This window comes from Balaenoptera ricei, chromosome 8, assembly GCF_028023285.1.
Source record: "Balaenoptera ricei isolate mBalRic1 chromosome 8, mBalRic1.hap2, whole genome shotgun sequence".
Taxonomy (NCBI): domain Eukaryota; kingdom Metazoa; phylum Chordata; class Mammalia; order Artiodactyla; family Balaenopteridae; genus Balaenoptera; species Balaenoptera ricei.
In genome coordinates, this window is record NC_082646.1 from 96,782,716 (window position 1) to 97,071,073 (window position 288,358).

The following is a 288,358-nucleotide window of genomic DNA, read 5'->3' on the forward strand; positions in this document are numbered from 1 at the left end:
TTAAGAAACTACAGAATTGACTGACTGTGAGTTAATAATAGCAACAGTTTGCTGAATATTTAGTATGTGCCAGGCACTGTGATACTTTACATGGTTTATGTCATTCAATTGTCACAAAAATCATAAAGGTGAATGCTATTATTATCACCATTTTATAATTGAGGAAACTTGGGCTTAGAGTATTAAACGATTTGCCCAAGGGCATCAACCAAATGGACGGGAGTGGATGGGAGGCAAGATTTGCTACTCGGCAGCTTGATTCCAGAATCGGCACCCTTCTCCACAAGGTAACAGGGCAGGGATCTCTATTTCCTTGATGATTATGCAATCGTTCCTTTTTCTTATCTATACATTTATTTATTTATTTTTGGCTGTGTTGGGTCTTCATTGTTGCATGTGGGCTTTCTCTAGTTGCGGCGAGTGGGGAGCTTCTCTTGTTGCAGGGCACAGGCTTTAGGCACGCGGGCTTCGGTAGTTGTGGCACGTGGGCTCAGTAGTTGTGGGTCGCAGGCTCTAGAGTGCAGGCTCAGTAGTTGTGGTGCATGGGCTTAGTTGCTCCGTGGCACGTGGGATCTTCCCGGACCAGGGATCAAACCCAGGCCACCTGCGTTGGTAAGCAGATTCTTAACCACTGCGCCACCAGGGAAGTCCCTTATGCAATCATTCTGATTTTTGAAGACCATTACTTAGAGTTCTAGGAATTCTGGTAGAAATCCCAGGAAATCTGAGACTTCTGGGCAATAATATGTAGATGGGTCGGTCAGAAGCCACCGCTGTATGGGGACAGCTGAGCCTTTCTGGTGATATAATAAGACTATCAGGCTAGGAGTCTTCCATTTTACCACCCTCACCGCCCCTTACGCAGTGTGACGTCATCCTGCTCCGACTCCACGGAGCCTCAGGGTCCCAGGGCAGGAGGAGAGGGTGGCCCCCACCCACCCGAAGCTTAGGAGTAGGCACCCTTCGCTCCCAGTGAAAGGAGCACTTCCACAACCATTTCTTTCTGGCCCTTCTAGAACCTTTCGATGAGAAGCTAAAAACACACGCCGATGACTTTCTAATTTTCCTAGGGCCAGGTCTGAGAAAGGAGGGCTTTCCACCTCAGGGAGCCATCGGGAATGAAGTCACACGGTGGAATGTTCTCGGGAATGAGGACACCTGGAACTTGGAAGAGAAAAAGGCAGGTCATTTCCATTATTTACTGCAACAAAACAAACTGTCCCCCAAACTTAGTGGCCTAAAACAGGGCCAGGAAACCTCAGAGCGTGGACCAATTCAGCTCGCCACCTGTTTTTGAAAATAAAGTTTGTTTGGAAGACAGCCACATCTATTCGTTTCTATGTCATCTCTGACCGCTTTCACACGATAATGGCAGAATTGAGTCATTGTGACAGAAATTGTATGACCCCAAAAACCTAAAATATTTACTATCTGGCCTTTTCCAGAAAAAGCTGGATGACCCCTGGCCTGACAACAATTTTTCATATCTCACAATAATGCAGTTTGTGCTGGTTTCTCCCATCTCCCTCGGGCAACCACATTCAGCTGAAGGGTGAGCTGGAGGAGGAGCTCAGCTGAGACGGCTGGGAACACTGAGCCTCTGTCTCCCGGGGGTCTCCATCCTCAAGGAGACTAGACCACGTTTCCCCACGTGGTGGTGGCACAAGCCCCAGCACACAAGTGCTTATCAAGCCTCTGCCTGCATCATGCTTGTTGATGTTCCACTGGGCAAAGCAAGTCAACTGAGGAAGCCCAGGGTTAAAGTGGAAGGGTATGAATACTGCGATCATGAACCCTGGAAGGGGTGGGTCATCAGGAGCCACCAAGGCAACCATGTATCACATTGGCTTTCAATATTTTTTGGTTGAATAAGTAAGTGCAATAGGTCTGGCTGAAGAATAGTGTTTATTCATTCACTCATTCAGCAAAGATTTAATGAGCGCCTACCCTACACCAGGCCTGATCTGAATGATTGCATTTGTCCAACGATTTATCTGAAAGTGAGTCGGTGATATATTTTTCACAAAAGCTAAATTTGTATTGATTCTCTTGCAGTGAAGACATATTGCGCTTTGATGTTTTACCTAGTATGTAAACATTTTAATGTATTCTAAGAATATTCAGTTCAATGCAGATGACATGCCTCCCAAAAAGCAACCCAAAGTAATTGTATCTTTATTGTGTCCAGTTTATGAAATGAAAACACACGTGAAAGAAGTGGGAGCTCCTCCATTTGCGACCACGATGCTGTTTTGCCGAAAGTTTTACTTTCGTTATAGGTTCGAAGGATTCCTTAACAAAAAGACACCCCTCATCACACAAGTAGACAATTTCAACTTGACTTTAATAGAAAATCATTAAAAAGAAAGAAATAGAAATGAAAAGGGAAAGAAAAGTAAAAGCATGTACACCCTCGGATTGGGCCGACACCTACAGCCAGACTTAAACAGCGCTGGGAAGTCCCGAAAACAGCAATCTGGAGTCCCAGTTGGGAAAGGTCCTGGGCAGTGCGTACACTCCGCGGGTGAGACTTCAAATTGCAGTTTAGGGGGAGTCCCGCTTATAATACCAGGCTGCAAACTGATATCATCCGTTTGCGAGCAAATACGCAGCTCTGGGTTTCTTCAACAATGCTGTTTATCTCATTTTGTGTATCATAAGAATTTCTAGACCCCCGGGAACTGGCTAGGTCCCTGAGGCTCAAGAAATTCCACAATCCACTCCCTTCTTCATCTTAAGTGCTGCCAGACTTGCTGGCGGCAGCTCACCAGCAGGCACTTAGTCCAGGCAAGGTCACGAATCGGTTAGAGGACTAATATTGCCTCTGAAGCCTAAACAAGACTACTTCCATTTCAATCCTCCTAACAGATGTGTAGTGTGGGTGGTGTTGATTTCAGTCTTGCTTCAGACCTCAAGCTCTTCATAGGCATTTACTTGTCCTTATAGTAGTGCCACCTCCAGAGGGAAGGGTCCTGGACTCGAGGGCCAGAGTTCTAGATTCTCATCCTGGCTCTACCAGTACCTCACTTTGTGTCAATGTAATGAGGTCAAGATCAATTTTTCACCATTCACACGTTCTGCTAGCATCCTGTTTCCTTCTCTTTTGGGGCACAAGGAAAGTTTGTACTTCTCTGCCACCTGTAGTTAAGTGTAGCCGTATGACTTGCTCTGGCCAATGAACTTTGAGCAGAAGAGACCAGGCGGAAGTATGAAACTGCCAGTGCTCAACACTACTCCTCACCCTTCACTTTTGACAGCACACGTAGATAAAAAGTGCAACCTGAGCCATCACATGCAGGATGGCTGCCCTAAAAAGTCACCCAAACCTACAAAAAACTTGGTATGGGCAAGAAATCAACCTTTCTTGTTTTAAGCCACTGAGATTATGGAGATGTTTGTTACTGCAGCATAACAAAACCCAGCCTAACAAAACCAGATTTCTTAGAAACAGCACCGCATCTGTTTGGGTGAAGTACTCTGACATGCTCTCAGTGCAAAGGAGCCTTTCTGACGCGCTCGAGCAACAAGAGATAAGCTAAACATCTATGTGTCAGATGGGGAAAGAAACTCCAGAGAGAGAGACAGAAAAGAAAGGGAAGGGGAAACCCACAGGATGCTGGAAATCTGCATGCTAATGTGACTCCTCCTCCTCGTGACCTCTACAAGTCTTCAGTAAAGTGGACTTCAAACGTTTATGAATGCTTAGTAAGAACGGAATTGTTTTGGTCATTTATGAATATGCTTTTGTTTCTTGTTCACTTGTTTGCTGTGGGTTTTGTGGCTTTTTTAAAATTTTGTTTGTTTCGGTGGAAGCTGGGAAGAGGCCGAATTTCAAGACACGGGTTGACACTGGGCGGAGTAGAGACAGCTCGGGCCACCGCATGCAAGGACCGGGGGCAGAGAGGGCCATAAAGGAGAACTGCAAGCCCCTGGGGATTTGTAGATCTCGCCAGCCCCAGCCTCAGCCCCACTGCAACAATAGCCGACACTTCCAAAGTAACTACCAGGTAGCACTTTACATGATGAGTGCGTTAAATCCTCATAATATTACCTTTAAATTCTGTACTCTTGTTATTTTCATCTTACAGATGAGGAAACTGAGGCATTGAGGAGTTAAGTTGGCCATGCAAACAGCTCCCCCTTGTGGCCCCCTCTTCCAATGACCGGCTCCCTCTCATCCTTCATGTCTTAACGCAAATATTTTGTCCTCACAGAGACTCTCCCCAGGCACTGTTATCCACCTCTGTCCTGCTAGGTCACAGCACCTATCACCATCCATGGCAAGTTGTTAATACTTTTAATTTTTGTATTGTTTTCCTCGGTTTATTTGATCATAAGCTCCAGGACCACAGGAGCAGCGCTTGCTGTGTTTACTGTTTTATCCAAGCCCCGCCCCCACCAAGTGCCTAGTGCAGCCAGGAATGAACCAACATGTTGAGGAGCATGAACTGAGAGGTAACAGTGGTTGGATCCGTCAGGCGGGAAATCAGAACGCTTTCAGCCGCCAGCCACAAACTACCTGATTAAATGACATTAAAAAAAAATAGGATGATTATTTTTTTCTTTTCACATAGCAAAAAATCCAGTGTTTTATATACACTAGGATTTGTATTTTTACCTATAAATAAGAAAAAAAAATTTTTTTTCAGCAAACATACCAAAATGTTAACAGAGTTTGTCTCTCAGGGCAGGCTAGTAGGAGAATTTTATTTCCTTCTTTGTGCTTTTCTTTGCTGTTTCCATTTTCTTCAGTGAACATCTATTACATTTGTAATAAAAAATAAACATAAAAACCGTTGGTACTTTTTTTTAACACCTCTTTGCCTTTGAGGTTGTGAATGAATTCTGGGGTCATTCTCTTCCACTGCTTCTCTTTGTCTGGACAAAATTAAGCCAATACCAACTGCATCACTTTGCACACAGTAGTCATTTCTACCTGTTTTGATTAATGAATGGGGAACATGGAGGGAATAAAGAAGCACAGAATCTGCTCATTGTCTGTGAAGGGAAAGCTAAGGGAGGGAAGACTTTTCTTCACTGCCTTCAGTTGGTTGCTGCAATGGAAGATGGTGGGAAAGATATATAAAGCTGTAGAGTCCAAGAGCTCAGGTTTTGAAGTCAGATGGATCTGGGTTCAAATCCCACTTCTGTTACCAATCAAGCTGAGCAACTCTGGGAAATTTACGTAACCTCCTGACCTCTCTGATGTGGCACAGAATTAAACCTTTTCTTCACAAGCCAGAAGGGAGAGAGGGAGATCCCACAAGGAAAAGCAGAGAGAAAGTGCTCAATATGTTAGCTACCACTTTTGTGGCTCTCATTACCATTATCATCAGCCGTGACTGCTACATCATCTCAGCTGCTCTCTCTCTCCCTCCCTCCCTCCTGGGCTCTCCACCCACGGAAACCCTAAAGGGTTGGCAATCAATCCAAGCTGGGAAGGTGGGACCAGCTCCAGCCTCCACTGCACCTTTATCGCTGTTATTCACAAACTCTTAAACGTCCTGATGATTAAGAGTGGACTGTATTTATGAAACATTTTTGCACTGTATAGAGTGCATACAAAGCTTTTTGCAGGAGGTGCCATACTTCAGATGAAACAGACTTTCTTTAGTTTAGGGGGGCATTCTCAATTATTTCTTTCAGTTTTACAAACTCCCTGGTTAGTTAAGAAATCTAGAGCAAATTTCCAGAGCTTAAGCACTTTGCACAATAAAGTGGCTCTACAAAAGTAAGGCTTTTTCAAACGCATGAAATAAGTGATGCCAGCTGTTAATAACTTAAACCTGGACCCAAATTCCTTCAAATAAAACAAGTTGATCCCCCTCAATGTACTTTTTTTTAACTTATATCCTTTAAATTTTCACAATACATTAATGTAGAAATTGCTCTTTTCTGCAGATAGAAAAGGAGACTGGAGGATTAAAATTCTGAGTGATTGGGCTTCCCTGGTGGCGCAGTGGTTGAGGGTCCGCCTGCCAATGCAGGGGACACGGGTTCGAGCCCTGGTCTGGGAGGATCCCACATGCCGCGGAGCAACTAGGCCCGTGTGCCACAACTACTGAGCCTGCGCGTCTGGAGCCTGTGCTCCGCAACAGGAGAGGCCGCGATAGCAAGAGGCCCGCGCGCCGCGATGGGGAGTGGCCCCCGCTTGCCGCAACTGGAGAAAGCCCTCGCACAGAAACGAAGACCCAACACAGCCATAAATAAAATAAATTTAAAAAAAAAAAAAAAAAAAAAAAAAAAAAAAAAAAAAAAATTCTGAGTGATTGGCAAAGAAGCTTTAATAATAATTGCTGCTATTAACCTTTCTTGGTCTTGCTTAACCTGAACCTCAGCTGTTTCATCTTTAAAATGGGGATGCCCAGGGGCATGTCACAGAGAAGCACTCGAATCTTGGTAGCAATTATTATTATTATTATTATTATTATTATTATTATTATTATTACTATTAGCAAGTCACTATGTGATAGGATCTGGGCAATGTGCTCTCATTTTAACCTCACAACAGTCCTTTGATGTGACGCTATTGTTATTCCCATTTTAAGATGGGAACACTGAGGTTTGGGGCAGTTTAGTAACTTGCTCAAAGTCACAGGGGTAAAAATTTGGTTGGTCCCCTCTGTCAGGTTTCCAATCCAGTGCTATTAACCACCAGCAGTGTCTCTCCCAACTGCTCTTCTGGAGCTGGGTCCATATTGGTCAACATCTGGGGCTACTGCATTCCACTGGGCAGCAGACAGTAGGAGGAAGTGAGCTTTTCCTCACTGGGTTGCCCACCTGGAGCTTGTTTCCAGGTAAACAATCCAACTTTCCTTATGGCTGTTTTCCCACTTAATGCTTAGGAACCCAGTCTGGGTTCTTGGGCTTTGTGACACAGTAAGTTCTCAACCAGTGTTTGCAGGATGAAATGGTTAAGCCCCATGATGGTTAATTTTGATGTGTCAACTTCACTGGGCCAGGAGGTGCCCAGATATTTGGTCAAACTTTATTCTGGGCATTTCCACAAGGGTGTTTTTTGAATTAGATTTACATTTTAATCAGTAGAATAAGGCAGATTGCCCTCTAAAATGTGGGTGGGCCTCATCCAATCAGTTGAAGGTCTGAATAGAACAGAAAACCCAATCCTCCCACGAGTAAGAAAAAAATCTCCAGCAGACTGCCTTCAAACTGAAACTGTCCCATCAGCTCTCCTGGGTCTCCACCTCCCAGCCCACACTTCAAATTTGGACTTGCCAGCCTCCTTAACTGCATGAGCCAATTCCTTATAACGTCTCTCTCCAAAGGTATTTATTTTCTGTTGGTACTGTTTCTCTGGAGAACCCTGGCTAATACAAGCCCATTGCAGTCTGAGGGAAAGGGGGTCAGTTTTGGTTGTCATCTTCTCAGCATTAGGACACAAAGAAGAGGAACAACTATCCTTTGATATACAGGAAGAAAAAGCACTCTTACAGACCATCACCTTGAGAATCTCTTACCCATTGAGTAAGCAGCACAGCCAGAACCAGGGCTGTCAGGGTCCCAAGCATCTGTTCTTAACCCCTTGTAGTAGATTGAATGGTGATCCCCAAAATGATACTTTCACTTCCTAATCCCCAGAAACTGTGAATGTGACCTTATTTGGGAAAAACATCTCTTTCGTAGATGTAATTAAGTTAATGACTTCTGATGAGATCATCCTGGATTATCTGGGTGGGCCCTAAATCCCAGGATACTGTGTCCTCATAGGAGACATACAGGGGAGATTTGATAGACAGCAGAAAGCCTTGTAAAGAGAGAGGCAGAGGGACTTCCCTGGTGGCGCAGTGGTTAACAATCCGCCGGCCAATGCAGGGGACATGGGTTCGATCCCTGGTACGGGAAGATCCCACCCGCCACGGAGCAACTAAGCCTGTGCGCCACAACTACTGAGCCTGTGCTCTAGAGCCCGCAAGCCACAACTACTGAGCTCACGTGCCACAACTACTGAAGCCTGCGCACCTAGAGCCTGTGCTCTGCAACAAGAGAAGCCACTGCAATGAGAAGCCTGCGCACTGCAATGAAGAGTAGCCCCTGCTCGCCGCAACTAGAGAAAGCCCGTGCGCAGCAACGAAGACCCAATGCAGCCACAAATAAATAAATAAATAAATAAATTTATTTTTAAAAAAAAAAGAGAGGCAGAGATTAGAGTGAGGCAACCACAAGCCTCCAGAAACTGGAAGAGACAAGGAACAAAATCTCCCCTAGAGACTCTGGAGGGATCATGGTCCTGATTTTAGACTTCTGACCTCCAGAACTATGAAAGCAAAAATTTCTGTTGTGTTAAGCCACCAAGTTTGTGGTAATTTGTTATGACAGCCCCAGGAAACTAGTACACTCCTGTTTCCAATATTTGGATACAATCAGAGGGAGAAAACTGACCTCCAGAGAGCAACTTGCAGTGACCAAGGATCATTCATTCTTGAAACATAAATGATTAAGATCTTCAAATGGTACAAGGGAAGGGAGCCAATACTAACTGAGCACTTACTGTGGGCCAGGCGCTGTCCTAGGCACTTGCCTCTATTATTTCGTTTAATTCTCATAACAACCTTATAAAGCAGGTACCATTAATAAGTATGTGAAGCTCCCCTGTCAAGACACAAATTGGATTAGGAGGTTGAATGTGCGTGATAAAGAACTGCAAGACTCCAGATGACTTAGCCCATCTAAGAAATCAACACATTAACCAAGAGGTAATTAGGTGTAGGAGTTGGTGGTATATCTATCAGAGCCAGACTACCAGGATAGACACCCCAAAACTTCTACTCATCAGCTGTGTGACCCTGGGCAGGTACTTAACATGTCTGTGCCTTCGTTTCTCCATCACTTAATACTGGTATCTGCCTTACATAAGGTTGTTGTGAGTTAAAGCATGTAAGGCATATAGGACCAATCCTGGCAGACAGCAGCCACTCCATAAGGGTTAGCTATTACTGTAACACACATGCTATCAAGCACTTGATAAACACTCAATGGCTATTGACTATTATTATCATCATTAGTTCAATTAAGACCCAGCTGGACCTTAATCTTTCTCTGTTTCTTCTAGAGAGTCATGATCTTTTTTCTGCTAGACTTAAAAAGGCCTCCTTGGAAGAGAGAAATTAGATTAAAATAAAAGCTCTCAGAATGTAGTCTCTCAGACTGATCCAAAGTACAAGGCATATAAAGTAATGGCTGGAGAGGGGGTGGTTCTTTAAGCCTTTCAACATATATTTAGTAGAGAATTAAACTTAATTTCAAAATTACAAAACAAATAGATTCAAAGATAGTCACAGCACCTGAAATATGACAATTTACTAGGACAAAAGCCACTGATTGTTAGGTAGGTGGAGGGAGGAGAGGCAAGGAGAAAAGAGAGAATGGTCTTCCTAAAAGTAAAATAATAAAAATAAAAACAAAGTGAAAAATTCCTACTACCAAGAAATCCTCAGGATCTTTGGCCACACTACAATAAACTGGGGTCAGAAAAGTTTGATTATTTGTTTATTCCTTAGTTCTTTTATTTATTTAACACTTATTGCACATTAATGAGTAGTTCCAAGTTTCATTATCTAGGGTGATGTTTTCAAAGAACTGCAGTACAGGCGAGAAGGAATTGAGGGTTAAAGAAGAACAATAAAAGGGAAGAGATGTTCACTGCAGATTTCCAGGGAAAGTGCTAAACCAGACGACTGCCCAGATCTCTTCCTATCCCTGTAAAGTTAATTCCAGACCATGTCATCAGTCACATACTACAGTGTCAGTATATGCGACCTGTCTATTGGCTAGTTATGCTGTATATTGATGTTATCAATCTACTTTTGTAAATCAAATATATTTTACTTGTGCATTTGGGGTTTTTTTGTTTTGTATACATATATACTTTTTAACCTCTTCTTTATTTTTATTTATTTATTATTTTGCCACACTGCGCAGCTTGTGGGATCTTAGCTCCCCAACCAGGGATCAAACCCAGGCCCTCCACAATGAAAGCATGCAGTCCTAACCATTGGACCACCAGGGAATTCCCTGCATTTTGCTTATTGTTTCTCTCACTCTAGCTGCATGCCTGCTTGGTTGCATTCTAAAACAATGCCTGGCTCATAGGAGGTGCTCAACAAACACTTGCTGAATGATGAGTGGAAACACAACTTCTCTTCAAGCACTCAGATTGATAGAATGGAATCCGGACGGCCTTTAAGCATCCCCACTGACAGAGGATGCTATAACAGCACCCTTCTCACCTCTCCCTTCTTTGAGAAGAGTCCCTCTTCCTCCACCTGTACACATGGGCCCCTGGCAGCTATGTTTGCTTCCTGTGATCTCGCTTTCTTGGTCTTAACTGACTGGACCAAATCAGACATGTGACCTAAGCTGAGCCAGACCAATTCTGTCTTCTGGGACTTAATTTTGCCTTTGTAAGAATGGAGGGACTTTGACAAAATGACCTATGAACCCATTCACAGGTCCAATGGCAGGGAGAGAGAATATACATAAAACTAGAAAAATCATAGAAAAGCTAGACAATACAGAAAAGCACAAAGAAGGAAATAAAAATCACCCATTTAACAGAGTTTGTAATAATGAAAAATGGGAAACAACCTACATGTCCAAAAAATTGTTTTAAAAACCAATAAATAAACTATGGTACATCAATACTAGGCAGTGCAGGGACTTCCCTGGTGGTCCAGTGGTTAAGATTCTGTGCTTCCCAGGGAGATCGGCTTGGTGCTTTGCAATGACCTAGAGGGGTGGGATAGGGAGGATGGGAAGGAGGCTCAAGAGGGAGGGGATATGGGGACATGGGTATGCATATGGCTAATTCGCTTTGTTGTGCAGCAGAAACTAACACAGTATTGTGAAGCAATTATACTCCAATAAAGATCTATTAAAAAAAAAAAAGACTCTGTGCTTCCAATACAGGTTCAATCCTTGGTCAGGGAACTAAGATCCCACATGCCGCGTGGCGTGGCCAAAAAAAAGAAAAAAAGAAAAAGAAATCAGGCCTTGACAAAACTAGAGTCAATGTTTATCTCCTTTAACACTACAAGATTCCGCTGGATTCTGCCTTCAATCCTGCGTGGATTGGCAAGCCACAGTCAGCTGGAGCAAGGTAAAAACAAAACAGAGAATGAAGCAATGAGGAGAGAAGCAGAGTTTCTGCTGAAAGATCAGCTGTTATGCAATTGGTTCAAGATGGCGGAGTAGAAGGATGTGCTCTCACTCCCTCCTGTGAGAGCACTGGAATCACAACTAACTGCTGAACAATCATCGACAGGAAGACACTGGAACTCACCAAAAAAGATACCCCACATCCAAAGACAAAGGAGAAGCCACAATGAGATGGTAAGAGGGGCGCAATCACAATAAAATCAAATCCTATAACTGCTGGGTGGGTGACTCACAAACTGGAGAACACTTATACCACAGAAGTCCACCCACTGGAGTGAAGGTTCTGAACCCCACGTCAGGCTTCCCAACCTTGGGGTCCGGCAACGGAAGAAGGAATTCCTAGAGAAGCAGACTTTGAAGGCTAGCGGAATTTGATTGCGGGACTTCAACAGGACTGGGGGAAACAGAGACTCCACTCTTGGAGGGCACACACAAAGTAGTGTGCTCCTCGGGACCCAGGGGAAAGAACACTGACCCCATAGGAGACTGAACCAGACCTACCTGCTAGTGTTGGAGGGTCTCCTGCAGAGGCGGGGGGTGGCTATGGCTCACCATGGGGACAAGGACACTGGCAGCAGAAGTTCTGGGAAGTACTCCTTGGAGTGAGCCTTCCCAGGTCTGCCATTAGCCCCACCAAAGAGCCCGGGTAGGCTCCAGTGTTGGGTCGCCTCAGGCCAAACAACCAACAGGGAGGGAACCCAGCCCCACCCATGAGCAGACAAGCAGATTAAAGTTTTACTGAGCTCTGCCCACCAGAGCAAAAGCCAGCTCTACCCACCACCAGTCCCTCCCATCAGGAAACTTGCTCAAGCCTCTTAGATAACTCATCCACCTGAAGATAGACAGCAGAAGCAAGAAGAACTAAAATCCTGCAGCCTGTGGAACAAAAACCACATTCACAGAAAGATAGACAAGATGAAAAGGCAGAGGGCTATGAACCAGATGAAGGAACAAGATAAAACCCCAGAAAAACAACTAAATGAAGTGGAGATAGGCAACCTTCCAGAAAAAGAATTCAGAATAATGATAGTGAAGATGATCCAGGACCTCGGAAAAAGAATAGAGGCAAAGATCGAGAAAATGCAAGAAATGATTAACAAAGTTCTAGAAGAATTGAAGAACAAACAAACAGAGATGAACAATACAATAACTGAAATGAAAACTACACTAGAAGGAATCAACAGCAGAATAACTGAGGCAGAACGCATAAGTGACCTGGAACACAGAATGGTGAAATTCACTGCTGTGGAACAGAATAAAGAAAAAAGAATGAAAAGAAATGAAGACAGCCTAAGAGACCTCTGCGACAACATTAAACGCAACAACATTCACATTATAGGGGTCCCAGAAGGAGAAAAGAGAATGGACCTGAGAAAATATTTGAAGAGATTATAGTCAAAAACTTGCCTAACATGGGAAAGGAAATAGCCACCTAAGTCCGGGAAGCACAGAGGGTCTCATACAGGATAAACCCAAGGAGAAACACACTGAGACACATAGTACTCAAATTGGCAAAAATTAAACACAAAGAAAAATTATTGAAAGCAGCAAGGGAAAAATGACAAATAACATACAAGGGAGCTCCATAAGGTTAACAGCTGATTTCTCAGCAGAAACTCTACAAGCCAGAAGGGAGTGGCATGATATACTTAAAGTGATGAAAGGGAAGAACCTACAACCAAGATTACTCTACCCGGCAAGGATCTCATTTAGATTTGATGGAGAAATCAAAAGCTTTACAGACAAGCAAAAGCAAAGAGAATTCAGCACCACCAAACCAGCTCTACAACAAATGCTAAAGGAACTTCTCTAAGAGGGAAAAACAAGAGAAGAAAAGGATTTACAATATCAAACCCAAAACAATTAAGAAAATGGTAATAGGAACATACATATCAACAATTACCTTAAATGTGAATGGATTAAATGCTCCAACCAAAAGACACAGGTTCACTGAATGGATACAAAAACAAGACCCATATATATGCTGTCTACAAGAGACCCACTTCAGACCTAGGGACACATACAGACTGAAAGTGAGGGTATGGAAAAAGATAGTCCATGCAAATGGAAATCAAAAGAAAGCTGGAGTAGCTATACTCATATCAGATAAAATAGACTTTAAAATAAAGAATGTTACAAGAGACAAGGAAGGGCACTACCTAATGATCAAGGGATCAATCCAAGAAGAAGATATAACAATTATAAATATATATGCACCCAACATAGGAGCACCTCAATACATAAGGCAACTGCTAACAGCTGTAAAAGAGGAAATCGACAGTACACACTAATAGTGGGGGACTTTAACACCTCACTTACACCAATGGACAGATCATCCAAACAGAAAATTAATAAGGAAACACAAGCTTTAAATGACACAGTAGACCAGATAGATTTAATTGATATTTATAGGACATTCCATCCAAAAACAGCAGATTACACTTTCTTCTCAAGTGCACATGGGACATTCTCTAGGATAGATCACATCTTGGGTCACAAATCAAGCCTCAGTAAACTTAAGAAAATTGAAATCATATCAAGCATCTTTTCTGACCACACGCTATGAGATTAGAAATGAATACAGGGGAAAAAACGTAAAAAACACAAACACATGGAGGCTAAACAATACATTACTAAATAACCAAGAGAGCACTGAAGAAATCAAAGAGGAAATCAAAAAATACCTAGAGACAAATAACAATGAAAACACGACAATCCAAAATCTATGGGATGCAGCAAAAGCAGTTCTAAGAGGGAGGTTCATAGCAATACAAGCCTACCTCAAGAAACAAGAAACATCTCAAATAAACAATCTAACCTTACACCTAAAGGAACTAGAGAAAGAGGAACAAACAAAACCAAAAGTTAGCAGAAGGAAAGAAATCATAAAGAGCAGAGCAGAAATAAATGCAATAGAAACAAAGAAAACAATAGCAAAGATCAGTAAAACTAAAAGCTGGTCCTTTGAGAAGATAAACAAAATTGATAAACCATTAGCCAGACTCAGCAAGAAAAAGAGGGAGAGGACTCAAATCAATAAAATTAGAAATGAAAAAGGAGAAGTTACAACAGACACCACAGAAATACAAAGCATCCTAAGAGACTACTAAAGCAACTCTATGTCAATAAAATGGAAAACCTGGAAGAAATGGACAAATTCTTAGAAAGGTATAACCTTCCAAGACTGAACCAGGAAGAAATAGAAAATATGAACAGACCAATCACAAGTAATGAAATTGAAACTGTGATTAAAAATTTTCCAACAAACAAAAGTCCAGGACCAGATGGCTTCATAGGTGAATTCTATCAAACGTTTAGAGAAGAATTAACACCCATCCTTCTCAAACTCTTCCAAAAAATTGCAGAGGAAGGAACACTCCCAAACTTATTCTATGAGGCCACCATCACCCTGATACCAAAACCAGACAAAGATACTACAAAAAAAGAAAATTTCCAACCAATATCACTGATGAATATAGATGCAAAAATCCTCAACAAAATACTAGCAAACAGAAGCCAACAACACATTAAAAGATCATACACTATGATGATGTGGGATTTATCCCAAGGATGCAAGGATTCTTCAATATATGCAAATCAATCAATGTGATACACCATATTAACAAATTGAAGAACAAAAACCATATGATCATCTCAATACATGCAGAAAAAGCTTTTGACAAATTTCAACACCCATTTATGATAAAAGCTCTCCAGAAAGTGGGCATAGAGGGAACCTACCTCAACATAATAAAGGCTATATATAACAAACCCACAGCAAACATCATTCTTAATGGTGAAAAAGTGAAAGCATTTCCTCTAAGATCAGGAACAAGACAAGGATGTCCACTCTCACAACTATTATTCAACATAGTTAGGAGTCCTAGCCATGGCAGTCAGAGAAGAAAAGGGAATAAAAGGAATACAAATTGGAAAAGAAGTAAAACTGTCACTGTTTGCAGATGACATGATACTATACATAGAGAATCCTAAAGATGCTACCAGAAAACTACTAGAGCTAATCAATGAATTTGGTAAAGTTGCAGGATACAAAATGAATGCACAGAAATCTCTTGCATTCCTATACAGTAATGATGAAAAACCTGAAAGAGAAATTAAGGAAACACTCCCATTTACCATTGCAACAAAGAGAATAAAATACCTAGGAATAAACCTACTTAGAGAGACCAAAGACCTGTATGCAGAAAACTATAAGACACTGATGAAAGAAATTAAAGATGATACCAACAGATGGAGAGATATACCATGTTCTTGGATTGGAAGAATCAATATTCTGAAAATGACTATACTATCCAAAGCAATCTACAGATACAATGCAATCCCTATCAATGGCATTACCAATGGCATTTTTTATGGAACTAGAACAAAAAATCTTAAATTTTTTATGGAGACACAAAAGACCCCGAATAGCCAAAGCAATCTTGAGGGGAAAAAACGGAGCTGGAGGAATCAGACTCCCTAACTTCAGACTATACTACAAAGCTACAGTAATCAAGACAATATGGTACTGGCACAAAAACAGAGCTATAGATCAATGGAACAGGATAGAAAGCCCAGAGCTAAACCCACGCACCTATGGTCAACTAATCTATGACAAAGGAGGCAAGGATATACAATGGAGAAAAGACAGTCTCTTCAATAAGTAGTGCTGGGAAAACTGGACAGCTACATGTAAAAGAATGAAATGAGAGCACTCCCTAACACCAAACAGAAAAATAAACTCAAAATGGATTAGAGACCTAAATGTAAGACCGGACACTATAAAACTCTTAGAGGAAAACATAAGAAGAATACTCTTTGACATAAATCACAGCAAGATCTTTTTTGATACACCTCCTAGAGTAATGGAAATAAAAACAAAAATAAACAAATGGGACGTACTGAAACTTAAAAGCTTTTGCAAAGCAAAGGAAACGGCAAGCAAGATGAAAAGACAACCCTCAGAATGGGAGAAAATATTTGCAAACGAATCAATGGACAAAGGATTAATCTCCAAAATATATAAACAGCTCATGCAGCTCAATATTAAAAAAACAAACAACCCAATGAAAAAATGGACAGAAGACCTAAATAGATATCTCTCCAAAGAAGACATAGAGATGGCCAAGAAGCACATGAAAAGCTGCTCAACATCACTAATTATTAGAGAAATGCAAATCAAAACTACAATGAGGTATCACCTCACACTAGTTAGAATGGGCATCATCAGAAAATCTACAAACAACAAATGCTGGAGAGGGTGTGGAGAAAAGGGAACCCTCTCGCACTGTTGGTGGGAATGTAAATTGATACAGCCACTATGGAGAACAGTGTGGAGGTTCCTTAAGAAACTAAAAATAGAATTACCCTATGACCCAGCAATCCCACTACTGGGCATATACCCAGAGAAAACCGTAATTCAAAAAGACACATGCACCCGAATGTTCATTGCAGCACTATTTACAATAGCCAGGTCATGGAAGCAACCTAAATGCCCATCGACAGATGACTGGATAAAGAAGATGTGGTACATATGTACAATGGAATATTACTCAGTCATAAAAAGGATCGTAATTTGGTCATTTGTAGAGACATGGATGAATCTAGAGACTGTCGTACAGAGTGAAGTAAGTCAGAAAGAGAAAAACAGATATCGTATACTAATGCATATATGTGGAACCTAGAAAGATGGTATAGATGAACTGGTTTGCAGAGCAGAAATTGAGACACAGATGTAGAGACAGTCTTATGGACACCAACGGGGGGAAGCAGTGGGGGGGTGGTTATGTGATGAATTGGGTGATTGGGATTGACATGTATACACCAATATGTATAAAATGGATAACTAATAAGAACCTGCTGTATAAAAGCATATATAAGATAAAATTCAGAAAAAAAAAAAAGATTCCTCTGTGTACAATACTAGGCAGTGCTGTCATGGAAAGATCTATAAAACATATTGTTAAGTAACCAAAGCAAGGCACAGAACAAAATGTGCTGTGTCACTACATATACATATTTTAAACTACGTATTGCATGTAAAGGTCTATAAGTATAAACTATACCAATAGCCATAGTTACCTCTGGGGAAGAGAGGTGTGAAGAGGAACTTTTGGGGTTTATGTGAAATAATTTTGTAGTATTTGAGTATATTAATATGATACCATATTATGTCAACTTGTTTAATTAAAGGAAAAAAAATCAAAATTATGAAAAGATACTAAGAGTAGAGTCGACTGAGATCAGAGACAAAGAAACCATTTAGGAAGCTGTGGGCATTGCTCAAATGTGAGGGGATGGGGCCTGAGCTGGGGCAGAGGGGACAATGAGAGAGATAAATGTGATAAATTTAGGGGCTTTCATAGTAAAGAGCATGGGCTTTGGAATTCAGCTGCTAAGACTCAAAGCCTAACTCAGCTATTACCAGCTAAGGGATATTGGGCAAGTTAGTCCTCATCTCTGCGTCTCTGCTCATTTGTCAACGGAGATGATAATATTATTTCCTAGCTCACAGAGCTTTCACGAATCAATTTGCATAAAGTGCTTAGAACTTTGCCATTGCTCAATACACGTTGGTTATCATTCTTATGACTCCTCTTATTATTACCATCATCATCATTATCATCAGCGTTGTCCTCAATATTATCATCATTAGGACCAAATCTAGTCCCTGAGCTTGGATGACCAGTTGGAAATAGAGAAAAATATATAATTTGAATTGAAGCATTTTCCAGGACTAAGAATCAGAGAAGAATAAGGAAACCAAGAAGAGTTCACAAGCCTGATTACCGTGGTCAACTAATGGACGGCAACAGAAAGGGAAGGATGTAGTGCTGAGTGAAACTGCCTGGCAAGTTGGTTAAGGATTAGGTTTGAAGGACCTTGTATGATTAAGTCTGTTTTAAAACAGAAAAACACTGGTTGAGGGGGCTTCCCTGGTGGTGCAGTGGTTGAGAATCTGCCTGCCAATGCATGGGACACGGGTTCGAGCCCTGGTCTGGGAGGATCCCACATGCCGCGGAGCGGCTGGGCCCGTGAGCCACAATTGCTGAGCCTGCACATCTGGAGCCTGTGCTCGGCAACAGAGAGGCCGCAGCAGTGAGAGGCCCGTGCACTGCGATGAAGAGTGGCCCCCGCTTGCCACAACTAGAGAAAGCCCTCGCACAGAAACGAAGACCCAACACAGCCATAAATAAATAAATAAATAAATAAATAAAATTAAAAAAAAAAAAAAGAAAAACACTGGTTGAGTCTTTTATCTCTTTGAAGTTTATGTTTAAAAAATCAGATATATTAAATTTTAGAGACACATATATATCATATGTATATAATAGCTTATTCTCTTTTTTAAAATTTTATTTATTTAATTTATTTATTTTTGGCTGCATTGGTCTTCCTTGCTGCACGCGGGCTTTCTCTAGTTGTGGCGGTGCACATGCTTCTCATTGTGGTGGCTCGTCTTGTTGCCAAGCACAGGCCCTAGAGTGCACGGGCTTCAGTAGTTGCGGCGCACGGGCTTAGTAGTTGTGGCTCGCGGGCTCTAGAGCACAGGCTCAGTAGTTGTGGAGCATGGGCTTAGTTGCTCCGCGGCCTGTGGGATCTTCCTGGACCAGGGCTCGAAACCGTGTCCCCTGCATTGGCAGGCGGATTCTTAACCACTGTGCCACCAGGGAAGTCCCTATAATAGCTTATTCTTTTGCAGTGAATTATTAAGCCAAAGCAACAATCCCCTTGAAAAAACACAGCCTCACTTCCTGCCCCAGATCACTTCCCCATTTTTACACATACACCCAACACTTCATTGAATACCTAACTTAGGGGATGTGATCCAAATACACCTTTGTTATTTGTCTTTGTCTTTGTTATTTGTCTTTCACTATCTCTTTAAAATTTATTGAGGTAGAGGAATCTCATTCGGATTCTAGAGAGAAATTTTGGCAGATCCGTAACTTTTCTGCTTGCTCTCAGTTAAAAAATAGTCCTCAATTCAGAAATTAAAATGTCTATTCTCACATGTGAACCCAAATTCTAAACTTGAGTTACAATCATACCTTCTCTGCTCCAGCTGGGACCTGCTTCCCATCCTGCCTTTCTGCTCTTTATTCCCCACCACATCTGGTAGGCAGTTTCTAAGCCCTCCTGGGCATATGCTTTGAGACGGGGATGTGAGAAGAGAGGATACGTTAGTACATGTGCAGTACTACATGCTTTCTCAGGTTGGTAGAGACTAGGCCTTTTCCATAGGCCACTCTGTGGGATCTTCAGAGGTCACCCCCAACTGTGACCCCCATGAAGTGCTCATGTGCTGCCCTCAATCACCACGCAGTTTCTGTTGCCACTGATTCTTTTCGTGGGGGATTTCTCATGCTCAGACAGATGCCCCCTGAAGCAGGACTCAGAATGGATCCAGAATCTCTCCCTCTCTCTCTCTTTTACATGGCCCATCTCTGGTACAAGGGAATCCCTCTGACCCCCTTGTTTCCAGGAAAAGTCTGGGATGGCAGGTAGATCCCAACATGGCCACCTCCACTCAGCTGCCACAGATAACTCAAGCTTTTTCAGGCATACGTCAGGCACCAGCCCTTCGTGTCTTCCAGCTACAGGGATTACATTTCAGGCTCCTCAGTATGGTCCCAGGCTTGAGGGAAGGAGGTCGCAATTGTCCCAAGCTGCTCACAAGCACAAGATCTCTCTCCAAAAACACCCTCACCAATTCCTCTCCTTCTACTCCCTAATTTTTTTAATACCCTTAATCTAAACGAGGAGTACAAGACCCAAGGAACTGGTTTGTAAGGATTGCCTGCATATATTCTGCACTAGTGAATCTTGCTTTGAAATTTACCATCTATTACAGCTGATGTTTCAATCTTGACATTTCAGTATTAACACACATGCACATAACTTTGTTTTGTATGCTTTTGGGTTTTTTTTTAATAATAAAAATGTAATCTTTTTATACCTGTTTTGCAACTTCCATTTTTTTCATCTAAACTTGTATCTTGCAGACTCTTATCAGTAAGTATATATGGTTTCAGTTATTTATTACCCTCTTGGTTATTAGACACAATCAGGTGTCCCAAACTCTACTCTGGCAGCAAGCAAAGATAAACAAACTTTTCCAGTGGGGCAAATTTCACTCCTAGACCTGTTTAGCCTGGTGGACAGAAGTTTTTTTGTTTTTGGGGTTCTTCTGTTTTGTTTGGACGTTGAGTTTTGTTTGTTTGTTTGTTTGTTTTAATGACAACTGAGTGATTTTTGCTCAAAAAAAAAACAAAACCCAAAATAAAAGATAATAAAAGCAACACTGAACCAATTGCCACCGATTTGTGTTACCTTCCTTGAGCTTACGACTTCCCATACAGCTTGCACTCTCACTCCTCATTCTGTTTTTCTCCCCATAAAATCACTTTTCTGGCCAACGTGAGGTCTTTTAAAGGCAGAAACGCATTAGCTTTGTATTTTCCTCCAACCCGCACCAAGAGCTCCTAGCCAGGCACAGTACTTCCAAAAAAAAAAGCATGAGCTAATTCAATCGTCCTTGCCGCTTTTTGCACCTCCCACCGCTAGAGGGCAATAAACACCAGGTGGCGCATTGGCAGTCAATGAAGGCCGCTCCCGACGCGCACGTCTTTACGTGGACGTTGGGGGAGGAGCTGTCCCGTGCGCGGTGACTGGCGGCTGCACTGGCGGCAGCTGGAGCCGTAACAGTGCGGGTTGCAGGCTTGGAGAACTTCAGAGGCGGCGGTGGCGCCGGCGACGACGACAGCAGGAGCGGGCCCTGGGCTTGTCGTTCACCATGCCGACCGTAGAGGAGCTTTACCGCAACTATGGCATCTTAGCTGATGCCACGGAGCAAGTGGGCCAAGTGAGTTCCCTAGCGGCCTGCGGGGCCCGGCGCTCTGCGGCCTTTCGAAAGCGCTCCCCGGGCCGGCGCGGGCTACTGCTTCGCCCTCCCGCGGGCTCCCAGCCGCCCCGGCTGTTTCGTCGGGGTGGGCCCCTCGCCGGGAGTGCAGACTCGGGCTTCACCAGGGAGAGCGCGGTCCCCGGGTTCCAGGCTCCTCTGCCTCCCTTGATTAGCCTTTTCTCACCGTGGCGTTTCCTAACAGCCTCTTCAGCACCCCCCGCCTCCCCGCCCCGTTCAGTCTCTTTCCGAGCCTTGTCCTCCAAATTCCACTGAAGTTTTTCTCCTTTTCGGTGGCGCTCAGTCCCTTGGAAGATTAGATTGAGAGTCCTCGAGAGATCAAAAATGTCTTTCTTGAGGTAAAAATCTGCAATTAATTTAGGAAGAGAGTTTGAGAGACAGAAGTTTGTGAAATACAGAAAGGCCCTTTCGTCCAGACTTTAACGAGGGCTTATGATTTCATTATTCAGTACATTTTTTGAGCGCCTGTCATGGACCAGGCTCTGCGCCGGGCACTGGAGGTGCGAGACAGAAAAACACATGCTCTCCCAGAAAGCACCTTTAGTGAGGGAGACTAGTGATAAATAAGAAAGAGAGATGCTTTTCCCCCTCCCCCCAATGAAGAGTGTTGTGAAGAAAATATAACAGGGCCGTGGGGAGGTTGGGGAAGAGTGCAGCTTTAAATAGAGTTGTCTGGCAGGTGTTCAGCAGTGTTGAATTGGCTGTACAAGCCATTGCTTCTTTGTGAGTTTTCAAGTACTGGAGTCCTTTGAAGTTGAGGAGTTGACAAGTGGTTGTGTGTTTTCTTGGGAAAAGAACCAGGCTCTCCCCGCGGTAATCTTGATCATTGTTGCTGGAAATCCCATGCTGTATCTTTTCAGTGCCTAGAACGTCAAGGGATTCTTCTGCTTACCCATCTCTTGGAGTAGTGAGTGGGAGATCCTAGAGTCTGATAACATTAGCAAAGCTGTGGCCTTACTTCTCCCATCCCCTCTTCCAGACATTCAGGTAGAACCTTTCTGAGCCGAACAAAAAAAAAATTTTGATGTTGGGACCTTATTTTAGCTTAATCTAGAATTGTGAATATACCATTTTCAGGTATCAGTTGGTGTTCCTTCCCTGCACGTTTCCATTTTAGTAGGAAATTTTGACATCATCAATGAGAAATATATACTGATAGTCTGTTGTAGATGTACATAGGGTGTGTGTGTTAAGTTGGCTGTGAAGGAGACATTTTCTGCCGATTAAGGCAAGGTGGGAAAAACTTATGGTCACTCAGTTTGAGTTTGTTGTCTTTGTTCCTAGAGAGAACTAGTAGTGAAGATAGTCTCATTCATTATGACTGAGTTGGGGGAGATTGTAGTCAATTGTTCTCCCTAAAATTGACTTTGTTGCACATCAGCAGAGGGGATGGAATAAAAGGTACAACAGTGATTCTCAAGTCAGTTTTTATATGGTGCTCTCCCAAAGAGGTGATTCAGGAATCTTCTAGGGAACCTTTGAAACTGTATACAGAGTGCTGTCCCATAACCCCACCCTCATTTTTTGCTGGAGTAGGATAAAGGTTGACAGCCACCTACTTACAGTATGTTAGAGCAAATAGAAGCCAAACTAGAGTTTTTATATTCTATGAATAATGGAGAGTTGCTCGCATTTCCCTCTTATGTTGTCTTTAATTATAAATACCAGTTTAGATTGAGAGTTCTGCCTCAAGAGGTCAGTAGTGTTTTTCAAGGCAAAAATCTGCTTTTAATTTAGGAAGAGTGCTTAGGAGACAGAATTTTGTGAAAAACATGAGGGACCCTTTCATGCAGACTTTCATGAGGACCCACAATTTCATTTATTCAGTATATTTTTTTGAGTGCCTACCATGTACCAGACTCTGTGCTGGGCAGTAAAATTTTAGCACGGTTCCCTTAGGTGATGGGAGATCAGTACCTTCATAACACTGTAATGACAACTGTCAAGCAACTAAATAAGGAAAAAAGATCTTTGGGTGATGAAATGTTGTGATTTGCTCAGCCTCAAATAGTGAATTCTGGGAAAACTGAAGCTGGACTAAACCGTAATGCCAACTAATTCTGCTCTATTGTGTAATACTTCTTTCCTTTTAGAGAAAATTCCTAAAACTGCTCACCCAAAAAGGTGTATTGAGCTTCAAGATACTGCATGTGAATTTAATTAACAAAAGCAAGAGCCAACTTAACGGAAGGGACACCATTCACGTTTTTTTAAGGAGAGAAAAAAATATTTACATTCTTAGTGTAGCACAGCCAGATTTTCATGTCACCTTGTAAGATTTACAGTCAAGACTTTAAATTTCCTGGCAGGTACCTATCTGGACACTTTGAAACCATATTTGAGTTTCTTAGTGTAGAACTTCCTTCTAACTTTATTTTGATTTTCACCCTTTTTAAAAGAGGTGAGTACCGCAGTTGCTGCTCACGGAGCCACCACTGAGGGGAGTGCCCTCTCTGCTACTGTCGGTACTCCTTTTAGAGTGTGCTCTCTAAATATATCAGGAAAACACAAGTCCTCCGAGGTTTTATCAGCTGCCTTGCCTCAAACAGACCAGATCTTTCTCTTTTGGAACCTCCTTGGCACTGTGCATTCATTTATAGAACTTCAAGTTTGTATTTTATTTCATGTGAGGACTTTTCTTATTCCCTTACTAAATTGTGAAATCTTACTAAATTGTGAAGTCTTACTCCCTTACTAAATTTCTTATTCCCTTGCTTAATTGTAAAGGTTAAGGCTTAAATTCTTTTATTTTTTTTTTTCTTTCTCTCCTTGTATTATACCCTGCCCTTCAGTAGATATTTGAAGAAATATATTCAAAGAAGAAACAGACATGTACATAAATACACAAAACCCTTGTTTTCAAGGATTATCTCTTTTGAATGAAGAAAGGAACTTTATACATACACATGCACACACACATATATTTAAACCACAAGCATGTATTTTCTAATAAGCAAATAGCAGGTCATAAATTCTAAGTGAAGCATTGTTTAATACCTCAAAACCTTCCAGTCCCTCTGTCACCTTTCCTCTTGTAGCTCCTGTGTTCCACCTACTTATTCAGTCTCCCTTTCCCCCACTCTGCCTCTGCTACTCCTTAGTCAAGTCTCCTTCCTTTGCTGTGTGTTCTTATACCTCCCTAACCCCCTTTTCCACTGTGCTCTACGCAGGGCTCCCAACAGGCCATAATAGAGCAAGCCGTGGCCCACCATTAACTTAAATTTTGTCTCAAATTTTTATGAATGTACGTAATTTTAAAATGTAAATATTTAATTTTATCTTATGTAGTCAAAAATATTAAGGAATTTTGACAATTAGGCTGATCTAAGATTCTATCAATATAATGCCTAAACGTGGATTTCTCCTGTGTCTTTTTTTTTTTTAACATCTTTATTGGAGTATAATTGCTTTACAGTGGTGTATTAGTTTCTGTTTTATAACAAAGTGAATCAGTTATACATATACATATATCCCCATATCTCTTCCCTCTTGCGTCTCCCTCCCTCCCACCCTCCCTATCCCACCCCTCTAGGTGGTCACCAAGCTGATCTCCCTGTGCTATGCGGCTACTCCCCACTAGCTATTTTACATTTGGTAGTGTATATATGTCCCTGCCACTCTCTCACTTTGTCCCAGCTTACCCTTCCCCCTCCCCATATCCTCAAGTCCATTCTCTAGTAGGTCTGCGTCTTTATTCCCATCTTGCCCCTAGGTTCTTCATGACCTTTTTTTTTTTTTCTCAGATTCCATATATATGTGTTAGCATACGGTATTTGTTTTTCTCTTTCTAACTTCACTCTGTATGACACACCCTGGGTCCATCCACCTCACTACAAATAACTCAATTTTGTTTCTTTTTATGGCTGAGTAATATTCCATTGTATATATGTGCCACATCTTCTTTATCCATTCATCTGTTGATGGACACTTAGGTTGCTTCCATGTCCTGGCTATTGTAAATAGAGCTGCAGTGAACATTGCGGTACATGACTCTTTTTTTGAATTACGGTTTTCTCAGGGTATATGCCCAGTAGTGGGACTGCTGGGTCGTATGGTAGTTCTATTGTTAGTTTTTTAAGGAACCTCCATACTGTTCTCCATAGTGGCTGTATCAATTTACATTCCCACCAACAGTGCAAGAGGGTTCTCTTTTCTCCACACCCTCTCCAGCATTATTGTTTGTAGATTTTTTGATGATGGCCATTCTGACTGGTGTGAGGTGATACCTCATTGCAGTTTTGATTTGCATTTCTCTCATGATTAGTGATGTTGAGCATTCTTTCATGTGTGTGTTGGCAATCTGTATATCTTCTTTGGAGAAATATCTGTTTAGGTCTTCCTCCCATTTTTGGATTGGGTTGTGTGTTTTTTTGATGTTGAGCTGCATGAGCTGCTTGTAAATTTTGGAGATGATCCTTTCTCAGTTGCTTCATTTGCAAATATTTTCTCCCATGCTGAGGGTTGTCTTTTCGTCTTGTTTATGGTTTCCTTTGCTGTGCAAAAGCTTTTAACTTTCATTAGGTCCCATTTGTTTTTATTTCCATTTCTGTAGGAGATGGGTCAAAGAGGATCTTGCTGTGATTTATGTCATAGAGTGTTCTGCATATGTTTTCCTCTAAGAGTTTGATAGTGTCTGGCCTTACATTTAGGTCTTTAATCCATTTTGAGTTTATTTTTGTGTATGGTGTTAGGGAGTGTTCTAATTTCATTGTTTTACATGTAGCTGTCCAGTTTTCCCAGCACCACTTATAGAAGAGGCTGTTTTTTCTCCACTGGATATTCTTGTCTCCTTTTCAAAGATAAGGGGACCATATGTGTGTGGGTTTATCTCTGGGCTTTCTATCCTGTTCCATTATTCTGTATTTCTGTTTTTGTGCCAGTACCATACTGTCTTGATTACTGTAGCTTTGTAGTATAGTCTGAAGTCCAGGAGCCTGATTCCTCCAGCTCCATTTTTCTTTCTCAAGATTGCTTTGGCTATTCGGGGTCTTTGTGTTTCCTTACAAATTGTGAGATTTTTTGTTCTAGTTCTGTGAAAAATGCCATTGGTAGTTTGATAGGGATTGCATTGAATCTGTAGATTGCTTTGGGTAGTATAGTCATTTTCACAATGTTGATTCTTCCAATCCAAGAACATGGTATATCTCGCCATCTATTTGTATCATCTTTAATTTCTTTCATCAGTGTCTTATAGTTTTCTGCATACAGGTCTTTTGTCTCCTTACGTAGGTTTACTCCTAGGGATTTATTCTTTTTGTTGCAATGGTAAATGGGAGTGTTTCCTTAATTTCACTTTCAGATTTTTCATCATTAGTGTATAGGAATGCAAGAGATTTCTGTGCATTAATTTTGTATCCTGCTACTTTACCAAATTCATTGATTAGCTCTAGTAGTTTTCTGGTAGCATCTTTAGTATTCTCTATGTATAGTATCATGTCATCTGCAAACAGTGACAGTTTTACTTCTTCTTTTCCGATTTGGATTCCTTTTATTTCTTTTTCTTCTCTGATTGCTGTGGCTAAAAGTTCCAAAACTATGTTGAATAATAGTGGTGAGAGTGGGTGACCTTGTCTTGTTCCTGATCTTAGTGGAAATGGTTTCAGTTTTTCACCATTGAGGATGATGTTAGTGTGGGTTTGTCATATATGGCCTTTATTATGTTGAGGTAAGTTCCCTCTATGCCTACTTTCTGGAGGGTTTTTATCATAAATGGGTGTTGAATTTTGTTGAAAGCTTTCTCTGCATCTATTGAGATGATCATATGGTTTTTCTCCTTCAATTTGTTAATATGGTGTATCACATTGATTGATTTGCGTATATTGAAGAATCCTTGCATTCCTGGGATAAACCCCACTTGATCATGGTGTATGATCCTTTTAATGTGCTGTTGGATTCTGTTTGCCAGTATTGATGATTTTTGCATCTATGTTCATCCGTGATATTGGCCTGTAGTTTTCTTTCTTTGTGACATCTTTGTCTGGTTTTGGTATCAGGGTGATGGTGGCCTCGTAGAATGAGTTTGAGAGTGTTCCTGCCTCTGCTATATTTTGGAAGAGTTTGAGAAGGATAGGTGTTAGCTCTTCTCTAAATGTTTGATAGAATTTGCCTGTGAAGCCATCTGGTCCTGGGCTTTTGTTTGTTGGAAGATTTTTAATCACAGTTTCAATTTCAGTGCTTGTGATTGGTCTGTTCATATTTTCTGTTTCTTCCTGGTTCAGTCTTGGAAGGTTGTGCATTTCTAAGAATTTGTCCATTTCTTCCAGGTTGTCCATTTTATTGGCATATAGTTGCTTGTAGTAATATCTCATGATCCTTTGTATTTCTGCCGTGTCAGTTGTTACTTCTCTTTTTTCATTTCTAATTCTATTGATTTGAGTCTTCTCCCTGTTTTTCTTTTTTTTTTTTTTTTTTAAAGAAATTCACGTTCTTTTATTTATTTATTTATGACTGTGTTGAGTCTTCGTTTCTGTGCGAGGGCTTTCTCTAGTTGCGGCAAGTGGGGACCACTCTTCATCGCGGTGCGCGGGCCTCTCACCATCGCGGCCTCTCTTGTTGCGGAGCACAGGCTCCAGACGCGCAGGCTCAGTAATTGTGGCTCACGGGCCCAGTTGCTCCGTGGCATGTGGGATCTTCCCAGACCAGGGCTCGAACCCGTGTCCCCTGCATTGGCAGGCAGATTCTCAACCACTGCGCCACCAGGGAAGCCCTCCCTGTTTTTCTTGATGCGTCTGGCTAACGGTTTGTCAATTTTGTTTATCTTCTCAAAGAACCAGCTTTTAGTTTTATTGATCTTTGCTGTTGTTTCCTTTATTTCTTTTCCATTTATTTCTGATCTGATCTTTATGATTTCTTTTCTTCTGCTAAGTTTGGGACTTTTTTGTTCTTCTTTCTTTAATTGCTTTAGGTGTAAGGTTAGGTTGTTTATTTGAGATGTTTGTTGTTTCTTAAGGTAGGATTGTATTGCTATAAACTTCCCTCTTAGAATTGCTTTTGCTGCATCCCATAGGTTTTGGGTCATCGTGTTTTCAGTGTCATTTGTTTCTAGGTATTTTTTTATCTCCTCTTTGATTTCTTCAGTGATCTCTTGGTTATTAAGTAGTTTATTGTTTAGCCTCCATGTGTTTGTATTTTTTACAGATTTTTTTCCTGTAATTGACATCTAGTCTCATAGCGTTGTGGTCAGAAAAGATACTTGATACGACTTCAGTTTTCTTAAATTTACCATGGCTTGATTTGTGACCCAAGATATGATCTATCCTGGAGAATGTTCCATGAACACTTGAGAAGAAAGTGTATTCTGTTGCTTTTGGATGGAATGTCCTTTAAATATCAATTAAGTCCATCTTGTTTAATGTATCATTTAAAGCTTGTGTTTCTTTCTTTATTTTCATTTTGAATCTATCCATTGGTGAAAGTGGGGTGTTAAAGTCCCCTACACTGATTGTGTTACTGTCGATTTCCCCTTTTATGGCTGTTAGTATTTGCCTTATGTATTGAGGTGCTCCTATGTTGGGTGCATAAATATTTACAACTGTTACATATTCTTCTTGGATTGATCCCTTGATCATTATGTAGTGTCCTTCTTTCTCTCTTGTAATAGTCTTTGTTTTAAAGTCTATTTTGTCTGATATGAGAATTGCTACTCCAGCTTTCTTTTGATTTCCGTTTGCATGGAATATCTTTTTCCATCCCCTCACTTTCAGTCTGTATGTGTCCCTAGGTCTGAAGTGGGTCTCTTGTAGACAGCATATAGACAGGTCTTGTTTTTGTATCCATTCAGGCAGTCTGTGTCTTTTGGTTGGTGTATTTAATCCATTTACATTTAAGGTAATTATCAATATGTATGTTCCTATTACCATATTCTTAATTGTTTTGGGTTTGTTATTGTAAGTCTTTTCCTTCTGTTGTGTTTCCTGCCTAGAGAAATTCCTTTAGCATTTGTTGTAGAGCTGGTTTGGTGGTGCTGAATTCTCTTAGCTTTTGCTTGTCTGTAAAAGTTTTAATTTCTCCATCAAATCTGAATGAGATCCTTGCTGGGTAGAGTGACCTTGGTTGTAGGTTTTTCCCCTTCATCAGTTTAAATATGTCCTGCCACTCCCTAATGGCTTGGAGAGTTTCTGCTGAAAGATCAGCTCTTAACTTTATGGGGATTCCCTTGTATGTTATTTGTTGTTTTTCCCTTGCTGCTTTTAATATTTTTTCTTTGTATTTAATTTTTGATAGTTTGATTAATATGTGTCTTGGCGTGTTTCTCCTTGGATTTATCCTGTATGGGACTCTCTGTGCTTCCTGTACTTGATTAACTATTTCCTTTCCCATATTAGGGAAGTTTTCAACTATAATGTTTTCAAATATTTTCTCTGTCCCTTTGTTTTTCTCTTCTTCTGGGACCCTTATAATTTGAATGTTGGTGTGTTTAATGGTCTCCCAGAGGTCTCTGAGACTGTCCTCAATTCTTTTCATTTTTTTTCTTTATTCTGCTCTGCAGTAGTTATTTCCACTATTTTATCTTCCAGGTCACTTATCCGTTCTTCTGCCTCAGTTATTCTGATATTGATCCCTTCTAGAGAATTTTTAATTTCATTTATTGTGTTGTACATCACTGTTTGTTTGCTCTTTAGTTCTTCTAGGTCCTTGTTAAACGTTTCTTGTATTTTCTCCATTCTATTTCCAAGATTTTGGATCATCTTTACTATCATTATTCTGAATTCTTTTTCAGGTAGACTGCCTATTTCCTCTTCATTTGTTTGTTCTGGTGGGTTTTTACCTTGCTCCGTCATCTGCTGTGTGTTTCTCTGTCTTCTCATTTTGCTTAACTTACTGTGTTTGGGGTCTCCTTTGCACAGACTGCAGGTTCGTAGTTCCTGTTGTTTTTGGTATCTGCCCCCAGTGGTTAAGTTTGGTTCACTGGGTTGTGTATGCTTCCTGGTGGAGGGGACTCGTGCCTGTGTTCTGGTGGATGAGGCTGGATCTTGTCTTTCTGGTGGGCAGGTGCATGTCTGCTGGTGTGTTTTGGGTTTTCTGTGGCCTTATTATGATTTTAGGCAGCCTCTCTGCTAATGGATGGGCTTGTGTTCCTGTCTTGCTAGTTGTTTGGCATAGGCTGTCCAGCACTGGAGCTTGCTGGTTGTTGCGTGGAGCTGGGTCTTGGCATTGAGATGGAGATCTCTGGGAGATTTTCGCCATTTGATATTACATGGAGCTGGGAGGTCTCTTGTGGACCAATGTCCTGAACTTGGCTGTCCCATCTCAGAGGCACAGCCCTGCCGCCTGGCTGGAGCACCAAGAGCCTTACATCCTCACGGCTCAGAATAAAAGGGAGGGAAAAAAAAGAAGAAGATAAGATAAAATAAAATAAAGTTATTAAAATCAAAAGTAATCATTAAAAAAATTTTTTTTAAGTAATAAAGGAAGAAGAGAGCAACCAAACGAAAAAACAAATTCACAAATGATAACAAGCACTAAAAACTATACTAAAAAAAACCCACAAAAAACGGACAGACAGAACCCTAGGACAAATGGTAAAAGCAAAGCTATACAGACAAAATCACACACAGAAGCATACACATACACACTCACAAAAAAAGAAAGAGGGAAAAAAATATATATATTGTTGCTCCCAAAGTCCACTTCCTCAATTTGGGATGATTCGTTGTCTATTCAGGTATTCCACAGATGCAGGGTACATCAAGTTGACTGTGGAGATTTAGTCCGCGCTGCTCCTGAGGCTGCTGGGAGAAACTTCCCTTTCTCTTCTTTGTTCGCACAGCTCCTGGGGTTCAGCTTTGGATTTGGCCCTGCCTCTGCATGTAGGTCGCCTGAGGGCGTCTCTTTCTGCCCAGACAGGAACAGCTGATTCAGGGGCTCTGGCTCACTCAGGCCGGTGGGAGGGAGGGGTACGGAGTTCAGGGCAGCCTGCGGTGGCAGAGGCCAGCGTGACGTTGCACCAGCCTGAGGTTTGCCGTGTGTTCTCCCGGGGAAGTTGTCCCTGGATCACGGGCCCCTGGCAGTGGTGGGCTGCACAGGCTCTGGGGAGGGGAGGTGTGGAGAGTGACCTGTGCTTGCACACAGGCTTCTTGGTGGCGGCAGCAGCAGCCTTAGTGTCTCATGCCCATCTCTGGGGTCTGCGCTGATAGCTGCGGCTCGCGCCTGTCTCTGGAGCTCCTTTAAGCAGCACTCTTAATCCCCTCTCTTTGCGCACCAGGAAACAAAGAGGCAAGAAAAAGTCTCTAGCCTCTTCGGCAGCTCCAGACTTTTTCCTGGACTCCCTCCCGATTAGCTGTGGCGCACTAGCCCCTTCAGGCTGTGTTCACGCTGCCAACCCCAGTCCTCTCCCTGGGATCTGACCTCTGAAGCCCGAGCCTCAGCTCCCAGTCCCGCCCATCCCGGCGGGTGAGCAGACAAGCCTCTCGGGCTGGTGAGTGCTGGTCGGCACCGATCCTCCGTGTGGGAATCTCTCTGCTTTGCCCGCCGCACCCTGTTGCTGCGCTCTCCCCTGTGGCTCCAAAGCTTACCCCCTCCGCCACCCGCAGTCTCCACCCGCGAAGGGGCTTCCTAGTGTGTGGAAACCTTTCCTCCTTCACAGCTCCCTCCCACTGGTGCAGGTCCCGTCCCTATTCTTTTGTCTCTGTTGTTTCTTTTTTCTTTTGCCCTACCCAGGTACATGGGGAGTTTCTTGCCTTTTGGGAGGTCTGAGGTCTTCTGCCAGTGTTCAGTGGGTGTTCTGTAGGAGCAGTTCCACATGTAGATGTATTTCTGATGTATTTCTGGGGAGGAAGGTGATCTCCGCATCTTACTCTTCCGCCATCTTGAAGCTCCTCCTTCCTTCTATGTTCTCTTACGCAGGAGTATATTGGCTCCTAAGTGTGGAAGAGTATAAGCTTTACTGACTTATATTTCATGAAATAGCATTCTTTTGGTACTTTTTTTGGTATGCTTAAGCTAAAATCACAGACCAACCAAGTTCATAATCACTCAAAAATAATGTAGAAGTGTTAACAGTTTAACACTTGTATTAAATTCAAACTATGTTTATTAATTGAGCCTGAGGAAGGAAGTAGTATAGCTTAGCTTATCCATTTTCTTTTTATGTCATACTAGAGAAATTTGTTGAAACTACACCCTTTCTTCTCTAAAATAATGCTTTATTTCATAAAGGCTGCATCCTGGACCCAAACGTGGCTTACCCGGCACGTCAGTGACCACTTATGCATATCGGTTGTGATTTGACAATCATAATTGCAAGGTTTTACTTTTAGAATGTGTCTGCCAAATGTGGATCAAATTGTAACTGACTTTTTTACTTGAAAATATCTTAGAGATTTCTTTAGAGTTTCCTCCTTTAATTAGAAATTAAAATCACACAAATACACAGCTTTAGAAATCCATTAAAAGCATTTACAATTAAAGCTTCTTATTAGGATCATTAATTTATCCCGCTAAAATATAAATACAACTGTTGGAAAAACAAAGATACACAGTGCTGTGTAGTATTTGAAACATTTTCTTATGGTTACATTCCTACCTGTTACTAAATCACTATGATCACTGCAAATATCACTTATATCTTGTTTCCTACTTTGAAAAGCAGAGGTAGTAATTACTTTAGGGAGATTTCTGTTAAAAAGTCCTGTCCCTGTACTACAGTTAAAAGACAAATAATTCAAAAAGCTGGCAAGGAAGAATATAATTTTATTTTGCATTTCATAAAGGATAATTAGTTGAAGTCTATTAGTAATGTCTGTGAAATTATTTGATAGAACTGATGCCTATTAATGGTAAAAACTTTGATTTCTATTATGACTATGTTAAAATGTCTTAACTTTCCAAAGGTCTTGCTGTTTAGTATACTACATTTCAATTTATATGGCTGTGTGGTGACTGTATTTAGGACTCAAATTTTACCTTTGACAATCTTCGATCTGGCAAGCTTTTCTTTCTCTCCTCCTTTGTTAATTAAGATCTCAGGACACTAATTTGAAAGATTCCAATTAAAGAAGCTTGGTATTAGGCACAGATCTTGACTTAAAAGCCCATCAGAACTATGTTCAGGTCCTGGGTCTGCTACTTAACTAACTATATGTGGTTCTGTACAAATTATTTCACTTCTCTAAGCCTTGGTTTTCTCATCTGAAAAACAAGGATAGTAACACCTAACTCAGGATTATTGTGAGGCACGTACAGAAGGCATTCCACAGTTCCATGCAGGCTTTCAGTAAGTGTTGCTAATAATCCCTTTTTATTCTATTCCACATTTTTTTCCCCTTGGTAGGGGGATGGGTTGTTTTAAGCAGGGATCCTTCATTTAATTTTAGACAGTGAATTTTAGACAATTCAAAGGGGTTTATAAGTAAAGTCTGAAGTTTGAGTTAAAGGAAATTGGATTGTGATACTCTGCAAAAACTAAGGATGTCAGACTGCTCAATACTTCAATTTTATGAAGTCTACTAGAAGCTATGAAGCAAGCCACAGGAGTGTACATTGGTAGAGAAGTCAGCTATGATTTTTTCGAACCTTTGCACTAAAAAGTGTATAATACACTTTTTTTAATATAAACTTATTTATTTTTGGCTGCACTGGGTCTTCGTTGCTGCATGTGGGCTTTCTCTAGTTGCGGCAAGTGGGGGCTGCTCTTCGTTGTGGTGCGTGGGCTTCTCATTGCTGTGGCTTCTCTTGTTGCAGAGCATGGGCTCTAGGCGTGCGGGCTTCAGTAGTTGTGGCTTGTGGGCTCAGTAGTTGTGGCTTGTGGGCTCTAGAGCACAGGCTCAGTAGTTGTGGTGCACGAGCTTAGTTGCTCTGCGGCATGTGGGATCTTCTCGGCCCAGGGCTCGAATCCATGTCTCCTGCATTGGCAGGTGGATTCTTAACCAGTGCACCATCAGGGAAGCCCAAAAGTGTATAATACACTTTTGAAGTAGTAACTCCTGAAGACTGATTTTGTGTCTGCATTTCATGAGGAAGCTAACCTTATTCACAGAAATTTCTGTTATTTAGGGGGTGGTATTAATGTTTAAGATAGTAGAAGGAGTTGTCATTAATCAGTTTGATGGAATTTGTTTATTAGAACTAATTTTTAGAATTTGTGTTTTTAGATAGGTTGTCAATCTATGAACTTTTAAAGTAATCTAGTAATTATGCAGATTATATTAAAATGTGTACCTTTAGAAGATCTAATTGTGATCATAGCCCTTTGATACATGGAGCACTTTATTTCTGATTATTTTTTAATGTCCTTGGGACTTCCCTGGTGGTCCAGCGGTCAAGACTTTGAGCTTCCACTGCAGGGGGCATGGGTTTGATCCCTGGTTGGGGAACTAAGATCTTGCATGCCTTGTAGGGCGGCCAAAAATAATGATAATAATAATAATGTCCTTAATTGAGATCCCACTGAACCTAAATAACTTTTCATCTTGCTGTATTTTTTTTTCACTTAACACAGTATATTGTCCATGAGAAGAATTATCACAAAACTAAATTTGTGGTAATTCTCTAATCCATTGGCTGTTCTTTAGTTATCCGCTCTTGATGGCATAAAGTAAACTCACTTATCTAAAGCATTTAGAGAATTGCTTTATACAGAGTAAATACATATTTGGTATTTGTATTATGTTTAAGGTTTTCCAGGAATTAAAAGTATTCTGTAGCTGTGATATTTATTACTTTGTTTGCCAGCTGATCCATTTAATAAAAGGACTGGTTTGGAGGCAAGTGTGTAGGGGGGATTGGGAACTTGTTGATTCTTCACATTATGAGTATCTGAGGTACAGCGCTTCTGATTTTTTTTTTTAAAGGAAACAAATGAGCTTTGAATGTATTATTTTAATGAAAAGTTAAATATGTGATATTAGCATCTGTCTTCATCGAAATTGGCTGGCCATATAGAATGAATTACCATTTTTATATCCTAAAATATGAGGCAAAATAAAGCTTCCTAACCTTCCTCATATTGCTTAATTTCAGGAATGTATTCTCTCTACCTTCTGCAAGGTGCTAATTGGAAACAGATAAATATATTTAAGTAAATGTAACACAATTCTTTGAGAATTCTATTATATTCATTACAAATTTTTAAAGCATGATACAATCACAAGGCTAGGGTCAGTAATCACTAGAATAAAGAAGTGTTGGTACATAACAAACTTGCTTTTTCCACTTAATATTAGAGTCATTCTTCTCTCTTTCCCAACTCACAAATAATAACATGGGGGACAGGGAGCAGATAGTAGGAAGGTAGCTGTCAAATTTAAGCAGTAAAACTCCAAAAATAAGCCCATTTCATAGCCTATGTAAAATTTAGCTAATTTAAAGCAGACTCAAAGAAGTTTGTTTAGCTTCCCATCCTTCAAAATTGTGTTTCTTTTCTACTTCATTCTTTCTTTCAGCATAAAGATGCTTATCAAGTGATATTGGATGGTGTCAAAGGTGGTACCAAGGAAAAAAGATTAGCAGCTCAGTTTATTCCAAAATTCTTTAAGCATTTTCCAGAATTGGCTGATTCTGCTATCAATGCACAGTTAGACCTCTGTGAGGATGAAGACGTATCAGTAAGTTTATGTTTGACACTTTTCAACAAGTTTTCAGGTGTTGCTTTTGCCATTTTCAGACATTTTCTGTGTGTAGCTAATATAACTGAAGTACCAATCATATCAGTGCACAATAAAATACTGCAGTGTGGCCTGGTGTGACAACATACCAAGGCTTAAATCTACATGTAAGAAAATATATTAGTTCTTTCAACTGTGAAGAATCTGTAAAATCACATAATACTTTGTTTTGCTTATTTGTTATCCACTGTTGAAAATGGTTGTGGCTCACATCTTTTCCTTAGATTATTACGCATTGTGCATATGAAATCAGACTAGTGTTAGTTTGTAGTCAATTTATGCTTGATTGGATATTTAAAATAATAATAGTATTGCAGCATAAAATATAGCTTCAACACCCCTAAATATTTTGCATAGCAGAAAAATAATTGACCTGTGAAAAAATTGTATGTGATTACTAGAATAAAAAGAAATAGTTTTTCCTTGGAACAGAATTAACCATTAGCATTTCTGGCTGCTGATACAGGTTCCTAAGAATTTTCAACTATTAGCCCCTGGCTTTTCAAATGAAATCATGATTTCATGCGTAATTTGTTAGATTTAACTCCTTTGCACTTTTATGTTAAACTAGATAAGCCACGATCACATATTTGGAATGAAGTTCACAGAATGTATTCACAAATGTATTAAGTAGTCAATACTGAAAATTCTAAAGTAAATAGTTATTAGATATGATATTGACACTGTAGCCATTCTTGAGGGATACTGTATTATGTACCCACAGGTAGTAAAAACCCAACAGTTGTGTATAATCAGCATATAAACTGTTGTTTATAATCTCAAATCTGCCTACTCCAGATAATTGTATTTAATGTCCCTTTCCACCACATTTTGTTTTAGTATTCTGTGAAGCTTGAATATTAAATTGGAGTAAATTATTTCTAAAACTGCTAAAAATCTCATATTTTTGTGACTCATATGCCCTTATATGGTTTGTCTGTGGTTTTTGTTTTCTTTAAAGGTTGAGGTTGTTTTTATTTATGATAGTATTTGGTTAATTTTTTGTTTGAAATTATGTTCAGATTCGACGGCAGGCAATTAAAGAGCTGCCTCAATTTGCCACTGGAGAAAATCTTCCCCGAGTGGCAGATATACTAACCCAACTTTTGCAGACAGGTAAGGAATTTTATTAATACCCTTTTATCTAAATATAAATTCTCTCTGAAATAATGACTCTGTTTTTCTTAGCTTTTTTTTTTTTCTGAAGGTGCTACCTCTGATAGAAATTTAAATTCTCTTTTTTATTCAGTAGTTTGAAGCTTACTGACTTGTGATTATCTAGTTTCTAGTTTTGTTTTGAATTCTGTTCATAAAGATATAATGACTGGATTCTTCGGGGAATTTTTATTCACCACCATCCCCCCACCCCCCAATTTCCTGTAGTTTCTTAATTGTACCCTCTTAACATAAGAGCTTTCCAGGTACACTAGATCAGGTTCTCTACCCTTACAAGAAAGATGTATTTTCTTGGTGCTTGAGAGAAATGCTTAGTTATATGTCTCCTCTCAATGTAATCTGTGAGAAACTATGTTGAGTCTTAAGTTTGAAAATGAAGCAGATGATATTTTTCATTTATTTTATACATTGTACCACTTTTTTTCTATCCAGATGACTCTGCAGAATTTAACTTAGTGAACAATGCCCTATTAAGTATATTTAAGATGGATGCAAAAGGTAAGGCCACTTCTTGTTCTGAATTGTGTTCAGTGTCCTAAAAAATTGGGGAGTTTGGCAATACTCATTAAGGGTGAAGTCTGGGATTCACCCAGACATCTGTTTCATAAAAATTCTAAGTGTTCTCCAAAAAAAGCTTAGCTCAAGATGTTTGTGACTCGAAAAACCAGCAGAAATAATTGCAAAAACAGATCAAATTTTCCCTTAGAAATCTATTGGAAAAACTCCCTTTGCCACTTTAAAGAAATTCTTCCAAAATACCTGAGTTTATTTATTATTAATAGTGATAGAAAAGGAAAGTCATGCTCAAGCTGATTCTGAATCCGTGAACAAAGCATATGATCACTCTTATGGTTGGGGCTTTAGAAATTTCAGACAGTTTAACCAGTATCAGTGATATTCAGGAAGTTTGTTAATTCACTTGAAAAGAAATACTGTAATTCAAATTAACTTGAAAATTTTCATTCCTATATAGAATTGACTTGCTGCATGCAACTGTTTTGTTTTGCAGGGACTTTAGGTGGCTTGTTCAGCCAAATTCTTCAAGGAGAGGACATTGTTAGAGAACGAGCAATTAAATTCCTTTCTACAAAACTTAAGACTTTACCAGATGAAGTCTTAACAAAGGAAGTAGAGGAACTTATACTAACTGAATCCAAGAAGGTAAGCTTCGGTTATCCTTTAGTGAACTTCTCTAATGCACAAGAACATATTTGAAATTAGCAGTATTCATCAGTGCTATATGTGGCTTGTGTATAAGGTGATATATCCCATAAGAACCACTGTAGAACTTCAATATTTTCTTATGTTGTGCTTTGCACTTTGGTCACTTGTAATGATGAATCAATGTGTTAATTTAAAGGGTTTGATCACATTTAAATCCTTTGTGGTGTTATCCTTAAAATTTATGCATTCATCAGGAAGGAATCATTTCCTTTAGGAATTTTTACCTAATTCCTGCCCTTCCTCCCTGATTTTAGGATATTCTCCCATAGTATTCTGGATCATTTCAGAATGAAAATGAAGTCACCTTGAAATGACCTATTGTTTCATCCTATCCCATGACACTATAAGCTCTAGAGACCATGCTTATTTGTGCTCCCAGCGCTGGCATAGTTATAGTTGCTAAGATTTGAAAGGTGCGTCACAATTAACTTTTCATTCATACAGTACCAATGTTTGGGAATAATTTATTTTTATGTGTGCAGGAAAATTCAAAATTTTCTCTAACAGCACCACTCACTTGCTTATTGGTAAGATTTCTTTAGTGAGAGAGAAAGGAGCAGCATATTTCACCTATGCCCCAGCTAGTTATTTGGTGGGATACGTCATGATTGCTTGCTCCTTTGGTCAGTGAACAGAAAGGCTTAGACCTACTGATATGGAGCACTTAAAATTTGCATGGTCTCCTGTTTTGTATACAATTATCATATTAATGTGAATGAGGCTGCTTTTAAATATAGGGAACTGAGTCTGATTTAACAGTTTATTGCCACATTTTCTCCATCTTTTTTTTTTTTTTTTTGGCTATCACCCCCTGAAGAGCCTTTTTAGATATTTTTTCCCTTAGCCACTATCCCATGAAATTTTAATACCACAGATATACTGTATATCTGTTTATGTACTATATGTATATCTGTGCTTTATACGTAAAAAAAGAGTAAAATTTTCCAAGAACCAAATTTTGTTCCATTGGAAACAATGTAGCGCACCATTGAGAATGCATGGCTTATTCTGAAGCTAACTTGACTGAAGCTTGAGGTTGTCCTCTCTTCAGTATTTCAGGAACATTAGCAGCAAACTGACTTTGCAAAACAAATTTGCTGTGCTGTTTCAGTATTGATATTTCTTTGCCATTCAAATGATAAAGAAACTAAAACTGTTCTGAATTGTCTCTTTCCAGGTCCTAGAAGATGTGACTGGTGAGGAATTTGTCCTGTTTATGAAGATACTATCTGGGTTAAAAAGCTTACAGACAGTGAGTGGAAGGCAGCAACTGGTAGAGTTGGTGGCTGAACAGGCTGACCTGGAACAAACCTTCAATCCCTCGGATCCTGACTGTGTGGACAGGCTTTTACAGTGCACTCGGCAGGCAGTACCCCTCTTCTCTGTGAGCTCTTTGTTTTATACCTGGTATTTTGATTACTTTATTAGCTTAAAATTTTATAGATATACACTTGAGCGTTCTCCTCAAACCTTTGCATAAAAGTATTAACCCAATGGAGCTTTTATTTTATGGAGGCCTAGGTGAAGAGCCCAAAGCAGCAAGAAATTTCTTTATAGTCTTGCTTAGGGACTTTTTAAAAGTCTTGAGATTTTGCGTCATACTTTATAGTTTCACTGAGTTTTTAAAACACTTAGTTTAGTAATTTAACTTTTTTTATTCCTTAAATTTTTTAGATTGTTGTTGTAGGTACATTTGCTCTTTATCTCTGGCTTTGTGCTTCCTCTGGCCATGAATCTTCTGAGATGTGCATAGCAAAGTTTGAAAAACACAATTTAAAGGAGCTGTCCTGGTACTTCCCTGGTGGTGCAGTGGTTAAGACTCGGCACTCCCAACGCAGGGGGCCTGGGTTCAATCCCTGGTCAGGGAACTAGATCCCATGCGCATACTACAACCAAGGAGCCTGTGAGCTGCAACTAAGGAGCCTGCCTGCCACAACTAAGACCCGGCACAACCAAATAGATAAATAAATGTTTTTTAAATAAATAAATAAAGGAGCTGTCCTTCTAAAGGGGGAATGTACAGTCTAAAATTCAACACTAAAGTTTCCCCCCAAATTTGACCTGAGAATCAAATAAGAGTTGAAAGATGTATAAAAGTCCCAATGCTCCAGATTACTTTGCAACAAAGTATATATTGTCTATTGAGGTTACTCCTGGGGTGCTTTGGGGTATGCACTCTGTTGTATTTTAGCCACAGTACTTGATGCTTTGGTACTGAGCATTTGTCTATTGACATTCTACTGTTTGAGAGAATATAATATATGTATATATATAATTTTTGTTTTGTTTTTGACAATTCAGTGTTCTTTGGATTTTTTACAGAAAAATGTTCATTCCACAAGGTTTGTGACTTATTTCTGTGAGCAAGTTCTCCCTAACCTCAGTTCCTTGACTACCCCAGTGGAGGGTCTTGATATACAGTTGGAGGTAAGAGAAAATTTCTGCTTTTAGCACTGAAAAGTCATTCCCGTATTTCAACATAAATGTAAACCACTAACTTTGATCTGATTTCTAAGAGATTTAAGGCCTGGTGGTGGCTAGCTAGTAACCTGTCCCAGGATTAATTACATAGGAATGCTTTATGGATTCATTGAGAGTTTGCTACAGTAGGAAAGCACTGCCTATAGTTTTCATTATAGTCTAAGTCTCTGCCTTTGTAGCCTTAATACTTTTAAATATGTTGTTCAATTATGACAGTTCCTATCTCTATGACTGATAGAGCCAGATTTAACCAATTAACATAAAACGTCCTTTATCCGTTCTCCAATAGAATTGACTACTCTCTGTCCCCTTTATATCTCAACTGTAATGTACATATACATTTTTTTTACAGCATATAAAATACTCTATATTTTTCTCCCCAATTTAACCTTATTCCTCTCTGAATCCTCAGAATCTAATGTAGAATTCTGAAAAGCACCTAGTAATGATTGTGGAATTGAATTGAAATATGGAAATGTATGTGCCATTTCCTTCATGGGTCTTTAGGCTAGAGAAGAGTCTCACTGTGCACTTACACTGTGGTTTCCTTCACATGTCCTGGGTTTGGCTTATCAGACTGGAATTGAGTAAAGCAGAGATGAACCTAAAGAATAGTGGCAATTGCTGATACTTTGAGTTAGTATCCAGAGACTAAGTTTGATGGCAAAGGAGGCCCATCCTAAATGTTAGTAAATAATTCTTTGCTGTTAAGAGTTCTTGCTCATTGTCTCTTTCTTGTACGTTGTTAACCTGTAGCAGAAAGTGTCATGTATATTCTTTTCCTTACTAATTCTCACAGATATATTGAGAGTCATGAGATCTGGGTTTTAGAGTCTGCCCTGCCACTCACATACGTTGTGCCTTAGCCAAGTCACATAATCTCTCTGACCTTCAGTTTCCTCAACAGTAAAATAGGGCTGCATCCCTAAATTTTTTTTCCAGTTCAAATGTTATGATTCTGTAAAAGCCTAATTGAAAAATAAGCAGTATTAAATAGTTATGTGGAATAATTATTATTTTATAACCCTTGCTCATTCAAAAAGAATGCTAATAGTGAATTGTGTGTTTTAGGTATTGAAGCTGTTGGCTGAAATGAGTTCATTTTGTGGTGACATGGAAAAGCTAGAAACAAATTTAAGGAAATTGTTTGATAAGTTATTGGTAAGAACTTTTTTCTTTCCTTATGGCATAGTCAGTATAGAGCCCCAAAGTCTAATAGTGTAGTATTAATTTCTAGATTATGGAGAACCAGATTTTGAAATGATTTAGATAATAATTGTAGTGTTGTTAGCTGCTCAGACCACACGTTGTTTACTTTAAAAATAAAATCTGTTTTAATCTTTGGCACTTCTTCTGTTGTTGATGCTTTAGACAAAATATAATACAGGATTTATATAGTAAGTCTTTCTGCTATTCCTTTATCAAAATATTTTAAATGTTTGCACCAGATCACCATCAAGGTTACTGCTCAAGGCCAAATGGCTTTAGCAACCTGGAAATAAAGCCATTAATCATAATTGTGGAGGAAATAGGCCATCTTTTTTTGTTTTTAGTTGGAGTATAATTGCTTTACAATGTTTTGTTAGTTTCTACTATACAATGAAGTGAATAAGCTATATGTATACATAAAACCCCTCCCTCTTGGACCTCCCTGCCAACCTCCCTCCATCCCACCTGTCTAAGTCATCACAGAGCACTGAGCTGAGCTCCCTGTGCTATACAGCAGGTTCCCGCTAGCTGTCTCTTCTACACATGGTAGTGTATTTATGTCAAACCTAATCTCCCAATTCGTCCCACCCTCCCCTTACCCTCCATGTCCACATGTCCGTTCTCTACCTCTACGTCTCTATTCCTGCCGTACAGATAGGTTCATCTGTACCATTTTTCTGGATTCCACATACATGCATTAGTATATGATATTTGTTCTTCTCTTTCTGGCTAACTTCACTCTGTATGACAGACTCTAGGTCCATCCACCTCACTACAAGTAACTCAATTTCGTTTCTTTTTATGGCTGAGTAATATTCCATTGTATATATGTGCTACACCTTTATCCATTCATCTGTCGATGGACACTTAGGTTGCTTCCATGTCCTGGCTATTGTAGATAGTGCTGCAGTGAACATTGTGGTACATGACTCTTTTTGAATTACGATTTTCTCAGGGTATATGCCCAGTAGTGGGATTGCTGGGTCGTATGGTAGTTCTATTTTTAGTTTTTTAAGGAACCTCCATAATGTTCTCCATAGTGGCTGTATCAATTTACATTCCCACCAACAGTGCAAGAGGGTTCCCTTTTCTCCATACCCTCTCCAGCATTTATTGTTTGTAGATTTTTTTGATGATGGCCATTCTGACTGGTGTGAGGTGATACCTCATTGCAGTTCTGATTTGCATTTCTCTAATGATTAGTGATGTTGAGCATTCTTTCATGTGTTTGTTGGCAATCTGTATATCTTTGGAGAAATGTCTGTTTAGGTCTTCTGCCCATTTTTGGATTGGGTTGTTTGTTTTTTTGATACTGAGCTGCATGAACTGCTTGTATATTTTGGAGATTAATCCTTTGTCATTTGCTTTGTTTGCAAATATTTTCTCCCATTCTGAGAGGTGTCTTTTCGTCTTGCTTATGTTTTCCTTTGCTGTGCAAAAGCTTTTAAGTTTCATTAGGTCCCATTTGTTTATTTTTGTTTTTATTTCCATTACTCTAGGAGGTGGGTCAAAAAGGATCTTGCTGTGATTTATGTCATAGAGTGTTCTGCCTGTGTTTTCCTCTAAGTTTTATAGTATCTGGCCTTACATTTAGGTCTTTAATCCATTTTGAGTTTATTTTTGTGTATAGTGTTAGGAAGTGTTCTGATTTCATTCTTTTACATGTAGCTGTCCAGTTTTCCCAGCACCACTTATTGAAGAGGCTGTCTTTTCTCCATTGTATATTTTTGCCTCCTTTGTCAAAGATAAGGGGACCATATGTGTGTGGGTTTATCTCTGGGCTTTCTATCCTGTTCCATTGATCTATATTTCTGTTTTTGTGCCAGTACCATACTTTCTTGATTACTGTAGCTTTGTAGTATAGTCTGAAGTCCGGGAGCCTGATTCCTCCAGCTCCATTTTTCTTTCTCAAGATTGCTTTGGCTATTCAGGGTCTTTCGCGTTTCCATACAAATTGTAAAATTTTTTGTTCTAGTTCTGTGAACAGTGCCATTGGTAGTTTGATAGGGATTGCATTGAATCTGTAGATTGCTTTGGGTAGTATAGTCATTTTCACAATGTTGATTCTTCCAATCCAAGAACATGGTATATCTCTCCATCTGTTCGTATGATCTTTGATTTCTTTCATCAGTGTCGTATAGTTTTCTGCATACAGGTCTTTTGTCTCCTTAGGTAGATTTATTCCTAGATATTTTATTCTTTTTGTTGCAGTGGTAAATGGGAATGTTTCCTTAATTTCTCTTTCAGATTTTTTGTTGTTAGTGTTTGGAATGCAAGAGATTTTTGTGCATTAATTTTGTATCCTGCTACTTTACAAAATTCATTGATTAGATCTAGTAGTTTTCTGGTAGCATCTTTAGGATTCTCTATGTACAGTATCATGTCATCTGCAGACAGTCAAAGTTTTACTTTTTCTTTTCTGATTTGGATCCCTTTTATTTCTTTTCCTTCTCTGATTGCCTTAGCTAAAACTTCCAAAACTGCCCCTATCTCTTGTCTTTTTGATGATGGCCATTCTAACAGGTATGAGCCAATATCTCACTGTGGTTTTAATTTGCAATTCCCTAATGACTAGTGATGTTGAGCATCTTTTCATGTGCTTGTTGGCCTTCGTATCTTCTTTGAAGAAATGTCTGTTAAAGTTCTTTTGTCCGTTTTTTGATTGGATTATTTGGTTTTTTGCTGTTGGGCTGTATGTGTATTTATATATTTTGGATATTAACCCCTTGTCAGATACATAGTTTGCAAATACATTTTTCCATTTCACAGGTTATCTTTTCACTTTGCTATATAGAAGCTTTTTAGTTTGATGCGGTCCCATTTGTTTTTTTATTTTGTGGCTTGTGATTTAGGTGTCATACCCAAAAAATCATTACCATGACCCACATCAAGGAGCTTTATTCCTATGTTTTCTTCTAGGAATTTCATGGTTTCAGGTCTTACACTTAAGTCCTTAACCATTTCAAGTTAATTTTTGTGAGTGGTGTAAGATATGGGTGCAGTTTCATTGTTTTACGTGTGCATATCTAGTTTCCCAGCACCATCTACTGAAGAGACTGTCTTTTCTCCATTGAATATTCTTGGCTCCCTTGTCAAATATTAGTTGACCATCTATGCTTGGGTGTATTTCTGGGCTCTTGATTCTGTTCCATTGGTCTGTTTCTCTTTTTTTATGCCAGTACTGTACTGTTTTGATAAATCAGGAAGTGTGATGCCTGTTGCTTTGTTCTTTCTCCGGATTTCTTTGGCTATTTGGGGTCTTTTCTGGTTCCATATAACTTTTAGGAGTATTTTTTCTAGGAGTATCAACTTTTTTTTTGTTTTAAGTATAGTTGATTTACAATGTTGTATTAGTTTCTAGTGTACAACAGAGTGATCCAGTTATATATATTCTTTTTCATATTCTTTTCCATTATGGTTTATTATAAGATTTTTTTTTAAATTTTTTTGTCCTTTAAGTGACTATTTTCTTTTTATTTATTTATTTATTTATTTATTTATTTATGGCTGTGTTGGGTCTTCGTTTCTGTGCGAGGGCTTTCTCTAGTTGCAGCAAGCGGGGACCACTCTTCATTGCGGTGCGCGGGCCTCTCACTATCGCGGCCTCTCTTGTTGCGGAGCACAGGCTCCAGATGCGCAGGCTCAGTAATTGTGGCTCACGGGCCCAGTTGCTCCGTGGCATGTGGGATCTTCCCAGACCAGGGCTCGAACCCGTGTCCCCTGCATTAGCAGGCAGATTCTCAACCACTGCGCCACCAGGGAAGCCCATATTATAAGATATTGAATATAGTTCCCTGTGCTATATGGTAGGATCTTGTTGTTTATCTTAATTTTATATATAGTAGTTTGTATCTGCTAATCCCAAACTCCTTATTTATCCCTCCCCCTCCTTTCCCCTTTGGTAACCATAAGTTTATTTTCTATGTCTGTGAGTCTGTTTCTGTTTTGTAAATAAGTTCATTTGTATCATATTTTAGATTCCACATATAAGTGACATCGTAAGATATTTGTTTTTCTGTCTGACATACTTCATTTGGTATGATAATCTCTAGGTCCATCCATGTTGCAATGGCATCCATAATGCAAATGGCATTATTGCATCCATTTTTATGGCTGAGTCGTATTCCATTGTTTGTGTATGTGTGTGTGTGTCTACATATATATATATACCACATCTTTATCCATTCATCTGTTGATGGACATTAAGGTTGCTTCCATATCTTGGCTATTGTAAGTAGTGCTGCTATGAACATTGGGGTGCATGTATCTTTTTGAATTAGAGTTTTCTCTGGATATATGCCCAGGAGTAGGATTGTTGGATCATATGGTAACTCTATTTTTAGTTTTTTAAGGAACCTCCATACTGTCTTAAGAACATCAGCTTTTGATGTCAAACCCAGGTTGAATCCTGCCTCTTCAGCTTATTAACTCTGGGAAACTTACCTAAGCTCTCAGAACTTCAGTTCGTTCATCTGCCTAGTACCTAATAAATGTTAGTCACTTTCACTGTCAGTAGTAGTAGTAGCAGTAGTAGCAGCTATAGTATAGGTTAATATGGGATGTTGACAGGCTGGGTTATTGATCCAATATGTAAAAGGGATACCTTACTTAAATTTCTGATCTTGTTAGTTTTTAATGCTTCATGTCTTAAAAGCGTGCCGTATAATTACTTGAGTATATGCTTACAATAAGAGTGTCTAGAGCAAATTGCATACATCTCTCTATTTTCATGTCTTAGGAGTATATGCCTCTCCCTCCAGAAGAAGCAGAAAACGGGGAGAACGCTGGTAATGAAGAACCCAAGCTGCAGTTCAGTTATGTGGAATGTTTGTTGTATAGCTTTCACCAGTTGGGCCGAAAACTTCCAGATTTCTTAACAGCCAAGCTGAATGCAGAAAAGCTCAAAGATTTCAAAATCAGGTGATGTATGATTGAAGTGGCCAGTCTTTGACAAAGGTGAAAGCTATCTTGAAGCTCCCTAGGTTTTGTTTTCATTTTATAAGAGCTTTTTCCCCACCCTGCCTTACTGCAGTGCAAAAGAATGGAAGATCCACAAAACAGGAATATATATAAACATACAACTATTGTGGCATAGCAAATGCATGGAAGAAGATGACCTTTTTCAAAAATGGACTCTGGCTCTCCCTACTTGCTTCATGATCTTGGGCAGGTTCCCTAACCTCTCTAACACCCCAAATTGTCCTCAGCTGTTAAATTTATTGATAATAGTACCTGCCTTATAGAGTTGTGAGAATTAAATGAGACAATGGATGAAAAGCTTTAAGCACAGTGCCTGGCACATAGTGGGTATTCAGTAAACTGTATCTGCTATTACTGTCTTATAGTGTTATTAGTACCTTACAGTGCAGCTGGAGGAGCAGCACTGGAGAAATCAATATAAGTCGTTTTCCTGAAGATATTTTGTATTAAATCATTCCATGAACAAATTCACATCTTAAGTTTTGAGATGCTTGGCCACTGTATCATCTGTTATTGTCCTCTATGCTTTGGTAAGGCAGAGGTTTAATACTTGGTGAAACGTTTGACCAGAAGCAGGCATCTTAGGAAATTACTCTGAAAGTGAAAAAAAACAGCGATGCCATGTTGTTAAGCAGAGTTCCTAGAAGTTGGCGGGATGGAGTTACGTTACCACCTTTCTTCACATATTACCTGGGAACAAATTTGAAAAAGAGATTACTCAACATCCTTTGCAAAATCTGCAGTTTTGTTTTATTTTTAAACTGGACCCTAAGGTGCAAATGGGTCAAACACTGTCCCCCCTTAGCAGGTAAACATAGAGATTAAGTGACTTGTCTATGTCACTTGACCTTCATTTGGCTAGTGGAAGAGAAGAACCCAGGCCACCTGATTCTTGTCCATGGCTCCTGGTTGTTTCTAATTTAGGCACATGCCTTGCAGGTTAACATAACAAGCTTCCTTAGCACAGTGCCAGAAGTGTTTCCCTTGCCAGGTTGAGTGTGGATCTATTCCAATTTTTGACGAAGAAAAACTGCTTTTATTTTACTTATTTGTGTATCTCTTATGATCATACATTGATAATTAAAAGAAAGTCCCCCTCAAAATTTACTCTTTATTGGTAAAGGTCATTTAGCTGTAGTATTCTTTGAATTTAAAAACAAAGTTGAGGTATAAAAGCAAAGTTGAAGTGATGATTTGTTAATTAGCAAATACTTCTTCATTTAGGCTGCAGTACTTTGCACGGGGCCTGCAGGTTTATATCAGACAACTTCGCTTGGCTCTCCAGGGTAAAACAGGCGAGGCCTTAAAAACAGAAGAGGTAAGAATACTCAGTTACATCTTGTTGGGAAGTTTTTATAATAGCCACCATTTATTACAAATTCAGACTGAATTCATATACTGAAATGTAACATTGGACTTTATTTGAAGGATGATACAACTCTAAGTTGAAGATACAATGTTAGAAGACTACATATTTAGTTATATGCTAAGTTATATAGGAAACTTTATCATTGTTGAAATGTCTTGAATGTTTCCAATGTTTGTGAACAATGTTATCAAATGTTGATGCATACCAGTCTTTCACTAGGGTCTCATTAGCAGCACATTTTGTTTAAATATTTGATTAGCAATTGTGATATTTTTAATTTCACCTTTTAGAAGCCCAAATATTAGTTTACATTAGAAAAAAATATTAAACTGCCAATTCTGTACCAAACTATATGTGTTTATGTTGGGATTTTTGGTTTTCCCTGATCTCGTCTATTTTGATCAATCGTCATCTTGGTCCTAATGAAATATTTTAAGTTTTCATTATGTCTTCCTGTAACATAAACTGATATTTTTTTTAGAACAACTGCTGTGTGCCCATGACCTGTTCCTTACTCATTTTTCAAGTAAATTCTAGATATAACACTTAAATGTTCTAACCTGTCAAGGGAAGATAAAGATTATTTGCTTTCTTTGCCCTTTCTACACTTGTTTAGAGTCAAGAAATAGGATTGAGCATTATCTGTAAATATAAACCAAGGAATTCTCTAACTGTAGAAATGATTCTGAAAGAGAAGTGGAATTATTCATGTTCTATACGGGAATGAAATATACATCATGAAAGTTACTGGCATTTTAATTTAATTTTGTTTTCCTTTTGCAGAACAAGATTAAAGTTGTTGCATTGAAAATAACAAATAATATCAATGTTTTAATCAAGGTAAGTCTTCCTTTCTTATCAAGTCATCCCAGCCAGCTAGAAAGTTAGTGCAAGAGGTTTTCCATATGTCTTTATGTCTGCAGTGGTACTGGTTAAGGAGAGACGCCATTACATTCCAGATGTTTGGCCTTTTAAAGCTTTATGCCTTTCATAACACCGAGTGACGTTTTTGTAGCAATTATAGAATAATACATTGTTTTATTTATTTAAAAGTTATTGCAGAAGATACTGCAAACAAAGGGAAGCATGCAGAGTTCTTCTGACCCAGAGCATTGGAGCAGATACATTTAGACTCAGAAATTTCACTGACTTATAAATTCTTCTAGTCTTAATGCTATCGGGTCCTTTTGAATGACCAATAAAACCCTGCTTTGCTTACACTAAGAATGAACAGTCTTATGTGGCACATGAAATGTTGTCCTGTGGTCTTTTCTGTTAACTTGTCTATGTAATAAATTGAGAGTTTTCTATACTTACCATTAAGCCATAAATATCCTTCAGTTCTGTTTACCCTCCCCAAGTATCTGTTAGCCTCAACAAAAAACTAATAACCTGAGAGAACAAAAAAGGAATCACAACAAAGTAGCCATCATTTGATACTGTAAGTTAACAATACTGTTATAAGTTGATAGTATTGTAGCCAGATGGGAGAAAGAAATATTTGTAACACTTATAGCACAAAGCCTAACAGCAACAAAATCAGGGCTAGTGATATGCCTTAAAACTAATCTGGTAAAAATCCCATGGAATACTTACTTTTTATCAGAAGAGAAAGGGAAGCTTTTCAGAGAAAACAGTGAGACATTGATGGATGAGTATCATTGCCAACAGGAAAAGTGAAAAGGCATTAAAAACAGAAGAGGTAAGAATACTGACTCATCGCAAAGAAAATTTTTATCATAGCCACCATTTATTTCAAATCTCAAATATAAATAATTTCAAATAGTGGATTAATACATTAAAATGTGAGATTTGACTTTATTTGAACTGATGCTATAAGTCAAAGTTGAAGATATACTATGATGTTAAGAACGTTTTAAACTTAGCAAATACTATGACCCAACACATTGGAGATGAGACAGTTTCCTGTTCAGGAAACCAGAGTGATTTAAAGATGACTGCAGTAGGAAGTTGTGTGGGGAAGAGTGATGAATAGGGTCAGCAACCAATGTGTAGGGTACCTGACCAAAAAATTCTGAAATATTTTTTAAATATGACAATCAATTCTTTGTTTTAGGGAAATCACAAGAAAAACTGGTGTGCTTTGGTCCATCCATGGCATCTGCTTGCAATCTTTAGTTCCTACCTAACCAGATGCATCTAATTCCAAAATTTACCTTCACTTCTATTTCAGTGAATCCACAAACTATAACTCCAGTTTCCCATTGTCACCTGAGATTTAACATGTTTAAAATTGAAGACTTCCCCCTTCTTCTTCCTGTTGACACTTTCTTAATAAATAACATTATTATATGCTAAATCACTCCAACTAGAAACCTCAAGAATTTTTGTTTCAAAGGACTTTATATTGGCTAATTTCCTGCATTTATCTGGTACCCTGGACTTAAGTTTTATATAGTAGGAGGTGATTTTTATTCACATATTCATTTTAACTGTGAAAGAAACTTAGTTTACTTTTATCAGATTTTGCCTGTATATAAAAATTAGAGTAAAACTGGTAAGAAATGTTAGGTAAAATACCAAGAATAAATATATTTAGAAATTCATTCATAGTTTTGAGGGTATTATGAGGTTAGATTATTTCAGTTCTGGATTATGTTAACATTTAAATCCAGCAAATATTTTCATTACCATATATTAATAATTTAGTACTTAAATCTTGTGGGTTTTTTCCTTATTGGTAATATATAGATATTTGAGGGGAAGAAAAACATGATTAGCCAGACCTTTAGTTTTGTTCTAGTTTTGAACCACTTAAAAACCTGCAAAAGCAAATGCAGAGTGCACCATTGTATCTTCCTTAAAGCACGTCAGTGACTGCACCTGTGCAAAAGAAACTACTTGTGGATTTGATTAAAGTTGATAAATATTGGTATTTTTGTTGTATAACTTGAAATGACATTTGAAAAAAGTTAGCTGCAGTTTCTTAAGTGATGTGCACAAAATAACATTGAAGTAATAGATGTAATTTGTAAACAAATTGTCCTTGTTTACTTTTCTTTTGCAGTTTATTTTTTAGGTTATTATTTTAGTCATCAGCGCAAAAGCAAGAAGGATAAATTAGTTTCCCTTCCTAAAATTAATGTGTGTCTCCCTGTTTTCTACCCTTACCACCACTCCCCGCACCACCAAACACATTAGAAATCTCTAATTTTGTCTCTTCAGGATCTCTTCCACATTCCTCCTTCGTATAAGAGCACAGTAACACTATCCTGGAAACCTGTACAGAAGGTTGAAATTGGGTAAGAAACATATTTAAAGGGATTAAAGTGTTCTAATGTTTGATTTACAAATACGAAAAAATCTGAATTCAGATTTTACATTTCCTGTACAAAATGGTACATTATTAGTTAAATGATTCTTAATAAGATGTTAAACTATGACTATTAGAAGCATGACTTAAAATATGAAATCTAATCTAGTATTTATAAAATAAACTGGTAGAATACAACTCTGGAATTTCAAACCTTTGTCCATATTGCTGTAACTTAATAAGACTTTCCTGACAAGTTTTATAAAATGAGTCACTTGTGTATAACCTATGAAGCTACATATTTCAGATTGTTGTAAAGCCTTGTAAATGCCCCTCTGACAATGTCTGCATAACTGAAGCACAGTTAATTTGATGACATCAGAATGTTATTTCCTTTTTTCTGATGTGACTGTCATCTTTGGGATGTCTTTTGTAACAGATATAATAAATATATTGATAGCCTCTGCTGTAAAAGAATTTTTTTTAATTGCTGTTCTTCCTACCATTATAGGCAAAAGAGAGCCAATGAAGATACAACTTCAGGCTCACCACCCAAGAAGTCTTCAGCAGGACCAAAAAGGGATGCCAGGCAGATTTATAATCCTCCTAGTGGGAAATATAGCAGCAATTTGGGCAACTTTAATTATGGTGAGCGTTTCCGTTTGGGTACAAGCAATATGAGAGATTAGGCAGAAATTGTGTTGTACTTGATTTTAATTACTAATTAAATAGAGTATCATAGTTCTTTCAGGTGACTTTTCGAGTTAGTTTGGGGAACCTGAACTGTTGGGGAAACAACTTAACCCATTCCTTTCTGACTCATCCTTGTGGGCTCACTGAATTGAGCATGTAACACTGAGAACCTGAAAAATGTGCCTCTTGTATTCAGAGGAGCCAACAGGAAAAAAAAGGAAGGAAGATGGCATGAACCATCTATTCCTGGTTTTTCCTGTTTTAGCTTCAAGGCAAGACATTTTGTTCATTCTCCCTCAAGAATGTATATAGTTTCCATTCTTGGCAGATGTGGTATTAATGATCCTTCTTGGACCTTATCAGCCTACTGCTTGTCCTCCCATCTTCTGCACTACTTCAAAAGGAGAAGTTCTAGAGGTAGAGTCAGATGTTAAAGCATCATCTAGCAAAGAAGATGTGTCCTGTTGCAGTCTCCCCCACTGCCCAGAGTGCAGTCTTCCTTTCAACTTTAGACATTAGTGCAAGGAGAGCTTCCCACTAGTCCAGTCTCTCCCAGGGCTGTTGAATCAGAAGTGAAGTTTGTCTCACTGGCTAATAAAGAAAAATGGACAAAAATTTCACTGACTCAGATCCTTAATCTTGCTTAAGAAGACCAAGTTTAATATTCAAAACCAAACATACTTGTGATTGGTCTTGGTTACCAAGCAGAATTGATTCTGCAGTAATTATTCCCAAAAAAGTACATTCTGAAGAATATGCTCTCTATAATGTTTCCAGGGTGAGATGATTGTGACGTTAAGTAAATTCCTCCTACGATAGCTAAATTCCTCTAATATCTGAGCAAACAGATTATAGAAAGGCAATTTTAGATTGTGAAATGAACCCTTCTACTCCAGTCAGACTCTTTGAGGCAACTTTAGTGTACAAAAGATCACTGAACTCTTTTACTTATATAATAATAAGTAAATGTGCATCTCTTAGCTTCTTTTCCTACTTGAAATATAGGGATAGCACAGAGCTTAAAAACTTCAAAAAAATATTTGCAAAAGCATTTTGTAAATGGAAAGGATTCTGTTACTTCATTGCACCAAATATTGTCCTTTGTCATTTGTATGATTCAATGTGGTGTTTATCAAAACCATTCTTAAAATCAACTATTCTTTCAGATACTATCTTCATTTGATATAGATGAAAGTAATCAAGAGGTATGGCAATACATAGAGAATTAAATTGTATTTATTTTCACTTAGGCAAGTCAGTTACTCTGAATTTCCATAAGCATTCTGCCCTGTGAAATTCATTACCTGCCTGATAGGGAGAATCAGATGATGTGATGCATGTGGAAAAGAGGTGTGAAAAATGCAAAGCCTTAGGTTGTATGTGATTTTTTTTTAATTATCAATGTGAAAAAAATAAGCAGTTTTACTCAGGACAAAAATCCAGGGAATTCCCTGGCAGTCCAGTGGTTAGGATTCCACACTTTCACTGCTGGGGGGTTTGATCCCTGGTCAGGGAACTAAGATCCCACAAGCTGCACGGTGCGGCCAAGAAAAAAAAAATCCAGGAGTCACAACTTGAGTTGTTCCATAGTCATCAAAGTAACAGAATGGCAAAACAGACACAACTGTTGTCTTTTGTGTCTGGTATTACTGTACTTTAATATTCCTATAGGGGTGAACCTTGTAATTGGAGTGCTTGTCATAAATTAAACTAAACTCTGATTGTTCTTATTGGAAAGTAGGAACAAAATTTCTGCTAGTACTTTTATTTTGGGGAGTTGAATGTGTCAGATTGTAAGTATTCTCATAGTAACAATTCAGAGTTTCCCTGGATTTCTTTCACCCATTCGGTTGAAAACAGTTCTTGGTACTATAGATGAGAATTGGTGGACCAATCTACCTCAAATTTTTTCTACCTTTTTTATGTCCTTTCCTTAGGGAACTGACAGTGGGTCAGGAAGAAAGAGAAACTGTTGGATTTTTTTTCCTGGGATGTCAGAGTTGTCTCAAAATTGGAGGGAAAATATGTTTTGTGTTCTTGAGTCTTTAATACATAGATTTTATTACCCACATTTGGCAAAACCATCATAATTCCACTTTTCTATATCAGCCAAGCTCAATTTTATTTTTCCAAGGAAGACTGGTTGCATGGGGGGTTTTATTTTGTTTTGTTTTGTTTTGTTTTTAAAGAGTCATACACACTGCAGGTTTGGGAAATTTATTCCTTTTGTGTTATAGGGAACCAGGTAATACTAATATCGCTGTCTTATTACAGTGAACAAGTCTACTGCAAAGAAAATAGATTGTGCCAGTGTCATGGGCCTGAACTTGTTCACTACAGAGAAGGAGCCAGAATTTGTGATTGTTCTTTGAGTCCATGTAGGCATACTTAGACTTTTTTCCTTATCCAAGTTTATCACTTTACTAACCAATGTCTCTGTTATTTGCTTTATCAAATGGCGTTTGTTCCCGTAACTTAGTTCAGCTTCCTGGTGCATTTTCAGTCAAATTATTTGCAAACATACACCCATGTATAGTTTTCCTTCATGCAGAACAGAGTTCCCTGGTAACCCACAAGTACTAATTCTACGTTTTGTGACTTGTATCCTTCAACTTTTACCTTTTTAGAATATAAAAATAATTTTTAAAGTATAATTTTAACTGTAAGCGGTGTTAGTAAGCTTGAAACCATTGAAAAGATCATTAAAGTGCAGAATAGTCCCTCAGGATGAAGAAAAAAGAAAGTTTGGTGACTCCCTGTACTGTAGAAATGGCTGCCTCAGTTGCAGATCAAAAAGAAATAGCCAATACAGAAAAGATAATCACAGCAAATAATACCTTCATACTATGTATTTAATATACTTACTAGATATAGCTGAACAATTGAGGGTAACTGAGTTCTTCATATTAAAATTGATCGAAAAACAATTGAAAGGGTAGATTTTAGTAGTTTGTTAGCTTATAGCTAATAATGATAGCTATGGGGGTGTTGATTTGTTAAGTGTGTCAATGTAAACTGAGAAATGAAGGTTTTATAATGAGTATGATAGGGGGAAAATATCCAGACATCTGCATGGGTAAAGCCAAGTCTTAAACAGTCAAAAATGCAGGAGTTACAGCATCAAGAAGTTGCTGTATTAAGGTTGCTCTGCTCCCAGAATGCACCACTGTCATTGCATCTATCACTGGGAGTATCTTACCCACAGACGACCTCTGATTTTCTGAACTTGTTGGCTCACGATGGTTTCATTTAAACAGTTTGCATACCAATCAACTTAGAAAAATGTGTCATGACATGAGAGGTGACTTTGAATCAGATTCTGTTCTGTTACACAGGTAAATGTTGGCTAAGCTGGGGAAAGGTCTAGTTAGTTTTCTAACTCAAGAGTTTCTGGAGGGGAAAAAAAAAAGAAGAAATCAGAACATCACCCAAATACAGTAACTATATTTCTAGCCATAATGGCAAAAAATGGATTGCAGTACTGACTTGATAGGAATTTTTCAAGCCTCCAATATTATGGATCAAAAATGGCAACACCAGGTTCTTTTTATTGCTCCTAACAAGATTGCTGCAATGAGGAAGTCTGAAAAGTTCCAATGAGGAGATTCTATCTCCAGAATTAGAAGTTTGAGACTCTTACTTATACATGATGAAAAGTCCTGCCTTGCTGATAACTTCAATCAGTTTTCTTCACTGGAAAGACTCCTTTGAGGAATATTTCTCTGCAGCTGTAAAACAGACTGACCAATAAATCAAGGACTCATTCTACTATATGACACAACTAACTTGATTTTTTCAGCAAAAGATATCCTTAATTTACGTCAGTAACCCAAACACTGTAATATATACATATCACCTTTTCGGCAGCACTCTGAGCAGCTCATACATAGCTGAAAAAACAGTGAGAAAAGCCGTCGGAATTTGTATCAACATTATTTTGAAATGTGGTGAGCAAAACAAATTGCCTATTCGTTGCATTTGAAAGGTACATTTTTCATTCTAGCGTGATTTTTCAGAATTGATCATTGATAGTCTAGGATATTTTACATATAGGGCACTAACTTTTGAAGGCCAGTGGCTTTAATTCCATATTAAGTATAGAAATTTTTCTAGTTTCGTTACTTATCTTTGGTAGTGATAAACCCCAAAATAAAGAACTAACAATGTAGTTATAACATTGTCACCTTGAAATATCTTTATTAATGGGATGCATTTAATTGAGTACCTACTGTGAATGTAGGCACCTTGTGGTACGTGCTTTGGCATATATGATGCCCTGGTTTTATGTCAAGATTGAATTTGTAGATGGACTAGCGGAATACTGATGCTGTTTGTATAGAGCCTACTTACTGCTACGTTCAGAGCTGCGAGCTACATGACTTCTGTGTGTGCTGTCCCGTGAAGTCCTGAACAAGACCTAAACCCTTGTTCGCTTTTTCGTAGAGCAGAGAGGAGCCTTCAGGGGAAGTAGAGGTGGCCGAGGTTGGGGAGCACGAGGAAATCGTAGTCGGGGAAGACTCTACTGAATGAGAAGTCACAGTCTTCAGCATTGTCTTGAGCTTAATATACTTAAATTCTACTACTCATTGGATTGCCGGGGATGTCCCTTTAAAAAGACTGCTGCCTTCAGCTAAAAACTTAATGTCCTTTATACCTTTGTATGTATGATCTACTTTTGTAACAGACCATGGTTGTGTCCAAGGTAAAACCACAGCGATATTTTTGGATGCTTTGTCTGCAATCTTGACTTGTTTTTGCAATATCACCATTATTCAGAGTTCATATTGTGAATCTTTTAAACATCTTGATAATTTGTTACTGAGAGCTATTCAAATCTAAAATGTAATAAAATTCAGTCTAGTTCTGATAACTGGTAAAGATCCTCAGTTCTGAAAGGTTACTGACTTTCCTGTCCTCTCTGTCTTCCCCCCAGCCAACATATGGAGAAGAGTAATGGTCAGTCTTAACATTTTATTTTCATTGTTATTTAATAAAGCCGCTAGGCAATGGTGCAGCATTCCTGGCTTCTGTCAGAAAAGCAAAATACTTACCAGCTTTCTTAAAATGTAGAAATGACATTACATTTTTAGGAGGAAGTAAGTTGCTTTGCACTGCTTACTTAACTCTTCTCCATATGTTGTGATATAAATTTTTGAATATGGGATCTTACTATTTGCACAGAAATGTGTATGTATAATATACATACATACATGAGCATATATCTGTGTATGTGTGTGTGTGTATATATATATATATATATATGCATGCTGCGAAACTTGACTACACAACATAAATCATTTTTTAAAATTCCAGGAACGGGTAGTCTTTGACATGGTGATTATCCTTTTGAGGCTGAATCCATTATTAACTTGTTATCTAGGTTTTCCTTCCAGTAGTGAGGGCTTTTGAGTCAGTTGCACTTACATGATTATTGTTATTTGAAACTAAAAATAAAGGCTGCATTTTCAAAGATAAATTTGGAGATCCCTGTTGGAGAAATATAGCCAGAATATTGAATCTGATGTACATATAGGTTTCTACAGGATGAGACAGAATAATTTAGAATTTGGGGATTTGATAACCAGGGCAGCCCAGAAAAAGTGACTTGGTGACTTGGTAACATGGTATACCAGTAAGTAAGGGATGCTCTCTCAGTTTGCTTTTGCCACTTTCAAGATTTTAACTTCTCAGGTTATTAATCAAAATTATTGTATAAGTTAGTCAATAGAGTCTTTAGGTTAAAACAACAGATGGGGGGTTTGTGGAGTGTTTAATGTCATGGGCATTTTTAGTAGCATAGGCCCTTTGCTCTGCATTTGAATGTTTCATATATTTTTGTTCCACAGTTAATCTTCCCTCCCCAAGTTTGCTATTCAAATCCAATGCCTGAGTGACATTTTCTAGTAGTTTGACATTTTTTTTGAGGCATAGTTTGTGATTCCAATGCAGGTGTCTTCATTACTGTTACCTCTATATTGGGGGGATAGGCAGAACCCCTTTGTTAGAATTACTGCACATGTGTATGGGGAAAATATTTTTTGAAGACTAGAACGATACAAGTGAGCAAAAGAAGTTGGTCAGCTTGACTATGGAGTGGTGGCAATAATCTCTAAACATTCCAAAAGACAGTGAGCTGAACCTAAGCTCCCTTGGAATCTGAGCAGACACAGGAACATGGAATTGCCATTTGAAAACTGTGACCAGGTAGCCTGGACCTCAACGGCAGATCAGCCAGTGGCCTAAAGCCATTTCAAGTATAGATGCTGTTTTGGGACTACAGTTACATAAATTTGAACATTAAGTGTAATTTTTCCTCTTTTTCTTTTTAATATTTGTAAACTCAAAGCTGAGCAGAGTGACTTTACTTTCTAAAGTTTGATATTAAGTTGACTGTGTTCCTTCCTTTACCACCTCATTGTTCCCCTTCCCTTTCCTAAGGCAATAGTGCACAACTTAGGTTATTTCTGCTTCAAAACTTTGAACGAAAAACTTCATGCCACGAATTTTTTTTCTTTTGCAAGACACCTGTATATCCCCTTGTTCAAATGTAAATGTTCCCTTATGCTTTTGAAATAAATTTCCTTTTGTAATTTTGTTTTGTGTCTTGTTGTGTTATGATTATAACTTCAGATTCTTGGATATTCATTAAACATTTATTCATTGCTTCTCATGTGCCAAACAGTGTGTTAGACCATGAAAATATAAAGATGGACAAAATACTGCTGTGCTTTCAAGGGTTCAGTATTGCAAGTTATCTTTCATTTTCAACCTTTTGAATTTATTTTTAGAAGCTAATACCCTTCTGAAAAAAGGATTTGGTTCTTTCTGTCAAAGCAAAACATCAGATACTTGCCAAATCATTATGAAATAATTTCTTCCCTCAAGTTATTATGTAAAGCAACTTCTTATTTTGACTCCCAGCCTTTGTTTTCCTGAAGTAGCACCAAGGATGGATCAGAAAAAGTTACCTAAATTCTCTTGGTGATCACATCCAGTCCTATATCTCTAATAGCATCTACATGCTGAGGACTGCCAAATGTCTATGTACATCCTTTCTTGCCTGGAGTTTCATAATAGCCTCCTGATTCATCTCCCAGCTATTACAGTTGACTATAGCCTGTTCTAAACACAGCAGCAAAGAAACATCCACTCTTCTACTTGAAGCTGTTCAATGGCTCCTCGTTTTAGAATAAAAATCAAAAACACTGCCATGGCTTAAATTAAAAGTTTCTGACCTCAGCTGCTGCTCTGCCCCAGTCAGTCAGCTTCATGCAGCTAGGCAAAGGCACACTCCTACCTTAGAATCTGCACTGGCTGTTCCTTCTAGCCACATACCTGCCTGTCTAACTCTACCCCTTCGATTCCTCAAAGATCACCTTCTCAGGGAATCCTGTTTAATACCGCAATGCCCCTTTCTACCCTGCCAAGACTCCAGAACCCACTTACCCTACTCAATGTTCTCTGGAGCATTTGCCAACTTCTAACATACTATCCTAATTATACTGTATATTGGGTTAGCCAAAAAGTGCCTTCAGATTTTAAGTAAAAATAAAAGACATTTTTCATTTTCTCCAAGAACTTTATTGAACAATGTATTCACCCTTTTATTCCACTACCTTCTGCCATTTTTCAGGCAACTTCATAATTCCATCTTCCCAAAACTTTTTATCTTTTTGAACAAAGAATTGTTCCAGGTGCCTTATACAGTCTTCCAGGGAATTGAAATTTTTTCCATTAAGAGAATTTTGTAAAGACCGAAATAAATGGAAAGCCGAACGTGCAATGTCTGGTGAATACAGCGGACGAATCAGAACTTCCCAGCCAAGCTGTAACAGTTTTTGCCTGGTCATCAAAGAAACATGCAGTCTTACGTTATCCTGATGGAAGTTTATGCGTTTTCTGTTGACTAGCTCTGGATGCTTTTTGTCAAGTGCTGCTTTCAGTTGGTCTAATTGGGAGCAGTACTTGCTGGAATTAATCATTTGGTTTTCCATAAGAATCTCATAATAGAGGACTCCCAATCCCATCATATACACAACATCACCTTCTTTGGATGAAGACCGGCCTTTGGTGTGGTTGGTGGTGGTTCATTTCGCTTGCCCCACGATCTCTTCCGTTCCACATTACTGTACAGTATCGACTTTTCATCGCCCATCACAGTTTGTTTTAAAAACAGAACATTTTCATTACGTTTCAGTAGAGAATCGCATGCGGAAATACAGTCCAGAAGGTTTTTTTGCTTAACTTATGTGGAATACAGACATCAAAGTGATTCACATAACCAAGCTGGTGCAAATGATTTTCAACACTTGATTTGGATTTTTTGAGTATGTCAGCTATCTCCCGCATGGTTTAACGTTAATTGTTCTCAATGTCTCAAAATTTGATCGCTATCAACTTCAACTGGTCTACCCGACCGTGGAGCATCGTCCAGGGAGAAATCTCCAGCACAAAACGTCGCAAACCACTTTTGACACGTTCAATCAGTCACAGCTCCTTCTCCATACACTGCACAGATCTTTTTTTGCGTTTCGGTTGCATTTTTTCCTTTATTGACATAATAAAGCATGATATGCCAAAAATGTTGCTTTTTTTCTTCCATCTTCAATATTAAAATGGCTACACAAAAATTCACCAATTTTGATGTCTTTTTTTAAATGCTGACATGACAGCTGTCACATACAGTCTAACAAAATTGTTTCTAATGAAGTTAAAGACAACTAAGTGCTACTAGAGCCATCTTATGGAAAAAAATGGACGAACCTTTTGGCCAGCCCAATAATTTACCATATTTTTAGTGTCTCCCCCTGGTAGAATGTAACGTGGCTAAAATGCCACAAAGGTAAGGATTTTTGTATTTTGTTCACTGATAATCCCATACATCTAAAACAATGCTTAGTACATAGTAAGCTTTCAATAAGTAATAAGTAGAAGGCAGTGTTTTATGCTGAGGATATAGTGGTGAACAAGATAGGCAAACTCTCATGGAGTTTACATTCTATCATGCAGAGGCTAATAAAGTTGATTTCAGAGAGTAGTGTTATGAGGACACTGAAGCATTCTAAGGTGATAATTTGTAAGAGCTCACATAGAAAGAATGGTTAGAAAAAGTCTCCGAGGAATTCATTTGAGCTGAGTCCTGGATGATGATTTGGAGCCAGCCTAGTGAAGATCTCAAGGAAAGGCATTTGAAATGGAGGCAACAAAACGTGCAGAACACTTGGCTTTAAGAATACCAGGCTGTGCTAAAGAATGAGTTCTCAAAGTGCTTAGGTTCCTAATCTTGACCCCAGAACTCCTAAACTCACCTTCGGTGAACTACTTTCAATAACTCAAAGGGCACACGCTCTTTCTGATCCTGGGGCATGTTTCCTCTGTCTGGAAAATCTTTGTTCCCTGACTCTCCCCCTCCCATTCATCAGGCTAACATTCCTTCTTCAGGTCAGACTAGATTTCACACTCCCTGGGAAGCCTTTCCGCCCATGCTGGGTACAGGACCACGTACAGGGTGCTCCTTCAGCTCACTATCCTTCCTCCCCATTTTGGAACCCATAGGAGGAACTCAGATCAGTTCTGATGGGTAGAAAACAGCAAGTGGGATTTAATTCTAGCAAGTGTGATGGAAACTAAAACAAATGAAATCTAATTTATCAAAATCCTAAGAAACTGTAGATTTAGTCCTAGAAGCTGTACATTTAAAACTAATATAGCCACAAATAAGAAAATCAAGTAAAATTCTGGTCATCATTAAAGAGTTGATAGGGCTTCCCTGGTGGCGCAGTGGTTGAAAATCCGCCTGCCAATGCAGGGGACACGGGTTCGAGCCCTGGTCTGGGAAGATCCCACATGCCGCGGAGCAACTGGGCCCGTGAGCCACAACTACTGAGCCTGCGCATCTGGAGCCTGTGCTCCGCAACAAGAGAGGCCGCGATAGTGAGTGGCCCCCGCTTGCCACAACTAGAGAAAGCCCTCGGACAGAAACGAAGACCCAACACAGCCATAAATAAATAAATAATTAAATAAATAATTAAAAAAAAAAAAAAGTTGATAATAGAAACAAGATCTGAGACAAAGCCTAGACAGACTACTACATACAGTTCCAGTTTGTATTCTTCAAGAAATACGTAAGAATAGGAAACAAGAAGAGCAAATAAAAGATGAGGGAATGGTATTTCTAGAAGGAAAAACTAAAACTTGGTATGCTATGAAGTGATGCATAAGATCAAAAAGCACAAACGCACTAAAAGGTTTGAATAGAATGAACTTGGATTTAATCATAAAATCAGGATACTGAAAGTTGGGTGTATGTGAGGGAGTAAAAGCTGGGGGTGGGGCAGGTATGACCTGTAGCTACTTACAGACTGAACAGTCACAATACAATTACTCCATGGAAACTGTCGCCCCCAAATGTATTAACAGCTGCAAAGATTTGGATAATTTAATGGCTGGTAAGTCTGTATCAGGAAAAGTCTTTTGAGGCTGACCGTCATGTTTATCCTCAGAGCAGCCCTGGTGTCACTGTGAGTTAGAATCCTGGGCTGATTTGACACTTGGTCTCATCCAAAGTAGTCCTCATGCTTCAGACTGCCAGACAAACTACTGGCGAACTATTTCTAAATGAAATTACTACATTCATAATCTCTAATGAAATTACTACTTAGGTATCCTCTGCCTCTCCTTTGAAAACCCTCTTCACTTTGTGTATGGCTGCTGGAGAGATACACCTGGATAGCCCCTCCTGCCATAACCAGCCTCCCTCCCTATCAACCCTTTCAACCTCCACCAGTTCAAAATCACTGAAGGAATTAACTATATGTAGCAGGCTGCCAATAATTCCTTCTATTCCCAGTCAAACAGGCTGCTTCACTTATCAAGATGAGTCTATTTCCATTTCCCCTTAACTCTGGGCCAGCCTTGTTACTTTCTTTGATCAATAGAATGCAGAAGTGACACTTTTCTGGGCCTGGCCCTCAAGGAGCCTGACAGCTTCTACTTTCACTCTTTTGGAGCCCTGAGCCACCACGTAAGAAACCTCTGTAACTAACTACTGGGACTGAGAGAGAGAGGCCCAGCCACCCCTAGCCATTTCAGCTACTCCAGGTAAGCACTAGGCATGAGTGAAGCCATTTGGGAACATTCCAAACCCAGCCAAGGTCCAGCTGCATGAAGCCTTATGAGTGACCCCAGCTAACAGCAGGAGGAGGAGAACCACCAGCTGAGTCCAGCCAAAAAATATGAAATATAATAAATCATGGTTTATAGCTTAGAATTTAAGCCACAAAGATTTACGTTGGTTTACTATGAAGCAAAAGATAATCATTTAACAGAATTTAAACCAGGGTGTTAACTCTCTCAGGAATATTTATATCTTAAGTTTTCTCTAAGAAATAAACAGTATAGAGATCCTTCACAACATTCAGATAAAGTGGCCCAAGAGAGGAAATTAATAATCCAGAAAGATCATTTTATCATTGTCCAGTTCCCAGCTTCAAAAAAAATCTATAATTTATAATGATAGTGATAAATTAAAGGACCTATGTGCTAAAATACTTTATGCTGAAGAGCAAATTAAATGCAGTTATGGGTTTTCCTATCATTTGTTCAACTAAGAATTGAATCACAATTTAGAGATTATCAGCAATTTTGGTAACTACCATCTTATATTTCTACAAGTTTTATGTAAGTATAAAGAGAAAATATGTACTTAAAATGGAAAAAATATCAGGTCTTAAAACAACAGAATAAAAGAAGGGTAACAAGTGATCTATTTGGATGTAGAAAATTGGTAGCAACAATTTTATTTGGATTAGAATTTTTCATTGTTTTATTCATATAAAATGGGAAAGCTACCTTTTGGGGGTATAAAAAACTAAACAAACCACTTAAGTATGGAAGCTTTATGGAAGATAAAAATACATTAGTATAGGAAATGCTTCCTGCCCTCAGATGCTAACAGTCTAACTAGTTAAACAAAGAGCTACTCAAGAGTTTAGCTGTTCAAAATGTACAAAGTAATATCACAAAGCAACATGGTATTGATTGTCATATTAGTGTTACAGAATTCAGAGGAGGCAAATAGAAGTTTACAGATTTTTTTACAATCTGGGATTTAAGCTATACCTTAAATAATATATTTTAAAAGAGCAAGAGAGGGATTTTAGGCAAGGAACAAGATGAGAAAGAGCACTTCTAAGTGTTACTGTGTGATGCTTAAAACATAGTTCAGTAAGACTAGAGGTGTGGAACTTGGCAGGCAGGATCTATGGCAGGCAGGATTCTAAGATGACCCCCCAATGATCCTTGCCCTCATAAAATCTTCTCCTTTGAAAGTGGGGGAAATGTGTGAATATGGTATCATTCCTCTAGTTTTATGTTATATGGCAAAGGGAATTTTTGCAGATGTCACTAAGGTTACTAATCAGTTCACATGGGGCTACTCAAAAGAGAGGTTATCCAGGTAGACCTTATCTAATCACATGCGCGCTTTAAATCTGGGCCTAGAGATCAGAGATGGAAGAAGTCAGAGATATAAGTGATGGAGACATTTCCCTGCTTGCCTTGAAGAAACAACTGCCATGCTGAGAAAGCCACATGGCAAGGAATGGTGGGTGACCTAGGAGTTGAGAATGAGGACAGTCAGTAAGCAGCAAGAAAACTGGGACCTCGGTCCTATAACGGCAAAGAACTGAACTCTGTAAAAACTTGAAAGCATTTGGGAGAAGCTCCTAAGCCTCAGGTGAGATTGCAACCTCGGTATAAGCCATGTGAGACACGGAGCAGAGAACCCACACACACCATGCCAGACTCTTGACCCATGGAAACTGAGATAATAAGTGTACGTTAAGCTGCTAAACTTTGTGGTAATTTGTTACATAGCAACAGAAAACTAACACAGGATCCCAAAGGACAAGGGTTATCATTTAAGGAAAACGAAGGTGGGTGGTACGTTAAAGCTATAGAAGTTACTATTCCGCCCCTTTACAAGTTAACTTGTGCATGTCAAAGAAATTGCTGACAGCCAAAAGAGGTGATGTTGGAGCTTCTTTCAAACTCCTCACCATCCTTCATCCATGCTCAGGCTCTAAAGTTAGGTAGACCTGAATGCAAATCTGAGTTCTGCTGCTTATTAGCTGTATGATCTTGGCCAAATTACTTAACTAGCCTACGCCTGGTAAGTTAGTGAAGATTAACTGGAACTATGTGTGTACAGTGCCCAGTATGTATTAGACACTCAGCAAATGTTAGATGATGGTGACTGTCATTATTTAGTAGCTTTATACACTAGTAAGGTTTACTTCTATGCCTAAAAGTAAGATGCTGAGAACATACAAGAAACCCTTACAATTTGCCACCAATTTCACCTTTTCATACTTAGTGCTTATTCTGCCTGAAACAGCACCTTTGCTCTAAGACTTTCACTTGGTTGGTCTGTCTGTTCTACACATGAGCCCTTACACACCCCCAATATCCTATATTGTTACCTTGCCAGTATCCCACCAGACTGCACACTGCTCAGTGGTCAGATTTTCATACCCAGGGTCTAGCAGAGTACCAGGCAAAAAAAGCAGGTAAGCCATACATTTTTAATGAAAGTAATGCTCATCACTTCAGTACTCTTAAGAAAAGCTGCTCTAAGAAGACATAAAAAGCCAGTACTGTGGTCACGGCTTCCATAGCATGAAGTGATGTTTAAACAATTGGCAATTATTTGTTTTCTTGCAATACACCTGAGTAGGGAAGTGGTCAGGCATAATTCTCATCTTCCTTTTCCCAAAGAAAAAAACCCAAGGCATAATGAACCTAAACATAAAATGACACATATAGCTAGAAGGCAGCCTTGACACACCTAAAACGACATAGCTAACTAGAACCTAGAAGCCAGGCTAGTCTGCTTGGCCCGCGTGTTGATTCACTAGAAGGAAGTGCTTCTCAAACTTTAATGTACATACCAGTCACCTGGGGCTCTGGTTAAAAGGTATAATCTGATGGGAAGAGACAGAAGAGCCAAGAATGTGCTTTTTTAATAAGCTCCCAGGTGATGCCAATGCTGCTGGTCGCCAGATCTAGACCTATGATGTTCAGTAAGGTAGCCACTAGCCACACGTGGCTGTTAAGCCCCTGAAATCTGGCTAGTCCGAATTTAGATGAGCTATAAGCGTAAAATGCATACGGATTTCGAAAACTTGGTACAAAAATAAATCTCAGTAATTTCTAATAATAATTAGATGTTAATAATAATCTAATAATAATCTAATAGATTTCACACTGAACTAATAATATACTGCATATAATGGGTTAAATAAGATGTTATTTCATTTTTTTTTTTTAAATTGTGGTTCACGGCTCGCGTTACGTTTCTACTGGACGGCGCTGCCCTAGACTAACAACCCTCTCAATTCTGAAGCTCCCCCTATTGTGAGGTTTTAAGAATAAAAGAGAACCTATCCCTTCCCTTAAGTGTTTCGAAAGCACACTTTTTATTTTCCAACCATTTGACACAATCAGAAATAAAAATAATTTTTATTTAAACCAGAGTTATATGTATATACTCTGAGCCCTCTCATTTTGGCTTAGGCTCCAACTGGAACACTACTTTTCTCTCCCTCTGGTTCCCACGCTCCGAGATCGTATCGCGCACAGGAAAACAATAATAAGAAAGCGGTCTCCGACCTGAAGCCAAATTGGGCCAGCGGCAGAGGCCGCGCTTCCCCGCCGCCTAAACCGAGCCCGAGGCCGAGGAAGCCGGTAGTCAGCGGGCAGCGCCCCCTCGGCTCCTCCTCCTCCAGCGTCGACCTCCCCAAGATGGCGAACGGCGGGGGTCCACTTCCGCTTCCGGTGTGAGCGCCCGGGCTGGGGGGGGCAAGATGGCGGCGGCAGTAGGGGTCCGCGGCCGGTGCGAGCTGCCGCCGTGCTCCAGTCCAGGCTGGTTCCTCAGCCTTTCCGCCTTGCTAAGTGTGGCAGCTCGAGGGGCCTTCGCCACCACGCACTGGGTCGTCACGGAGGATGGGAAGATCCAGCAGCAGGTAGCGGCCAGGGTGTCCCTCTCCGCCCGCGCCCGCCCTCGCCCGGGGGGCGATTCCCCGGCCCGGTCCGGCCCCTGGCTCTTTGGCTCCGCGCGGCTCCGCCCCCAGCCTGCCTTCCCACGGTCCCGGTGTCGCGGTGTGGGCGACCTCAGCCCTCGGACCCGTCCCCTTCCCACTTGTGTCCTGGACCTGGCCTCGGCCGCCTGCAAGTTCTCAGGCTTCCACCCCTGGGGCCGGGCGACTCTCCCCGGGAGTTCGTGTCCTGGGGACATTATCTGGCTCTCTAGCTTTAAAACCCGGATTCATTATCCCTCCTCTGGTGCCTCTCTGGCCCATGCGTCACCAGTCCTCCCCGAGGAAGTAGAAAGCAGGTGGCAGCGCCCGGGTGTGCGCGAGTCCCAGGGAGGTGACAGCTTCGGCACCCCTAGGCAGTGTGTCATCTAATGCTACTTCCCCCAGTCTCCTGTCCCACATGCTGGCGTTCGTGTCAAGCTGTGGTGGCTTCAGCTGGTACCGTTACCCAGGTCAGCAGGGGCTCATTAGACACAACATGCACACCCTCTTTGCGAAGGAATGCTTGAGGATGCCTCTGGTGGCGTTGCCTGCATCTTTTCAGCAGTCGACCGCCCTAGTTTCCCAGTGTTCTTTGCATTGTTTCTTTACCTAGTTCCTGTGGCCCAGCCCCTCAGGGAGGATATGCGGTTTCCCGGATTCTTGTCAGGTTGAATTAATTCCTCAGAGGAGAGGCTGCTTTTCTTACATAACTTTCTGATGGCCTGTATTTTGTGAATGCTGCTGATGCCTAAAGAATGCATGAGTGTGTGTTCTGCTACAGAAATTGATAAACTTAATGACTTCCAACACTTGAGAACAATCCTATAAAGTCCAGCAAACATTTAGAAAGTGATCTGTGTGCCCCGTGCAATTTAATTTAGCCCACCGATCTGAAATGTATTAACCATTGTCCTGTGAAAGTACTGGGTTGTATGTAATGAATGGTGATAGGAACACAATGCTAGGCTTACCTTTGTGTAAAGTGAGGTTCACATTTAGATTCACCATGTGATGGCAAATTTTGTCTTAAATGTAATGAATGAGTAAAGCAATTTAAAAGTCAGCATTGGTTTTGGTGAGTGGTTTTCAGTGTATATCTGAGAAAAGACTGACTCTGTGGGGTGGCATTTCTCTATACCTAAGTTACATTAGAAAAAAATTTCCTTTTCATGGCCATACCAGCTGAGATTTAAAATATGCATGTGTGTTTCAGAAGCCCTAGACAACACTTACAAAATTCACCTGTAACAAAAGATTGGAAATCTTGTGTGAATCCTGGTTGCTTCTGTCCTTCTTCTCTCTCCTGATGATGGTTTTCCCTGAGGCCCTCATGAAGGGAGATGTGGCGTTAAGTCCTGCTGCATTTTGGGGAGCCCTTCTCCTATTGGCTCTTTTGCAGTATTGTTTTGGGCCACAGCCATTTATATTCCCTGACATTGACTTCTTCTCATTTTGATGTCCTGTTAACTCAGCTGAGAAAGTAGCCCACCTGAAAAGTGGTAGAAAGCTGGTAGAAATGTATTTATATGCTGAACATTGCAAAGGGAAAGTAGAATCTGATTTGGTTTTTGTTTTTTAACACATTCCTTCTTTTTGCACATTGGGTACATATGTTTTGGTGGGGGAAAGGTAGGGGTTACTAAAAACTTGCTTGAGAAAGGGAGAAATCTACAGAATCTTCTGGATCTCTTCCAAGTCACTCCTACAGTAGGTAGTTAGGCTTAGAGTTAGGAAAGCAAGATTTCTTTACTACATGCCTTTTTACTGATCCTCTTTGGTGAATTTTCCAGCACTTTGCTACATAACATTTACAGTGTTAAGTCCAGGCAACTACAAAATTTTATACCAGAAGAAATAAAGTTGGTGACTACAGTGTGACAACAAGAGGCTAGGGAAGGGAAGTTGGATTTAATCTGAGGGGAAAAGCCCATGTAAATAAAGTAAGAGAGTTGGACCTCACAGTCAGCTTCTGAGTTCCACTCTGATAGCTCTGCATACATTACCCATGCAGCCCTTCCTGGCAGTAATTTGACTGCAGGCAGAATCCAAACCTCAATTTACATTGTGCTTAATTATCACATTTGGATATACTGATTAAAGAATTGAAAGGTCTCTTTAGTACGTGGACTTGGGTGTACTGCACATCTATTCATACTTTCAGAGACATAACTAATTAAAATTTAGTATAGGAACTTCCCTGGCGGTCCAGTGGTTAGACCTTCACTGTCCAATACAGGGGGAGCAGGTTCGATCCCTGGTCAGGGAGCTAAGATCCCACATGCCTCACTGCCAAAAAACCAAAACATAAAACAGAAGCAGTATTGTAACAAATTCAATAAAGACTTTAAAAATGGTCCACATCAAAAAAAATAAAGTAAAATTTAGTATATGTACTGTGTCTTACCAGGCATACCAAATCCCTTGCTACTTGTTTTTAGTTATAACATCTGAGTGAGAACAGAAGTATAATTTCATTGTTTTGGCTGTGCCGCACGGCTTGCAGGATCTCAGTTCCCTGACCAGGGATTGAACCTGGGCCACGGCAGTGAAAGCCCGGAATCCTAACCACTAAGCCACCAGGGAGCTCCCTGATTTCATTAAAAAAAAAAATTTTTTTAATTTTATACGTTTATTTATTTATTTATTTTAGGCTGCATTGGGTCTTCGTTGCTGCGCGTGGGCTTTCTCTAGTTGTGTTGAGCGGGGGCTACTCTTCGTTGGGGTGTGCGGGCTTCTCATTGTGGTGGCTTCTCTTCTTGCAGAGCACGAGCTCTAGGTACGCGGGGTTGCTCCGTGGCATGTGGGATCTTCCCGGACCACGGCTCGAACCCGTGTTCCCTACAATGGCAGGCAGATTCTTAACCACTGCGCCACCAGGGAAATCCCCCTGATTTCATTTTTAAAGTTGCCTAATATTAGGGAAAGGGTTAAGGGCAAACTGAAATAGCAGGTCTTAGAAAATACCTTTTGAAACTCTTCACTCAATATTTATTTATTTATTTTAATTTAGTTTTTTAAACTTTTATTTTTATTTATTTATTTATTTTTGGCTGTGCTGGGTCTTCGTTGCTGCGTGCGGGCTTTCTCTAGTTGTGGTGAGCAGGGGCTGCTCTTTGTTGCGGTGCATGGGCTTCTCATTGTGATGGCTTCTCGTTGTGGAGCACGGGCTCTAGGCACTTGGGCTTCGGTAGTTGTGGCACGTGGGGTCAGTAGTTGTGGCTCGTGGGCTCTAGAGCGTAGGCTCAGTAGTTACGGCACACAGGCTAGTTGTTCCGTGGAATGTGGGATCTTCCCGGACCAGGGCTTGAACCCGTGTGCCCTGCATTGGCAGGCGGATTCTTAACCACTGCGCCACCAGGGACGTCCTTCACATGATATTTAAACCTATCCAAATTAAGTGTAATAGATCATTGTTTTCCAGAGTGAATGTGGGGAAGTACTTATGAATTAGAAATCTGAATTGCCCAAAATACAGACTTAGATAGGGACATTTTCCATCATTATAGTTAAAGTTTTAAGTACAGTAAGCAGTCCTTCCCAGAAGAAGAGAACATTCGTTTGGCTTTTCTATTTCAAGCCTTAGCAGATGATAAAGATAGGCACCCACAGATTACAGACTGCAGACTTGTGAACATGCATATATATTGGAAGCCGTAGATCTGTAGGGGGTTGAAATGGGCCTTTCAGTCAGAGCAAGGAAGCAGACATTCCTCCAGGCAGCCTCCTCACAGTCAAAGCTGAGGCTGCTTCTGGCAGTAGCAGATGTCCAGTACTTGGCATGGCGACTCAGGGAATTGTTCCTTTCCACAGTCCCCGCTCCATCTAGGAAGCATGCCATCCATGTTTTTAGGCTCTGTGTTTACTGAGCTGCCACTGAACTCCCAGGAGTGTTGTCCAGGGAATACTGGAGCTGGGATGTGAAGAGAATGCTCCAGTCACTAAGTTCATTTCCCACTGCAGTCAGAGGACATCTAAGAAAAGCGCCTCCTCTCTTTCTCCTCTCCAGCTCTGTGCCGTTCTCCCAGCTTTGGGCTTTGGCATACTTCTGAACCCCTAATGTCCCTGTACCTGAAAACTAGTAAGATCCTCTCACCTTATTTAAGCAAGAGTCCTTAACTTGGAGTCCATGGACTTGAGGTATGAGCTTTTATAATCTAGTTACTAGGAAGATCTACAGTAACTAGATCTTTTGTTTGACTTCAAGATAAATTTTTGTTTGTTTCATTTTGACATTGTTTTTGCTTAATTACTCTTGTGGCAACACCTGTTTTCTATTTTAATCACAAGTGCCTAGCAGTTCTCTTGCACTGAAGGTTAAATAAACTTTTGTGAATTAGCCTAAGAGCCTATCTGTCACATCATTTCTTTGGAAAAATTTATGCTTCATGTTACAGCTTACCAGCTAACAGATGAACTCTTGAAATGTTAGTTAGGTCTAAAACTTAAAGATTTAGAGTATCAACTCTCTCATAACATTATATTATTTATTTTCTTTGCTGCTGTTTCCTTCTCCTCCAATCTTAGAACCATGGCATTTTAGATTTGGAAAAAATTCTTAAAGAATATATGGTACGACTCATAGGAGAGAAGGTCACCCAAAGACACAACTAATGAATGGCATTTAGTGGTAACAATAAGTAAAAATGTATTTATCTGCAGTAATGTGTAAGCGAGCACTTTATACTAAGTTTGAAGTGCTTTTTTATCTGCATAACACCTACAAAGGAAGGAACAGAAAGAAAAATAAAACCAAATGAAGTAGATGTCTTCTCTTTTCCAGTTTGCTTTACCTTTGCAGAATGTTTTGTGATAACTTTAAATTGGGGGTGGGTGGATAGGGGAGGGTCCCAAATAGGTGTGAATTAATTTGGGGGGTCACTTAATCATTTTGCCTCCTGTCAAACAGATGTCTTCGGAGTACAGATCCTTTTAACTGCTCAGAACAAATGAGATTTCTGACAAAACTAATGCTCTGAAGCTTAGCAAACTTGGCAAAGAACTGTTTTGATAAGCAACTATTTCAGCAACTGTGACCTAGGGAAGAGCTATCATATTTAGTTGGACAAACTGGCTAAATCTTTATTTATTGATTTTTAACAGCTTATAAGTGAAGCAGTGGTTTAATTTTGGTCTCATGTTAAGTGATTTGGTTAATCTGGGAGAGAGCATCCGTATCGTACTGTGAAGCTGACAGCTTCATTTTGGTGCTTTTCAAAACTGAACCCATCTTTTGACATAGAGCATGTTTCTATGTTTATACACTTAAGGGATTTACTTGGACCTAGAGGTCATATTGGTTATTCAGTAGCTAGGCACCTGCAATTTATACTAGACGTTGACATCAAAAGTGATTCTCATTCAATCCATTTTTAAAGATATTTCCCACTATTATTTTTCTTCTTATAAATTACCCAGGTATTAAGTTTGTTTATACGGTAGAGTAGTAATAGGAGCTTGGAAATATACAGAGATAAATTATAACTTTAAATACTTTTCCCAATTATTTATTGAACAAATATCTATTGATGGCTTCCTTTTCACCAACCCACAGTGCTTTGAAGGGTATGTTCTTTTCCACTGGCTACTGTGACACAAAATTCTCATTTTTCTTTAGGGGTGAGCAGAGCACAGCCCCTTAACCTTCTGGGTTTTTTTGTTTTTTGTTTTGGCTCTTCCACCTCCGCTTATCTTCTAGATCAGTGGTTCTCAAACTTTACTTTGCACGAAAATAATCTGGGGTGCCTGCTTAAAATTCAGATTCCCAGGTCACTGAGAGTGATTCAGTAGGTTGGTGGTGGAGCCAAGGTTTCCACATTTTTATCGAACTCCTCAGGAGGGTATGATGCAGATGGGTCACAGATCATTCTGAGAAATTCAGTTTTAGATCTTGCTCTTCCTCCAGCCTTTGTTGCAGGCTTCTATTTTTACTCTCTTTGTATACCTGGGAAATGTCATCCTTCCCCAAAACTTAAGTTACCATATGTATGCTGGGAATATCTACATTTCTTTCTACAACTCAGTTTTTTTTCTCCAGAGTTATAAATTCAAGACTTCTGTGTTAACTTTTAACTCCATGTGAATGTCCTCTAGGTACTTCAAGCTTAGTATGACCAAATCTAAACTCAGTTTTACACCTACACCTATGTCATGCCCTGTTTTCCCAGACTGAATGAAAGACACCACTATGCATCATCTGCCTATTGGTCCACATCAGAAATCTGGTTGTCCTGTTTAATTTCTCCCTCTTCCTTACCAACAGCTTTCAGTTTTACTTTCTAATTATATCTTGCTTCTTTCCGTAGCCGCTACCATTACTCTTAATTCCAACCACCTAATTAATTGCCGTAGCTTCCTAACTGTACTCCCTGCTTCTAGTCTTGTCCTACTTCTAGTTCATTTTCTCCACAGTGCAGAGTAATCTTTTAAAACCTTCTTTGTTTTTTTGTTTAATTAAAAAATTTGAATTACAAAAGTGATGCGTGGCACTGTAAAAATAAATACCTAACACTAGGGTAGTATTTAAAGTAATAAAATGAAGTCCTCCTACCTCTACCCATTCTTACTCCCCAGGAAAAACTACCTTTAACAGATTGGTACATATCCCAGAATATGGTCCAAATTCATTAACATGTCTTGAGATCTGGCCCTTCCTTCTCTCTAGTCTGTCTCTGCTCATTCTTGAGTGCCCCACTCTCACCTCAATATACACACATAACATACTTAGTCATACTTAACTTTTGTCAGAGTCCCCAAATATGCTCTGTTCTCACTTACTTCTGGGCCTTTGTACATATTCTTCCCCCAAAACATCTTAATCTGGCTAACTCATACTCTTCACAACTTAAACATCACTTTCTCAGGGAAGCTTCTATGATGCACAGATTTGAATAAGCTGTTCTTTCAATGTGCCTTCAGAGCATCCTGCATTCCCTTATGAGAGCATTTGCCATACCATGTTGTGTCTGTTTACTTATGTAAATACCCTACTAGACTACGATATGCTCTCTGAAGGGAGCAGCTGTGTCCATCTTCTCTGCAACTCCAGCATCTCTCACACCGCTTAATCACATAGGCTACGGTAATACCTGTTGAATGGATGATATAAGGAAGTATGAGAAGTGATTCCTATTGATACCTTTTAGGAATTTACCATTGTCTGAATGAAGCCTTACGATACTCACCAATGTGGTTGTCATCAGGGACTAGCCTAAAGGAACCCTCAGACCTTCCAGGAGATCTTTAAATCTCCGAGTAACCCATCAGTGAGTCAGCCCTGAGGCCTTCAGAAACCATGCTGTACACAGGTGAGAGCCATAATTTCAGAGATTACTCTTGCCTCTCTGTTGTGATCAGGTTGTGCCTGCCAGGGAAGTCATCCTGTTGCTGCTGACAGTATATATCTGAAAGGTCAGCTCTTGCTCAGACATAAAATGTATGGAGAAGAGACAGGAAAATGATAAACAAGAAAAACAGAAAAAGAATCGGAAAGGGCTGAGGCAAGGTAGATGGCAACTGGCAGCTGCACCGTTGAGGAGGGATTAGGATCAGCTGTGGGGTTGCAGTTGTTGCAGTTTAGAAGCCGCTCTGGTGGAAGGGAACAGAAGGCACTCTGACAGTCAGGAATAAGAGGGCTTGCCAGCAGTTCAGGTCAAAAATTAGAACAGCTTTGCACTCCGAAATGTAGGGAGCTGGGTGTGAGCAGTGCCTGCATCTCAGCTGTGCTCCATCATGGCAAGAGCAAAAGGAATTCCTCTACGCTATGGCCCTTTTATAGCCAGACACCTCAGCAGAGTTGTCTGTGCTCACCGACTCTCCTTCCTCTTTTCATATAGGTCTATTTTAAACCCATTGCAATCAGTCCTGCATCCCCACAACTCTTGTCAAGATACCCCAGGCCTTCCACATTGCTGAATTCGGTGCTCAGTTCTCAGTCATCTTACTTAACCTCTTAGCAACCCAGCATTTGTCTTCATACTTTATTGAACTATTTTTTTACATGACTTCCTGAACATATACTCCTGGTTTTCCTTCTAAATCCCCTGCCTCTCATTCTCTTCTGCTGAATTCCTTTTTGATTTGTGAGTCTTAAATATTGGTGTGCCCCTTTTCTTCCCTCTGTACATGTGGCTCACCAGACAATCTTATGCAGTTTCATGGCATAAAATATCATATAAATCTGCAGTCTCTCCCTGAACTCTAGATTCATATATCCAACTGCCTACTCAACCTGTCCACCTAACTGCCTAATAGACACCACGAATACATCATGTGCTAAACTGACTCTTGATTTCCCACTCCACCACACCTGTTACCAAGTTTTTCAGGCCCCAAATCTTGGTATATTCCTTGACTCTTCCTTCTCTCACATCTCATACCCAATCTCTCAACAACCTGTCAACTTAACTTCCAAAATGTATTCTGAATCCCGCCATGTCTTTCTGCCTCTACTTTTACAACCCTGGTCCAGACTATCTTCATCTCTCTCCTGAACCTATGCAGTAGCCCCCTAACTGGTCTCTTTGCTTTCACGTTTGCTCCATAGGGTCTGTTCTCCCCAGATTAGCCAAAGCAGTCTTTTAAAAAACATAAGTTTTGGTCATGCCACTCCTTGAGGGGTCTTGGGGGAAGGGAAGCAAAGAGTATCAGAAAACCTTCAGTGGTTTCCCATCACACTTAAATAATAAAACCTAGTTTTCACCATGGCCTGTAAGGCCCTGCAAGATCTGGGACCTGGCGCCTGGCCACCTCTCTGCGCTGATACTACTTTCCTTCTTGTGTGCTGTGTTTCAGCCATACTGGCCGTCAGGTGGTTTTTAAAGCACCAAGTTCACTTGTTTTTGGTTCACCAAGACCTTTGCTTTTGCTCCTTCATCTGCCTGAAGCACTTTTTTGCAGACATCAACATGGCTCAGTCCTTCTCTTCTTTCAGGCCTCTGTTCTCATGTCACCCATTTTCTGACCAAGCTGTCTAAAACAGCATCTCTTTCCATCACTCTGTCTTCTCACTCTATTTTTCTTCATATTATTTATTACTGGCACTGTATTGTAAGGTATACTTTATTGCCTGTCTTTCTACAAGAACATAAACTCTATGAAGGCAACAACTTTGTTTTGTTCAGTGAAGTAACCCTAGTGCCTAAAACAGTGCCTGACACATGATGCCAACTCAGTAGATACTGCATAAGTGAGAGAGTATATGCATGTCTGTGTGTGCAAGCAGTAATTACTCCTGTATTAGCTCTTGCATCTCATATCAGCATACTGAAGGGCCACCGTTGTTTTTTTGTTTTTGTTTTTTAAAATTAATTTATTTTATTTATTTTTGGCTGCGTTGGGTCTTCGTTGCTGCATGGGGGCTTTCTCTAGTTGCACTGAGCAGGGCCTACTCTTCATTGTGGTGCGCAGGCTTCTCATTGCAGTGGCTTCTCTTGTTGCAGAGCATGGGCTCTAGGGTACATGGGCTTCAGTAGTTGTGGCACGTGAGCTCAGTAGTTGTGGCTTGCAGGCTCTAGAGCGCAGGCTCAGTAGTTGTGGCGCACGGGCTTAGTTGCTCCGCAGCATATGGGATCTTCCCGTACCAGGGCTCAAACCCATGTCTCTTGCATTGGCAGACGGATTCTTAACCACTGCGCCACCAGGGAAGCCCCCACCATTGTTTTAATAGTCTGCAGGAGGGAGGTGCATTTACTTTAAAGGGGGCAAGCTAATTCATTCATTCTCCCTGTTACCAATAAAAGGTCTAGACAGCCTAAGACTTTTCTAAGAACATGGTATCTCTAACCCAGAGTTGTAAAATGGTGCCTAAGATAATCTACTTTCCTATTGGCTATTTTGGATATTTTACCTCTATAGCATACCTTTTATGGTATGTTCAAAGAACTCATATTTGAGATTGTGACCTTATTTAAATTAATTGAATATTGTATAAATTTAGGTTGTCACTTTATATTTTGCTTTGAAGACATACTATTAGGAATTCACACTGTTGTGCTTTCCATATTTATTTAGTCAGTAGTAAAGTCAGTTAGTCATGAGTCTTTTTTTTTTTAATAAATTTATTTTATTTATTTTATTTTTGGCTGCATTGGGTCTTCATTGCTGCATGCAGGGGCTACTCTTCGTTGCGGTGTGTGTGCTTCTCACTGCGGTGGCTTCTCTTGTTGTGGAGCACGGGCTCTAGGAGCACGGACTTCAGCAGTTGTGGCTCCCGGGTTCTAGAACACAGGCTCAGTAGTTGTGGCAAACGGGCTTCGTTGCTCTGCGGCATGTGGGATCTTCCCGGACCAAGGCTCGAACCCGTGTCCCCTGCATTGGCAGGTGGATTCTTAACCACTGTGCCACCAGGGAAGTCCCATGAGTCTAACTTTTGAAAAGAACTCATTTATGTATTTTTAACTAACGTTTTCAGCCTTCATTTTCCCTCTGAGGAACTTAGTTATTTCAATTGAAATCAGGTGACTGGCAAGAGGTCCCGCCCCCAAAGGTCAGGCCTTTCCACCTTCAGTCTAATTGCTTGGTGGGGAGTTGAGATGGGTAATTAATCTTTAGTAGAACCCAAGAGAATAGTATCAACACATGACAAAAGTGGTCAAATGGAGTCAGGAACGTTTTTATTAGAGCAAGTATTTGCTGAGTGCTTTTTGTGTGCCTATTACTGCATTGGGCAAGCTTAGCTCACTCATTCAGTACATACTTGGATGCTTACTGTGTTAGGTACTTGAAATACAGCTGTGAAGGAGATATAGTCCCTGCCTTAGTAGAGTTTGTGTTTTATACAGTCATACATGGAAGTGACTCTAATTTAGGATATCAACAGGTAACTTTTATTGTAATAAAAACAATTGAATGTCTGTAATTCACTGAACACTTTATCCAGTGTTTTCATGTTCATTATCTCATTTGGTCATCATACAGACTCAGTAAGATGTGGGTATTGATCTATTAAATAAATTTGGGCAGAATGTAGTTAAACTCCTTGCCCAAGCCATGCAAGTAGGAAGCGGCAGAGTGTGAACTCAAGCTCAGATCTGATTCTGAACCCTGTTCTCTTCTCTGCAGTGCTAAACATTGCTACTAACATAAAGAAAAATATTTCTCTAGTTTTATTTGTAAAACAAATACTCATCAAAAATTAAAATTTTTCTTTTAAAAATGTTTTTTAATTTTAAAATTGAATTAAACTATAAAATATATGATAATTGTTGAAAAAAATTTTCAGACTATTTAGTGTGTTATAAAATGAAAAGTGAAAGTTTCATAACTACCCACAATCCTTCTTCCTGGAAACAACCAGAATTATTTGTGTATTCTTCCCAAAAGTTTCTATGCATTTGCAAATACGTAGTTCTTTATTTTTAAACGTACAACTGGAAACATTTTGTCTTACCGTTATCTTCTATCCACTTCATAAAACTTAGACATCTGTCCATATCGGAAATAAGAAAGCTACCCTCTTCTCCATTAAGATTGCATAGTATTGGGTTGTATGGGTGTTCTGTAGTTTATTTAACCAGTTCCCTAGAGGCAGACATTTAGATTGTTTCTCTGTTTTTGCTATCGCAAACATTGTTGCAGAGAGTAAACGTGCTAATATATTCATCTTTGCATGCTTCTATGCGTATATTGAGTGTATCTGTAAGATGAATTCTTTGAATTGGAATTTCCTGTTTCTAAAAATGCATATATTTAATTTTCTTAGATTTGCTAAATTGTTCTCCTAAAGGACTGCATCAGGAGTGTTTGACAATGCTCAGCATTGCTTGGGATGTGCAAAAAATTTTTCATAATCCAATTCTAGTGAAAGACCTCTATTCCATCCATTGCTCTTAGCTAAACGGTGTTGTGATCATCAGTAGAAATATGAACAGAAAGGAACCTTCAGTTAAGTTTTTTTATCTTCATAGGAAAAATTAAACCTTTGTCATTAATATTTATTTCACACTTGTTGGGACTGCAATAAAAGAGATTAGTCAAGCTGATTTCTTTTCCCCCACAGTTGATACTACCAGTGTTTTGATGACTAATCAAGTTGAACTTTATTCAGTTGTCTCTTGTAGAGCAGCAATTTCCAGTACGAAATAGCAGAGTAATTTCCTGGCTGTTGAGTTTGCCGTCATCTGAATAATGATAAAGGTACTAAGGTTTAATTCCTGGCACTGATTTTAGTGTTCCTTTTCCAACATTTGATTGACAAATCTGTCTTAGCTTGGGCTGCCGTAACAAAACTCCGTAAACTGGTGATTTAAAGAACCGATGTTTATTTTCTCACAGTTCTGGAGGCTGGAAATCCAAGATCAGAGTGCCAGCATGGTCGGGTTCTAGTGAGGGCTCTCTTTTTGGCTTGCAGACAACTGCATCTTGCTGTGTCCTCACATGGCAGAGAAAAAGAGAAAGCAAGCTCTCTGGTATCTTCTCTTACAGGAACACCAATCCCATCAGGAGGGCCCCAACCTCATGACCTCATCTAAATCTATTTACTTCCCAAAGGTCCAGTCTCCAGCTACCTTAATTCCCTTTTGCCATGTAACCTAACATATTCACACGTTTTGGGGATTAGGACATAGACATCTTTGTTGGGCCATTGTTCTGTGTTCAGTATTTGCTGCTGGAATGAGAATCACTTCTGAGTTACATATAAATCCACTGTAACTGTACAGCTACAGTTTTTCTGTGTATGTTTAAGAATATCATAAGTACACAGATGAGAAATATTCATGACTCTTGTGTCCTGATCCATTGTTTCATTTTCTTTCCTTGTAAAGTTGTAAATTGTTTACTTTATTCATTATGTTATTTGTATATTTCTTGGCAACATCATAAAATGTAGACTGATAACAGTTATAAAAACTTGTTCATTAGTTATTCATGTTGAAAATGGTTACTTATTTGCTAATCAGTTGGGGAAATGGTGATTATTTGACATGAATATTCTAATAAAATTGGCTGCAACACTGTACATGTTCAAATCTAGATTATAGCTATATAATATACTTCAGATACCTAGATTATTTTATGTGAGTTTAAGTATTTACAACTATGTCTTCCAAGAACTGAAAATGAGAAAGTAAAATCTAATTGAGGGTAAGTTTAGAAAATATATAAGGCCATTAAAAATTCATATGATGGTCAGGATTCAACATTTTTGTTTATTTAAAGTTTAATTTTAGTTTGGTAACTTGGTATTCTATAAAATTGAGACTGGTTTTTAATTTTTCACTAAAATACTATACAAGTGCTGTAAGAGTGAAAAAGTCATCTTTAATAAAAATATTTCCAAATCTTGACAGTTCATAACAATAGTGTTTTATTGATCTGATACAATTAAATTTTTCTAGTAAAAGGTCTGTTTATGTTGCATATTAAAATTTTGGCAATTATTACAGCCAGCAACCTCAGTTCCTCTTAAGAGCTGAGGCTGAACTGGTATTTTGTGAACTTACACTTCTCTAAACCTGAAAAAAGGTGCAAGTCCATGATAGTTGGACTTGAATCCTGAAGAGAGAATTGCATGCAAAGTCAAGGCAACAGACTTTTCTGCCCCTCTCATTCTGTCTCTCTAAAACTCATCTTGCTTGCCACTGTATTAGCCAGACAACGGTCACAAAGGTGAGGGCTCCTTAGACAATCATTTGAAAATGGCAGTGAACTAGATTTGAGATAAGGGTAAAAATTTGAGGTGAGAAAGGAACAAAAAAATACAATAGATGTTGCCTTTTTGAGTGTTTGCCTGGCCCCATATCTGTGAGAGGAATTTTTTTCTCTATGAGTATATAAGGAAAAGCTACAAGATTGTTTCTCAGATCTGAGCTTATACTTGTCATTACAGTTTGTTTATTTGTTTTTAAATACAATAAAGCATGTTGCATAGCACTCTAAAGTTTCATTTTAACAAGATGACCTGTTCATAGCACTTTAAAAAAAGAAATACTTTGTAAATTTAAGTGTACGTGTTTGCTGCAGAAAAAGTCGGAAAACACAAACCAGAAGAGAATAATCATCTGGAGTTCCACCAACTAGAAACCACCATTCATAAAATATGATGTATAAACTGTCAGATGGATTTAAAAAGAGATAGATTTTTTTATAAGTACACGAAAGAAGAAATATATATGACCAACAAAGAGATTAAAATATATTCACGCTTTTCTGCATCCCTAAGAGTGTATAGAAACTCAGTGATTGTTGTTAGGAATTTCAGTTGATTCAACTATTCTGGAGAAAAACTAGTAAAAAATATAAATTTAAAAGCGCAATCCCTTTAACTTAACAGTTCTTGTTCTGGGAAGGAAATAATTGTGACAGCTGTCGAAAAAATTAAGTGTAAGGATATTCGTCACAATAGTGTTAAAAAGAGAGCATGAATTTTAGTAGGAAACTAGGTAAATGACTTTAATATAATATTACCTACTAAATATGATCATATAAATCTGTATTTACTGGGAAAGAAGTCTGATAAAATTTAGGGAAGAATGGAGAGGGGAAGGATACAGTACAGTAGATATATTATCTGATTTTTATAAAAATATTTATCTACATAGCTATATATGTATATATTGATAAATGCAGAGAAGTTATCCTGACATGATATATGTATATGACAACAGGTATATCTGAAAGTGAGATTTCAAGTAATTTAACTTTCTTCTTTATATTGTCTATAATGTGTTTGTTTTTATATAGTAACATATATATTTAGCTTGTAAATCAGAAAAAAAGATTATTTTTAATTTGAACTTTCTTAGAATTAAGCAGTGAAAGGACAGAGAGGGCTAACTTTGCCTATGATACAATGAACAACTTAACTCTCAGAAATAAGTAGCCACTGCTAATTGAAGCCTTGGTTTAATTTGACAGATTGTTTAAAAGAAGCTTTTAACTGTAGCTTTGGAAATAGTCCCTTGCCTAAAGTGAGTACAAGTTTATATGGGCAAATTGAAAGAATGATAACTTCATTCATTTGAATATCAGATTACTTCAGTGTCATAGGTTAGGCTGGTTAAAAGTGATACTTTTATGATAGTGTTAAATCTTTTATAGAGGTGGGATTTGAAAAGTATAAGGAATTTTTAGAAGTCATTAGGTTGGGTGCCCTCAGTTTATAGATGAGGAAACAGAAGCCCTGACAGGGAAGGTGATTTGCTTAAGGTCACACAGCTGGTCATAGTCCTGTCAAGGACTTATTTTTTCCTGATTCCTGGTGGCTTAGCCTCTTTACCTCCTTTCCAGATAGTCATCAGTGAGCCATAATGCCTTAGGAGATAGAGAATCTAACAAATGTGATATCAGACACTTTCATCAAACAATCAACAATGTTTTATGTACCTAACGTGTACCTGAAAGCACATTAAGTACTGAGGGTAGAAAGAGGAATACAAAAAAAAAATTTTTTTTTGGAAAGACAGCCATACAGTAATTAAACAATGTAATAAATGATAATACAGAAATATGTATAAAATACTATGGGAGCTCAAGAGATGGATGGTTTCAGAAAAGAAATGTCATTTGAGCCAAGTCATTTGGCTTTCATCAAAAGCATAAGAAGAGAAATGCATTCCAAGTAGAGGAATTAGCATGTGCAAAGGCACAGTGGCTCATAAAAGAGCCACAAGGATAAGAAGATACCCTAGACAGGGATTTCCCTGGTGGTCCAGTGGTTAAAAATCCATCTTGCAACGCAGGGGACGCTGGTTCGATCCCTCGTTCAGGGAAGTAAGATCCCATATGCCACGAGGGAACTAAGATCCCATATGCCACGGGGCAACTAAGCCCGCGAGCTGCAACTACAGTCCATGCGCTCTGGAGCCCGCGCGCCACAACTAAGACCCGACACAGCCAAAAAATAAATTATTCAATTAATTAATTTAAAAAAAGAAGATACCCTAGACAGAGGGCCTCAAGAAAATTAGGCAGAGGTTTAGCAATAGCATTAAGACTTTCAGTTTTGAAAATTTTCATTGGAATGTTTGGACAGATTCTAAGTGCTACAGATACAGATTGATCCAGGGCTCAAACAGTATAACCAGGATAGGTTTTTCTCTGTCTTCATTTGTTTACTTCTTTAACCCCATTCTCAGGCCCACTGTGGGTACAAGATGGCTATTCCCCAATAGCTCAAACAAAAGTTCTAGATTAGGGACTCTTTAGTATAAGCTAACTACTTGGTTAATGTCCCTTCTCAGAAATAATCACCAAGATACAAGGGGAAGGAATCCACTGATCAGGCTTCCCATGTGGGGAAGGATGCTTCCAGCCAAGCAAAGCAGGTATTTTGCCACAAGAAGGAGATTGCAGGTACTGGATAAGAAAAACTGTAAATACTAAGTGGGGTCATTTAAGGTAGAGGTGAAATCTTGGTTGCTTTGAATATTTTTATTTATGTTTTCCGTCATATTGTCTCAATATTTAAATAATCTAAAACTCTGAATAAAAGATTTAAATATTCCATCCCATTTTTAACCTAAGGGAAATTCTTTTTTAATGATTATGGCATAATATAAGATTTCATTAATCAGTTTCAAACTGCTGGTGGGAATAGAGTGAGTTCCCTATTAACATTGCTTTCATGTACTCATTTGAATACCATTTTTTAAAAATAACAGGTAAAAATATTCATCATATGTGAAGAATAAGTTGCATATGAAGGGTAGAACTAATGTTACAATAGAAAAGTTCAGTTTCTTATCATGAAGGACCAGTGGAAAGTGATTGATTTTGTAGAACTCAAAAATGTTTATTTCGTTAGATTGATTATTTTAGATTTGGTGGGTTTTTTTTGGCCGCACCGCGTGGCTTGTGGGATGTTAGTTCCCCAACCAGGGATCGAACCCACGCCCTTGGCAATGAAAGCACAGAGTCTTAACCTCTGGACTGCCGGGGAATTCCCTAGATTGGTTTTTTAAATTTAATTTGTTCACCCTTTGTTTAACTTGGCAGTGAAGTCATTACCTTTATATAGTGACATTACCATGTGATTTTACTGAATTCACAGAGGTAGAACTCCAGATTAGAAGTGCAGGAATTACCAATATCTTGGTTAGAGATGGCAGCATATGAAAATGAACTTGATATGAGTAAGGTATTTACTGTTGTTATATACAATTGGGTACATGTGCTTATATAATATATTAAAAGGAAAATAAAATTGAATTGTCTTACATAATTTGTCATTTTCTTTATTAAAATAAATTGCTATGGTAACAGTGAAACTTTGTTTACCTGGAAGTCTTAAGAAAATGAATCATTTTGATTTTGAATAGTTGAATTCCATTACAGCCAATTTCCAAATACATGGTCAGTTTTTCCCTGCAGTTTAAATTTTGCTCTAAAATGTATTTCATACTTTCTTACCTTAAGTACAGCAAATTGAAAATAATTTCACTTTTTCTTTTTTATTCAGATCATTATAAGCACCATTTATTGTTCTGTGCAGCAATGGAAGTTTGTTTGTCCTTTGTGAAAAAGCCATAAAGTGCTTTGAGATCTTATGTATGCGTTATGTCATTTTTAACCTACCTCTCTGTAATTTCTATCACTCTTTGCCCTTGGGCTTATAGCAGCCACTTCTAAATGCTAAAGGTTTTGAAGGGATATTACAATCCCTTCTCACGTTGTATATAAAATAGGAGTACATACACTCCAGTTATGGACTCCTAGTGCGCCTGGTTCATAGAGACTTAATAAATTTAGCTGAATGGATGTTGTAGTATTTACAGAGTTGTCAAACATCTTAGCAGACATGTCAAACATCTTTCGTAATCTTCTAAGGAGGAGAGGTATTTGAAAGGAGAGAAATTCAAACTGATTGGCATTGGCCAAAGATAATTAGCATAAAGTCTTGAAATTTAAGAACTTGAAAGTACCTCAATAAAAATATGTGTCAGGCTATAAATCTTCTGTAACCAACCCTAATCTGGCAGAGATCCATGCCATTTGCTGCCAAGTCAAAAAGAGAAACACAGCTGTCAAACTGTCAGTGGACTCGCTTCCTTCTGCTCATAATTTTATCTTTATAACATCTCTAGCTACTGTATCTTTGTTGAACTAAATGCTTCAAGGAAATGAAAAGTACTTTCTCACAATTGAATATTGGCCAGACCCATGCTGGTTATGTAGTATCTTTTTAATCTAAAGATAAGATTATACTTTAAGTATTTCTCTAATGTAAATCTTCATTTGTCTCATTCTGTCATTCCTCTTACAGTTCTCCAAATGTCAGGTAATCAGACTGGTTGGGTATTTTGGAATGGGAATGTCATACTCGCACATTCCTTCTCCCTCCCCCAATTTTTTCCTAAAAACCTCATTTAAATATAGAGAGATGTATTAAATCACTACCTCTCGATGTCTGAGATACAATGAAAAGAGAAACAAAAGTTTCCACACCTCATTGAGAAACACCTAGCGTTTTGCTTGTAGGCCTTTGCCAGGTTTGATTGTTTGATAGAGGAGATTCACAGCTCAGGTGGTCAAGTATAGGCCTTGCTATTATATTTTTAGTGCCTTTTAAATTCAGACTCCAGTTTTAATGTTAATTCCAGTATAGTAGGAAGGCCAGGGGAAGCACTGAAGGGATTTTGTCATAAAAGAGAGACCACGGGAGATTATAATTATCCATAACTGCATAATGATGATTATGTAGTTCAGACAATTGCAATGAAAGTATGAGTGGAGGTTAGTCCAGACTAGCATCTCTTTTTCCTGTGGCATCTCTGAGGTGGTAGAATGAGGAAAGGCAGATGAGTTTTATATGCAGCCACCCAACATCGCCCAGTGTTATTGTGCATATTATTAAAGTAAATATTGAACTTATGTTGTTTTTATTCCCTCTTTTTAAATATTTATTTATTCTCTTGGCCATGCCGCACAGCTTGTGGGATCTTAGTTCCCCAACCAGGGATTGAACCCGCATCCTGGAAGTGAAAGCACCAAGTCCTAACCACTGGACCATCAGGGAATTCCCATTCCCTCTTTTAAAATTTTTTTTTTTTAAATAGGCTTGCATTCACCAAGGTCTAAGCAAGGCTATCGTCTGCACTTAAAAAGCTAGTTCTAAAATTAATTGAGCTGATGTCAAGTTCTTAGAGATTATAGAAAGATTCTTAGAGATGTTATGGAAAAACCCGAACGAACTTTTTGGCCAGCCCAGTAGTTTCTTCTCATAGTAGAACTTCCTGAAGAGCTAGTTTATAATTTGACAATCTAACACTTAAGGGATAGCAGGAACTTCATTTCATCTCTTAGACTCCAAGGCCACTGTCTTAGATTTTCTTGAAATTCAAAAAACCCCGTGTGTGTGTATGTGTTGTTTTTTCCTTATTATAAACATATTATGTGTGTATTATAGACAATTTAAAAATATACAAGTGTATAAAGTAAAAGATACGAATGTACCTCTCTTCTTAATTCCACTTCCCAAAAGAAATCACTGTAAACCAACTTAGTTTTGTGCATATACAGACATGTATACATCTATATCTATAAAAATGTAATTTCTTAAAAAAAGTATAGCATACTTATTATTCTTCATTACTTTTAGTTAATTATACATTGTGAACATCTTTCCATGATAGTAGATCTCATTTTTCTGTATCCCATTCCACGGGACAGTGGATTTCCCTGTTCCCTCATTGCTGGACTTAGGTTTGTTGGGTCTTTTGTTTGTTTGTTTTTTGCAGCTAAAGGTAATATAGTGAGCATCCTTGTATATATCTTTGCCCACTTGTTTAAAGAATGCCTATAGGATAGTTTCCTAGAATTTATATTCCTAGGTCAAAGGGTATGTACTTTTAAAATTTTGATATATGTTGTCAAAGAACCCTCCAAATAATAAGTTTATAAGCCTGCTACCAGCATATGAGGGTTCATTTTTCCTACATATTCAACAACATAGTTGCTTGTTTATGATTCAGAAACAAGAATTGTAAACTGTAAGTCTCAAGGTTATTTTATATTATCTCTGATTTACGGCTTCTGCAAATAGCCTGCAAAAATAGATGCTTTTCATATTTTTCCTTTTATTGCCGCCAGACCTGTTCAGATATGGAATGTGCTATCAAGACAAAGCAATCTATTTTTATTAGTATAGGTATAAAATATATTTTAAGGAATTTATCATTCATTTCCAAATACTTCTCTTCTTGAATATTTCTTACATGACTAGTCAAGTCAGAATATTCACTTTGAAAGCTTGCTCTTTCAAGTTGGAGTTCAAGGGACAGCTATTGAACCTCTCATTCTCTTTGCCGAAATTTACATGTGATCACTTTTGAAATACCCCTTGAGTTTACTGAGCACCTAACACTGATTATAATGGTGATTGAACAGTAATTTAAGGCATATCCAAACAAACGTTAATGAAATCTGAGCTTTATTTATCTACTGTTTGCTTGCTTGCAGGTGGATTCACCTATGAACTTGAAGCATCCCCATGACTTAGTCATATTAATGAGACAAGAAACAACAGTTAACTACCTCAAAGAATTGGAGGTGAGGCAACTGGATATGTGATATGCAGCTGATACTTGTTGCATTTCACAGGAGCTGTTGTGTTCAGAGAATAAGTAAAGCCTGTTATTTCTTAAATCTTCTGACTTTTACAGGAATATTCAACTTTTAGATGGTCCTTTTTTTTTTTTTTTTTTTTTAAATCAGAATGCCATTTGAGCAATAGTAAGAGAAACAGACTACCAGAGCCTGGGTTTTATGCCTCATTTTTGTTTTTGTTTTATTTTTTTATGATTACTTTTTATTTATTTTTTTAATACAGCAGGTTCCTATTAGTTATCTATTTTTTACATATTAATGTATACATGTCAATCCCAATCGCCCAATTCATCCCCCCACCAACAACCACCCCCCCGCTCCACTTTCCCCCCTTGGTGTCCATACGTTTGTTCTCTACATAGGTCTCTATTTCTTCCTTGTAAACCAGTTCATCTGTACCATTTTTCTAGATTCCACATGTATGTGTTAATATATGATATTTGTTTTTCTCTTTTATGCCTCGTTCTTGACTCACTATATCCTTGAACAAAGTTTCCATGGAAAGGAATTATCTCAGGATATTCTTGGAAGGAGAATTTGGGTAAAATATCAAAAGGAAGAATGGTTTGAATACTTCATAAAAATATAATTTTGTTAATTCCCAGCTAGTAAAAACTAGGGTCTTGGTATTTTGTGTTCTTATGGTTGAGGTGAAAAGCATTCATCACTTTGCATCTTGAAAACTTCTTTTTTCATTTTTATTTTATATTGGAGTATAGTTGATTAACAATGTTGTGTTAGTTTCAGGTGTACAGCAGAGTGATTCAGTTATACATATACATATAGCTGTTCTTTTTCAAATTCTTTTCCCACACCTTGAAAACTTGATATTTATTAGTGCTAATAAAATCTGACCTTTTTGTTTCTATCATTGATTTTCATAAACTGATTTTTCATAGTAGCAAAGAGTATTAACTATTTCAAAAAGTTTCTTTTTTCTCTCATAAAACCTGTTCTTAAAAGTTACAGTGTAAATTGAATCCAAATTTTAAGGAAACTTTAAGTTGCAGAAAAAGTAACCCAATTTGCAAAATGAGATTTAGAAAATTATTGGGAATAATAAGAGTCAGAGTCTTTGAGCGCTAGAAGGCATCATAAAGGTCATCCTCATTTTAGAATCAAGGAAACAATTAGACCTAAAGACAGTGAATTGCCTGATTTTCACAAAACAAGTTATGGCAGAACCAGAGGCAAATGCCTTATCTCTTGGCTTAAACCAAAGGTAAAACCAGGTAGCCATTCATTTTCTAGTTAATGTAAAAGTTCTGAATTTCACTTATATAAATTCAAACTAGTACATCTATCAAGAGCAGTAGTTATAATTGTATATTTTAAAAATTTCTGTAAATGAAGAAGGAGGAGCTTATAGCACATACTAACCAGCTGTGTATAGGTAGTAGCACTTTAGGAATATTTATAAAACTTGAATACCTCATCATTTTTTAAATAGTATCTCACCTTGTTCCTACCAGTTTTGTCGCTTATAAATTTGGAAATGTTGATTTTTATGAATACTAGGAAAAAGACAATAGATATATTTATTGAGCTTCATGCTTGGAAGCTTAAACACAGTGTTCAGAAAGATGCAGTGGTGCAGAAAGTAGTTTTTATTTTCAGATGCATAGACACCATTATATATGTTTATTGTTATCTCTCTAAGTGGCAGTATTATTTAATATAAAGAAAGGAGAATTAAATTAGAGTATGTGTAGGGGGAAAAATGCCATTTACCAAGTCATTGAAAATGCAAATGAAAAATATTGACTCCAATTTTTGGTTAAGGTAGTGTAATGAGTCTATACTTAGTACTTAGTTTTCACTCCTGCTTCATATACGTAGCAATGACAGATAAAAAACAAAACAGAAATCAAAATAAAATATAGTCAGGCCTAAACACAACAGAAATATCTCCATAGACCAGAAATGGAACAAAACACTAAGTTGAGAATGTAGCTGAAACTGTAAACCTGCTGGTCTCAAAGGCCAGGAACAGGCTCTGGTGTCTGGTGGTTCATTTCTATGGAATAAAGGGGATGACAATATTTCGTGCAAGATAAAGGAAGATAACCAAATTCACTACTGCTCGAAGACTAGGATGGAGCTTGAAAAGAGTCTGGTGGAAAAAAAAAAAAAAGCAGGAAGAAAAAACAAAACCTAATGACCAAAAAACAAACCAAACGATCCAGTGGTTCAGTAATTTCATCTTCAATTTACTGAACACCATTTCAGGGTAAAATATTACTTGGGAGTAGAAACTCTAAACTAAAATTATGTGATTTGGGGCTTGGGATCTGGATAGAACCTGGAAGCAACTACAAAACTGTTAGACACAGGAGTTGATAATGGAGTAGTTGGGAAGAGACAGACAGATAGGGAGAGGGGGTGAAGGATGATTCCAAGATTTTTGACCTGAGCAATTGACGTTGGATGGAGTTGGCGTTAGCTGAGATTTAGAAGACTGAAGGAGGTGTAGACTGGGGAGGAGTTTAGCTTCTGTATATTAAGTTTCAGATACCTTTTAGGCATCTAAGTGGAGACACTGAGTGAGGAGTTGGTTCTTCTAGTGTGGACTCCTGGGTAAAGGTCTGAGCTAGAGAGATAAATTTGTTATGCATTGACATAGACATAAAGCCATGAGACTAGATAATACAGTTTATCTACAAAGTAGTGACAACTGGATGACTTCTTAGGTACCAGAAGACAGTGGAGGAATACCATCAAAGTGTTAAATCTAGAATTTTGTATTCTTTATAATATTTTATATTCTCTTAAACCATCATTCAAGAGTGAGGACAAAGCAGTTTTCTGACATACACAGAGAGTTTACTAACCACAGACCCTCACTTAAAAAAAAAAAAATTAAAGATGTACTTCTGCAAGAAGAAAAGTAAATCCCGTGGAAGTGCATAGGATATGTAATGGTGAGTAAAAACATTGATGAAAAAGTTGCTAAATTTATTTATTTATTTTCTGTGTTTAAAAGGTAAAACTAAATAAAATTATCAGTCTGTAGGTGGGTTGGTGCATGCTCAATGATTATTTAAAGCATGTTAACTCTTTTGTTATGTTCAGGAGGCAAAAATTACTGAATAAATTAAAATCCTGTTGGAAAATGTATAGGTATACATATTAAAAATTTAAGAATATTGCCGCCTTTCAGAAGTCTTGCCAAAAGAAATATAAATCTAATCAAACCACAATATAATTTGCTTTTCACTATAATTGGTTTCTTTTGTCATTTTATATATTCTGTGTATTTAAAAGATTATTCTAAGAAAGGGTCTTTAGGCTTCATCAGACTGCCAAAGAAGTCCATGACATGAAAAAGTTAAGAACCCCTGGATCCTGCTGTCAGTATTCAGGAAATACAGAGGACAGAGGAACATGTTAAACCTGTGGGATGCAGTCAGTAAAATCTTGTAGAGTAATAAACTCTACAGGATAAGTGACCCAATTTCTTTTCAAATAAATTACAAGGATTAAAAAAAAGGAAATAGAGGGTTAACCGGAAGATTAAAGGAGACTTAAGAGACAAATTAACCAATTGCAGTGTGTGTGGACCTTACTGAATTTTGACTCAAACAAATTGTATTTTAAAATAAAGAGGGAAGAAACAGTTGAGAATGAACACAGACTGGATATTTAATATTAAGGAATTACTATTTTTTGTGTGTGATAATGGTGTTGTGGTATTATTTTTTTAAGAAGAGAATCTTTCAGAATCATACTGAAATATTTACTGATGAAAAACTTAACCAAAAAAAGAGTAAGGACAGTAACCAAAATAATAGAAATGCACTCTATAGTTTTCAAAACTACAAACAAAGAGAAGATACAGGAGGAGGGGAGGGAATGTAGAAAGTGTATCAAAAGTGTATCAGGCAGGAAATGAGAAAAAAGCAGCAAAGAAAAAGTAAGATAAACAGAAAACCCAAAATAATATGGTTGAAATAAATCCATAAGATCAGCAATCACAATAAATATAAACAGATTAAACAAACTGATTAAAACTGAGACAATCAGATTGGGTTTCTTATTTAGTTTAGCTGTATAGTACATATGAGAAATATACCTACAACAGCCTGGATATTGCCATTCTCAGTACCTGAGGGAAAAGAAAGAACATGGTGAAGCACACACTGGCTCTAAAAATGCTTCCCTCTAGAAGGCTCAGATGATGCTTCTCATGTTACATTGGCCAAAGGAAGTCATATCGGTCACATCTGAGTCCAGCAGAACGGTGATGTAGAATTCTTTTGTAAGGAGGGGCACAAATTTGTTAATAGTAATACAGTCTACCCCAATAATTATAACAAGATAACATTTCATACCCATGAGATTGACATAAATTAAAAAGTAGGACACAGAGGGCAGACAGCAGAACCAAGAAGAACTACAGTCCTGCAGCCTGTGTAACAAAAACCACATTCACAGAAAGATAGACAAGATGAAAAGGCAGAGGGCTATGTACCAGATAAAGGACAAGATAAAACCCCAGAAAAACAACTAAATGAAGTGGAGATAGGCAACCTTCCAGAAAAAGAATTCAGAATAATGATAATGAAGATGACCCAAGACCTCGAAAAAGAATGGAGGCAAAAATCGAGAAGATGAAAGAAACGTTTAACAAAGACGTAGAAGAATTAAAGAACACACAAACAGAGATGAAAAATACAATAACTGAAATGAAAACTACATGAGAAGGAACCAATAGTAGAATAACTCAGGCAGAAGAACGGATAAGTGACGTGGAAGACAAAATGGTGGAATTCACTGATGCGGAACAGAATAAAGAAAAAAGAATGAAAAGAAATGAAGACAGTCTAAGAGACCTCTGGGACAACATTTTTTTTTTTTATAGTGAATACAGAGAGATGTCAGAGGAGCTAGTTAGAGTAGCAAGTATTAAATTTATTTATTTATTTATTTATGGCTGTGTTGGGTCTTTGTTTCTGTGCGAGGGCTTTCTCTAGCTGTGGCAAGTGGGGGCCACTCTTCATCGCGGTGCGCGGGCCTCTCACCATCGTGGCCTCTCTTGTTGCAGAGCACAGGCTCCAGACGCGCAGGCTCAGTAATTGTGGCTCACGGGCCCAGTTGCTCCGTGGCTTGTGGGATCTTCCCAGACCAGGGCTCGAACCCCTATCCCCTGCATTGACAGGCAGACTCTCAACCACTGCGCCACCAGGGAAGCCCCTGGGACAACATTAAACGCAACAACATTCGCATTATAGGGGTCCCAGAAGGAGAAGAGAGAGAGAAAGGACCAGAGAAAATATTTGAAGAGATTACAGTTGAAAACTTCCCTAACATGGGAAAGGAAATAGCCACCCAAGTGCAGGAAGCACAGTGAGTCCCATACAGGATAAACCCAAGGAGAAACACACCGAGACACATAGTAATCAAATTGGGAAAAATTAAAGACAAAGAAAAATTATTGAAAGCAGCAAGGGAAAAATGACAAATAACATACAAGGGAACTCCCATAAGGTTAACAGCTGATTTCTCAGCAGAAAGCCTACAAGCCAGAAGGGAGTGCCACGATATACTTAAAGTGATGAAAGGGAAGAAACTACAACCAAGATTACTCTACCCAGCAAGGATCTCATTCAGATTCGATGGAGAAATCAAAAGCTTTACAGACAAGCAAAAACTAAGAGAATTCAGCACCACCAAACCAGATCTACAACAAATGCTAAAGGAACTTCTCTAAGTGGGAAACACAAGAGAAGAAAAGGACCTGCAAAAACAAACCCGAAACAATTAAGAAAATGGTCAAAGGAACTACATATCAATAATTACCTTAAACGTGACTGGATTAAATGCTCCAACCAAAAGACACAGGCTCGCTGAATGGATACAAAAACAAGACCCATATATATGCTGTCTACAAGAGACCCACATCAGACCTAGGGACACATACAGACTGAAAGTGAGAGGATAGAAAACGATATTCCATGCAAATGGAAATCAAAAGAAAGCTGGAGTAGCAATACTCATATCAGATAAAACAGACTTTAAAATAAAGAATGTTACAAGAGACAAGGAAGGACACTGCATAATGATCAATTGATCAATGCAAGAAGAAGATATAACAATTATAAATATATGTGCACCCAACATAGGAGCACCTCAATACATAAGGCAGCTGCTAACAGCTATAAAGGACGAAATCAACAGTAACACAATAACAGTGGGGGACTTTAACACCTCACTTACACCAATGGACAGATCATCCAAAATGAGAATAAATAAGGAAACAGAAGCTTTAAATGACACAATTGACCAGATAGATTTAATTGATATTTATAGGACATTCCATTCAAAAACAGCAGATTACACTTTCTTCTCAAGTATGCACGGAACATTCTCCAGGATAGATCACATCTTGGGTCACAAATCAAGCCTCAGTAAATTTAAGAAAATTGAAATCATATCAAGCATCTTTCCTGACCACAACGCTATGAGATTAGAAATGAATTACACGAAAAAAACGTAAAATACACAAACACATGGCGGCTAAGCAATACGTTACCAAATAACCAAGAGATCACTGAAGAAATCAAAGAGGAAATCAAAAAATACCTACAGACAAATGACAATGAAAACACGACGATCCAAAACCTATGGGATGCAGCAAAAGCAGTTCTAAGAGGGAAGTTTATAGCTATACAAGCCTACCTCAAGAAACAAGAAAAATCTCAAGTAAACAATCTAACCTTACACCTAAAGGAACTAGAGAAAGAAGAACAAACAAAACCCAAAGTTAGCAGAAGGAAAGAAATCATAAAGATCAGAGCAGAAATAAAGGAAATAGAAACAAAAAAAACAGTAGTAAAGATCAATAAAACTAAAAGCTGGTTCTTGTAGAAGATAAACAAAATTCATAAACCATTAGCCAGACTCATCAAGAAAAAGAGAGAGAAGACTCAAATCAATAAAATTAGAAATGAAAAAGGAGAAGGTACAACAGACACCACAGAAATACAAAGCATCCTAAGAGACTACTAAAGCAACTCTATGCCAATAAAATGGACAACCTGGAAGAAATGGACAAATTGCTAGAAAGGTATAACCTTCCAAGACTGAACCAGAAAGGAATAGAAAATATGAACAGACCAATCACAAGTAATGAAATTGAAACTGTGATTAAAAATCTTCCATCAAACAAAAATCCAGGACCAGATGGCTTCATAGGTGAATTCTATCAAACATTTAGAGAAGAGCTAACACCCATCCTTCTAAAAGTCTTCCAAAAAATTGCAGAGGAAGGAACACTCTCAAACTCATTCTCTGAGGCCACCATCACCCTGATACCAAAACCAGACAAAGATACTACAAAAAAAGAAAATTACAGACCAATATCACTGATGAATATAGATGCAAAAATCCTCAACAAAATACTAGCAAACAGAATCCAGCAGCACATTAAAAGGATCATACACCATGATCAAGTGGGATTTATCCCAGGGATGCAAGGATTCTTCAATATATGCAAATCGATCAATGTGATATACCATATTAACAAATTGAAGAATAAAAACCATATGATCATCTCAATAGATGCAGAAAAAGCTTTGACAAAATTCAGCACCCATTTATGATAAAAAACTCTCCAGAAGCTGGGCACAGAGGGAACCTACCTCAACATAATAAAGGCCATATATGACAAACCCACAGCAAACATCATTCTCAATGGTGAAAAACTGAAAGCATTTCCTCTAAGATCAGGAACAAGACAAGGATGTCCACTCTCACCACTGTTATTCAACATAGTCTTGGAAGTCCTAGCCACGGCAATCAGAGAAGAAAAAGAAGTAAAAGGAATACAAATTGGAAAAGAAGAAGTAAAACTGTCACAGTTTGCAGATGACGTGATACTATACATAGAGAATCCTAAAAGTGCCATCAGAGAACTACTAGAGCTAATCAATGAACTTGGTAAAGTTGCAGGATACATAATTAATGCACAGAAATCTCTTGCATTCCTATACACGAATGATGAAAAATCTGAAAGAGAAATTAAGGAAACACTCCCATTTACCATTGCAACAAAAAGAATAAAATACCTAGGAATAAACCTACCTAGGGAGACAAAAGACCTGTATGCAGAAAAGTATAAGACACTGATGAAAGAAATTAAAGATGATACAAATAGATGGAGAGATATACCATGTTCTTGGATTGGAAGAATCAATATTGTGAAAATGACTATACTACCCAAAGCAATCTACAGATACAATGCAATCCCTATCAAATTACCAATGGCATTTTTTACGGAACTAGAACAAACAATCTTACAATTTGTATGGAGACACAAAAGACCCCGAATAGCCAAAGCAGTCTTGAGGGAAAAAAACGGAGCTGGAGGAATTAGACTCCCTGACTTCAGACTATACTACAAAGCTACAGTAATCAAGACAATATGGTACTGGCACAAAAACAGAAGCATAGATCGATGGAACAGGATAGAAAGCCCAGAGATAAACCCACGCACCTGTGGTCAACTAATCTATGACAAAGGAGGCAAAGGCATACAATGAAGAAAAGACAGTCTCTTCAATAAGTGGTTTTGGGAAAACTGGACAGCTACATGTAAAAGAATGAAATTAGAACACTCCCTAACACCATACACAAAAATAAACTCAAAATGGATTTGAGACCTAAGTGTAAGACCGGACACTATAAAACTCTTAGAGGAAAACATAGGAAGAAAACTCCTTGACATAAATCACAGCAAGATCTTTTTTGATCCACCTCCTAGAGTACTGGAAATAAAAAGAAAAATAAACAAATGGGACCTAATAAAACTTCAAAGCCTTTGCACAGGAAAGGAAACCATAAACAAGACGAAAGACAACCCTCAGAATGGGAGAAAATATTTGCAAACGAATCAACGGACAAAGGATTAATCTCCAAGATATATAAACAGCTGATGCAGCTCAATATTAAAAAAACAAACAACCCAATCCAAAAATGCGCAGAAGATCTAGATAGACATTTCTCCAAAGAAGACATACAGATGGCCAAGAAGCACATGAAAAGCTGCTCAACATCACTAATCATTAGAGAAATGCAAGTCAAAACTACAAGGAGGTATCACCTCACACCAGTTAGAATGGGCATCATCAGAAAATCTACAAACAACAAATGCTGGAGAGGGTGTGGAGAAAAGAGAACCCTCTTGCACTGTTGGTGGGAATGTAAATTTATACAGCCACTATGGAGAACAGTATGGAGGTTCTTTAAAAAACTAAAAATAGAATTACCATATGATCCAGCAATCCCACTACTGGACATATACCCAGAGAAAACCATAATTCAAAAAGACATATGCGGGCTTCCCTGGTGGCGCAGTGGTTGAGAATCTGCCTGCCAATGCAGGGGACACGGGTTCGAGTCCTGGTCTGGGAAGATCCCACATACCGCAGAGCAACTAGGCCCGTGAGCCACAATTACTGAGCCTGTGCGTCTGGAGCCTGTGCTCCGCAACAAGAGAGTCCGCGATAATGAGAGCCCCGCACACCGTGATGAAGAGTGGCCCCCACTTGCCACAACTGGAGAAAGCCCTAGCACAGAAATGAAGACCCAACACAGCCATAAATAAATAAATAAATAAATATTTTTTAAAAAAGTAAAATATTAAAAAAAAAAAAAAAAGACACATGCACCCCAGTGTTCCTTGCAGCACTATTTACACTAGCCAGGTCATGGAAGCAACCTAAATGCCCATCGACAGATGAATGGATAAAGAAGTTGTGGTACATATATACAGTGGAATATTACTCAGCCATAAAAAGGAACGAAATTGAGTCATTTGTTGAGACGTGGATGGGTTTAAAGACTGTCATACAGAGTGAAGTAAGTCAGAAAGAGAAAAACAAATATCGTATATTAATGCATATATGTGAAACCTAGAAAAATGGTACAGATGAACTGGTTTTCAGGGCAGAAATAGAGACACAGACGTAGAGAACAAACATATGGACACCAAGGGGGAAAGTGGCGGTGGGGGTGGTGGTGTGATGAATTGGGCGATTCGGATTGACATGTATACACTGATGTGTATAAAATTGATGACTAATAACCTGCTGTATAAAAAAATTTTTTTAATTTAAAAAAGAAGTAGGACAAAACCAAATGTTGGTAAGTTTATGGGGAGATGGATATTATCCTAATCTGTTGGTAGAATTCTAGTTTTTATAACCAGTTTGAAGAGCAGATTGACGGTGACTAAATAAACTGAAAATGTATCCCATACAGCCCCCTACTGGAACTCTTTTTCCCCCTACTGGAACTATTTTTCCCCCTACTGGAACTCTTACACAATGACAGTTTTATAAGAATACCATAGCACATTTAATAGCAAGAAATATTTAAAAAGAAGCAACCTAATGGTTTACAGGAAAATAAATACATTTTTATACATCCATTAGAATGAAGAATTTAGAGCTATACTGACCAATGTACATAAATCTCAAAAATATAATATTAAGTTAAAAAAAAAGTTGTCGAATGATACATACAGTATGATAGTATTTATATAAAATTTTAAAATTTGCAAAGCAATGGTGTATGTTGATTTTGGAGATATAGCTATAGATATATATATAAAGTAATATTTTAAGAGAATAAGGGTAATATAGTAATATTTTATAAAAATATACATGAAAATGATGCATAAAACATTCAGGATAGTGGTAACTTTTGTTCTTTTAATTATTTATTTATTTATTTATTCTCTTGGCCGCGCCGTGCAGCTTGTGGGATCTTAGTTCCCCAACCAGAGATTGAACCCAGGCCTTGGCAGTGAAAGCGCCGAGTCCTAACCACTGGACCACGAGGGCATTCTCAGGATAGTGGTTAACTTTTGGAAGGGAGAGAGGGATCTCAAAGGCAGTTAAGAGGGGCTTCAACTATTTTTTTTTTCTTTTAGAAAAATCTGGAGTATGGCCAAATGTTAAGGTAGATAGGGTGGTGGAAACATGGCTGTTACGTAATTCCTCTGTATGTTTAGAAAAAAAATTTCAGTGGCAGGAATTCTCCTGGAACACTCGTCACTCCAGGTAGTACTATCAATGCACTAGATGTCTTGAAGGACTGAAATATGACATGTTTGGACAATTCAAGGTACTTCTAATTGCTGAGCTATTCTGTGCCAGTTAAGTTGATAGATGTAGCTTTATAGATAGTCAGAGATCATATCATAAGGCACTCATGTGCCAGTATTATAAATGTCATGTTCTGTTAACTTTCTGTATATGGACACCTGTTTTGAGAAGCTTATTTATGTCAACTAAGGTAACCCAGGGCATATTTTGAATTCTCTGACTTGTTCAACACATTAAATTCTCCTTTCTCTTACATGGTATCTAGGTTGAAATATTAGAAAAATCCATTTGTGTTCTTATTTTCTTCTCAACAGAAGCAATTAGTTGCTCAAAAAATTCATATAGAAGAGAATGAGGACAGAGATACAGGACTGGAACAGAGACATAATAAAGAGGATCCAGACTGCATCAAAGCCAAGGTACCCTTAGGGGACCTAGATCTGTATGATGGCACATACATAACTTTGGAGAGCAAAGATATCAGGTAAAGAAATTCTCTTTCCAAAAATAAAGTACGTCTTCCTGAACAGACCTTTCTTGAAACAATTAGAAGTTATTTCTCTAATGAGAAAAAGCTTCAATCACTGATGACTTTATTGAAATTTGAAAGTTCAAAATGGGTACTATGTATAAAATTCTTACAAATCAATTAAAAATATTTAATACCACAGTAGAAAATTGAACAATTTATGGTAAAAAAAAATGCAAATGGCGAATAAACATGTGGAAAAAATATTTCTCAGTAATGATCAAATAAGTGCATACTAAGACATATTTTTCATCTCTCAAATTGAAAAAAAATGTTTAAAAATCAATAACTGGTAAAAATGTAGAAAGACTATATAGAAGTGTAAACTGGTTTAACATTTCTAGAAAGAGTTGAGCAGTGTTATATTAGCTTTTGAAAAGTCCACAGTCTTTTTTTTTAATTAATTAATTAATTTGTTTGTTTGTTTTTGGCTGCGTTGGGTCTTTGTTGCTGCGCGTGGGCTTTCTCTAGTTGCGGCGAGCGGGGGCTACTCTTCCTGGCGGTGCGCGGGCTTCTTGTTTTGGAGCACAGGCTCTAGGCGTGCGGGCTTCAGTAGTTGTGGCTTGCGGGCTCTAGAGCACAGGCTCAGTAGTTGTGGTGCACAGGCTTAGTTGCTCTGCGGCATGTGGGATCTTCCCAGACCAGGGCTCGAACCCATGTCCCCTGCACTGGCAGGCAGATTCTTAACCACTGCACCACCGGGGAAGTCCAGAGTCCACAGTCTTCACGGTTTGTGACTTACCTATTTTCTCCCTAACCATTTTTTTTTTTAATTTATTTGGCTGCTCTGGGTCTTAGTTGTGGCACGTGGGATCTTTGTTGCAGCGTGCAGGATCTTTTAGTTGCGGCATGCATGTGGGATCTTGTTCCCTGACCAGGGGTCGAACCCCGGGCCCTCCCTAACTCTTGATATATCTCCTTTAAGTTGAACTCTCAAAATATTTTGCTCTAACAACAGCTCTATGAAAAAAGTATGCATGTTGACTAATATTGGTTGTAAAGTGAGATGCTTTGAGAATATGATTTAATTAGGGAAAAATTGGACATGTCTTTGCTTTTCATTCATTCATTACTTTTTGCCTCTTGATTTTAGCCCTGAAGATTATATAGACACAGAATCTCCTGTCCCTCCAGACCCTGAGCAGCCTGATTGTACTAAAATTCTAGAACTTCCATATAGTATACATGCTTTTCAGCACTTGCGAGTAAGTAGAGAAATTTGGGGGGTTTTGTTTGTTTTCATTTTTTTCTTTAATCTCTTGCTTATACATACTCTTTTTCTTCTCTCCTTCCAAACAGCTTTATAATTTAACAAACATCTCCGATTTCTTAAAATTCCTTCAAATTAAATGCCATAAGATACCAAATTACTTGTGATTTCTAATGTCTTATAATCTCCTTTTTCTGTTTTTTTCAATTTTTTCTTCTCTTCAGGGTGTACAAGAGAGAGTTAATCTTTCTGCACCTCTACTACCTAAAGAAGATCCAATCTTCACATATCTATCTAAACGGTTAGGAAGGAGTATAGATGACATAGGTCACCTCATTCATGAAGGCCTACAGAAGGTAAGTCGTAAATGACTTAAAGAGCCCGGATGAACAGAAGATATTTTTCTCTCAGAAAATACCTACCCAGCTTGTTTTTGTCTAGAGAGTGATTTAAAATCATGATTACAGTAATATAAACTGTATAGTTCAAAGTTAGAAGCATTGATAATCCAGTCCCCTTTACCAGGACAAGATGCTGAAAAGTTTTATTTAAACTAATTCACGAAAAAACAAATTATAAACTAATATAAGCAACAGGGCTTATAAGCTAGATTATATATTTTGAGTGTGAAAGAACATTAACATTAGTGTCTTTGATATATGTCTACACACAGGAAATATATAGATTATCTCTGTTCTCTGAACAGGAAAAAGAATCACCACTAACAATAAAATCTTCATGTAATTTTAAGGGAACATCTACTTTAAACTAATGAAATGGGGAATTATGTAACAGAACCCAAGAATTTAAAGGTATCATTCAGGATAACATGTGGGAATTTAGAAAATAGTTTTTGCTCTTCTCTGTGCCTACGGAGATTCGTAAAATGCAGGCTAGTTTCTAAGCACTATTATAGTGGTACTAAGTAAAATGTGTAATTGTAACATTTATATATAGTTTATCCAAATATATATTTATATGTTTATTCAAATGCATTATATATTATAGGATTATTTTTGTAGCTAAGTTACCTGCTTCATATTGTTTTTCTGAAGGTAATGTAAAATATTGCATCCCCAGAATTGATAAGTAATAAGGAAAAACTGGCCTGGGATTTAAGATACCGTTCAGAGAATTGTTAGTTGAAAGTAGATCATCGTGGTAAATGCTCTATAGAAAATTAAAATAGAGGGTAATTGGGTGGCTTCTTTAGGTTGAGCAGTTGGGGTTATCCTCTCTGGAACGATGAAATTTAAGCTGATACTTGAAGACAAGAAGGAACCAAAAGTCAAAGATCAAGGAAGAGCATTCTAGGCTGAAGAATGAGCAAAGGCCCTGAAGCCTTAATGAGCTTGGTAGTATATTAGCTGGCTCAGGCTGCCATCACAAAATACCACAGACTGTGTGGCTTAAACAACAGAAATCTATTTCTCACAGTTCTGGATGCTGGAAAGTCCAAGATCATGTTGCTGGCTGATTCGGTTCCTGGTGAGGACTCTCTTTCTGGCCTGTAGATGGCCACCTTCTGGCTGTGTCCTTACATGGCTTCTTCTCAGGGTGTACATGGGGAGGGAGGGAAGGAGGGAGGGAGGGAGAGAAAGAGAGATAAATCTTCCTCTTATAAGGGGACTGGCCCTATTGTATTTTTAACCTTTATCACCTCTTCAGAGGCCCTATCTTCAAATATAGTCACATTGAGGGTTAGGGCGTCCATATATGAATGGTTAGAGACACATTCAGTATATAACAAGTGTTATGTAATTAAATTCAGGTCAGTATGGCTGGAGCTTGGTGAGCAAAGGGGAGGATGATAGGGAATGAAGCCAAAGAAGTAGGCCAGGGCCAGACTATGTAGGGCTCTGAAAGCCAAAGTTAGGGCTTTGAATTTTATTCCAAGTGTGCTGAGAAGCTGGAGCAGAGGAGTAACATAATTTAATTAGTACTTTTAAAAGTACACTCTCAAACTTATATGGAGAAATGACTAAAGGAGGCCAAAATTGGAAGTAGACCATTAGAAGGCTAGTGCAGTAATTCAAGAGAGAAATGAAGATGGTTTGGACTAGAATGGTTAGTAGTGGAAATGAAGGAACTTAAACTATTTCAGGAAATGTTTAGAAGTTTAGAAGCTGATTAATTAGATATGGTGAATGAGAGAAAAAGAGAAATCAAGGGTAATTCCTTAATTTTTGGCTTGAGCAACTTGGAGGAGCAGGGTTGGGGTGAGAGAAGATAAGATAGAGTTCTATTTTGGTCAAGTTAAATCTGAAATACCTATATGAGTCTGGAATTCCAGTAGAGGTCAGAGCTGGGTATATAGATAGAGAATAATTGTTAAGTAGGGAGTATTTGTAGCCGTGGGATTACATAGGTCATCTGGAGAAGAGTGAAGTTTGAGAAGAAGTCCTGGGTCCTCCTACATTATCTATCAAGCAGAGGGGGAAGGGCCAGCAGAAAAGATCCAAAGGATGTCCAGAAGGATGTGATATCCTAAGAGCCAAGGGAAAAAATGTGTTCCAAAGAGAGAGAATAATTAATAGTGACATTTGAACATTTTTAGATTTGAGAGGACATTTTATGAGAAATCTTTTTTTAATTTTTAATTTAATTTTATTTATTTTTTATACAGCAGGTTCTTATTAGTTATCTATTTTATACATATTAGTGTATACATGTCAATCCCAATCTCCCAATTCATCACACCACCACTCCCACCGCCACTTTCCCCCCTTGGTGTCCATATGTTTGTTCTCTACGTCTGTGTCTCTATTTCTGCCCTGCAAACCGGTTCATCTGTACCATTTTTCTATGTTCCACATATATGCGTTAATATACGATATTTGTTTTTCTCTTTCTGACTTACTTCACTCTAAATGACAGTCTCTAGATCCATCCACGTCTCTACAAATGACCCAATTTCGTTCATTTTATGGCTGAGTAATATTCCATTGTATATATGTACCACATCTTCTTTATCCATTCGTCTGTCGATGGGCATTTAGGTTGCTTCCATGACCTGGCTATTGTAAATAGTGCTGCAGTGAACATCGGGGTGCATGTATCTTTTTGTTTTTTTGTTTTTTGTCTGTGAAATATATTAAAACTTTGCTGATGACAGTTGGAAATCAAAACATTAAAACTTTTAACATAATAAAATGGCTGTGTTTGTGAAGATTTTTTAAAAGTTTCCTAAACCAATAAGGGAGAAAAATTGAAAGGTAGTGAATATAATACAAATTAAACATCAATTGAAAATAGGAGTCAGTGTGTTAAAAAAAAATTAACAGGTTGGTCAGGTATAAAGGAGGTCATCTTAAATTTCTAATACTGTTACAGTATGTACAGCACAGCTGAGGTAGGGTGATGGACAGTATGACCTCTTGAAGCCCTTTACAATCTTTCTTTTTTTTTAATTTAATTTTATTTATTTTTTATATAGCAGGTCCTTATTAGTCATCAATTTTATACTCATCAGTGTATACATGTCAATCCCAATCGCCCAGTTCATCACACCACCACCCCCACCCCCAGCCGCTTTCCCCCCTGGGTGTCCATACGTTTGTTCTCTACATCTGTGTCTCAATTTCTGCCCTGAAACCAGTCCATCTGTACCATTTTTATAGGTTTCCACATATATCTGTTAATATACGATATTTGTTTTTCTCTTTCTGACTTACTTCACTCTGTATGACAGTCTCTAGATCCATCCACGTCTCTATGAATGACCCAATAACGTTCCTTTTTATGGCTGAGTAATATTCCATTGTATATATGTACCACATCTTCTTTATCCATTCGTCTGTCGATGGGCATTTAGGTTGCTTCCATGACCTGGCTATTGTAAATAGTGCTGCAAGGAACATTGGGGTGCATGTGTCTTTTTGAATTACGGTTTTCTCTGGGTATATGTCCAGTAGTGGGATTGCTGGAACATATGGTAATTCTATTTTTAGTTTTTTAAGGAACCTCCATACTGTTCTCCATAGTGGCTGTATAAATTTACATTCCCACCAACAGTGCAAGAGGGTTCCCTTTTCTCCACACCCTCTCCAGCATTTATTGTTTGTAGATTTTCTGATGATGCCCATTCTAACTGGTGTGAGGTGATACCACATTGTAGTTTTGATATGCATTTCTCTAATAATTAGTGATGTTGAGCAGCTTTTCATGTGCTTCTTGGCCATCTGTATGTCTTCTTTGGAGAAATGTCTATTTAGATCTTCTGCCCATTTTTTGATTGGGTTATTTGTCTTTTTAATATTGAGCTGCATGAGCTGTTTATATATTTTGGAGATTAATCCTTTGTCCATTGATTCGTTTGCAAATATTTTCTCCCATTCTGAGGGTTGTCTTTTCGTCTTGTTTGTAGTTTCCTTTGCAAAAGCTTTTAAGTTTCATTGGGTCCCATTTGTTTATTTTTGTTTTTATTTCCATTACTCTAGGAGGTGGATCAAAAAAGACCTTGCTGTGATTTATGTCAAAGAGTGTTCTTCCTATGTTTTCCTGTAAGAGTTTTATAGTGTCCGGTCTTACATTTAGGTCTCTAATCCATTTTGAGTTTATTTTTGTGTATGGTGTTAGGGAGTGTTCTAATTTCATTCCTTTACATGTAGCTGTCCAGTTTTCCCAGCATCACTTACTGAAGAGGCTGTCTTTTCTCCATTGTATATCCTTGCCTCCTTTGTCATAGATTAGTTGACCATAGGTGTGTGGGTTTATCACTGGGCTTTCTATCCTGTTCCATTGATCTGTATTTCTGTTTTTGTACCAATACCATATTATCTTGATTACTGTAGCTTTGTAGTATAGTCTGAAGTCAGGCAGTCTGATTCCTCCAGCTCGGTTTTTTTTCCCTCAAGACTGCTTTGGCTATTCGGGGTCTTTTTTGCCTCCATACAAATTTTAAGATTTTTTTTTCTAGTTCTGTAAAAAATACCACTGGTAATTTGATAGGGATTGCATTGAATCTGTAAGTTGCTTTGGGTGCTATAGTCATCTTCACAATATTGAGTCTTCCAATTCAAGAACATTGTATATTTCTCCATCTGTTTGTGTCATCGTTAATTTCTTTCATCAGTGTGTTATAGTTTTCTGAGTACAGGTTTTTACCTCCTTAGGTAGGTTTATTCCTGGGTATTTTATTCTTTTTCTTGCAGTGGTGATTGGAATTGTTTCCTTAATTCCTCTTTCTGATCTTTCGTTGTTAGTGTATAGGAATGCAAGAGATTTCTGTGCATTAATTATGTATCCTGCAACTTTACCAAATTCATTGATTAGCTCTAGTAGTTTTCTGGTGGCACCTTTAGGATTCTCTATGTATAGTATCATGTCATCTGCAAACAGTGACAGTTTTACTTCTTCTTTCCCAATTTGTATTCCTTTTATTTCTTTTTCTTCTCTGATTGCCATGGCTAAGACTTCCAAAACTATGTTGAATAATAGTGGCGAGAGTGGACATCCGTGTCTCGTTCCTGATCTTAGGGGAAATGCTTTCAGTTTTTCACCATTGAGAATGATGTTTGCTGTGGGTTTGTCGTATGTGGCCTTTATTATGTTGAGGTAGGTTCCCTCTGTGCCCACTTTTCTGGAGAGTTTTTATCATAAATCGGTGCTGAATTTTGTCATACGCATTTTCTGCATCTATTGAGATGATCATACGGTTTTTATTCTTCAGTTTGTTAATATGGTGTATCACATTGATTGATTTGCATATATTGAAGAATCCTTGCATCCCTGAGATAAATCCCACTTGATTATGGTGTATGATCCTTTTAATGTGTTGTTGAATTCTGTTTGCTAGTATTTTGTTGTGGATTTTTGCATCTATATTCATCAGTGATATTGGTCTGTAATTTTCTTTTTTTGTGGTATCTTTATCTGGTTTTGGTATCAGGATGATGGTGACCTCATAGAATGAGTTTGGGAGTGTTCCTTCCTCTGCAATTTTTTGGAAGAGTTTGAGAAGGATGGTGTTAGTTCTTTTCTAAATGTTTGATAGAATTCACCTGTGAAGCCGTCTGGTCCTGGACTTTTGTTTGTTGGAAGATTTTTAATCACAGTTTCAATTTCATTACTTGTGACTGGTCTGTTCATATTTTCTATTTCTTCCTGGTTCAGTCTTGGAAGGTTATACTTTTCTAAGAATTTGTCCATTTCTTCCAGGTTGTCCATTTTATTGGCATAGAGTTGCTTGTAGTAGTCTCTTAGGATGCTTTGTATTTCTGTGGTGTCTGTTGTAACTTCTCTTTTTTCATTTATAATTTTATTGATTTGAGTCCTCTCCCTCTTTTTCTTGTTGAGTCTGGCTAATGGCTTATCAATTTTGTTTACCTTCTCAAAGAACCAGCTTTTAGTTTTATTGATCTTTGCTATTGTGCTCTTAGTTTCTATTTCATTTATTTCTGCTCTGCTCTTTATGATTTCTTTCCTTCTACTAACTTTTGGTTTTGTTTGTTCTTCTTTCTGTAGTTCCTTTAGGTGTAAGGTTAGATTGTTTATTTGAGATGTTTCTTGTTTCTTGAGGTAGGCTTGTATTGCTATAAACTTCCCTCTTAGAACTGCTTTTGCTGCGTCCCATAGATTTTGGATCATCGTGTTTTCATTGTCATTTGTCTTTAGGTATTTTTTGATTTCCTCTTTGATTTCTTCAGTGATCTCTTGGTTATTTAGTAACGTATTGTTTAGCCTCCATGTGTTTGTGTTTTTTACGTTTTTTTCCCTGTAACTGATTTCTAATTTCATAACATTGTTGTCAGAAAAGATGCTTGATATGATTTCAATTTTCTTAAATTTACTGAGGCTTGATTTGTGACCCAAGATGTGATTTATCCTAGAGAATGTTCCATGTGCACTTGAGAAGAAAGTGTAATCTGCTGTTTTTGGATGGAATGTCCTATAAATATCAATTAAATCTATCTGGCCAATTGTGTCATTTAAAGCTTCTGTTTCCTTATTAATTTTTTGTCTGGATGATCTGTCCATTGGTGTAAGTGAGGTGTTAAAATCCCCCACTATTATTGTGTTACTGTTGATTTCTTCTTTTATAGCTGTTAGCAGTTGCCTTATGTATTGAGGTGCTCCCATGTTGGGTGCATATATATTTATAATTGTTATATCTTCTTCTTGGATTGATCCCTTGATCATTGTGTAGTATCCTTCCTTGTCCCTTGTGACATTCTTCTTTTTAAAGTCTATTTTGTCTGATATGAGTATTGCTACTGCAGCTTTCTTTTGCTTTCCATTTGCATGGAATATCTTTTTCCATCCCCTCACTTTCAGTCTGTAGGTGTCCCTAGGTCTGACGTGGGTCTCTTGTAGACAGTATATATATGGGTCTTGTTTTTGTATCCATTCAGCGAGCCTGTGTCTTTTGATTGGAGCATTTAATCCATTCACGTTTAAGGTAATTATCAATATGTATGTTCCCATTACCATTTTCTTAATTGTTATGGGTTTGTTTTTGGAGGTCCTTTTCTTCTCTTGTGTTTCCCACTTAGAGAAGTTCCTTTAGCGTTTGTTGTAGATCTGGTTTGGTGGTGCTGAATTCTCTTAGTTTTTGCTTGTCTGTAAAGCTTTTGATTTCTCCATCGAATCTGAATGAGATCCTTGCTGGGTAGAGTAATCTTGGTTGTAGCTTCTTCCCTTTCATCACTTTAAATAAGTCATGCCACTCCCTTCTGGCTTGTAGAGTTTCTCCTGAGAAATCAGCTGTTAACCTTACGGGAGTTCCTTTGTATGTTATTTGTCATTTTTCCCGTGTTGCTTTCAATAATTTTTCTTTGTCTTTAAATTTTGTCAGTTTGATTACTATATGTCCTGGCGTGTTTCTCCTTGGGTTTATCTTGCCTGGGGCTCTCTGTGCTTCCTGGACTTGGGGTGGCTATTTCCTTTCCCATGTTAGGGAAGTTTTCAACTATAATCTCTTCAAATATTTTCTCAGGTCCTTTCTCTCTTCTCCCTCTGAGACCCCTATAATGTGAATGTTGTTGCGTTTAATGTTGTCCCCAAGGTCTCTTAGGCTGTCTTCCTTTCTTTTCATTCTTTTTTCTTTATTCTGTTCCACAGCAGTGAATTCCACCATTCTGTCTTCCAAGTCATTTATCCGTTCTTCTGCCTCAGTTATTCTGCTATTGATTCCTTCTAGTGTATTTTTCATATCAGTTATTGTATTGTTCATTTCTGTTTGTTTGTTCTTTAATTCTTCTAGGTGTTTGTTCTTTAATTCTTCTAAGTGTTTGTTCTTTAATTCTTCTAGGTCTTCAGTAAACATTTCTCGCATCTTCTCGATCTTTGCCTCCATTCTTTTTTGAGGTCCTGGATCATCTTCACTATCATTATTCTGAATTCTTTTTCTGGAAGGTTGCCTATCTCCACTTCATTTAGTTGTTTTTCTATGGTTTTATCTTGTTCCTTCATCTGGTACAAAGTCCTCTGTCTTTTCAGTCTGTCTGTCCTTCTGTGAATGTGGTTTTCCTTCCACAGGCTACAGAATTGTAGTTCTTCTTGCTTCTGCTGTCTGCCCTCTCCTTAAATTAATCTAGGGACTTCCCTGGTGGTGCAGTGCTTAAGAATCCGCCTGCCAAGGCAGGGGACACAGGTTTAATCCCTGGTCCGGCGGCAAGAAATCTTACAGATTTTTATTTAAAGATTTATTTTTCTCTTTGAATATACTATGATGAGTAGAGTATTCTGCTTATCATGATGCTTTTAGTAGTCATGCAGAATTTTTATTTTTTATTTGTGTATTTTTTAAAATAAATTTATTTATTTATTTATTTTTGGCTGCGTTGGGTCTTTGTTGCTGCATATGGGCTTTCTGTAGTTGAGGCAAGTGGGAGCTACTCTTCAATGCGACGCGTGGGCTTCTTATTGCAGTGGCTTCTTTTTGTTGTGTAACACAGGCTCTAGGCACGCAGGCTTCAGTCGTTGTGGCTTGCAGGCTCTAGAGCGCATGCTCAGTAGTTGTGGTGCATGGGCTTAGTTGCTCTGCAGCATGTGGGATCTTCCCAGACCACGGCTTGAACCCGTGCCCCCTGCATTGGCAGGAGGATCATGTAGAATTTTTAATTAATCTTTTTGTCCCAATTCACAATATAAGATTTAAAAATAAGAGATTAAAAATCATTTGTTGATTTAAAGGAAACTTTCTCAAAAGGCTACTAAAAAGGAGACTGAAGCCTAAGTCATAAGTCAAGTGTGAAAGAATATAGTATTCCGTAACCAGCTACACTTAGTGCTGAAATCTTTCGTTGCAACACTCAAGAATCATATTTTTTCCTTGAAGATAGAATACTTAAGGATGATTAATAAAGAATTATACTAGTTTTACTCTTTTTTTCTTAATATTTATTTATTTGGTTTTGCCACGTCTTAGTTGCGGCAGGTGGGCTCCTTAGTTGCAGCCCCAGGGCTCCTTAGTTGTGGCTCCAGGGCTCCTTAATTGTGGCATACAAACTCTTAGTTGCGGCATGCATGTGGGATCTAGTTCCCTGACCAGGGGTCGAACCCAGGCCCCCTGCATTGGGAGCTCAGTGTCTTATCCACTGCACCACCAGGGAAGTCCCATACTAGTTTTAGTCTTAAAGATAACTTTTTAAAATAAAATAATCGGTCCTTCTAAAAAAAGAAAAGCTATATAAAAATCAAAAAAAAGGGAAATTAAAAATTATAATTTAAAAAGTCACAGATAATTGCTGTTTTATGATATATTTTTGGAGTTTTATTTTTACACATCTTTATAGTTAAAACTTTATTCTCATAGGATAAATTTTTATAGTGAAATTTGGGGATGAAAGGATAATCACATTTTTAAGGCTTTTCAAATGCATATTGTCAAATTGTCCCCCAGCGATGCTGTACTAACCTAATATTTCTACACTTAATATCTGAAGTTAGCATACACTGTAGCCAATAGTGAATACTGGCATTCTTTCTAATCTTTGCCAATTTTTAAAAGGAAAACTTGTATCTCTTTAATTCTTTTGTTGTTGTTGTTAACTTTTATATCTTTTCACCTGCTAAGTAGTCATTGTTTCATATTTTTGAATTGTCCAAGTTTTTGGCCCTTGTTCTTTTGGTTTTTTGTTTCTCTGTTTAGAATATTAATGAGGTAGCTACACATTAATGATATTAAGTGTTGGCTGTCATATGTTTTTCCCATTTTATCTTAAACTTTATGACTTTTTTTCCATGCTGAATTTGATATTTCTTTCTTGGGTTTAAACTTACGTACATTGAGTTTTTGACATGATTCGGTTTAATCTTATGACCTCTATGTGGTTGAAATTTAGTATATGTTGGGGGACAAAAAAATCCAAGCCACAAAAGGAGAAAACCTATCTGAACTTCTGTTTAATTTGACTAAATAATGCACTTATTACTACATACTAAAGACTTACTTTTTAGCAATGTAAAGGTCTGACTTAGTTTCTGAACACACATGAGAAAATGACAAAAGTTTACCTTTCACAAAAGCATAAGCCTTTCATTTGTTTACATACATACCTTCATTCAGATGTTAAATAAATAGGAAACTTTGCAATATGTTAATTTCAGGAATTTAATGTTAGAACAACTAGCATTTCTAAGTAGGTTAGATCCTGACTTCTAAAGTCCTGAAACAAGGCCCAAGTTGTGACCACTTGGTGGGATTTTTCGGCTTTATTTCCCCATTGTTAGATAGCCTGGGGTTGGACAGTCTCTCTGTTTAGATCACACCTTAATACACCTGATCAGCTAATGATCAGCATGCTCTCTTGACAGGGATAGTTTATTTGTACTTTGTCCTCTGCTTTGTCGCTACTGTAATAAGTCTTGGTTTTCTTCATCAGTTTCAGACCAGACAGAGTGTAAAGGTGCTCATTTTGAACATTCTGAATTGAAGAAACTATCTTGAGTTACATTTGGTTGTCATTTTATTTGTTTAATTTCTAGAACTCTTCCTCGTGGGTACTATATAACATGGCTTCATTTTACTGGAGAATAAAGAATGAGCCGTATCAAGTAGTGGAATGTGCCATGCGAGCACTTCACTTCTCATCCAGGTAGGATTCCTCCCCTTCTGGACCTCCTGATTTTCCATGTAACTCAGGACTGTTAAAATACATAAAAAACAAGAAGAAGAAGCATTGTGTTGTGCTTACATTCTCCTCCATCCCTGTTGCAATTAGTCCCATCACAAAAATGATAGATGTCAAAGAGTTCAAAGCGATAATGGCATAACATACTTCTGATTTCTGTTAAGGAAAAATATATAATGTAGATGCCCTCTGATTCACTTGAGACTTGAAACTAAGGAAATTGGTTGGAGGAACTATCATAAATTAAGTTATTCTCAAAGCAAATATAAGCCCTAAATATATTTTAAAAGCATAAAATCTCTGCCAGACCTTATTTTTGTGGCAAAACTTGTAGCTATCAGATTGAGTAAGCACCATCAATTACGTAAAATTAAACACTAGGATTTTCTTAAATTATTTTCTCCATCTGTAAGTAAACTCAAAGTTATTTTCCTAAGCTCAATAACTTTGAATGTAATTTGCCCTTGTCAGGTAGTTATAGGCAATTGTGGAGCACATGCTTCTTTCCTGACATCTAATTACATCTTCCCTTCTCTTTTAGGCACAATAAAGACATTGCCCTGGTCAACTTGGCGAATGTTCTGCACAGAGCACACTTCTCTGCTGATGCTGCTGTCGTGGTCCACGCAGCTCTGGACGACAGTGACTTCTTCACTAGCTATTACACTTTAGGAAATATATATGCGGTAAATACAACTTTTTTTTACAGGAACCAATCCAGTTGCTGTTTTCTTTCTTTCTTTCTTTTTTTCCAATAAAAAATACCCTTTTCCCTTCTTTTGGTCCAAACAAGGGGATAGAAATGAAGAAATTAAGGGAAAAAAACTTCATCGCAATAATGAATCATAAGTGTTTTAGCCTCTTCACAAGAAAGAAAATAATTAAATTGACACGAATATTATATTCCTTTTACATACTCTTCTTAAAATAGCAGTACTTCCAATTGAACCATCCTATATAGCATTGCTTCATGTTATGGAGATTTGACTACTGATCGAAATAATATTCACTGTATGAGATTTGGTGTGATCTCATAAATCATAAGGGGATTTGGACGGATACAACCAGGCTAACATTTTTCCCCCTGTGTTTGTGTATGTGTGTGTGTTTGTTTTTGTCTCTTCAGATGCTTGGGGAGTATAACCACTCAGTGCTCTGTTATGACCATGCTTTGCAGGCTAAACCTGGGTTTGAGCAAGCTATAAAGAGGAAGCATGCTGTCCTGTGTCAGCAAAAACTCGAGCAGAAATTGGAAGCTCAACATAGGTAACTAGGAGAAAAAATTACTGAAGCACCAACACTGTAGAACCTTAGGTTAGACTTGTGTAGGGTGATACCAGTGTTAATTTGTTCATTAGAATTAAGAAAAACACCTTTTCACTAATGCTAGTCCTGTCCTTTTTCTCCAATCAGGAGGTTTAGCACAAGTCAGTGGTTGTATAAAGGATTCCAGGAACTAGAGCATATTTACAGTAAATGCCGTCATCTAAGTCTTAACAATATTGACAATCTATTACTTGTATGAAGTCAGATGGAGGAGGGGGTGCTGCCAGATGCTCAGTAATTCTATTGATTACATTTTTATTTCCATAGAATACACTGTCAGTAAAATCACTTGCGCATGCTACATTTGAGCTTTCTCTCCTTTGACTTCTAAGGTTGGGCTTTTGTTATGTTGGTTAAGTGATGTTGAGAGAGATTATTTGGCCCACATTTTAATCAGATTTGTGTAAGTTGTACAGTAATGGAATTCTGTTGTACTTGGTCCTTGTAGTATACTTAAAAAATATCCTGTATTTAATTCTATAAATAATAGGGCCAGTAAAGGAACTTGACATAACTCAGAAGTGAATTGTTCAACTCTTATAGAATTAGCCTTAATGTTTTGAGTGTACTTTGATTATTATAGAATTAAGTGGAGATTTGGATTTCATTAAACTTTTGCCTATTTTCCAATCTGTTTAAAAGCCTAATGTAGTAAAAAGGAAAGAATAACAGCTTGTTTATGCCTGGCTTTGTTATACCTGATTAGAACTTGCCCTGGCTGAGTTTCTTCCAATATTATGCTCTTCTTATACAATCTGTGCAGCTATTAAATCTCCATATGTTAACAGTGTAATAGGCAATAAGATTTTCGTGACTAAATATAATCAAGCAGCTGATTTATTGATACCAAGTGGTAGGGAATATTCCTTTATAATCAGTTTCTGTGGATTTTTCCTCAAATCTGTAAACCAAGAAGCTAGAGTGCAAGAGCAAGGCATTGTGGCCTCTTCTCTTAACCTTGTCTTTAGGTAGAATCAAAGGAAAAGGTGAAAAGGAAGATTCTAGAGAGGCTTTGAATGTCCGTGGAACTGACACAGTCTTTGTGGAGGGAAATAGACTTGTTAAATGTATAAAGCTTTATAGTATTATTTATTGCTATGTATCTTATCTGGCACCTGAAGAGTCTAACACACCATTTAATGTCATTAATTGTTGTGTTTATGGGAAGAATTTCACATCCATCTTTTTTCCCCAAAATTTTAATAAAACAATAGTATTTATTTAGCCCCATTGTTCTTGAACTTGTGATACAATGATTGTATGTTAAAAGTCAAAATCTAGCAATTTTTGCTGAGAACCAGAAAATCTATGTATTTAAGTGGGTTTAAAAATCCATAATTTTAAAGCTCTGTAACTTTTTCCTGTTATTAAAAAATGTTAAGATCCCTCCAGCGAACACTGAATGAGTTGAAAGAATATCAAAAGCAACATGACCACTACCTGAGACAGCAGGAGATCCTAGAAAAACATAAGCTGATTCAGGAAGAGCAAATCTTAAGAAATATCATCCATGAGACACAGATGGCAAAAGAGGCACAATTAGGTAAGTACTGATTCCAAGTAATTGAAGACAGGTTAGGAAATTCACTTCTAGTGTGCTTTACTTTCATAACTTTCATGTACCATAAAGCAGTATAAAATTGTGCTTATGACTTCTCTCAGTCTTAAAATGAAATCATTACTACAGGTATACCAGCAGGCCTGAGGAGCTGGTTTGATCCTTCTAACTTTTTTTTAGTAAAAAGTAAAAACCAAATTTTTAAACTAAAAACCAAATTTTAAAGTAAAAACCAAATCTTTTGTATCCTAAGAGTCTTAACAGTTTGTTTGCCCTCTATGGCCTACATTGATGCTTCTCTGACTTTGGTATGCATATCAATCTCTTGGAGATCTTGTTAAAATGCAGATTCTGATTCAGTAGGTCTGGGCTGGGGCCTGAGATTCTGTTATTCTAACAAAATCCTATTTGATGCCTGTTGTTGCTAGTCTGAAAACACACTGTAACATGGCCCTACACCAATTTAACGCAAGCTAGACACACCCTAGAATCAAAACATCCACACTTTTCAGCCAACAGTGGCAATAAGGCTAAATGTTCTCCTTTTTTTTTGCCCCATTAAAAACAAATGTTTTATTTTACAAGTAAGATTTTAGACTAGACTTTGTCTCAAATAGGAAAATAATCAGTGGAATACTTTCAGGGGGTTCTGAAATCCTCCCCAAAATTATACATAGTATTGTGTATATGCACAATTTTTTTTCTGGTAAGACGGTATGTAGCTCTTATTAAAATCTCGTACAGTCTGTGACCCCAAAGTAGAACCACTGGTCTAAAGGAACTTGCGTTGACAGGATATTAGTGATTTGATTGTATCCAGAATGTTTCATTTCTGATTAAACCCTATGGGAGCAGATATGACAACTTGACACCAAAGAATAAATGAATAGAATCCCTTATATTACATCCTTCTCCCTTGGTAAATATATTGGTCTGTACAGCCTCTTGATCTTTGACTCTTAGCTGTGAACGTTTACGGTCCGTTTTACAATCCACCTGACAAGTTTTCTTTGCTATTTTTAGTGTAAAGAGTATGTTCAGTCCTTGGGATTATTTACTTGCTCAATCAGTACTGAAATGCAACCAGAGCGCTTATATATATATATATATACACACATATACATATATTTTCTCCAGAGAGATGGGCAAAGTCTTAAAACAATTTAATCAATAGATTTTACAGTCATGGAATGCAATTGCCAGAAGGAACCTCACTGATTATTTAGTGGAGCCCATTTGTTTTATAGGTGGAGAAACAGGCTTCTTTAGAATATTTAATTTAATTAACCATTAATGAGATTTCCCCTGGATAAGTTTCCCCTCTGTAAGTACTCTGCTAGGCTCTGAAGAGTACAGAGTTGATACTACACGACTTAGACTAAGAAAATCATGTTGGCATTGCTGATCTTTTTCATCAATTTAAATTTCCTTTCTTATTCCAGGAAATCATCAGATATGCCGTCTGGTCAACCAGCAGCATAGTTTACATTGCCAGTGGGACCAACCTGTGCGCTACCATCGTGGTGATATCTTTGAAAATGTGGACTATGTTCAGGTCTTTTTCTTAGTCTCTTCTAGTTCTTATAAACTTTTACATATCTAAGAGTAATATCACTTCCCCCCCTTAATTCCTTATATAATTGATCTCTAAAATGTGTGACCATCATATAAGGTTTTGAGTATCTGTTATGTTTATGAAGTCAGATTTTATAGAGAGTACTCAGTTACTCCATGAATGACATTTTTGTTTCCCAAAGTACTGGCTATATTTTCTTTTCATATGTGTTTAATTCTTTTCTTCTTTTCCAAGAGAGCTAGAATTGGTCTGTGACTCAAAGCCTTTACCTCCCCTTTTAACTTACTTTAGTAAGACCTATAATTTAAAATTTGGGAAAGAGTAGCCGTGCTCTTTCCTGAAGTCATCAGTCCAGTTATGTTGCTTCAACCAAAAACGTCATCAAAATGATCATCTACAAAAAACGTCTATTAAGTGCATTGCTGTGTGCATGTTTTCTCTTTCTTTCTGTCTCTGTATATGTCCACGCAGGTAGATACACATATACACACAGTCATACACATACATAAAATCCTAGCCTATCTAGTTGGGAAGAAATAATACATAAATATAATGATACCAGATAGCATGTAACTGATGCTGATATAGACAGTAAACACAACCAGAGTCCAATTTTCATCCAAAAGGATACTGGAAATAAAATAACATTTATCCTATCCTATAGAAAACCCATCATGTTCCTTAATCATAGATACAGAAATTTCTAGCAATAAGCAGTTAAAATAAGAGATCAGGACAGCTTCTATAGGAAGACAAACCATGGAAAATTAGAACTCTTTAATTTGGAAAAACCCAGACTACATTGGGAAAGAGTAAGAAATAAAAATTTAGAGGCCGTTTAGGAGGAGAAGTAGTAATAGAGACCAAAAGCTCCCTATGATTTTTGTGAGCCAGCTCCTAGCAATATCCCATGTTTGGTTTTCAAGAGTAGTAAAGGAAGAACAGACTTACACCCTCTGGGACTCTAGCTCCCTGTCTTAAATCCAAGCATTTTAAGGGGAAAAAGGGAATATTTAGAAATGAAATATACCGAAACCCAGTGTAACTTTTAGATATCATAGTGGTCTCAAGACAGACCATTTGGAAGACTGCCATGTGCCAGTGTAGATTCCAACATTATATATCCATAAGTTTCATCACCACTATATAGTGAAAGAATCTGTTCCTGTTCATAAAGGCATAGAGCTACAAATTCATCATATTCATTCCTTTTTCTCATCTCTTTCCTACTCCATCCTACCCTAGTCCCATTCTCTTATCTAACAAGGTTTCAGAAATACACAGGAACTGTGGTATCTCGTGAGAATATCAAATATTGTTGTACCTTGATTTGGAGGTAGGCTTTACATATTTTTTTTAACATCTTTATTGGAGTATAATTGCTTTACAATGTTGTGTTAGTTTCTGCTGTATAACAAAGTGAATCAGCTATATGTATAGATATATCCCCATATCCCCTCCCTCTTACATCTCCCTCCCACCCTCACTATCCCCCCCCTCTAGGTGGTCCCAAAGCACTGAGCTGATCTCCCTGTGCAATGCAGCTGCTTCCCACTAGCTATCTATTTTACATTTGGTAGTGTACATATGTCCATGCCACTCTCTCACTTCGTTCCAGCTTACCCTTCCCCCAACCCCGTGTCCTCAAGTCCATTCTCTATGTTTGCATCTTTATTCCTGTCCTGCCCCTAGGTTCATTAGAACCCTTTTTTTTTTTTTTTTAGATTCCATATATATGTGTTAGCATACGGTATTTGTTTTTCTCTTTCTGACTTACTTCACTCTGTATGACAGACTCTAAATCCATCTACCTCACTACAAATAACTCAATTTCATTTCTTTTTATGGCTCAGTAATATTCCATTGAATATATGAGCCACGTCTTCTTTATCGATTCATCTGTCGATAGACACTTAGGTTGCTTCCATGTCCTGGCTACTGTAAATAGTGCTGCAGTGAACATTGTGGTACATGACCCTTTTTGAATTATGGATTTCTCAGGGTATATGCCCAGTAGTGGGATTGCTGGGTCATATGGTAGTTCTATTTTTAGTTGTCTAAGGAACCTCCATACTGTTCTCCATAGTGGCTGTACCAATTTACATTCCCACCAACAGTGCAAGAGGGTTCCCTTTTCTCCACACCTTCTCCAGCATTTATTGTTTGTAGATTTTTGATGATGGCCATTCTGACTGGTGTGAGGTGATACCTCATTGTGGTTTTGACTTGCATTGCTCTAATGATTAGTGATGTTCAGCATCCTTTCACGTGTTTGTTGGCAATCTGTATGTCCTCTTTGGAGAAATGTCTATTTAGGTCTTCTGCCCATTTTTGGATTGGGTTGTTTGTTTTTTTGATATTGAGCTGCATGTGCTGCTTATATATTTTGGAGATTAATCCTTTGTCATTTGCTTTGTTTGCAAATATTTTCTCCCATTCTGAGGGTTGCCTTTTCATTTTGTTTATGGTTTCCTTTGCTGTGCAAAACCTTTTTAAGTTCCATTAGGTCCCATTTGTTTATTTTCATTTTTATTTCCATTACTCTAGGAGGTGGGTCAAAAAGGATCTTGCTGGGATTTATGTCACAGAGTGTTCCGCCTATGTTTTCCTCTAAGAGTTTTATAGTGTCTGGCCTTACATTTAGGTCTTTAATCCATTTTGAGTTTATTTTTGTGTATGGTGTTAGGAAATGTTCTAATTTCATTCTTTTACATGTAGCTGTCCGGTTTTTCCAGCACAATTTACTGAAGAGGCTGTCTTTTCTCCATTGTATATTCTTGCCTCCTTTATCAAAGATAAGGTGACAATATGTGTGCGGTTTATCTCTGGGCTTTCTATCCTGTTCCATGACCTATAGTTCTGTTTTTGGGCCAGCACCATACTGTCTTGATTACTGTAGCTTTGTAGTATAGTCTGTAGTCAGGGAGCCTGATTCCTCCAGCTCCATTTTTCTTTCTCAAGATTGCTTTGGCTATTCTGGGTCTTTTGTGTTTCCATACAAAGTGTAAAATTTTCTGTTCTAATTCTGTGAAAAATGCCATTGGTAGTTTGATAGGTATTGCATTGAATCTGTAGATTGCTTTGGGTAGTATAGTCATTTTCACAGTGTTGATTCTTCCAATCCAAGAACATGGTATATCTCTTCATCTGTTTGTATCGTCTTTAATTTCTTTCATCAGTCTTGTAGTTTTCTGCATACAGGTCTTTTGTCTCTTTAGGTAGATTTATTCCTAGGTATTTTATTCTTTTTGTTGCAACGGTAAATGGGAGTGTTTCCTTAATTTCTCTTTCACATTTTTCATCGTTAGTGTATAGGAATGCAGGAGGTTTCTGTGCATTAATTTTGTATCCTGCTACTTTACCAAATTCATTGATTAACTCTAGTAGTTTTCTGGTAGCATCTTTAGGATTCTCTATGTATAGTATCATGTCATCTGCAAACAGTGACAGTTTTACTTCTTTTCCAATTTGTATTCCTTTTATTTCTTTTTCTTCTCTGATTGCTGTGGCTAAAGCTTCCAAAACTATGTTGAATAATAGTGGTGAGGTGGGCAACCTTGTCTTGTTGCTGATCTTAGAGGAAATCGTTTTAGTTTTTCACCGTTGAAGGCTATACATATTTGAAATTGACTGTCCAATGGTTTTTAATGCCTAAATGATAGCTATATTAAGCTCTTAGGAACCCTTAAGCACACTAATTTTATAGAGTAGTAATCATTTTAGTCTAGGTAGGGGAGAGGAATAATGAATCAAACATCTAAATTAGCTAATCATTAAACCTAGAAGAGACTAAATCATAGAAAGGAAGTAGTGGGACAGGAAAACAACCCACACTAGTTTTCTCACACATCAGTATCATAGTTGATTGAAAGTTGCTAGCTATGCATTATCTGTGAGAGAATACTGTTGGGGCATAGTTCTGAAAATTAAAGATCTGATTGCCTTTTAACTGACCTACTTTGTGATTTCCTTCTAATTTTGAGTATTCATTAACATTTTGGGGTTGAGTTAAATCTTATTCACAACTCCTTTTCTGCTTTCAATTTGATTGAACTTTTCTTTTCATTTTCTAGTTTGGTGAGGATTCATCAACCTCCAGTATGATGTCTGTGAACTTTGATGTTCAAGCAAATCAGAGTGATATCAGTGATTTGGTCAAGTCTTCTCCCGTAGCCCATTCTGTTCTCTGGATCTGGGGCAGGGACTCCGATGCATATAGGGTAAGTTAGTAGAGGATGATGAAGGAGTTTTCTCTAACAGACAAGATTTCTTAAAGCAGTGGCCCTCAACCCCACTGATTAATATGGCCCCAGTCACTGTTCAGCTTAGTTCAGCAAGCATTTGTTAAGCTTATATTAAATGGAAGGCATTCTGCTAGGTGGTAAGACACAGGGTCTGTCTTAAGTTCTTGCCAGTCAAGTGGGACAGATGGACACCCTGATTTCAGTTCAAAGCTCTGAGCTCTGAGTATAATCACCAACCCTCACAAGTTTCTAAACTTGACCTAAGTGTGTGCTTGTATGTACTTCACTTATTTAATCAGCATTCTTTTATTGAGCTTCCAACTGTATACCAGGCTGATACTATGAATATAGTGCACAAGTTCCTTGCTCTGCTGGAGCTCACATTCTAGCAGAAGATACAGATAATAAACAAGTAAATAAATATGTATTTCTAACCTAGCTAAGAAATAATTGTATGTTAGCCAATGGGGATACCAACATATGAAGACAGAAACCATGTACTTTTTATTCAATATTAAATTTTCAGAATTTAATTGTGTTTTTATTCTAACAGAATTAATACAGCCACTTATTATTTAATTATGTCTAATATAAATTCCCAAGTTTGAAAGCTTCAGGCTATAAGTTTAGTAAACCTCTGGTATGTGTTATTTATATTTAGAAAGATGAAATTTACAAATAAAATAATAATTGTTAAACTTCGGCATTGGCAAAGAAAAGGTCTTAGTTAAGGGAAAAATAGTTTTCTGTGCCAGTTTTTTAAGTGTATGTATGCTTCCAGGTACAAGTCAAACTCCACCTCAAATTAACTTAAACGAAAGAAAATTCACCTCATACTATAGGAAATCCAAAGATAGAGCAAACTTTGGCTTTGGTTGATTCAGTGGCCCAGTGACCCATTTCTTTCCTTTTCTTTAATTTGCCATCCACTGTATTGGTTCCATCCTAAAGCCTGTCTTCCTCATGGTACTGAGGCGACAGCCAGCAGTAGCTGGAGCAACACGGTTTTTGATCCTATGTGGCATAAGAGACTAAGACTGGCTTTTCTTTCTTGGAAGCCCCAGGCAGACCTCTCCTTGTGTCTTACTGGCTCAACTGAGTTAGGCCTGCCCAACCCTGAACCAGTCTGTGGTAAAGCAGGTAGAATTACTGACTTAGACTAATAATCTGCAGTAGAAAGGATATTATAGAGTCTACCACAGTGTCTATATCTTAAAATACTAAATTGTTTCTCGGTTATCCTAGTATATTTATGTTCTTTTAAAAGTTCATTTAGCATATTGAAGTATTGAATCTGAAGAAATTTATGAGAAACTTTCTTTTTTATTAGGACAAACAGCATATTCTGTGGCCTAAAAAAGCAGATTGTGCAGAAAGCTATCCTAGAGTCCCTGTTGGCGGGGAATTGCCAACGTATTTTCTGCCTCCGGAAAACAAAGGACTCAGGCAAGTGCTGATGGATTTGGCAAAGCACTTGATTCTGCATGATTATCATCTGGCGGTTCTTTGAGAGCACCAGCCTTGGACTTGAAAGGTTAAGTCTTTATTTTGAAGTCACCCAAACTTTGAAAATATGAATTTTGTTCCTTTTTCTTGTGCCAGGATCCACGAACTCAACAGTGATGATTATTCTTCAGAAGAAGAGGCCCAAACCCCTGACTGTTCCATAACTGACATCAGAAAAAGCCAGACTCTGTCCTACTTAGTCAAAGAATTAGAGGTCCGCATGGATCTGAAAGCCAAAATGCCAGATGACCATGCACGAAAAGTAAGGCTCACTTAGGCTGGTGTTATTGCCGTCCATTCTGGTTGACTTCACAAGCCTCATAGGTGGAGCAAAAATTTGATAGAAGGCAGTTGTTGAGCTTTAAGTTTATAAAACTGAAAGATAGAGTTAAAGATTTGGTGAAATAATTAAGAAGTCAGTCATGCTATTGAAGGAATGCCAGTAAAGTGTTCCCCAGGGTTGCTATGTACATAGACCACCTAAGCAGTGTTCCTCTAAGAGGGCTGCAAAGATGAGTAACACAGAACTCTGTTTACCTAGTGGAGGCCATTCTGACCACTGCAGTTTAGCTTTACATTCTCCAAGCTTCCAGAAGTTTGTATAAATTGAAAGCTTGAAGATTCTCTTTCCTTGGCCTTATCAACCCTACTTTGCGCTCATACGAGGTCCTTAGGAATTTGTATGAATTTGATAACTACTTTGCAGACAGTATAAATATGTTCTGTTATGCTGTTTTCTTTAGTTCCTATTAGCTATGTATAACTAGGAATGTTTTATTACTGAATATAAATCCTATATTAGATACCATTCCATAGGTACAAATGAAAAAATTTACTTTTTACAGAGAAAACAGACCATCACCATGACCTTTTTTTAATTTAATTTTAAAACTGTGAGCAGTTACTACTTATATTCAGCATTTACTGAGGCAAAAAACATTATGTTCCAGGCACTGTTTGGAGTTCTAGGAATACAAAGATAAATAGACCATGATCCCTACCGTAGAGTTGCTCACGGTTATATAAATGCTGCAAGAATATAAAGTAGATTAATTGAGGATCTGGTGCTTTTCCAGCTAGGAAGGATAGCAGATTTTAATTGCATCAGGTGTTGCATGCTTTGCTTTCTGAATAATTTCTCATTTGGTTCTGGACACTTAGGTTGACTTTAACGGGGAAATGATAGATCACCTTAATATGTATGTGGTGTATATGTCTTTTAACTTTTTTTAATTAAAGGAAACTAAGGCATATGTGAGCAGAGTAACACCTGTTGTAATGTCAATGACTGCATGTTATGTACATAATTATAAATATCTATTCAAATTAGCTGTTCCTGAGGAGCTCAAGACTGTTGTCTATAGAAATTCTTTTCAAGTGTCTTCCCTGTTATTTTCAATTGATTCAGTCTTCCTTTTGATGTTTTCAGATTTTACTTTCCCGTATTAATAACTATACTATCCCAGAAGAAGAAATTGGGTCTTTCTTATTTCATGCTATTAACAAGGTGAGTTGCCTACTTCAGATATCTGAAATTTAAATGCTTAGTAATTGTAATTAAAAGTTAAAATGCATGTATTAAAAAATCCTTTTTAGAATGAGTACTGTATTCTTGTATTAACTGAAGTATTTGGGGTTTTTCAGCCAAATGCTCCTGTCTGGCTGATACTCAATGAAGCTGGACTCTACTGGAGAGCAGTAGGAAATAGCACCTTTGCTATTGCTTGTCTTCAGAGGGCTTTGAATTTGGCTCCCCTTCAATACCAGGATGTTCCTCTTGTGAACTTGGCCAACCTTTTGATTCACTATGGCCTTCATCTTGATGCCACTAAACTGCTGCTTCAAGCTTTGGCCATCAATAGCTCTGAGGTGAGGTTTTATGTTTCTTTGTCGCAATATATACTAAGTAGTGATCACTCAAATTCAGAGTATAATATGTATTTTTATAGAGAGGGCATAAAAAGAACTCATGTTTTATTTTTGAGTAGAATTTGCATATTGTAAGAGGGCTTTGTTTTATTTTTGATGTGTTCATCTCTTTATTTTAAATGAATGAAGTTTATAAATTATAGTTATTTTTTTTAGAAACTTACATTTACATAAGAATGACATGGCTGCTAAAAATATACTGCCACATTTTTATTTCTGAAACATCTGCTTCTCACTTTATCCAACTCATTACAGCATGTACATTGCATAATATTATACTGTTTTACAGCTTTAATTTATAGATACCTTTATACCAACCAAGCCAGAGCACAGTTTAAAGGTTGTTTTGATAAGGATAGATAGGTAGGTTGATATTCATGCCCTGAACCTCCCACATGCAGTCCATGGAGTTGTGTCACTGCTTTGTAGTTAAATATTTTATTTCATTGTTTCTAAAATACCACTTACTTTTTTTTTCATATTTTAACATCTCTGAAATAAGGATGCATGTTATAATTGATGACATCTTAGGTTTGATGAATGCAGTTATAATAAATATATAGTTAAATTGCTTTTATACTTAGTGTCTAAATGTTTCTGAGTTTTATACGCAAAGAAACTTTTAGAAGAAGTGTGCATGAATGGCTTAGGTTTATTTGAAGTGTCCTAAAACTGATTTTTTCAGTATTAGAAGAGAATGTTGCCTGTTAAGAGTTTCCTTTGAAATACACAAATTCACAACTGGATTTTAAGTAAAAGTTTATAATCACTGTTATACAACAGGCCAAGTTGCCAGAGAAGTACATCAAATATTAATCAAATGTTTACTATGTGCCAGATGTGGCTATAGTAGAACAGATGGTCTATATGAGATGTGATAAAGTGAACACCCACAGCTGTATTCCCTTGATACTTTTCATGGTTCACTTTTTTCTGCCACCAGCCGAGGCAATTAGGCAGTATTCTTCTGAAAAACAAAAACAAAAAACAAGCTCCTTTAGAGATTAGTTGCCTTTTCATATTTGAAAATTATACTAAAATTTCAGTTAAATACTGTGGCACTGCAACAGGAATAAAAATATAAATCAATGAATCAGGGTAGATACCCCAAATACACCTTAATCAGACCCTACCCCCAGCTGTTGACATTTGGAAATATTTCCTTATAAGCTTTCCTTCTATGTAAATATTTCATAGTGTTGTAACTTTACTGTACTGGTGATCTTTAAAGCCTATTATATAAAAAAATTTATTACTACCTAGTTTTAATAGCCATCAATTTAAATGGTTGTATAAAAGTTTGATGAATTGATATGTCAGAACTTACTCCTCTGTTGCTGGATGTTTAGGTTGCTAATATCAGTAATGATTTTCTGGATAAGACCTTTTCTGTTTTCCAGATAATTTTCTTAGGAAAGACTGCTAGTAGCAGTGGAATTACTAAGTAAATAAGAGAATGAATATTTTGATGGCTTTGCTACAAAATACCAAACAATCCACAAAAAGATTTGGGCCAATATATATTGCCATAATCAAGATCTATAAATATTCATTTTGCTTGTATTGTCACCAGAATCAGTTGAAGTAACTGCTAACTTTTATTGATTGTTTACTAGAGCCAGACATCATACTAAGCACTTTACATGTAAGAACTCATTTAATCCTCAAAACAACCCTATGAGATAAGATTTACCCATTTGATAGAAAAAGAAAGCCAAAGGGATTTACAGAAAGTCATAGAGCTTGGATTTGAACTCAGGGAGAGTGGCCTTTAGAGTTCACACTTTTATAGTCAAGTCACACTGCTTCTGTATTAACGTTTGTAAAACAGATTTACTTTTAAAAATTTCATTTCTCTGTTGTAACATAAATTTCTTTATCTTATTTTAAGGATATTGTATTTTTTTAAATGTTTATTTATTTAGTTATTTGGCTACGCCGGGCCGGGTCTTAGTTGCGGCACACAGGATCTTCGCAGCATGTGGGATCTTTTTTTTTTTTTAGTTGCAGCGTGCGGGATCTTTTTTTTTTTTAGTTGCAGCGTGTGGGATCTTTTTATTTTTTATTTTTTAGTTGGGGCATGCGGGATCTTTAGTTGCGGCATGCAGGCTCTTAGTTGCGGCATGTGGGATCTAGTACCCTGACCGGGGATTGAACCTGGGCTTCCTGCATTGGGAGCTCAGAGCCTTAACCACTGGACCACCAGGGAAGTCCCTGTTTTATTGTTTATTGTTTGTTTGTTTGTGTTTCTGGCTGCATTGGGTCTTCATTGCTGTGCGCGGGCTTTCTCTAGTTGCGGGGAGTGGGGGCTACTCTTCGTTGCTGTGCGCGGGCTTCTCATTGCAGTGGCTTCTCTTGTTGCGGAGCACAGGCTCTAGGCGCACGGGCTTCAGTAGTTGCAGCACGTGGGCTCACTAGTTGTGGCTCTCAGGCTCTGGAGCGCAGGCTCAGTAGTTGTGGCACACGGGCTTAGTTGCTCCATGGCATGTGGGATCTTCCCAGACCAGGGCTCGAACCCATGTCCCCTGCATTGGCAGGTGGATTCTTAACCACTGTGCCACCAGGGAAGTCCCCTATTTTATTGTATTTTTAAAGTAAAAGTTTATGTAGGCATTTTGCTCATTTTGTTAGAATTTGTTTTTTTTTTAATTTTACATGAACTCTTTATACAATAAAGTCTTTAACTCCATCTGTCATATGTTAAAAAAATTTTCTCTCTTTGCCTTTTTATCTTAGCTTTTAAAACTTACCTTAATTTTCCATCTTTTTCCTTTTGATTTCTATTGTTAGATTTAAGGTGTCCTCATAAGAAGTCTGAAAAAAAAATAGTTCTATTTTGTTTTCTCTGGTTTGTCTTTAAATAATTGACTCTCAGATATACAAAGGTCTTTTCCTATGTTGTCTTGTAGATGTTTTACAGTTTCAGGTTTCACATTGAGGCCTATGATCCATTTCAAGTTAAATTTTCTTTGCAATGTGAGGTAGGGATCAAAGTTCATTCGTCAAAGTTCATATCCAAACGGATATCTGGTTGTTCCAGGACCATATCTCAAGAACAGTACACTTTCCTTATTGAGTCACTTATCACCTTTGCTCTGAACTCCAGACTCCTTTATCCAACAGCTTTCATGACACCTCCACTTGAATGTCTAAAACACAGTCTAAAACTACAGGCCAAAACTAAGCTCCTTAACATTGTTCTAATTTGTTCTCAGTCTTCCCCATTTCAGGAAACAGTAAAGCCAGTATCTCAGGACAAAACCTTTGAGCCATCCTTCGTACCTTTCTCCTTCTCTCAGGGCAGATTCAATCTATTAACTAATCTTGCTGATTCTGTTTTTAAAATATACCCAGAATTTCACTATTTACCATCATCTCCACTGCTATCTTATCTACACCATCATTGTCTTTTATCTAGATTATTTCAGTAGCCTCCTAACTAGCTTCTTGGCTTTCTGCTTTTGTCACCCTACACTCTATTCACAATGCAACAGTCAATGAAATTCTTACTAAAAGTCTGATGTTGTCAGGGACTTCCCTGTTGGTCCAGTGGTTAAGACTCCACACTTCCACTGCAGGGGGCACGGATTCGATCCCACGTGCCGCGCAGCGCAGCCAAAAAAAAAAAAAAAAAGAAAGAAAGAAAGAAATTGCATTATGAATAAATACAGCACCAGTAGTGCTCAACATTTGCTAAACTTATATGTGAGTATTGCTTAAAGGGAGCCACTTCCCCTCTCCTTTCACCTAAATTCTCTCCATCCCATAGCCAGAATTGAAAAATTACCTTCTACATTGAAAAAACACAAGAAACAAAGTTAGTAATTTTTTAATTTAATGTCAGATGTTGTTATTTGTCTGTTCAAATCTCTGTGGTGACTCTCCATGTAACTCACAGTAAGAGACAAGAATTTATAATGATGTAGAAGGTCCTGCATGACCTTGTTACTTTTCTGACCTTGTCTCCATGAGCTCGTTCCCTTGGTCATTCTATTCTAGCCTCACTTGCCGCCTTGCAGTTCCTTGAACATGCTAGCTGTGCTCCCTCCTCAGGACCCTTGCATTTTCTATTCTCTCTGCTTGGAATGCTTCATCCCACTAAGATTCTTCATAGCTTGCTCCTCATCTCCTTAAAAGCTTTTACAAATAGTAACTTCTCAGTGAGTCTTTCCCTTACTACTCTATTTGTAATGGCACTCTCTTCCCTATGCTTAGTACTATTTATGTCTCTTCCCTGCTGTCCTTCATCACATTTTACTCACAATTGTGTGACACGAGATTATAAGATCCACTAAGGCAGGGATTTATCTTTCTTATTTTCTGCTGTATCCCCAGTGTCAAAACCAGTATTTGAAACATGGTAAACACTCAGCAATTATTTTCGGAATGAATTCATGAAAATTATTCTTTTTTTCCAAAATGCTAACCAATTCGTCTCAATACAAGATATTTGCACAACTATCATTCTAGTTATAGGGATAATCATGATACTTCATTTCCTTCATTCTAGTTGTAAGGATAATCATGATACTTCATTTTCTTATGGAAAATATAAAGACATTTCTGAAATCTATGTATGGAATTTAATTGTATATCTAAGTGTGAACCACTAAGTAATACTTTAAATGTAACCTGAGTGCTATCTAGATTAGGCCTCTTTAATCTGGAATATTTTGTACACCTTGGTTTGGTTATAGTGAGATATTTCTGATGACCTAACAGCCTGAATCAAAAGCAAGTAGCTGATAAATTATAGGGGATAATTGCTTTTCACGGGATATACTGTGCAATTTGAGAATAAAACATTCTTAGATCTTTTAAAATATTTTTAATGATAAAGTAAATAGATGGTTTGTAGAATAAATGGTTTGTGTGCAGCAAATACTAAGCATAGGTATATTCTGCTAAAATGACCTAAACTGAATACTTCGGGCTGCGTATAAAAACAAAGTCTCAACAAACAATTGGAAAATAGAATTTTGAGACTATTAACAATAGCATCAAAAAAATCAGATATCTAGAAGTAAATCTAAAGGAAGATGCACAAGATTTCTATCATGATTACAAAACATTGCTAAGAGAAAGAAAACCTAAATAAATGGTGATATACATCATGTTCATGGATTGAAAGATTCAATATTGTTAAGATGTAAGTTCTCTTCAAATTGATTTATAGATTCAATTCGATCCCAAACTCCCAGCAGTTGCATGTATATGTGTGTGTAAATTGATAAGGAGAGTCAAAAATGTACATAAAAATGGATCTAGAATAGCTCAAAAATTGGGGTGTGTGGGGAAGAAAAAAACAGAGTTGGAAGGTTTGTATTACCAGATTTCAAGACTTACTGTAATTAAATCAGTATGGTACTGGCACAAAGATACTCAAACATATCAATGGAACACAATAGAGAAATTAGAAATAGGCCCCTGCATATATGGTCACCTGATTTATGACAAAGGCACACTAGTACAGTGTGTGTGGGGAGCTTTTGGTTTTTCAATAAGTAGTAATGGAGTACTTGGATATCCCCTATGGAAAAAGAAATGAACCTTGACTCCTACTCCATATCATACACAAGATTAATTTGAGGTGGATCATGTACCAAAATGTGAAAGATAAAACAATAAAGCTTCTTGATGAAAACATAGGAGAAAGTCTTTGTTACCTTATAGCTGGCAAAGATTTCAAAAAGCACTAACTATAAAAGAAAAAAATATATAACTGAACTTCATTAAAATTAAGAATTTCTGTTTATCAGAAGATACCATTAAGAGAATAAAAAGGCAAACAACAGACTTGGAGAAGATATTTGCAATAAATATTTCCAGCAAAGGTCTCATGTCTAGTATATATATAAAGAACTCCTTCAAATCAATAAGAAAAAGGCAACCCAATTTTTTTTAAATGGGGAAAATAACAGCACTTCAGCAATAAGGGTACCCGAAGGACCAGTAAGCACATGAAAAAATATTCAACATTATTACTAATCAAGGAAATGCACATTAAAATCACAGTGAGATCCACTTAAGCATCTCACTAAAACAGCTAAATTTAAAAAACTGACAATAACAAGTCAGTGAATTCTCACAGTTGTTGGTAGGAGTGTAAGTCTGTATGTCCACTGGGAAATGATTTCGTTGTATCTCCTAAAACTAAATGTATGCCTACCTTAAGAACCACTACTAAGTGTATACCCAAGGAAAATGAGTACATATGTCTATCAAAAGACATTTACATAACTGTTCATAGTAAATATGAACCATAGTATAAATAAACCAAAGTTTATTTATAGTAGCCCAAAACTGCAAACAATCCAAAAACTCCCTATCAGTAGGAGAATGGATGAACAAATAGTGGTGTATTCACATGATGAAACATTACACATCAATTTTTTTTAAGAAGAATGAACAAACAGTACACAAAAAAATCTAGTTTCTTGAATATTAGATGTGTTGAGTGAAAGCAGGTACAAAAGGATACATATTATACACGTAAGAGAACATGCTGTTTGATTCCATTTATATGAAGTTCAAGAACAGGCAAGGCAGAGCTGAGCTATGGTGATAGTCACAACATCACATCAAGTGGTTACCTCTGGGGTTGGTGTTGCGTTGCCCAGGGGAACCTCTTGGGGCACCAGAAATGTTCTAAACGTTTTGTATCTTTAGATGAGTGGTGGTTACAGGGGTATATACATATATAAAAATTCATTGAGCTGTACGCTTAAGATTAGTGCATGTTACACACTTTATTGTATTTTTTATCTTGGTAAAAAATAAACTTATGTTAAACAGTTTAGAATTAGCTGATGTAAATAAAATGGACAGTTGGGGTAACTTTTATGAGGTAACCTAAAAAAAACCAAAAGACATATACTGTAAAGGTTTTGTAACTCTCAGAAAATATTAATTCATTAACATTTTCTGATTTTTTTTTTTTTTCTTTTTAGCCCCTGACCTTTTTGAGCCTGGGAAATGCTTACCTTGCTCTGAAGAATATCAGTGGGGCACTTGAGGCCTTTAGACAGGCTTTGAAATTAACTACCAAATGCCCAGAGTGTGAAAACAGCCTGAAGTTGATTCGCTGTATGCAGTTTTATCCTTTTCTGTACAACATCACCTCTTCTGTTTGCAGTGGTAAGCAGCTGTTAAATGCTGGCAAAATAATGAGTTCAATCAGGATTCCTGTTTTGATCAACAGAACACAGAAAATGATTTTCTTAATTTTTCCAAGGTTTTTACATAACCAGTGTAATTCTAGATACATAGGAAAGAAATTAATTAATAACTTGCCATGTACATGCCTTGGAGCATTAGGCTTAATTCTCTCCCAGAACCCTAGTTTGAGAAAGGCTGATTAAAGTATATTCGACTGGGATTGATAAGCTGCAAGATTTTTTTCTCTCCCCCAAATCTCTGATGTTTTACAACAACTCATATTTATGGTAAAAGATATTTTTTTCTGCCACAAATTCAAACTGTGTAATGAGATGTGAAGCAGTGTTTCTATCCTCATTCACCGAAGTACAGCGCCTTGTCTTTGAGTGGAGGTGGTGTGGACCTTCACCACACCTTTCAGGCAGTCGTCCGACGTGAAGCGGCTATCTACTTTGCATTCTTCCACTTCCTCCCACAGGCACCACGCTTGTGTACATATGTGTATACATACACACGTGTGCAGCAGTGTGTCCACCTGGGTCAGAGCTACTTGAGTTAATGTCTGTCTCAACTATTGTAAATTTCTAAGAGTTCCATGATATTTTTTTCTTCAATATTTTTTTATTGACGTATAGTTGATTTACAATGTTGTATTAATTTCTGCTGTACAGCAAAGTGATTCAGTTATACATATGTATACATTCTTTTTTTTGAATTTTATTTATTTTTTAATACAGCAGGTTCTTGTTAGTCATCAATTTTATACACATCAGTGTACACATGTCAATCCCAATCGCCCAATTCATCACACCACCACCCCCACCCCCACCCCCACTTTCCCCCCTTGGTGTCCATACGTTTGTTCTCTACATCTGTGTCTCAATTTCTGCCCTGCAAACCGGTTCATCTGTACCATTTTTCTAGGTGCCACATATATGAGTTAATATACGATATTTGTTTTTCTCTTTCTGACTTACTTCACTCTGTATGACAGTCTCTAGATCCATCCATGTCTCTACAAATGACCCAATTTCGTTCCTTTTTATGGCTGAGTAATATTCCATTGTATATACGTTCCACATCTTCTTTATCCATTCGTCTGTTGGTGGGCATATAGGTTGCTTCCATGTCCTGGCTATTGTAAATAGTGCTGCAGTGAACATTGGGGTGCATGTGTCTTTTTGAATTACGGTTTTCTCTGGGTATATGCCCAGTAGTGGGATTGCTGGGTCATATGGTAATTTTATTTTTAGCTTTTTAAGGAACATATTATATGAACACATTGAATATAAGGAATACATTCTTTTTTTATATTTTTTTATTTATGGTTTATCATAGGATATTGAATATAGTAGTTCCACGACATTTGATTATTTACTTATTTAACCTTCACTGGAAGAAAAAAAATGAGTTTAACTTGAATTATGAGTGGTGCAGTTTATATACATGTGAATCCTCAGTACCTTGCTTTTGTAGAGCACACAGTAGGTGCTGTGTTTAATGTTCAAATTAGATTATAATATACAACCAGGGGACTAGCTCACCTCCTTCACTTCAGGTATTTAGAAGAAGAAAAAAAGTGGCACACACTTCATTAAGTGACTTGTCTAAAAGACATCAGTAATTACTAGATTTGGCACCCAAACTGATTGACTATACCAGACTGCCTTAGGATTTTAATGGAAGGCAGGAAGTCATTTTAAATATCAGAGCCCTTTTTTTAGTGAAGAAACAAAAAATCTCTCAGACTCTAGCTCAGTTGTAGATCATTGTTGAGCACCATCTAAACTAGAATTCGTACGTGAATGCTGAAGGCCTAACAGTGTTTTTAGCAAGGCAGTATAGTGGGGTGGCTAGTTCTAGAGTCATACAGATTCATGTTTGAGCCCTGGCTCTGCCATTACTGTCTTTCTGTTCCCATTAAAGTAATTTGTGTCCTAATCTATAAAATGAAAGACAGTAAAATCTCATATACTTTTTGGGAGGATTAAATGAGATTATTGTCACAGAGTAGGTGTTATGTAAAAGTAAGCCATTAGAAATTCATAATGAATACAACATATGACTCTAAAGGTTAAGGATCTTTATCTTCTTACATAATACTAGAAAATATGTTGTGGTCTTTAACGTTTTGTACATTATATCTAAGGATAGCCTTATAAACAGGATTTCATTTTTTTCAATGAGCTGTTTATATTAATAGAATTTCTTATTTTCTTTACTGACTATCATCTCCCTCACCTCTCTTCTTTTCTGATATTGGGAAGAAGGGTTTTGTATGTATATAGCGATCCTTTTCTAAAAGCCTTTTCTTTAGTATTTGTTTTACATGCTTTTGCTTAGTATTTTAGTTTCTTGAAATTTATTGTTACTTTATGTCACTGATGTCAAGAGAGGAAATTCAGTTGTCTTAAGCTCTTTTTCCCCCAGAACATAATCTCAACTAGCCCAGGGAACTATTAACTTGAAACAGATCTTTCTCAAAATTGTAGTATCTGATAGTCCAGGTTATTCCAAGAATATTTTTTTAATTGCTGTTTTTTTTCTTTTCTGCTCACTTCTTTTTTTTTTTTTTTAATAATTTTAAAATTTTTGGCTGCATTGGGTCTTCATTGCTGTGCACAGGCTTTCTCTAGTTGCGGCGAGCAGGGGCTACCCTTCGTTGCAGAGCGTGGGCTTCTCATTACGGTGGCTTCTCTTGTTGCGGAGCACGGGCTCTAGGCACGTGGGCTTCAGTAGTTGTGGCTCGCATGCTTAGTTGCTCCATGGCATGTGGGATCTTCCCGGACCAGGGCTAGAACCCGTGTACCCTGCATTGGCAGGCAAACTCTTAACCACTGCGCCACCAGGGAAGTCCCCAAGAATATTATTGAATCTGATACAATAACAATAAAAGAAAATAATTTGACTTGGGAAGAGGGAATACCATTTTTGGTTCTTTCAGAGAGCTCATTTTTAAAATTTTTTTTTAAATTAAAAAACAGTAGCCCTTTTTACATTGTAATTAATTAGTTTAGAAAAGAATCCAACGTCTGCTAACTCCTAAATAAATAGTTACCCCTAGTGGAAATATATGCTATATAGCATTTTCTAGGTTTAAAAACTCATTGATTATACTGAACTAATTTCAATATTAAATTTTTCTTTAACAGTGTTTTTGCATTACTTGTTTCCACAATAATCCTACTTATTGACGGTTGTTTTGCTGAGTTCCAGCTTTGAAAAGCTGAAACTTGAAAGAAGCAGACACCTCTGTCGAAACCATGAACTTCTTACATTTTAAAACCTAACAGTTGCATCTACTCCAGTTATCTCTGAGCTTTACTAAACGGTTGATGAAAAAGGAGATAAAACCTCTGAGTAATGATTAGCATTTCTGTGCCTTCAGATGATTCTGTCTGCCCTTTACTTTTTCATTTTTGCAATATTGAAAGAAGCTTCATAAGTTATCTTGTTTGACATATCTGTCTAAAGTTTTTATTATGACTATACAAAGGTTTCAAGAAGCAAGGTTTGTGATTCTATTTCCAATAATCAAGGAATTCATTTTTTTTTTGGTAATACTCATAGTTACAGTTTATTACAGGGAAAAGATACTAGTTAAAATCAGCCAAGGCAGAGTCCTTGAGGGGTACAAATGCAGAACTTCCGGTTGTCCTCTTCCCATGGAGTCATGGACAACATTACCTCCTCCCAGCTATGATGTGTGACAATACACGTGGCATATTGCCAACCAAGGGAGCACACCCCCGCCTTTGGTGTCCAGAGGGTCTTTTTTTTTTTTTTTTTAATTTTTATTGGAGTATAGAGCTTTACAGTGTTGTGTTAGTTTCTGCTGTACAGCAAAGTGAATGAGCTATACGTATACATATGTCCCCTCTTTTTTGGATTTCCTTCCCATTTAGGTCACCACAGAGCACTGAGTAGAGTTCCCTATGCTATACAGTAGGTTCTCATTAGTTATCTATTTTATACACCGTATCAATAGTGTATATATGTCAGTCCCAATTTCCCAGTTCATCCCAGTGCCCCCTTTCCCCCTTGGTATCCATACATTTGTTCTCTAGGTCTGTGTCTCTATTTCTGCTTTGTAAATAAGATTGTCTATACCAATTTTTTCAGATTCCAACATATATGCATTAATATACGATATTTGTTTTTCTCTTTCTGACTTATTTCACTCTGTATGACAGTCTCTAGGTCCATCCACATCTCTATAAATGACCCAATTTTGTTCCTTTTTATGGCTGAGTGATATTTCAAGGAATTCATATTGTAATTGGGTTTTTTTGGACAAGATTTAAGCTGCCCTTATACACCCTTTTTCCAACCTAAAAAATTCTCTTATGAAAGCCTGTTTGAAAAGCTACCAATTTAAAAGCTTTTCAGATAAGCTTTTCAAGATCAAAAATAGTTAAATACTCTTGGAAAACATTTTAAAAACAACTTTTCTGACCACTATTGTTAATCTTCCCTAAATTATTTTCTTTAAAGATCCACATTAGACACTGTTTTTATAGCAACTGTAATATAGTGTAATGTCTTGGGTAGTCTGAACTAAATGGTAAAATTATCAGTAGTCTTTTAACATCAGTAAGTATTGCTTTTCATATATAATCTTGGAAATTTTTCACACAGATTTTTAGTTTATGTTTCTTGGAGTATATGCACAGGTAATGTATTTAGCTTTGAATACTGATTCATTCAGCTTAGAAGTACATAATCATCATGCTCACAAAATTTTCTTACTTGTAAAGACTTTATAGCTAAAAATGTGTCAATTAGTGCAGAATCATTTATCTGACAGTTTTCCCAAACTTTGATTAATCTAGATAATCCTCTTATTTACCGCCATTTATTAGTTGCATGTGTTCTTACAGAAACTGCTTATTATCATCATCATCTCTCTCTCTCCTTTGAATAGTACTTAATAAATTCTTTTCTTTTATAGGTATTTTTATATCAGCATTACAGTTTCAAGGATGCTGGGAAGGAAAACATAATAGATTGATTTTTTAATTGCCAACTCTCAAGTTGACTGTGAAAGAGAAGCTACTGCTTCCAGTTTTGATTAAACATTTTATTTTGGCAGTTTTTAAATACATACTTTTTGTCCATATTTATTGACTTGTTATTTTACAATTCAACTTAAATAGAACTGAATTGGCCACTTTAACAAACTCATTTTTCAGTAACAACATACTTGGCCTTTTTTAAAGTAAAATGGAACCTGTTAAATAAACTTACAATGCTTTTGAGTATAAGTAAGGTTTCTTGAGTGCTCAACACTAAAAAAGGACTTTTTTAAAATTGAAAATAACAAGGTGTCACAGAAAATGGAATTTCATGAAACAATAATGATTATCTTCTCTAATGATGAAAAATGGAAAATAATTTATAATAAGCAAAACGTGGATATTAAATCTGTAATATTCATGATAGTGGATTTTCTAAGCATTTATTACTTAAGAGTATTTTCTACATACTTTCATTCTTCAGTTTCACTGATTTGAAAATTAAAAAGTTACATCTAAAAAAGATGCTTTCTACTACTTAAGCAATATACATTGTTCTATTATTATGTCTCTGATATGCATAATTTTACTTTTAGTATTCTTCATTCAGTATTACTTTTCTTACATTAGAAAACATAAGATCAATGGAAGGTTATATTTGTTAGACTTCATTACATGTGTATAGGTATGCCGCTAACAGTGGCATTGTTATTAACTGAGTATAATTAAGCATCAGCCCCACAATCTCTGAACATTGATCTTTTCTTAATCCACTGAGACACCTACCCACTTAAAATTATTGGCCCAGATCTTTAGAAATTATGAATAAATGTTATACAGAACTCAGACTTTAATGTCTAGGTATGGTTATAATTTTATATACATTTCTCTATAACATGTATTTCAAAGCTTTCACCACCATAGAAAAAAATAGAATTTCCAAATCACGTCATGAGCTTTAATATCTGTTCCAATGTGCAGAAGAATTATCCTGTGTTGTCTTTATAATGTTTCTGTATTTATAGCATCTACTTACTATTTACCTAAATCTTACCTCCTTTTATAACTTGTTTCTCGCCTGTGGTTTTAGTCTGTGTTCTTCCACCCAAATTTCTGTAGATTTATAACTTGTAGCTTAAAGCAATTTTACATGGAGTTCAGATTTTGAAGGAAAAGAAATCCTGCATTTTGCTGCCCTCCTGTGGACTATCCAACACATTCTACGTGCAGTTAAGGACCTTTGCTTTATCACATTCTTGATGAGAATTAGTGAAGATATCTGCTTTAAAAAAAAGAAAGAAAATACAGTCTGAAAGACACAGTTTTTATAGCATTTTTAATATGCTACTAGTTAGCTTCCCTCCATTTATTTTTGTTGGAAGAATGAAAACTGGTTAACTTTTTACAGGCTCAAAATCCTGTAGGTGCAGGTGCATCCTGCAACAAAGCTAGATGTACCTCTCTATATGTAATATGTATAAATTTTTATACTTCTTTACTTAAAGGGCTTTAATTATTTGGCTAACAAACAATCCTTTGATAAGTATCTATGTGACGGTGAGAGAAGGGATAAGAAAAGTGCCTTTTTTATGAATCTAGAAGCAAAGGTTATGATTTACTCAAGTCACAGAGTCAGTCATTGGTAGCACAGAGACTGAAATCTGAGTCCTCTGTCTTCCAAGACCAGTGTGGCTCTCATGCGTAATTCTTTTATTCTCAAGCCATAAACTATTCCACTGCCAAGACTGAAAGAATTCATATTTGTAGATTCTTGAGTCATTGTATGAAAGTAGTATAATCACTGCACTTCTTATATCATCCCTCAAAAGAGATACATACATCCCTATATAAAACATGCCTCTGAACTATATTATGGGGGACAGTCATAATGAACCCTAAAAGCACACCTAAAATGGTCCCTTTCAGTTTAGCGTGTCACTTTGATCTCTTCTGAATTTTGCATCATTAGATTGCTGTAAAGCGTTGGATTTTACACAAAAGATCTGGTAGCCGTACTTGTAATATTCGCTCAGTAGGTAATATTTGTCTTTTGGGATTCCCAGCATTTAGGTTTCATGAGCAAAATGGTTACCTTTTGTTTTCATAAGAGGTTAAGACATTTAGCCAGGTTTTGTTAACCAGTGGTTTTACACTTCAGCCTCCGAAAGACATTGAGTATATATATAAATACTTCTTGGTTTTTAACATGAAATTTTGTTCAGCATGCAAAAAAAATTGTTTTCTTTTGAGGAATGAGCCTGTTGGCCCCTGCTTAAGATCTTTCTACAGTTGTCCTCCAGTCATTATAGATTGTTAACCTGGCCAAATAATATTTAAGAAAAATGAAATTTGATAGTGGATATAACCTTCTAAAGCAATAGAGTATTTGTTTTCTTTCAACCAAAGGGACCTGAGTATGGCTTATTTATTCATTCATTTATTCAACTAATATCTACTATTCTAGGAACTAGAAACCAAACAAACAGACAAAAAACTCCAAGTCTTACGGAGCTCCATTCTAGTAAAGAGAAACAGAGCAGATGATAAACATACTAAAGAAGTTATTTAGTATGTTAGAAAATAAGTGCTCTGGGGAAAAATAAATAGAGCAGGAGGGTTGGTGTGATATTTAAATTGGATTGTTAAGGGAGGCCCCATTGAGAAAGTGACACTTGAGCAAAGATTTGAAGGAGGTAAAGGGTTGGACCATGCAGACATACAGCATAAGAGCATTTCAGGCAGAGAAAATAGTTGTTGCAAAAGCTTATGCAAGGAGAGCTTTTCTGTGGTTTGGTGGTGTTGGAGGAAATGAAAGCAGAGACGAACAGGAGGAGGGTAGAACCGCATCTTCACTGCCTTGCAGACCATTCTAAGAAGAGAAAGAATGGTAGGTGCAGGTATTATTCTAAGAGAAAGATGTATGATTTGGAAGGTTTTGAGCATTAGAGGAAAAATGATCTGATGTACATTTTAAGAGGATTCTTCTGGGTGCTCTGTTGAAGATAGATTGTAGTCAGGTAAGGGCATGAGCAGGAAGACCAGTTAGGATGCTGTTGCAAAGATGTAGGTGAAGGATGATGTTGCCTTGGACCAGTGGGGTGAGAGGGGAGAAGGGGAGAAGTGATCATCCTATTTGGGGTATATTTTTGAAGGTGGAACCAATAAGACACTACCAGAGGAAGTATGGGAAATGAAAGAAACAGAGGTCAGGGTGACTCCTAAATATGGGACCTAAGGAACTAGGTGCTATTTAATGAGATTTTTAATAACCAGTGGTGCTATTTAATGAGATAAAGTCTGAGGAAGGAACAGATTTAGGGAGAAAAACAAGTTTGGTTTTAAACAAGTTTCAGTTGCCTTCTAAATGTTTAAGTGATGTTATTGGGTAGGCAGTTGGATATATATGAATGTCATTATGGTCAAGGAAGAGCCCCAGGCTAGAGATGAAAATTTGTGAACCTTGGACATATGAATGTCTTTTAAAATCACAAAATTGGATGAAGTTACCTCAGTGATAAGTATAAAAAGAAAAGAGCTCAACGATTAATTACTAGGGCATTCCAGCCAACATTTAGTGGTCGGGAAGAGGAAGAACATTACAGGAGCAGCCAGTAAGACAGTAGGGAAACCAGGCAAGTATTCTGTTCCAGAAGCCAAGCGAAGAAAGTGTTCCAAGGAGTGGTCAGTTATATCATTATTCTTATGCTACATGGATATATTCTAAGAGCTTGAGTTGGTTGAGGACAGAGAATAAAGCATCGATTTCTGAACATGGAGGTTGTTGGCAGTCTTCTAAAAGTTTGTATTAAATGGCTTGTGAAGTAGGTGAGGAAGTGGAGATGGCCAGCAGCTCTTTCAAGGAGTTTTGCTGTAGCGAGGAGCAGAAAAATGGGATGGTAGTTGGGGGGGGGATGTGGGATCGAAGATATTTGGTTTTGGTTTTATTGTTCTAAAAATAAGAGATATTGCAGTGTGTTCCTGTAGGAAATATCCAGTAAAGAGGAAGAAATTGAAGATGCAGAAAAAACTGTAGAAGCAAAACTCTTGAATAAACAGAAGGGGATGGGCTCCAAGGCACAAGTGTAGCCTAGAGGTTGTCCTTAGATAGGAGAAGGTACAATATATAGGTATAGATGTAGGTATGATGGTGAGACTTTTGATTACTTCTCAGTGAAGTAAGAGGCCAGTTGTCAGATGAGTGTGAAGAGGGGCGGAAGAGGTTAGAAATATAATGAGAGAGGAAGGGCTGAAAACAATGGACTCAGAATGTGAACTGACTAGAGAGGTTTCTAATTTTGGTAACTGGATAAATGCCAATGTCATTAATTTAGAGAAGGAATATGGAAAAGAAATGATCTATGCCTTGATGTGGGGCTGGAAACTAAGTTCAGTGATAGACATGTTCATACAGAGATGCCACTGGTTCCCTCAGATTGTTCAGGGTGAGAAGAAAAGTCCTAGAATGGAATCTTAGAAAATACTAGCATTTAAGGAGCAGAGCCAGTGAAAGAGTGAGTAAAGAGAGGTATTGGGAGAACCAAGAGGGAGCTGGGTCTTGCAGGTCAGAAGAACAGAGGGTTTGAGAAGGAAAAAGAAATCAACAGTAGCATGTCCTATATTGGTTCCTAAAGTAGGGTACAAATATCACCAGAGGCACGCAAGCTTTTAGGTGGTACTTAGAGTAACATTTTTTGATTTTAGTATTTGTGGCTTATTCTAGTGGGCATTAGAAGAAATAAATAACCAACACATCAAACCTGTAATTCATGAAAAGTGGTACTGATTTTCCCTTTTAACATAAATTAATGTAAGATTAAACAGTGACTCCATTTAAAGAAGAACATTGCATAAATTATGGTACTGGTACCTACGGAAAAATCACGACAGTAGTGGACGAATGAATAGTGTGGGAACCTCTGAGTTTAACAGTTTAGAAAATCATTTGGTGACCTCATTTTATCAAAAGTATTTTCTGTAAAATGGGGAAATATCTATACTAAAACAAGAATAAATTTTAGGAAAATAGAAATATTAAAGTGAGCTCTCTATGTATAGTTGAATTACTTTTAGAGTTACTGGCATAGATTCTAAACTATATAACTTTTGTTTCATCCTGTCACTGTGTAACTAAAATAACTTTAAAGCAAATAGTTAATGATACCAGGAATCATTCTTTAGATAATATATAATAGGACACAAATAAGGAAGACTTTTTAAAAATTCACTTGTTAGAAACATGAAAAAGTAATTCTGTGTTTGGAATAAAATAGTAGAAAAATTTGGCAGCTGAGTGAAGAAGTAAGGCATTTATAAGGAGGGTATTCTAAGGCCCAGCATGTAATACACACAGAGCAAGTGGTTTTATTCTCTGTCTCTGGGACTCTTGGAACTGAGTCACTGCAGCTTGGTTGTGATGCTCCAAGAGGACTGTGTCCAAGGGCAGCAACTAAGCAGTCACTCTAGACATTTGAGTAGCACTTCTTGAAGTCAGCTAGGAGGTTAGCACTGCAGCTTGCTACTCAGTTATGGAATGCTTTTGTTCATTACCTTAAAAATAAGTTGCAAATTTATAATCTGAGTTACAGAGCTTAACACTTCAGGTGTGCGAATGGTCTTGGCCAGTGTTAGGGTTACTATCTTGAGTCTCCAATAGGAAGTGAGTTATACTTTTGAGTTTGTAAATTAAGTTAAGATCATGGTTCTGCTTCCTTTATGCTCTGTATGTAGTGCGGGGACACCCACTGGAAGGCATCGTTAATCATATTTTGTGAACACTTACCTACAGATAGGGTTGGAAAGTTATACTGAGACATCTTTCTTTGTGTATAGGCTCCATTCTGCATCAGGAACTTACTGTGGTTTCCTGCATTCACATCACTGAGGTCACAGTGATTGTACACACCAGCAAGAAAAATGAAGGATGAGCAAGATGGGGTCTGTTTTATCTAGCCCCCACTAATTATTGAACAAGATATTTTTAATATGGTTTGTCACTGCAGTAGTACATGTCTCCTGATAGGAACTGAAGGGGGCAAACTTCTAGTTATAAATACTTTGTGTGTAGTAAGTTAGGCAAGTTCATTGGATGCTATCTTTTTACATCTTCAGTTTCCATTCATTGTTGCAGATGTTTTTGGAGATATTTCAGTTTGTGATGTTAAGCTTTGCTATCTCATATAGCAAGCATTTGCATGACTCCTCCCCATTCAAAAAGATTATTCTAATTGGCAGAACTAACTCACTGTCTCTCTCTCTCTCTCTCTCTCTCTCTCTCTCTCTCTCTCTCTCTCTCTCTCTCACACACACACACACACACACACACACACACACTCCATGCTACATTAGAGTGGGCTCTTTTATAAGTGACCTATACCTCAGAAAATTCTTTACATGCACTGCAAACCAACTAGTTGAAATGAATTCCCAGTTTTGGAGTTCTTGTTTGAAACAGTGAGCACCGGCAGTTCCCTGGCTGTCCAGTGGTTAGGACTCGGTGCTTTCACTGCCATGGGCCCAGCTTTAATCCCTGGTCAGGGAACTAAAATCCCACAAGCTGCAAGGTGCGGCCAAAAAGAACAACAAAATAATAGGGGCTTCCCTGGTGGTGCAGTGGTTAAGAATCTGCCTACCAATGCAGGGGACACGGGTTCGATCCCACATGCCCCAGAGCAACTAAGCCCATGCACCACAACTACTGAGCCTGTGCTCTAGAGCTCACGAGCCACAACTACTGAAGCCCACACCCCTAGAGCCTGTGCTCTGCAACAAGAGAAGCCACTGCGATGAGAAGCCCGCGCACTGCAATGAAAGAGTAGCCCCTGCTCGCCGCAACTAGAGAACGCCCGCACGCAGCAATGAAGACCCAACGCAGCCAAAAATAAATAAGTAAAATAAATAAATTTATTAAGAAAAAACAAAAAACAGTGAGCACCAAGTATTTCAACCCCTTTACAAGTTTAATCATTGAATAATTTTTTTTTAACTCAGTTCCATGGGCTGATGGAAATAAAGCAGTTGAGCCTGATAATCAGTAGAAAAGAGCATTCATGAGATTTAAAATACATATGACTGAGGATACCTGGCATATATATATGTGTCCGTGTATATGCTGGTTTGGGTTTTTTCCCCTCTTTTTTCTTTCAGTGTTAGTTATTACAAGTAGTCGAATTTATTTCATACTAAACTGTTGTGATCTTTGACGAAGAAAATCTCAGTAGTCTGTTACTTTTTCTTGAGCACCAAAGTTTATTTAGTTATGATCTTGAAAATACAGGAGAAATTTAAATCATATTTCATAGCTGTTGAAAAGAACACAGCTTTGGATTCTCTTGTCTTCTCATTTAGTTTATTTTTATTGATATAACAACAAATCTAAATTTGCCATTCAATACTTGCCAGTCTGAAAGCAGTTTAAACTGCTTTAGCTGTCATGCATTACTTAATAACCCAGTCAGATCACAAATATCCAAAATGATAATTATTTTAAAAAATAATAAAATAAAACAAGCATATCAAATTTCAGGAGAAGGAACTAGAGGTCAGTAGCAGCTGATAGGGTATGTGGTGTTGATCTAAACTTCTGAGTCCTGGTATACCTATAGTAATATAGCCAATTTCCCTTGATGATGTGAAATACAGCTAGAGGAAAACCTAACATGAACAAAACAAATAATTCACCACCTCCCTCACAGTACACTGCCTAAATACCATAAATGTTAAAAACTGGGAGAGAGCAAGGTCCTAGAAACCGTGTTATTTATTATGTGCTAAGTGGCCACTGAGGTGAATGCCTCCAGGCAACTTTCATTTGGTGATATAAAGCAAAAGGAAACAGTATGATACTATCATTTATTTTTCTATGCTTTTCACTTGATTTAGTGCACTGACCATATGTACTTAGATTTAGGTAGATACACTCAAAGTTCCTGTCTTACTCCCAAACCCCTAAAGTGAGTCTGATATCAGGCAGCTAGGGAACTTTCTTACTGAAAGCCACAAGGCCTTGCTCAAAATGTTCTGTGGTAGCGGGACTTCAGTGGCCTTTCTGTTAACCTTGGTTTAAATATTCATACTTATTACCCAAACCAGTGTAAAGGACAATTCCTAACCCTCTTTGTCCTCATATCAAAGTCCTATGAGATATTACTAGGCTCAAGTCCTTAACAATCATGGAATAACTAGGCTCTTGTGTTCTCATTTAAAGATACTGTTCTTATAATCCACTTAGTCTGAGGAGTAAAAAAGACCAAGTAGCCTTTGACATTTTATTAGCCTTGGCCTTGCATTATATCCTTGCTTTAGGAAAAAGCGCAAGCCTAATGGCAGTAAATGCTTCTGATGGTAGGTCCCTTTCCCATTATGCATATCTCTGGGCCTCCATTTATAGTTTGAGGAGGGGGAGCAGAGTTAAATCTATTGATTTTTCTACTAGACTTTTTTCCTTGACATCAGCAGGTGACCAATCACTTGCAGCAAGAGAAAGAAGAGGTAAATATAAACTGCAAAGGTTGTGAGTAGCTAGGAAATCTAAGCTCTCCCCTGTTCCTTCATCCCAACCCTCTGTTTATAGGCTTATTCTAGGTATTAAGAATTGCATGAAGCCAACTCACTGCAAGAATATGTGGTTGACGCAAATAGACATGCTTAATTTAAGCTCACTGACCACATAAGGACTTTAATATCATTCTGTCTTTTGCAAAGTCAGTGGAAGTTGTACCAGACCATGACGTATGATGATGCTATTGTGGAATACTTGTTTTCTTTACCACAGACACCCCGCTCTCCTGGCTCCTTGTGTTGGCTTATATTGTTTTCAGTAGCTCTTCCCCATAACCCTCCCTCCTGCCCTCCCCCCGCACGAAAATTCTAATCTTGCCCATCCTTCAAGGCCCACTTCTGCTATATGCCTTACTGATCCCTTAATTATTAAGTAATGCATAACCGGTCGTTCCACCTGCGCCTCTCCTTCAGCTCCTGTGACTTGCCATTACAGTTTCTTGTGTACAAGATGCTACTCTCCTACAGGACTTCTCTAGCTCATTTAGAGCAGGGACCAGTCCTGTTTTTCATCTTCATACCCTGGCCCACCATGCATTCCACACCGTCCTCCCAATGTTTAGCCCATAGAATGTGCTTAAATTGCAAATTAGCTAATGGCATTTCAGGTTTGAACTACTGAAAATACCTAGTAATAGAGGGTAATTAACTCATACCCACCCACTGTTTATCCAGAATGCTTTATCCCAGACCCCCACTCAACATACATATATAGATATAGATCTTCTTTTGAGGTCTGCAGCTCCCACACAATAGGAGGGGGAATAGAAAAGGAATTATCTCATTTGAAGGCACATGTTGTGTCCGCTAGAAGATGACACATCTAATAGATAGCCTGTATTTTCTCCTGTCTGCACTGTTTTTAATGAAAGTTACAAATGTCCTTGTTGACCCTCATTGAAAAACTGACATTTACGGGTAAATCAGTAAGTGTGAGAATCTATTGGATTTGTTTCCCCAACATTCTTGCTTGAAACAAATTTCCCTAGGCTGAAGTAAGACAGAGATTTAAATTTAATAATAACAATAAAATATTCAACAGCAGCTATGGCAGTTAATTTTCTTTCTTTTTCAATATAGTTTCTACACGGGAAAATCTTTCCTAGTAAACTTCCAGTAAATGTTTAAATTCCCTTGTTTAGACATCTAACCTGATCTTTCACATTTGTGGAGGAAGTTACAGCTGTGGAGAGCTTGAATTGCATCACTGGAGTCATGTCTTCCACAGTCTCCATGTCATGGTATCTGTGTCTCAACTGGTGCTGACTTTGCTCCCTGTGCTTTAGTCACTTAAGTGATGGCCACGTGGCAAGACAAAGAGGCCAGATTTATTGCTAGTTCTCTTTTTTCTTCTCTAAAAGAAGGCAGGGAGTATAGGTCTATAGAAATCAATGCACCTCTGAACTCTTGGGCAAATCAGATTCCCCCACCATGTGTGAAGAGAGTGTTACCCAGGATAGAATTTAACTCTAGAATATGTAGTAAAAGGGAATCCCTCTCTCTCTCTCTCTCTCTCTCTCTCTCACTCTCTCTTTTCTTTTGAGGTCACACACTTTTCTTTCTTAGTTTTTCCTTTTTAAGCTCACTTGTGACTCATTCACCTCACCACGAGGGAATACCTGTATAATCCTGAGGTTGCTGATTTCAAGTTTTTAGTATGGTGTTTTCTGTCATTGCCGTACTTTTAAGGTCAGCCAGTACATAACTATTACTTTTAAACCTCCTGCACAGAATTCCATTCAGCAGTAATTGCTGAATGGGAACAAGTCTGAGCCATTACTTCCGTCAAAATGATTTCTCTCATCTTTCTAAGTGGAGGACAGCACAGGACAGAGGAAGTGAGGCAGTTTCCCTTGTCTCAGGTGCAGCCATCAGCATCCTAGGTTCACCTAAATTCAAGGAGTTCTGTATGCTTATGTTCACAGTGGTTTCAGCAATAGTGTTTCCTACAGCTCCTCTTATTGTAGCACAGTAGCTTCTCTCTCCATTTCAGATAAAGAACCTAGACACAGAGAAGGGAATTGATTTGCCAAGGTTCATATGGTAAGGCTGCAGCTGAGGCAGGATTTGAATTCATACCATGGAATGCTCCTCTTAGAACAATGTCTGCAAGACTTTGTCACAACCTCTGGAGGTGGAAATCATAAAGGAATCTGTTCCCAGTGAGGTTTCTTACTGCTTCACGTATGCCTATTTCTCTGTGTAGTACCAAGCCCCACATGCCACCCACAGTTAAAGTTCCCTCATAATATTTTAAAGTAATCTTGCATAGTAATGGTGCACAACTGAAAGATACACTTTCGTTCACTTCACAATTTATATTACTATTTTTCCTAAAAGATACATATCCTACTAGAGAAATAAATATGAAATTAGTTACTTGGCTCTTACAAAGTTCTGAGGCCTCTCAATTTTGTGGCATTTCTTTCTTACAACTAACCCTAAAGGATTCCTAACCCAACCAGGAATCTCTTACCAACTTACGAGATTCAGAAGAGAAGAATTCTTAAAAAAGAAGAGAAGAGAAGAATTCTTTTTAACAAGTAAGTGGTTACCCAACTCCAGTTAGAAAATAAATATTCTTCTAGGACCTTTGTAAACAGAATTTATATGAGAAGATAGGAGATTTCTTTAACCTTAGTCATGGTAGGAGTTCCCGAGAACTTAGTTTACTCTGAAAATCTGTTTAGCCACAGAATAAATTGTGCCTTTCTCCCTTAGGAGACTTATGCTTTGACAAGGTATATTAAATATTTAGTTGTTTTCCAGAACACCCTTGTAGGGGAGGTTAATATTAATAACCCAACTTATGCAGTCAATACTCTAACCACAGAAAAGGATGTTGCTATGTCTAAGATCTCATAGCAGTTCCAGAATCAGAAATACCCTCTTTGGAGTTTCATGCTTAGTTGGTGTTGCCTTGTACTCTCTTACTTCTAAGAAAAACCAGACTGCCAGGATTTGAATTGCTAAATGCTTTGCAAGCAAGTATAGAGCATTAAGCAGAGAAAAGTGTTTCCATTTTCACCTGGAACCTTGTTATCTAAAGCATTTCATTTAAATCATGTAGTTCCAAAAACAACAACAACAACAAAAACATACCTCTCAAGGTTAGTCCAAGTCACAGAATCTCCTCATTTTTGCATTAGCAAAAAATAATAGCCTTATGCACGGAAGATGACTTTTTACTTTTTAGGTGTCTTTCCATTTTTCCTTCTCCAACATTTTCTTGTGTTTCTTTAATAAGAACATCATCTCTGCCTTTGCTGGGAAGACAAGCAATATTTTTCTACATAGGCAACTTTTTTTTAGTTCCCCTTTGAGCTAGAGTAGACCTATACTATAGTCCAAAGAATAGAAACTTATTTTTTCTGAAATTCTTCAGTTCTCCCTCAGGCAACTGGAAGGAGTAATTCAAAATTTAGGCAATATGACTTTCTATGATTACCCTAGATAATCATGGAAATCACACCAGAATGCTAAACCAGTCTGTTTTTAACTGTCAACCTAAGAAAATTCATATTAATAGTTCTAATTTTAAAGTATGTAGTTTTTACATGATCATTTTGACTGTGCCTATTTCTAAGAAATATCCTAACATAAACTTCTTATGCCTCCTTTAATTCCCCCAGATCTCCCTGATCCCCTTTCCTGCCCTCTCCCTCAGAGGTATTGGCCCCAATTTCCTGAGTTGGAGGGCAAGACATTCTTAGAATGCAGAAGGCTTGCTTCAAGAGGGTGTCTGGGTTAGAGGTCCTGCAAGAGGACTAATTTTAGCTTCACATCGTATCTTATAAATTACCTAGAGAGCATTTTTAAATATTGCAGACATTTTAAAAGATGAAACCAATTAAATTTTTATAGTAGAAAGAGGGTGGGAGAGAAAAATAAGATGGCAAAGGTTGGAGGAGGAAATCAACTGCAGGAAACACAGCTAGAATTTCACTGGGTTCCAGTGTTAAAGGTTTATCTTTTTGCTTTACTTGACCTGTGTCAAGATGAAAAATGCTTTAGAGGCAAATTCACCAAAGCTGAAGGCAGAGAGAATATTCACTAGGAAAACATGTTTAAAATTATCAGTATCACTGTCATCATTTTTTCCTCTCTGCTTTTAATAGTCATGCTTATTTATTTCCCAATTAAGAATTGCCTCTGAAAAGCATGCTGTTCTTCATAGTGAATTTTAGTCAGTTGGGTGTGTAGAGTTGTTGTTGTCATTGCTCTGTTTTATTTTAATGCTCTTATGCTTGGTTTCCCCGTACTTAATTGCACGTACTAGGTGGTGAAGACAGAAGTAGAGGCAAATCTGCAACCTCTGTCTGTCCTCTCAGGAGAATCTGGAGAAAGAAAGCAACTACCATTGCTCATGGCTTCTTTTCTTAGCCCTCCAGGGCCCACACACTCCACACTTTCCATCTCTATCAAATCGTATTTCTCATTGTCTCCCAAACACAAATGAGAATTCCTGTTCCTATTGCTTTGCTCAACACATTATTCCTCCCTGCCTAGAATGCCACCTTCCCTACTTTTTCTGCTAAAGAGGTAGCATTGACTAGGGGAAAGCCAAGAAGCTTTGTGGTAAAATAGAATTAATTCAAATCCCAGATCTACCACTTACTTACTGTTTGACCAACAGTTACTTACTTACTGTTAGTTAAGTTAGTTAGTTACTTACTGTTAAGTTACTGTTAAGTTAGTTAGTTACTTACAGTTAGTTACTTACTTACTGTTTGACCAACAGTTACAACAATAGGCAAGTTACTTAGTTTCACTGATAATCAGTTTCCTTATCTGTGAAATTAATAATATTTCACAAGGTGTTTTTGAGGAGTAAGTGGAAGAAAAAATACAGAAGTACTCAATAAATATTGATTCCCTTCCTTATAATTCCCCCTTTTGAAGTTCTGTGTTTTTAAATCCTATGTATTCTTCAAAATTCAAGTTCTAGCTACTCAAAGCTTATTCTCTGAAGCACTTACTTGGCACAGTAGACTACCTCATTATTGTTTGTTGTCTTGCATTTACTGTCTTGTAAGCTTCTTGAGAGCTAAAGCTTCTGATGTAGCCTTGTTGAAAACGGTAGCCTCAGATGTGTGGTAGTGTAGAACTGGAAAATGGGAAGTGAATCCCTAAGTATGCAGTCCCCTTTCTCTCACCTAGGAAGTTGGGAAAGGTTTTGAGTCCATTATGTTTTCTTGGCACAATAAGGAAAATGGCCTGAGAAATGCTTTCCAGAATTATGGAATCTGAAAGGGAGTCATCAGATCCAGAAAGAGACTTCTTGTATTTCCATTGCTGCAGAGACAGCCTGATTGGGTACATACATCTCTTTGGGGCAACATTCTCTTAAAAAATAAAAAAACTTTTAGAGAATGTTTGGACGTTCTGATAAAGGAGGAAAGTTACTTTTACACTCTTACCCAGAGAATTGTCCTATAATATGAATGTAGGCTTCCACTGAACATGCACCTTCAGTAGCAACGCACATGGAACATGAGGAGACCTGTTCAGCCAGCCAGATCCCCACTACAGCAGACACAACAGCCCCGGAGAATGTCCATCGGGTGGAGCTGGGTAGTGGCTCTTTATCCCTATTAACACACAATCCCTAATAAGGTCAAAGCTCTTCGACTCCTGGGCAAAATTGTAGCAAAAGGTCATGCTCACTATATATGTCAGAAGGTATCACAGAGTGCTATGATTACATTCAAGATGTGACATTTTATGCTTAGGTAAATCTTTATTACATGATCAGAACTTGTTTTTCAAAAGAAAAATAGGCACCTGTGTGATCTGACAGTCTTAAATGTGGATTCTCTGCCACCACTATCCCCCTCTAAGTCCTTGGTTTTTAATTTATAATCCTTTACCTTTTGGTATATCTTTCATTTTAAGCTATGATGCAAGAATGGTATATTTTTCGGCTATAATTCATCTATCTCCAGACTTATTGAGGTACTAATCTGTCACTTATCACCTTCAAAAGGCAAATAGAAGGAAAACCACTTTTTTATGATGTTTCTGACTTTCGGAGAAGTGTTTCACAATCATTCATTATGAATGGAAGGAGATCTTGGGACTTGATCTTTGTTGTTACAGTTTTTTCCCCCAAATACTTACAATAGCCTAACAGGTGAAACTTGAACTTCAGTGCAAAATCTTGAATCACAGTTACGGTCTGCCTTTGGGCACTCCACCTCACTGATTTGTGCATGTTCTGCTGGAGAAAAACCGACAGTCGCCTTTTTGCTCTTCTTGATAGTTGGGGACCTTGAGCTATGGGACTACACAAGAGAGGTTTCTAACGTGCTCTATCTGTGTCTCTTGTCATTGAGGTAATTGTCATGCGAAAACCCTGGACAACAGCCATGACAAACAGAAATATTTTGACAACTCACAGTCACTGGATGCCGCTGAAGAAGAGCCCTCTGAGACAGGAACAGAGGAAGACCCTGTGCTCTCTGTTGAGAATTCAGGGAGGGACTCAGATGTCCTTAGACTTGAAAGTAAGTTGATTTGACCTGAGCTGTGCTTCTGGAGTAAAATCAACTCTCACACTTGAAGCTTAGGCTTTTCTCTACTCTCAAGCGTTTGTTCTTTCTTTTAACAATCACTTACTATATTGTAGATCGTGAGGGTGACCCTCAAGATTGGGAGGCAGAAGGCAAGCTATAAAGTGGAAGTGCTCTGCACACTTCTTTCTGTTTTCTCCACCTCAACATCTTCATTTGCTAGAACAAATTTGATTTATGTAGTAGTCTTTCTTCTTAATGTCATTAGTCTATTGAGTAAGTCATTGAAAAAAAAAAAAGCAAGTTGTATTTATACTAACCCAATAAAATTTAAAGATTTGAAATAACGGGCATGCCTACCAGGCCCTTTCCTAAAATTCCATTTTATGACCACATTTTGAGCTATGCTGTGCTAAAAAGTTTTAAGATTATCAATTAATAATTGCCAAAATGAGTGACTTCTTTTAAGTACTCATCCTGCTTAACCTCTTTTCTGCCTTTGGAACTGTGCACAACTCCTCGCTTGAAACTTTCTCCTTCTTCTCCTCTTGGCTTCTGGGATATCACTTGTTCTTGGTTCTTTTCCTTTGTCCTCAGAATATCTTTTTTCAATTTCATTCACTTACTCTTTACTTTGCCCTTTATTTTTTTTACCCAGGATCTTAACCTTGGTCTTCTTTTCTTAGTCCTCCATGTGTTATCTCTTGGTGTTTCAGATACTTTGGAGTATACCAATGACTCTAAATCTGTATTTTCAGCTAAGACATTCTTTATGACTCCAGATCTTATTTCTACCTTTTTAGTGGTCTCTTTATCTGGATGTGCCACAGCCATTTCAAACTTAACGTACCTAAAATTGAACTTGTCCTCATTTTGCCCTACTTCCTGAACTGTTTCTAGTTCCTATATTCCTGCTCCCTGTTAATGGCACAACTCATCCAGTCATCACTATGTCCAGTCAATCCCTAAAACCTGTTAAATATATCATCTCTTCATCTGTTCTTTGTGGCACTGTCTGAATTTAGACTTTCTTCATTTCTGCCAGGGCTGTTGTAGTAGGTTCACGATTGGCTTCCCTATATCTAGTCCTTTACTTCAGTCTATGTATGGAGAGTGCGAGAGAGGCAGAGGGCATGTGTGTGTGTAGGGGAGAAAGAGAGAGATAATACATAGAAATTGGTATACAATTTAAAAAGCAGAAACAACCCCTGTTACCAATTTCTTGTGTGTCCAAAGAGTTGTTTCTGAAATCAGACCTGATCTGGTAAGTTGCCTACATTTAAAGTTTTCAGTAGCTATTACCTATTGGAAGAGTCCAAATGTCTTAATGTGGGATATGAGGCAGTTTAGCCCTTGATTCTGTCTCCAACTGAACTGTACCGTCTACTAGTACTCTGCATAGCAGGAAGTACAGACCTTTCACTATTTCCCTCACGTGCCATGCTGCTTTGAGCCTCCGTGTCTTTGCATAGGCTGGGAAGGACCCCTGCATATTCTGTGTTTTTTATAGACAACTCCCATGCATCTCCAAGATCCAGCTCAAATGTCATCTCCTCTGTGAAGCATTTACAAAGGTCTCCAAGCATTTAGTTGCTCCATTTGCTGTCTTGTTCCTACTTTTTGTCAAGGTATATTTTATACAGTATTAATTGCTTGTATGTCTTATGTTCCATCAGACTGTGAGCTTCTTATATATTGTGTCCTTTATAACTTTATATTCCTGTGTATAGTAAATATTTGTTAGAGTAATGAAATGTGTCTTTTGCCCTCCTGTGTAGATTGGATTAACATATTTAGCAATTACAAAATCTTGTGTTTCCTTCTAAGTGGTATTGTGTATAAAAAAACAATGTCTAAGAGAAGCAAGCTAGACCTCAAAGGGGGAAGTTGTGACCTTCACTTTTGCAGGTTTAGGGAATTAGTTTCATCAGTTCTACCAGAAATCATTGGGCTTTAAGGAAATTAATTTCCCATTTACCAACTCAAAAGAAATTGACTTTTAAACCAGATGGCCACTTTGTTCATTCCCATTGGGTCTACTCCTCTCTAGTGCCTGGCAGCCTCACGTCTCTTACTGACATCAGGTACCCATACAACCAAATGAACATCATGAGGGAGGCTGATACTGAGTGATGTTAAGGGGTTTTGGGGTTTTTTGGGTTTTTTTTTTTTTTTTTTTTGGCCATGCCACAGGGCATGCAGGATCTTAGTTCCTCGACCAGGGATCAAACCCACGCCCCCTGCAGTGGAAGCACGGAGTCTTAACCACTGGACCACCAGGGAAGTCCTGGGGTATTTTTTTCAGTTTACAGAAACTGTTCCTGTTCCAATACAACTCCTTAATGAGTGGAATACTCATGACAACCAAATTAGAGTCTTTTCCTACGACAATTCAAAATAAAACCCAACCAAAATCTTATTCTTTGTCTCTTCGTTTTCCAAATACATCATTGCTTGAGGCAGATAACCTAGTGTTTAAGTTTCTTTAGTTCCATGTTTCCCATGTAGTTCCATTCCATCCCCATACTGGGAACACTGAATGGTTGCCCTGGCTGGGGCTAGGTGTTTGCCAGGTCCCTTCAACATTATGCAAACTGTCTCTTAGGGTGCATTCCTTTTCACATTGCTAATTTAATTATAGTATGATGATGACTCTTACTAGTTTTACTCTTAGGTACTAACTTTTTTTTTTTACCGTTTCTAAATTCTGGGATACTGACAAGTCCACAGGGACCACAGTCATGGTATAAGTTAGCATGTTTATACCAGCAGGTTTCCTATAGTGTGGTTAGGAGTCAGAAAGACTCTATTTTTTAATATAAATAGTATGGTATAATAAAAGTCAAGCATAGACATTAAAGAATTTTTTAAAACTCTATTTTTGGAGGAAATTTTAAAGAAATACAAATAGTTAAGCCCGCTCCAGTAACCATAAATTATTATGATAATCACTACCTTTTTGTGGTACTTTATACCTTACAAAGTTATGAACTGTGTATTAACCTTCTGAAATAGATATTAACCCTATCTTGTAGCTGAGAAAATTGAGACTCAGGGTAGTTAGGTACCTTGCCTAACATCTTCAGTAGGTGACGTATAACTAAAGCTCATCCTCAGGCCTTCAGCTTCCGTACACTGTATATCATTTGCCTGTGGTTCTCAGAAATAGGGGTTTGACCTATGGGATGCAGCAAAACCAGTTCTAAGAGGGAAGTTTATAGCAATACAAGCCTAGCTCAAGAAACAAGAAAAATCTCAAACAATCTAACCTTACACCTAAAGGAACTAGGGAAAGAAGAACAAATAAAACCCAAAGTTAGCAGAAGGAAAGAAATCATAAAGATCAGAGCAGAAATAAATGAAATAGAAACAAAGAAAACAATAGCAAAGATCAGTAAAACTGAAAGCTTGTTCTTTGAGAAGATAAACAAAATTGATAAACCATTAGCCAGACTCATCAAGAAAAAGAGGGAGAGGACTCAAATTAATAAAATTAGAAATGAAAAAGGAGAATTTACAACAGACACCACAGAAATACAAACCATCCTAAGAGACTACTACTACAAGCAACTGTGCCAATAAAATGGACAACCTGGAAGAAGTGGACAAATTCTTAGAAAGATATAACCTTCCAAGACTGAACCAGGAAGAAATAGAAAATATGAACAGACCAGTCACAAGTAATGAAATTGAAACTGTGATTAAAAATCTTCCAACAAACAAAAGTCCAGGACCAGATGGCTTCACAGGTGAATTCTATCAAACATATAGAGAAGAGCTAACACCCATCCTTCTCAAACTCTTCCAAAAAATTGCAGAGGAAGGAACACTCCCAAACTCATTCTATGAGGCCATCATCACCCTGATACCAAAACCAAAGATACTACAAAAAAAGAAAATTACCAACCAATATCACTGATGAATATAGATGCAAAAATCCTCAACAAAATACTAGCACACAAAATCCAACAACACATTAAAAGGATCATACACCATGATCAGGTGGGATTTATCCCAGGGATGCAAGGATTCTTCAATATATGCAAATCAATCAATGTGATATACCATATTAACAAATTGAAGAATAAAAATCATATGATCATCTCAATAGACACAGAAAAAGCTTTAGACAAAATTCAACACCCATTTATGATAAAAACTCTCCAGAAAGTGGGCATAGAGGGAACCTACCTCAACATAATAAAGGCCATATACGACAAAGCCACAGCAAACATCATTCTCAGTGGTGAAAAACTGAAAGCATTTCCTCTAAGATCAGGAACAAGACAAGGATGTCCACTCTCGCCACTATTATTCAGCATAGTTTTGGAAGTCCTAGCCACGGCAATCAGAGAAGAAAAAGAAATAAAAGGAATACAAATTGTCACTGATTGCAGATGACATAATACTATACATAGAGAATCTGAAAGATGCCACCAGAAAACTACTAGAGCTAATCAATGAATTTGGTAAGGTTGCAGGATACAAAATTAATGCACAGAAATCTCTTGCATTCCTATACACTAATGATGAAAAATCTGAAAGATAAATTAAGGAAACAATCCCATTTACCATTGCAACAGAAAGTATAAAATACCTAGGAATAAACCTACTTAGGCAGACAAAAGACCTGTATGCAAAAAACTATAAGACACTGATGAAAGAAATTAAAGATGATACCAACAGATGGAGAGATATACCATGTTCTTGGATTGGAAGAATCAATATTGTGAAAATGACTATACTACCCAAAGCAAGCTACAGATTCAGTGCAATCCCTATCAAATTACCAATGGCATTTTTTACAGAACCAGAACAAAAAATCTTAAAATTTGTATGGGGACACAAAAGACCCCGAATAGCCAAAGCAGTCTTGAGGGAAAACACTGGAGCTGGAGGAATCAGACTCCCTGACTTCAGACTATATACTACAAAGCTACAGTAATCAAGACAATATGGTACTGGCACAAAAACAGAAATGTAGATCAATGGAACAGGATAGAAAGCCCAGAGATAAGCCCACGCACCTATGGTCAACTAATCTGTGACAAAGGAGGCAAGGATATACAGTGGAAAAAAGACAGTCTCAATAAGTGGTGCTGGGAAAACTGGACAGCTACATGTAAAAGAATGAAATTAGAACACTCCCTAACACAATACACAAAAATAAACTCAAAATGGGGGCTTCCCTGGTGGTGCAGTGGTTGAGAATCTGCCTGCCAATGCAGGGGACACAGGTTCGAGCCCTGGTCTGGGAAGATCCCACATGCTGCGGAGCAACTGGGCCCGTGAGCCACAACTACTGAGCCTGCGCGTCTGGAGCCTGTGCTTCACAACAAGAGAGGCCGCGATAGTGAGAGGCCCACACACCGTGATGAAGAGTGACCCCCACTTGCCGCAACTAGAGAAAGCCCTCGCACAGAAATGAAGACCCAACACAGCCGAAAATAAATAAATAAATAAATAAATTTAAAACAAAAAAAACTCAAAATGGATTAGAGACCTAAATGTAAGACTGGACACTATATAACTCTTAGAGGAAAACATAGGAAGAATACTCTTTGACATAAATCACAGCAAGATCTTTTTTGATCCACCTCCTAGAGTAATGGAAATAAAAACAAAAATAAACAAATGGGACCTAATGATACTTAAAAGCTTTTGCAAAGCAAAGGAAACTACAAACAAGACGAAAAGACAGCCCTCAGAATGGGAGAAAGTATTTGCAAATGAAGCAACAGACAAAGGATTAATCTCCAAAATATATAAACAGCTCATGCAGCTCAATATTAAAAAAACAAACAACCCAATCCAAAAATGGGCAGAAGACCTAAATAGACATTTCTCCAAAGAAGACATACAGATTGCCAACAAACACGTGAAAGGATGCTCAACATCACTAATTATTAGAGAAATGCAAATCAAAACTACAATGAGGTATCACCTCACACCAGTTAGAATGGGCATCAGAAAATCTACAAACAACAAATGCTGGAGAGGGTGTGGAGAAAAGGGAACCTGCTTGCACTGTTGGTGGGAATGTAAATTGATACAGCCGCTATGGGGAACAGTATGGAGATTCCTTAAAAAACTAAAAATAGAATTACCATATGACCCAGCAGTCCTACTACTGGGCATATACCCAGAGAAAACCATAATTCAAAAAGACACATGCATCCCATTGTTCACTGCAGCACTATTCTCAATAGCCAGGTCATGGAAGCAACCTAAATGCCCATCGATAGACGAATGGATAAAGAAGATGTGGAACATATATACAATGGAATATTACTCAGCCATAAAAAGGAACAAAATTTGGTCATTTGTAGAGACATGGATGGATCTAGAGACTGTCATACAGAGTGAAGTAAGTCAGAAAGAGAAAAACAAATATCGTATCTAATGCATATATGTGGAACCTAGAAAAATGGTACAGATGAACCAGTTTGCAGGGCAGAAATAGAGACTCAGATGTAGAGAACAAATGTATGGACACTAAGGGGGGAAAGTAGCAGGGGGGTGGGGGTGGTGGTGTGATGAATTGGGAGATTGGGATTGACATAAATATACTAATATGTGTAAAATGGATAACTAATAAGAACCTGCTGTATAAAAAAATAAATAAAATTTAAAAAAAAGAAATAGGGTTTTGATAGATTAGAACTTTATTTTTTAATTTGTAAGGTCATTTTTAAAGAAAACTAGCATCTGCTATTACCATTATTTTATAAAACAACATTTTAATGTCAAAAAAGTACAAAGGCAATCTTAGAATAAAGGTCAGTCTTTCTCAAAAATGGACAGTTGGCAACTTTACACCAACAAATGTGTATCTGGATGGACATAAGTTGTGTGTATTATAACTTTAGATACATGTTCTTTTTTTGTTTCTCACTTTGCTAAGGATTGGTGAAAATCGTGTCGCTGATTAACATTTTTAAAACCGCTGCTTTAATACCTCATCATCTACTCCAGAATTCCTGCCCCAGAAACCTGATCTGTGGAGCGTAGGTTTTGTAGTCAGAGATATTGTTATCATGTCCTGGCTCTGCCACCTACTTAGTTGTTAAATATTGGGCAAGCTGAGCCTTCCTTACCTCAAAAAAAAAAAAAAAGCCTCAGAGTGCTCTTGAATATTTAAATGAAATAACTTAGGGAAACATTTGTACCACTACAGAGATGGACTATGACACAGATGGAACTCAGGAAGTGTTCATTTCTATCAATACAAACACAGGCGTGACTCTGCTGCTTCCCGACTTAGAGGCTGCTTGTGAGCTAAAGTCCTCACAAATACATACACACAGTATCTGCTCAATGAACGTCAGTAAAGGGGGCCCTGACATTTTTGCACAAGAGTTATTACAGGAACAATTCCCTGTTTGCTTTTCTAGGTTATTTTCTCCAAATTCTCAGTCTTCTCTTAACTATCCTAACCCAGATAAAAGAAGGAAGAGCACCAGTGGTGCAAATGAAAACTCATGATTGTTGTTTTCTTCTCAGAAGTGAATCATTTCCCTGCCTACCTTAGTCTGAGTAATTTAATCTAAGCCTTTTGTGCTTTCTGATTACTGGCTTGAAATTTTATGCCATTGTTTATGCATTAAGTCTTCAGTCCACAGGTTTATACTCTGACTTCAAAAAAGAGATCACTGCTTTTTTTTTAATTGAAGTATAGTTGCTGCACAATGTTATATGTTACAGATGTACGATATAGTGATTCTTAAAGGTTATCCTCCATTTGTAGTTGTTATAAAATATTGGCCATTCTCCGTGTTGTAGAATATATCCTTGTAGCTTATTTTATACCTAATAGTTTGTACCTCTTAATCCCCTACTCCTATATTGCCCCTCCCTCCTTCCCTCTCCTCACTGGTAACCTCTAGTTTGTTCTCTATATCTGTGAATCTGCTTCTTTTTTGTTATATTCACTAGTTTGTTATATTTTTTAGATTCCACATATAACTGGTATCATACAATATTTGCCTCTTCTGTCTGACTTATTTCACTTAGCATAATGCCCTCCAAGTCTATCCATGTTGCTGCAGAGAAGGCACTAGAACTCCAGGCAGAATTGCCCAAGGTCCTATGGTGGTGAAGCCCTAATTTGAAACCAACTTTGTCTAATTCCAGAGTATACTTTCTATTTTGTGAGACAAAGGAACATATCCTTAAGGGTAGAATGGGCCTGCTTTCCTTCAGAAACCACAGTCTAATAGTAAATGGATATTAATCATGTAAGAAGACTTTCTGGAGGAGATGTTTTGAGTCCAAACTTTGAAGGAAGGATTTTGTCTTGCTGGTCATTTCTTTGAATGTGTGACCTTTACCTCTGTTTATTCTCGATCTATTTCATTTTGAATGTAGCACTTATCTTTTCAGACTCTGCTCCCTAAAACTCTTCTTGAAACCTCTCTTCCAAGATTATTAATACTGCTTCTTATCAAACACAGTCACCTTTTTTAATCACCCTCTGATGGTCCCCTCCCTCTCAGTAGTGCTCCCAGCATTGTCTGGCTTGTGCTTCTGCTCCGGGCATGGGCAGCTCAGTCTCGCCCTGGGTAGCCCATTCCAATTCTGACCATTCATAAGCCGTTCCTAATATTGAGCTAAAGTATGACTTCTCGTTTCTAGTCCTGCCCTCTGAGGCTAACAAAGTCTTCCCTCTCACTAATGTCACATTTCCTTAGATATTTGAAGATGAGTATTGTTCCTGTCTACCCACCCCCCATGTTTTTGCTTCTTTTAGCTAAATGTCCTCATTTTCTTCAATAACTTCTCTTTATTAGAGTTTTTATACCCTTCAGCATCCTTGAAGTACTCACTCTGGAATTTTTTTTAATCTTTCTAGCAAAATATTTTTCAGGTCTGATTGTGTGTGTGTGTGTGTGTGTGTGTGTGTGTGTGCGCACAGTATATCAGCTACTCTTCCTACTATGGGGTCACTCTTGATTTCTTCAGACCTTCTTCATTTAACATGGTTTTGAGTACTTTCACCAAGTCACTTTTCTATGAATATGCTCCACTTTGAAAATCTCTTAAACTGTGGTGCCCAGACCATGAATTTCCAGGTGTGTCTGGAACATTACAAAGTTATAGTGGACTTCTTTTTTTCTTCCTTTTTTTCTTTCTTTATTCTCTCTGTTTTTTGTTTGTTTTTTTCTTTTTCTAATCAGAACTACATACACTTCTCTCCATCTCTCAGCACTTCTCCTTGTCCCTGTGATTCTTGCCTCATTACCTCACAGACTCAGCTGTGAGTTTTCCCAGTACCCTGAGATAGGATTCATCAAAGTGAAAAAACGTGAACTCATACAAGCCTCACTGCGGGTGCTCAGTCTCTTCACTTCACAGTATTTATTCTCCTTTTTCCAGTTTGAAAATGGTACATGTTGAAGAAGATAAAGAAAAAATAAAGATATGGGTCTCAGTCTCTCTATTTCCAGTTTTCATCATAGCATCTGCCCCACAAGCAGCAGTCTAATATTTACTTTTTCTTCCTACTTCAATTCAAGTATAACTTAAAACCTTCTGAGATCCCTCTGTAGTCCGGACCTCTCTCCAGACCTGAATTCTGTATTTCCAGCTCCTTATTGGACAATGTCTGGAGATATGCTCCTCCATCCATTCTAGCCTAGACCATAGCTCCGTGGGTTGTTATATCCTGAGCCCTCAGCATATTCGTAAGCACATAACAACAGGTGTTTAAATGAATTAAGAATAAGCGTCTGAAATCCCAACACTATCCTATTGTCCTCTGCCAATTCCATCATCTTTGTAAATAGCATTATGTTTTCATATTCACAGATTCTAAAATTTCACATAGTAAAAAAATCTTGACATCATCTTCGGACTTATTCTGTTTGCCATTATATCCATATAATTACCAAATTCTATTAATTTTTCTTCATTGAAATTTCTTCATACCTATTTCCCTCCCTTTCTAAAATCTCCCCTTTACCCCCAGCCTGTCACCTTCTCTTTATATAACTCTTATAGAGATTGTTGAAGCACCTTTCTAATTGTCCTCTGTTCTGTCTTCCTTCTGTCCTCCACCCCCTAACTCCTAAATCACCAGCTGATTTACTAATCTAACCTTTATAAATATTGTGGCTCTCATCTTGTTATTCTTTGCTTAACAAACTAGAAGCTCCCTTTACAATGAATCTTCTTCCTGACTTTCCCAGACACTCTCAGTGTCACCCACCTTCCCTAAATATCTTATTTGCTGATATACTCTGTATACGTTTTTTGTTCTAGTTAATTTAAAATTAGTAGTGCCTTCACATATACCTTCCTTATGCCTGTATCTGTATGTGTGTATATGGGTATGTGAGTATATACATACCTGCTTTTTTAGTTTCATCACTCGGGGAGTGCCCTCCCTGAACCTCTATTCTGTCTGAATCCTGCCTCAGGTAGTCTACTCTCCTGTAAGAAGCATTTTGTGACTACATTCAATTATGTTTTTCCTTTAGAAAAAAAAATTTTAATGTAATTGTTCTCTCATTGTTTAATGTATTGATATATAGGTTTGTGTCTCCAGCTTGATTATCTTTAATTCCTTGGGACCAGATTCCTTTTGCTCCCATCTGTATAGCATATAGCATGGAGATGGGCATGTAATAAGGTCTAAATAAAGATTGGTTTATGTTTTCTCACTCATAGCACATTTTTGATCTCCCCATTGCTCACCTTTATTTGGTGGTGTTCTCTAAGAATTGCTATCACCCCGACCCCGGCAGCCTTGGAAAAGGCCGAATGGCTGCCAGCAGCAGAGTGCAGCAAGTTCCATAGTCTCTCAATTGAATACTGATTTTCATCAATGAAAGGCCCTTTCTCTAAGAACTTTTTGATAATGATATCTATTACCATATGGTAAGGGCACAGGGAAGTATCAACCTTTGGGACCTGGGCTTGCAGAACTCTTTGCAACTAAAAAACATGAATGCTTTCTAGATAGTAGTAGTTACTAAATGGAAATAAGGCTTCCACACACAGCATCTGTATGCAGCTCTAACTACACACTGGGGGATTAGTTACCTGCTGTCTACCTTTGACCAAAAGCCACTTTTCTTTAAACCCATATTCTTGGCTATGACCAAATCTATCAAAAATCCTCTTCTGTCTCAGGACCAGGTGCAAGGAACCCCATGGCCATAGGAGAAAGAAGGAGAAGAAGCTAAAATAACATGAGGAGTACTTAGAGACAGCTCTGTTGCTACAAGTCAGTTGCCAGGCAATTCTAATTAAGTTCCTGTTTGGGACCCCTATAGCAATCCTTTTCAGCTGCTTTCCTGGATTAGCTACTGAGAACTTTGTAAATCACGTAGTGTGCCAGACACTATGCTGAAAACATAGTGCCTGCCTTTCTGTTGGCTTACCTTTCATCTGGGTTGACAGTACTTTAACAGATGACACTTTTTAGAGTTTAAAAAGTCTTGAATTTCCAGCAGGACAGGGCAAAAGGAGGAACAGCAGATCCTCAAGGATCTCACAAAGCAAAGTATTCCTGCGTTCCCATTAATTGATTCTACAGCTATTTGTGCCTGCTGTGTGCCAGGTGCAATGGTGGACATTTGGAATATAGTAGCCAGCAAGATAGAAACTAAAAATAAAAACTCTTTGTCCACCCTACATTTATACTACTGGCCACATAATTTTGGCAAGTAACCAACCATTTTTATCTAAATACCCTAAAGAAAAAGACTTTACAAACCCCTATTTTACTTTATGCTTGTTTCAGAACATTAATGACAATATTAAGCAATAGAATCTAGCAGATTGGTTCAGAAAACCTAAAAGAAACTCACTTGAAAGGGCAGCAGTACATTTTGTAGTCACCTATTAACAAACGGAAGAGCCCTATAGCTTTTTCAAGAATGACAAGAGATTTCTTGCAGTACTCTCAGCCTGGCAACGACCTTCCCACATTCTGGAATAGAAAGTGGGAGAGGAGATAGAGATGCCACCAGAGGGCTAAGGGTGACACTGCAGACCTTCTGTGAGAGGGGCTCAAAGCTTTAAGTTGTTTTTAGCCATGGTAATCAGCCATCTTTCTTACCCCAAGCCTCCTCAGAGACTAAAACTATGCATTTCTAAAATGGGTTACTCACTATGGCTATAGGTCTGGTGATATGGTTATGAGATTCCTGACGTTGACCTTATTAATGCCATGTTCTAAATCACTGAACAAGCCAGAATTACCAATTGAAGATTATTGGGATAATGTAGACTGGCATTTTGTGAACAATCAACCCCAAGCTCTCAGGTTGTCCAGTGAGTACATATTACAAGAGGAGGCATTCCATTTTGTTGTTTGTTTTTGTACCCTGTACACTTCCAAAAAGGATTGAAGATAATTTTCACAGAACACACAATATAAGATTCAGCCATTAATTCAAAATAGCAAAAGTTAAATAGTAAAGAATTTTTTTAAGAAAGGAAGGCATTCTATTAAGAAACTTAGACTAATTTTGCCTTAAGCTTTCTGGGTAAGCATAGAGAGGAACTTATAAGGTTGTGTAACCTGCAGTGTATAATAATGGAAACATATTGAATTCTCAGGAGAGAGAATTTTTACTAGGCCATTGCACTGAGAAACATCCATGAGAGTCTTTATATAAGAAACATGAGCAACGTAATAAATATCTTGATAACCATTTTAGAAAAAAATTACACTAGTATATTGCTATTTCTTATATTAGCCATTAGCAAAAATGGGAGCCTTCATGTGGAATTAGGATAATTTTCCACTAAACAAATCATTGTTCAGTTAAGGCAGACTGTACGGTCTGAACAGCTATGATATTTCATATGCTATTTGAATAAAGCTTGAAGAATCCTATATATATATTAAATAAATAATATTTCATAATAAACTTCATCTTTGCCATCTCTGTCTCATGTCTAGAGCAAGTTGGGTTTTTTTTCCCCAAAAAATACACATTTAAAATAGCCATCTTCAGGACTTCCCTGGTGGTGCACTGGTTAAGAATCTGCCTGCCAACGCAGGGGACACGGGTGCGAGCCCTGGTCCGGGAAGATCCCACACGCTGCGGAGCAACTAAGCCCATGCGCCACAACTACTGAGCCTGCGCTCTAGAGCCCACGAGCCACAACTACTGAGCCTGCTCACCACAACTACTGAAGCCTGCACGCCTAGAGCCCGTGCTCCGCAACAAGTGAAGCCACCTCAACGAGAAGCCCGCGCACCACAACGAAGAGTAGCCCTCGCTCACTGCAACTAGAGAAAGCCCACACACAGAAACGAAGACCCAACACAGCCCAAATAAATAAATAAATAAATAAATAAATTTATTTAAAAAATAATTTAAAAAAATAAAATGGCCATCTTCATGCTCACTAGTGACATAATCTATGACATCCTGCCATCTAGCTGCTGCCATTGTGCTCAGCCAGGTTTTTTACAAAAGCTAGATGACAAGGATATTATATTATGAATTTTGAAGATGTTGAATGGTATTTTTATGAAGATGGACTATAGAAGTGCCTCTAAACAGAGCCAAAACTTTTCTCAGAAAGCAAGGTTGGAGTCCCTCAAGTACTTGAATGATTGTAATATTTAATAACATGCTGGAACTTGAATTGCAGGTACAGTGGTTGAGGAAAGCAATGGTTCTGATGAGATGGAGAATTCAGATGAAACAAAAATGTCAGAAGAGATATTAGCTTTGGTGGATGAATTTCAACAGGCATGGCCTCTGGAAGGCTTTGGGGGAGCACTAGAGATGAAAGGACGGCGTCTGGACTTACAGGGGATACGAGTACTGAAGAAAGGTCCCCAGGATGGAGTGGCCAGAAGCTCTTGCTATGGAGACTGCAGAAGTGAAGATGATGAAGCAACAGAGTGGGTAAGTGTTTGCTAACTCAATTCTTATCAAATTGTAGCCCAGGTCTTTGGGGGGGGTGAGAGGTGCTCCTAGTTCGCAAAGTGTAAGGGTTCTGTTGGGTGTGTGGCTCTACTTTACTCCACGCTCCAGTCAGCCTTCACATGGGATTGTACTGCCAGAAGCATTTCATGTTACTTAGGTATTGCTGGCTCTTCCAGGAGGCAAAGGAAGTGGGATGGGTGTGAAACCACACTCAAAGCCTGCAGACTTGGGAACAGCCCAGTTCAGACATCTTACTTTTCAGTTTCCTCTATACCCTTCAAGGCTAGGTTATTTTGTTTATTTCACTAAACATTTTTCATCTAGACCTTTAAGAATTAAACTGAAGGAAAGAACTTAACCCTAGCACAAGACTGATTATTCTTAAAGCCACCAATACCCACAGCCATGGACAGAAGTGATAATTGGTCTCATTTGTCCCTAACATGTTTTCGTTTCCCAGATCACATTCCAAGTCAAACGTGTAAAGAAACCCAAAGGAGATCATAAGAAAACTCCTGGGAAAAAGGTAGAATCGAATCAGGCAGAAAATGTACATCGTAACCAAGCAAACCTGGAGATCACTGGCCCAAAGGTGGCATCTCCTGGGCCACAAGGTAAATTTGAATATTTAATATGCCAGTTTCTTCTTTCAGATTTCACTGTCTCAGTTCTCACAAAGGGTGTGTTTGCAACTTGAAGTAGATCAGATGAGAACGTAATTGAACCAAGTGAGCAAGAAATCAGTCATTGATATAAAAAATTTTGTTTGACATATACTTGATTTTTTTTTTTTACCATTGGCCATTTGACTTACAATCTTACCATCTTGAACTTAAATATCCTATTAATTCTTAACAGTCTAGTTTAATATGTAAAACTGTGAGTTTGAGACAGACTCCCTGGCTTCACACACCAGTTTTGCCATTTAGTTCTCTGTGCCTCATTTTCCTTATCTATAAAATGGCGATAATTGCATCTGTCTTATAGGGTGGTTGTGAGTATTACATGAGTTTATACATGCAAAGTGCTTTAAATGAACTGGGCACATAGGACTCAATAAGTATTGACTATTTAGTAACATTTTTGTATGTCAGATGTCTCTTTAAGTATTGGATAAATGCTCCCCAGGAAAAAAAAATGCATTTACATCAAAATTTGGCATGTACTTTCAGGGTTCATAGTTGTCCCGAAGTCTATCTTTGGACTCCAGGTTCAGGGCCATTGCCATGAGTCCAGTTGACCTTCTTTTCCAACAATGAAATAGTGGTGATAGAATTTCTTTTTTTTAAAAAAGTCTCCTTTTTTTTTTTTTTTTTAAACATGGTGGCCCTGCAAGAGCTACATTTTTTTTTTTTAATTAATTAATTTATTTATTTTTGGCTGTGTTGGGTCTTCGTTTCTGTGCGAGGGCTTTCTCCAGTTGCAGTGAGCGGGGGCCACTCTTCATCGCGGTGCGCAGGCCTCTTACTGTCGCGGCCTCTCCCGTTCCGGAGAACAGGCTCCAGACGCGAAGGCTCAGTAGTTGTGGTTCACGGGCTTAGTTGCTCTGCAGCATGTGGGATCTTCCCAGACCAGGGCTGGAACCCGTGTTCCCTGCATTGGCAGGCAGATTCTTAACCACTGCACCACCAGGGAAGCCCCAAAAGTCTCCTTTTTTAAAAGGATATTTTCACTGTCTTATACTTCAAAAATTCAAGGTAAGTTCATGAAAATGTGTCTTATTTAAGTTGTATTTACCAAAGCTGAAAGCAAAGGACACATAATAAAAGGTAAAGAATGAGGTCAACTTGGCTAAATCCCAGAATGATCTGTGATTTGAGAAAAATACTAAGGACACCAAAAAGGATAATTTGTCATGACTAGAGTTGAAAGTATGAAGTAGCTTTACTGTTTAAGAAAGATAGCGTGTGCTAACATGTTATGGAAAGAAAGCAACACTTCCTCTAGTAGGTACGTCTGCAGTAGCAAGGAAAAAGATATTCAAAATATAAAACATGATTATAGCAATGAAACTTCCAATGGATTAAGTAGTAAATGTAACAAAAACATAAAAGAGGAAAATTCAAATGGATATTTATATACTTTTAAGGTGAAAAAGGACTTTCTAAAGCAGAGAGAAAAAGAAAAAAAATAATTCTGGCATCAGAAAACACTACAAAATAGAAAGACAAAGGATTGAAACAAAGTATTTTTGCAGAATGTTTATATATATTTACAGAATATATGATAAGCAAAGGATATCAACATCATTTAAAGAGCACCTACAAATTGATAGAAAAAATACAGCATTTCAATAAAATATGTACAAAGTACATAGGCAGTTCACCAAATACACATACACACTCACACATATACACACACACACACATACAGCCACTAAATGTGATAAAATGTTCAGCCTCACTAGCAATCAAGGACGTGCAAACATAAAATGTGATATGCCATTTTTGCTTGTCAAATTATCTTTGTGTGATACACAGTGAGAGTTAATAAAATGAATTTTGGGATAGTTTGACTAGATGTATCAGAAAATTTTTAAATATGCCAACAGTTCTACTTCTAGTAATTTACCCTAAATAAATTATCTTACAAGTGTGAAAGATAGAAGTACAGAGATTGATCATCGTGCTGCTTATCATAATAAAAATTTGAAAAATACCTAAATGATGATAGTTGCCTAAATAAATTACAGCATGTTCTTGCCATGTACTGTGCAGCCAAGATGTTTATAATTTAGTAAGTGAACAAACGCAGTTTATAGAATAGCATATATAGAGAATACTTCAGTTTTTGTAAAATAGTAAATATACTATATTTTGACTACATTTTTTTTCACATTTCAGTATCTCTGAAATTGAGATCATCTTACAATTGATAGTATCTTAAATAATAATTGGCAACATTTTTCTTTCTTAAATCATGTAAAATAATGTGCACCTTACAGTTTATGACATCTTAGATTTGATGAAATATGCTAAAATAAACAAGCACATAGAAACAAGTGTAGGAGAGAATACACTAAAATGTCATAAATGATCATCTCTGGGTGCTGATAGGGCTGCAGGTGATTTTCTGTTTTCTTCTACATTCTTTTCCATTTTTTAAATATTTTATAATAAGCCTATATTACTTTAACAAACAAAAACTAAAAATTTCTTGTAAAAGTGAAAATTAAAGCTCTGGGTGGTTGAGATGATAGGAGAGCACTCAGACAATTTTAAATGGATTCAGGAAGGTGGGCCTGGATAGGGCACTGAATATACTTGCAAATGAGGTCATGGAACTAAAGTGTCACTGTCACTAAAGTGAAAAATTCTAAAGCAAGAGAAGACTGGAGAGGTTCAATATCCCAATTTTCAGTATCCCAAATAAGTATGGATTCTGTCCACTACCAAGTGATAAGGAGTTTGTGATAAATTCTGACAAAGTTCTAAAGCAAATTATTAAACCAGTACTTTGTGAGCCCATGGGGGAAGAGTAGGGATCATTAAGGACCATTGTAGATTTTCTAAGAATTAATAAAATTAATAATGCATAACTAATTTCATTTCCTACTTTGGTGAGGGCTAGTAGGCTGGAAGGCCAGGAAAGTGTCATAGACATAATGTAACTAGATTAAAGCAAAGCATTTAACAGAGTGTCTTATGATATACTTGTGAACAAGGTGGAGAGTGGTGCGCTCAAAGGCTCCCTAGTGCCTGCAGCATGAAGACCAAACTTTCCAGTGTGGTACACAAGGCTGTTTACAACACAGCCTTTCTCTCTTCTTCAGTACCATTCTCTGAACCAACCCTGCTCTTGTTTTACCTCCTTGTCTTTGCACATGCTGTTCCCTCTGCCTGGAATGCCCTTCTGCCACCTCAGCGGTGCTAAAATGTCACTCATCTTTACACTTCAAACTCCAATGCCATCTCTTCCTTGGTACCTTCAGGCAGCATTAGTTGCTCTCTCCTCTATGCAGCTGTTCTCTACCTTCACTCTAGCACTTAACCCTATTGTGTTCTAATAATTTGTTTGTTTACCTTCCTCAGTAGACTGTGAGCTCAAGGGCAGGCCCTTTAATTATTCCTCTCTGTATCCCTAGTGTCTTAACACAGTTCCCAGTCTCTTATAACAGATGCTCAATAAACATTTTTCAAGTGAATTTCTTAAACATAAAAGAAGAATAAGCTTTATTGTGAAACCTGTGGTTCAATTCTTTAACTTATTAACTTAAACAGGGTTCATTTGAAACTCTTCCAAACTGTTTTTTTCTGTTCTATTAAAACCTAAATCTAAAGGCCTGCCTGTGTCTTAAACAGTTTTCTATCGTTGGTAAATTCCTATAGTATAAAAAAGAGCTATACAGAACCAAAGTTCTCCTTCCTGTCCATTCCAGTCGAATTTCTTCAGAAGAATCCTTCCCAGATAGGACTTAATTCTGCTCTTTTCTTGGGGACTTGATTTAAGTAAAGGGCCTCCACCCAAAAGGTAGTACCTTTGAAGGGTACCATAAACAGAGCTTTAAAAGCCCAGTAAAGCTTTAAATAGCATGATTGGGAATGTGCACGTTAGAGTCAAACAGACCTGGATCTGAATCCCATTTCTGCCACCTAGTAGCCAGATGACCCTGGGCAAGTCACTTGATTTCTCTGAGCCTCTTGTTTTCTCATCTGAGAAATGAGGATTAAAATCTGCCTCATGAGGTTACAGATATAAGCCCTTAGCACAGGACCTGAACACATGGTAAGTGCTCTGGAAATAAATGATAACCTTTCATTATCATCATTATTCTCTATCCTACTGCTTTCCTTTACAGCAGGGGTTCTCTACCAGGAGTGACTTTGCCCTCCCAGGGAACATTTGACAGTATCTGGAGACATTTTTGGTTGTCGTATATCAGGGAGTGTGCTGCTGACATCTATTGGGTAGAGGCCGGGGATGCTGCCAGACATCCTCCAGCGGGCAGGACAGCTCTCACAATGTCAATAGTACCAGCTTACGAAACCCTGCTTTAGAGATACATGTTTCTCCTGACTTAGAGTTGTCTTTATAAAATCAAAATGTATTGATTTTGAATAGAAAGCAATAGAAAGGTAAAAATTAAGTTTGGTAAAATGTTAACATTGAAGAGTATTTTGACCCTTATCTCAGTCTTAAATCCAGTGAAGGGCACATTTATTTTTACTTCATCATCTGTCTTTGAAAACAAGGCTTTACTCAAAGATGACTGTTATTCCCATAGCTGTGAATGACAAGATTTTAGTTAGTTCTCTAGGTGGTAGAAATTCTAGACTAGAAGAATGATTGGCACCTCCAATACACCGATCTGGATGAAGTAATCACCAGGGCCTAAGACACTATACGTTCTGTTCCTTTGCAATCGTGTCGGTTGATGACATACTTTCCTTCCAGGAAAAAAGCGTGACTACCAGAGTCTGGGATGGCCCAGCCCGGACGAGTGCCTCAAACTCCGCTGGGTAGAGCTGACGGCCATCGTGAGTACCTGGCTTGCAGTTTCTTCAAAAAACATTGAGTGAGTATCTTAAACCTCTCCCTCCTTCAGGGCATTTGTGACCAGTGATCCCACTGGGCCCCAGCTGACCTCATGGCTGCCCTTCTTTGTCAACAGCTACTAGAAGAGTCGTCCTCTCTAGGGTTGGTGGTTCAGAGGATACCACAGTTGGACTCAGCCCACTGTACTGAAACCGTCGATGTGCCCCCTTCTCAGTGCCTTCACCCATACTTTCTAAGCTATCTAGAAGTCACAGCTAACTTACTTAGTTTGAATTAAAGACTGGATCTCTCTCAATCAAAGCACAAAATCTCCCTGACATCGTGTGCTTACAAAGGGAGCCAGAGCAAATCCAGATTTACAAGCACCTACCGGGACACAAGCGAGCAAGGTTGCCTCTCTTATAGCTGCTTTTTCCTCCCTGGATGCTCAGTCTCTTTTCTTGGCCCCTTGTCTACCTTTTAAGCATTGGAGTTCCCCCAAGATTTACCACTAAGCCTTCTTATTTTACAATTACTCCTAGTCAGACTGCTCTACTCCCACAACTTTTGAGTATTTTTCAAAACCACCTGCTTTTCTTCATCCCCGTTGCGGCCTCCTTAAACCAGAGCACCGTCATCTCCACTTAGATTCACTCAGTAGTCTCCTAGCTGGTCCTCTTGGTTTATTCATTCTTGCATCTCTTCAGTCCATTCTGTCCACAGTACTCAGCATTATTCCTCAAATATAAGTCAAATAATTCTTAAAATACTCTAATAACTTACAAATATCGCTATTTACAGTGGCCCACAGAGCCCTTCATGATTTGCTCCCTGCGTGTCTTTCCATCTTCAGCTCTGCCCTCCCCCCTCCCTCCCTTCACATGTGGTATCTCCTTTGCCTGTGCTGGTGTTCTCAGAACCTTCTCCCTTCCTGGTTAATTCATACTCCTCCTTCTGGTCTCCACTTAAATCTCTCTTCCGCAGGAAGTCCTTCATTAACCACCTCCTTCCTCCATCAGCATGGAGGAAATATATACCCTCCTGTAGTAAACTGACATTGCGCTGTGTTTTCATCTTTTACAATTCATCACATCTGTAATAACTGACTATCACAAGACTCTGAGCATCATAACTGTGGGAACTGGGTATGTTTTGTTAATTATTATAACCCTGATATCTGACATGTAATAGGCTCTGAATAAATAATGAATGTTTGCATAATATGTATTAAACTTTTTAAGTAGCTATAACAAAATTTGGCAGTGCCAATTTGCCACAACAGTATATATGATAGGGTATAACATTTAGCCTGTCTATAGCAGGAAAATGACCCCTTTGGAACCATGAAGGGAAGTACTTACATCTTATACATAGATACAGTGAATAGCTGGATCTGTATAACATTTACTGTCTACACTTTAGGTAACTTTTTCTGTGGGGACAAGTGTGCTTCTGTGTATAGAGGGAAAGTAAAAGATAGGAACCACCTGTGGGTATTTATCACTATCTGTACCCTGGAAAAAGAAGTCCTAGAAGAAAACCCACCTGGCTTAAAACCTCCCCAGTGAGAAAAAGTGGCCAAGCAGCAGTAAGGAAATCAGACGTCACGGGGCATAGAAAGGAGGCAGCTTGAGGAGACTGAGAAAATACTGAGTTCAAGACTCAGATCCCAACACTGCTGCTTTGACCCGGGGTACGATCTCTATTCATACATTCAACAGATGGTCATTACCAGGCACTGGAGTCCTTGTACCTGTAAAATGAGAGATCAGACTAAATAACTTCTGAAGTCTCTTGCATTGTGAGATTCTGTGGTTCCAGACAATTCTAATAATATGTTGAAGTTATGGTCAGCTGATTATTAATACTCTTTCTCCCCACCCACTCAATTTTTCCATGGCTAAGGTGGTCCTCTCCATTTTTCAGCATCACAGAACACATAGACTTTGCCACTCCAATACAGCAGCCAGCGATGGAACCTGTTTGCAATGGCAATCTCCCCACGAGCATGCACACCCTGGACCACTTGCAGGGGGTTTCCAACCGAGCCAGCCTACATTACACAGGCGAGAGCCAGTTAACAGAGGTGAGTGCTCAGCTTTATTCAGCCTCTCTGTAGTTTTCAGCCCCACAGTCATGGTGCAACTGATAGCAGAAAGCACAAGCAGCCAGGCCATATTTTTTTGCCTATTTTCAGATGGCTGTCATCTAGGTGGCTTTAGGCCAAGCCTAATTTCTTTCAGGCCCTGTGACTGAGCTTATGCTTTTTTTTATGACCAGGAAATTTTAATTCTGATTTATTCCTTGAGGTGGGTAGCATTCTGCTTGCCATCAGACAGAGGCTCTTTGTGAGAAATATTTGGGACAGTTAATCCTCCTATTGACATTCTTAAGAAGGAAGGGAAAGAGGACAGACCCAGCATATACCTAGAAGAATAATTGGAAAACATGCCACAGTAGAGGCATGTTAAATAAGTAGAGGATTTGTTAAATAAGTTTTGGTATAGATGTGAGATAGTATACAATAAGAGCCATTAAGAAAGAGGTAGTAGAAATATATGTATTGGCATGAAGAAATTTTTAGAATACATTATGTGAAAATGTAGGTGATAGTTTACAGTGTGATCCCATAGTATACAGTCTGTGAGAGAAATAATATATGTGTACATAGAAAAATATCTGAAAGATACATAAGAGATATCAACAGTGGTTGTGTCTGGGTGACAGGATTACAAGTGCTTTTTATTTTCTTTATTTACTCTATATTCTATAATACTATAATGAATGTGTTTTACATGTCCATAATTTTTGTTAAGTGAGAGAAAGCTGAGGGGATGGTAAAATGGCCTTCAGTGTATCTTCCACAAAATGCTTTACCAACAGGACCACAGCAGGTACCCCAGAGAAGCAGTCTGCACCTGTGGTACAGTGCCCAACTCAGCATCAGCAGTGTCACCAGACCTCACCTCATTTTCACTCCTCTAATCTACCATCTTCCTCCCTATACCAGGTATTGCAAAATCTTGGCAAAGACCAATATCCACAACAGTCACTTGAACAAATTGGCACCCGAATTGCCAAAGTTTTGGAAAAGGTAAGTCACTCTGTAGGAAAACTCTAAACTATTGCCCACTTTCTAACTTTTCCAGATTATTTGCCACTATATGGCTCTAACCTCTTCTGTTAGTTAGTTAATACTTGGTACTGAAGGGATGACATGAAATGTTTCAATCACTTTTCCATTACTTTTTCCATCAGTTGGTTAGTATTCTTTTTTGCTGCTTTGTTTACCTTCTGTGCTTAAACTTTACATGGTCGTTTTCTCTTTTTTAGTCCAGCTTGGATATATTCAGGTGGTGCTACTGTGAACTATGGAATCTGGGTATGGGAAATAAGTCAGGTGTTCCTTTTTTGGTGATAAAGAATATTTGGTATTTTGGATGGTGGGTGGGAATCACATCTTGAAATATCTTTTTTCTTTGAAGTCATGAAAAATATTTGCACAACTATATTTTCATACAGCCTACAGAAAATATAATTAAGAGTCTCTAAGACTGTTCATCTGCCTCTGTGTGATATTTGTATAAAGAGGAAGTTTTTAAATTTTAATTTAATTATTTCATGGTTAAGAATCTCTCCACTTTATTATTATAATGATATTGAAGAGGTAACATAAAATAGTGATTAAAAGGGTCAACTCAACTTCTAGTAGGTAGGGATAGGATAATCACATCAGTTTAAAAGAGAGGAAGTGGAAAGCACTCAGCAATCACTATTCCATGGGAATTCTGAAATTCATCTGGCCATATGTCACTGTTTCCCCCAATTCCAGGGTAGGATATATTCCTTTTTAATTAATTAATTAATTGATTGATTGATTGATTGATTTTTTGCTGCATTGGGTCTTCGTTGCTGTGAGAGGTTTTCTCTAGTTGCGGCGAGTGGGGGCTACTCTTTGTTGCAGTGCGCGGGCGTCTCATTGCAGTGGCTTCTCTTGTTGCGGAGCATGGGCTCTAGACATGCGGGCTTCAGTAGTTGTGACTCGCGGGCTCTAGAGCGCAGGCTCAGTAGTTGTGGCGCACAGGCTTAGTTGCTCTGCAGCATGTGGGATCTTCCCAGACCAGAGCTCGAACCTGTGTCCCCTGCATTTGCAGGCAGATTCTTAACCAGTGTGCCACCAGGGAAGCCCAGGGATATATTCCTTGAATAGGACCTGTTTTGGTTCCCTGGGGTTGGTTTCCTAATCTGTTGCTCAGCTTTCAACTCTTCTCTGAGCTGTCTTTCCTTTTCCTTAGGAGTGTCCTGTATTTGTAGCTGAATAGCTTACTCAGCCTGCTGCCTGTCTCTATCCCTGGCACGATTTCTTAGAAAAACTTTGTGGACTTTCAAATTTTAAGCCATCCCATCAGACAAAAACCACACCCACAGATCTCTTCAAGAAGGCCCCTGTCTCCTTTGAACATGAGTCCAGGACAATACCCGTAAGATTCTTAGATACCTTTGGTCTAACGGAGAGTCTGTGAGGCTTAAATCTAGACCCAGATCTTTCTGAGGTGGTAGTAACAAAGTGTCTTACTGCCGTACTTTTGATTTGATCTTAATCCTGAGGCCATAGTTTTACTGGTAGCACATGGATTTGACTTTTTGTCAAAACCTTGTGCTGACTAGAGAAGCTGGCAATTGAGAAAGTTTCATTTTCTAACCCTGCAAGTCCCAGGTTGGAAGCATTTTCTCTAAATTCTGCTTGAAAACTGCACAGTTCCTTGTTTAGGTCTCCTCTCTCTTTTAATACCTAAAAAAATTATAGGTGATTTTTAAAAAACCATTTGTCACTTTCAGCGCTCTTCCTAGAGGTCTTCCTAGCCAGATCCACAGCTTTGTTAGGTATTTTCCTATATTCCGAGATACAGCCTCACTATTTGTTTTGCCAGTAGATAATAATGCCGCTTCTCCAGGCTCCAGTAGCAGTATCCCCAGTGCTCTTCCAACCTTCATTAATGGTCTCGTTGCTGCTCCTTCGGCAAGTGTCCTCAACCCGTTCCCCAGACTTATGTCACAGGCTTTAAGTTTCTGTTGGGGCCACACACCATTCTTGATGCCAAATACTATTTTCAGTTATCTTTTTGCCTAATAAATCATGCCAGGATTTACTGGCTTAAAACAAAACTATTATTTGCTCAAGATTCTACAACCTGAGCTGGACCTTCTTCTGATCTGACTTGGAATCATTCATGCAACTATAGACATGTGGAGACCCAACTTGGGCTGGCCGCCAAAGAAGGCTGGAGTGATTGGAATAGCTGGGACACAGTTGGATACCGTCTCTCTCCAAGTAGTCTCTCTAGCAGAGAAACTGGACCTTTTTACCTGGTGGCTCGGGGCTCCAAGAGGGTGAAAGCAGAAGCTTAGAGTCCATGCACAGAGGTGGAACAGCACCACTTTCACCCCTTCTGTCTGTCAAAGCAAAGTCCCAGGGCAGGGGAAATATCCTCCACCTGCTGGCAGTGCAAAGACTATGGCCGATCTTTTATCCACCGCAGTGCCTTTAAAAGGAGCAACAATAAAGCTGACAGCTTCTCAATGGAAATGATGGAAACTGGAAGCCAGTGTAATGACATCTTTAAAGTACTAAAGAAGAAAACTGCAAGCCTAAAATTCTATACCAGCAAAAATACTGTTCAAAAATTAAGGTGAAATAAAGATGTGTTTAAACCAATAAAAATTCAGAGACTTCGGCGTCAATAGACCTGCACTGAAATAAAAATTAAAGGGAGTTCTTCAGAAAAATGATCCCAGATAGAAATATGGACATGCCAGAGGGAAAGAAGAACACTGGAAAGAAAATATAAATGAAGAGTAATTGTACAAAATGATAACTGTACTGCCCTGAGGAGCTTCACCTTTATATATAACTAAAATTCATGGCAACAGTAACATAAATGATGGGAGGGAAATAAATGGAGTTTAAAAGTTCTAAGGTTTAATTGGTATCAGCCAAGTAGTAAAAGAAATAATTTGCATTGGACTGTAATAAGTAAGAATGTATGTTTTAAGCTCTAGGCTAACTACTAAAAACGGTTTTAAAATATAATTCAGTGGAAGGAAAATGGAGTCATGTGAAACATTTGATTAATCCAAAGAAAATCGAGAAAGGTAAAGTCACAAAAAAATAGAACAGAAATAGTAAAATAGTAAATAAAGTATATCAGTAGTTAACTACAAAAAAGATTTATAATTTAAGCATTTTGTATAGAATGGATTTTTTTAAATCCAACTATATGCTGCTTATAAGAGAAACTCTTCAAATATTAGGATACAGAAGGGTTGAAAGTACAAAGCTGGAAAATAATATACCATGCAAACAATAAAAAAAGCAGATATAGCTACACTCTTATTAAAAAAAAAAACTTTGAAGCAAGAAACATTATGAGAGTTAGAAGGGCTAAAATGAAAAAGATTGATGATACAAATGTTCAAGATGATATGGAGCAACCAGAACTCTGATACATTGCTGGTGAGAGTATAAAATGGTACAGTCATTTTGGAAGACAGTCTGGTAGTCTATTAAAGAGTTAAGCATATATGACTCAGTAATTTTACTGCTAGGTATTTATCAAAGAGACATGAAAACTATGTCCACAAAATACTTGTTAAAAATTGTTCACAGCAGATTTATTCGTAACAGCCAAAAATCTGGAAACAGTAAGATGCCCATCAGTAGAAGAAGCGATAAACAGTGTTATATTTATACACTGGATACTATTCTGCAAGAAAGACCCTATATCCATATTGATGAATCTCAAAAATATTATGCTAATAAAAGTCGTTGGACACAAAAAAAGTGTATAGTGTATGATCCCAACTATATGAAATTCTAGAACAGGCAAAACTAACCTATGATGATAGAAATCAGAAGAGTGATTGCTTTGTGGGGGGAAGCGGTTGACTGGGAAGCAACTTGAAAGGACTTTCTGGAGTGTTGGAAGTTTTCTGTGTCTTTAAGCAATAGTCAAAACGGAATGTTATACCTAAGGTCTGAGCATTTCTCTGTATTTAAATTATACCTTGATTTTTTTTTAATGAAGTTTAGATAAAGGTTTTAGACCGCAAGAAACTGAAAGATATATGTTACCAACAGACTTGCATTAAAAATCACTAAAGGGATTTTTTTCAGGCAGAAGGAAAACTATTCCAGGTAGAAACTCAGAAATACAGGAAAGAGCAAAGAGCAACAGAAAGAGAAAATATTAGAGTATGTGGAAATGAGTATGATGATACAAAATAATAAGTAGTGTCTTCTGAGGTTACAGTTCATGACAACAGCAATACAAAAGGCAGAAAGGAATTGCACTGATCACTGTAGATGTTCTCAGGTCCAGTTAGACATTTCACACTCATGTAATTGGCCTCATTTAGCGTGGGCTTCACCCAGAAGGATAAGGGGCTAGGACACCACAGCAGCATCAGGCATATACCTCCAGAATGAGCACTCATTTAGGCCAGGGACCATTCTCTGCCCACCCTTCTTTCCTGCCAAGTGACTATTCACATGCTAGGGAACAAATCAAATGATTAAATGTGGGAAGTACCCTGGCTTAGATGCTCCAAGTTCCATATGAGAACCAGTATCTTTTGTAATAGCCACATGGGCATAGAGTGCTAGAAAGAGACACGGCTAGCTACAAGAACCGTGGCACTTAGAGGCTCCAAGCTTTCTACCTGGTGTTTATAGTTTTTTCCCAGTCTTACCAGTCCAGATACAGTTTACCAACCAAGGCCATTTTTACTGTAACTGTCTTGCCTGGTGACAGCTAACATTCCCCCTTTATTAGGTCTTCAGGGAAATAGGGCTAGAAGGTAATCCAACATCAGTTTCCATTGTAGGCTCACAGACTGACCTCCATGACCTTGAGTTATTAACTTTAGTACAGTAGTTCTCAGACTTTAGGGTACACCACAGTCAGCTGGAGGACTTGTTAAAACAGATTGCTAGGCTTCTATGACAGGACTTGCTGATTTAGTAGGTCTAGGGCCGGGCTTGAGAATTTACATTTCTAATAAGTTCACAGCTGATACTGAGTGATGCTGCTGATCTGAGGACCACACTTAGAAAAGGGCAGTGATAACAAAGCAAAAGCACCCCTTGCCCATTTACCTTTCAGAAAAGAACAAGGATCTCCATATCCTCTCTGCTTCAACTTTTAAAATACTCAGTCATTATCCTTTATTATTTCTTGAAAAGCCCATCTGTAGTTGTCTCTTTAGGGAGTTTTTAGTTTGCATTACCATGATTATCACTAAGCGTCGGCAGGTGACATTGGTCAGACTCCATTTTAGGGTTAAATCATTATGTACTATCAGAACCCTCAGAAAGCTGCCCAGGTTGCAGCTGAGGTTACTCTCCACACGTGGTAGCCTCTGCAGAGGTCTCACCTCTGGCCCCAGATGCACACCATGCTGCCACCATTGTCCCCGCAGACAGTTTGTATGCCAGGTTGCCACGTTGTCCTGTTTGACCTTGTGGGCTAGTGCAGAAATAGTTCTCCCGTTTTTGTCTCCCCAGGTCTTCAGGTGGTGGCTTGTGGGCACTACTTTGTGCTGGTTAGATCTACAGCCACCCCAACTTGGGTCAGAGCCAAGCTGCTCCACCTCCTTTTCTGATCCAGACCTAGTTACAAACATGGAGTCTTAAGCTCATGTGCTTGTCTCCTCCCCGCCCCCTGTCAGGCATCAATGCCTACTTTGGCTCAAATGCATCAACTACCCCAAAGCAATATCATTCTTGCTAGTCAGCCCATTTGCAACTAGGTTTCTGGTCAGCTCCATTTCATGGACAGTGGGGCATTTTCTCTCAGCATAAGTTTGTCTCCAGCTTTCATCCATTCCTACAAGGGGAAGATTTATCCCGTGTCACACAATGTCAAGCTTCTGCCATCAGACTCTGGGAAAGTTGGCCCCCACTGAGGCTTCAGTCTTATCAGCATCTTCCTCTCCATTCCCTTTGTGTCCTGGTGCCTTGGCCATATTGAACCAGGGATATGAAAGTCTGTTTCATTGCTGCTGCCGCTCTGCAGTGCCCACTGTTTGTGGTTTTAAGACCAGCTCGATAGATATTTCATACTTCACACCTCAGTAGGGCACCTGTCTTGCCTTCACTCAGGAGAATATAGAACACGACATACAGCAGGCCAGCAGGGCAGCTTTTCATGTATTTCTCCAGGAGTCCCCATAGCTCTCTGGCAGCAGTCTTGGGGACTGTTCTCTGCTCCAACCCCCAAATTGACAGCTCAGGGATAAGGGATCAAGACCACGTGGATGAGCGTGGGAACCACCCTGGCCTGGAAGTCTCAAGTTCCATGTAAGAACCAGTGCCTCTTTAACAGTCCTATGGGCCTAGAGCCCAAGAATTCCAACAAGGGACAAGAAACGTCACACTGGGGAAAGCTCAAAGTTGTGGCTTTCTACCAGATCATCACAGTCCACTGGCAGTTTACAGTCAGGTCATCTTTACCATAAACAGTGTTGCCTAGTAACGTGGGTGACATTCTACCTTTATTATGTTTCCAGGGCAACATGGCTGAAAAGTTAACATGAGATTAATTTCCCAGGAATACACATAGACAAAGTGTTAGGCTTTAACATTTCAGGAAAGTAATAAAATTAAAGTAATTTATATTTTTTGTCTGTAATAATTCAAAGATGCATGTTATACTTTTAGGCTAATCACTAAAAGAACAGTTAAAGAAAGTATAATTAAGGGAAAATGGAATAATAAACATTTGATTAATTCATAAAGGAGGCAAGGAAGACAAAGGATTATAAAACAGGTGGGTGAAATAGAATACAAATAGTAAGATGATAGTGATAAACCCAATATATCAGTAATCACAATAAATATAAAAGGACTAGATACCCCAATTAGAGTGCTAACATTATCAGACTAGGTTAAAATCTTGAACCCAATTATGTGCTGTTTAAAGTAACACATCTTAATGTAAGATACAAAACAGTCAAAATTAAACAGATGGAAAAAAGATACATCATACAAACATTAATAAAAAGAAGCTGGTGTAACTATACTAGTATCAGACAATGTGGAATTTAAGGCAGGAAGCATTACTACAGATAAAGACAATTCATAATGATAAAGTGGTCAGTCCACCAGGATATTGAAAATTGTAAATCTATATGGAACCAATAACATAGTTTCACATTATATAGACAAGCATTAAACATTGACATGTAAAAGGAGAAATAGGTGAATCCACAACCAAAATAGACTTTAACATACCTCTTAATAGGTGATAGAACTAAGCAGACAAAAAATTAACATATAGAAGATCTTACTAATAAACTTGACATAATTGATATTTATATAATGCCACATTCAACTGTAATGATATTCTTATTTTTAAAATGCATATGGAACATTTACCATATTGATCATAAGCTGAATCATAAATTAAACCTCAATTAAATATTAAACCACTGAAGCAATTTAGAGTTTACTTTCTGACCATGGTGGAATTAACCTGGAAAAAAAATCAGAAAAAAAAAAAAGGATAGAAAATTCCCAATGATTTTGGTGAGATTATACTACACCTCTGAATGACTCAGGGTTCAGTGAAGAAAGCAAAATTAGAAAATATTTTGAAATGAATGACAATAAAGATTTGGCATATCAAAACTTATGGGATGCAACTAAAGCAATGCTTGAGGGAAGTTTATAGCCCTAAATGGATATGTTAGTTTTAAAAAAAATGACTGAAACTTAGTGATCTGTGCTTCTACCTCAAAAAGCTAAGAAAAGAACAAAATTACACTGAGATATTTCCTGCCCATATCATTGGCAAAAATTCAGAAGTTTGATAGGATACCCTTGGTGAGACCATGGGAAAACTGGCAGTGTCATACACTGCTGGTAGAAATATAAAATGGAATAACCTCTATGGAGAGAAAATTGACAATATCTAGCAAAATTATACATTCTTTTACCCATCCAGCCAGCAATCCTGCTTTTAGGAATCTTTCCTAAAAATACAATGGCAAAAAAAATTACCTGACAAAAATACCTGTGAATAAGGCTGTTGATTATAGCCTGATTTGTAATAGTAAACTAAAACAATCCAAATGCCCAGTAGTAGGGGGTTGATTGAATAAAAAGTCCCATGTGGCTGCTCATTGTGTGTGAACATCCACACAATGGAGACTTCTGAAGCTGTCAAAATGAATGAGGACCATCTCTATAAACTTATATGGAGTAATCTCCAGGATATAGCAAGTGAAAAAAAGAACAGTAGAAAAAAATTATGTCTTAGGTTACTATTTATCTCTTTTTAAAATAGCAACTTGTGGGGGGGGGGGTGGAATATATGTAGAGAGAAATAGAAAGATATTTTAAAATGAAAGACTAAATTTGAAAAAAAAATTTAAATGGTGTCCCATAGAAGGAAGACAGAAATAGGATAGAAAAGACACGGAATGAAGCTAGATTTCCTTGAATCTACATTCGTTTTTTGTTGTTGTTGTTTTTTGACTTTGGAACCAAATAAATATTTTGCATAATTAAAAAGAATTTTTAAATAAGAGAATTCCTAATTAAAAGTAAAATTAAATGAGCCTAACTTTGTATTCCATTGGTAGTACAACCACATCAAGAAGAAGAATTCCAAGTGACTTTAAAACACAGTTATTTGGCTGTACATCCCTAATGGAATTTACCCTAAGTACAAAAGAAAACCTTATACTGTTTTCGGTAATACTGTTGTATCAATAATATTGATGTTATTCTTTTGAGATTGTAGGTGTATGTATTGCAAAATAAATGAGTAATTTTGTTGGTGATGTTGAAAACTGGAATTTTGAGTATGGGTGAAAGGACATAGAGATGTGAGAATGATGATAAGTAAACGTCTCTAATCTTGAATTGGAAGTATTAGTAAGAATTCTTGAAATATTTTATTGATATATTTACACATCTCCTAGCTTTATTTTACTGAAAAGACTAGAATCTATGACTAGCCCAGTATTAGTAGGCACCCTTAGTACCCAGATTGTGGTCTTTAGATACTGTTTTCCACTTTAAAACAAAGTCTATAATAAAAGACAAAGAAAGGCATTATATAATGATAAAAGGATCAACACAAGAAGAGGATATAGCATTAATAAACATATGCACCTAATACAGGAGCACTTAAATATATAAAGCAAATATTAAAAGACCTAAAGGTTGACAATAATACAGTAATAGTAGGGGACTTTAATACCCCACTTACATCAGTGGACAAAATCATCCAGACAGAAAATCAATAAGGAAACAGTGGCCTTAAATGACATGTTAAACCACTTGGCCCTAATAGATATCTACAGGACGTTCCATCCAAAAACAGCAGAATACACATTCTTTTCAGGTAGATCACATGCTAGGCCACAAAACAACTCCCAGTAAATTTAAAAGGATAGAAATTACATCAAGCATCTTTTCCGACCACAACAGTATGAAACTAGAGATCAGTTACAAAAGAAAAATGGGAAAAACACAAATACGTGGAGACTAAACAACACGATACTTAAAAACCAATGCATCAATGAAAAAGTCAAAGAGGAAATCACAAAATACCTTGAGACAAATGAAAACAAAAAAACAACTTTCAAAATCTGTAGAGCATAGCAAAAACAGTTCTTTTTTTTTTTTTTCATTCATCCTACATTTATTGAGCACATACTAGATGCCAAGTGTTGGAAATATAACAGTAGATAAGAAAGCATAGTCAGGTTGCTATGGTGTCTCACTGAGCAAAAACAACTTGACCTCCAAGGAAGACCAGTAGAAATCTACCCCCACCATCTTCATCATCCTATAGGACACGATTATTTTTTTTTTCAATTTTGGGTCTCACAGAATAAAAGTAATTACTTAGATTACATAAACTTTCACAATTAATAAAGTGCTTTTAGACACAGCAGTCACATGATACAACAAATTAGGTATGGTTATGTCCCAATTTCATATATGAGAAAAGTTTAATTACTTCCCCAGCATCATTTAGCTTGTATGTAGGAGGACCAGGAATCCAATCCAGGTTTTGAAACTCCAAATACAATGCTATTTTTTTTTTTTTTTTTTTTTGTCTTTCCAGGAACCCACTTTTAATAAACCCAAATTTCAATCTTCTCTCCACTGTAAATGGGAATCTGTGGGTACATGACATCCTGTTCTTTTTTTTTTTTTTTTTTTTTTTTGTTAGCTTCTGCTTTATAACAAAGTGAATCAGTTATACATATACAATATGTTCCCATTTCTCTTCCCTCTTGCATCTCCCTCCCTCCCACCCTCCCCATCCCACCCCTCTAGGTGGTCACAAAGCACCGAGCTGATCTCTCTGTGCTATGCGGCTGCTTCCCACTAGCTATCTATTTTACATTTGGTAGTGTATATATGTCCATGACACTCTTCTCACTTCGTCCCAGCTTACCCTTCCCCCGCCCATGTCCTCAAGTCCATTCTATATGTCTGTGTCTTTATTCCTGCCCTGCCCCTAGGTTCTTCAGAACCTTTTTTTTTTTTTAGATTCCATATATATGTGTTAGCAGACGGTATTTGTTTTTCTCTTTCTGACTTACTTCACTCTGTATGACAGACTCTAGGTCCATCCACCTCACTACACATAACTCAATTTCGTTCCGTTTTATGGCTGAGTAATATTCCATTGTGTATATGTGCCACATCTTCTTTATCCATTCATCTGTCAATGGACACTTAGGTTGCTTCCATGTCCTGGCTGTTGTAAATAGAGCTGCAGTGAACATTGTGGTACATGACTCTTTTTGAATTATGGTTTTCTCAGGGTATATGCCCAGTAGTGGGATTGCTGGGTTGTATGATAATTATATTTTTAGTTTTTTAAGGAACCTCCATACTGTTCTCCATAGTGGCTGTATCAATTTACATTCCCACCAACAGTGCAAGAGGGTTCTCTTTTCTCCACACCCTCTCCAGCATTATTGTTTGTAGATTTTTTGATGATGGCCATTCTGACTGGTGTGAGATGATACCTCATTGTAGTCTTGATTTGCATTTCTCTAATGATTAGTGATGTTGAGCATCTTTTCATGTATTTGTTGGCCATCTGTATATCTTCTTTGGAGAAATGTCTATTTAGGTCTTCTGCCCATTTTTGGATTGAGTTGTTTGTTTTTGTGGTATTGAGCTGCATGAGCTGCTTGTATATCTTGGAGATTAATCCTTTGTCATTTGCTTTGTTTGCAAATATTTTCTCCCATTCTGAGGGTTGTCTTTTCATCTTATTTATGGTTTCCTTTGTTGTGCAAAAGCTTTTAAGTTTCATTAGGTCCCATTTGTTTATTTTTGTTTTTATTTCCCTTACTCTAGGAGGTGGGTCAAAAAGGATCTTGCTGTGATGTATGCCTTAGAGTGTTCTGCCTATGTTTTCCTCTAAGAGTTTTATAGTGTCTGGCCTTACATTTAGATCTTTAATCCATTTTGAGTTCATTTTTATATATGGTGGTAGGGTGTGTTCTAATTTCATTCTTTTACATGTAGCTGTCCAGTTTTCCCAGCACCACTTATTGAAGAGACTGTCTTTTCTCCGTTGTATATTTTTGCCTCCTTTGTCAAAGATAAGGTTACCATATGTGCGTGGGTTTATCTCTGGGCTTTCTATCCTGTTCCATTGATCTATATTTCTGTTTTTGTGCCAGTACCATACTGCCTTCATTACTGTAGCTTTGTAGTATAGTCTGAGGTCAGGGAGCATGATTCCTCCAGCTCCGTTTTCATTTCCTAAGATTGCTTTGGCTATTTGGGGTCTTTTCTGTCTCCATACAAATTGTAAAATTTCTTGTTCTAGTTCTGTGAAAAATGCCATTGGTAATTAGATAGGGATTGCATTGAACCTGTAGATTGCTTTGGGTAATATAGTCATTTTCACAATATTGATTCTTCTAATCCAGGAGCATGGTATATCTCTCCATCTGTTTATGTTATCTTTGATTTATTTCATCAGTGTTTTATAATTTTCTGAGTACAGTTCTTTTGCCTCTTTAGCTAGGTTTATTCCTAGGTGTTTTATTCTTTTTGTTGCGATGGTAAATGGGATTGTTTCCTTAATTTCTCCTGATCTTTCGTTGTTAGTGTATAGGAATGCAAGAGATTTCTGTGCATTAATTTTGTATCCTGCAACCTTACCAAATTCATTGATTAGTTCCAGTAGTTGTCTGGTGGCATCTTTAGGATTCTCTATGTATACTATCATGTCATCTGCAAAGAGTGACAGTTTTACTTCTTCTTTCCCAATTTGTATTCCTTTTATTTCTTTTTCTTCTCTGGTTGATGTGGCTAGTACTTCCAATACTGTGTTGAATAATAGTGACGAGAGTGGACATCCTTGTCTTGTTCCTGATCTTAGAGGAAATGCTTTCAGTTTTTCACCATTGAGAGTGGTGTTTCCTGTGGGTTTGTCATATATGGCTTTTATTATGTTGAGGTAGTTTCCCTCTGTGCCCACTTTCTGGAGAGTTTTTATCATAAATGGGTGTTGAATTTTGTCAAAAGCTTTTTCTGCATCTATTGAGATGATCATATGTTTTTTATTCTTCAGTTTGTTAATGTGGTGTATCACACTGATTGTTTTATGTATATTGAAGAATCCTTGCATCCCTGGGATAAATCCCACTTGATCATGGTGTATGATCCTTTTAATGTGTTGTTGGATTCCCTTTGCTAGTATTTTGTTGAGGATTTTTGCATCTATGTTCATCAGTGATATTGGTCTGTAGTTTTCTTTTTTTGTGATATCTTTGTCTGGTTTAGTGTCAGGGTGATGGTGGCCTCGTAGAACAAGTTTGGGAGTGTTCCTCCCTCTCCAATTTTTTGGAAGAGTTTAAGAAGGATAGATGTTAACTCTTCTCTAAATGTTTGATAGAATTCGCCTGTGAAGCCATCTGGTCCTGGACTTTTGTTTTTTGGAAGATTTTTTTTTTTTAACATCTTTCTTTGTTTCTATTTCATTTATTTCTGCTCTGCTCTTTATGATTTCTTTCCTTCTGCTAACTTTGGGTTTTCTTTGTTCTTTTTCTAGTTTCTTTAACTGTAAGGTTAGGTTGTTTATTTGAGATTTGTCTTGTTTCTTGAGGTAAGATTGTATTGCTGTAAACTTCCCTCTTAGAACTGATTTGCTGCATCCCACAGGTTTTGGATCCTGGTGTTTTCGTTGTCATTTGATTCTAGGTATTTTTTTATTTCCTCTTTGATTTCTTCAGTGATCTCTTGGTTATTTAGCAGTGCACTGTTTAGCCTCCATGTGTTTGTGTTTTTTACTGTTTTTTTCCTGTAATTGATTTCTAATCTCATAGCGTTGTGGTCAGAAGATGGTTGATATGATTTCAGTTTTCTTAAATTTTCCAAGGCTTGATTTGTTTTTTTATTTTTTTATATACATTTATTATTTTATTTATATTTATTTTTGGCTGCGTTGGGTCTTCGTTGCTGCGCACGGGCTTTCTCTAGTTGCAGCGAGCGGGGGCTACTCTTTGTTGCGGTGCGCGGGCTTCTCACTGCAGTGGCTTCTGTTGTTGCAGACCACGGGTCTCTAGGCACGTGGGCTTCAGTAATTGTGGCACACAGACTCAGTAGTTGTGGATCTCGGGCTCTAGAGCGCAGGCTCAGTAGTTGTGGTGCATGGGCTTAGTTGCTCCGCAGCATGTGGGATCTTCCCGGACCAGGTCTGGAACCCGTGTCCCCTGAATTGGCAGGCAGATTCTTAACCACTGTGCCACCAGGGAAGTCCTCCAAGGCTTGGTTTGTGACCCAAGATGTGATCTGTTCTGGAGAACGTTCCGTGTGCACTTGAGAAGAAAGTGTATTCTTCCACTTTGGGGTGGAATGTCCTAAAAATATCAATTAAGCCAATTTGGTCTATTGTGTCATTTAAAGCTTTTGTTTCCTTATTTATTTTCTGTCTGGATTATCTATTGGTGTAAGTGGGGTGTTAAAGTCCCCCACTATTATTGTGTTACTGTCGATTTCTCCTTTCATAGCTGTTAGCATTTGCCTTATGTATTGAGGTGCTCCTATGTTGGGTGCATAAATATTTATGATTGTTATGTTTTCTTCTTGGATTGATCCCTTGATCATTATGTAGTGTCCTTCCTTTTCTCTTGTAACTGTCTTTATTTTAAAGTCTATTTTATCTAATATGAGAATTGCTCCTCCAGCTTTCTTGTGATTTCCATTTGCATGGAATATCTATTTCCATCCCCTCACTTTCATTCTGTATGTGTCCCTAGGTCTGAAGTGGGTTTCTTATAGACAGCATATATAAGGGTCTTGTTTTTGTATCCATTCAGCCAGTCTTTGTCTTTTGGTTGGAGCATTTAATCCATTTACCTTCAAGGTGATTATTGATATGTATGTTCCTATTACCATTTTCTTAATTGATTTCAGTTTGTTTTTATGGGTCTTTTTCTTCTCTTGTGTTTCCCACTTAGAGAAGTTCCTTTAGCATTTGTTGTAAAGCTGGTCTGGTGGTGCTGAATTCTCATAGCTTTTGCTTGTCTGTAAAGCTTTTGATTTCTCCATCGAATCTGAATGATATCCTTGCAGGGTAGAGTAATCTTGATTGTAGCTTTTTCCCTTACATCATTTTTTTTTTTTTTTTCCTCCTTACATCATTTTAAATTTGTCCTGCCACTCCCTTCTGGCTTGCAGAGTTTCTGCTGAAAGATCAGCTGTTTGCCTTATGGGAATTCCCTTTTATATTATTTGTTGCTTTTCCCTTGCTGCTTTTAATATTTTTTCTTTGTATGTAATTTTTGATAGTTTGATTAATATGTGTCTCGGCATATTTCTCTTTGGGTTTATCCTGTATGGGACTGTCTGTGCTTTCTGGACTTGATTGACTATTTCCTTTCACATGTTAGGGAAGTTTTTGACTATAATCTCTTCAAATATTTTCTCAGACCCTTTCTTTTTCTTTTCTTCTTCTCGGACCCCTATAATTTGAATGTTGGTGCATTTAATATTGTCCCAGAGGTCTCTGAGACTGTCCTCAATTCTTTTCATTCTTTTTTCTTTATTCTGCTCCCTTGCAGTTATTTCCACCATTTTATCTTCCAGGTCACTTATCCGTTCTTCTGCCTCAGTTATTCTATTGATTCCTTCAAGACTGTTTTTAATTTCAGTTGTGTTGTTCATCACTGTTTGTTTGCTCTTTAGTTCTTCTCGGTCCTTGTTAAATGTTTCTTGTATTTTCTCCATTCTGTTTTCAAAATTTTGGATCATCTTTACTGTCATTACTCTGAATTCTTTTTCAGGTAGATTGACTATTTCATCTTCATTTATTTGGTCTTCTAGGTTTTTACCTTACTCATTCATCTGTAACATATTATTTTGTTGTTTCTTTTTTTTTGATCGGTGGTGCTGTATTCCTGTCTTACTGGTTGTTTGTCCTGAGGCGTCCAGCACTGGAGTTTGCAAGCAGTTGGATTGAGCCTGGTCCTGGTGCCGAGGACCTCCGGGAGGCCTCACTTCAATTAATATTCCCTGGGGTCTGAGGTTCTCTGTTAGTCCAGCAGTTTGGAGTCAGAGCTCCCACTATGGGAGCTCGGGCCCGACCTCCAGTCTGGGAACCAAGATCCCACAAGCCGGGTAGTGAGGCAAAAAAAGAAAAAAAGGAGCAGTACAATAACAAAGAATAAAAAACAAAATAAAATTAGAAAGATAGAAAATATATTAGGAAAAATAAAAATATAAATGAATCAACAACAAGGTAAAACAGAACCCCAAGAGGAAAAAAGAAAAGCCTTGTCTATGGTGGCCAGAGTTTAGGCAGAGGTGGAACTTAGGCAGGGGCTGGGTTTAGGGTGGGGCGGGACCTATGCAGGGGAGGGGTGCAGGTGATGTTTGAGTGTGGGGCAGGGCCTGGTTCAGGACCCGCACCTGGTTCAGGACCCTCGCAGGCAGAAAAGGCCTTGGGGGCAGGCCCTAAGTGTGTGTGGGGGGGGGGGGGGCGACATACAAGCATGGGGCGGAGCCTCTGCTTAGGACCTGCCCAGAAGCAGAGAGGCAGCACGTCCAAAGGGGGGCCTCTGGAGTATGGAGTTCCAGAGTTTGCCGGTAAGTCCCTGGGTGAGGGTGTATGGGTGGGGTTTAGGCCCAGCGCGGTTGGAGGGGGTCTCCCAGTATAGTGGTAGGGCCCTGGGTGTAGGGGTGGGGCTTGGGCTCTGCGTGGCAGGAGGGAGGCTCCAGGGGCAGAGGATCAGGCCCCAGAGCCCAACAGGCTCTCCGGTGCCTAAGTGGACAGGGAAAGTGCTGGCCACATTCCCTTCCATTCCTCTGTGCTCCCCTCTTCCCCCATGGTCTCCCCCAGGGTCTCCCCCATCACTGCTGGACCCCTAACCGTGGGTAGGTCCCACTGGGTGTAGGAACTCCTCCCCTCCCCCAGCCGCCCCCCAGGGGTGCCAGTCCCATAGATCCAGCCTTTACTTTTGCTCCCCCTTCCCTCCCTCCCACTCCCTCAGGACCTGCGTGGCTGGAGGGGGCCTAGGTGGGCAGAAGATCAGACCTGGATCTCAGCAGGCTCCCGGGGGCCCAAGTGGGCAGGGGAAACCTGGCCACTCTCCCTTCTGATTCTCTGTCCTCCCAGTGGTCCCCCAGTTTCCCCTTTCGGGTGTAGGATCCCTTCCCCTCCCCCAGCCGCCCCTCAGGGGCGCCAGTCCTGTCCCACCTCCACTTCTCCTCCCCCCTCCCTCCCCCACACCCCACTTTCTACCCGGTCACTGGGGGCTCCACCCGTCCCTTTAGGTGTCCGTGGTCCCCCACCGGTGCCTGGTAGGTGCCCTAGTTGTGCGGAGATGCAAGTCCCTCATCCTCCTAGTCCGCCATCTTGACTCTGCCTCCTTTCCAGACTTTAGGCTTGATTTATTTATTTAATTCGAGTGTCCTTCCTTGACTGTTCCCATATGGAATGGATCTTGATCTTATATATCCTTGCCAAAACCTTTGTGCAGTTTACCACGGAGTAAAGGGTTGAAGGGTTGACCTCTATACTACAATTTTTAAAAATGACCTTCTAAATCCTTCTAGGAAACAAGAAGATGGTAATAAACATGTATCCTTCCTTTCTAAATGAACAGTACTTTAGGATAAATAAATAATTGATGAGAAAAGTCTCTTTATAGGAGTATTCCAACTAGTAAACTAGGAATGATCATTGCAGCCCCTAATTAATTTATGGCAGTGATTACCACTGGCTGCTAACATCACAAATAGAGAGACAGTATGTATGTACTCTTGGAAGTTCACACTACCACCTATGAAATAGTTTTGCTCCCACTCCTCCCCAAAAAAGTCAATCCTGAATCCAGTCAAGCCTCTAACTACCAACTTACGGGAAATACAGGGGACAAAGGAACATGTCAGATGGTTCCATGAGGATGCAATAAGCAGAGTCCAGTCAGTGTGGAACTACAGGATAAATACCCTATATTTCTTGTACAGAAATAAATTTTAAAAATTAGGTGGTGGACTCCAGAGATCAAAAGAGACTGAAGGAATACATTAGCCATTTGCAATGTATGAACTTTATTTAGATTATGATTAAAACTGTAAAAGCAAAGCAAAGTTTTATAAGACAGTTGGGGGAAATAGGCACACCAGATGAATACTTGATGGTATTAAAGAATAATTTTCAATATTTTAGGCCAAATTTTTTCAAGTTTATCTTTTAAACATGAGGTTGTATCTTTTAGAGGTAACACTGAAAAACTTACTGGTGAAATTTTATAAAGTCTGGAATTTGCTTCAGATTAGCATGGATGAGGGTTTAGATGAAATAGGATTGGCCATGAGTTGTTGATAAATGTTGAATCTAGGTGATGAACACATGGAGTTCATTATACTGTTCCCTTTATTTGTATATGTATTTGAAATTTTTCATTATAAAGTACCTAAGAGATGTAATCACAAAAGTGAGCAAAGAAATGACATAGAAAATGAATAGGTAAATTTTTTTAATTGATACATCTTAAACTAAAAATATATTTGTTTAAGTAATTAAGTCAAATACCCCATGGATGAGTTAGATAGATTCAGACACAGTTAAATAATAAGTGAATTGCAAGCTTTGTGTAAAAAATTACCTGGAGTATTATAGAGACAAGGAGGTAAAGGAATCAACAGATTCAGGAAGTACCATGTATCCCAAGCTGGGTAAATAGAAAGAAATCCATGCCAAGATACATTATAACAAAGACAAAGATATCTTAAAAGCATCTGTTTCAGTTAGGGTACTGTCAGGAAAACAAAAACAACATTAGGTATTTCAGAAGAGCACATTGAATTTACAGAATCGATTACAGGCTTACCTTGTTTTATTGTGCTTCGCTTTATTGCGCTTGGCAGATGCTGCATATTTTGCAAATTGAAGGTTTGCAGCAACCCTGTCTTGAGCAAGTCTATTGGTGCCATTTTTCCAGCAGCATTTGCTCACTTCGTCTCTTTGTGTCACATTTTGGTAATTCTCACAATATTTCGAACTTTTTCATTATTATTATTTGTGTTATGGTGATTCTGTAGCCAGTGATCTTTGACGTTACTACTGCCACTCAAGACTCAGGTGATTGTTAGCATTTTTTAGCAAGAAAGTATTTTTAATTAAGATATGTACATTGTTTTATAGACATAATGCTATTGCACACTTGACAGACTACAGTATAGTGTAAACATAACTTTTATATGCACTGGGAAACCAAAAAGTTCGTGTGACTCACTTTATTGCAATATTCCCTTTATTGTGGTAGTCTGTAACTGAACCTGCAGTATCTCTGAGGCATGACAGTACATTGTGGTGGAGGGCTGAAAAAGAAAAAAGGAAACACTTAGGTAAACCAGAGATACTAATTGTAGGGAACGAGAAGGTAAGCATTTGAGATTTTCAAAATCTAGAGTCCACGAGAGAGAGCTCTGAACGAGCTAGACTTCCTGCTTCTGAGGAGGGAGCATGGGCTGGCTGCTGGGTCTGGGAGTGCTGGAAGAAGCTGGAGACCAGAGTGCTGACCACAAAGTGCTGTTGCCAGAATGACAGTGACAGGAGCAGCATGCAAACTGGCAGAAAAAGTCCCTTTCCCTCTTACCTTCCAATCCCCTAGCACATATGTTTGCAGAACCTAACAAGAAGCCAGCTAGCAAAGGAGAAATGTGGTTTGCAGAGTTCCAGCCACAGTATCACAAAGCAGATTATAGAATTTTGGATTTGCATCTGAGAGAAAATAGCTTAAGAAATATGACAGCACCCATTCATTCATTTATTGATTCATTCAACAAATACGTAGCAAAGTATTGTGCCAGATACTTTTCAGGTGCTTGGCATAAATCAGTGAAGAAAAATTTAGACCTAGATCTCTGCCCTCATGGGGACAGAAAGGACAGATTACCTATAGAGAAGAGATGACTCAAATGACAGCCTGTTTCTCATAGCAGCTATCTAAGCCAGATGACAGTTTTGGAAGGATACTGGGCCCGCTAGAATTGTGCACCCTACAAGGAGGGAAGAATAAAGGCACTTAAAGATAAAGAACTGGAAAAAGTTTACCAAGAGCCCCACCCTAAAGGAACTTTTCTATATGATAGCTAGAGAAGGATTGTCTGAGACAAAGGAAGATTTACTAAGCAAATAAAATTATACAGGTATACAAACCCAAACAAACACTGTCTGTAGAAAACAATTTGTGGGTGTTTTAATTTTTTATTTATTTATTGTTAATTTTTTATTTTTTTTAACATCTTTATTGGAGTGTAATTGCTTTAGAATGGTGTGTCTGCTTTATAACAAAGTGAATCAGCTATACATATATTCCCATATCTCTTCCCTCTTGCATCTCCCTCCCACCCTCCCTATCCCCCCCCCCCCCGAGGTGGTCACAAAGCACCGAGCTGATCTCCCTGTGCTATGCAGCTGCTTCCCACTAGCTATCTATTTTACATTTGGTAGTGTATATATGTCCATGACACTCTTCTCACTTCGTCCCAGCTTACCCTTCCCCCGCCCATGTCCTCAAGTCCATTCTATATGTCTGTGTCTTTATTCCTGCCCTGCCCCTAGGTTCTTCAGAACCTTTTTTTTTTTTTTGGATTCCATATATATGTGTTAGCAGACGGTATTTGTTTTTCTCTTTCTGACTTACTTCACTCTGTATGACAGACTCTAGGTCCATCCACCTCACTACAAATAACTCAATTTCGTTTCCTTTTATGCCTGAGTAATATTCCATTGTATGTATGTGCCACATCTTCTTTATCCATTCATCTGTCGATGGACACTTAGGTTGCTTCCATGTCCTGGCTGTTGTAAATAGAGCTGCAGTGAACATTGTGGTACATGACTCTTTTTGAATTATGGTTTTCTCAGGGTATATGCCCAGTAGTGGGATTGCTGGGTCGTATGATAGTTCTATTTTTAGCTTTTTAAGGAACCTCCATACTGTTCTCCATAGTGGCTGTATCAATTTACATTCCCACCAACAGTGCAAGAGGGTTCTCTTTTCTCCACACCCTCTCCAGCATTATTGTTTGTAGATTTTTTGATGATGGCCATTCTGACTGGTGTGAGATGATACGTCATTGTAGTTTTGATTTGCATTTCTCTAATGATTAGTGATGTTGAGCATCCTTTCATGTGTTTCTTGTCAATCTTTACATCTTCTTTGGAGAAATGTCTATTTAGGTCTTCTGCCCATTTTTGGATTGGGTTGTTTGTCTTTTTGATATTGAGCTGCATGAGCTGCTTGTAAACTTTGGAGATTAATCCTTTGTCAGTTACTTCATTTGCAAATATTTTCTCCCATTCTGAGGGTTGTCTTTTTGTCTTGTTTATGGTTTCCTTCGCTGTGCAAAAGCTTTTAAGCTTCATTAGGTCCCATTTGTTTATTTTTGTTTTTATTTCCATTTCTCTAGGAGGTGGGTCAAAAAAGATCTTGCTGTGATGTACGTCATAGAGTGTTCTGCCTATGTTTTCCTCTAGTGTCTGGCCTTACATTTAGGTCTTTAATCCATTTTGAGTTTATTTTTGTGTATGGTGTTAAGAAGTGTTCTAATTTCACTTTTTTACATGTAGCTGTCTGGTTTTCCCAGAACCACTTATTGAAGAGACTGTCTTTTCTCCATTGTATATTCTTGCCTCCTTTATCAAATATAAGGTGACCATATGTGTGTGGGTTTATCTCTGGGCTTTCTATCCTGTTCCATTGATCTGTATTTCTGTTTTTGTGCCAGTACCATACTCTCTTGATTACTGTAGCTTTGTAGTATAGTCTGAAGTCCGGGAGCCTGATTCCTCCAGCTCTGTTTTTCTTTCTCAAGATTGCTTTGGCTATTCGGGGTCTTTTGTGTTTCCTTACAAATGGTGAAATTTTTTGTTCTAGTTCTGGGAAAAATGCCATTGATAGTTTGATAGGGATTGCATTGAATCTGTAGATTGCTTTGGGTAGTATAGTCATTTTCACAATGTTGATTCTTCCAATCCAAGAACATGGTATAGCTCGCCATCTGTTGGTATCATCTTTAATTTCTTTCATCAGTGTCTTGTAGTTTTCTGCATACAAGTCTTTTGTCCCCTTAGGTAGGTTTATTCCTAGGTATTTTATTCTTTTTGTTGCAATGGTAAATGGGAGTGTTTCCTTAATTTCTCTTTCAGATTTTTCATCATTAGTGTATAGGAATGCAAGAGATTTCTCTGCATTAATTTTGTATCCTGCTACTTTACCAAATTCATTGATTAGCTCTGGTAGCTTTCTGGTAGCATCTTTAGGATTCTCTATGTATAGTATCATGTCATCTGCAAACAGTGACACTTTTACTTCTTTTCCGATTTGGATTCCTTTTATTTCTTTTTCTTCTCTCATTGCTGTGGCTAAAACTTCCAAAACTGTGTTGAATAATAGTGGTGAGAGTGGACAACCTTGTCTTGTTCCTGATCTTAGAGGAAATGGTTTCCGTTTTTCACCATTGAGAACAATGTTGGCTGTGGGTTTGTCATATATGGCCTTTATTATGTTGAGGTAAGTTCCCTCTATGCCTACTTTCTGGAGGGTTTTTATCATAAAGGGGTGTTGAATTTTGTCAAAAGCTTTTTCTGCATCTATTGAGATGATCATATGGTTTCTATTCTTCAGTTTGTTAATATGGTGTATCACATTGATTGATTTGCGTATATTGAAGAATCCTTGCATTCCTGGGATAAACCCCACTTGATCATGGTGTATGATCCTTTTAATGTGCTGCTGGATTCTGTTTGCTAGTATTTTATTGAGGATTTTTGCATCTATGTTCATCAGTGATATTGGCCTGTAGTTTTCTTTCTTTGTGACATCTTTGTCTGGTTTTGGTATCAGGGTGATGGTGGCCTCGTAGAATGAGTTGGGGAGTGTTCCTCCCTCTGCTATATTTTGGAAGAGTTTGAGAAGGATAGTTGTTAGCTCTTCTCTAAGTGTTTGATAGAATTTGCCTGTGAAGCCATCTGGTCCTAGGCTTTTGTTTGTTGGAAGAGTTTTAATCACAGTCTTAATTTCAGTGCTTGTGATTGGTCTGTTTATATTTTCTATTTCTTTCTGGTTCAGTCTCGGAAGTGGCTAAACTGAAATACTGGAGAAATGTATATTTGAGAGTGGGATGATCAGAGTTAAGGTATTCAAAGGCCCTTTTAGTGTTCAGGAGGAGTGAGTTAATATATTACTTGGACTTTGTTAAGTTAAATATTAAGTAGAAATTTAAGGGTAACCTTTAAAAGAAATGTGCAACTCCCAAACCTCTGAGGGTAAAATAATGAAGTAAGAACAGGAGGACCAAAAAAAAAAATCAATCCAAGAAATGGCAAAAAAAGGAAAAAAAGCATTCAAGAATCCGGATAAAAAGAAACCAAGAAATATGATAAACAGTCTTTAAAAAAATCTGTAATATAACAGTCACAATAATGTCAAATTGGAAATTTTTTAAAGGAGCTACATGTTTTTAAGAGTCATACCGAAAGCATAATAGAAATGTTAATGGGAAAATACTAATCAAAAAGAAATATACTATCAAAAGGAAGTAGCTATAGTTATATTAATTACCTGGAAATATGTATTTCAAAGCAGAAAAAATTATTAGGGTCAGAGAGAATGACCACATAATGATAAAAGCTTTAATTCACCAGAAAAACAATATATACTGCTTCTAACCTTATACATAAGCAACAAAAATAACCTCAAAATATATAAAGCAGAAAATGATTGATTTAATGAGAGAAATTGACAAACCAGCACACACACCTTTCTCTACTGTTGATAAGCCATTCAGTCTGTCTGAATTTATATTCATAAGTATATTAGTCTGTGATTTTCTTGTAATATTTTGTCTAGTTTTGGTATCAGGATGATAATGACTGTGTGTAATGAGTTGGAAAGTGTTCCCTACCCTTATTTTTCTGGAAAAGATTGTAGAGGATTGGTATTATATCTTCCTTAAATGTTTGATAGAAAATTCACCATTGAAGCCATCTGAACAGGGAGTTTTCTTTGTGAGAGATTTTTAACTATAAACTCAATTTCTTTAATGAGAGTATTCAAATTGTCTGTCTTCTTGAGTGAGCTTTGTTAGTTGTGTCTTTAATTTGTCTGGTTTATCTAAGTCATTGAATTTATTGACATAAAGTTGTTCATAATAGTCCCTTATCATTCCATTAATATCTGTAGGATTTGTAGTAATGTACCTTTCTTAATTCTTATCTTGGGACTTTGTATCTTTTCTCTTTTTTCCCCCGGTCACATTGACTAATAAAAGTTTATCAGTTTTTATTGAGCTTCCCAAAGAATGAGTTTTTGGATCTATTGATTTTTCTCTATTGTTTTTCTGTTTTCTCTTTCATTGATGTCTGCTCTTATCTTTGTTATCTCCTGTATTCTGCTTGCCTAGGATTTAATTTGACAAGTCTTTTGTTTGTTTTTTTTTAGTTTCTCAGTATGGAACTTTAGGTTACTAATTTGATCCCTTGCTTTTCTAATGTAGGGGTTTAGTGCTAAAAGTTCCCTCTAAATTCTGTGCCAGCTGCATATCACAAGTTTTATTTGTCATATTTTTATTTTCATTCCGTTTAAAATGGTTTATAATTTTCCTTCTAATCTCCTCTTTGACCCATAAATTATTTAGAAGTGTGTTATGTGGTTTCTAACTATTGGGTATTTTCCAGATGTCTTGCTTTAATTGATTTCTAATTTAATTATACTGTGGTAAATCCGTATACTTTGTATGATTTGAATTATTTTAAACTTATTCAGACTTGTTTTATGCCCCAGAATATGATCTGTCTTGATAAATGTTCCTTAAGCACCAGAAAAGAATGCATCTTCTGCTGTTGTTAGACTGTTCTAGAAATGTCATTTAAGTCAAGTTGGTTGATAATACTCTTTATATATTCTTTATATTTACTGATTTTTTTTGTCTACTTTTATCAGTTATTGAGAGGTATGTTGAAATCTACAGCTGTAATTTTGAATTTTTTTGTATCTTATTTTAGTTCTATCAGTTTTTGATTTGTGTATTTTTGGGTTCTGTTATTAGGTGCAGAAATCAGTGAAGTAGAAAACAAAGACAGAATGGAGATCAACACTCCAAAAATTGTTTCTTTGAAATGACTAATAAAATTAACCTCTGGCAAAATTAAGAAAAAAGAAAGCACAAATAACCAATATTGGGGTAAAAGTGGAAACAAAACTACAGCTATATCAGACTAAAGAGATAAGGATACAGTTAACAATTTTATGCCAATAAATTTGAAAATAGGTAAAGAACACAAATTTCTAGAAAAAAATTATTTTATCCAAACTGATGTGGGTCTTATAACTCTCAAATAGCTTGAAGCAGTAGGTTTAAAAAAAATCTCACCAAGAATAAAACAAACTGTTAATTTTGCAGGTGAATTCTACCAAACTTTTGAAAAATACACCATCAGGTTCTTCTGGACTATAGAAAAAGGAACAACTTCCCAATTAATTCCTAGAGACTAGTGTAACCCTGAAAACAAAACTAGACAAAGACCTTATGAGAAAGAAAAATTATAGGTTCATCTCACTCACAAACATAGGTATCAAAACCATAATAAAATATTAACAGACTGAACATATATGCATGCCTTTGGATTCAGTCTGTTAACATTTTATATATATATATAAAAGATGCACCTTGACCAGTTGGGTTTATCCCAGAAATACCAATCTAAACAGTCTAACTTTAGGAAAATCTTAAATTTCATCAACCAAATTAAAGGAGAAAAATTATGAAATCATTTTAATAGATTGCATCTGATAAAATTCAGTACATTCATGATACAAAGCTAATGCAAATTAAGAATAGACAAGGATTTCCTTAATCTGATGAGAAGAATCAACAAAACATCTTCATCAAAGATAACTGTTAATGGGGGAAATATTTAAAATAATTCTTTGCAATCAGGAAAAAGAATGCCCACCACTACCACTTCTTTTCAGCATTGTACTAAAAGTCCTAACAAATATAGTAAATCAAGAAAAAGAAAGTAATGGCATAAGTATTAGGAGGAAAAAAAATGTTATTCAGAAATGATGTGATTATCTACATAGCAAACCTAAAAGGATCTACAGACAAATATTTAGAAATAACAATGTTTTTATCAATGTGGCTGCCTGTAAAGTCAATAAATAAAAATAAGTTGCATTTCTGTACAGCAGCAATAAATATTAGAAAACATAATTTTTAACATGTATTTACTTTGTTACAAAAATATAAAGTTCCCAGTACTAAATCTAACAAAAAAGTCATGAGACTTAGGTGCAAATAGTGATAAAACTTTATTGAAAGACATTTTAAAAGACCTAAATAAACAGAAAGATATGTAATGTTCATGGATAAGAAGACACACACCATAAACATGTCAGTTTTCCCCAATTTGATTTATAGAGTCAGTCCTATTGTAATCAAAATAACAACAGGGTTTTTTATGGCACTTAGAAAGCAGATCTTTACATTAATATGGAAGGGTAAAACAGACAACACTCTTGAAAAGAAGAATAGGTTGTGAGAATTGCCTTTTATGAAAAATTACAAAACAAGACATTATGCCATTTGCTCAAGAAATAAGCAAAAATAATGAGGGGGACTAAATAGGAAGCCCAGAAAGTCTGTAGTGTACACAGAGCTGTGGAAGATCAACGGGGGGAGACGGGGGACTATTCAGAAAGCTTGCTGGGGCAATTAGTTAATGTCAGTCCTCACCTCACATCATACACAAAAAATGAACTCCATGTGAATTAAGGACTCAAGTATCAAAAATACTTTAAAAATTAAAATAAACTGTGGGAGATGATCTCTCTGGCCTTGAAGTACAAAAAGATTTCTTAAAGAAGATATATAAGCACAAGCTAGAGAAGAGAATGTTATTAAGTTCAACTACATTAAAGGTTAAAATTTTTTAATTAAAGACATTTTTTAAATTAAAGAAGCCAGAGTGAGAGAAAATTCATTTAACACATTTAACCTACAAGGATTAATATGCAGAGCATGTAAATAAAGTGATGAGAAAGATAAATAATAAAATAGAAAAATGTATAAAAGATACTAACAGACATTTCACAGAAAAAAGATATGTATGACCAATAAACACAAGAAACAATTCTCAATCTCACTAACAATCAGGAAATGCAAATAAAGGCTACAGTAAGATACTGTTTTATCCCCACTGATAATACCAAGAGTTAGAAAGGATATAAAGCAAGAGGCACTTTTAAACATTGCTGATAGCACTGAAACTTGTCATAGCACCTTTAGGAAGCAATTTGGCTTTCTCTTGTTACGTTGGACATTTGCACATCCTCTGACCCAGCAGTTCCACTCCTAGGTACCTAGACTAGAGAACCTCTTTGTACATCTATTGGCAACGGGAAGCTAACTTAAAAACAGGAAATAACTCAAACCCTCCCATTTACAGAAAATGTATAAATACGTTATAGTATATTCACTTCATGGATATTTAATTGTGCAGCAAGGAAATTGAATGAACTGAAACTACATACAGCAAAATGGATGAAGCTTAGAAGGCTAAATAAAAACACCAAGTCCCAGAAGGCTCCATCACCATGTTTATAATGCACAGGAAGAAGTAAACTAAGTAGTGTATTGTTGGAGCAAATATGTGTGTGTGTAAGTGATAGAACGGTGTTTAAAAAGAGCAATGGAATAATAAACACAACACTTGGGATAGCATGTGCCTCTGGAGAAAAGACAAGAGGATGGCATAGTGTAAGAACATACAGGAGAAGCAGGTTCATTCTTTAGTAGGGTAGCGGTTTCTGGAATATTCATTATTTTATGCTTTACTGTGTACATGTATATTTTATATAATTACATATTTGTTGTGTGTGTATATATATAAATATGTTCTTCAGTATGTGTCAGATATTGGCATTAAAGAAAGGTAATTTTATTTTCTTAAAAAAAGAATCCTTTTGGGAAGCCAGTCAGAAGAATCAAGTCATAAAGAAGGAGGAACACATCAGGCTAGCTTCAGATTTCTGTGCAGCACCCATTCAAACCAAGAGGCAATGGAGCAGTACCAGCAAATTATTCAAGGAAAGAAAGAATGAGCCATGGTTTTATATCCAGCCAGCTGTGCTTCAGGCATAAAACCTATAGACAGAAAGTTTTGAACTTATACGATTGTATTTGTTTGCTAGGGGTGCCATAACAAAATACTATAGATGGGGTGGCTTAAACAATAGAAATTTATTTTCTCACAGTTCTGGAGGCTACAAGTCGGGGATCCAGGTGCCGGCAGGGTTGTTTTCCTCCGAGGCCTTGCTCCTTGGTTTGCAGTTGGCCACCCTGTTGGCACCTCTCGCCGTCATCCCTCCGCACACAAGACCCTGATTTATCTCTTCCTCTTCTATAAATCCTTCACATAAATCCAGTTATATTAGATTAGGGCCCCACAATAATGGCCTCATTTTAACTTAATCAGCTCTTTAAAGACTTTATTTCTAAATAGTTACGTTCTGAGGAACTAGAGACTGGAGACTTCAACATATGAATTTGGGGGGACACAGTTCAGCCCATAACAACAATCTCAGAGAGTAATTTTCCCATCAGCCCTTCTTAAGAAAACTACTAGAAGATAAACTTCAGCCAACCAGGAGATGACTAGGGAAGCCACACAAAAGTAATGTCAGTGATCAAGGACTATATTTAACTGTAGAACCAATACAAAAACAAAGGCAGGAAATTGGGTGATAGAACAGAATATAAATGCTATGTGCCCCGACAATGAAAAATGATAAAATTACCAAAAAAATAGACTGGAAGACAGAAAGAAGATAGGAAGCAGGGTACGTTTTCTGATGCCTCATCTGTAATGGCTGGGAGTTAGAGACCGCCCATCAGAATGAAATAGACAGGAAAATGCAAAATTAAACCTAAATTAACCCAACATTAGACCTAAATTAAGTACTAAAGTTTTGTATATGATAAAGGTAGCATCACAGTGGGGGAGAGAGGAATTACTCATTAACTATTATTGAGACAACTTAGTAGCCATCTGGAAAAAAATTAAATTGGAGCCATATCTTTTACAGCAAGTTAAATTTTAAGTGGATCAAAGGTTTAAATGTGAAAAATGAAACTACAAATGTTCTGGGGAAAAAAACATGGTAAAAATTCTTGATAACCTTGGAGTAAACAAGACCTTCCTAACTGAAAATCCAGAAGCCATCAGAAATAGATTAATGAACTGAACTATGTAGACATTAAAACCTTTATATCACACAAAGCACCGTAAGTCCAAAGGCAGACTTGAGAAGCCTGGGGGAATGTATCTGTAATTCATATACAGGCAAGGGACTAATCTCCCTTATACCTAAAGAGCTTTCTCATATAGATAAGCTAAAGACCTCACAGAAAAATTAACAATATAAGAACAGGTCGTTCACAGAAAAGAAATACAAAAGGCTGTCAAACATGAAAGGATGGTCAGCTCCATTCATAAGAAGGGAAATGCAGATTTAAACCGCATTTTCACCTATCAAAGATCCCAGAGTTTAATAACAGACTCCTTGGTGAGGCCATAAAGAAACAGGGACATGTGTATATTTCTGGTGGGATATTAAATTGCTACAGTCCTATGGAAGGCAGTGTGGTGATTTCTATCAAACTAACATGTATATCCCCTTGATATAGCATGTCCACACTGGAAATGTATCCTACAGATACGCTGCAGAGACGCAAAATTACACCTATACAAAGTCATGTTTGCAGCATTGTTTTTAATAGTGAAGAATTGGGGGAGAGAGGAATATTCATTAATAAGGACCTAGTTAAATAAATAATGGTACTTCCAAACAATGAAATACTATGCAGCTGATAACAAAGGAATGAAGAGGCTTTCTACACACTGATGCAGAAAGATCTCTAAGGTGTACTGTTTAGTGAAAAAAGCAAAGTGCAGATGAATGTTATCTCTTATATAAGTAATAGGCTTATAAAAGCAGGAGTGAGAGATAAGTCTGTATTCATATTTGCTTATATAAAGCATAAAGAAATCCTAGAAGGTTACATAAGAAACTAAAAATAGTGTTTACTTGTATATAATAGTGACAAGGATGGCAGGGAGGTTTTTCTTTGTATAACTTTATATAATTTCTGGGTTTTGAAACGTGAATGAATTACCTGTTCAAAAAGATAAGTAAATTTAAATATAAAAGAACATGGGCATGAAATATAGTTCTGCTACTTAGTAATTGAGTGGATTTGGACAAGATATTTAACCTCTCTGGATCATAGTTTTCTTATCTATAAAAAGGCTGTAATATTAGAATCAAGCTTATAGGGTTGTTATTAGGATTAATAAGAGGATGAACATAAGTGTATAGCAGACCACCAGGACCAGGTAAGTACTCAGTTAAATGGTCATTAACTTGTGTTACTTGTGTTACTGTTCTTAATCTTGGTGGTAAATTAGGGTGTTATTTAAGAAACATCAGCCTTAGCTGACCATTCCTTTGTAGAATCAGACGTCCTGGGTCCTTTCCAGCATGGCAGCCCTCTATTGGAGAGTGAAAGGCCAAGGAAAGAAGGCAATTGACTGCCTACGCCAGGCCCTGCACTATGCTCCACACCAAATGAAGGTGAGTGGGACTCAGAGGTGTGAATTTCCATCCCTCAGTCCTTTCCTTTGCCCAGTGGTTTATTCTGAGGTTTCAACAACCTTCCACATGCTCAGCCTATAAGAAAATGGCAAAAGGCTAAGATAGGGTGGAAAAACTTATGACCCCACTTGTGCCACCACAAGCCTGTGAATTACACCCACTATTGTGCGTTCCCTACCTCAGCAAGATGGAACATCAGGGAAGGGCTTCAAGATCACTGTAAAACATTATATCAGGAGCAGGCATTGCCGAGTTCTGAATGCAGCTCTGCCTCTCACTAGGTTTGTGATCTTAGGCAAATTCTTAAACCTCTGTGACCTTATTAATGACATGCACTCTGTGGGTGTCCAGCAAGGACAAAGATGGGTCATTTTTTCTGTTTCTTCTGTATCTCCTATAGAAGAACCCAGTGATACAGAACAGTGCAATATAGATAGCAGTTGCTCAGGTAACACATTTAAAGGGAATAAATATTTGTGATATTAATAAATATTTGTGATAATAATACTGCTACTTATTCAACCCATCATTCTGTGCTCTGTACTGCTAGGCGATAGGGAAGGGCGAAGACTCTGGATCAGGGGTCAGGGAACTTTTTCTGTAAAGGGCTAGGTGGTACAAATTTAGGGTCTGAGGCCAGACAGGCTCTGTTGCAGCCACTCAGTTCTGCCATGATAGAGTGAAAACAGCCACAGAAATACCGAAGGGAATGGGAATGGTGTGGTCCAATAAAAAGTTACAAAAGCAGGCAGCAGGCTGGACGTGGCCTGTGGGCCACAGCTTGCCAGCCCCTGCCTCAGGCAGCGCGGCGGTCCTTGCAGAAAACCCCTTGGCTCTGTGACGGCATGCCCCAGAGTGTGGGCTGTGCAGAGCGTCGGGCCACCAACTTCCCTTACCAAGCTGCAGCGCGACCAGGAGCTTGCACCAGGATGGAAGCCAACAACCGCACTCAGCAGGTTTTTACGCAGCTGACATGTTTGTTTGTTTGTTGAGGCAAGTCTCACTCAGCGAAAGAAGCACTGCTTGGATAGGCTGGTGCGCGCCCCTCCCGTCACAGACCCGTAGCAGACGGCAGCCTCCTGCGCCGAGTTGCACGACTCTGCCATTCACCAGGAAACGCTGACCACATTACTTAAGATCACCAGAGCCGAGAATGAAAGCTCTTCCCTTCTCGCGTTCTCCTTCCTCCCCCAGGACGTGCCCCTCATTAGCCTGGCCAACATCCTGCACAACGCCAAGCTCTGGAACGATGCCGTCATCGTGGCCACCATGGCAGTGGAGATCGCGCCACACTTTGCTGTGAACCACTTCACGCTGGGCAACGTCTACGTGGCGATGGTGAGGTTGGCCTGTGAGCGGAGCAAACCAGCTCTGCCGCCTTCTCTCGGGCACATCTTCTTTGATTTCAAACCCTCTTTGACTGTGTCAGTGTCCTCCAGTTTCCTGTAAGTTTTGCGTCTAAAATTGTTAGCTTTCCACCAAAGGTATATTTTATAGGTAAGGGGTTTGTGAGTTTTTTAAATAATACAGGAAATTCATCCACGTGTTTACAACTATGTAGTTCCTCACCTTGAGTTTTTAACAGTTATAGAGTCAGATTTACCTGCAGTTTTCTAGAGACGTCACCTGTTCCAGGAAACCTTACCTAACCCTCCACGTGGACGGACACACTCTCGTGCTTTCTTACTGCAAGGTTGGGCTAGGTCCCTACGGTTGCACTCATGATGCCCTGTGCAGATTTCTCTTGTACTTTCACCTTGTTTTATAATTTTTGTTTCAAGTATTAGTCTCTCCCCCTAGACCAGGAGCTCCTTAGGAAAGAGACTCCTCTTCATCTCCCTGTTCCTAGCACTTCACAGGGTTTGGCCCATAGTAGGTGCTCACCAAAGCTTTGATGAATGATGGAATGCCACTAGTTTCATAGGATACCATTTACAGATAAAATGGCAAAGCCATCTTGTTCAGAACAAGGACCAATTTCAGAACTTAAAGTCCCAGGGGTCCCCCAGAAGCTGTCATAGCCGAACTTAACAAGAATTGTGCCATCCACTTTCATCCAAAGCTTGGGGTCCCACATGGGGCTCTTCCCACGGTACTCTCAGTAAAGGTTAATAGAATGAGCAGCTTCGGGCTCTAAGTTTTATGTGTTATCCATGACTTCAAAGGCAGGAAATATAATTTTGGCCAGGTAGGTCTTGCTGAATGTGCAGATTTCCCTCTCTGCTTCTTAAAATTGAAGAATCTATCTTCATCCCCAGTAAATGCAAAATTTGCTTCTGTGAATGAGAAATTCTGCCTCTCATTTGGCCAGAAGGAGCCACTTAAGCAGTAGATTTGGGCTCTTCTTTGAGAGTATTAGTCTAAGTAAAAGATTAACGCCTTCACTATGGCAGTGATCATTTCCAAACCGTGTTCGTATTTTCAAGTGTTGGGGAGAATAAGAAACTCTTTCAGAATTTACAAGTCTAATTGAGATACCTGACATGACTTCCATCTTTCCAGTTAACAGTAGAAAATTCAGGCAGATGCAAAATAAGCTTTTGCCAGACATAGTTCTAGAGGTTTCTGCACGGACTAAAGGAAGGGATTCCATAAAGCGCCTAGCACTGTGCCTGGCACACAGCAGGTACTCAGTAATGTTGGTTCTTACTGTCGCTACCACAATTACTCCTATTGTTGGGCCAAACCTCTGTAAACTTGATCTCCCCTTTCCCTCCAGTTCTTGGGCTCTGCCATAATTTTCTTTGTTATCTCATACCTTGGGGATGGAGGTAGTTGTTTCCTCCAGACCTCAGAGTTTTCCTCAGAGATTTAGATCCACTAAGAAAATACTGCAGGATTGTCACTACCACAGATGTGCTTTTCAAAGAAAAAGAAGTCACCATATATATTTAGTCTGGTGGTAGTACCCCTCTCACTTTTGTCCCTCTGCCCCTCACAGGAAGAGTTTGAAAAAGCACTGGTGTGGTACGAATCTACACTGAAGCTGCAGCCCGAGTTTGTCCCGGCCAAGAACCGAATCCAGACCATCCAGTGTCACTTAATTCTGAAGAAGGGCCGGCGCTCTCCTTAGCTCACTCCTCCCTTCTCTCCTGTCTCTCTTTTCTCATGCTCTTCAAAAAAGGAATAAGAAACCAATCATTGTCAGTATCTACTTTTAATGATGTGTGTGACAGTAACTGAGTAAGACATATAACAGGACTTTTACATATGTGGGAATTGGTTTGTTTTGGTTTTTAAGTTCCTTCTTTCCCCCAGCCAACCTCAGAAACATAAATTTCTTAAAAGGAAAATGCAGCCTAAAGATACCATGTAAATACTGAGCCAAGACATTTCTGGAGCTGTGCTCTGTCTCCAAAACCTCGATGCCTTTAGGGCTTTTCTCAGTGGTCCAGCCAGCCTCCTCCACTTCGGCGGAGGGCGAAACCGCATCGCACATTCTCTGCTTCCCGTCGTAGCCTCTGTTGTCAGTGGAAATGCAGAAGCCCATCTGGTGTCAGTCAGTGAGAAGCAATGTTCCGCGCTCTCCCCACTAGATCTCCATGCTGCCCCCAGCCTTGTCCGTTCCATGCTGCTCCGATCCCAACTCTCACAGGTAGTTTGCGGGGGAGGAAGGGGAAATGATTGATTTTAAAAACAAAATATTTACAACAAAAACTCTTAGGATCACCTGACCTTTGTGATGTTATTTATGTTGGGGAGGGAGGGGGGCTGAGAAGGGGAAATCAGCAGTGTACAACATCGATATCATTTGTACTTTAATTACAAATCACAAGGAAACCAATAAGTTGAAATCCTATATAACAGGTTTATATATATAGAATATGTATATTTGAAGCCCTCTACAGACTGAGTCTGTGTTTTACTAATTCTTTGTTCACTGTGTTACCCCTCTTGGAACGAGGCATGAGTGTCAGCTCCCTCTCTCTGAGGCCTTCAGACTTAGCCCCTCAGGAGAGCGATGAGCCAAGGTTGAGTGTTCGTACAATGCTTATACCTCTGGTCCAAGGAGAGTCAGAAACTCCGGGCATTTGGGAGTCTTCAAGGGCACATACTGAGGACAAAAATAAAAGTTGTTTATGAGAATAGGTCTGTGGTGTGGTTCTTCTTTATAGAACCAGGCTCATTTGGACAGCTCTGAAGCCTAACTATAACTCTGGGTCAGATCTTCTCAAGTCCTAGGTTGTCTTTATCTTTCTTTCTTTCCACCACAGCAAGGTGAGGGGAGAAACAATCCATCACTAGGTTTTATGGTTGATGAACTTTATTAACATGATACATTTGACCAGGAAAGATGCACAGTCAGCAGATGTTCAGAGTTGATAATTGACCTTCCTGGGAAAGGAAGAATAATCTAAACCACAAAGTCAGCCCTCTGGTGAGCACTGATCCTAAAGTTCGTCGAAGTAAGCTTCGTGGAGCTTTGGTGAGAGTTGTACCAGTGTGACACTGAGCATTCCCTTTGGAACAGGACTCCACTGAACACAGGGTTTCCTAGAACATTATCAGACACCAGTCATCTCAAATACTGGGTCACTAAACCTGGAGCATTTGGTTCTAGCAGAGACTGTAATTTCTTAGAAGCAGGTGAGCAATCAGACATGCCTGTCAACTCTCCTTCTGTCTTTCATGCAGCTAGAGTCCAGCTAACTTCAAACAGTTTTATATCAGATGTATTTTGAGAAGCAGCTCATTCACTGCTGGATAAAGTGAACCTCTTTTCACTCAGGATCCTTGTGTGTGTCTGAGTGTATTCCCTGCTTCCCCACCTCTCCACAATGTTGCATTTAGTTTTTCCTGAAACTTGCAACCGTTGTTTGTGATTTTGTTTTGCTTTTTTTAAAAATTTACATACAATGAAATTCATTCTTCAGTGTACAGTTCTGTGAATGTTGACAAATGCATAGAGTCATACAGCCACCACAACAATCAAGGTACAAAACTTTCATCACCCCCAAAAGACTCCCTCACTCTGCCCCTTTGTAGTCAAACAAACACCACCCTTAACCCTTGGCCACCTCTGATCTGTTCTCTCTATAGTTTTTCCCTTTCCCCCATATGGTAAATGAAAGAAGTCAGACTCCGAAGGCTATGTACTATATGATTCTATTTACATGGCATTATGGAACAGCAAAGGTAGATGCCCTAAGGCAGAAGCATACTGAATGTTTCAAAACACAGGAGGCCACTTTGGCTGAAGAGGTGTAAGCAAGAGGAAGAATATTAGGAGATGAAGCCAGAGAAGTGAACCAGATTGTGTAGCTTTTTGGGTGTTTGTTTATTTTTGTTGTGGCGCTTTATGTGTCATTGCAAGTCACTGGTTTTAAGCAGAGGAATAACATGATCTGACCTGTTTTAACAGGAGTCAAGATTACTCTAGGATTTTTTGACCTGAGTAATTAGAAGGAGGGAGTTGCTATTAACCCAGATGGGAAGACCAAAGTTAGACAAGAGTTTTGTGGGGAAGATTAAGGAATTCAGTTTTGTACAGACCATGTGAAGATATTGGGTAGACAGTTGGATAAATTAGGGTTAATAGAGGATATCTATGCTAGAGATATAAATTTGGATGTCACAGGTATGGGTATAGTATTTGAACCCATGAGACTGGATGAGATCACTAAGGACATGAGAGAATATAGACAAGAGCACAGATTTAAAGACAGAACTGGGGAATTCCAGTGTTATCGGGTCAAAGAGTTCACATGCCCAACAACAGAATTCATTACTAATGTACAAGAAATAATAGAGCAATTTGAAAAGTAAGAATGCTGAAAATGTTCAAGTAGTTAAAAGAAAGACTAGCATCCACATAACAGAGATTATGAAACATGAGCAGGTTAGGGACTTCCCTGGTGCCACAGTGGTTAAGAATCCACCTGCCAATGCAGGGGACACAGGTTTGATCCCTGGTCCAGGAAGATCCCACATGCCGCTGAGCAACTAAGCCCGTGTGCCCCAACTATTGAGCCTGTGCTCTAGAGCCCGTGAGACACAACTACTGAAGCCCGCATGCCTAGAGCCCGTGATCCACAACAAGAGAAGCCATTGCAATGAGACGCCCGCACACCACAACAAAGAGTAGCCCCCACTTGCCGCAACTAGAGAAAGCCCGTGCACAGCAACAAAGACCCAAGGCAGCCAAAAACAAGAAAGAAAGAAACATGAGCAGGTAGATATGGTGAAAAAGAACCACATAGGACTTCTACAAGTGAAAAATATTATTGAAATAAAAATCTCAATGGATAGGTTAAACAGACTAGACACAGCTGAAGAGAGAGTTAGTGACTTGTAAGACAGAATGAAAGAAATCCACCAAAGCAAAAAACAGAAGGACAAAATTTTCCTCAAATATTTGTATTAAATGCTCTCATAGGGCAAACTCCTCACTTTCCAGGCTAGGACTCACTTTCTTAAGCAGTCAAGCTTTTGAATCAGGGTCCAGAAACAGAATACAACTCCTAATTTATTTCTAAAACTGGGAAAACAGTTGGTGGCAGGATTGAAGACCTCTGCTAATAAGAAGATAACATCTATCAGTTGCATAGTATGTGTCTGTCCCTGTTCAAAGTGTTTTACATGGATCAGGAGCAATGGGTGACTCGGGCAGAGCTGAGAGACCAGACAGTACCTCTGTAGATTAAGTGAGAACAGTTTCACATGTCCTCTGGAGCTGTCCCTGATTTAGTCTTCCCTCTCCCTTTCAATTTCCAGTCTCTTCTCCCTGATGCTTCTATAGCTTCTTTAGGGTATTGCTGGGTCTGTCCACCATTATTAATTCAATAGTTCAGTAACTTTTTTTTTTTAATCAAGCAACTGTTTTGCACCAGGCCCATATGTTGTTAAGAGCAGGGGATATAGACATTTATTAGACATGGATCTAAGCATCTGATTGGAGACAAGATACATGGTCAGCAGACCCAGAATTGCCATAGCAATCCTAAGGAAAAAGAACAAAGCTGGAGACATAACCCTTCCAAACTTCAGACAATACTACAAAGCTACAGCAATCAAAACAGTATGGTATTAGCACAAAAACAGACATATGGATCAATGGAACAGAGTAGAGAGCCCAGAAATAAACCCACACACCTATGGTCAGTCTTCAACAAAGGAGGCAAGAATACACAATGGAGAAAGGAGAAAGGGTAGTCTCTTCAGCAAATGGTGTTGGGAAAGCTGGGCAGCTAGCTGCACATAAATCAACGAAGATAGAACACACCCTCACCATACGCACAAAAAACCCTCAAAATGGCTTAAATACTTAAATATAAGACATGACACCATGAAACTAGAAGAGAACATAGGCAAAACATTCTCTGAGATAAATTGTAGCAATATTTTCTTACGTCAGTCTCCCAAGGCAATAGACATAAAAGCAAAAATAAATGGGACTTAAACTTATAAGCTTTTGCACAGCAAAGGAAACCATAAACAAAACAAAAAGACAACCTGGGGACTGGGAGAAAGTATTTGCAAATGATGCGATCAACAAGGGCGTAATTTCCAAGATATACAATCAGCTCATAGAGCTCAAAAAAAAAAAAAATCAAAAAATGGGCAGAAGACCTAAATAGACATTTCTCCAAAGAAGACATACAGATGGCCAATAGGCACATGAAAAGATGCTCAAAATCACTAATTATCAGAGAAATGCAAATCAAAACTACAATGGGGTATCACCTCACACTGGTCAGAATGGCCATCTTTAAAAAGTTTACAAATGATAAAGGAGAGGGTGTGGAGAAAAGGGAACCCTCCTACACTGTTGGTGGGAATGTAAATTGGTGCAGCCACTATGGAAAATAGTATGGAGGTTCCTTAAAAAACTAAAAATAGAATTACCATATGATCCAGCAATCCCACTCCTGGGTATATATCTGGAGAAAACCATAATTCAAAAGGATACATGCACCCCAGTGTTCACTGCAGCACTATTTACAGTAGCCAAGACATGGGGCAGCCTAAATGTCCATTGACAGAGGAATGGATAAAGAAGATGTGGTATATATACACAATGGAATATTACTCAGTCATAAAAAAGAATGAAATAATGCCATTTGCAGCAACATGGATGGACCTAGAGATTACCATACTAAGTGAAGTCGGACGAATATCATATATCTCTTATATGTGGAATCTAAAAAGTGACACAAATGAACTTATTTACAAAACAAACAGACTCACAGACATAGAAAACAAACTTACGGTAACCAAAGGGGAAAGAGGCAGGGAGGGATAAATTAGGAGTTTGGGATTAGCAGATACGAACCACTATTTTTTAAATAGATAAACAACAACGTCCTACTGTATAGCACAGAGAACTATATTCAATATCTTGTAATAACCTATAATGGAAAAGAATCTGAAAAAGAATACATATATGTGTATATAACTGAATATATATATCACTCTGTTGTACGCCAGAAATAATACATTGTAAATCAACTCTACTTCAGTTTTTTTAAAAAAGAAACATGGTCAGCTCATTTCCCTACAGGTGATGAGTGTCACCAAAGGGGTTATCACAGGTGCTGTAGGTACGTGGCATCCTGTGACACATGGACAGTGCCTCTGAAAACCAGTGGAATTAAGTAAGTGAAAAAAGGGGGAGAAGTGGGAGGAGTTGGCATGCAGGTAGTGGCAGCAGCATAATCCCAGACATGGAAATGGGGAAGTTTGGTGCATGTGGGAAACACTAAATTGTAGCTTCAAGTGCAAGCTGGGGAGTGGCTCTTCATTTCCACCAGGACAAAGCCCAGAGTTCTTGGCTCTGCTTATGACTTTCACGATCTGGACCCTGCCTCATCTCTCACCACCTTCCCCACCCACACTCTATCCTCCCACCATATGGGATCACCTGCAGTGGCCAGCACGGTGCCTGGCACATAGTAAGTATTCAATACATGTTTGTGGAATGTAAAATGAGTTGCAGAAGAAAAGTATGGAAAGGCAGGCAGGGGGGCTCTGCTTGGAGTGTCCAGACCAAGGTTTGTACACCTGGAAGAGGCTACACCACCCTAGGGGACTCGGACAGTGAATCCATCAGAGACCTCTGTTTCTGGGTCTTCAACATTCAGGACTAGACTTTGTGTCCTCTAATTCTCTCAGTCTTATCTCTAACTAGACTGTGACTCCTTGAGGGAAGAAGCCATGTGTAATGTCTCATTTACAGTGTTGAACATCAATAGGTGCTGAATTAAATGTTCGTCAGTAAAGCTGGACTTGCCTGTTTGCATCTCCACAGAAAAGGAAAACATGGGATTAGATCTGACCGTTAAGAGAACCGTAAAAGCTGAAGTTAGAAGCCAGTCTCCCCTGCTGCTGACTCATCCACTGCTTGAAAGATAACAACAGGCATAGACTTGAGTAGAGTCACTGGATCCAGGAAAGGGGAATTATCCACACAAAGCTGGCCCCATCAGACTGGTCCCATTCTCCTTAACTAGTGGTGCAGGGCTCTTGGGCAGTGAAATAGACTGGGTTTCCTCTATCAGCCTAGTAGCCAGATTGAGAGTAGGGAGTCTGAGGCGTGTGTGTGTGTGTGCGCGCGCGCACGCGTGTGTGTTGCAAGTTCCATTGCAGAGAAGCAAGATATTTTGTTTTCCTTAGATTGGTTTCCTAAAAAACCGTGAGATATGGGTGGAAAGCCCTCCAAACTCCAACAGCCGGAAGGAGAGGAACACATCAATTGCACTGTTTGTCATTCATTCAGCATTTACTAAGTATTTACTACATACTGGGTGCTGCATTCACTAAGAGACACAGACATGTGACACACAAAGGAGAACACATATGGAAGAGACAAGATCAACACACCTGAGAGCAACTAGAGAACAGTTAAGAATGAAGTACTTACTAGAAATAATTTATATGTGGAAGAAGTGTAGGAGAGCAGCTAAGAGCACTAACTTGGTGCATTAATTTAGGTAAATCTGAGCTTGGTTTCAATCTGAACTCCACCACATACATGTGATTATGAACCAGTTACTTCACCTGTGAGTCTTGGTTCTCTCATCTGTAAAATGGGGATAACATCATCTATCTCATTTTGTAGCTGGCAGGATTAAATGGGATAATGGATGTACATAGCATGGTGTTTGGGAGTGCTGGCTCTAGAATGAGGCTACTTGGGCTCAGATCTCAACTCCATCACTTCCCTGCTGTCGTCTTGGGCAAGTTACTTAATCTCAATCATGGTTTTCCCATTCTTAAAATCAGAATAACAGCTCCTACACTATGGGGTTGGTGTGAGGCTTCAATGAGTTTTATCCAGTGGGAAACTTTTAGAATAATCTTGGAACATAGCAAGAACTCAACACCTTTACAACAGGAAAACGACTGCTGAATTATTTTCACAAGAGAAATGAAAACCTATCTGCACACAAAAATCAATATGTGAATGTCTATTGCAGCTTTACTCATAATCTCCAAAAGCTAGAAACATCCCAATGTCCTCCAACAGGTGAATAAATGATGAAATACTACTCAGCAATAAAGAGTAATGGATTATGGGAATGTAAATTGGTACAGCCACTATGGAGAACAGTATGGAGGTTCCTTAAAAAACTGGAGTTTCCATATGATCCAGCAATCCCACTCCTGGGCATATATCCAGAGAAAACCACAATTCCAAATGATACATGAACCCCAATGTTCACTGCAGCACTATGTACAATAGCCAAGAAATGAAGCAACCTAAATGTCCATCGACACATGAATGAACAATGAAGATGTGGTATGTTTATACAACAGAATATTACTCAGCCATAAAAAAGAACGAAATAATGCCATCTGCAGCAACATGGATGGACCTAGAGATTACCATACTAAGTGAAGTAAGTCGGATAGAGAAAGACAAATACCATGATATCACTTATATGTGGAATCTAAAAAAAAAAATGATATAAATGAACGTATTTACAAAACAGAAACAGACTCACGGACAAAACAAACTTATGGTTACCAAAGAGGAAAGGTGGAGGGAGGATAAATTAGGAGGTTGGGATTAGCAGATTCAAACTACTATATATAAAATAGATAGTCAACAAGGACATACTGTATTGCACAGGGAACTCTACTCAATATTCTGTAATAACCTTTATGGGAAAAGAATCTGAAAAAGAATTGATACATGTATACATATGACTGAATCACTTTGCTGTACACCTGAAACTAACACAACATTGTAATTCAACTATACTCCAATATAAAATAAAAACTTTAAAAAAAAAGAGTAACGGACTACAGATTCATGCAACAACATGAATGAATTTCAAGTGCACTATGTTAAATGAAAGCAGTCAGATTCAAAAAGCTATAGACTGTATAATTCCATTTACATGACATTATGGAAAAGGAAAAACCATAGGGAGAACAGATTAACAGTTGCCCAGGGTTAAGGGTGGTGTTTGACTACGAAGGGGCAGAGTGAGGGAGTCTTTTGGGGTGATGGAAATTTCGTACCTTGATTCCCTCTAATATCCACTTGGCTCACCTCCTCACCACCTTCCCTGGGAGGCTCCTCTAATCGTGATATTTTAAATTGTGACGTCTACCTCCACGATTTCCTAATCCCCTTTCCCAGTAACTCTTAACCATTATTGAGTCTACTGTGTAAGTTATTTGTTGTCTGTCACTCCCACACATATGTTCTAATGATGCAAGATTTGTCTCTCTTTTGTACCCTGATGTGTCTCTAGCCCCTGGTACAGAGTAGGTGTCCAGAGGAAACTGCTGAATGAATGGATGGATGGATGAATGAACAAGTGAGTGATGCTAGACTTCCTCATATATTTTATATTTTTTTGTCCTTATTTAGCAGGAGTTAACATTCGAGGTAATCCCACAAGTACCTGGGATTGAAGACATCTCCCTCCGCAGAAGTTTTTGAAGTGGCCTCCTACTGGAAACCCCATAAGGTCAACATGTTTGTTAGCTTCTGAAGTTGGGGTTTCCACACTGTATGGAGAGTGTGAATTAGGACCCTACCTTCCCACAGGTAGGAGGCTCAAGGTCCTAATAGTTTTACCTGGTGGACAGGGGCTGTCTGGTCTGGGTCTTGTCCCTGCTCCTGGCCTTAGACAGAGTCCAGTTCCATCAAACATGTCCATGAGGGCTTATCCCTGTCCCTGCGGGGGACCCAAGACCACAGTTCTTCAGGCCCATAGGAATTCTCAGTGCCACTTCCCACTCCATCATTGGCACCTGGTAATTTCTTGATTTTGAGTTTGCTCAATATTCTAAAATATCATATCCTGCCTTTGTATGTGCTGGAGTTGGAGGTGCAGGATTCCAGTGTGACTGGACGTTTGGAGAGGCCAGCTCTACACTACATATGACCTTACCTCCAAGAAACCTGGAACCTTCCCCTGGGGGACACGAACCCCTGTGTGAGAAGCATTGCTACAGAAAGACATGAATTTTATCCTTCATACAGGATGAAATAGAAAAGGGCATCCAGACACACTGGTTTCAGAGCAGACTCGCATTTTGTCTAGAGTTTACCTCCTCCATGCCCTCCAACCCCAAAATCTCTGCAAGGGCCTATCACAGAAAGCCCAGCCTCTCTGAAAATGCCCAGCTGCATTAAGGAGGTACCTTTTATAATTTGAAAATAAGCCCAGACCAGTAGTGAAAGTAAGGCCCAGCCAGACCCTCACCACATGCTAAAGTCATAAAGATGGCAGACAGGAACCTGGAGCTTCTCCACTAAGGCCTCTCCAAGAGTTTTGAGAATGTGTCCAGAGTCATTCTCACCAGGCCGGCTCTCTATAGTCACATGCCTTGGGGTGAGGCTAGAGAAAATCAGGGGACCCAGGGATAAGGGACCAGGCCAGCTTCTGCCCATTGCTCTCCAAATCCTGCAGGTGGCAGCCGGACACAAAGCTGAGGATCTGAGGACCAAACGAAGGGGGAGACCACGTGGCACTCCAGGCGCAGGGACGCTCATGATCAGGGCAGCTCGGAGTCCTAGCTGCAGAGGATGGAGAGGCAACAGGGAGGTGGAGGAGCCCACAGACCTGCCCTGTCCACGACGGTAGCCAGTAACCAATCTGCCCACTGACACTACTGACATTTAAATTCATCAAAATGGGATAAAATTAAAGATTCAATTCCTCGGTTGCACCAGCCACATTTCAAATGCTCAGCAGCCACATGGGGCTTCTGTATTGGACAGCACGGATATGAAACATCTCCATCAGCAGAGTCCCAGGGGGGAGCGCCACCCCAGACAATGAGCTCCAACCCACCCCAAGTGCGTAACACCAGACACCAGACAAGTCTGCATCACCCCCAGAGAGCGTCCATTCAGAAGGCCCCAGCGTGGGTCCCTTAATGCAGAGCCCTCCTCACCTCCTTCTTTTATTCCTTTCCAGTTTTATCAAGATATAATTGGCATACAGCACTATATAAGTCTAAAGTGTACAGCTTAACAACTTGACTTACATATATTGTGAATTCATTACCACAATAAGTTTAATGAATATCCATCACCTCATAAAGATACAAAAAGAAAAAACGTGTTTTGAGACCTCTTAGGACCTCTCTTAACAAGTTTCAGATGCACCATACAGCAGTGTTAACTATAGCCATTGTATGGTACATTACATCCTCAGTACACTTTTATCTTAAAACTGGAAGTTTGTACCTTTTGACCATCTTCATCCAGCTCCCCCCTCCTTTCTTCTTGGGAAATAATTATTTCTCCTTAAGCTGGGATGGTTTAGGCTCCTTCAGGCCTCAGTGCCTTTGAACATGCTGTCACCTCTCCCTGGGATGCTGGGATGCTCTCTTCTTCACGTCTACATACCAAACAGTGAGCACTGTGCCGGGGCTGTCGGTATCCGCCCATACGCCCTCAGCACTGCTTCAACGTGCCCACAGCTACTGCCTGGGGACTGTCCTGGCTATGGGAGCCATTTGGCCCTTGCACGGGCAGGCAGTGCTGGAGAGTTAATGCCCCAACAGATGGGGTGTTGATGGGTAGATACCCCTTGAGTAAGATGACTCTGAGGTCTTTTCTACACTTGCTCCCAGAATCCCCAGAAGATTGAGCTTCAGTGGTCCCCGGGGGCAACTGGCCTGAAGAGACACCTTTTACTGGCTTTCTGACACCCCATCCTACTCCTCACTCCCTACTGGTGTTTCCTCAGATCACTTCCCAAATAAACGACTTGCACTAAAATTCTCAGAGTCTTCTTCCCGCAAGTCAAGCCGAGACAAGGGCCTACCGTGTGCCAGACTCAGTGGTAAGCACAGAGGAAAAGGGATTTAATAAAACAAATTCAGTTCCTCGTAAGCTTGCAGTGACATGGGTGAGGCCGGTGGGTAGAGAGGCAATTGGGAGATGGTGGGGTGAGCAGCACGGTGACGGGGCAGGAGAGGGGGCAGGGATTCCCTGAGGAGAGACAGCTGCCCGGCCTGGATGGGGGACGGGGGAGTTAAGGTGAGTGCTGAAGGCCGAGGGAGGGAGGACTCCAGACAGAAGCGCTCCTGAAGACGATCAATGGGGAGCCATTGACACCTTTCACGCTGGGAATCGTGTGATGGGATTGACATCTCATCACGCTGAAGGTGATGTGGAGAAAGGACAGAGCAGGTGAGGATGGAAGCAGGGTGCCCACCCAGGAGGCTGGTGCGGGAACAGACAAGGAGAGACGGGGCGTGAATCAGAAGGTGAAGTATCAGAGGAGAGCTGATGAAGGAGAGCTGCCACGACCTGGTGATCACAGAGCCCCGGAAGCCGAGGGAGATGATCCCAGATTCCCGGATGAGGAAACTCGGTGGATAGCACTGCCATTCCCTACAGACAACCCAAGAGGCGTGGGTTTGAGGGAAAGGTGATGACTCTTGTTTTGGACATGACTCTGAGGGGCCTGTAGGCCTCTGATTCTCTGAGACCAGTAGCCTCAGCATCCCTGGAACTTTTAGAAATGCAGTTTCTCAGGGCCCACCCCAGACCTACAAAATCAGGGACTCGGTGGGTGGGCCCAGCAATCTGGGCTTTAATAAACCCTCTAGCCCTCCGAGTAGTGGTGTGCTGGGAAATGTTTAACAACTCACTCCTGGGGAGAAGGAAGAAGTCCTGATTTTAGTACTCTCCAATTCTAATGGTGGAAATAATCCCACCACGGCCGATTTCAAGCCACCTGTCTGACATCACTCCACACAGAGCTGGGAAGAGATGCAGCAGTTGTCACCCCCAGGCAGTATGAACTGGCTCCAGGGGGTTCTGAGGTGCACCTGTGGGCCCAGAGCCACTGCTCGAGGCCAACTGCATGAACTTATCTAATAGGCAGGTAGATGTACGGGTGTAAAGCCCAAGAGAGAGGACCAGGATGCAGAAAACGTTTGGGAGACATCAGCGTAGATACAGGTGCCTACCAGGTAAACCCAGGGAACACAAACATGAATAATTAGACTGGGTTCCTGCCCCCAAGGATCACGCAGTCACTTAGACAGAAAGGCACACAAACAATCATCACAGAACAGTGGAGGCGCAAAGGACGGGGTGATCCCCTCAACTGGGGAAGGTTGTTGGAGGAGGTGGCAGGAGCTGGGTGTTTAAGCACAGGAAGGGAATTAGACGGGTAGAGAAGAGGGAGGCCGGTGTCCCAGGCAGAAGGAAAGGCCGAGTGGAGAAAAGAACACGGCTGATGGGAGGTGGACGCACTATAGTGATGGAAGGGGAGGCCAGAGAAGCCAGATCTACGAGGCGCCTGGGCTCAGGGCTACAGAATTTAAACTTGACCTTGGAACATATGAGGCATCGTTAAAGAATTTGAAGGAGTGGGGGGTTATGATCAAGAATGAAAGGTCACACTCTCTCCTTAATCATTACGCTGTATTCTTCGCTCTGGAATTTCTTAAAAGTCTCTCAAACGTATAGAGCCATTTCCTACCTCCAGGCCTCCATGCACTTCCTCCTGACTGGAACCCTCTCACAATGGCTCTCCTCTGGGTGGACCTGTCCATCAAGGTTCAGCCCAAGTGTCACCTCCTCCGAGGAGCCCTCCCTGTGTGGTCATGATGTGATTTAAAACAGGCCCCTCCATCCTCTCCATCCCAGCACCTTGTCCAGCTCCTTGGTATCGATGGCACTAACCACCGGCTACGATGATCTTCATTGTGTCTGTAGCCGAGTTTAAAATTTGTACATTTCAACCCTGATGTCAAAAGGAAAAACCAACTTGATTTCCCACAGCTGAACTTTTAATTGAATTCAACTTTGCTCTCAAGGCCCTGTTCTAATGTGCTCCCAGTTGGTCCAATTTAGTAGGTGTTTTTCAGATAAATTTAAATATTATCTCAATCACTGTGCAGTTCAGAGTTTGACTGCAGTTTTTACAAAATACTCAGTTATTCAGGGTGTCATCATATTCCCCTCCTCTTGTCTTTCTTTTTAAAGGGCATCTGGGCACAGGGAAAGCTCGTGCCCCATAACGGACAGGAGTGGGACTAGCAATGGGAAAGTGCTGACGGGATGCTTCTCAATGCCAGCCTTTAACCTTTGATGGCCTCATCTGCAATGAGGTGGGTCGGAGCTTCAAAAATTAAACAGAGAATTACCATTCGATCCAGCAATTCCACTTCTAGAACTAAATTTCCAAAAGAATTAAAAGCAGCAGCTGTACACCCATGTTCATAGCAGCATTATTCACAATAGCCAAGAGGTGCAAACAACCCAAATGTCCATTGACAAATGAATGGATGATAAGATATGGTACACGCAAAGAATGGAATATTATTCAACCTTAAAAAAGGAATGAAAATAGAAAATAAACTTATGGTCAACAAAGGGGGAGGGGGAGGGATAAATTAGGAGTTTGGGACTAAAATATACACACTACTATATATGAAATAGATAACCAACAAGGACCTACTGTATAGCAGAGGGAACCACACTCAATATTTTGTAATAACCTATACAGGAAAAGAATTTGAAAAAGAATAAATATGTATATTTATGTATAACTGAATCACTGTGCTGTACACCTGAAACTAAAATGACATTGTAAACCAACTATACTTCAGTTAAAAATATATATATTATTATCCAAAAAAAAAAGGAATGGAACTCTGATACCTGCTACAACATGGATGAATCTTGAAGATGTTATGCTAAGCGAAATAAGCCAGACACAAAAGGAAAAATATTGTATGAGTCTGCTTATATGAGATACCTAGAATAGTCTGATTCGTAGAGGCAGAAAGGAAAATAGAGGCTGCCAGGGGCTGGGGGAAGAGGGCCATGGGGAGTCATTTTTAAAAGGTAGAGAGTTTTATTTTGGGGGATAATGAAAAAGTTCTGGAGCTGGATAGTGGTGATGGCTGCAAAACAATGTGAATACATAGTTAATGCCACTGAACTGTATACTTATAAATGGTTAAGATAGTAAATTTTATGTTGTGTATATTTAACCACAATAAAATAAGAGGAAGGAAGGGAGGGAGGAGGGGAGGGGAGGAAGGAAAATTGAGAGGACTTTGCACCATGGGCTGTGGAAGTGAAGGAGAGGGAAGAGACTAGAATGAGCCCCATGTTTTTGACTTGAGTGACTGGGCAGGAGATGGAACCATCCTCTGAGAAAAGAATTTCAAAGGAAAATTCAGGTTTGGGGCTAAAGGTGAGGAGTTCTGCGTTGGGGAGTGAAAGAGTTAGAAATCAACCATATCCCGTATCCCACATCTCCATATTCAGGAGATAGTGGGATGACAGTAAATAAAGTGAAAAGTAACGATGGGCGAAGACAGAACCCTTGGGAACACCAGTAACTTCTCACTCCAGCCCTCACCCTGGCTCTGCTGGAAAATGTCTCCCAGTCCATCAAGACTTACAGCCTCTGCTTCTAAGTCACCTCTAGGAAGCCTCTCACCAAGCACAGGAGAGCAGAGCCCTCTCTCCTTGGGTTCCCTCCATGCCTTGTCTTCACCTTGGTGCAGCACTGGTCACACTGCAATAATAACGTGTTCATGTGTATGTCTACCCTCTCCCCTTGCCCCAGTGTCCCAAGGTCAGGGCTGGGTTCAATCATATTTGAGTCCTTGGCGCTTGGTACAGTGTTCAGTAAAGGTTTACGGGTGAATGAATGACTGAAGGAGCACTTTCTCTGAGATCTGTGACATAATCTGCATCTCTTGTCCTTCTGGAAGGAGACTTTCCTGCCTGGGAGGATACTGCTTCTGGGAGGAGCCCTTCCGCCAGCCAAGTGCAAATGACCTGCCTGAGGAAAGTGGCCCAACCCCCATGGCCTGGCTTTCAAAGCCCTCCATGGGAAACGTCCACCCTTTTCTCCATTGCCTGTCAAAATCCTAGACTTTCTTCGAGATTCATATTTTTCCTGATCACCTCCTCCCAATTATTCGGAACTAACCCTCTTAGCCTCTTATCTGATCTCTTTTGTGACACTCTACTCACATTCTACCTTTTCTGTATTTATTATATATACTCTGTTTTTATATTCTTAAGAATATTTTACTTGTAGCACTTTGAACATGATAGGTGGCAGATGCTCAGGAATATTTATTGAATTCCAAATGAATTTCCTTTATGAGCAGTGCCTGGCCATTCAGATATCTAGGCAAAGGGAAATCTACAGAAATCTCTGATAAAGGGGCCTTTGTATCAGTCAGCTATCACTGCATAACAAACCACCCCAAACTCAGTGGCCTGAAACAACAGTCACTTATTATCATACCTTATCTGTCTTTGGGTTGACTAAGAGTAGGCTGATCAAGGCTGGGCTCAAACGGGGCTCAGGGTTCTGCTGACTTCACTGGAGTCACTTCTGTATCTAGAGGTTGGTTTGCGGGCGGTTTAGGCTGGGCTTGGCTGGGCACCTTCATTGGGGCAACTCTGCTCCACATGTCTCTCATCCTCTTCCTGGGACCAGCGAGCTAGCCCAGAATATTCTCATGGCAATGGCAGAAGCACCAGAGAACAAACCCAGTCATGCAAGCACATTTAAATACCCTGCTTGTGTCACATCTGCTAATATCCATTGTCCAGGGGCAGGGAATTACAACTTGCCCTCAAAGTCACACAGATACAAGGAGTGAAGAATTGAGGCCATAACACAATCTACCACAGTCTTCTTCCAAGTTTTGCCTTCAGGGGGCCAGATAAACAGAATATTTGCTTTGTGCTCTGTTTGATACACAGCCCTGGAAGGATGTGTCACTTTGGGGTGAACTTAGTGCCACTTTGGGTGAGCTTTTGGGATGCCACTTCCACAGTTATCCCTCTGTTATAACACACCCCACATGGTTCTCTGGTGGGTTCTTTGTGTGTCTGTCTCCTCTATTACACTGGGTGCTCCTGTCTTATTCACCTAGGTTCCAGAGTGGATGTCCATAAACATCCCTTGAACGCTGAGTGAATGACGGGACATTCCTGGCCACCACGACCCCTCCCTTCTCTGTCTTCCTCTACACATTATTTTCACCCTTTATCTCATTTTCTGGTTATTGCTGGTTAATCTGTTATGCTTACAATTCATCATTACAGAGTCACATGGCTGACTTTTTACTGGAAGAGCATTCAAATCAGTCACCTCAGAAGACTATACTTTTCTATACTATTTCCCCACCCTGAGTTCTGAAGGAAGTTTCAGGAACTCCCGCAGTAATGCTGTCATGTTCGCTTGAATACTCCTGAGGGTGACAAATCTTTGCCTTGTTAAGGTGGATGGAATTTTTGGAAACAGCTGACAGTCATTTAGATCCAAAGCTGGTGACAAAGGTGGGTGATCAAGCTGGGTCATTCTGGGGGAAAAAACGAAGTGGTCAAGAAGAAATGAGCCTGAGATTTTTCCATAGTTTCAAAGCTATCCCTGAGGACAGCCCACAGGAGCCCCAGGTGGAAAAGAAAACAGAGTCACCTGAGCAGTCAGCCTCCTCCCAAGGTGCCTATATTGAAGGGGCCCATACACCATTGGACGAGAAGTTTTCATCTCATTTACTTTAACTGTGGTTCTGATGCTTTTAAATCCTTTGAGAATCTGATGAAAGCTCCAGACCTTCTCTCCAGAAAAATGTCCATTTCATACATATAATTTCAGGGGGCCCACGGACCCCCTGAAGCCAACCCAAGGATCCCAGGTAAGAACTTCTGTTTGGAATGAACACACTAACTAGTGTGAAGGCACCAGAGAGCAACAAGTATGGTCTCCTTCGCTTCTTAGTTTCTACCCACACACCTCACAGTGAGCCCAGGCCAGGCCCATGACATAACAGATTCTCCAGAAATAGTATGTGAACTACTGGTACGCTCTTCTTCACTCTGAGATCATCTTTGTGGGCAAGGTCCCTGTGGCCAGCTTGTGCCCTCAGCTTCTGTCAGGTCGGCAGTGCAGTCCGAGCGTGGTGAGCCTTCTCAGAATGGCTGTTTCGGCCTCCACAAGGTTCTTGCTTGGGAAGAAGCAGGAAAGGGCCTTGCTGCTCCAATTAGACTCAGGGGTTCAGGGGGTCCAGGCTGGGAATGAGCTTTACTTTGGGAGCTCAAGGGCCAGGCCAGGCCAGCTTCAGTGTCCTTGGTGCCCCTTCCTTCAGGCACCTGTCAGGGTGCTCTGAGCAGCCAAGGGCACGGGGGTGGGAAACAGCTGCCATGAGGCCCAGTGGCCACAAGAGGGAGCCATTTGTCCTGAAAGGACAGGCGTCTGGCTGGGATCGTGACTCCCACATTCATCCCCCAACACCCATGCAGGCTCCGGGTAGCGTTAGGTGCTGACTGCAGGCGAGGACAGAGCATGGGGTGCAGGTGGCCACCATCTGAGATAGATTCTCGCCCAGTGACCTGCTTCTACCCAGGTGGGTGCAATGGACACAGCCACTTCCAATGCCTCTGAGCTCTCAGAATTTTTATAATGTTCCTCCTCTCTTAACTTTTTCTTTTCTTTATGGCAAAAGAACCCAAGCTCAAAGGGGAAAATGAGAACATTCAGACAAGCAAAGGACACCCGACACCAGCCCATCTCAAAGACAAGCCTGGTTACCATGATAGGGGTACATCCTGCCTGGGACCCTCAGGAGGGTGACAAGAATAGGGGAGCCTTTCAGGGAGAATAGGGTGCATTTGTGTCGACGGGGTACTCAGCGGTCTGTGGAGAGCCGGTGATACCCCCAGGGTTCCGAGCCACAGGTGCCTGGAGGGAGAAGCTCGTGGCCGGGGAGGGAAGGAAGCTAATCCCCGCTGAGGCAGCCTGTGCCGACCCCATATGTCCGTCACAGGAGCCGTCTCCTCTATTCTGTATGCACATGCTAACCAGTGCTGCGTTACAGCTAGGGAATCTGAGACTCAGACGAAATCACTTCCTCTGGGTCACGCAGCCAGCGAAGTGCTGGAGCCCAGGTCTGGAGCTGGGATGTCTCGCTCCAGAAGCTGGTGCCTTTACAAAGCCCTGGGGCCTTTCAGGGCAAGGGTCTGCCCTCAGGCTCGGAGAACGTGGCCCAGCACGCCCCACCTGCACCCACAGCATCACACACATCCCGGAGTTTGCAGTACAGCCCCAAGGTGAGAGGGCCTCTCAGGCCATCAGCGTCTGGTCCTGATTGCACAGCCCCTGCACTAAACCAGCCCTCAGGAGGCCTCAGAGGAGGAGAGGTGGGCATTAGGGAAAGGTGCTCAGGAGATACTGCTGTGACGCGTCCGGGGCCTGCTCAGCCCGGTCTCCCGCTTGGTGTGGTGGAAACTGCTCTCACCTGTCTCCCTCTGAGGCTCTGCAGAATGGGTCCACAGAGACTCTGATCATCTTCTCTGGAAAGAAGCCCCTGCCGCCCTTCCTTGGGGGACAGGCAGCTCTGAGAACAGGCACACCCACCCTCTTCCCAACCTCCCTTTCTTAGGACACCTCCTCCCAGACTCAGCCTGGAGGCCCAGGGAGAGGCCTCCCCTGGTTGCCAGGGCAACGGCTCCATTGTTCCTGCCTCCGGAGTGCAGCAGGCAGGCCCCCCCAAGCTCCTGGACCTGGCTCTCCCTACCGTTCTTGAGCCAGTGGAGCCCGCAGGGCCCCATTCTACCCCTCAGGGCCTCTTTGTCACAGCAGGATGCAGAGGAGGGGGAGACAGGCTGACTGGTCACCATGCCAACAACACATTGCCCACATCCCTGGGGGGAGGGGAGGGGCTGGGGCCTTCGGACATTCAGCAGTCTAGGGAGCGGTTTGTCTGTCCTTGGGTCACCTGCCAAGGGCCCCTGCTGCTGGCCCAGCGTAGGCCTCAGGGTCCACTGCGGGAGAGACTTCGCTAGCTCTCTGCTTTTCACCCAGTGTGCTGTATTTTTACTCAGTTAAGCACAGCTTGGAGCTTAGGCTTTCTCACCCGTTCTGAAGTTTCACCAGCAGGCAGGGCCTGGGCTGTGGGAGAGGAGCTAGGCTGTGCCCTGGCACTCAGGCTGAGCTGGGGGCTGTGGTCCCGCATCCATTCACTCATTCACTCGCTCCATCTCATTCATTCAACAACATTCCCTGGGGCTGACTCAGGACCACTTCAATATTATTAAAACCACTTTACAGAAGGAGAACTCTTACTCCAAGAGGTAAATGGCCCAAAGTGCCCGAAATATTCTGTCAGAGACAGGATTTAGTCTCAGCTCTGGCTGGCTCTAATATCGCTGCTTTTAAGTGAAGAAGAGATTACATTCTCCCCACCACCGACAGTATCTTGACTACCCTGGGCACAATACCTAGATTGATTATTGACTAAAAATGAAGCCGTTAGAAGGAAGTTAAGGGCAGGGTATCTTGCACATAGTGTCTTGCTTAATAAGTATGCAATGGATGTGTGGATGGATGGGTGAACAGATTCTCAGTAACTACACTCTTCAGAGTACTAAGGGCAACTGTTCATTCACTCATTTATTCATTCATTTACATTCATTCAGTAAATAAGTACTGAGGACTTCTGTGTACCAGGCACTGTGCTGGGCACTGCTGACATAAGGGAAACAACACATATCGGGTTCCAAGTCTGGTGAGAGGGGCGGACAAGTAAACTCCCCATTACAGTGCAGAGGAGTGAGAGCTACGATGGGGGAAGCCAGGCTGACCTCAACGGCATCTCTCATCTTCTGAATCACCGAGTCACAGACCCTCTAGGCAGAGAAACAGATCATAAAATTCTTCTAGTTCAGTTCTTATGCTTTGGTCATTTCATGTACCACCATCACCATTTTTGCCATATCTACATATCACTTGCCATTATTTCACTAATGTCTTTCTTTAAACTGACTCTCTTATTAAGCTCTAAAAAGATTATGTAAGATGGAAACTTTATATCACTACCAGACATGGAAGACCATGGGAAAATCAATTCATCGTAAACAAAACAATGTTATTAAATTCTACGGAGACATTGTTGCTGCCAGTGGACCCTGATTCTAGGACCCACTCTCTTAAAAGGGACATTCACAAGTGTCAGTGAGGGTGTTGGAAACATGGGCACCAAGTTGATGCCTTCTCTTTGACTTAAAAGGTTGAAAGAGAATTAAAAGGGGAGGAACCTTCTTAGTGGGTGATTTAATGTTATTTAGGGGCTGGCGGGCCGTGAAACACCTAACGTCATCTAAGGCGCTATGGATTTATGCCCGCACTTGACACACACTGGTGGGTCCTGCCCCTCCCTGCGTGAGTTACTATGTCCCCGTGGAGGGGCTGCATGGACTAAAGGAAAGTAGGGGCTTCTGGATGACCTCCCCGTGCAGCCCTCTGGGCAATGCTATGGGATCCACCATGGCATCCCCTCTCTCCACCCCCCACCTGCCACCTCCAGCTCAGCACCAACTGGTCTGTTCCTTCTGGTGGCTCCGCAGAGTCAGCCGGTCTCCCCAAGAGGGGAGCCCCAAGGGAGTATATTCCCCCAGCCCTTCCTTTGTGCAATTCTCAGCAGGGCCCCAGCCACTGAAGTGATTTGGCAGCCTCCTCCTGGATTCTGTAGCTGGTTGGCTTTTGACATTTTCCTTTCCAAGCATGTTAGAAGAAGAAAAACAAACGGGCTAGACTTATGCACAGAGGAAGGAGGATCTGAGTCTCCAAATCCTGTCCCGCTCCCCCCACACACACCTGTTGCTAGTACCTGAGAGTCCACTGTTAGTGCTTCATTCCTTTGAACTTATAATTAAAAGGAATTTAAGAAGAGAATTTGCTTATTGTGCATTCTGATCCATTTATATGAAATGTCCAGAATAGGCAAATCACAGAGACAGAAAGTAGATGAGTGGTTTTCCCAGGGCCAGAAATAATGGGGGATTGGGGGTGATAGCAAAAGGATATGGGTTTTGAGGTGATTAAAATGTTCTATAATTGATTGTAGTGCTGGTTGCACAACTATGTGAATATAGTAAAAATCAAGTGTGCAATTTAAATGGGTGAATTGTATAACATGGGTTATATCTTGATAAAGCTGTTATGGGTGGGGGAAGAGAGAGAAAGAATAAGGAGGAGGAGAAAGCGGAGGGGGGTCTTCACGAACCCGGTGATGGAGAACACCACTGTCAGCGCGATTCCCTCCTGCCCCCTTATTACTGTCAGATCTAACCCCTCTCTCTGTCACCCCCATCAGCCCATCTTCTATTTCTTCTACTGGTCCCTGACTTTAATAATAATCAGAGCCAACATTTACTGAGTGCTGACAACGTGCTTGGCACTGTCCTAAGCGATCTTCATTTAATCCCTTGCTGAGATCATTTGCTCACAAAGCGTACTAATCGAGGTCACCTTTTGCCCCAGGGCAGAAGGTTAGAAGGATTGGGGTATTTCTTGCTTTCCTATAGCTACTTCCAGGCCCCTCTGCCAGCATGTCCTCCTCACAAAACCAGGTCACCTGCTTGCGTCGTCATCACCACCCCGCTTCCTCCATGTTATCTACCAGCCTGCAGGATACCTTCCAACCCCAACCTTCCCCGAGAATGGGCACACCTGGCTCATTCATGGGTTCCATCCCCACACTTTTCCCTGTTCTCACCTTCACCGATTTCCACAACCAGGCTGAAGACTTCTCAGCTTGCACCGCCTCAGCTCGAATTGATGCCTCATCCATGCTGCACTTGAGCCAGCTGGAGGCAAGGCTGCATCTGGACCGTGTCATCCTTCATAACTGCTCAGCCCCTGAGTCTCAGGCTCTAGACATCCCTCTCCTATATAATGACCTGGCCTTTCATTGCCATCATCCACCCACTCCATCTGAACTTGCTCTTTGGTTTCATATCTTCCTTCCATCCCCAGACTGTCCACCAGTATCAGTCCTTCACTTGAGCTCTTCTATTCAAACTTAGTCCACCTCTGAGAACTTGCTCCTTCCGTTACTTGCCATATTCTTTGCATCTTCCATCGCTTCCTTTCCATTAGGCTGTTTTCTTAGTCTACAAATCTCTCTATTCTAAAAGTCCTTCATGGGACTTCCCTGGCAGTCCAGTGGTTAGGACTCTGCACTTCCACTGCAGGGGGAAAGGGTTTGATCCCTGGTCGGGGAACTAAGATCCCACATGCTGTGAGGTGTGGCCAAAAAAAAAAAGTCCTTCTTGAGTCATGCCATCTCCTAACTCTCTTATTTCCTTTACTACTAAATGTCATGCTGGAGTTCTGTCCTCACTCTCTCTTCATAGAGCAGTTTCTGTTCTAATTTGTCATCTATGATCATAAAGTGGATTTTTAAAGATATGGCTTTGACAGAACAAATGGCAAAGGCCATAGCACAGTTTGGCGGTCAGGAGGAATATAAGGACTATGAGGTAGGCTGGTTGCTTCTCACCATCCAAGAGAATTTAAATAGAATAACAAGCCCGGGGCTTTAAATTCATGGCTCAGTAGTCAGAGAACCAAGGACTTCCTATAACTGGCCTGAGAGAACGGTCTTATGAATACCCTAAAATCATATCTTATCTCTCATTGCTAGTGAGTAGCCAAAAGTCAAGTGTAGATTCTTATCCTATTGGTTGCTGATTTACAAAATAGACTGGATTCACAGCCTACCATATTTCTTACGTGAAATTTTAGGGCAATGATTAGGAAAGGCCGAAGTCCCAAAGTATTAGAATGGTGATATTTAGGAGAACCCAGTTAAATCTGAAGACCCCGGACAACATAACTCCACCGGGCTTCTCTCACCAGTAGAAACAACTCCTCTGACCCTGCCTAAGGAGGCTGGTCTTGCCTTGCTTGATGATCCTATGACCATCTCCCACCCCATAGCCTCACATGTGCCCCAGATCCATGGCTAAAGACAATCTGTGTATGCCCAGGGAGCCAATTATGAAGGTGTGCCTAGTAGACGCCTAGATGCCAAAATGTGCAAATTTATATATCAGTGAAAACCTGGGGAATATTCATAGGAATAGGTTCGAACCATGCTAGAGTAGAGAGGAGAGAGTAGTTTTAAATCTGGCTGTATTTTTCAGTATGGATGTCCTGCTTACCAGAGATTCTGAAGCTGGTGCCCCAGCTCAAGAATCTGATCAAAGTTGTATTGTTACTTCAGTTGGTAAACTGAAGCCTGGACTCACTGATAGTCAAATGAAACTGACATGCCAAAAAGTCTCTGGGTATAATGTAAGAGAAGTCCAAAGACGTAGGGAACTAGGTATGTTGAAGTGGATTTATCACATGTGACTGGTCTATCTAAGCTTTAACTACAGGTCTTCCTTGACTTACCCATGGTAAGTTGACAATATCATATGTTGAAAATGCTTCTAACACATCTGACCTACCAAACGTCATAGCTTACCCTAGCCTATCTTAAACATGCTCAGGGACTAGGAACCAAGATGGTGGAGTAGAAGGATGTGCTCTCACTCCCTCTTGTGAGAACACCAGAATCACAGCTAGCTGCTGGACAATCATCGACAGGAAGACACTGGAACTCACCAAAAAAGATACTCCACATCAAAAGACAAAGGAGAAGCCACAATGAGAAAGTAGGAGGGGTGCAATCACAGTAAAATAAAATCCCATAACTGGTGGGTGGGTGACTCACAGACTGGAGAACACTTATACCGCAGAAGTCCACCCACTGGAGTGAAGGTTCTGAGCCCCACGTCAGGCTTCCCAACCTGGGGGTCTGGCAACAGGAGGAGGAATTCCTAGAGAATCAGACTTTGAAGGCTACTTTGATTGCAGGACTTCAACAGGACTGGGGGAAACAGAGACTCCACTCTTGGAGGGCACACAAAAAGTAGTGTGTGCATCGGGACCCAGGGGAAGGAGAAGTGACCCCAGGGGAGACTGAACCAGACCTAACTGCTAGTGTTGGAGGGTCCCCTGCAGAGGCGGGGGGTGGCTGTGGCTCACCATGGGGACAAGGACACTGGCAGCAGAAGTTCTGGTAAGTACTCCTTGATGTGAGCCCTCCCAGAGTCTGTCATTAGCTCCACCAAAGAGCCCGGGTAGGCTCCAGTGTTGGGTTGCCTCAGGCCAAACAACCAACAGGGAGGGAACCCAGCCCTACCCATCAGCAGACAAGCGGATTAAAGTTTTACTGAGCTCTGCCCACCACCAGTCCCTCCCATCAGGAAACTTACACAAGCCTCTTAGATAGCCTCATCCACCAGAGGGCAGACAGCAGAAGCAAGAAGAACTACAATCCTGCAGCCTGTGGAACAAAAACCACGTTCACAGAAAGAGAGACAAGAAGAAAAGGCAGAGGGCTATGTACCAGATGACGGAACAAGATAAAACCCCAGAAAAGCAACTAAATGAAGTGGAGATAGGCAACCTTCCAGAAAAAGAATTCAGAATAATGATAGTGAAGATGATCCAGGACCTCGGAAAAAGAATGGAAGCAAAGATCGAGAAGATTCAAGAAACGTTTAACAAAGACCTAGAAGAATTAAAGAACAAACAAACAGAAATGAACAATACAATAACTGAAATAAAAACTACACTAGAAGGAATCAATAGCAGAATAACTGAGGCAGAAGAAAGGATAAGTGACTTGGAAGACAGAATGGTGGAATTCACTGCTGTGCAACAGAATAAAGAAAACAGAATGAAAAGAAATGAAGACAGCCTAAGAGACCTCTGGGACAACATTAAATGCAACAACATTCGCATTATAGGGGTCCCAGAAGGAGAAGAGAGAGAGAAAGGACCCAAGAAAATATTTCAAGAGATTATAGTCGAAAACATCCCTAGCATGGGAAAGGAAATAGCCACCTAAGTCCAGGAAGAACAGCAAGTCCCATACAGGATAAAACCAAGGAGAAACACGCTGAGACACATAGTAATCAAATTGGGAAAAATTAAAGACAAAGAAAAATTATTGAAAGCAGCAAGGGAAAAACGACAAATAACATACAAGGGAACTCCCATAAGGTTAACAGCTGATTTCTCAGCAGAAACTCTACAAGCCAGAAGGGAGTGGCATGATATACTTAAAGTGATGAAAGGGAAGAACCTACAACCAAGATTACTCTACGCGGCAAAGATCTCATTCAGATTCGATGGAGAAATCAAAAGCTTTACAGACAAGCAAAAGCTAAGAGAATTCAGCACCACCAAACCAGCTCTACAACAAATGCTAAAGGAACTTCTCTAAGTGGGAAACAGAAGAGAAGAAAAGGACCTACAAAAAGAAACCCAAAACAATTAAGAAAATGGTCATAGGAACATACATATCTATAATTACCTTAAACGTGAATGGATTAGATGCTCCAACCAAAAGACACAGGCTTCCTGAATGGATACAAAAACAAGACCCATATATTTGCTGTCTACAAGAGACCCACTTCAGACCTAGGGACACATACAGACTGAAAGTGAGGGGATGGAAAGAGATATTCCATGCAAAGGGAAATGAAAAGAAAGCTGGAGTAGCAATACTCAGATAAAATACACTTTAAAATAAAGAATATTGCAAGAGACAGGTAAGGACACTACATAATGATCAAGGGATCAATCCAAGAAGAAGATATAACAATTATAAATATATATGCACCCAACATAGGAGCACCTCAATACATAAGGCAACTGCTAACAGCTATAAAAGAGGAAATCGACAGTAAAACAATAATAGTGGGGGACTTTAACACCTCACTTACACCAATGGACAGATCATCCAAAATGAAAATAAATAAGGAAACACAAGCTTTAAATGACACAATAGACCAGATACATTTAATTGATATTTATAGGACATTCCATCCAAAAACAGCAGATTACACTTTCTTCCCAAGTGCGCATGGAACATTCTCCAGGATAGATCACATCTTGGGTCACAAATCAAGCCTCAGTAAATTTAAGAAAATTGAAATCATATCAAGCATCTTTTCTGACCACAACGCCATGAGATTAGAAATGAATTACAGGGAAAAAAACGTAAAAAACACAAACACATGGAGGCTAAACAATACGTTACTAAATAACCAAGAGATCACTGAAGAAATCAAAGAGGAAATCAAAAAATACCTAGAGACAAATGACAATGAAAACACGACGATCCAAAACCTATGGGATGCAGCAAAAGCAGTTCTAAGAGGGAAGTTTATAGCTATACAAGCCTACCTCAAGAAACAAGAAAAATCTCAAATAAACAATCTAACCTTACACCTAAGGAACTAGAGAAAGAAGAACAAACAAAACCCAAAGTTAGCAGAAGGAAAGAAATCATAAAGATCAGAGCAGAAATAAATGAAATAGAAACAAAGAAAACAATAGCAAAGATCAATAAAACTAAAAGCTGGTTCTTGGAGAAGATAAGCAAAATTGATAAACCATTAGCCAGACTCATCAAGAAAAAGAGGGAGAGAACTCAAATCAAAAAATTAGAAATGAAAAAGGAGAAGTTACAACAGACACCGCAGAAATACAAAGCATCCTAAGAGACTACTAAAGCAACTCTATGCCAATAAAATGGACAACCTGGAAGAAATGGACAAATTCTTAGAAAGGTATAACCTTCCAAGACTGAACCAGGAAGAAATATAAAATATGAACAGAACAATCACAAGTAATGAAATTGAAACTGTGATTAAAAATCTTCCAACAAACAAAAGTCCAGGACCAGATGGCTTCACAGGTGAATTCTATCAAACATTTAGAGAACAGCTAACACCCATCCTTCTCAAACTCTTCCAAAAAATTGCAGAGGAAGGAACACTCCCAAACTCATTCTCTGAGGCCATCATCACCCTGATACCAAAACCAGACAAAGATACTACAAAAAAGAAAATTACAGACCAATACCACGATGAATATAGATGCAAAAATCCTCAACAAAATACTAGCAAAGGGAATCCAACAACACATTAAAAGGATCATACACCATGATCAAGTGGGATTTATCCCAGGGATGCAAGGATTCTTCAATATATGCAAATCAATCAATGTGATACACCACATTAACAAATTGAAGAATAGAAACCATATGATCATCTCAATAGATGCAGAAAAAGCTTCTGACAAAATTCAACACCCATTTATGATGAAAACTGTCCAGAAAGTGGGCATAGAGGGAACCTACCTCAACATAATAAAGGCCATATACGACAAACCCACAGCAAACATCATTCTCAATGATGAAAAACTGAAAGCATTTCCTCTAAGATCAGGAACAAGACAAGGATGTCCACTCTCACCACTATTATTCAGCATAGTTTTGGAAGTTCTAGCCACGGCAATCAGAAAAGAAAAAGAAATAAAAGGAATGCAAATTGGAAAAGAAGAAGTAAAACTGTCACTGTTTGCAGATGTCATGATACTATACATAGAGAATCCTAAAAATGCCACCAGAAAACTAATAGAGCTAATCAATGAACTTGGTAAAGTTGAAGGATACAAAATTAATGCACAGAAATCTCTTGCAATCCTATACACTAATGATGAAAAATCTGAAAGAGAAATTAAGGAAACACTCCCATTTACCACTGCAACAAAAAGAATAAAACACCTAGGAATAAACCTACCTAGGGAGACAAAAGACTTGTATGCAGAAAACTATATGACACTGATGAAAGAAATTAAAGATGATACCAACAGATGGAGAGATATACCATGTTCTTGGATTGGAAGGATCAATATTGTGAAAATGACTACATTACGCAAAGCAATCTACAGATTCAGTGCAATCCCTATCAAATTACCAATGGCATTTTTTACAGAACTAGAAAAAAAATCTTAAAATTTGTATGGAGACACAAAAGACCTCGAATAGCCAAAGCAGTCTTGAGGGAAAAAAATGGAACTGGAGGAATCAGACTCCCTGACTTCAGACTATACTACAAAGCTACAGTAATCAAGACAATACGGTACTGGCACAAAATCAGAAACATAGATCAATGGAACAAGATAGAAAGCCCAGAGATAAACCCACACACCTATGGTCAACTAATCTATGACAAAGGAGGCAAGGATATACAATGGAGAAAAGACAGTGTCTTCAATAAGTGGTGCTGGGAAAACTGGACAGCTGCATGTAAAAGAATGAAGTTAGAACACTCCCTAACACCATACACAAAAATAAACTCAAAATGGATTCGAGACCTAAATGTAAGACTGGACACTATAAAACTCTTATAGGAAAACATAGGAAGAACACTCTTTGACATAAATCACAGCAAGGTCTTTTTTGATCCACGTCCTAGAGTAATGGAAATAAAAACAAAAAGAAACAAATGGGACCTAATGAAACTTAAAAGCTTTTGCACAGGAAAGGAAACCATAAACAAGACGAAAAGACAACCCTCAGAATGGGAGAAAATATTTGCAAACGAATCAACGGACAAAGGATTAATCTCCAAAATATATAAACAGCTCATGCAGCTCAATATTAAAGAAACAAACAACCCAATCTAAAAATGGGCAGAAGACCTAAATAGACATTTCTCCAAAGAAGACATAGAGATGGCCAAGAAGCACATGAAAAGCTGCTCAACATCACTAATTATTAGAGAAATGCAAAGCAAAACTACAATGAGGTAACACCTCACACTAGTTAGAATGGGCATCATCAGAAAATCAACAAACAACAAATGCTGGAGAGGGTGTGGAGAAAAGGGAACCCTCTTGCACTGTTGGTGGGAATGTAAATTGATACAGCCACTATGGAGAACAGTGTGGAGGTTCCTTAAAAAACTAAAAATAGAATTACCATATGACCCAGCAATCCCACTACTGGGCATATACCCAGAGAAAACCATAATTCAAAAAGACACATGCACCCCAATGTTCATTGCAGCACTATTGTTCATACGCACCCCAATGTTCATTGCAGCACTATTTACAATAGCCAGGTCATGGAAGCAACCTAAATGCCCATCGACAGACAAATAGATAAAGAGGATGTGGTACATATATACAATGGAATATTACTCAGCCATAAAAAGGAACAAAATTTGGTCATTTGTTGAGACGTGGATGGATCTAGAGACTGTCATACAGAGTGAAGTAAGTCAGAAAGAGAAATACAAATATCGTATATTAACGCATGTATGTGGAACCTAGAAAAATGGTACAGATGAACCGGCTTGCAGGGCAGAAGTTGAGACACAGATGTAGAGAACAAACGTATGGACACCAAGGGGGGAAAGCCACGGGGGTTGGGGATGGTGGTGTGATGAACTGGGCGATTGGGATTGACATGTATACACTGATGTGGATAAAATTGATGACTAATAAGAACCTGCTGTATAAAAAAATAAATAAAATTAGAAAATTAAAAAAAAAATGCTCAGAACACTTATGTTAGCCTACAGTTGGGCAAAATCATCTAACACAAAGCCTATTTTATAATAAAGTGTTTAATATCTCACATAATTTATTGAATAGTGTACTGAAAGTAAAAACTGGAATGGTTAAGTGTATCAATTGTTTATGCTCTTGATTACGATTACATGACTGACTGGGGGCTGCAGCTTACTAACCATGCCTCGGATCACAAGAGAGTATCATAAGCATATTGTTAGCACAGGAAAAGACCCAAACTCAAAATTGGAGGTATAGTTTCTACTGAACACGTATTGCTTTTGCACCATCATAAAAATAAAAAATTGTTAAGTTCGGAGCATCATAAGTCAGGTACTATCTGTACATCCCCTGAGAGGGACCAGAGGACTCCCCCCTTCACCAAGGTATCAAGAAATTCATTGATGAGGAGAACACTAGCTTCCTCCAAAGGTGCTAAAGCTGCAGTCCTCTCTATGCTCTGGGTGATAATGGAAGAGGTGCCATTGAAATACGTTCCTGGGTTTTAATGGTGATAATGAGATCCCAGCTCTGTAGTGACACTTAGTGACCATAAGCAAGGTGGACAAAGAACGCAGCAGGGCCAGAGTGACAGAATAGACTGACACACAGGGAACTTTAGTGGTGGCTAAGTGATCATGGATACCAGGGGCTAAAATATATAGAGCACTGCATTAACATCCTACTAGATCTGTAGAATTTTTTTAAAACTAGAGCTCTAAAGATCTGACAGACAAGGTCGCGGGACATCAGAGGGTCATAGGTTTTCACTAAATTCCCAGACCTAAGTCAGGTGAGTAGAAAAACTGTGTACTCTGTATCATATGACATTACAAATTTATATTGTACATCTTCCTCCAGATTTTTCTCCAAGGGAATTGTGGTCATTTAGTAGAGTGAGTGTGCACTGGGAAAAGAGAAATAGCAGACTTTTCAGGGCTTATTACTGGCGCTGAGCTAATGGGTTGAATGGGTTGAAATGAAATTAATGGAGGTCAGGAAATAAATGGAGTTTGGGCCCAAACCATTTCACATTGGGCCCAAACCATTTCATAGTGGTCCCAATAGATTCATATCCACCCTGTGGTTGTTTCTTCAGGTCCTGAATGTATAGTTGGAATATATATACTCAGTGACAGGCAGAATCTCCAGTGGATTCTGCCTGACCTATGGATTAAGAGCCATCATGACAGGAAGGACCAAGTGAAAACTCCTGGTGAGCTTCTCCTTAACGAAATAGTAAATCAAAACCAATGCCACATTTCTAGGGAATCACGGAGATTAGTATCACCGGAGAAGACTTGAAGAATGCAAGGTTGGTGACCCGTTGGTGAGAATTGTTATCATTTATTCATAAGAATTGTATAAGATTGTTAACATTACCTCAAAACCTCATCTTTGGTAGCTTTAACTTGGCCATGATGAGACTATTTAAACCATGAAATTGGCACACACTACAAATCAGGGCTTTTTCGTCCTTTCTGAGAGCCAGTTTACCAGCAAACTAGAGGTGATCCCCATCACATCCTCATTTAACCTACTTATTTGACTTGACCAGATGTACCTTGGAATTGGAGAATGATGGCAGATTATGTAAGATCAGACTGTGATTTCAATTGCAGCTGCTGTTCTACACCTGGTCTACTCACTGTACCATATCAACACAGCTTCTGATGCCTACTGTGGTTGGATGGATGGATGGATGGATGGATGGATGGATGGATGGATGATGGAAGATGAAGGCATGTTATTCACAATAGCTAAGGTACAACCTAAATATCTGATGATGAATGAATGAAGAGAATGTGGTACACACAATAGAATATTATTATTCAGCCATAAAAAGAAGGAAATTCTGCCATTTGTGACAACATGGATGAACCTGGAGGGCATTATAGGGTAATAAGCCAGACACAGAAAGACAAATACTGTATAATCTCACTTATATGTGGAATCTAAAGTAGTCAAACTCATATAAGCAGAGAGTAGAATGGCGGTTGGTGGGGGTAGGTGTGGGGTGGAAATGGGGAGATGTTGGTCAAAGGGTACAAAGTTTCAGTTATGCAAGATGAATAAGTTCTAGAGATCTAATGTACAGCATGGTGACTACTGTTAACAATACATTATTTACTTGAGATTTGGAAAGAAGGGATGGAGGGAAGGAGGGAGGGAAAGGAGGGAGGGAAAGGAGGGAGGGAGGAAGAAAGAGGCAACTATATACAGTGATGGATATGTTAATTAGCTTGATTGTGGTGAGCATCTCACAATGCATACTTATATCAAAACATCAAGCTGTACACCTTAAATATATACCATTCTCATTTGTTACTTGTACCTCAATAAAGCTGAAAAGAAAAAAGATAATTAAGAACAAGGTTAAGGTAATTGCTTCCAGTCTCATATAGACAGATTACCACACTGTCTAATGAAACTGAATTGACCTATAACCTGTATGGTTCATCATGTATTATTATTGAATGTAATATACAACTTTAACCTCTTTGATGAACTGTAAATACATTTGGATACTAAAGTCCTTTGCAGTTAATATAAATATAACTAAAATTTATATGCTACTATGCCAATAGACTTTTATGTCAGCTGTAAAATGAAAACAGTAACCCCTATGAATGTCCAGTTCACAAAATGTGATAATCAAATGAAATCATATATGTGAAAGAGCACTGCAAACTTCAGTGCCCTGCCTTAAAAGATGGAAGAGGCTAACACTAGGTGGTTTCTATACTCAAGACTGAAATGGAGAATCTCGGCAATTATATTATTCAAGGATGAAATTCTACTGTTATTAATTAGCCTTATCAAATCCTTTAATTGTATGTTAGGCATACATCTGATTTCAACTGAAATTGAACATGGATGGATGGATGGTGTTTTGTATGAAGGGATAGTTGTATTAGGTGGGAGCATGTTGCTGTTGCTGTTGTTTATTAGAATTTAAGTGTGGGGATAAAGGTATACGTTCCCATACTGCAGAGAATGAAAAACCAAAAACTTCCCAGACTCCTTTGCAGCTAGATTTTAGATTGTGACTTAGGTTCTGCCAATAAGTAACACTTGATGAGACCTGAATTTGGAAACTTGGCCCTGTATCCAAAGTTGCTGTCCCAACTTCCTGATCCCTGCATGACAGCTAAGTGTTCCAAGGCTCCACAGCAGTGGCTTCCAAACTCCCCAGTTTCTTTTTTTTCTTTTTTCTTTTTTTTTTTTTTGGCCGTGCTGCACAGCATATGGGATCTTACTTCAAACCTGTGCCCCCTGCAGTGGAAGCATGGAGCCTTAACCACTGGACCACCAGGGAAGTCCCTCCCCCATTTCTTGACTGTGGTAGAGATGGTAGGTCCCCTGGAAGATTAGTGACGAGATGCCCTGGATTCATTCCTGGAATCTCAGTTTAGAGTTTGGCCTTCCAGACTTTCCAGTGATTTTTGTAAGTACCCAATTCACTGCATTAAGTCCTTTTCTTCTTAAAATAGCTACAAAGGATTGCTAACTGCAACTGAACTCTGACTAATACACCCTTTTCAAGTTTTTCTTCCCCGCATCATCTCTACTATCCAACAACCTCCCATCTCACTCCCCAGAGATGAATCATCTCTTACATTTTAGGGGAAAAAAAAGACAACATCATTGAGGAATTTCTCAAATTCCTGCCAATCCGTCTAAGGTTTCTAGACCCACTACTACCTCCACTACATCTTTCCTACAAGGATAACCCAACCACCTTTGCTCTGGATCACATCCTTTTCATCTCCGGAAGTCTTCTCTTTCCTCACTATGTATTTGACCTCTTCCTCCTGCTCTTCTGCTCATTCATTGTAGAAACACCATAAAATCTCTCTCATGGGGAAAAAAACCCAACTCCAAATCCTCTGTCCCCCTCTAGCTACACTCTATTTTTCTTCTTCTCTTCACTGCCAGGCTTTCTAAGAGAATCACCCACACTATTCATCTCCACTTCCTCCCCTTTTGTTCATTCCTCTGTCCATGCAACTTAAACTTTGCTGCACTCACTCCACTAAAACTGACCCACTGATGTAGTCAGTGACCACCAAATAGCCAATCCAAAGATTCCCTTTCATCCTTTTTCTTTTCTGATTTCTGAGGGGCATCTGATGGTGTTAACCCTCTCCTCCGTGATGTTCATCAGACCTTTCTCCAGCACCATCTGGTTGACCTTTATCATTCTCCTTTTCCTCAAGGTTTTGTCCCTGAGTCCTACATTTTTTTCACTCTAAAGGTTCATCCTAGGGACTTCCCTGCCCTGGTGGTCCAGTGTTTAAGACTCTGTGCTTCCACTTCAGTGGGTGTAGGTTCGATCCCTTGTTGGGGAACTAAGATCCCACATGCCACATGGTGCAGCCAAAAAAAAAAAAAAAGGTTCATTCTAGGTAACTTCATCTAAGTCCATGACTTCAACTACTGGCAGCTCCCAGATGTATATCTCAAACCCAGACCTCTTCCCTGACTTCCCACAAACATCTCAATCTCAACATGTCCAAAACAGAACTAACCTTCCCCCAACATCCACTCTTCCTCCTGAAGCCCCTGTCTTGTGAATGCCACCACTGTCCACTCAGACACTCAAACCAGATATCTAGGGAGCATCCTAAGTTCCCCACTCCCTTGTCCCTCACGACTAAGTTGTCACTAACCGATTTCAATTCTACCCCTAGGACTCTGCATAATGGTTTCTCCCCTCTCCATCCCTACTGCCTTGGTCCAGCCCTCTGTTCTCTTTCCCTCTCACTCTCTTATTTCTGCTTCTGCCCACTCACTAGTCTCCCTGGCTCCCCTCACAACCCCCTCAATCCATCCTCCACACAAAAGCCAAATCTAATCATACCACTCTGTCCTTAAATCCCCCAGATGATGTTTCTCACACATCCTGAAAACTTTGTCAAGTGTTTGTGTAAGTTCACTTTTCTTATCCTGGACCCAAGGCCCTTCATGATCTGGCATCTCTAACCTCATCTCCCTTCACTGACCTGAAGCCATACTCTCACCCACACAAACCTGCTGCACTTACTCACTCTATGGATTTCCCTCCACATGGAACTCCCTTCCACTTCTTCTCCCCTTGGGCCACTCCTTTGTCATCCTTAGAGACTCAGGTCATGTCACCTCTTCCAAGAAGCCCTCCCTGACCCCCCTGAGTAGCGCTGACCACTCTGCTATTTCTTTTTTTTAATTTATTTTATTTATTTATTTTTGGCTGCGTTGGGTCTTCGTTGCTGCGTGCGGGCTTTCTCTAGTTGCAGCGAGCGGGGGCTACTCTTCGTTGCGGTGCGCGGGCTTCTCATTGCGGTGGCTTCTCTTGTTGCAGAGCACAGGCTCTAGGCACGCAGGCTTCAGTACTTGTGGCTCGCGGGCTCTAGAGCGCAGGCTCAGTAGTTGTGGCACACAGGCTTAGTCGCTCCGCGGTATGTGGGATCTTTCCAGACAAGGGCTTGAACCCGTGTCCCCTGCATTGGCAGGCAGATTCTTAACCACTGCGCCACCAGGGAAGTACCCACTCTGCTCTTTGTGCCACCACTATGCTTTGTATACCTTGTGCTTCCCTGTAATGTTACATTAAACTGTGTCATATATCAAGTGTGTCCTAGAAGTAAATATATTTATCACAGCTCTTGTTAACCTGCATTACATATTTTGAATATCTTGTGGTCTGTATTCTACCACAAGACCAAGTGTACTTTTGGGGCCAAGCCCACACTTAGCAGGTACCTGGTATAGAGTAAGCATCTGGTGCATGTTTGATAGATGAATTAGTAAGTTCTGCTTGAATTTCATTTGGTAGTTGTGATGGGTCCCTTGGGTCTACTAAAAAGAATATGTTGGAGTCCTAACCCCCAGTACTTCAGAATGTGACCTTATTTGGAGATAGAATCTTTACAGACGTAATCAAGGAAAAGTGAGGTCATGAGGGTGGGCCCTAATCCAACAGGACTAATGTCCTTATAAAAAGGGGAAATTTGGACACAGAGACAGACACAAGTAGAGAGAAGACAATGTGAAGACAGACAGGCAGATGATGGCCATCTACAAGCCAAGGAGAGAGGCCTAGAACAGGTCCTTCCCTCACATCCTCAGAAGGAACCAACTCCGCTGACACCTTAATTTTGGACGTCTAGCCTCCAGAACTGTGAGATGATGATAAATTTCTGTCATTTAAGATACCCAGTCTGTGGAACTTTGTTATGGCAGTCCAAGCAAATAAATACAGTACGATTTCTTGTGCCTGTTAATCTAGTTTCTTTGTCTGAATCTCTAGCCATAAGCTAGTAACTCCTGTTTTCTTTCTGGAGTCCAAGAGATTTGCTTTTCTAGCACATCTCTCTACCTCTGTTTCTCTGTGTCTGTCACACACACACACACACAAACACACACACACACACACACACACACACACACACATATGATCACCCATCCCTTTCTCCCAAGAACTTCCCCTTTTCCTCCAGACACTTCTACCTTACCAACAAGTTCTTCCTTGCTAGTCAGAATTAGATCCCAGGTACTAGCCCCCCTCAGCACTGCAATGCTTATGACAGAACAGGGCACCCAACGGTTGTGCCCATCAGCGCAGTTCACTGCCTCCAAGTTAGGCTTTCCTGGACAAGGAGAGCATCACAACGCTGTTAGCCAGGCAGCGGTTCGGACCTCCCATAGCAGCGTCACTTGTTTCTCCTTTTATCCCCACCAGTGCTCCCCGTGGTGTACCATCACCAGCTTTTATGACATCAAGTCATGCTATTCTCCTGCCCAAAACTCTGTGTTGCCTCCCCATTGCATGTGAAGCCAACTCTCAACTTGCTGTAGAGGCCTCGCCCAGGTTCACTGAATACCTGTAAGGCCCTTCCAGCCCTGGGATCTTTGACAGTTTATTTTTTGGCCATACCACATGTGACATGCAGGATCTTAGCTCCCCAACCAGGGATCAAACACATGCCCCCTGCAGTGGAAGCGTGGAGGCTCAACCTCTGGACGGCCAGGGAAGTCCCAGCCTCAGAATCTTCGAATGTGCTCTTCCCTCTGCTTACTATGCTCCTCTCCCCATCCCTTGCCCTTTGCCTGGCTAAGCTTAGTGTCACTTCCTCAAAGGAACTTTCTCTGATGCTCCAGCCCTTATTAACCTCCTATTAGATGCTCTCAGAGAAACATGTAGTTATCTTGCCAAGGATTTATCACAGTTTCTACCTATATATTTATATTTGTGGCTATGTGATTAATGTCTTTCTCCCCCACTAGATTGAAAACACCTTGAGACCTGGATGTTTGTTTTGCCCATCACTGACTCCCCAGTCCCTACTGTAGTACATGCCATGCAGTAGATACTCAATAAATATTTATTTAAATAATTAAATGAACTGAGTTCTTGCCCCACTGCCAGGAGACTAATTTATTTGGGTGAATAGGATCCTTACCAACATAGAATTCACATCATAAGCCTCATCCAACCAAGTGTTGGTGATGACATTGAGCTTATACTAACCTCATGTTACAGTTTCAACTTTATGTCATTTATTAGATTATTGTATTAGGTAGGGTCCCAGTGGGAAGTGGTTGACAATCTCAGATGGGGTAATTGGGAGTTTAATAAAGGGACTGGTTAAATAGTGTCAGCAGGGTTAAGGGAAACCAGCAAGGAATAGAGCTAGCAATGGTGGGGATCTGTTACCATTCCAAGGCCTGGAGGGGCAAAGGGAAAAGGTAGGTACCTGAATCTGAACAGAGTTGCTGTAGCACGTCACTGACAAGAGCTGAGGTTTTTAGAGGAGGGATGCAGCGAGCACATGGAGACCCAGCTGGGAGGGAGCCAGTAAATAAATATCCCGACTTCACTCTCCTCCCATCTTCCAGTCTCCCACTGGTTGATTCTTAATGGCTGAACCCAGCAGAAGCCAAAAGGCCTGAGAGCCCACTGATGCATCCATAAAGATAGGCTTCCAGGACTCAGGGCAGAATGTTGAAGAGAGGGTGGAGAGGAGAAAGTAAAGATCTCCAGCCCAAATCTGAGACCACACGAACATTGTTACTTAACCGAGAACTTCTTTGCTTCTGTTTTTCACTGATGCCAGGCTCATTCTCCACAATATCCAGTTTTCATTGCAGATGGATATTTATCCCTCCCTCTTTCTCTCAAAATTTCAGTTTAAGTTACTTGGAGCAGGTGGGAGATTTTCCTGCCAACCCCCATTGTCATGATCCCCTTCAGATGTACTCTGTCCTTGGTAGAAAGTCCATTTTTAAAATGTTAAGTCTTAGTTCAGAAGACCCAGTTCTGATCTTTAATACTAGGTGACCATTTCCCACAGCTTGCTTTCTCTGTCAGAGTGACTATAAGCAAGAGTAAGAGACAAATGTTATTTGGTCTTGCCCTTTGAGTCCCCACCTCTCCCCCTGCAATTCCTGCAGCTTCCCAGGGCTACCAAGTGACATTGGGAAGTAGCTATACCCATTCCTGGGTCATCTCCCTAGGACCCAAAGTATGCAAGCCAACCGGAGGCTTCCATATCAGGGATGTGGGCCAACACCATTCTTCCTCTGGGGAGCAGGTCCCCCAGATATGCTCAGGCATCCTTTCCATCCCTAGGATCCTGGGGCTCAATGGTTCTGTCTCCACATCTCTGTCTCAGTTTCTGGCTTCATGGTGCCACACTCAGGCCACCTTACCTTTCTCTCACCTGACCTTTGCTCAGTACCTTCTGCCTCAGACCAACATCTCTGTCGTGAAGCCTGCAGACTATGAAGAATTCTGACCCCTATGGCCATCAGCTGAATATGGCCTCCCTGAGTTTTCATATTTACTTCCTTTTAGAAGTATCTTATAAACATCTAAGCAGCTCTAAATTGTCTTGAGTAATGCATGCCACTCCCTCCCTCCTTTCTGGAACCTGATCTCCTCTATTCTCCCCCCCCTCACTTTCAGAGAGATTGTGTCCTTCTCCATGCCCTTCCCCACTGGGTCAGCAGAGGAGAAAGTCTCCTGCAGAGACACCTCCTGACCTCGCAGCCCAACACAGGCTCCGATTGCTGGGCAGGAGGATGGCTGTGTCCAGGAGGAGGGCACATGGGGCAGTGGTCCCTGTTAATAACAGCGGGCCTCATAGCTGACTTGTGGATGAATGGCTCCAAAGCAGGAAGCCCCTTTGCCCAGGTTGAGGTTTTGGGGGTTCAGGGGAATGTAGGGATGGGAGGGGGCCACCTCAGGGTGGCTGCCCTGCTCTTGATCTGAACCACGGACTCCCAACGGCCCCATCCTCCAGCCTGCTGTCTTCCTATCCTTTCACCGGGATGGATTTTTTTTTTTCTCCCCTTCCAGATATTTTCAACATTAAAAAAATAAAAAGCCAAATCCCGAAATCCTAACACAATAAAAAGCAAAGACAGGAGGAAGAATAACAAGGGATAAAAGCTCTCAATCCCAGCTGCAGACAAGAACCCGCTCTGACGTCCTTGGGCGCCCGGAGGGGTTAACCCTCTGCTGCCCGCGAAGCCGCTCCCTCCCCTGCTCCCCTCGGCCCCGCCCACTTTCAGCGGAGCCGGGTGGTTGTTTGCCTTTAGTCGGGCTATAGATAGATGGATTTAGTTCTCTATTTTTGCCAAACCTGCACGAGCTGATCTCCACCCCACCCTCACCACGAAACCTTTTGTCTCAGCGCCTCCTTCCTCCACCAGACAGAGAATTTTCCCTGGTGAAACTGAACCTTTAGCCATACTGCTTTGTGGGCATGAAATGGACGCCTTGCGTGTGCTTCTAACCATCACTTGCCTTCTTTCTTATACACACTCTCCCCAATAGCGAGAGACAGGCACACGCCTTCTGCATCCCATCTTTGTGCCATTAGTGACAGCTTTTGTTGTTGTGTGGGCAGAAAGCAAGTGGACAAAGGACCCCAGATGATTTAAGCCACACCCCTTACCTCCTCTGAGAGCCTGAAGCCAGGCTCCTCCAAGGAGAAGAGAGCAGGGAATCCTTTTAGAGCCCGCATTTTCTAAAGCAAATGCCAAGTCGACAGTACAGTTTACCAAGAGGAGCATTTTCACCACTTCATTAAAATTACATTTGTCTCAATTTTTAAACAAAAGGGAATTTGGGTTGAGATTCCCAAAACCCCAGGACAGCTTGGCGAGATAAGAGGACCTGCAACCATGCAGCAGGCTTGAGATTCTCTGACAAAACTTGACTAGAATGCATCCAAATCCACCCCTACCTTATGCCAGAGGGCCCCCCAGTGGGTCTCACACAGCAGCCAGGAACCAGTTGCTCGGGAATTGCAATGAACTCGGGGTGAAGCTCAAGTGAAGCCCCCACAGGATGGAGGGAAAGACATACACCTGGGACTGTGGACAGAACACTTTGGAAAGCAACCTCTCTCAGGCCTGAATGAGACTGAAGTTGTTATGACTTAAGATATGGACCAGGACCAGCTGGTTTGTCCAAGTCCCTTGGTTGGTCGGAGGGGGGGAGGAGAGTGTCTAATAATTGGAGAGGGAGATTTGGGAAAGGGGAGGAAGAAGTGTTACAGACACCAGGAGCTTATTCGAGAGGCTCTTCAAAGTGTCAGCACAAAAAACATTCATCCATTCTTTCACCATGTGGACTGCCTCCTGGCCACTTGTCCTGGGGATGCATCGGTGATGCACAACCCTTGTCTTTGGGGATGTTAGTGCCAAAGACTCCACCCTAAGGATCTAGTTTCCAGTTCCAGTTTGCAGCCTTAATCTCCTGCTCAGTTTCTGCATCTGGAAAATGGAAGTACCAGGTTCTTTATAGCCTTACAGACCACCAAGAAGAAGAAAGAGCTGGAAGTTCATCGTTCAATTTGAATTAAAATATAACAGGATCATATATACCCAAAAGAATTGGAAGCAGAAACTCCAACAGATATTGTACCCCACTGTTCACAGCAGCATTATTTACAATAGCCAAGGAGTGGAAGTAACCCAAGTGTCCATGAACAGATGAATGGATAAATGAAATGTATATATGTACAATGAAAGCCATAAAAAGGAAGGAAATTCTGATATATACATGGCTTAACATGGATAACCCTTGAAAACGTTATGCTCAATTAAATAAATCAGACACAGAAAACCACATTTTGTATGATTCCCCTTGTATGAAGTTTCTAGAATAAGCAAATTCTTAGAAAGTAGAATGGAGGTTACCAGGGGCTGAGGGGGAGGAGGAAATAGGGAGTTATTTTTTAATGGGTACAGAGTCTGTTTGGGGCAAAAAAGTTCTGGAAATGGATAGTGGTGATGGTTGTACAACATTGTTAATGTTCTTAATGCCAATACATTGTACACTTAAACATAGTTAAAATAATAAATTTATGTTATGTATATTTTACCACAAAAATTCAAATATGTATATGTGCTATTGTGATTTATAATATATATTTGGTCTTCAGGCACATAGCTCCTAAAGCATTTGGAATTCCCTAAAAGAGGAATAAAGGTGAAAGGAGCATCTTTTGTTATTCATCACAAGCCCCTATAAACCTCACCTGAGTTTGTTAATGAGGTGACTTGTGGAAAAGCCCTTAGGATGGCAGCTAGTTGCCAGGGGAACCAACCATTTAGAGGGTTGGAACTTTCAGCCCCTGACCTGACCTCCAGGGAAGGGAGAAGGGCTGGAGGTTGAATTAATCACCAGTGGCCAATGATTTGATCAACCATGCCTAAGTAATGAAGTCTCCATAAAAAAGCAATAGTATGGGGTCCTGGGAGCTTCCAGGTTGCAGAATACGTAGAAGTGCTGGGAGGGTGCTGAGCCTGGGTAAGTGCTGGGCTGCACCCCACAGGCCTACAAGGCCTGTACTTGCCCAGCTTGAAGACCAAACAAAAAGTCTAGAGTTAGTGACAGAGATATCAATGGTTTAATGGATGAGGGATCTTACATGTCTGAAGCAAGGTCCAGGTGCAACACTGCACCATGCAGGGCGGCAGTTTTCAGTCCTGGCCGGGAGGGGGTTGGGTACGTTACAGGGGGAATTGACATCAGGTTGGCTCATCGGTTACCAGGGAAACCAGCTGAGGGGCATGCCCCTCACTGCCCCTTTGATAAGCTATCCTGGTGGAAATGTTCTGATCTAAAGGTTAGAACAATCACTAGCTGGGGGGCAGAGGCAAGTATGTAGGAAGGCGAGTCATGTGAGTAGGGTAGAGGTGAAGCAGGCACTGGTCGAGCAGGGGATATAGAGAGCAAGAGAACAGCCATCCTGGGTGGCCTGACCTTACACTCCACCCCTACAGACCCTGCACGACCCTTACAGTCTTGGTCCACCCCTCTTCCATGATATCCCTGGGTATATAGAGGTATGTAGAGAGGCACGGCCACCAGATACCACAAATACACTACAGACACCAGCAGCTAAAGAGTATCAACAGTAAGATACCTAGTATGCTAAGAACAGTCATTTGCCAGGATGTGGGCAAATTTTGGAGCCAAGCGCTTACCAGGTCAATGGAGATGGAGTCAATGGCAGCAATGCCCTGTCCAGTTATAAGGAAGGTAAGGCCACCCTTGGTTTTTACATTTACCGAAGGGGTCCTTCTGATGTACTGGCACGTGGGAAAGGAAGATGGTGAAAGTCTTCCCCTGCCCCATTGTCAGTCATCCCAACATGGTCACATTAGCTGGGTCAATTTTTCATGGAAGTCTAGAGGAGGATGACAATGGCATCTCGCTGCTGACCCAGCAATTAGACTCATTTTGCAGTGAGGTCAGTGTTGCTGTTCAGTCCTCACATCGATTCCCTTCGCTCAAGCTAGGGACGAAATGTAAGGCATCTAACAGGTACAGTACAGGGGTGACCATGACCATGAAACAAAATACAAGCAGCACCTGCATTCTGAGATAATACCACACCTGCCTGTGGTTTTTGTGCTGGTCTGCAATACAGCTCTGAACAATGGCCACCTAGTTTTACCTTGGATGTCTGAACCACAGCTACTCCATTTTCACTTTCAAATGCATTCCCCTCCACGTGGCCAAAGCAGATGCATAATTCATGTTCGACAGGCCACCAAACAGGCCACTCTGGTCCATAAAGTTTAAATTAAACCATGTATAAGCCAGAATGACTTCCCCATACCTCCAGATATGAAGATTTTTCCATCATTTTCCGCTTTTGATTGCAAATCTTTAGATAGACCAAAGTATATGTTCCTGGGAGCCAGGGTGAATGCTGCTTACCCTGGATCCAGACCATGTGCCTCAGTGCTGGGCCTCCTTTCTATTTGCTTATAGAGTTGTCCACTTTGAGGGAAGACTAATGAGATATTGTGAACAAGCTCAGAGGTATGGGGAAACATTTTATAGGCTATACATTTTATTACTTATACCGAATTGTTACACAAACATCGTACATGTGCTTTTAGTGGCAGACTTAAAGCAAGCAGTGATACACTATGAGTAATTATACTCTGGGACAACTTCACTAGATAATTTTCTTTCCAGCCTGAACATCAGGGCAAAAGTATGGCTAACACAGTAACTTTCGTAAATACAGACCTCAATTAGCAGAACTAGAATTTAATATCTATTGAAACTATCTTTTTTCTCTCTGGAATTACCCTCATCTCCACCAAACACAGCCAAATCAGAACTAATTTGTTTGCAAAACAAGTCTGGTCAGTTGACCACATAGGCTCCTCCAAAACTGGCTGTGGTAGAATTCCTCAGGAGTCTCAGACTGAATTCCCAGAAAGCCTCTCAAGGCCAGGAGAGCCATGCCAAAGGCCTGCCATCAGACTCCACATCAGTGGCTTTCTCTCTTCTAGAGGTCCCCAAAATATCGAGATACCCGCACATGCCAGGAGACAGTCTTTCCCATTCACTTGATAAGTCTGCTCAGAACCCAAAAGTCTCCAGTTTCTGGAGCAACCAGGCAGAGAGAAGAAAATGTTTCAATTCTACCCACAGGTGTAGCTTACCAAATTGCTGTTAAGTCGTAACTAACTTGAGGGGAAGGGCTTCCCTAGACCTAGGAAACTCAGATCAAAACCAGTAATATTCCAGACAAAAACCATAAAAAGTATAACCGTATCTACCAATTCACTCAGTAACCAATCCTTTCGTTAACTTTTTATGAAGCCATCAGGTTTTCCCTTAGGATTCTTTAATTTCTTACCCAGTTCAGTGGTATGATCTGAAATTTATCAGAGACCTGTACTTGTCAAAAGATCCTTCCTATGCATCTTCTTGAAGATGAAGCACTTTTGCAAAAGCATCAGAATACAACAAGTCTATAAATCATAAAAGACCTAAAAAGGCACTGTTAAACACCTGATTGCAACATAATCAATAAAGAAACTTGGTCACAGTAACTAGAATTATGACTGATTATAATCTTAACCCTTAACAACCTTAATCTCTGGCAAAAACCAAGAAGAAAGTAATTGTGAACTTTTTGCCCTACCAGCATTTCCTGTTTGGAAAACTTATGCTTTAGTCTTCCTCTCTTAAAAAGGCAAAGGTAGGTAAACTTACACCTCCCCAGCAATTAATGTTCCAGTATTTTATCCTATTTGAAATGACCCAGATTGTCAATGAATTCTCTTCATTTAACTTAGTTTAGTTGCAAGTTACCAAAATCTGGAGAAACTATTTTAGACAGACATCCCCCAAACATAATTATTCCTATAGAGTTTTAAAAGGCCTCTCTCTTTTTTTTTTTTCTTCTTCACTCTCAGGGACCAGGTGATTAACGTTCCTGAGAGCCCAGGTAGGTCATTTACATCTCAAAGGCACAAGAAGAGAAATACCAATCCTTCTAGGAAGCTAACTTCCTTTACACAGTTTTAGAATGTCAAAAGAGGACATCTTTAGGAATTTTTTTTTTCAGTTTCTAAATAGCCAATTCAGTTTAAACAATTAATAGTAGTAGACAATAATACATATCGTTCCCTCACATTCACTTGCCTCACCTTCAGAAAAACATGAATCAGCATTCAAGTTACCAGGACCTTTTAACGAAGGTCAAGACCAAAGAGAGAGAACAGGATTTGGACTCACAAATCCTGTTCTAGTACGTGGTTCCTCACATACCAGGCACCCGTGCACACATCCAAGGTAAAAGCCAACCCAATGACAAAAGGCTCACTTTGACACAGTAGCAGAGCCATTAGGGGCCACTGTTTTCCATACTCTCTTGGTGGCCCCCCTTCCTCAAGGACAGCCACCACAGGACCCCGCATGCTAGTGGACAGACACCCCGGGATTTTCTGGGCCCACATATTAGTGGATGGCCGCCGCAACTTTCCATTCCCCTTCCTTATCTCCCGACATCTCGGCACTTACGGGAATTTCCTTGGTCTCCTGGCAGGCGCTGCCAATTGTTGGGCTGCACTCCCCAGGCCTACCATCCCTGTACTTGCCCAGCTTCAGGACCGAAGAAAGAGCCTGGCGTCAGCAACAGAGACGCCAATGGTTTAATGAACGGGGGAGCTTACACATCTGAAGCGTCTGAAGCAGGATCCTGGAGCAACACCCTACGGTGCGTGGCAGACAGGCGGGCTGGACCAGGCGGTAGTCTTCACTCCCAGGAGGGAGGGGGAGGTTACCAGTTATAGAGGGAATTGATGTCAGGTGGGCTCAATCAGTGACGTCAGGTTAGAACAATCTCTAGCTGGGGTGGGAGGCGAGTATGTAGTACGGGCAGTCATGTGAGTAGGGTATAGGTGAAGCAGGCACTGGTCGAGCAGGGGATGTACAGAGAGCAAGAGAGCAGCCATCTTGGATGGCCTGACCTTACAGGAAGGCTTGGAAGCTCCACATCCCTCCCCACATGCCTTGCCCTATGCACCTCTTTGATCTGGCTGTTCTGAGTAGTATCTTTTTATAATAAACCAATTATCTAGCAAGTAAACTGTTTTCCTGAGCTCTGTGAGATGTTCTAGCAAACTATCAAACCCAAGGAGGGGGTCACGGGAGCCTCTGATTTATAGCCAGAAGGTAAGAAACACAGGTGACAACCTGGACTTGGCGACTGGCATTTAAGGGAGGGGGGAGGGTGGGCAGTCATGGAACTGAGCCCTTAACCCGTGGGGCCTGAGCTAACTACAGGCATTATTGTCAGAATTGAGTTTGAATTGTAGGACACCCAGCTGATGCCTGAAGAGTTGAAGAACTGCTTGATGGGGAAAAACCCACACACATTTGGTGTAAGAAGTAGTCAGTGAATAGTGAATAAAGAAAACAAGTGTTCTCCTTTCAATATTTAAAATAGGACCCATTGAAGGCCAGTTTAGTATTCTAGTATGAATCATAGGGCTTAGCAAGGAGTAGGTGTGCAGGGCACGCTTAATGAATGGTGCTGTGCCAGAGGTCAGATTTGCATCCAGAACAGAGGCTCTCAGAATGAGGGAGTTCATCTGGGATCAGGTCATCCTAAAGGTGATCTCTCATCTGATCTAGCCTCCCACCCACTATGCAGACCTTCTGCAACAGGTGTTGTAAATTTAAAAATACACAGGTGTCAGTTGCCTCCCATAAATGAGAGATGCGGCCCTAAAAGAGGGTATAAGACATACCTATATGTACAATAGGCTTTATCTTAAGGGAGTAGCCACAGCTCAGCTGCATTACTGATATGCAGGACTGTTGATTCAGTGTTGCCAGATCTTCCAACTCGGCAAAAAACAAACAAGCTGAAAATCTAGACTTTTTAACAAAAATCTCCTAATCCATTGTTTTTTGTTTGTTTTTATTTTTAATTTAAAAAAATTTTTATTTGGCCATACCACGCAGCTTGTGGGATCTTAGTTCCCCAACCAGGATCAAACCCGTGCCCCCTGCAGTGGAAACGCAGGGTCCTAACCACTGGACTGCCAGGGAATTCCCTCCTAATCCACTGTCGACTCATTGAAACTTTTAAAAAATACATGACAGCCCAAATAATACACCTTTGCAGGTGAGATCCATCCAGTCCATGGACTACCTACCCATTTGCAAAGTCATACACCATCTACCTGGATGTCTATTCAGGATTTGCCTGAATGCCTCTGATGACAGGGGAGCTCATTACTTACCAATTCTATTGTTAGGAAGATCTTATCTTACAAAATCTACCTCCTTGTACCTTTCTCTCACTTTGTTCCTACAACCACCTATGTCCCCTTGCCATCTTAAACAAGAGGACAGCTACCCCCCCAGTGTCATCAGTGCCGTTTTCCTCCCTGGAGTTTTAGTTCTTTGAGGACAGCAACTAAGTCTTTTTTTTTGTTTTAAAATAAATTTATGTATTTATGTATTTATTTTTGGCTGCGTTGGGTCTCCGTTGCTGCGTGCGGGCTTTCTCTAGTTGCAGTGAGCAGGGGCTACTCTTCGTTGTGGTGCGCGGGCTTCTCTTGTTGCGGAGCACGGGCTCTAGGCGCGCGGGCTTCAGTAGTTGTGGCTCACGGGCTCTAGAGGGCAGGCTCAGTAGTTGTGGTGCACGGGCTTAGTTGCTCCGTGGCATGTGGGATCTTCCCGGACCAGGGATCGAACCTGTGTCCCCTGCATTGGCAGGTGGATTCTTAACCACTGCGCCACCAGGGAAGTCCCCAGCAACTAAGTCTTACATCTCAAAGTAAGGATAATAACAGCCAAAGTTTACTGAGCACATATATGCCAGGCACTATTCTAAGTACTCTACATGTGTTAACTCTCTTGTCCCTCATGAGAACCCTGTGAGAGGTACTATCATAAAGACATTTTACAGACAAGGAGACTGTGGACAAGTGATGCTTAATAACTTGTCCAAGGTCACACAGCTAGTAAGTGGCCGAGCCAGAACTGGAACACGGACAGTCTGACTCCAAAGGTGATGCTGCAGTGTTTATGGGGACAGTCACACTCGTTCAACAATTGCCTGTTGATATGAAATAAAAGAAAACAATACTAGTTCTTTCTTCTGGAACCAGGTCTCTATAACACCAACGTTAGAGATGGATTCCACCATACGCAAAGATGTGAGAGATGAGAAGGGAGAAATGATGGTCAACCATGGAGAATCAAGTTAGACACTATGCAGAACTTCCTGATGTGGAGGCCTTTGCACCACTGGCATACAGAATGAAAAGCTGTGCTTCGTTTCTTGGAGATCCATTTTTAAAAGAAAGGAAGGAAGGAAAGAAGGAAGAAAGGAAGGGAGGGAGAGAGGAAGAGACTAATGTTTCTGGATGGCTCTTCCATCTGAAGCCATCCAGAGGCAAAGAAAAGCTTTATAAAGAAATGTGGCTGCTGAGAAACTTGTCTTCTTCCAATTTCTCTTCCTCATGGGGTCCCCTAGGGGAGGCAGAATAATGGTCTTCTGGGTATTTGAGCTTATTGTCTCAGGCCCTGATGGATCCCAGACTGAGGACGCTGGAGGCAAAGAGATCTAAGATTCACAGGTCAAACCGTGTATCCTAAAATACAACTACACAGGTCAGAAACTGACACAGTGTACGGTTACGCTATTCAGGATGGCTATTCTCTTGCTCTCTGTACATCCCCTGCTCAACCAATCCCTGCTTCGCTCACATGACTATGTAATCCTCTTAATTATAGGGCTTAATTAGTCCCTGGTAACTGATGAGCCCACCTGACTGTCAACTCCCCCTATAAATGGTAGCCTCCTTCTCCCCTGAGTAGTGAAGACTGATGCCATGTCCTGCCCACCATCTGCCGTGAACGGTGGGGTGTCACTCCAGGACCCTTTGTGTAAGAGCCTCTGTCCAATAAATCACTGATGTCTCTGTCACTGTCTCTGGGCTCTTTCTTCAGTCTTCAGGCTGGGCAACTACAAGACTTACAGGCCTGTGGGGTACAACCCACACATAGGATACCCAGAATCAGAGTATCTTAGTGTGGGGAAGGGCTCAAGAAGTAATCTCTTCTTATCCAATCTCCCACTCACAGCAAGAATTCTTTCCACAATGTTCCAGACAGGTGGGCACTCACCTGTTGTTGACACTCACCCACCATAGCTCTTGGATCAGCCCTCACAGCCTCAAAAACAGGTGAAGTGAATCACAGATAGTTGGTGCAGGAAAATCTAGAGGCAGACTGAAGGCTGAGGCCTGGGGAAAGGGAAGTTAAGGAGACAAAAGAACTTGATACATGATTTTCTTAGCAGAAACTTTTCACACATGTCCGTATGAACATGGGACAGCTGTGAATAAAGCCAGAGGGATGGAGTTTGGGAAATCTGGAGCAGCTCATTCTAATCCTATTGCTGAGCTCACTTTTTCCAACACTGTGATGAACTGGATTATTTTTCAGTATATTTCTCTGCCCCACTGATGTTGGACTTGGCCTTCTGACTTGTTTTGGCCAAAGGAATATGGGCAGAGCCAATAGGCGTGCCAGTTCTGAGCCAAGGTCTTAAAAGGCGCGGCGTGTTTCTGCTCCGTCCCGTGAGCTCCTGCCATTCACCACAAGAAGAACATACCCGAGGTGGCTCCTGTTCCCAGGAAGGTGAGAGAAAATAGACTAAACCTGAATCCAGTCCACATCCTGGGGCCAAGCTTAGTCAATCTGCAGCCCAAAGCAGAAATGAGCCAACCACCCCACAAACCCATGAATGAGAAAAAAAGTTAATGCTAAATATGGTAAACCACTGAGTTTTGGGGTGGTTTGTTATACAGCGTTACTGTAGCAATAGCTGGCAGATACAGACTACTGTTAATGAATTGAACATCTGCTGTTTTTGTCACCCACCTGCCATTCACCTTTCCTCTCGTCACCACCTTTGGATGCCTCCTGAGAACCATTCCTCTCCATCTCTCAGTCCTGTGCTTTGAGTGGGGTGAAACTCACCCAAAATGTATGCGCCTTTGGCCTTTATCAATGGAGCATCACAATCCCAAAAGCACGATTGGTTCAGGAGAGACCTGTGCCAGGAATGCTGGGAGAGGCACAGACATTCTTTCCCAATGGACTTGAATCCAGGTAGGTGCAAGACTGGAAGTTCTGGAGCCATCTTACAACCAGGCTGAAGGAGCCTATCTGAGAAAGGAGCCCGCCAAGGAGAAAGCAGAGCCTAGACAGGGAGAGAGAATGAAACCAGATGTCTGCTTTAAGCCCCTATGTGAAGCCACGCCTGAGGGTGACACTGCCCTATGTACTTTCCAGTCATGTGAACTAAAAAAATTAAAAAATAAAAAATCCGCTTTAAATTAAGCCGGTTAGGCTGAATTTTCAGTTACTTGCAACTGAAATATTCCTGACTCTCTTTAGAAGGGTTGCCTTCCAACTAATCAACCCAGATACAAATCTCCCTTGGGGGGCTCTGGTACTCAGGGAAATACTGCTCTACGGGTTACAGAGGGGAAAAGAATCAAGCCATGAGCACTGCCCTCCAGGCATTTAGAGTACCATAAAGGAAAAGCCAAACCACTACAAAAGGTTTACCTAATCGTTCTGGAAATCAATAACATGCATTTGTTCTTACTTAGCAGCATCTGACGGTGTGTTTGCCACCTAGGCATCTTGGTCAACAGGTCCCTCTTTTTTTTTTTTTTAATTTTATTTATTTTTGGCTGCCTTGGGCCTTCGTTGCTGTGCGCGGGCTTTCTCTAGTTGTGACGAGCGGGGTCTACTCTTTGTTGTGGTGCGCGGGCTTCTCATTGTGGTGGCTTCTCTTACTGTGGAGCATGGGCTCTAGGCACGCAGGCTTCAGTAGTTGTGGCTCATGGGCTCCAGGGCACAGGCTCAGTAGCTGTGGCCCACGGGCTTAGTTGCTCCCCGGCATGTGGGATCTTCCCGGACCAGGGATTGAACCCATGTCCCCTGCATTAGCAGGCAAATTCTTATCCACTGCGCCACTGGGGAAGTCCAACAGGTCCCTCTTTTAACACTTAAATCAGGATAGAAAATGAAAGAAGCAGGTGGGAATGAGGCTTTTATTGATCAGGCTCACCAGGAGACAGAGGCAGGGTTGCAGAGACCCAAGTGACTATAAGAACCATCTAGAGACATCCCCTGAAACTCCTCCATGAACAAAGGCTGAAATCTTAGAAGATTTGACACCTGCAGGGGCGCTCTGGGAGCCCCCAGCTCCCCCGGCGTTGCCGTCCAGACCCATCACTATCAAGCCTCCAAAATGACAAGAATCTCATGGCAATTTGCTGATTTGTTGTTGTCGCTGTTCTGTTTTCCAGTATTTATGGAGGACAAGAGGCTTTTGGGGTAACTTGGGTCCATTTCCTCTGGGAAGACATACAACAACCAATCAGCATCTTTCCCCCACTGACAACCCTTTGAAACAGGGCAGGAGACAAGCCCCTAAAAAGAGATTCATATATGGAAAGGGACAGTGGATGAAGAATGCTACCCCACACTATGCAGACTTAGGGGGAAAGGTTGTTGAACCAGGCAGTTTCATGCCTCTACGACTGTGGCCAATGAGGTTCTCTCTACAGGCATATCCTCCCCTGCCTTGTCTGCTTGCCTGCCCAAGTTCTAATTTACTTTTGCAATCGGTCCAAGCATCACCACTTCTGGAAAGCTGTGGTAGATTGTATTATTGGTCCAGATATTCACCACCCCTCCTGACCCTGTAGGATGATTATACTTTCTGCTCTATTTATGGCCAACTTAATCACATGACTTGCTTTGGCCAATGTGGCATGAGTGAGAGTGACATATACTACTCTGGAGCAGAAGCCATTACATGGCTCTGCCATCTCTATTTTCTCTTTGCCATTAAGACCAGCCAGACCCACGTAGGGACAGCACCTTTACCTTTGGTTCCAGAATGAAGGGAGCATGCAGCAAAACCACAGGAGACCTCTGGTGGACATGCATGTGAGAAAATAAAAACCTTGATTGATTTTAGCTACTTGAGCCATTGGAGTCATTTGTTACTGCAACACAATGTAGCCCAAGCTGACAGATACACTCCCCAGTGCAGATTTCAGCAGCTTCCCCCTTATGTTACCATTGTATCTCATGAGCAATCCAGTTATATCATTTCACTGTGATAAAATCATTTACTGTCTTCTCAGTGGACCCAATACTCCTCATCAACAAAGGCCATGTCATTTTAACTAGGTTTCCCCAGTGCCTTGCATAAGGCACAGAACACAGTAAGCCCTCAAGAAACATGAATGAGTAAATAAATGGTCAAAGAATCCTAAAGCTCTGCAGTGCCCTTGCCTCCTCCAGGAGTGCAGCCTTCTCTTGAGGCCTTTTGCATGTTTGCACATAAATCTGTTTTCAAGGTGATACTAGGTGACAAAATTAACTCAAAGAACAAGCTGCTGCTAAACTGTATGAAATTGCTATCCTGAATAACAGGAATTCTGAGGAGCTTGACCTGGAGCGTAGAGGGCTTTCTGAAGGACGTCCTCAAGTTTCTAATGTCCAAGGCAACCAGATTCAACAACCCCAGTAGGCTGGAGCAGAAGAGGGCCCAGGGGACACTGAACCGTCCACTCAGACTTCTCTTTTGAGGCTCACAGAGATTGTTTACAAGGCAGTTTTCAAGAGCCTATCCAGGGCAAGCTCTTAGCAGGTAACGCTGGAACCTGGAATTGCAACCCCCAGCCCTGCTGCCTTTCTCCTGGTGAAACTTCAGCCCAGGCAACCGCCATCTGGAAGCGAGGGCCCCAGGTCTGTCTCTTAGGGCAACATCCAGAATCATCCTCCAGCTAGGGGATGGGCCTCAGAAGAGTGAGCCCACACCTTCCAGGGCAGGGTGTTCACAACTGGGAGAGCGTGGGACCTGATTTCTGAGTACCTCTCGCTTTTCATAATATTTATTTCTCACCCTACCTCTGTGTCCAACACACACCACCTTATGTCAGACGCACTGCAACCCAGAGGAGAGAAACCCGGGCTAGGCCTTGCTGCCCAGTTAGCAGAAGCAACGAATGCGTCTTCTTGGGTGCTGAATGGAACCAAACCACAATATTTACCCCCGGGCGGGGGTGGGGGGAGGACACGTGCTTGGGTGATCAACAAAGAGTGGAAATGAGCTGGTGTTTAGGCTCCATCTCCTCCTGCGGAGTTCCTGTTTGTTTTTCCACTGCCCTGTTCCAAGAGGGTGTACACCAAAGGGGCCGTGTGTACAGTCTGTGTACCGCCCTACTCCCCCTCTGCTGCCCGCACCCATGTGGACTCCGGAGGCGGGGTTGTGGGGGCCAGAGGAAAAGATGGGAGATTTCAATGCCATCGAGGGCAACCGGGTGCAGGATGGAGACACAAGACCGTCCCATAGGGTGGACGGGGACACGGGGGCTGGGCCTGGCAATGACCTGGTGTGGGAAGCCACAGTCATTGGGGGGGTGGGGGGGTGAGGGCAGGTAAGTGGGGTGCCTGGCAGTTGGGCAGGCCCGAGGGTAGCAAGCTCAAGGGGCCAGGCTGGGAGCCAACCTCCCCGCCCCCGGCCCCAAGTGCACGCTGCGGAATTTTGCCAGCACGAAGCAGAGTCACGAGCGGAGCCAGAGCAGCGGAGCGGGCAGGACATCATCAGCGCCGGGAGAGCACGCGCGCGTGGGTGGACGGGGGGGCGGGGTGTTAAGGGGGTATCCTCGCATTTGACCGCACCCCTCGCCTCCACCAGCCGGCAGCTGTATTCCGCATCCCTACTTCTCCTCGCCCCCAATGTAGGAAAATCCCGGAGGGTCCGGGAGAGCCTTTGGAGGGACTGGGGGAGGGGGCTTGCCCCGTCGGAGGGCCTCAAGCAGCGCCGGACGCCAGTCCCTCCCCCCGTGCCTCCCTCTCCTCCCCCCCCCCGCCCCCCTCCTTCCCCTAGCTCCTAGTCGCACAGCTCCAGCTCCCCCTGCTCCGGCTCCGGGGCTCGCCCACGCGCGGGAGCTCTCGGGACGGAGGCGGCGCGCTCAGCGGCGCGAGGGCGGTGGCGCCGGGCGGGGCGGGGAGGGGCGGAGCGGGCGCGGGCGGGGGCGGGCGCCGCGCTCCTACGCAAGCAGCCGCGAGAGGGGATCCTGGGCGCAGGCCCCGCCCCCTCACGTGCCCGGGGCGCAGGGCCGCGTGCCGCCCGCGTGACCGGCAGGCTCCGCCCGGCCGCAGCCGCCGCTCGGCTCCCACGCGTGGGAGGGAGGCCGCGGCGGCGGAGGCGGGGCGGGCCGGCCTGGGCAGGCGGAGGGAAATTCTGCCTCGTGCAGCCGCGTCCTCCCCCCACCCCCCGCACCAACCCCCCGAGGCCCCGGGGCCGCCGCCCATTTCTGTCCCGGACTTGGAGGCCAGGGTTGCTGAGCTCCATGCTAGCCCGGATGTGGGGGAACGGGATGGAACTCGGTGAAAGGAGGTCTCCCTTCCTCAACCCCCAGCCCCCTGAGTTTCAGGGATGCAAGAAGGAGGCAGAGTAGGGGGACTCTTCTGTAAGTGAAGAGACGGTTCCAGCTTTAAACCTAACCTTGGCTTGGGAGGGAGGCGGGGAGAAGAGGTTTTGAAATGAGGGGGGAGCCCGCAGCGCTCTTTAGCCTCCGTTACTGCGCCGACGCTGTGGCGTAGACGCCTTGGTTGGTCTCGACCGCCAGACTCTGAGCTGGGTTGGGTCAGGTGCCCTGGCTTACTGGATCCTGTGCCAAGCACCAAGCTCAGCCCACAGGCGAGAATCTAATATCTTCATCCTTCCCGGGTCGGGAAGGATGACCTCGCTGACTCCCCCGGCCCCAAAACCCCTCCCGGAAATGGCAGACGAAGCACCTGGAAAGAACCAGTGAGCACTGGAGGCCAAGGACAGGCCAAGCACCGAATTGAGTGTCCACAGCAACAGAGAAGGAAGCCCATCATCTGTGCCTTTGCATGGTGTCCTTAGGTGGCCCATGTTCCTGTAGAGTGTCAGGTGTTGAGAGAGTCCATGCAGGCTTGTTGCTGTCTTGAAACTTGTGTCTCACTGCTTGCTAGTTCCCGTGGCCGGTGAAACGGGATGGGAGGGTGGCTCTAGAGTGGAAATCCCTGAAGTAAGTAAACCATCTCAGGGAAAAGTGACAGATGATGTGGCACAGAGAGTGGGAGCAGGACGCCCGGAAACCACCAAGAGCTGGAGGAGGGGCACAGGTGTGAGGGGGAGAGGAGAGGACCTGCAGCTGACCCAGGCCCACTTCCCTGTTTCCCTGTGGGAAATCATGGGCTTGGTGTGTTCTCTTGAATGTGGATTATATTCTCTAGAGCAGAGGTAATTCCCCAGGACGGTTCTTTTATGCAAGGCAAAACCTAAGTGTGTCCAGTTCTTAGTGTGTTCGTTTCTGGGATGACCAGGGAATGGAAGACATTTGGAGACAAGGTCCCCTTGGGCTGTGTGTCTAGATGTCAGAGTATCTGGACAATTGCCCTTCTACTCCTGGCTCTTGAGGAGGCCACTTGGCTCTCAACACTCACTTTATTAGGTATGAGGGTGGTCAATATAATTGAATAGCTACTGAGTGTCAGGCACTGTGGAGAAACCAAAGGGAATGCCAGGTAATGTCCTTGACCGAAAGGAGTTACATCTCATGGGGAAAGTCCTACCTACATTCTTGAAATACATACTTATGGAAATGTGACTACATGAGGTTAAGAGCCAACATGAGTGGTGTAGACAAGTGCTTTGATAGAAGGGGGAGAGCAATAGAGGCCAAGAAGCCAGAGAAGAATGGGGAGGTTTTGAATAAATGGACGGGAGCTGGGGAAGGTGTCCTAGGTGCTGAGAACTACATGAGTAAAGGCAAGGAGGAAGGGATGGTTGTGGGCAGCCCACTGGTCAGGGAGAAGGCTGGTCTAGCTGGAACAAAAGATTTAAGATTAAAGTCAAAGATTGCCTTAATGAATGAATCTACAGAGGCCCAAAGCAGAAACTATCAGTTTCCCCTGCAGCCTCTAGTTAACCCGATACGCTCTAAAGCTCAGCTCTGATCACATAAAACCCTCATTAGGAACATGCTATGGCTCTCCATTGCCCAAACTCTATCATGGCACTCCGGGCCCTTTGTGATTTATCCCAAACATACCTGTTCAATCTTACCTCCCATTCTGCCCTTTCAGGCCCACCATAATCCACAGAACTACCCCGGGACCCCAAACATGCCTTCTGCTTTCCCTCTTTTGTGCCTTTACTCATATGCTTTTCCCTTTCTTTGGAATGTCTTCTCCTCCCTTGCCATTTCTACCCACTCATCCTTGAAGACACAGCTCAAGTGCCAGCTCATCCCACAGCCAGATGTAATTTTCATCTGAGTTCCCACAACACAGTGTACTCTATCTTGGCACCTCACGTTCTACGTTGTATTATGTATATGGAGAGGCAGCAACTTTCAAATTAGGTGCTGCTGCTCCAATCACTTCTTGCCACCTCCATCAATGTCAGTCTTATCCAAGCTACCATCATCTCTTGTTTGACTGCCATGATAGACTCCTGACCTGTTCAACTGCTTTCCTCTTGCCCTCTTCAGTCGGTTTTCCACACAGCAGCAAGCGTGATCCTTTTAAAACATAAACCAGATCATGTTACTCTCCTGCCCCCAAGTCTACAATGGTCCCCCATCACATTCAGATGTAACTTAGGATTAACATGACCTTCATGACCCTGTGTCATCTGGCCCCATCTACCTTTCATAGGCTCCCTGATCTCTAGCCACCTTGTTTTTCCTGTTTCTGGAGTATTCCATTTCTGCCTCAGAGCCTTTGTTCTTGTTGGCCCCTCTTAATGGAGTGCCTTTCTTTCAGAATTTACAGGGTTCACTCCCTCACTTCATGTTGTGGTCAAATACCTTTTCCTTAGAGGTGTTCCCTGACTACCTTATCTAGAATAGGCCTTCCTATCAGTCACTCTACATTTCCTTACCTTTTCTTTTTTTCTTTTTTCTTACCTTTTCTTAAGAGCCATTACCACTGTCTGCACCATATTATGCTTCTTTGGTTATTTATTTATTTATTGTCTGGCACTATCATGAGAAGATAAGCTTGGTGAGGCAGGAACTTGTCTTGTTCACTAATGCAGAACAGTGCTTCCTCGCACATAGTAGGTGCTCAGTTTGTTAAGTGAATGAGTGAATGGATCTTAACTGGTACTCAACTATAAGCTCCTTGAGGGCAAGCACCATGTTTTATACTTGGGTCCCCTTCCCCAACTCCTGGCTTCTGTACATGTAAGTCCACTCAAATGCTCATTGAGTGAATTTCAGATTCTGTAGAGAGTATCGCCAACTGATTTTTTTCCCCCCATTAATGTGACTACACCTGTTTAGAAGACATGAGGATATGGTCTTTACCTATTCTGTCACCTTTAAGGACAGAACATTGACCCCCGGAAGATCCACCAGATCACTGTTTCTCCGTTGATGAGTTGGGACCCACATTTTGTGTGTGTGTCTGTAATGAAATAGAGCAAATGAAGGAATATCAGAGTGCATTGCAAGTTGTAAGGCTAAGTATTATAATCTTTCAGCTTTGTGTGTGTTATCTTCAGGTCATGATATAAAATGAAAATCTTACTGTTGGCCATGGGCCAAAACTTTGAAAGTTCTAGATGCCCCATAGATGGTCATCTGTAGAATGCATGCTTATAGTCTTAATAGTTAAATAGCTAACATTTATTGTGGGTTAACTCTATGCCAGGCAGTGTGTTACACACTTTCACATACATTATCTTATACAGTTCTTATAACAATTCTAAGGGCAGAATGGTGTTATCATTATTATTCCCATTTTACAGGGGAGGAAACTGAGACTTCGAGAAATTAAGCAACTTGCCCATGATCACAAAGGCAGTAAACAGTTGAGCTGATGGTCCACTTTCAACGCTCTCCTTAACTGCTATGCTACAATATCTCCAGCAGCATATGTCGTTTAATTTAGTGAACTTAACTGAAAAAGCTCACCTTTTTTTTGTCCATAAAACAAGCACTACTTACCCAGCATTCCGACTGGAGATTTTTTCTAGTAGCCCGTAGGAACCGATGAGGAATGTGGATTCGGGGACTTTTGCCCTGCCAAAAAGGAACACAGCCACAGAAAACCCATAGCTTGGCAGGGAGGAAGATGGTGCTGTCCTTCTGTCTTCAGATTTCCCTGGCAGGGCCCCCCATTGGTTGAACCAGAGATCCAGAGTCCATGGGGGCCCTGCAGGTCAACCTCCAGGGGCACAGAACAGAAGGGAGAAATTGCCAAGTGCCCCTGGAGGGCCAAATGGAGAATCCCCAGCTCCCCAAACTCAGTGTCCAGACCAACACGGAGTCCCAGGGCCTGGGAATGCCAAATCTTGGCTCCTGCAGGACTTGACAGCCCTCCACAACTCTCACCTCTCCCCAGAGGACAAGATCTGAACGGGCCAAGTGGGGCACTGTGCAGTCTTGGGCCACACTGCAAGCCCCTCCCTTGGCCCTCTCTTTGTTCACCAGGCTGCCAAGGGAGGGAAACCAGGCCAGGAAAAGAACTGGCCCCCTCATCCACCTAGGCAATTGCAGCTTTGCCAGCACTTGGGCATCTCCTCCGAGGTCAATAGGTCTTTATACAGGCTGGAGATTCAACTGTCTGAATAGCAGAAATGTGTTTGTTTCAGGGAAGGAAGTGGGGCCAGCAGTGATGGTGTGTATATGTGTGTGTGAGCGCGCATGTGTGCGCGTGCGTGCACGCAAGGGAGGGGTAGAATGCAGCCTTCTAAAGGCACGTTCCTGCTGTGCACACTTGCTCAGCCTTTGCAGGCAAATGTGTGACTGCAGTTGCGGCTAAAATATGAATGAATGTCGTTGTGTGCAGGTGCACGAATGACTGTAAGTTTCTGTGAATGAGTGCATTTGTGATGAAGGGCGTCTGGGAGCCTTTGCAAGCGGGGGTAGTGGTTTGCAGGTGCCTGGTTGGCTGGAAGTGTCCACATGATCAGTGTCTTTACCAAAGTCTGTAAATGCTGGATTAGGGGGAGAGAGGAACACTGGGTTTTCTCACAGCATCTCCCTTTTGCTGCTGCTGCTGCTGCTGCTGTGGCAGCACAAACCATTGGCAATTGTCTTGTCCTCCCTGACCCCTCACAGAGGAAAGAGGGGAAGAGACAAGGAAAATCACATGGTCAGTCTGTCCTCAGTTGAAGTTTCCTCCAAAAACCAGAAACTGTCCTTAGATAAACTCTAGCCCTACTAGCCCTCAATGCTTCTCCTTGGGGCTGACAAGGGGCAGAGGGGGTTTGTTTTTTTCTGCCCTGCATTCCCCTGACCTACTAGCCTGGCATAATAGAATCATGCATTTTCTGTCCTTGTTTGAAAATGTTGAGGATGACAAGATCTTACCCCTGTCTCTCTCTCAACTAGATATCAGGGAATGAAAGGAACGGCCTCATTCTTTTAGGACACAGTGATAAGCACAAATGATCAGGTGATGATGAATGGGAAACCTGAACTTGTGGGTGTATCCAAAAAAATGGAGGGCCCTCTTAATTTTGTCACGTTATTTAAATACATCATGGAAGCTTCTTCTCCACCCAAGGCCCCCCACATCCCTTGTCATCCAAATGCTTCCCAAGAGGGCCCCTGTACACAATGGCCCTAATTAGTCCCCTCATTAACAGTCTCAGCAGAGGCCAAAGACTGAATGGGTCAGAGAAACCGAATTCTTTTTTCACTCAGAGGCACAAGTGCAGCACATTGGAGGAGAGTGGGTCAGGGCGAGACGGTTGGGAAGCAAGAAATGTGGGCAATGAAAACTCCACAAAACTACTGTAAATTACCTCCTCTGAAAATAGAGAAATCCAATATCTCCCTCCCCAAAGTTTTGAGAGTGGCATCTATCACCCACCTTGCTTCTACGGGGGAGGCCCTCTCTATACTCCTGTATATAATTCAAAGGTATGTCGAAAACTGTATAGTTGTAAAATAGACCAGTTAGAACTGTATCGTGAGCTATGTGAAGGGGGCGATTGCTCCCCCATAAAAAGCAGATTTTTAATACATGCAGATTTTAATAATATAATCTAATTATCAGATTGAATATTTAAATCCCCCCAATTAAACTTCAACCTGTTTCTGCGAGTGGCTGCTATGCCTTTTCTGCCAAGCAACCTTGAGAGGAAGGAAGATCCCAGAGCCTTTGCTTATGAATGTGCTGTCTCTGCTAAGTGTGAATGCCCTGGTGCTCTGTGTTTGTATGAATGGGGGTTACATGTGCCGGTCAGAGGCCACGTGAGACACGTGGGATGGGAATTATATCTTAAAAAGATGAACTGGAAAAAAATGAAACGGTACAATGCGAATGGCATAAATCTCCCCCTGGGCACCCCCTCTTCTTTATTACCCACCATCACTGAGGCGCACCTGTTTTATTGAAATTAATTCCTGGCTTTGCAAATATCAATAGATCAATATCTGCACTGTGTTCCACCCTTCACCAGGACCACACTGCTAAAAGCAGAGAGCTGCAACACAAAAGATACCGCAGTCAGCTCAAGCAAGGGGTTATTTTTAGATCAGAAAAAAGAGAGGAAAGAAAAAAAAAGAGAAGCAGTTCTGGGTTTTTGCAATCTAATTTAGTCTCTTTTCTTAAGGAAAAAAAAAAAAAATCCCATCAATGGCATTTTCCATACAATCTGATTTCTATTTGGCTCCTAGAAAAAGAAGAAGAGATCTAGGGCTGAAAATTCTGGAGTTTTATGGCTGATTCCAGCTAGTAGCCTTTCTTCACCAGGCTCCAACTGAATTAATTTGATACTATTTTTGAAAGTCAGTGTTTCTAAGGGAGACCTAATGACGCACTGACGTCAATGCAGGTCAATAGCACACACTGCTGGAACTGGGCGTGCTACACCGAGCCAGAGCTGGAGCCTTTTCAAACAGCCCCAACTCTGCAAATATCCCAGCTTTGCAGGGGGAAAAAAAAGCAGGGTTTGGTAGGCATTGAGACCCCCACCATTTTTACCGAACACCCTCAAAATTGATGGATATTTTCCTGATGGAAAAAAAAAAAAAAAGAGGAAAAAAACCCAAACAGATATAATCAGACGCACTGCAGTGCAAAAAAATAAATAAATAAATAAAATTAAGAAAAAAAAAATCATACCTGTCAAAGGAACCGTATGTAATCCGTACACACACATTTACGCTCAGAATGCAATGCATATCATTAGGGTCTGTCTATATATAGCCCCCGAGAGTGTGTGCATTGCGACTTGGTCCCCAAACGGGGTTTTCGAACGTGGGTGATGAGTTCTTGCTCTGATCAGTTACTCAGGAGGTGCCTGAATGTACGGGGGTGGGAGCGTGGGAAGGGGGCTGCCTGCTCTCTCTCCTCCTTTCCTCCGGCTCTCCCCCTCCTTTCTTCTCTTTCTCTCTGTCCCCCTCCCTCTCCGCTTACCTCCCCTCTCTTCTCCCTCTCTCTCTCCCTCACTTCCTTTCTTTCTCTTCTTCTCCCTCTCTCCTCCAGTCTCCCCCACCCTCTTTCTTACTCTCCCCCTCCCTCTCTCCTCTCCTTCTCTCCCCCTCCCTCTCTCTTCTCCCTCTCCCTCCAAGTCTGGCACTGAACGCGAACTGTTTTGCTTTGCTTCGGGAAGAGTGCAGACACAGAACGTGAAATCCCGAGCTTTTTTGCGTGGTGCATTTAAAACGCTTCCTTATTTATATTACCCTCATTCCCTCACCTCTCCCACCCCCTCACCAGTCCTTCCAAATTTCCCTAGAAATCTCTGTGAAGCGTGCGGAGGGGAAAACATTTGCACAAAAAGTGAAGGAGCTCGCCAAGGTAGGTTATGCCGTGCACTGTCTTGTGTTTGGCTTTTGCAAAGTTTATGATGTCAGTTGATGGATGTTTGGAGGACTAGAGCTGTATGACTGGCCATGATTACTGTCTATTTCATTGAACAATTATATTTGTACAAATCGCCTTGACTTCTTGAGCAGGCTTTGCTGGGGTTGGGTGTGTGTGTGGTTTTTGCAGGAGTCATGCCAGCTGGAAGACAATCCTGTGGTGTCAAACTAGGGAGGGGATGCTGTCTCTCTCCCCCCACCCTGATGTTTTGTGGTGGAGGGATGGAGGGGGATTCTGTCGTGGACAATTTGTCCACTTTGTCATATTTTGGATGGATTCTCATTCACTAAGTGTTTTCATTCTTGTAATTATTTTGCATATGAAATTTTAGTTCCGAAAAGGCTTCGTGAAGTCAGAGCAAAGTGGGGGAGCGAGGAGAGATGAAGAGAGTCAGGGCATGGTGGTGGTGATGGTAGTGGTAACATTTCTTGCATAGAGAATTTAATCTCTCTTCCCATTATTTGGAGAAATGCTAAGTCTTTAGTGGGTGCAAGCAAAATAATTTTTTTAAACCCTTAATAGCGGGTAAAATGAAATTAAAGAAAAAAAGAACACACCACGTTTCTACTGCAAGAGCAAAAACTGCTACAGCTCACAACCACCTGTAGAGGGAAATCTCTGTGCATGATTTCTTAGGGCCGGTTGTGTGGAGAAAAACCGCCGGAAAAGGCGCCTGGCAAACTTTGCAGCTTGAAGACAAGAGAGGCTGAACTCCGCAGGGTGGAGGGTTAAACCGTGGCGGCGGCGGAGGGAGAGGCTGGTGCGCGGCCAGGGCCTCTCAGGGTCTGGGAAGCCACGGAGCTGGCCTCCTTGCTTTGGGGGGCTGGTGCTGGGATGGGCCCAGCTTGAAGTGGAGAAGGTCAATAAATGGGGGCGCGGGCTTGCAGGGCGTGTGTAGTAGTGCTGGGGGCGGGAGGGGACGTTCTGCGAGGTCAGGGGTTGGGTGGTGCCCGGTGCCATGTGGCGATGGAGGGGTCAGAGGCCGCTTTCTCCAGCAGAGCCCCAGTTTCCCTACTGCTGCACAAAGCAGGGTGGTTACCAACAAGTGTTTCTCCTGAGAAGATTAGTTTTGACAGAGACTTCAAGGGGTTCTCTAATCTGGGTAAATCCATCAGGGCTTTATTGTGTGTAGCAAAGAGAGTCATTCTTTGTTAGGAGGGAGCTTGGGGAAGAGAGGTGGAGGGACAGGGAGAGGGGACTTTTGAACATCAGCCATTTGACCTTGGGGGCCAGAGTTCAAATCCTCCAGAGGGTTGAAAATGCTGAAACGGTACCCCTTCTCCCACCCCCATATCTTTCATCCTGAGCTTTAGGTTTAATGGGAAAAATTCTGCGCCTGGTGTTGGTCAAACGTCCTCGATGGGAATTCCATGTGTCTGAGAGCAGGGTTTTTTTTTGTTTTTTGTTTTTAATCTAGGGAAGCAGGCAGCACCCTCAGCAGTAGTACTGTGTCTTCCCCTGCAAATGATCTTCTAGGAAAGCGGAATCACCTCCACTCTGATGAGCAGCCACTTCTGGGAGGTGGAACAAGTCTCTTTAGAGGGGGGAATCCCCCCCATGGCCTTTAAATATAGACATTGGGGTGCCATTTGAATGTCTGATTAAAATGCACTTGGAAATATGGGAAAGATAAAAGGCAAAGATTCTTTGGTGGGCTGTTGGTGATGAAGACCACCCAGATGGGGGTGTGATTCTGAAGCTGTGAGTTAGTGGCTTTTTCCTCGTGGGGAGCTGGCTGGGTTACCAAATTAACATGAGAAGTGAATCTTGTTCAGCAGAGGTGATGGGAGATTTGGGGAGGGTACTTGGAAGTTAGAATCAGCAATGCCCTTGTCACCGCATGGCTCCAGAGCTAGAATAACCCAAAGGCAAAGAAATGGGGTTGGAGGTGAGATGGGGGCACAGACTGGCACTGAGCCTGCTGTTGGTATGAAGCACTGTCCAGCTAAAGAAAGCAGAGTGGATGGCGACTCCATCCTTATGGACCTGCTGGTGTGGAGTAAAAGCAGGCCAGCAGGCCTGACATCCACTGTCCACATCACTTAAGTGCCTCGTTCATGAGACTCTCCCCTCATTTTTTGTCCAGTGGTGGAAGGGAATAGTCTTTCACAGCCTAGGAGGCAGTGGGGTCACTTGTGTCACTCCTTTCAGAAGGAAGTCAAAATTGTTTCTGTTCTTTACCTGAGTCAACAAGTGTTTGTCTTCTTGTGATATAAAGGGAGAGGAGAGTGGTTATAAGAAAAACTGTCCTGGAAATACAGCCATGTGTCCCCCACGGTCCCCCAAACCCATCAGGATAGCTCTCCACTCTTAGCTGTGGTCTCTTGAGGACCAGGTTCCAGAAGGACACCATCATCACCCTAGTCTTAAAGGTGTTTCGTGTCGGTCAGCCAGCCCTCCTCATCCCCACCCCCAACCCCGAGATCCATGTAAAGACCGCCTCTCTCAGGTTCTACCAGGCGCCCAAGCGCACATCACATGCAAACACTTATGTGCCGTGTACATGCACATGTGTGTGCCAAGACCACAACAGCACCCACATGTGCACGTGTGTGTGTGTGTGTGTGCGTGTGTGTGTGTGTGTGCAGAGTTCTCTCCACACATGAGCTCACAAACAGCACACAAAAGATTGGACTCTCTTCATCTCTGTCAAGTGTGAAGATGCCAACGGAGAAATGCCACTTCCGGTTTAGGGGTGGATCTGACGTCCCTGAGTGTATGTGGTGAACCTGAATTTGCCTGGGGTTTCCTCATATTCATTCAGGAGTGTCAGTTCCCCCTTCGCTCGACGTTGGAGGCCATTACTGCAAGCAGATGCTCACCCGCTTAGGAGAAGAATCAAGTCCAAGTTTTCCCTTCATTGCCTTGGATGAGCTCTAGTGCTTCGCCTCTGTTTCTCAAAAGAAAAATAAGGGTAGGAGCAGGGCCAGCTACATAATTCATGGGGCCCAGTATAAAATAAAAATGTAGGGCCCCGTGTTCAAAACGCAGGAAAAAAGTGATGTTAAAGGTACTAAAATATAAAGCTTTTTTCCTTGAGTCTCTCTCTCTCATCTTGTCATGATGTTTTTTATTTGCTGTTTAATGTCATGCTAAATAAAAATTAAAATTTTCAATTATTAGCATGAATTTTACCATCCATTTTTATATTGTGCAATGCTAGTTTTAAATGCAAATGTAAGAGCATTTAATTCATTTGCAGAGTCACCAAAATCACACAATTTGTATTTCATAGGTTATACATGCATATGTATTTAGTCCTTACCAGAACAATGGACACGTTGAACAAAATGAACTCAACTGCTTTTATCTGACTTCTAATATGTGAACGTTCTACCAGCATCTCTGACTTCAGCTTGCTGATGAGTAAGGAAGGACTGGAAGGAGAGCTATGGGCTGCTCTTTCCTTCCCTTTCCTTCCATGTCATCCTTTTCAGCATAAGTGGTTGGCAAATAGAGGGAAGGAACATGAGTAAGAAATGATAGGGTAGGGTTCCTTGGTCATTAGTGTTTCATAGAACCCCACTGCCTTCTTTCTACATTTAAGCAAGTTCTGGTTTCAACAGCATGACCTCTTGGTGCTGTCTGTGGCCCCACTTTCTCATAGACTCACCTTTGACTTGCTTTGCATCTTACTCGGCTCCCACTGGAATTCTGTGCTCTTGGGGTACTGCCAACCCAATGGGGCAGCAAGAAACGTTGAACACATATATGGCTTGTGTCTTCTCTACTCGTGCATTCTCCATTGTCCCAGAGACTCTACTTACAAAACACAAGTGCAAAGATAAAATTATTAAGAATTTCAAGACAATGACAGCAGAGGATTAAACCAAGCACTCGGCCCTTCTGAGCACAGGGCCACATGTGAGTACACATGTCGCACACCCATGAAGCCAGCCTAGGCAGGAAGAGGTGAAAAGTAACCCAGATCCCAGACTGAGAAAACTGTTGCTCATTTTCCCTCATCAAGCAAATAACCCGTCTGCACTAAAAAACTTCAGCAGGCTCCATTTTTCATCCATTGGGGTTTTCTTCTCCTCTAACCAAGTCTCACTCTGTGAAAAGTCCACCGTTTGCGGGTGAGGGTGTCACAGCTTTGAAGAGAGAATTCGTCTGCTGATCTCTCCCTGGTCTGCTGAAGCCTTGGATTAGAGTCTGGGTCTTGGAAATGAAGCATCTATCCGATCCCCACCCACCACTTTTGAGCTTGGCTCCATCAAGCAGATCTTCTGCCTGATGTGTACTTAAGTTTCACCATCTACAAACAAATACAAAAAATACTTAGCTTGCTTTGTGAACAATTTTACTAATTACTTAGTACTTATTAATTGTTATTTATCTCACCACTGCTCCAAAGTCTGCCCAGGGATCTCTTGGTCTAGGATGATAGGTTCTCAGCAATGACTTTGGCACTACATTCAATTGATGTTGACATGGAAGAATTAGGGTTTGAGGCTCAAAGGGTCAAGAGGAAGACAGTCCTATATTCCTGATGGACCCCAGAAGAAAGGGAATGTTTTCTTCCATCATCAACTGCCTCCCTACTTCTTACCCTCGAAGGAGCAAAGCTAGAGGGCGCCTCAGAAATGTGAGGTGGACTAAAATGGAAATAAGATGGCATTAAAAATGCATCCAACATGGAGAACAAAGACACAATGGACCCTCCATCACTGAATCGGGGACTTTAAGACTCGAGTTTTTCAACCTTAATCTAGTTTTTCTTTCTTCCTGGTCCTTCAGGTGACAGCAACACCCTTTTGTGAAATATTTAGCTTGGACTTAGCTACTGAGAATACCTAGAGAAAAGAGGAAAAGGAGTTACTCTTATTTATTCTTTTATATAACCTTGACTAGACTTGGAGGCTGCTGCAGTGACAGCCCAAGTTAGTGGATTGAAAGACCAATCAATGACTGATTACTTACTGTTTATGAATGAGCCTAGCACAGTGCTTAACCCATGGTGGGTGCTTAATAAATGCTAGCTGACTCTGAGTATGTCTCATTATTGTGGCAGTATGTTATAGTGAAAGAGCCATGGATTTGGTATCAAACCACACAGATTCAAGAAACCAAGTGGATGTATGATCTCGGGCAAATTATGTAGCTTCTTTGTGACCTGCTAACCTCACTTAAAAAGTGGGAGTATTCACATTATAATGCCTATTGAGAATGAAATGGGAAGTGAGGTGGCTTATCCAAAAGTACTCTTCTACATACGTGATACATGTGTCTGCACATATGCGTGTGCACAGAGGAAGATGTTAAATTTTTTAAAACCCTGCCTTCCTGTCTGTCTCACCTCACTCAGCTGTAGAGGTAGACATAGGTCTCTGATAGGCTAGACTCTCACAGCGTCCTGAGTATGGCGACGAATAGTTCAGGCTTTGCAGCCAAACGTAGCTGGGCTCAAATCTTGACTCCTGTATTTGGTTGGTTATGTAACTTTTCACCAGTTATTTAAACTCTCTAAGTCTTGGTTTCTTGACACTTAAAATGAGAGTAATAATAGTACCCACCTCAAAGAGTTCTTATAATGATTTATTGAGTTATTTGCAGAGGGCTTGGCACAGTGCCTGGCGTATACCAAGTATCTGATGTATTACTAATATTTTTTATTGTTGTCTTAATTATTATACCTCTGGCCACTGACAGGCCCTAGGAAGCAACAGAAAAGTGACTTGGGAACATCTTCTCATGGCATGTTGTGGGATGGCATTTCCACCATATGCCTTTCTTTCCTGGGTAGATTCTTCCTTTTCTGAAGCTAGCAGAGTTGTTCTTAGACCTTTTCACATACTCAGGTACTCCTCTTGGGAGATGCTGGGTAAAATCTACCTCCCCTCTCCTTACCCTACTGAAAGTCAAGGGAACTATTCTCATTGACCCTGCCAAGCAAGGGACGGGCCTGGGAAGCTTCCCTGGACCTTTCCCTTCAGCTCAGAGCCCATAACCCTTTTCTCCCAGCAGCTCGCAGTCATGAAATTGGAGGCACCCAGGTAAGGAGAAAGGGGCCCAGTCAATACTTAGCACAAGTCTGGACCTCAAGAGTATGGGTGTAAGAAGATCATCTGCATCTGACTCACTGGAGCTGAGGGACAAGACTCAAGTCTCCTCCTCTCCACTGGGGCAGATGTTCCAAGTTCTCCTTGGACATTGTGAGAGTCCCTCAGTGATTCCTTGGGGGCAAGTATGACTATCTACTCCTCATCCAGGTCTTGATTTTCAATGACCTCATTCTCTAATAGAGAACAGAAGAAAGTAGTAACTTACCCAGTCCCCATGGCCTCATCAACATCATGGAGGGTCCACTAGATAGCAGGCCACATACTAGTCTCTGCAGATTCAGAGATAACTAAGACATGGATCCTGCTTGCCACCATGGTACTCATAGTCCAAAAGGTGAAAGAGGCCTTTAGCGGCCCACATTCTTCTTTCAGTAAGCCCTACACCCACCCTGATTTCTTATGAACTTATAAAGCCCTTGCCTGACCAATAAGCCACCATAGGCTTCCTTTCCCTGTTGCAAACTTGTATGTCCTGTGTCCCACTATATCAGGAATCCTTTCATCCATGAGTTTATATGAGCGTGTTAATGGGTGTGGATGTACCAGCTGGAAAGAAAAAAGTTCATCCGTTAAGATCCAGGTTCTAGTTCCAGAGACTTGGTAGTATTTGGGGATGATGCCAGGTTTTTATGGCAGTTCATCCTATTGCAAGCCCATAGGCTGATTATGTTAGGGTTCTTGGGTCCCAGAATTATATGACTTACCCATACCACCACATCTTGGCTATTAAGAATGACCAAGTCTGAGAAGGGAGTGGCTTCACCTACCCTCACTCTAGGGCAGCAGTTAGTATCCCAATTCACTCTGAGGGTGATTTGCTTCTACTTATTTTTCTATATTGAATTCGCTTAGATTTGGAAAACAAAATCGTTCAGGGAGGTGATGTAAGGGAAAAGAGCAAAACAGCCACTATCCCTCCCTAAAAACGTTTCTTTAGCCACTTCCTCCAAGACAAGAGGATTTCTCCTGCTCTCCATTAACCTACTGATGTATAAGCTCTCAGACTTTTAAAGGCTAACCACCCACCACCTATGTAGCTGGTGAGCTGGATATTTGGGAGCAGAAATCAATGAGCTCATTCCCTAACTTGGCCTGTGAGCTGGTGCAAGCTGACTCTCCCTCCCGGCTTTAGCTCCCGACACAGATTAGAAAAACACCTCCCTTTCTTTTCTAGAAGGTGGGGTCTTGAGTACTAGTAGCCTCCTTCGTCAGCAACCACTGTATTCTCTTATCTGACCCCCAGCCTTCAGACACCCTGTGATCAGAAAGCCTGACTGAACCAGGAGTCTGTTCAGTTCTGGTCCAGGCTCTGCTGCCCTAACCTAGTGGACTCCGGTAATTCACTTGGCCTCTTTTGACCTCATCTCTAAAACAAGGGGTCAGATTCCACCCGCTCTATAATTTATGCAATCTCATGACTGTTGCTCAGAGCAAGTTGAATCATTCTTTTCCTTAAGGAGCTCCTCTGGTGTTTGGAGGAGTGGGCATGTATGTGTTAAAGGTACTGTTATCACAGTCTTCTTCTATGGCCCTTTAAATGTACTGTTATCACAGTCTTCTTCTATGGCCCTGGGATGGAGGGATCAGGGGTTCCTCAGGCTTCAGGCAACAGGTTTCTCTGGGCCCATTAGTCCCTGTGATGTCTGGCCTTCCGCAGACTATCCACAGCAAATATAACACCAGACTGAATGTGGATCCCTTTTCATTTGGGATATATACATGCCCAGTCCCCTGCCAGCACCTTGGAGATCCTTCCATTAAGAGGAGAGAATCTAGCACAGGGCTCAGAGCATGAGCCAGATAGCCTGGATGAAAATCCTGCCTATTTAATAGACTCTGAGACCTTGGGCAAGTTCAGTCACCTCCCTGTTTCCTCATCTATAAGATGGGAATAATACTAGTACCCCCTCCTAGGGTTACTACGAGGAGTAAATGAAGATGTGTGAAGTGCTTTAGGACACTGCCTGGTGTATAACAAGTGCTCAATGAATGCTTTCTATTATTATTAGTGTTTCCCCCTTTCTTAAGGCATCTCTGTCCCTAATACCCCACTCCTTTGGGTCCCTTGGGAGACTGTCATGCATTTGAAGAGGATTTCAAGGAAAACATAAATACCCTGTAACCCGTTTGGCACTGGAGGGCTCTAACCAGGATGCAGATGAAGCAAGCTTCAGCATGATGAAGGCTGGTCCCTGCTGAGGGCTTGGTGCCTACTTGTTGAAGTAAACTGGGCCACAAATCCCTAATCAGAATGAACTCTTCATATGCGTGACCTCCAGATATAATCAAAACATTAGTAATTCTCCTGTTACAATCCAGACCAAAGTTTTGTTTTCATTTGTACCTGAACATTTTTCAAACCAATTGGAACCAATTTGCTAATACTGTTGGCCCAGAGCAGCAAGTTATTCCATGAGTCAAAACATTTGGTGTCAGCCCTAGAGATGAGGGGATGAGAAGACAGGGTAGGAGGGACCTGGGACAGGCTTGGGCCTTTTTCCTGTAGCCAGTGGTTCTCAGGCTCTTCAAGGCAGTATCAGTTTTTTTCCTTCTTGTCATCAGAAACCTACCTTCTCACTGGACAGCTTCCCTCTGTTGACTTCAGGAGTGGAGGGTAGTAGAAGAGTCAAGCTCATGGAGTGATTGAAGGCAGGGCCTTCGTCATCTATGATTAAGGAGAAGTGCCTCCTCTGATGTTAGCTGTACAGCCTCTGCTTTTCCTACCTGGTCCAAGCCCCTATGTCAAAGGAGCCAACACCGACCCTTAGCCAGAGTTGGGTGAACAGAGCCAAGCAAAGTTACAAATCAGGGTAGATGGAGTCATAGCTTGAGAGCTGCTGATAATATCCATTACCTACCCCTGGCCCCTAGATTATTCTTAATGGCAGTTCCCAAAGAGTCTTTTCTTTTCTAGCATAGGGCCTAAAGAATTCTACTCTTGAACTAGGTCCCCAGCTGTTAGTCTTCCAGCTCATCCCCAAATTCTAAATCCAGTGAAATTTCCGAAGATGTAATGAGTCCCTTTTGTTCTCTGTGGCTTGGCCAGGTGTTAGAGGGATTATCTTACAGATAGAAAAGGAGGTAAAGAGCTTCATCATGGTGGTAAAATTTTCCTCCCAAGACAGGTTGCACTTACCCTATGGAAATGAGACAATGGAATGAGAAGGAACATCAGATGCTTCCATTGGGACTGGGTGGGACTTAACAGGGTGTATGCCACTGCCCAGGCTCCCCTTACCCTTGGAAACATCCCCTGATGCTGAAGGGAACTCCACTATTGTCTGTTCTGGAGAACCCGGCTAGGGCTCAAAGAGGGGTTGCTCTGTATTTCAGAATACAGCTAATACACTGGCTTAGGGCAGGTTATTAGCCTCTCCAAGGCCCAGCTTTTCAACTTGAAATGGAAATTGTAAAGGAACTATTTCACTGAGTTACTGTAAGGACCACACGGGATAATGTATACATACCTCTTAGCACAGCACCTGAGGCTTGTCAATACTCAGTAAATCTCAGCTGTTGTTACTCTTGATACCGTACCAGCAGGAGGAGGGAGAATAGCACTCATATGTTCTTAAGCTTCCTGAATGGCAAGTCTTCATCTTATTCTGGGTTCCTCCTGAGCTATGCATCATCCGGTAAGTAGGTGAGGCACAGAGCCCCTTGGGTACCCTAAAAGACAGGAGGCCACTGCTAATCAAAACCAGACTGTGAGCAAATGTTAATTGTAAGACAGGCTGGAAAGATCTCCCACCATCTCTTGGGGCTCCTACTATGACACTGATTAACTATGAGCCAGAAATTAAGTGTGGGGAAAAAAAGTTTGTCCCCTGATAGTGGGCCTGGTTGACCTGAGGAATCTGAGCAGAGAAGGAACTGTGGAAAAACATGGCTCAGAGCCTCAGTAGAGTCTGTCTTGCCACCTCTTGGCAGCCATTTTAGGTCTTTTATCTGAGAAGGATTTCATGTCCATCACTGAGTTTTGCAGATGCTTGCATTTTAAGGTTCTTCAGAGCAGACAAGGACTATTCCCTTCACTCTGCTGCTTCACAGAATCCAGGTTCCACGACTGCCTTATAACAAATTTGTAATAAGTTCTTTTAGGGACTGTGAGTCTAAAGTTTTGCAGGGAGAGGATGGTTATTAAAGCTAGAGCATATTCAAAATTCCATGGGCCAGAAAAGTGTTAGCTTCAAAAGTCTTAGCCCCACATCTTCTGGATTCAGCCCCAATAGGAACGTTCTATTCCAACTTGCCACCGTAGCCCAAGAGCTGAACCTTGGCATGGGACTCAAGCTGTCTCTAAAGTACAAGAACCCCTGGGTTCTCTGAAAGTAGGGCTGGGTCCAGGTCTTTTGATGAGGGCTCCAGTTTTCTCTAAGTAAAAGAGTTCTGGTAGAGAAAAAGTCCCGGGCTTCTGGGCAGAGATTTATCTTATACAGAAATGAAGGAAATGTAGACCAGAGTAGTTTAACTGGGGAGCTCCCTCTACTGGCTCTTTGATAGAAATTCCATAGCAGTCATTCTGCCCTGGCCTGTGGGTAGCAAATTGAGGCATCTGAGCTTCTTGGTGCCTTGAACCAAGGAGAAAATAAGATGTCCTGAGTCATCAAGGGAGATGAAACTCCAAAGACTGGTTTCTTCTGCCTCCTTCATAATTTCATTTAACATTTACTGGGTGCCAACACAGTGCTAAGCATCTTACTTGCATGATCTGATTAAATACTACCACTGCATGAAGCAGCCAAGACCTGGGGAGATTAAATAAGTTCCTGGCATCACCAGAGGCTAGCGGACGCCCCTCAGTGACCTTCATGGTTCTTAGAATTTTCCTGAGAGAGAGAGAGAGAACTCAAGAGAAGCAAGGACCAAGGGACAACATGAAATTGGAAGTGAAATGTGTTCTTATCACCTAATTTAAATAGGTCGTATCTGGCTCTAAGATTTCTCCATAAACTTCCTGGATCCTAGAGCATTTCAATCCTGTTTTTTTAAAAATTCAGTACATAAGGCAATTACTTACATAGCAATGCATGTCCAATCTGTGCTCTCTGAAGCCCAGACTGAAGAAAACAGAGTAACTGCCACAGTGGCTAAGAAGAATTTCCATTATGGAGATGAGGCCATTTTAATTTGTGGAACATGTTCACACCTATGTTCTTAAAAATAAAATCCTATGAGGTAGGTAGGGCAGGTAGCAGTACGCCCATTTTGTAAGTTGAGGATTTAAAATACTGAGTGCCGTGTGCCAGATTTCGTTTAGGAGCAAATGGCAGAGTCAAGACCAGAATCTTCACTCTCAGCTTAAGTTTTGACTTTCTGGTTGGTGTTGGTTGAAATTGAGGTCTCAGTTGGGCTTTTTAACCACAGATAATAAAGATTGTGAAAACACCTCCTTGATTTACACACAGATCTTGTCCTGAGTCACTCCTTTCCCTGTTTCAGGTTGGTTCATAATTGAGCTCCCTGGATACAGAGTCATTTGAGAATTGGGAATTACACAAGCCACTTATCTTTTTAAAGTTGGTCTCTCACCAGCCCACATTTTAAAGGTATCTAGGTCCCTGGGAGAATCCCACAAATTATTTCAACTCTCCTGTACCATGCAAAGGTGTAATCCTTTTCACTTCATGCAGGAGAACCTTAAAAGCATTTTTTCACATTGGTTCTTCCTGGGGATTTGAGATACGGGTAAGTTATAGGATTCCCATTCCTCTTTGGGCTGGGTGATGGTTTCCAGCTTCACTTCTGTGTCTCTAAATCTACACAGTGGGACAGTGGTCACATGGGATATTACCTACTTCCCCACCCCTGTCCCAAGACCTCCTACTAGCTACCCCTTTCCCTATAGGCAGAGTGATGTCATAATAGGATCAGAATGGTACCTGATGATAATAACACAGGAGATACAAGAGCAGGCTTTCTGCAGCACCTCCTGAGCAATTGGGCTGTCCCTGTCTTAAACAGAGAGGTTGGGTTAAACACATTTGTCCATAATGTAACCTCCTGGCCCTCAGCTACCAATGGAAGCATCTCTCTCTGATTTGACCTGTTAATAGCACAAACTCTGCTTTGCCAGAAATGTGACTTCTTGATGAATAGTTGGTTCAGATCTGCCAGTTTGGAGTGAACTCATATTTGGCCACCTGTTGGTAAGGCTGAGCATCCCTTTACCTAACTGTAGCCTTGAGCATCTGGCCCTTGTGTCCCTGCCATGATCAGAGAAACTAAAATGATACCACTGAAGGAGAGGAGGGGAGAGCCTGGAACTGAGTGCTCACAGGGAACTGTGAGTGACGGAATGTAGGTTGCTGACACCCTTTCCCTTTCATTCTTGCTGTTGTAGGAGCGCCCGCGACCAAGAGGAGACCAGATGAGTTTTCAAAGCAGTCCTCAAGCACCCAGGACACACCTCATCCTTTGCCTCGTGCTTTCTGCAATGTTGCTGCTCACGTTCATCTTCCTATTAACCCTCGCCATCATCACCCCTTCCTGATCACCATCCTTCCTCCATTCACTCTCCACCCAGCTCTCTCTCTGAGGTGCCCCTCACGGGGGCAGTGGCTTTGCTCTCTCTTTGGCAAGTTCCTCTCTGAGTTATATCCAGATGGCTGACATTAGTTTCCCTCTCTCCTCCCCCTGCCTCATGCCAGAATCAGCCCAGCACTCAGCCCCCAGGTCAGGAAAACCACAGCAAATCCTACCTCTTCCAAAATGAAGCTGCGAGACTCTCTACCAGAGAAGTCACTCTCAATGAAGGTACCCAAGGTATCTGAGAGTGGTGTAATTGAAACCAGATGGAGAGACCAGAAATCCCTTAATCCTAGTCATATATAGTGAAAGAGCTTACTTAGGACTGATTGAGAATATGGGGGGGTGGGTAAGGAGGAGAGAAAGAGAAAGATCCTCAGAATTGGATTGCCCCCCGAATACAGGATGGAATCATCTAGATTTTTTTTTCTCCAATTAAATTTGCATTTCATTCTACCACATTGCTATGGCTTCACTCTAGACATTTTCATTTGAGATCCAAGGCTTTTCTTCATGGGTTCTGAGCCACAGGTTCCTGTATGGTGAGGTAAGTGACATTTGCCAGCCCTGTCTAGGATGATTGGTAATGATCTCAGAAACCCAGTGTTCATGAAATAGATCTACCCTGTTAGGCTGTAAGATTTGTCATTTATTGCTTCCTTTTGACCTGAATGCCCTTTGGGGATCCCAGCCCTGACACAGACATTGGTCCAGACTCACAATGTTAATCTAGACTACAAAACAAAACAGACCCCCAGGATTAACCCAATCAGAATTTGTTGAGGTCAGAGTGCTCTCTTTTTCACAATCACTTCAAAAAGCATGGTTCTTGGAAAACCCACTATATTTTCTCTCCCCTAATTTTATTTCCACTTTTAGGGGTAAGCTAGAACCAATGGAAGATGCCAGGTTTTCACATGTGAGCTGAAGGTCTCTCGTCTCATGAAAAGATTCAGACTCAATTCATTACTTAACTCATAGTCTTGCCAGTAAGTACAAAAAACTGGCCAATCAGTAGACATGTTAGTCCATTCTTCCACTGTTCCACTGCCTACATTTATTGGACAAGGAATTAGAGATGCAATACCCATTTTTTACTGTTGGACTATCAGATATAGCGATCCAAGTCTAGCAGACCAGCAGCTAATTTCAAGGCTGCTTTAATAGTGAAAGGATAAAAAGTTCAGCTAATTCAGATACACTAGACACCCCCCCACCCCCGAAATGAATTTGTGATTGAGGTCTCTCTGCCCACTGAATTCAGGTGGGTGGTCCATCAACCACAAGATTAAAGCCAGACCCACGCAGCTATCTTGAAGTACCCCTCACATTATCCAAATGATCCAAAGCTCTGATCCTTTTCTATTCTCATGATCCAAAGCTCTGATCCTTTTCTATTTAGCCTCTGCTAAACTAAAGCACTCTGGTATCCCGAGCCCCACCCCACCCAACTGCTTCAGCCTCAGCCCCCTATCATGTGCTTGCTCTGGCTTCCTTGTCTTTGCTTAGATCCTCACCATGTAACCCACTCTAGATACTCTTGGGCGACCCTCTAGGTCCCCATTCTCCCAAAGGTGCTTTTCATCTGGTGAGGCATGGGAAAACCTATCATCTGGTTCTCCAAGCAGTTAGAGTGGCATAGGGTGGGGAGGAGGGCATTTGAAAGAGCTTGCTTCTTGATAATGGAGGTGTGCAAAGAGCAGATATTGTCTTAACTGTTGTGATATTGAACACTGCCATTGCTTTCAGGTAGATAGAGAGTTGAGATTTTTGAGTGCTGTTGGCAACAAAAGAAAAGGGAGGGGCTGGAATTCTAGTCACTTTCCTTCAGCATGCAAGTGATCCTTAAAAATATCACCCGCAAACCTCCAAATGCGCTGGTTGTAAGAAGTGTTTTCCAAGACCAAATGTACCTCTTGATCAGGGTAAGTGATGAAACATGTACTTAACAGAGGAAGGGGATGGTGGAATAGCTTGTATAATGCATGCTGTGGCTTATCTCCCCTACCATGCTAATGGCTTGGCCTCTAAAGTTTCCAGAATCAGGAAAATGATCAGGGATGCCAGTTTCTAAAAGTGTGAAGGAGGACCCAGATGACTAGCCAATCCAAATGCAGATTTACTGCTGTTCTCACCTTCAAACAGCTTTCTTGGGAGACTGGACTGGGGAGTTCCTAACTCCTTCCTGGTACCACCCATGGGACTTCCTCAGTGGAGGGGGGAAACATGGTTGGGTGTAGCAGCCTGAATGGACAGAAAGTTCATTGCATCTCTACTTTACACTGGCTGGCTTCAGACAAATCCCTTGAGTTTTGGTTGAGGCTGAACGAGCTGGGACTTTTGTTGGTAGAGAGTGGGGGGTCTCTTCTCATAGGCAGAGAGCCTTGCCAGGGTGGGAGGGGGTATCATATTGGAGGAATAAATCAATTTCATTATTTAGGTTACTGCTGAGAAAGTCCCAGACATCTCTAATTCCTAATGATGGAGCCTAGAACTGGTACATAAAAGACCAGATATTGGAATAGAAGCAGCATGATAGAGTGATGTGGGCATGAATATGGGAGCCACACAAATATGAATATGATCAGTTAGAGCCCTAATTCTACAACTTCAAGCTCTAAGACTTTTGCACAAGTCACTTAAATTGTCTGCTTTCCATTTCCTTAGCTTTAAAATGGAAAAAAAAAAAAACTAATATTCTGGGAGTGATTTATGTGCTCAACAACCTAATGGGGTAGGTAACATTACTATAATGATACCCATAAAATTGCCCTTTAAGTATAAGATCATTCATGTAAAAGTAGCCAGCATAGTGTCTGGCACATAATAGGTACTCAAAAACTATTGGTTTATTCTCCCCCTACCCTGTCCCTTACTTAGGCCAAAATAGTTCTGTTCCCTGATGGAGACATCTTTAGGCCAAGAGGAATCTCTTTCCTGGACTTCTTCCCTGATAGTCTCCCCTTGGTTGATTTCCTGAGAGCTGGATTTTTTTTTTTTTTTTTTTCTCTTGCAAACCCAGTACTTTACCTACTGGCATTTTTCTTGGTGCTCGGAGAGGAGACAAGAGACACAGGCGGGACATTTCTTGCCTTCACTGACCCTGAAAGAGAGGAGACTCAGTTCTTTTCAAGGGCTTTGTGACAGCAGCCTACCCCACAGGCCCTCTGGGAGAGCATTAGGGGAAATGAGTCCTCCTCAGGCTTGGGGTGCCCAGGGACAGCTTGGCAGTGCAGAAGGCGGTTTTCATCTTGGACAGGTTCCACGTCAGTCTATTAATTCCCTGGGTCCTTAGCTTGACTGCTCAGACAGGAATTGGGCACCACAACCCTTAGCAAAGAATGGCGGGACAGCTTGAAAAGCCAAGGTCACCGGCTCCAGTCCAGGCCTGTACCAAGAGACCTGACTGATGTGTAGGAAAACTGCAGATGCTGTCTGTGGAGGACTAACTTTCTGCAAATGTTTCTGCTGAGCTTCCTAGGCACCCCCTGGCCCCCAGTGTAACCAGTCAGCTTGATTAGAGTAGCAAGACAGGGACAGGAAAGAGGGGGTCCCCTTCTGGGGGCACGTGGGAAGGAGCACAGACATTGAGTCCAGCAGCCCTCCAAAGTTGGATTAGTGTAATTTTGGTTGCTGCTCTCAAAAGTTTTGAGATGCAGGGTCTGAGCACATTTCTTCAATTTCCAACTCTGCCTCTTTTTTTAGGGTTACACACAGGGTTTGCTGAAAGCTGTTAGGGGCCCCCAAAGTGATCTTGAATCAGGCTGCCTTGGCCTCAACATCAGACACAATAGCACCCAACCACCACACAAAGCACAGAAACAGAAAGCAGGTCACACAATTCTAAATTGTCTCTTCTCTATATAGTGTATGTAGTCTATATAGAAACTGTATGGTTACCTGAATTTGTTTACACATACCTAGTCTCATATCTCTAAAAACATACCTACTCTGTGCCTTTAAAAGCATACTTGGCCTGACACTTTCATTAATCCAACAAGACTTCACTGAAACACATGATGGGGAAGCTTTCCTGTCCGTTGGGCCACATCTGATGATCCCATGTGATAAGCCATGTTCAGTGCAAGAACCCAGGCGGACTCCGTCTCATTGAGTTTCTTCTGACTGCCCACCTCCCCACTGCAGCGACATTCTCATGTGCATACATACATGCATTCATGGAGCTAAAAATAAACAGCTGCTGATGGGCTACCAGAGGGTGTCCTCCATGCGGAGCAGCCGTCCTCTGTCTCCCTTTTGTAGGCAAAGCTTAAGTCACAGACAGGAGTTGAGGGTACAGGACGGGCTTAAACTTAAACCAAAATCTCTTAAGATCACACTGATTAAAGGTCAGCCCCATGATCACTCTCTCCCAGGCCTTGTGCCCCAAATCCTAGTGGTAACCTCTGGAAAATTGTTTATTGGCACAAGGAAAATCATTGACAGGGAACGTTGATAATTAAGGTTGATAAAGGAGATGGACCGGGCATCAGGGCACGATGTAAATAGCTCTCTGCTTTCCGGTTTTCCCCCTTCTCGAGGCAGAAGTTATGCGAGGTGGATCTGGGATGCTGTGTGTATTTGGGGAGGGTGATCTGTGTATGTGATTTTGTTCAAACCTTCCAATCTGCAAAAATTCTTCCCACCTCCATCACATCCCCAATCAATAAACCCTCTGTCATGCTGAGATGTGGCATGTCTTCTGCTGAAAACCTCAGATTCAGATACAACACACACTGAGACACACACACACACACACACACTTTGTCACTCTCATGAAACAAGCTCCTTTCAAACTGGTTTAAAAATAGCACTAATCCATTCAGCTTATTTTTCAGGGGCATTATTTTAAGAAGAAAAATAGAAGATCCCCTGGTCTGTGAGAGGCAGAAAGGGTAAAGCGTCACCTAGTCTTAAAAAGTCCTGGTAATGTCGCTAGAGACTAAGCCTTTGCAGTCTTTGTTCAATTTTCTCCTTCTACCTTTCAACAAAAGTTGTTTATTCGCTAATACCCTGCCATCTGGGTATTTATAGAGGTGGGTTTCCTTTCCGGGTGGTGGCGCGAGGGCAAAGCTGCAGCAGCAAGCCCTCCCGGTCCCTCGCCTCTCCGTCCGCTCTCCGCTCCCCCCGCCCTGCCTGGAGCACAGACTGGAGGCCGGTGGATTTGTGAATCAGCTTTCCCCTCCCCCACACAGGGGAGCCCCTAAACGCTGCTGGCCATTTGCAAAAGGCTGTGTGTATGTGTGTGTTTAACGGCAGGTTTATTTTTTCCTGCTCTGGGAGTCTGTCTGTCTGTAACTTGGATGATTGCTCTCTGGGAAGCTGTAGCTGTCTGATTCCGTGGGCGACCGAGCAGGATGCGTGGGCGCAGGAAACAGAAGAGGGAAAAGAAGGAGGGAGGGAGAAAAAGGGAGCAGGAGAGAGAGCGGGAGCCTTAGAATCTGTTACTTGCGTCACTCGAGGAGCCGGGGCTATCTGCCCGACAAACACAGAATTAATCCGAGTTATAGCCATAGCTGTCTCCGCTACAGCGGCCAGCTGCGAAAGGGCGGGGAAAGGACGCTCGCTCCGCGTCTGTGCCGAGCCGAGTTTGCGCCAGGCGTTTGGGGAGGGGGCTGTCCTGCTGGGCAAGCCCTCGGGGCCCCGCACGCCCGGTGCACACCAGGCTGCAGCCTCCTCTGCAGCTGCCCAGCCCAAGCCTCGGGTGGCGCCCGCCTCGCTTGCTCAGTGGCTGCGCCGAACACAAAGCGCTGTCTCCGAGCAGAAGCCTCTTCTCGGCTGAACCAGACCCACCAAAGAGGAGAATCTGCACGTGACGTCAGTAGCTGATGACTGACGCAGACTGGCAAAGGAGACTCAAGGCGGCTGCTCCGCGCTGCCTTCATGAGTCTATTTTCTCCAACCCCTTCGTAGTGAATTACTAGAACGCAACACACATACACACATACACACACACACACATACACACACGTAGCCTTCAAAATATACATTTCCAAAGGCGGTGTGTTGCAAACACAGCGCGATTTTGCAAAGCATGGGTGGGAAACGTGGGAAGGGTATGGAGGAATTTTTTTTTCTTTCCTCATTTGGGAATATCCAGCGTGGACAGCGTTAGACTCTAGAGCTTTCTTGGGACGCTTCTCTGGGGAAGGGGCCTAAGCAAACCCCCCCCCCCCTTTCCCCAGCATGTAGGGAATCTGGTCAATGGAGACATGAAGCTCTAAAAGAATACATCCACTCCAAAGGCTTCTGCTCAGGGAGACAGCGAGGAGCTTGCAACAGGCAGAGGCAGATGGGAGTTAATGGGAGGGAGGGAGAATATAAGCAATATTTGCGTATTTTTCTGCTTTGAAAAACATCATCTGCAGTAATGCAAGTGAGTGTGGTGGGGAGGGGAGGGGGCGCTTAATGCACATTTAATGTTTTGGACGTAACGTTCCAGCGAAATGCCTTTGTGTGTGGAGGTTTTTTCAGTACTTGCTAAAAATAGCATCAGTGTTTGATCGTGTTCCAGAAATAGACCGAGGGCTGCACTGGGATAAAAAGCCAGCGCGGGTGGAAGAAAACCTGGACATCACCGCATTCCCCCCCCCCGCCCCCAACTATGTCTGGAAATTAATTGTTGGATTTTTCCTCTCCCCTCTCCTGTCTCCCTCTCTCTCTCCACTTTCTCTTCCCTCCCCCTATGTTTCTCTTTCTCTCTCTTAAGGAGTTCCCGTTTGGGTAAGTAATATTATGTCATGTGCATGCCGCAGACTGTGAGTATTAGCTGAGGCTGACTTTGTGCATGCTCTGGGGTTCTTTTTGGCTGCCTTTCACCCCTTTCTAAAGAGAAGGGTGGGACTGAGTAGGGGGTGAGGGGTATAGCTGTGTTTGTGCATAATGAATTTTGGGCTGCATGAAAAGGAACTAAAAGGGGAAATTCTTGCTGAGCCGGGAATCACCCTGACCAATCTCTGAATCAATAGCTGCAACTCTCTCTCTCTTTATGGGTCGGCGCTGTTGAGCCCGGTTCTCTCGACTGCCCCCCTCCCCTCCCCTCCCCATTTTCTCTGTCTTAAAGGGTGTCCAGATACGACTTAATGGGCCATCTCTCTGCGAGATTAATGGAGACGATGCGATATAGATTAAAATTGCGTGGATGGGGCTGGGAGATAAAGAGAAGGAAAAATCCCTATTCCTCTGACAAACTTCCCTGCTCGCTCTGGTCCGGGAGCCCGAGGACCGCGACCCTGGCTGATCCCGGCTGGCCCAGGGTGCGGTAGCTGTCCATGGAAGGCAGGTGCTGAAAATTCCTAGGTCCTCGGCGAGTTCAGCTCCGAGCGCCAGGGGGCGGGGTTGGCGCCAGCTGCGGACAGCCCCGCCCTGAATGCAGAAGAGGGATACGGAGAGGAGAGGGTTAAGGATGTTCAAAGGGGATAGTCGTGACTTCGGCGAGAGCTTTGGGGGAAAAGGAGGGGTGAGTGGGAAGGAAAGGAAAAAAAATTTAAAGGAGGGGGAGCAAAGTGTTAGATTCGAGGATGAGCCAAGGCCCAGCGCTCCAGGAACCGCAAGCCGGTGGTTCACCGGCTTTCTCCGCAGAGGCCAGGCACTATCTGGGTCTCCATTCCCAGGCGCCCGCACCTTCCCGCCAGTGGGTTTGAAAGATTTCTCTCCAGTGATGGTTACTTTCAAAATAAGAGGCTATAGGTTGCTTTATTCGGACCCTCGTAGCTGCCACTTCATGCCCCCACGTTCCCACATTCTGCAGTTCCC

The 288,358-nt window shown here is 40.2% G+C and overlaps 2 protein-coding genes across 4 annotated transcripts; both read left to right on the plus strand.

Moving 5' to 3' along the window:
- The first annotated feature begins 20,828 nt into the window (after nucleotides 1–20,828).
- API5 (apoptosis inhibitor 5) lies at nucleotides 20,829–58,700 on the plus strand. Of its 2 annotated transcripts, none has more exons than XM_059931415.1 (14): nucleotides 20,829–21,040; nucleotides 35,479–35,640; nucleotides 36,723–36,816; nucleotides 37,309–37,374; nucleotides 37,886–38,037; nucleotides 39,278–39,484; nucleotides 40,423–40,527; nucleotides 41,653–41,742; nucleotides 46,529–46,710; nucleotides 47,995–48,088; nucleotides 48,923–48,979; nucleotides 51,326–51,402; nucleotides 51,925–52,061; nucleotides 56,550–58,700. In XM_059931415.1, the coding sequence occupies exons 1-14, from the start codon at nucleotides 20,972–20,974 to the stop codon at nucleotides 56,630–56,632; spliced, it is 1,575 nt and encodes a 524-aa protein (XP_059787398.1). In that variant the 5' UTR covers nucleotides 20,829–20,971; the 3' UTR covers nucleotides 56,633–58,700. The 2 variants fall into 2 exon arrangements, with proteins under 2 accessions (XP_059787398.1, XP_059787397.1); XM_059931414.1 differs by having other exon boundaries at nucleotides 20,873–21,040; nucleotides 56,555–58,700.
- Nucleotides 58,701–66,964: 8,264 nt separating this feature from the next.
- TTC17 (tetratricopeptide repeat domain 17) lies at nucleotides 66,965–207,701 on the plus strand. Of its 2 annotated transcripts, XM_059931412.1 has the most exons (25): nucleotides 66,965–67,129; nucleotides 87,578–87,667; nucleotides 99,147–99,316; nucleotides 100,455–100,566; nucleotides 100,796–100,927; nucleotides 111,501–111,610; nucleotides 112,188–112,332; nucleotides 112,773–112,912; nucleotides 114,355–114,515; nucleotides 115,973–116,085; nucleotides 120,180–120,326; nucleotides 121,681–121,796; nucleotides 121,953–122,118; nucleotides 123,286–123,363; nucleotides 123,501–123,725; nucleotides 130,736–130,922; nucleotides 150,850–151,020; nucleotides 164,641–164,900; nucleotides 165,382–165,535; nucleotides 170,316–170,436; nucleotides 172,323–172,482; nucleotides 173,407–173,490; nucleotides 203,475–203,594; nucleotides 204,810–204,953; nucleotides 206,557–207,701. In XM_059931412.1, the coding sequence occupies exons 1-25, from the start codon at nucleotides 66,971–66,973 to the stop codon at nucleotides 206,686–206,688; spliced, it is 3,597 nt and encodes a 1,198-aa protein (XP_059787395.1). In that variant the 5' UTR covers nucleotides 66,965–66,970; the 3' UTR covers nucleotides 206,689–207,701. The 2 variants fall into 2 exon arrangements, with proteins under 2 accessions (XP_059787395.1, XP_059787396.1); XM_059931413.1 differs by lacking the exons at nucleotides 203,475–203,594; nucleotides 204,810–204,953; nucleotides 206,557–207,701 and adding an exon at nucleotides 175,579–175,998.
- The last annotated feature ends 80,657 nt before the right edge of the window (nucleotides 207,702–288,358 follow it).

What these genes read in the sequence shown, in the direction of transcription:
- API5 (XM_059931415.1), top strand. Translation starts at nt 20,972, where the DNA reads ATGCCGACCGTAGAGGAGCTTTACCGCAACTATGGCATCTTAGCTGAT. An exon ending in ATTTAAGATGGATGCAAAAG is followed by an intron (nt 37,375 to 37,885) that starts GTAAGGCCACTT and finishes TTTGTTTTGCAG; the next exon opens with GGACTTTAGGTGGCTTGTTC. An exon ending in AATTGTTTGATAAGTTATTG is followed by an intron (nt 41,743 to 46,528) that starts GTAAGAACTTTT and finishes TTCATGTCTTAG; the next exon opens with GAGTATATGCCTCTCCCTCC.
- TTC17 (XM_059931412.1), top strand. Translation starts at nt 66,971, where the DNA reads ATGGCGGCGGCAGTAGGGGTCCGCGGCCGGTGCGAGCTGCCGCCGTGC. An exon ending in AAAATGTGGACTATGTTCAG is followed by an intron (nt 116,086 to 120,179) that starts GTCTTTTTCTTA and finishes TTCATTTTCTAG; the next exon opens with TTTGGTGAGGATTCATCAAC. An exon ending in GGCATCTCCTGGGCCACAAG is followed by an intron (nt 165,536 to 170,315) that starts GTAAATTTGAAT and finishes CTTTCCTTCCAG; the next exon opens with GAAAAAAGCGTGACTACCAG.